The following is a 276,181-nucleotide window of genomic DNA, read 5'->3' on the forward strand; positions in this document are numbered from 1 at the left end:
GGAGAAGCCTGACTGATACGACCTCAACCAGGTGATCAAGGTCAAGAAGAGCAGTAATGAGTCAGGTTGATAGTGTGTATACTTGATATTGTGTGATGAAAATAGCATTTTTACCTTTGTGGTATTTTCCCCAACAATCCATGACCTCAATCTTATCATGAGAAAAACACCACACAAGTTCTAATAAAGGTATAATACCCCGCAAGCTTCTTGACCAGTAGTCCTCAAAACTGTTAAGGTCATAGAAAACAAAGAAAGACATAAAACTGTCATGGTCAAGGGGCTCCTGGGTGGCTCAGTCAGTTAAGTGTCTGACTTTGGCTCACGTCACGGTCTCACTGTTCATGGGTTTGAGCCCCACGGAGCCTGGAGCCTGCTTCAGATTCTGTGTCTCCCTCTCTTTCTAAAAAATAAATAAACATTAAAAAAAATTTTTTTTAACTGTCACGGTCAAGAAAAGCCTAAAGAGACATGACAACTAAATGTAATGTGGCACTTGGATGGGATCCTGGAACAGAAAAAGGACAGTAGGTAAAAACTAAGGAAACCTAAATGAAGTATGGCCTTTATTTCATATAACGTATCAATATTGGTTTGCCACAAATGGACCATAGTAACGTAAGACGTTAATGACAGGAGAACTGGCTGTAGGGGTTATGAGAATTCTTTGAACTATCTTTCCAATTTTCCTGTAAATCTAAAGCTTTTCTAAAAAATTAAGACTACTAAAAATGTTTGTTTTTTTAAATGCAAATTCCTGGGCCTCCCCTCAGAATCTCAGGTAACGAGCCTCAGGACTCTAATTGTAAACAGGCATCTCACTGGTTTCGTGCACACTAATGTCTGAAAAAGTGTCTTAGAGACTCTCTGCTTAGAGATATAGAGAGCCCTTGCTTACTGTGGTTTGGACCCATGCCACCGTGTTGCACAACTCCAGGGTCACCATTGATATCATGTCCACGTTACAATGGTAATGGCACCCCCATGGCACTGTGGAGTCGACATCCTGCATCTGTGGCCTTTCTGCAGCATGATTTTGATCAGTCTACATACATTAATGGGAGCCAACATTAAACAATTGGGAAATTCCTTACTAAAGTCCAAAAGTCTGGGCTGCATTTCTGTTTTCCCCATTTCCTCATGGCATCCTGAGCAGAGCTTAGGAATACTCAACCCTTTAGATGGGACACGTGCTGGTCAGTTCAACGTGATCTCTACCAATCCCTCTTGTTCCTAACTCTTCAGAGACTGTTATTAGATGCCTGTATTGTTGACTTTTTTTTATGAAAACAACCAACCAAAAACAGTTCTCTGTATCTGGGTCACTACCAAAAGAGTGAAGAGGAAAGACAAATCAAGTAAGTCTGTGTTTTTATTTTTTTTAATTTTTGTTTCACTTTTTGAGAGGGGTGGGGTGCAAGTGAGCAAAGGGCAGAGAGAGAGGGAGAGAAAGAGAGAGAGAGGGGCGCCTGGGTGGCTCAGTCGGTTAAGCGGCTGACTTCAGCTCAGGTCATGATCTCGTGGTCCATGAGTTCGAGTCCCGCATCAGGCTCTGTGCTGACAGCTCAGAGCCTGGAGCCTGTTTCAGATTCTGTGTCTCCCTCTCTCTGACCCTCCCCCATTCATGCTCTGTCTCTCTCTGTCTCAAAAATAAATAAACATTAAAAAAAAAAATTTAAAAAAAAAAAAAAAAAAAAAAGAGAGAGAGAGAGAAGCGGGGGCTTGCCTGAAGCGGAGGATGAACTCACCCGATGCAGGACTCAGACTCATGAATGGTGAGGTCATGACCTGAGCTGAAGTCAGATGCTTAACCGACTGAGCCTGTGTTTTTTAACACAGGGAAAAAAGCACTTTCATTTGTGTCCATGGGAGAATATTGCTGTGTGATTAGTGTGCAAGCTAGGTGTGTCCGTTGACGGTTTATGCCCAGCTGCTTCCCTAAATGAGGCTCCTGTGGACACTTGAGGCATCATTTGGATCTCAGGCCAGTGAGAGATGCTGCAGAGATAAGCAGACCAGAGGTGGGGCCTGGAGGAAGGAGGAGCAGGAGAACTCTCCTCTCCCTCTGTTTGCTGTTAGCACACCCCGGGAACAGAGAGAGCAGCTGAGCTAAGCCGCAACCTGCGTCCCTGGGACCTTCATCAAACAGCATGATCACACTGTTCTGATTCTTCATTTCTAATTGCTGCTTTAGGAACCAACTGTCTCATGAGAGTTCTGGCACAAATAGACAGGCTCAATGTTGAGAACTTTTTTAGCCTCCTTGCTAACGTTCAGAGTATAATTACTAAAATGATCATGGCAATAATTGCAAGAACTTACCATGGGCAGGGCCTGTCCTAAGTGGCGTTATTGTTGTTTTTAATTGTTTTTAATGTTTATTTATTTTTGAGAGAGAAAGAGAGACAAAGCATGAATGGGGAAGGGACAGAGAGAAAGGGAGACACAGAAACTGAAGCAGGATCCAGGCTCTGAACTGCCAGCACAGAGCCCGACGCGGGGGCTCGAATTCGTGAACATTGACATCATGACCCGAGCCAAAGTTGGACACTTGTTGTTTTTAATGTGTTAAGTTATTTACTGCTCAGAAGACCCCTAGAGGCAGGTATTATTACTACCATCACTCCCTGTTCACAGATGAGGAAAGGAAGGTAGTTAAGGGTCTGGGGGTGTACACTTAGTCGAGAACAGAGCTGGGATTTGAAGCCAGGCCCCAGGCTCTGGGCGCTTCCCAGCTGCACACACCACCCAGCTCTCTTGAGAACTTGAGCAAATACCTAGAGTCATTCAACAACTCCAGTGTATCGACATGCCATAAAACACATAGAAGACTCAATTACCTGTTTTGATTTTATGTACATAACATTTTCGTGTTCACATTTTAAGATGATAATGTATAACATATGGTAACAGTATACAAATCATTCCTTTTTCTTTTTAATGTTTATTTATTTATTTAAAAAAATTTTTTAACATTTATTCATTTTTGAAAGACAGAGTATGAGTGGGGGAGGGACACAGAGAGAGGGAGACACAGAATCCAAAGCAGGCTCCAGGCTCCGAGCTGTCAGCATAGAGCCTGACATGAGGCTCGAACTCATGGACTATGAGGTCAATGACCTGAGTCAAAGTCAGATGCCTAACTGACTGACACACCCAGGTGCCCCTGTTTATTTATTTTTGAGAGAGAGAGAGAGAGAGAGAGAGAGAGAGAGAGAGAGAGAGAACGTGAGCAGGAGAAGAGCAGAGAGAGAGGCAGACTCCGAAGCAGGCTGCACAGAACCCAATGCGGGGCTGGAACCCATGAACCGTGAGATCATGACCTGAGCCGAAGTCGGATGCTTAACTGGGCCACCCAGGCATCCCCAAATCATTTTTTAAAAATAGAATTGTTGGGGTGCCTGGGTGGCTCAGTCGGTTAAACATCCGACTTCGGCTCAGGTCATGATCTCGCGGTCTGTGAGTTCGGGCCCCGCGTCGGGCTCTGTGCTGACAGCTCAGAGCCTGGAGCCTGTTTCAGATTCTGTGTCTCCCTCTCTCTCTGACCCTCCTCCGTTCATGCTCTGTCTCTCTCTGTCTCAAAAATAAATAAACGTTAAAAAAAATTAAAATAGAATTGTTGATAAAAGGCCCTGATCTTTTCATATTTAGCATGATGGACCATTAGCTGGAATTTATATAAACTACCAGGAATAAAAAGTTGTTCTATTAAGTAGCTTGGAATAATTTTTTGTTTTTATTTATTTATTTTTTTTCCTTTCAAGATTTTATCTAAGTTCAAGTTAGTTAACATATAGGGTAGTATTTGTTTCAGGGTAGAACTTAGTGATTCATGACTAAACACCCAGTGCTCATCACAAGTGCCCTTCTTCATGCCCATCACCCATGTAGCCCATCCCCCCACCTCCCCTCCAGCAACCCTCAGTTTGTTCTCCAGAGTTAAGAGTCTCTCTCATGGTATGCCTCCCTCACTGTTTTCGTCTGATTTTATTTTTCCTTCCCTTCCCCTATGTTCATAGTTTTGTTTCTTAAATTCCACATATCAGTGAAATCATATGATATTTGTCTTTCTATAACTGACTTATTTCGCTTAGCATGATACCCTCTAGTTCCACCCACGTCATTGCAAATGGCAAAATTTAATTCTTTTTTGATGGCTGAGTGATAGTATGAAATAATTTTTAAAATGATACCTTTTAGGGGCGCCTGGGTGGCTCAGTCGGTTGGGCGTCCAACTTCGGCTCAGGTCATGATCTCACGGTTGGTGGGTTCGAGCCCCTCGTCGGGCTCTGTGCTGACAGCTCAGTGCCTGGAGCCTGCTTCAGATTCTGTGTCTGCCCCTCTCATGATCATGCTCTGTCTCTATCTCTCAATAATAAATAAATGTTAAAAAAATTTTTTTAATGATATCTTTTATCTTAAGGACTCATGTGGATTGTTTTCCTTATCGATCTAACTCTGTGGTTTATTAGCAGATTGTGTTAGAATCTCTTTTCTTTTCCTTTAGGAAGTCTGGAATAAGAGATTAGACCTTGTCTGTTTTCATCACAAATATGTCGTGACCGTTGATATTTTATGCCTCTGTTTTATACATAGAGTCACATACACCTTTTAAATTCTATGGTGTAAGAATATATGGAAAATTGGCGAGAATTCAAAAAAAAGAACAAAAATAATCAAAGGGTTGAAAAACTACAGAAATATTTAGTCTGGAGAAAAGAAGGCTAAAGGTGTTTGAAAAACTCACTTCTGAGATGAATAACAAATCAGGAGGATAGTGAACAGATGTTCTAGCATTTGGTGGCTGGTGGAGCAGGTCTGGTTAAGGATACTACACAGAGCAACTGTAGGGGAATAAAACAGAGGTACCAGCACCAGAGAGCAGTGTTATAATGAACACTGGGGCATGTTTTCATTGGGAGAATGTAGGAGCACAAAGGCAGGGTTTATTAAAGGACACTCAGCCCAGAGGGACATAGGGTCGTAGGGATTTTCCAAGCTTGGTGTCAGGATGTCCCCACTTCAATGAGCATTCCTTCCTCCTCAGAGTCAGGCTCGCTCATGCAGGGTCCATCTGAGTCCCAGTTGGCCTGGCATGTTGGCACAGGGTAGAACCTTCCTGGCCTGCACATGAGGACACACTACTATCTGCTGGTTCAGAAAACTCAGGTTGCTATTCTTTTGTGTCTTTTTGGCCATTGGTGGGTCACTCGTTGCTGAATAATCCCTGATAAATAAGTATTCCAATCCCATGTTTATATCCATAAGGACATAAACAATTGCCAAATCGGGACAATCACCTCACTTTAACCTTGTTACCAACCTCAGTTTCTATCATACGTAATATCTCTGAACCAACATAAAGGGGAATGTTAAAGCCCCTTATTTATGTGGTTCTACCAGTAGAAGTTCTGAGATTTTCCTAGAACATAATTTATCTTTTTTAAAAAGTTTATTTATTTTATTTATTTTTAGTCATCTCTACACCCAACATGGGGCTTGGACTCATGACCCCAAGATCAAGAGTCACATGCTCTACCGACTGAGCCAGCCAGGCACCCCGGAACATAATTCATCTCGCAATGGTTTTGGAAATCCTTTATTCACACTTGTGTGACACTACCCATTCACTGGGGCATGAGGTAGATGCTGGATATGGACAATGCGAAGCCCATCCCCTCATCAGAAGCAAGTAAGGAGCAAGTGCGGCTTGATGCTTTCTTCCCCTCATTTATCGCATTCAACTGAATACATATTGAAGCCCTACTGTGCGCCAATCGCTGTGCCAAGCCTTGGGGAAACAAAGAAGAGAAACGGGCCCTGCTTGAGTCGTGTGAAAAGGACAGGCAGTTATACAATGACCATAAAGTAATGTGTCCCTGCTTTGATAAAGGAATGCAAGGCCCAAGGTGCGACAGGAACCCAAATGCATGGAATTCAGCCCCCATCACCGAGCAGTGGACTGGAACCTCTCAAATTCCTCTTGCCTAACATCAGAATTGGTCCTAGTGACTGGACCACAGATGCATCTGCACGGAGTTCAAGGTGAGTTGTGACTATGAAAGAGATTGGTACCGGGGAAGGGGGGAGGTAGGAGCCAGGTGAGTGACTGACAGTTTCTCCTTGATCCTGGATGGAGATGCTCCATAGCCTTAACTTGAAGCAATTTTAGATTTGGTGGATGCCATGGGCGGAAAGATTGTAACAGTGCAGCTTTTGGTTCCTGATCTTATCACCATATACATGGCATAGGAGATCAGAGAAATTGTCACCTTCCGACAATGGTGTTGCTATAAAGAGCATGACAAACTGAGTCCCTATGGTTGCCGGGCAGATGTAAAATCTCAGCATAGCTTTTCCCTAGGTAGAAATTAAGAAAGTGCAAAGGGAAACAGGTGAATTGCAGATGAAAGAAGAAATTTTAAATGTGAATTAAAGAGAAAAGCTGAGTGTTGCCTAGGGCTGCCATACAAAGCACACAAACTGGGTGGCTTCAAACAACAGAACTTCGGTGCCTCACAATCCTAGAGGCTATCAGTCCCAAATCCAGGAGTCAGCAGGGCTGTGCTCCCACTGAAATCTGCAGGGCAAGACCCTTCCTTGCCTTTTCCAGCTTCTGAGGTTTTGCTGGCCATCCTGGGTGTTCCCTGGCTTGCAGAGCCAGCTTCTCAACTTCTGCTTCCATTATCACATGGTGTTGTCCCTGGGTCTCTATGAGTGCCTTCCTATAAGGAGAGCAGTCATCCTGGATCGGGTCCTACCCTGCTCCATAATGACTTCCTCATAACGGATTACATCTGAATGACCCTATTTGCAAATAAGGTCACGTTCTGAGGTACTAGGGGTAGGAATTCGATATGTTTTTTTTGGTTACACAATTCAACTAACAACACTGAGGGAGCTGAAGATGTAGATAACTACAACTAATCCAACTAGTCCAGAGCCCCAGACTTAAGTTTTCCATGAAAACTAGAAGGGCTAAGGTCAACAAGCAAAATTAAAAAGTGGCATTTGATATCTGATAGCCAATTTGAGTACTTTGCTTCATATTGCCGGCTTATTTTCTGAAATTTAGGAAATATTTTCACGTGTTCTTCTTTCATTGGCTGCTGTGGTGGTGACACTCCTTGTGTATGCACATTTCGATTGCCTTTCCACAGATTTGCAATAATATTGCCAATAATGGAAATAAGAACGATAAAAAATTTCCTACACTTATTTTTATGATGATCTTGCCTCGGAAAAAGGAGAATTAAAAGATCATGTGGATGCATTTTGTTTTAGGGCATTATGTTGAAAACATGAACATGAATCAATTTGAATCAATGTGCTACTACTGGTCAGCATGAATGGCCCATAAAGACACACAAGCAAGCACAACTTAAGTGTTTAACCCAACAATGACCATCACATGCCTGAGTAGGTCTTAAAAGTGAGAGGGGCGCCTGGGTGGCTCAGTCGGTTAAGCGTCCGACTTCAGCTCAGGTCACGATCTCGAGGTCCGTGAGTTTGAGCCCCGAGTCGGGCTCTGGGCTGATGGCTCAGAGCCTGGAGCCCCTTTGGACTCTGTGTCTCCCTCTCTCTCTGCCCTGCCTCTGCTCATGCTCTGTCTCTTTCTCCTTCAAAAATAAATAAACATTAAAAAAAAAGAAAAAGGAAGGAAGGAGATCAGAAATGATGCCACACAGGATGTATAGAAAAATGCGAGGGCAGAAGGATGAGGCACAGAGGCACAGCAGAATAAAAGCTAGTGCGGGGCAAGTAAGTCTACGTCTGGTACCACCAGACCGGATATGTTTATATGGACATAAGAAAGAGAAGTAACCTTAACGTAGCCCCTGAGAAAGAGAAGGTGGTCTGGGTGGGAAAGATGAGGAGGTGTGATTGTCTCACAAATGTGACAGGTTCTAGATGAATGATTTAAAAATACTTTCCTATGTTTGTTTGGAAGGGGTAGTGATGAAGTTTGACAGAAAACTGATCTCCTGTTCTGAAATGCCACCACATGGTAGGGCATGTGCCCCATCTCTAGGACTTAGATCCAGGAGACCACAGCCTTTCATATGTGATGGGAAACAGAGGTGAATCAGAAAAAGAAAAAGCTCTACAGAAATAAGGTGGTGGACTAGCGGGGGTACTGGAGGAAGACCAGGGGACAAACAGGCAAACCAACTCTTATCATTTCCCAAGTAAAGCCCCACACCATCATTTCCATATGCAAATTCCTCAGCGGAGCTTCCTCCTCATTGGGCCGTGAAAACGTGAAACCCATATAGGCTGGCCCTGCCACCACGGCGCCACTCCGCTGGCTCTCTCGCTCACCTGGTGGCCTGCACGTGGAGAACCCGAGAACCTGCGCTACTTGCACGGAGCAGACGGTGAGTGATGGGGTCTGGGGCAAGTACCCCAGCCACCTCTTCCTCTGGTGGGATTGACCTGGGGGCACTGGCTCCACTTGCCCACGGTCGTATAATTCGTCTCTACTGGCTTCCACCCTCCCACTGGTCTTCCCTAGGACAACTTCCAGACAACTTGAACTTTGAACTTGAAACTTTGTCTCCAAGTCTGCTTTTGGTGAGACCCAAGCTAAAAACAGATGGTGGTAATCTGAAATGTGTGTGTGGTTTTTTTTAATTGATGAAACTTAATGAAGTTCTGATTCTGTTAAAAGAAATCTCAAACTTTCCATTACATTTTGTTGCTTTTGCAGGAATTGCCCCACTGCACTGAACCCCTCTGCACCTAAATATGTGGTTGGGAATATGGTAATAATCATGTTAAACAAGGATGTCCCACATTAAAATCACGTTTTAGCTCATTTAACATTTCCTACAAACTGGCTAATATGTTGCATCATTTTTAAGTGGATTAATCATCTAATCTGATATTACAAATCCACACTGATCTTTAGATATAATCATTATATGTTTTTAAGCAGCATGAAAATTAACAATACAATCTCAAACCAGTATTTCAGACCTACCTAGCCTTAGCTGCCACAGATACTGGAACCGTAAAAATTCTGGGCAAGAAAGCATCTCTTAAAATGATAAGTTTGTTGGGACACCTGGGTGGTTCAGTTGGCTAAGCATCTGACTTCAGCTCAGGTCATGATCTCATGGTTCTTGAGTTCAAGCCCCTCGTCAAGCTCTGGGCTGACAGTTTGGAGCCTGGAGCCTGTTTCAGATTCTGTGTTTCCCTCTCTGTCTGCCCCTCCCCCACTTACACTCTTTTTTTTTTTTCTCTCTCTCTTAGACAGGCTATCTTTTTTTTTTTTTTAATTTTTTTTTTTAATGTTTATTTATTTTTGAGACAGAGAGAGACAGAGCATGAACAGGGGAGGGGCAGAGAGAGAGGGAGACACAATCTGAAACAGTCTCCAGGCTCTGAGCTGTCAGCACAGAGCCCAACGCAGGGCTCCAACTCACGGACCGCGAGATCATGACCTGAGCCGAAGTCGGACGCTTAACCGACCTAGCCACCCAGGCGCCCTGAAATAAAATATTTTAAAACAATTTTCTTTGGCATACTGTCTTATTTCCATATGTAGTACAAGGCAGTCAAACTCCTTTTCAGGCACTGCCAAGATTGCAAAATAATCTTTTATTCGATAGCACGTATAGGATTCATTGATGTGTGGGTCTTTCACTGAGATTTTTGGTGACTGAGGCGGTCAGTGAATAATTCAATGACTTGCTAACATGGCTGTTGCTACTTTTCAGTTGTTTATCAACCCATGTTGTCACTGACCGTGGCTACTGCTGCATTTGTTGTGCAAGGACATTGCAAAAGGAAAAATGTGTCCTGTGAAATAATGTTTAAGAATTTAAAATTTTCACAACTCTGAGTATCTCTTGTCTGTGTATATGCAAGTACATTTTCTACTCAGTGTTTTTATTCCCATCAATCTTGCATTTGTGGTTAGCAGAATTTATTGTCATGCAGGTTACTTCCACTCACATGCAGCAGACACTCTTCTGTCTGTAGATCATGTCACAGCCCATTTTCTATCGCTTGGGATTTCTCACAGATTCTTCTACATACAATATTGTTGCTCAACAGAACAGAAGAAATCTTTAAAATTTCTTACTTTCATAATTTATAACCTCTTATGCAACTGGTAAAATTAATTTTTCTCTTATATTGTTCGGATGACCACAGATTGCTATCATGTGTGCAGTTCAGTTAAGAAATGGTACCTATAGGATGTGAGGGTAATCTGACATCTGTCACCCCATGGATGACCAGGGTTGATTCGCTGATTTGGCTGGCTAGGTGGCTGTCCCCACTGCTCCATGTGCGTCCCTCCTGAAGCTTTGTGCTTGGTCCATGAGGATGACCTTCCCTGACAGAGGAGGACCGTTCTTGGGTCAAGGGTATACGGTTACTGCACTTCCCTGCTGGAACCTCCAGACAAACTCTCAAGGTCTATTTGTGGGAGAACATAGGGGAGTCCAGCTTCCAAGACTCCAGACACATCCAAATGAGGTGCTGCACGTGGCAGTCTGCCTTCTTTAAGAAAAAGAAGAGAAAAAAACAAAAAAAAAACCGGTAACTGTATCTTTCAGATTAGATTTGAAAGAAACATTTCAGGGACAATACTATGATTTTCAAACTTTCCCTAAATCTCTGAAGTTTCTACCTTTGCCAACTCTGTGTCTTTCTTTATAAAATATTCACTTAATCTTGATGAGTTCACCTAGATAAATTAGAAAAAAAAAAACCTATGTTTTCAGTATGGACACTTTCAAATATTCAATGGAGTATTCTCAACACCTTTGTAAAAAATATTTCACGTATATAAGAATATTTTTAATATTTAAAAATCAGGCTAGATTTGTACACTTTGGGAAAGCTATAGAATCACTGAGTGCATTAGCCATACACAGAAACTGGTCCTGGTGACTTCAATGCAATAAGCAGAGTTGTTGCAGGTGGCCTGGCATTTTGAATTGGTGAATAACTCTTAAGTAAGTTTCAAATAACAATCAAAGCAGTAAATAGTTGCATTCCTGGAAAGCTCTGCCAAGCACATGTTTACATGTAAAATGGAATTGGTTCTAGATTCACATAAATACAAGTAGACTTTTACCTGCATAAGAAGCATAAGTTGGAGAGTGAAAAAGAGGCTAAAAAAGGGGTGCCTGGGCGGCTCAGTTGGTTAGGTGTCCGACTCTTGATTTCGGCTCAGGCCATGATCTCAGGATTCGTGAGTTCAAGCCCTGCATTGGGCTCTGCACGGATAGCATGGAGTCTGCTGTTCTCTCTCTCTCTCTCTCTCTCTCTCTGCCCCTCCCCCAAGCACACATGTTCTCTCTCTCTCTCAAAATAAATAAACATTAAAAAAATAGGTTGGGGGGGTGCCTGGGTGGCTCAGTCAGTTAAGCTTCCCACTTCTACTCAGGTCACGATCTCATGTTTCGTGGGTTCAAGCCCTGCATTGGGCTCTGTGCTGACAGCTCGGAGCCTGGAGCCAGCTTTGGATTCTGTGTCCCCTGCTTGTACTCTGTCTTTCTCTCTCTCTCTCTCTCAAAAATAAACATTAAAATTATTTTTTAAAATACATTAGGAAGGAGAACAAGTATTTTTGTTTTTGTTTTTGGTAAAAGGATTGCGTCTGGCATTTACTGGACCCCATGCAGTATTGGAGGTTGTCATTGTGACAAACAAAAATACACTTAACGGATTCCCAAAAGGCTCCTTGCTCAGTAAACATCTATTAAGAACATTATTAAATCAGTAAAAAGATGTAACTACACTTTAAAAAGCTTCCAGACCTATTTTTTCATAAATATTAGTTTCATAGATATCATATGCTGAAAATGCATTTAAAACACTTAAAGGCTGCTTTGTCCAAGGATTGACTGTCAACTCTAGGCATTATCTACTGATTCCTCCAAAAGGTTGCTGACTAGAACCCCTGGGAATTTGGAAAGGGGGTCCTCAGCCAGAATATGGAAGTAGGACGTGGCTTACAAACTTAATGCACTGTAGCCATCATCTGATCAGAATTTGGTACTTTGAAGTTTGTGGTTCTTATTTTGGTTGTTGTTATTGGCCCCCTCTGCTGCTTATTAATCTTTAGGAAAAATTCTTTCTAGCTCTGTTCTATGAGAAGAACATTGTGTTAAAGGCAAGTTGAAATATACAGGAAAGGCACACATCAGTGATGTTTGGTCAACAGCCTTCCCCAGGACTCCCCCTGGAGATTTGCTTTCTAATGCTAAACCCTTAGAGATGCTGTGTTTTATTTTATGAAAGGAAGACAATGCCTTCACACCAAGAGACTCAAAATGGGGAGGATACAACATTTAGTAAAACACCTCCCCGGCCTGCTAGGGGCTTACTCTTTCAAGCCTATCACTACTACCCCAGTGTAGAAAGCAGATTTAGCAAGACATAGCAAGGCAAATGATGATTGCTAGTAATTGACAGAATTAGTTCTCCATAATACAAACTAGAGAAGTGACAAGGTGGAAATATAGGCAAGGACATTAGAAATGATATACACTGAGCGATATGGGACTGCGTGATAAAGGTTGGTTAAATCACACTAACATAGTAATTTTCAACTTTGCACAATGGACATTTGGGGCAGGAGAATTCTTCATTGTGGGAGGTGGTCCTTCGCATTGTTTAACAGCTTCCCATCTGCCCATTAGATGCCAATAGTGGCCCCCTCTCATGACTGTTAACACCAAAAATGTCTCCAAGTATTGGCAAGCGTCCTCTGGAGGATAAATATCGCCCCTTGTTGAGAATCACTGCACTTGTGCTTCTCAGACTTTTGCATTCAAATCAGCTGAGAGTCTTGTTAAATGCTGCTTTAATAAGTCTGGGGGTAGGGCCTGGCACTCTTTAGTCCAAACAAGATCCCAGCTGAAGCCAATGCTGCCCATACAAGGACAGTGCTTGCTTCTTGGAGGATAAACCTACAGCTTTCAATATGTATAGGTTCAGAATGTAGAGTACATGTGCAAAGTATGGATCTTTGAAAATACTCTCAATCAAGGTCTGTGTACCATGTTAAGTTATTGTGCATTTAGTTAAGAATGTTGAAAAATTGAACATAAATAGGAGAAAGGTTTTGTCTTTTTTTTAAACTTCAGAGTGTTTTATCTCCTATTTCAACAGTTCTCAAACCTTTTGATCTTGATCCTGAAATCTCTTTAGAACTCTCAAAGATAATGCAAAAGCTTTTGCTAACATGGGTTTACATTTATCAGTACTTACCATTTTAGAAATTAACTAAGAAACAGAAAAATGTAAAACTGTTTGAAATTAGGGGCACTAGGTGGCTCAGTTGGTTAAGTGTCCGACTTCAGCTCAGGTCATGATCTCACGGTTCGTGGGTTTGAGCCCTGCACTGGCTCTGTGCTGACAGCTTGGAGTCTGGAGCCTGCTTCGGATTCTGTGTCTCCCTCTCTGTCTGTCTGTCTCTCTCTCTGCCCCTTCCCTGCTCTTTCTCTCTCTTTCAAAAATAAATATTTAAAAAATTATAAAAAAATAAAACTGAAACTAATTTTAAAATAGCAGTAACATATCCATTGCACGTAACATAACTAATGTATTTTTATGAAAAATTACTGCACTTTCTCAAGCAAAAAATTATAGGGAAGAATAACGTTATTGCACATTTTTGCCAATGTCTGCTGTTTGGCTTTATAGAAGACAGCTGGATCCTCATGTCTGCTTCTGCTTACAGTTTGTTGTGATACACGGTTTAGGTTGAAATATATGAAGAGAATGTGGCCTCGCACAGCTTTGCAGTTGGAAAAGGAAGCATTTTAATAGTCGTTTCAGATCATTTGTGCTTTTTTTGATACTACAGCACAACTTAAATGGTAGTTTCTTTATTTAATGTTTATTTGAGAGAGAGGGAGCATGAACAGGGGAGGGGCAGAGAGAGGGAGAATCCCAAGCAGGCTCCATGCCCAGCACAGAGCTGACACTGGTCTTGATTCCATGACTGTGAGATCATGACCTGAGCCAAAATAAAGAGTTGGATGCTTGACTAACTGAGCCACTCAGGCACCCCTTAAATGGTAGTATGATAGGGAAAGATAGGATTCAGTAAGCAGAAAGGGAGAGGCTAAGGCTTGAAGGTTCCTGGGTGGGAAACATTCATATTTTAAAACATTTTTTCTGGGAACATCCGGCCTTGAGCAAGCTCCCTCAGGCATAAAGTTCCTTTTAAGAATGTGACAAAAGGCCCAACTAAAAATAAGTAGACCATAAAACCTATGACCCACAAGGAACAGTATGGTCATAGACTACCCTTGGTACAGTGGAAATTAACCAATCAAAAAGGAATGACAGGCATTTAGAATCACCTAGCTAGTAAGGGTAGAACCTGAGAAGGAACAAGAAGGGAAGGGGCTCACCAAAACCCTATAAGACAGTCCCTTGTGTATAGTCCGCAGGTATTCACTTTTGAATAACCCCTCTCTGTAAAGAGAGCTTTCATACTATTCTTACTTTCAGATCTTATACTTTAATCAGCTTTTGCCTGCTGCTCATTTTATTTTGTGTCCACCTCTTCATTCTTCAAAGTGGCAAGACAACAAATCTTGGATATTGAGGTAAAAAAAAAGTCTGCAACAGTAGTTTCTTAAAAGATTATTGGCAGTGAGAAATCTGAAACCCTATCAATGAACTCTTTGTACTGTTTCACTAAAATTTATTGGTTTATCTTGAAGCTTGAATTGCATAATTGTAACACGATGCATTGATCAACTGGAAAATATCGGTTTACTAAGTTGCAGCCCTTCCAAATGCATGGTGGCAAATTCCAGTACTTCTGAGTGAATAAGAGTTTAAAAAAAGGGTTTTAGCATCATCACGAAAACAGTTTTGGCCTTCTGGATTCCCTAAATTGGGGTGGGGGGAGTCGCCACACCTACTTTGAGAAGCATTCAGCTATGTTGGCTATCAGTTTTGTTGCCAGCTAGCAGTTTCTGCAAAACTTAAAGGGCCTTTACAGTATCATTTTACTGCAAAATAATTCAATTAGATGAATCTGAAGTGAAATGTAAAATCTATTTCAAGACTGTAAACAAACTTAAACAAACTTAAAGAAGAGCCTAAGGAAAATAAGTCACTTCTACTTTTGCCTTCTAGCAATAAATCAGTGTTAATATTTTGAGCCACTGGCACCTCTCAAGCACTCAAAAAGTATTTTCTTTTTCTTCTTATTTTTTCAAAATGTTTATTTGTGAGAGGGAGAGCATGTGAGGCAGAGAGAGAGGGACAGAGGATCTGAAGCGAGCTCTGCACTGTCCGCACAGAGCTGGATGCAGGGCTTGAACTCACAAACCGTGCGAGGAGGCTCAACCACACAGACGTCCCCAAAAAGTATTTTCTTTTTAAAGTATGCCATGCAGTTTTTCAGCCTTTTTCATTTAGCATTGTAGTTGGTCAATTTCTCCATAATACATATTCTTTAATAACTACAGAATATAAAATTATACAGACTATAAGTTATACAGAATATAAAAGTTTTCAGGCTCAAACTCATTTAAAAAAAACATGACTTTGCTTTAGCAAAGATTAATTTCATTTCGAAAAAAAAAAAAAAAAAAAAGAAAGAAATGGCCCATGTCTGAGAAGGACGCCAAAGCAGAAGTTTAGGGAGCAAGGTCGTTCAGCCATAGACTCGTCAGTCCCAGGATCCTCGTCACCGGCCGGCGCGGTGTGGTAGGGTGTATCTGGGGACCACGACACTCGGCGCCTTTTCAGGGGATTCCGCGCAGGATCGACGTAGGAAAGGGAGGACCCTAGGCAGCGTTGCTCCCCGCGACCCAGCGGCCTCCAGCACTTGGCTGGACACCGGAACTCGAGACATTTATTGTCTACAGTCCTCGCGGGAGCGAACTTCAAGGGGGGACGGCGGGGGGGAGGGGGGGGGGGGTCTGTCCGGAAAGACTGAGCATGCGTGGAACACGCCGGGCGTCCCGTCCGTGGAGAGGTTAGAGGTCGCGAGGAATATCCCGACGCCGGCACTCTGGGGAATCCGCTGCCACGCGGCTCCACCGGGCGTGGGGCGGCGCTGAGTATTTTAGTGCAGCTTCCAGGAGTTACACTCTTCCCGTTTATTCCCGTTCCTTTTCTAAAGGGGGCCCGCGGCAGTCGGAAAACCCGGACACACGGATCGCCCCAGCTGCGGACCGACTTCCCTTCCCAGGCAGGAAGGGAGGGGGCGGGAGAAGCAGTGCGCCCCACGGGCCGCGCATGCGCCGCTCACAGGCAGCCCCTGGAGTGGAATCCAGTTGCCAGATTCGCCGCCACGCCAGGAGTGCGCCTGCGTTGTCGCCGGGTCCCTCCACCTCCACTTCCCCTCCCCCTGTCCCCCCGCGGGGCTCCGGGTCCGGCGGGACCATGTTCACCAGCACCGGCTCCAGTGGGCTTTGTGAGTACCGGCTGCCGCTTTCATGGCTGTTCCCTACGCGCCACCCTAGGCACCTCCTTGAGAAGCCTCGGGGCAGCGGGGACCCTCGGGGTTGCTGGAGGTTTGGGGGCCGACCCTTCATCCCCACGCCCGAACCTTAGTGGTTCCTGCCCGTGAGGGGCAGCGGGCACCGCCCCCACCTCAGACTGGCGGTGCGAGTGGGGACTGAGTTCCGCCGTCAGCCCCGGTCCCCATCTATGAACCCCAGGTGCGATGCTCAGGTGTCCAGGGGCTGCCGCAGGTGGGCTGAACGGTTAGGGTCGGGCTGGGAGTCCTGATGTGTTCCAGGCTCGACCCGTTGGCGCTCGTCGGCGCCTGTGCCAGAAGAGGCTTGCCCTGGTAGAATCGATGCTGGAAGACTGCTCCCTTCCCAGTCACCTTGCTCCATTTGGGCTACAGAGGGACCGAACTGGCTCTCCCCCAGATGCAAATTCCAGCCTCCGTCTCAGGAGCTGACTCCTCAGGTTTACTTAGGTTTCTTTCTAACTCGGTGTCCCTTAAGAGTTTTTAGACAAATAAAAACTGATGAAAGTCCATTAAAGTGGAAGGAAGTTAAGAAGTCATTTGGCAGGAAGGCGCGGACATTGCTCCTGGATGTTGCTGTGATCTTTTCCTTGAACGTCAGCGGTGGTCAGCAGAGAGAGGGCAATGGAGTATATGCAACCTTTTAGACAACTTTATTTTTTTCACTGAAATTGTTTAGTTGGCTTTTGGTGAGGTGGGCTGTGTGTTAAGTAAACAGCCTAGGATTAGGCACTGGTACATCAACAGTGAACTGTTCAACAGGCATAATTTTGCGATTGCTTGTCACTGTTAGTACTTCATATCTCTCTACATGTGAGCTTAATCTTGCCAGAGTATGGGAGCAGTTGACATTTCCAAAGCTTAAAGATCTGTTTTGATTGTTGGAAATCTTTTCTGAGAATACAGGTCTCCGTCTGAGAGTATCAGAGCCACAGGCCTAATTTAAAACCTTCCTCACTTCCCAACTTCTGGTTTTGGAGTAGATTGAATATTTATGATTTCCCTTTTTAAAAAAAAAAGTTTATTTATTTATTTATTTTGAGAGAGAGAGAGCACGCACATAGTGGAGGGGCAGAGAGAGGGAGAGAATCCCAAGCAGGCTCCGTGCTGTCAGCGCAGAGCCGATGTGGGGCTTGATCTGAAGAACTGTGAAATCATGACCTGAGCTGAAATCAAGAGTCGGATGCTCGATTAACTGAGCATCCAGGCACCCCTGATTTCCTTTGTTTCATAATTAATTTGACTTACGATACTCATTGGCCTCAGAGTAGGTTACAAGTACTGGCTAGTTAATCATCCCCAAACTACCCTTTGGTTAAAGAACATGAGATTGTTGACATTGTTGGTCAAGAAGGTGGTGTGATTTTTCTTGGGATCACACAGTGAGCCATACACTGGTGGATGTAAAATTAATGATAGAGTCTTTAATTTTAGTTGTTTCAACATCCCGAGCCATCCTTTCTTGCTGACCAGAATACATGAAAAAGTTAGGAAGGTCACTGTACTGTATTACTGGGTTACTGATTACTGTCACTGATTACTATACTGTATTAGCCATTGTGTTGGCAAAGTTTATTCAGATTTGATACACGGTGACAATGGAGAAGGCAATACTTGATTACCTATGGCACAGGGTTGATGAGTACTGAATTCTAGGAACCAAACTCCTGCTCAGGGAGAGGCATAGGCCAAGACTTCTCAGCTGTCTTGCGCTGTTTCTAAAATAAGTGTGTCCTCAGGGTAAGACTTGATGGGATGGCCATTCCTCAGAAGGCTATGTCTTCTGTGCCCATTTAACAAACATTTTGACCATGTATTGTGGGCTGGAAACTGCTAAGTGCTGGGATTGCAATGTTGAACAAGTCTGGGTCCCTGTTTGCAGTGGAGTTTGGGCAGTTTTTCCAGGACTGGTTTTTGGCAAGGCTGGGTATCAGTAGTTATCTACTTTAACATTTTTCTTTGCAAGGCTACCTGCTGACAGGGAATTGATTTCATCTAGGTAAGTTGTGTGGCTCTTTGGTAAGTCAAAGTTCTGATCTTGAGTAAGTATCCTGAGGAAGAGTAATCTGCCCATGACCCCATGGATGATGAGTAACATTCTCTTTTCAAAGGAAAAGTACCTGCCATTTCCTACCACCTGCATATTTCCCTCATTTTGTGATTAGTAGATAATGGTGATTTAGTGCTGCATTTGCTTTCCTCTCATTTATTTATTCAGCAGTATCTGTTGGGTACCCATGTAAGCCACACACTGTTTGTGTACAGAGGATAGAGTGGCAAACAGGATCAAGTAAGTTAACGATGTGATTTCACATAGTGATAAGTGTCATGAAGAAAATATGAGTGTAATAGATTGAGGTTATGGTGGATGACTGCTTTAGCAAGTGTGGTGTGGGAGGATATCTGGGAGGGTGACTTTGAGAGGAGACCCAAATGGTATGAAGGAGCCAGCCATGTCAGAATTTATCGAAAAACGTGCATTTTGCAAAAGGGAACAGCAAACGCAAAGACGGCACCAGGCACAGCTGGGCATTTTCAAGGTGCTGAAGAACACTGGTGCTGCCAGGGCAGGGCATTTGTGACTCTGTCTTTGAATTAGAGGATTGACGGTTATGGCTGCACTGAGCAGTTTAAGAGGGGTGTGGTGAAATCACCCACCTGACGAGAGAGAAGAGGAGGCCCTGGGGAAGAAGGTGGAGGAATGGCTAAGGCTCCTCCTGTTCAGGTACACAGATAGGCATGACTGATAGGGCAAAGTCCGGAGACGCGGAAGGAGGTGATGGTCTAGAGCACCACTTGTGAATGCTTCATGTTGCTGTGGGAGGGAAGATGGGAGATTATTGTTGGTGATGGGAGCAGTATTTTCTAGATGCTGCCTGAGGCCTGGCTGCAAAAAAATCAACATCGAGCTTTCTGAATGTCCATAGTCCTGGGTCTCATCCACAGAGAGATTGAGAAAGGCCAGTGTGGGCATCAGAAATCTGAATTTTCAAAGTTATCCCCAGGAGATTCTAGTGGACAAAGAGATTTAGATCAAAACGAAAGGGTGGCCAGCAGAAGGGCAGAGAAAATAAAGTCCAGTGGGAAATGCTGAAGGCCCAGGTCAGGTGGTAGCGGTAAGAATGAATATGACAGTGAAGAAAGGTTCTAAAGATGTGTGATTAAGTGGATTGTGTCATTAAAACTTGTTGGATTTTGGGCATAAAGAGGAGTTAAAGGTGGCTCTGGGGAGACAGATGGTGGCACCATTCACTAAGGTAGGGGATGCAGAAAGGGGGAGCTCATTTTGGGAGAAAGATGAGTTCAGCTGTGGACACATTTAATGCGGGGAGGGGGGTGCGGGGGGGGGGCTGTAGTGCCCAGAGATTTCCTGGGGGACATTTGGAGAGAGAGAGCTGGGCTGGACATGGATAGTTAGGTGGGAGCTCTGCCATGGACATGAGTGAGGGCACCGGAAGCAGTGAGTAGAGTTAGAAAGCCGAGGACAGGACCTCTGGCAATTCTAGTAGCCGGGATGGTAGGGAAAGAGGAGATGGCTGAGTAGGCAGAGGTGAGTGTTTCCATGGAAGAAACCTGCCTTTTACCCCCAGTTCAATTTGATTTGTCTTTTGTTGTAAACAAACTCTTGCAGCTTCTGTACTCTCACCACAGTGACTCTGATCCCCAGACTCTCCATTCTCCTCGTTGTCTCCAGTTTACAGCCCATTTCTGGCAACTTCCATATCAAGTCTGGAGTTGACTTCTCAGCAAGACTCTCAGAGACCTGGTGCTCCTGTTCCGCTACAGTCATCTGGTAAAACCCCAGCTCATGTTCACGTGTGGCACCTGATCTGAGCTGAGTCCTTGAATTCAGTCGTCTCCCAGGGCCCTTACCCTTTCATCCCTATCCTCAAGACTCTTCCCAGTCTCTACCCATATCACTCTTAAAAGACCCGCAAAATAAGGGCTGTCACCCGGGCACGGTCTCTCTCTATCTTGTTTATATCCACACTTTAATAGTTGTCAGAGACTTCACGTGGAGTGGGTGATACTCTGGTTGAGTTTTGAGGGATGAGTGAGTTGGTTTGGCATACAGACTTTGTTCCTTTCCCTTTTCCCCAGGCTAAAAGAATGAAGCCCCTTCCCCTAGCCCACCCTCCATCTCTTGGTAATTCATTCTTTACTGCCTTTGCCGATTGCCACTTCTTCCTTCTCTCCTCTGAGAGCATGAGCCCGGCACGTGGTTAAATCTGGCGCTTTTTCTTGTTGATACTGTAGGGGGCTCTTCAGAGACTCCCAGAGTGCTTCAGATCCCCTGCCTGTGGAAAGGAGAGAATATTAGTATCTGTTTTATTGAGTTGTTGTGAAGATTTAAAGTGTGTGTAGGGGCTCCTGGGTGGCTGTGTCGGTTGGGCGGCCGGACTACAGCTCAGGGCATGATCTTGAGGTCTGTGAGTTCAAGCCCCACATCAGGCTCTGTGCTGACAGTTCAGAACCTGGAGCCTGCTTCCGATTCTGTGTCTCCCTCTCTCTCTGCCCCTTCCCTGCTTGCTCTCTGTCTCTCTCTCAAAAATAATAAACATTAAAAAAAAAATTTAAAAAGTTAGTGTATGTAAAGCTCCTAGATCAGGGTTAGGGTTTTGTTTTTTGTTTCTTTTTAAGCTTATTTTTTTTGAGAGAGAGGAAGAGCATGAGTGGGGGAGGGACAGAGAGAGAGAATCCCAAGCAGGCTCTGCATTGTCAGTGCAGAACCCAATGCAGGGCTCGATCTCATGAATCATGAGGTCATGACCTGAGCTGATATCAAGAGTCAGACGCTTAACCCACTGAGCTACCCAGGCACCCAAGCGTTAGGGATTTTCAACTGGATCTTTCTCCTGAATGTGTTCTGAAAAATGCAAAAACCTAACCCACCTGTCTATCCTGCACCTTCCAGCTGCTGACTGCTGTTTCTTCTTCCCAACCACAGTCCTTGAAAGATGACCTTTGCTTGATTTCCTTTCTCACATCCCTGCACTCTTTAGCCCTCTACAGTTCATCAGCTGTTCTTCGGGGTTTGCCCACTGGCTTTGTACTCCACCCACCACAGCTGGAATCCGCCCCACCTCTCCATGAAAACTACCGTGGACCAGGTGACCAGGGACTTCCACACCTGCGAATCTACTGGGTACTTCCCAGTCCCTGTCTTAGTGGAATGTTTTCTTGCATTGGCTTTGGTGAACATTTCTTTCTAAACTTCTTTACTCCTTGACTTTTATTTTTAAATTCCATACTCACCTGGTTGTCTCATATCCTCAGCGTTTGCTGGATTTGGCATTAGTGGGTATGGTTACTGTAAAGAGGGCAGTTTCAGTGGCTCATTAGGGTCGAAACCTGCTTAGTTGAGGTAAGGAGTGAACCAGAGGTGGAGAGTAGAAATAGGGAGAGTGGACCATAGGGACACACAGCTGGGGAGGGAATCTGGGGGAGACACAGCTGAGTTTGGCCCTTTGGAGACTTAGGTGCTTGGGTATCTTGCTATAACTAAATTCACACAGCACTGAGGTGGGAGCCAGTACAAATTTATTAGACTGAGAAATACAGTTTTGAGCTGAGGTGGAACCAGTGAAACTGGTTTTGATCCAAAACCACCAGTTAGGGAGCTTGGAGTCAGATGTGGTTAGGGGAGTTAGATGCATACAACGTCCAGTAGTGTCAGTGACTGTAAGGATATTTATCTCACTCTGGAGATGGGCAAGCTATAGTGACGGGTGGGGTCATTCAGGGTCTGCATACTCTGTCCCCTGCAAAATGCTGAAATGGACACCTTGACAGTTTACCACTGCAGCTGTTTTTTGCTCTAAAGAAGTACCAAGCTGTGTTGTTACTGACATATTCTTTACGTATTCAGTGTGTTAAATACTTGTGGGAGATGATCAAATATTTTTGTCTCTCACCATCCCTTTAAAGTGTATGCAGCTTGGGGGGCGCCTGGGTGGCTCAGTCGGTTAGGCGGCCGACTTCGGCTCAGGTCATGATCTCGCGGTCCGTGAGTTCAAGCCCCGCGTCGGGCTCTGTGGTGACAGCTCAGAGCCTGGAGCCTGTTTCAGATTCTGTGTCTCCCTCTCTCTGACCCTCCCCCGTTCATGCTCTGTCTCTCTCTGTCTCAAAAATAAACAAACGTTAAAAAAAAAATTAAAAAAAAAAGTGTATGCAGCTTGGAAAGCTTTTTGTCTTTATGAAAAGGTATCAGATCTATGACTTTTTTATTCACTCTTCAAGTTATTGATTCATCAGTTGTTTAATGAGCACTTCTGTGGGCCAGCCTGTCTTCCAGATGCTTGGAATTCAGTCGTAAATAAAAGACGAAAGATACATTCAGGTGGCGCTAATCTTACGAAATAAAAGTCACAAAATACAGGCTCAACTTAAATTTAAAAATATGTAGTTAAGGGCACCTGGCTGGTTCAGTTGGTAGAGCTTGATCTTGATCTCTTGATCTCAGGGTTGTGAGTTCCAGCTCCATGTTGGACATGGGGCCTACATTAAAAAAAAAAAAAAATGCAGGTGAACATTTTAGTCAGCACTTCAGTCTTCATTCAAAGGTAAGACGTTTTCTCCTTTCTCCCAGTTAAGACTTGTACTTGGCAACCACTTGCTGTGAGAGAAAAGGCTGTGATTGGCTTCTACTCTTTTTGTGTTCCCCTGTCTCAGATTTTCTGTTTCTGATCTTATTAGGTTCTAGACTGAGTGGTGTGGGAGGAGGAAGGAATAGGAAATAGGATAGTTCTTTAGTTAAAGCTGACCCTCTTGTGGGTTCTTTAGATTACTGTGAGCCTACCATCCCCGCTACTCCCCTGGGCTTGGGTTGGGGCGGGGGGACGCATCTTTATGTTGGTGGACTTTATTTCATGACTCTTCCTTAGTTCCTAGGAACTTAGGTCCACCTGCAGTTTCCTCCTTCTGGAGTCCTTTTGGCTTGCTTAAGAGCATTGTCGGACTGAAACAGACTTGACCCCATTACTGACCATTGCATGCGGTGCATCTCTGCTTCTCTGGAATTGCTGGGTTCTTTGCCTTGGTTGTGCACGTGAACCCTGTGATCAACTTGGCTTCTTCTTCTTCTACTCTGGTTTACCGAGGTGGAAAGCCACCATGTCACCTCAGGCATCACATATTTAGCTCACTGAATAGGCCCCCTGAGCCCCCGACTCAGCTCGATGTGAGGGTGTAGTTGTACTCACTGCACTTGGATACGCACTCCACAGATCTTTTTCCTCATGCCCTCTGTTCAGCAGAGAACTCTTGCTGTTCCACCCACTCTTTCTATCTTCATAATAAGGCTGAGAGGAGTCTTAACAGCCATGGGATTGCATTAGATTAGTTTTCTTTGTAAATCCTGCATTTTGGTGTAGAACTTCCCTTTGGTGTGCAGCAGCCCTTGTATTTGGTACCTTAATGGAAACTCCAGTTTTATCATCTTGTTCTAGTTGTGTTTCTCTTTTGGGGGCCAAGAATCATTTTGGCTGGCCCTTGAAAGGTGACATTAGAATTTATATTTTCTGCTCTGATTTCATTATTTGTTGCAGTAAAGGATTAATTCATCAGGTTTGGGTTGCCCAAACCCTGCACAGTTGCCTTTAATGCTCGACTCTTGGGGATAAGCTATTTCCTACATTTCTTAAGTTTTTGAGGAGTACAGTATATCCTTGAAACTCTCAAGGAAGATATTATTTAAGAATTTTAACTGAGGGCGCCTGGGTGACTCAGTCGGTTAAGGGTCTGACTTTGGCTCAGGTCATGATCTCTCATGAGTTCAACTCATGATCAACTCATGAGTTCTTGAGTTCAAGCCCCGAGTCGGGCCTTGTGCTGACAGCTCAGAGCCTGGAGCCTGCTTTGAATTCTGTGTCTCCTCCTATCTCTGTCCCTCCCCTGCTCATGCTCTGCCTGTCAATAATAAATAAATGTTAAAAAAAAAAAAAAAAAAAAAAAGAATTTTAACTGAGAAGGAAAGACAGGTATTAATTAGGGAAGGACAAGCTTGAGGGAGGATGCTTTATTTTTTATTTTTAAAAATATTTATTTACGTAAGTAATCTCTACACCTAACATGGGGCTCAAATTCATGACCCTGAGGTCAAGAGTTGCATGCCCTTCCTACTGAGCCACCCAGTCGCCCCAAGGGAGAATGATTTTAGAAAGTGTTTCTTTTTCAGTCTCAAAGTAATTAATCACATTATAGAAAGTTTGAAAGATAGAGAAAAACCACTGTTAAGCATTTCTGTTAATTTTTTCATCTTTTTCTTCTTTTTTCTTCATATTTTCCTCAAGATATTTATGTAATTGGTTTTTTTATATTTAAATTTTAATACTTATTTTGAGAGAGAGAGCGAGTGGGGGAGGGGGAGGGGCAGAGAGAGATGGGGGAGAGAATCCTGAGCAGGCTCTGTGCTGTGAGCACAGAGCCCAGTGTGGGGCTTGATCTCACAAACCATGAGATCATGACCTAAGTCGAAACCAAGAGTCAGACGGATGCTTAGCCAATTGAGCCACCTAGGCGCTCCTTATAGTCTTGTTTTAAATGAACTGATTTTATTACGATAAATTGAATAAAGTTCATTTTAGAAAACTCTGAAATATGGGAAAGTAGTAGAAAGAAATAAAAATAGCACTTATTGACATTTTGGTATTTATCTTCATACTTTTTCTAATGCAAAAGTAAATATCCAAATAAATAATTAAAAATAAATTTATCACACTCAAATGCTATTTTGTAACTTGCGTTTATTTCACACAAAATACTTTTAAAAAGCAATCACAGTGACTATGTGTGTATTCTGCTTTTCTCTCCTTTGTCATAAGCATTTTCCAAATATGCTGTTCTTACAGAATTAGGTTTGTGCTTCTCTCCTTTCTTTTTTTTTTTCTAATATAGTGATGCTTAGAGCATCTTAATTTTCAGATGTTTCTAGAGATGAAAGAAGAATAAATAAACTGTATTATTTTATAATTTTTGATGCATGCTGCCAAATTCCAACCCCAAAGGATGGTATAACTTCACCACAATTTAAAAGAGAAAAGATTGTTTTCCTTAAGTTATTATATTTAATTTTCAGAGTAACGCTAGGTATTATTATCTTTGCCACAAATGAATACTTTGAAGCTCAGAACATAACTCATCCAAAATCACATAACTAGTATATATGTAGAAGAGCTAGGATTTGGGGGCACCTGGGTGGCTCAGTCGGTTGAGTGTCCAACTTTGGCTCAGGTCATGATCTCACGGTTTGTGGGTTCGAGCCCCTCATCAGTCTCTGTGCTGACTGCTTGCTTGGAGCCTGCTTCAGATTCTGTGTCTCCTTCTCTCTGTCCCTCGCCCACTCACGCTTTGTCTCACTGTGTTTCTCAAAAATAAATGTAAAAAAAAAAATTTTTTTTTTTTTTTTAAAGAAGAGCTAGGATTTGAACCCAGGTTTGCCTACTTTCAAAACTAATGTAAATTTATTCCCCTTTCCCTTGAAGGAAAACGGCTAGGAGCTATGGCAATATAACTTCTAAGCCTTAGGAAAAATTCCTGAGAGAAAGAGCCATAACCTAAATGAGGGGTCTACATATCTATATGATTTCTTAAAAATTTTCAATTAATGACTATTAAGTGTGAGTTATTGTTAGTTTTACTTATGTCACACTATAACTGTAAATTTTGTTTGTGTAACATATCATGTAACAGTTACTGCTAGGCTCTGTTCTAAGCAGTTTCCGTCTATTAACTCATTTAATTCTCAGAACAACCTGATGAGGTAGTGGGATTATTCTTCCCAGTTTGCAGATGAAGAAGCTTCGGCACAGACATTTAAGTGGCTTTCCCAAGATCACATAGCTGGTAAGAAGCATGATGAGAATTTGAACCTAGTCAATATGAGTCCACTTGCTGTGTTCTGAAACGAATGCACAGTACTGCTTCCCAGACTTAAGGAAGTATTATTTACACTTCTCTCTCTTGACCACTGAGATAGTTGTAGTCTAGTGATGAACGTAATAGCTCAGCTTTGCAGTGGAGCTCTTTTCCGAGTCCTGGAAAACTGCATTGCTGTGTCCTGACTGCTGTAGATGTGCTCCTGTGTTCTACTATGTTCCTTTCAACCCCCGCGTCTCCCTCTTTCTTTCTAAGTAGGAACCAAGATCCTGTTTTGCTTTCAGTTGGGATGTTTTATGTCCTAATTAGGATCTTTTTGTCATAGCTAATACACTATAGTTATTTGCATTTTCTTCTTTTTTCTCTCCTCGTCCCTTATTAGTCAAGTTATTATCTTCTTCCGTTCTCAGGTTGTGTCAGTATCAGTCATATTAATGATGATGGAGCCTACCTTAAATCAGGCTGTGTTAAAAATGCATTTCTAGGGGTGCCTGGGTGGCTCAGTCGGTTAAGCGTCCGACTTCATCTCAGGTCATGATCTCATGGTTTGTGGGTTCGAGCCCTGCATCGGGCTCCACACTGTATACGGAGTCTGTTGGGGATTCTCTTTCTCTTTCTCCCTCTCTGCCCCTTCCTCCTCGTGCATGCATGCTCTCTCTCTTTCTCAAAATAAATAAACTTAAAAAATGCATTTCTATAGAATTTTAATAAGTAAGTACAATCTGATAAAGAATATCTTGTAAATAATTTACTCCAGCATTTTTAAAGTGTGCCTTGTGGAACTCTGGTAGAGTGAGGAGCTGCTTAAGTTTTTTGTTGTTGTTTTGTTTTTAAATGTCTCCCTTGGGCCTGTGTTTATTTTATTTATTTATTTTAGAGAGAGCTGAGCAGGGGAGAGGGGCAAAGGGAGAGAAAGAGAGAATCTCAAGCAGGCTCCATGCTTGGAATGGAGCCCAGTGTGGGGCTCAGTCCCACGACCCTGGGATCATGACCTGAGCCAAAATCAAGAGTCGATACTCAACCAGCTGAGCCACCCAGGTGCTCCATTTTTTTTTTAATTAAAAAATTGCTTTAAGTTTATTTTTAAGTCAAACAATATAATGTTTAGCTGATTTTTTAAAAGTTTATTTGTTTTTGAGAGAGCACGAGTGCGCATGAGCAGGGAGGGGCAGAGGAAGAGGGAGAGAGAGAGAATCCCAAGCAGGCTCCATGGGGCTTGATCTCACAACCATGAAATCATGACCTGAGCTGAAATGAAGAGTTGGATCCTTAACCAACTCTTTTTTTTAATAATCTCTACATGTAATGTGGGGCTTGTACTTAGGACCCTGAGATCAACAGTTGACTGCTCTTCTGACTGAGCCAGTGAGGTACCACTTGTTTAGTTTATTTTTATTAGCTTTATTAAGATACAGTTGACAAATAAAAGTATTATATATTTATGTTATATGTGACCTTTTGTTATATGTACCTGTTGTGAAATGATATTGAAATCAAGTAAATTAATATATCCATCACCTCACAGTTATCTTTTTGTGTATGTATATGTGTGGTGAAGACATGTAAGGATCTACTCTCAACAAATTTCAAGTATACAATACAATGTTTTTATCTATAGTTATTCTGTATGTTGCTTAAGTTTTAACCTTCATTTAAATTATGACTATAAATGAGAGTTAAAATTTAACCCTCATTTAAATCATTGTTCTCTTTCCCAGATATGTTTCTTAAGAGTTTTTAAGTTATGTTGCCATTGTTCTCAGACGTTTTCCAGTGTTGATGTCATTTTGGTCCCTTGAATGTAGCACCATAGAGTGCAAAGAGCACAGTATTACTTTTTGGCAAGTGTTCTGTAGCTGAGTATGGTCCTAATGTTGCCAGCTGTACTGTTTTTTTTAGACTGAGAAGGCAAATTAGTACTTCTGAGACCTTTAGTGGCCCTGCAACAAAGAAATTTGACTTTATCAACTCTTTGATTCTAAGACTTACTGGAGATGGTTTTCATTGAATAAAATTTGGGAACTATAAGGAAGAAACATAAAATTCCATGTCACGGTACTGCCCAGACTTCATTCCTGTTTACATATTGGTGTTGTGTAAATTTTGTCACCTATATGTATGTATAGAAACAAGTTTAAAAGTAAAGTTGGACCTGTGTACAGTTTCGTATTTTGCTTTTTTCACTTAATCTTTTTAAATGAATTTGCCTTGTGTCGTTAATAGTGTTCAAAGCTGGCTTTTAACTTTGTTTTGTTTTGCATTATTACAAAACTGAAACATGCCTGCTGGCAGAAAATTCGGACATTATACAAATACAGATGGAGAAAGGAGTGGTCCCACATAATGACTCCCCCACTGACAAACCACCCCTGACAGCTTAGTGCTCCTTCCCTTAGACTTCTTCTGTGCAGTGTTTACCTGAGCATTCTTTTCTCTCTCACACATGTGTACATGCCTACATGTGTGTGTATGTGGCTTTACACAGACATGGCATTCAAATATGCTTCCCTGAAATGGTCTTGGATACAGAATCATAACTTTGAAATATCCTAAAAGGTTGTATTAAAATGTTTTTCTCCAGGGGCGCCTGGGTGGCTCAGTCGGTTGGGCGGCCGACTTCGGCTCAGGTCATGATCTCGCGGTCCGTGAGTTCAAGCCCCGCGTCGGGCTCTGTGCTGACAGCTCAGAGCCTGGAGCCTGTTTCAGATTCTGTATCTCCCTCTCTCTGACCTTCCCCCGTTCATGCTTTGTCTCTCTCTGTCTCAAAAAATAAATAAACGTTAAAAAAAAAAAAATTAAAAAAAAAATGTTTTTCTCCAGCATTTCCCCATTTAAACAGTGGTGAACATCTTTATCACTAAGTTATTGATCATATCTTTGACTTCATCCTAAAGAAATGATCACAGATGTGGAATTACAGGATCAAAGAAAGAAGAGGAACATTTTAAAGCTCTGATCTGTATTCCTGAATCCTTCCAGAAAGGATGTATCACATCCTTTTTATCAGCTTAGGAGCATATCTGTCTGACCACACTTGTAACAGTTGAGCATGATAAGTTAAAATAATTTTTGCCACTTAAGAGATGAAAAAAATGGCATTTTATTGTTGTCTTAATCTGCATTTCTTTGAGAGAGTGAACTTTTTTCTCCTTTCATATTTAGTGGCCGTTTAAAAAAAATTTTTTTTAACACTTATTTTTGAGAGAGGGAGACAGCACGCGAGCAGGGGAGGGGCAGAGAGAGAGGGAGCCACAATGTGAAGCAAGCTCTAGGCTCTGAGCTGTCAGCACAGAGCCCAACCCAGGGCTCGAACTCACAAACCAGGAGATCATGACCTGAGCTGAAGTCGGAAGCTTAACCGACTGAACCACTCAGGCGCCCCTTACTGGCCATTTTAATATATTTTTGAACAGATTTGATTGTTCATGTACTTTGCCCATTTTTTTTTCTACTGGAATATTATAGTTTTATTAAGTTCATTTATAAAAGCCTTTAAGGGTTTTGGCTATTGTCTTGCTGTATGTTACGAATATTTTAACCACTTGTCAATTGCTTTTTAATTTTGTTCATGAAGTTTTTTCATATAAAGTTTTTCATTTATAAATAAGTCATTAAAATAAAGGGATTTAGCTCATAAATTTTATTAGGCCAAATTTATTCTTAATCGAGTCCTAGGCCTCTGAGATCTGTTGAATTTTCATCTAACATTTTTTGTATCTTTTTTCCTAATTAGGAAGATACTATATACTGCTGGTACAAATTCAAATAGCCCAGAGGAGGAGGAAGTGAAATGTGAAGTTTTCTCTCAATGCCAACAACAGTTTGGAGTGTATTCTTGTAGATTGTTTTTCCCTATGAATGTGTGTGTGTGTGTGTGCGCGCGCACGCGCGCTCTTGCGCGCACACATGTGCGTGTGTAATTAATATGGGTAATATAAGTGTATGGTAACAATAAGTAAGTATATAATATGAATTCTCCTCAGTAGGAGGAACTACTTTTAAGTTCCTTTTTCTTTGCTGCTTATATAATAGCTACTATTATAGCTTTAAGTGATATATTTATGCCTCTACTGATTTGTCAACGACTTGTTCCGTTTATAGATTCCCCGTTGTGAAAGATGAGGAATTTGCATACCTCCAACATCTCCTTCATCTTTTAGTTTTGGTTTGGTTATTCCTTGAAGTGGTTACCTTTATGATTTTAAATAATGGAGGAAACTCCCTTTTTTGATTTACCAATTTTTGAACTATCAGTAGACTCCACTATGAAAATGAGAAATTGGACCAAGAACATGGGTTCCTCTTCTGTACTCTAATTCCTGATTTGTGTTCTCTATATGCCGTGTGTGCTTACAGTCTGTTCTGTAATGGTAATGAAGCCTTCCATGCTTTATCAGTAAGTTAATTTTTATATAGAAAATCAAAGCCAATAGTTCTATTTATGTTATTATGATTGTATATTTATGGTAGAACCAGGATGTGTAATTAGAGTCAGAAGGACATAGAGCCCTAGGTCAGAAAACATGTGCTTTTTCAAGGAGTTTAATTTCTTTTGGTGGTCTTCACTACTTTAAGTTCAGCTTGGGGTCCCTGGGTGGCTCAGTTGGTTAAGCGCCCAACTTTTGATCTCAGCGCAGATCACCTCACAGTTCGTGGGATTGAGCCCTGCATCTGCGCCGACAGCGTGGACCCTAGTTGGGATTCTCTCCCTGTCTGCCCTTCCTTCATGCTTTTTCTCTCTCTCAAAATAAACTCTTAAAAAAAAAAAAGAAAAAATTAAGTTAAACTCAACTACATTTGTTTCTTGACTCTTGCATCATTTTCTTCTTGGCTTTGTCTTTTTTCCCTGATGGCTAGGGACATTCTCCCAGAGTAAGCTTTCATATAGAGGACACAGGTAGTGAACTTTCTGGATACTTGCTTGGCCGTTCTTGTACGTAGTGAAAGACTGAATTCGTAAGTAGCTAGTATGGGTTTCCTCATTATTTGTGGGTAGGTCTTTGTCTCCATCAGGCCCAAACCTTAAATGTTGGGGCTGATTGTAGGCCGTGTTCAAGTGTGTGTAGCACGTGGATAGGCTGGTTTCCCTATTTGAGGCAAGGGATGGTGAGAATCCTGTTCAGTTAGCAAAATTAGGTGGGGTTGGCACTTTCTGTGAGCTTTACTCCTGAGTAAACTCTCTTGCTACCCCTTCCCCCCATTGCCTGTCACCCAGGCTGCCATCTGCTTTGGGAGTTTGATGTTGCCCCAAGCTCTTTTCTACTTTTTTTCTGACTCTCTCAGTGTCTTCCCAAATTACTTTGCCCCCTTTCTTCAGAGAGCGTTTCTTAGATTTTATTTTGGGGTAAAGATTTTTTTCTATCTGGAGTGTTGGAATGAATGAATGGCCGTGTGTGGGAAGAAATGTGAGAAAGTGTGTCTCAGGGCAGGGTTTGGTGGAAGGGCCTATTGGCCCAGCTGTCACCTGTGCACGTGTGGTGTTTACGGTACAGAGATGGTTTAAACAGGATGTGGGCCCAACGTGAAGTGCCATTGACACAAAGGTAAGATAATGACTCCCTTTCAGAAAGTTCTTTTTCGTCTTGATTGTATCAAAGAGCAAGTCTCAGATACTAGTCTGAAAACCTCTCTCATAGCAGCTCATTTCCTATGGTAGCAGAGAACAGGAGGCAGGCCCAGGTCTTCCTATCAGCAATAATATTAGTAAGAATTTAGTAAAGTGTGTTTATTTTTGTAATTACCACCTACTGATGACAGACTGACACTCATTTTCCATTTACTGTGGTAATACTAAATTTCAATTAAAATATGCTTATTTAATTAAATCATAAATGATTTAAAGAAAATATTAAATGATAGGTGATACTGGGATATAGCAAAATTGTGCTACAGTGGGAATGACTGAAGTTTGAGAAATACTCTAAATTATTCTGATGAGTAATTCTTGTTGGTCATACTTCTCCCGAGGTCTTGGTGTTTATTGATTAGTTCCCTGGACTCTGGAAGGAGACATTTCTCTGGTGTTTTGAGAGTTCTTATTTCAGTATAACTTTAGAAGGGAGGAAAAGTGGACAGGTGTATGAGTCTGTCACCTTGAACTTTCATCTAGCTGTCTTTTTGTTTTCCTTGCTTTTATTTGATGCTTTAATCCTTTTAGAATTAATTTTAGTACGTAGAGTTTAAGTGGGGCTTTTGTCCCCATCAGCTAGCCAGTTTCAGCCCCTGGGGATTAGAGATGTCAGTAGCATGCTCACACACAGAGTAGGTGCCCAAACGCCACATACAAGTCCAAACAAATAGATTTTAAGTTTGGTTCTCTTATGCTTTTCCACCAGACCCAAAAGGGAGAGGTTCCTTGGATCCTCAAAACTTTCAAATCAGACTTGGATTTCTCTTCCTTGCAGAAATATGTTCTGTCTGCATCTTTTCCCAAAGTAGGCCCATTTAGTCTACATTAAACATCTGCTGAATAGGTAACTGCCTCTCCCATTTGTCTTAATCAGATGTTCTAGTGTCTATCTTTGTAGCTGTGGTATCCTTATTTGTCATCCATTGTTCATTCAAAGATTCATTAGGTCTTTGAACATGGAGAACCATCTATGGTTTGTCATGAAGCTGTTACTGGCCGCACTTTCCCTGTACTTGGCCTTTACAGCTCAGCCCTCTCTTAAAAAGTTTTTTTTTTTTTTTTTTTTTTTTTTTTTTTTTTTTAAGTTTATTTATTTTGAGAGAGAGAGGCAGAGAGAGAGTACGGAGCCAGGGAGGGGCACAGAGAGGGAGAGACAGAATCCCAAGCAGGCTCCACATCATCAACACGGAGCCTGATGCAGGGCTTGATCCCACAAACTGCGAGATCATGACCTGAGCCAAGATCCAGTTGGACACTTAAGCACCTGAGCCACCCAGGCACCCCTCAGCTCAGCCCTCTCTTAAATTAACATCTCTCTGATAGACATTCCCTCTCTGGCGATTCTCTAGGCCAGGCTTTGAAAAGGGGCAGCCCACACAGATATGTTTTGTTTGATTCGTGTGTTGGTAGTGAGGCTTTTGGGGGTGAGGAGGAAAGTTAATGTGCAACATTTTATTTATTTATTTTTACATGTTTATTTTGAAAGAAAGCACGGGTGCATGTGCGCACTCGTAGGGTCAGAGAGAGGAGGGAGAGACAATCCCAAAACGGGGGCTCAGTCTCATGACTGTGAGATCTTGACCTGAGCTGAAATCAAGAGTCGGATACTTAACACACTGAGCCACCCAAAGCACCCGACTTTTCCCTCCTTCCTTCCTTCCTTCCTTCCTTCCTTCCTTCCTTCCTTTCTTTCTTTCAGGTTAGGGGGCAAGTGAGAGAGAGATGGAGAGAGAATCCCATGAGGGGCACAGAGATTGAGAGGGAGGGAGGGAGGGAGGGAAGGAGAGAGAGAGAGAGAGAGAGAGAGAGAGAGAGAGAGAAAACACGGCTCACCTGAAGCAGGGCTCATGCTCTCCTGAAGCTGGCCTCAAGCTCATCCAGTGCAGGACTTGAACTCGTGAACCATGAGATCATGACCTGAGCCAAAGTCATATGCTTAACCCCCTGAGCCACCCAGGTGCCCGACTTTCTAACGTTTTAAAGTTGGAGTATTAAAGACTGAAATCCAGCGTTTGATTATGTCTTAAGATGACAGTGTGGCAACGTCGGGCTGAATTGTTAAGTGACAGAAGTCTACTGATCATGTACTTTATGCCGTCTACTTCCCCTGTTTCACTGATTCCTGCCTGACCTTTTTAGGACTTGAACAGATTTCCTTGCCAATAACCACACATTTTTCCCTTTTTTAAAATTACTTTTTTTTTTCTCTCTCTCTCTCTCAGAGTTTATTGCAGAGTTCAGAACTATGCACAAACCTCTTCATTCACTTTTTCAGAGTTGTTCTTACTGTTGGATAATTTATTCTCTATTTATGTGTAACATTCATAGTTTTCTTCTTTGGGCTTTGTGAGTTCGAGCCCTGCATCGGGCTCTGTGCCGTCAGCTTGGAGCCTGCTTCGGGTTCTGTGTCTCCTTCTTTCTCTGCCCCTCCCCCACTTGTGCTCTGTCTCTCTGTGTCTCTCAAAAATAAATAAATGTAAAAATAAAAAAAAATTAAATTATTATTTTATTATAATTGTATTCCCTGTCTAATTAGCATTTTTAACAATTACTGCTTTTTATGCTTAACAAAAAGCTTAATGTATAAAATCTTCCTAAGAAGGATAAACCTGAGTAGTGTCCAGCATAGTGGCAGGACCAAAATAAAAGTGACTGATGCCATTGTTGATGAGTTGCAGATACGACACACTTTTCTCTGGCATGCAAGCCGCTGTGTTATGCCCTGTTTTAGAACTTCTTTTCAAATTTTATTGCCCTTTTTTCGCACCTAACTCACACTCTCTAAACATTTTAGGTACAGAATATATTTTTGTCTCAATATACAAAAGCCACGTTCTCCTCCTTGCCTCTTTGTTGTGCTTGTTTTTTTGAAATTGTTATTAGTCTTTTCTCTTGTTGGCTTCCCTGATACATTTTACAAGCACCGGTCCGGTAACCAGCATGTGTTGGCTGCCCTTGTGAGCCAGGCACTCTGCCCAGTTGTTTGGTGACCTCTTTGAGGAGGAGTCAGCGTGGCAGGAACCCAGTGTCAGTGAATTGTCTTCGGTACATGAGGAACAGGAGTGGATTTGTGGGTGGCTTACAGCGTTTTACTTTTGAACACCATAGGGAAATGAATGTAACAAAAATAAACTTGAGACCTTTTGATTCCCAGGCAGTTTTATGGAAGTCTTTGTTGAGATTACACCAGAAGGCACTCTCGTTCCTCCCTAACTTGGTCACTGAAGATAAGTTTCATTGAGTTTTCTTCTGGGAAGCCTGGAGGCCCAAAGAAAAAATCATAACGGAAGCAGGAGGTGTCCCTGGTGGTGCCCGGGTTATTGCACTTTTTTGGACTCCTACACTTATTTTTGCTTTAGCCTCTTTCTGACGAAAACTTTCAGGAAGTTACTTCATGAGACAGTATTCTTGTGGAACCCTGAGAAGTTTACCAATAGTCAGGTGGTCAGAAATAGGAAAACCAATATGATAGGATATGGCAGCCTCTCCTCTCTGGGGTGTGAACCACACTGGGGTTTTTGACGAGTGTATTTTTACATGGGCGCCTTGTGGGGACGGTGGAGTTGCTGGGTTGCTGCCTTCTTCCCCCCAGTCCCAGCCCTTCTCTCTCTCATTAGCTGTGATGCTTCTGTTACAGCCCACATGGCTAAGCTTTGCAAGATCTGTGGTTAGTGTCCTCAGTACGGAAAAGTCATGTAGTTTTATTCAGGTAGAATTCACATAAGACAAAATTCACCATTTTAAAGTGTTCAGTCGTTGTCTTCTAGTACATTCACGTTGTTGTGCAATCATTACCGATCACTGTCCCATTCCAGAACTTTTATCACCCCAAAAAGAAACCCAGTACCCACATTAAGCAGCCACTCACCATTCCCTTCCCTTCCCTTCCCCTGACAGCCACTAATCTGCTTCTTGTCTGTATGGATTTTTAAATTCTGAGCATTACATGTAAATGGAATCATGCAGTATGTGGCTTTTGTGGCTGCTTTCATTCACTTAAACATGTTTTCAAGGTCCATCCATACTGTAGCAGGTATCAGCACTACAGTCCCTTTCTGACTGAATCATTTTCTGTTGTAAGGATAGACCACATTTTGTTTGTCCGTTCATCTGCTGATGAACATTTGGGGGGCGTTTTCACTTTTTTGGCTATTATGATAGTGCTGCTGTGCATATTTAAATTTTAGTTTGAACATCTGTTCTCAGTTCTCTTGGGTGTATAACAAAGAGTAGATATGCTGGTTCAGATGGTAATTCTGTGTTTAATTTTTTGAGGAACCAAAAAGATAACATGCAAAGCACTAAAAATAGTAATAATGAAAATCTTTTTGGACCATGGACCATGATATCAAGATATCATATTTCCTTGTTCTACATTAGAAAACCTTTTTTTCTTTAGAGTCAAGGCAGAACTAGGTTTAAATCTCAGCCCCTCAACTAACTAGCTGTGACCTTGGGCAAGTAATTTAACCTTTTTAAGCCTATTTTTCACCTAGAGTATGCAGATAAGTAATTGCTGCCGCATGGTTATGGTAAACATTCACTGAGAAGGCAGTATACAGAAAGTGCTTTTTTAAGCACAGTGCCTGGTGTGAAGTAATCCACATATACTGTAATAATTATTTTAGGATGATACATAGTCAACAAAGCCTGATTGCTATGCACTGCCACAAAGAGATGGCTGTGTACTTTGGTTGTACCAAAGAGGTGAATGACCCAAAAGAAAGTATCTTAAACTTTGCTGTTTTATATTATCTTGGGCATAGATGTTTTGCAGCTTTACTTTTAGATTAATGCATTGTCTGTTCTCAAAATTTATAACATCTCTATTTTCAGAGGTGGAAGGACCTGTTGCAGAGAAGTGACTTTTTTTAAAGTTTAATTTGATCACTGCTTGGTTACTTCATGTATGAACCACTTCCTGGCTCTACTCACAGGGAGGCCAGAAGATTGCTAGTGACTTGCCTTACCTCAGTGCATAGCGATTTCATGAAACTTTTTACTGAATTAGTAGCTAACTAAACAAAAATTATTTTTTATTAAAAAAACTTGAATATCTTATGAACAGATCATTCAGAGATTACCACTTGTAATATTTTGATAGATGCTTCTTAAACTCATGTACTAATGTACTGTTTTTAAAAATACTATATAATAAATCTGCCAGAAATGTTGCGTACTTACTATTTAGGAACATCTTCCCAATGCATGAAATAGTTTTCTGCTACTTAAAATCAAATATTATTCCAGTTTACAGATAGAACATAATTTATCCGCTTTCCTGCTGGAAATTCATGTCGTTTCTAGTCTTTTCACCATTATAAACGTTGCTGTGATGAGTATCTTTGTAGCAAAATCTTTGTGCACATCCATGATAATTACTTTGGGCTAAATTCCTAGATAAATATATATATTTTTTAGATGAAAGGGTTTATGTATTTTTTAAAACTTTCGATCAGCTCAGCATTTAATAAGTGTCCACTGCTCTGTGTTGCAGAGCTGCAGTCTTTATGTCTCTAGTCACAGTTGCATTGACTTTAGTATATAGGGCACCACTTTGATTTCTAGTACCGACGTTTGTCACTGTATATGTCTTTCACTTAAAACCTACCATGCAGGTGAAAGTCCCTTTTATCCCTGGAGCTCGGTGTCAGTGCAGCATAGGAAGCAGTTTTATTTGCAGTCAGATCGTCAGGGTTTGAACCTGGCTCTGCCTCTCCCTAGCCAGTATAGCAGACACCTCGCACAGCATTTCAGCGCACTGGTCCTCACCTCTTATTCCATGTTTTTCTACAGTCTTATTTGGATTAGTTGGTCTGGTTTGGCAAAGTGTATTTGTCTGTTCCTCCCACAGGGCTTCTTTTCTGTGGTCACTTGAGACTATTGAAGGATGATGGATAAAAATGCTTTTCTGTCTTCCCTTGGTCATGGTTCTGAGATACATTCACAAGGCTTCTTAGAAAAAACTGCGGATCAAACACTGGTCAGAAACATCTATCGCTTGTAGTGGTGCCCAATTTGATAATGAATCCTTGCACTGACTCTCCCTCCCTATTTGATTCCCCATGTCCTTAATTCCTGCTCCCTGGGATCACATTCCAAAATACACCGCCTGTCTATAAACCTTTGTCTTGCCCTTTACTTTCAGTGGAACTCCAACACATGGACAGGTAGCTTCTCTTTGAGTCACGGTTTTCTCGTGTATCTACATTTAGAGAGGGTGGTTTCTACCTCACATAATTCATTCACCAAATACACTGAAACATGACCGTGTGCCAGGTGCTGTTCTGGGCGTGGGAATATATCAGAGAGCAAGACAAACAAGGACCCTACCTTCATAGAGTTTATATTCTGGTGAAGGAGACCAAGAAGTAAGCAAAGAAGGATTTCAAATAGTGAAAAATGCTATAAAATAAATAAAACAGGATGATGTGCTCCAGAGCAATATATGAGTTATAAGAGAAAGCCAGTCTGAGGAGATGCTATTTGAAATGGGGACTGAATGATGAGGATACACTGGACTTGGGAAGAACATTTTGGGTAGAGGGAGTAGCAGCTGTAGAGGTCCTGAGGTGCGAGTGTCAGGAGCGAGGTAGTACACGTAAAGTGCTGTGTATAGTACTTTGCTCTTAGTAAGTGCTCAATACATGTTGGATAGAATTAGTAGTAAGATTTGATCAAGGAGACAGCCTGTCATTAACTACACAGCAGTATGTGGCCAGTTTTGTCTCATGAATTGACAAAAAGTGACTTCGTAAAATAAGCAGATAGTTGTACAGGATGTGAACAGAGTTATGTGGTATATTTTTCTTTATTGATATGGTGAAGTACATTGAGTTGCTTTGCATTCCTGGTATAAACTTCACTTGGTTCTGATGTTTTATCCTTTTTCTGTGTAGCTGAATTCAGTTTGCTGACATTTTGTTGAGAATTTTGCATCTCTGTTCCTGAGATACCGTCTTTTGTTTTAATGTGTGTCTGGTTTTGGTATCAGTGTAATGTTTTCATAAAATGAATTGGGAACTGTTCTGTCCTCTTTTTTGTGGTGGAAGAATTTGTGCAGAATTGGTACTCTTTTTCCCTTAAATACTTGATAGAATTTTCCAGTGAAGCCATCAGGTCTGGAGTTTTCTTTGTTGGAAGACTTTTAACTAAGAAATTAAATTTCTTCATTTCTGTAGTTCTATAGAACTATTCAAGTTACCCAATTCTTTTTGAGTGAGCTTTGGTAGATTGTATCTCTCAAGAAATTTGTTGATTTCATCTAAGTTGTCAAATAAAGGGACAAAATATCATTTCTACTATCCCCTTATTTTTTAAAAAATTATTTGTGCTAAAAAGTACATAGATGAAATTTACTATTCTAAACATTTTTAGGTGTACAGTCCACTGACATTATGTACATTTTACAATGTTGTGCAACTTTTTATTATCCTATTAATGTCCAAGGGATCTGTAGTGGTGCCCTCTCCTTCATTCCTGATATTGGTACTTGTGTCTCCTTTTTTTTTTTTTTTTTTTTTTTTTTCTGATCAGTCTTCCTAGAGTTGTATCAATTTCATTGATCTCAAAGAATCACTTTTAGTTTTATTGATTTTTTTCTCTGTTATATTTTGGTTTTCTATTTCATTGACCTGCCCATGTATTATTTCTTTTGATCTACTTGCTTAGGGTTTAATTTGCTCTTCTTTTTCCTTTTTTTTTTTTTTTAAGTTTGCAGCCTATATCATTATCTGAGAACTTTCTCTTCCTGTATAAGCATTTAATGCTATAAATTTCCCTCTAAATACTGCTTTATTTTCAGGCCACAAATTTTGCTTGATTGTACTTTCACTTTTCATTGTCGTTAACATATATTCTAATTTTCCTTGTGACTCCCCTCTTTGACCTAGATACTATATATGTTATTTTCTAATTTGGGGGAGATTTTCCATCCATCTTTCTGTTGTTTTTTTATTTCATTTCATTTTGTTTCATTTCAGAGAGGAAGAGAAAGGGAAAGGGTCAGAGGAAAAGAGAGAATGATAAGCAGAATGTTAAGAGAATGTCCATGCTCACTATGGAGCCCCATGTGGGGCTCGATCCCATGACCCAAGACACTCAACTAAGCCTTCCATTCGCCCCCTGTTATTTTCTCGTTTAATTCTCTTATAGTTGGAGAACATACTTTGTATGATTTTAATTTCTTTATATTTATTGAGGTGAGTTTTATGACCTGGAACATGATCTTTCTTGGGGAATGTTCTAAATGCACTCGAAAAAAAAAATGTAATTTGCTGTTGTTGGGTGGAGTGTTCAATAAAAGTCATTCAGGTCAAATTGGTCGATGTTGTTTTTCAAGTCTTATGTATTTTCACTGATTGCCATAAGAGCATATCGCAGACGGCATAGCTTAAACAACAGAAATTTATATTCTCACAAGTTGAGAGGCTGGAAGTCCAAGCTCAAGGTGTTGGCGAGTTTGGTTTTTCCTGAGGCCTTCCTCCGGGGCTTGTAGGTGGCTGTTTCCCTGTGGGTTCACATGGTCTTTCTTTGTATGTGTGCATCCCTGGTGTCTCGTGTTCTTAGGTCCCGACTTTTATGGCTTCTTTTATACCTCTTTAAAGGCCCTGTTTCCACATAGAGTCACATTGAGGGTTGGGGTATATGAATTTTGGGGGGACACAATTCAGTCCGTAACACTGATTTTCTGTCTTTTATTATCGATACCAAGAGAGGAGTGCTGAAGCATCCAACCTGGGATTTATCTGTTGCTGTTTTCAGTTCTATCAGTTTTTGTTGTATGTATTTTGAGGTTCTTCTCAGCTTTCAAATTCTGTGATTCACTGTGTGCGCCTCCCCCCCCCCCCCGCCACGTTTTATTATGAAGATTTTCTTTTTTTTTTTTTTTTTGGGACAGAGAGAGACAGAGCATGAACGGGGGAGGGGCAGAGAGAGAGGGAGACACAGAATCGGAAACAGGCTCCAGGCTCTGAGCCATCAGCCCAGAGCCTGACGCGGGGCTCGAACTCACGGACCGCGAGATCGTGACCTGGCTGAAGTCGGACGCTTAACCGACTGCGCCACCCAGGCGCCCCTTATTATGAAGATTTTCAAACATGCTTAAATGTTGAAAGAATGGTACAGTTAACACCATGGGCCTACCAACTTAGATTCTATAACATTTTCTTGTATTTGCTTTATCACATATCCATCCCTCTGTTTATTTCATCAGTCCATCTTATTTTTGTATGTATTTCAAAGTAAGTTGTAGCACTGTATCTCTAAACACACTAAACACTCTTAAACATGTCATTAATTTGAATTTAATAATTGTTTAAAGTTCTTTTGGGGGGGATTAAAATTTTCATATAGTGAAATGTACACATCGTGAGTTGGTTGTACATCTTGCTGTCCATAGTCCTATGGTGTGGGATTTCTGGGACATTTGTACATTGTTGCTTTGTGCATAGACTTTTGGGATCCTGATACTGCTCATCTTAAGAGGAGGACTTACAGATAGAGTTACCTGATTTAAGTTATCAGATTTGTATTTTTGGGGGTTTGTTCAGGCCAGAATTAAAATGATTGTATAAGTAGGATCAGTTATTAATTCAGTAAGTATTTTATTTATTTTTGTCTTGATGTTTAATTGTTGTAAAATATACATAACATAAAATCAACATCTCAGCCATTTTTAAGGGTACAGTTCTGTGGCATTAAGTACACTCACATTGTTGTTGTGCATCTATCTCTAGAACTCTTTTCATGTTGTAAAACTGAAACTCTGTAACCATTGAAAAACTCCCTATTCCTCCCTCCCCCACCACCTGGCAACCACCATTCTACATCCTGTTTCTATGAGTTTGACTAGTTAGGTACTTCATATAAGTGGAGTTATATGGTATTTATCTTTTTGTCTCTGGCTTATTTCACTCAGCATAATGTGTGAAAGGTTGTCCCTCTTGTAGCTTGTGTCAGAATTTCCTTCCTTTTCAAGAGGGAATACTATTCTGTTAAATGTGTAGAACACATTTTGTTTATCCACTTATCCATCGATGGACACTGGGTGGCTTCCACCAGTATTTATTGAGCACCTCTTATACATCAGTCACCTTTCATTAAACAGACATTTGTTGACTGCCTTAATGGGCCAGGGCTTGTTCCAGGCAAGGGGGATACTGCAGCAGTGAATATGTCAAAGTTGCTGCCTTGAAGAAGCAACACACAAAGAAACCTATTTCTTGATTCTAAGTTGCATTTTTCACATTTTAGTGTTTCTAAAATTGGGTGAATTTTATAATTGATGCCATCTTAGAATTTTGTAAGGCAGTGTTTCTTTTTTAGTGACACCTAAAATAATGGTTTATCTTACAGTTTGAATCATAGATTTGATGAATCACTGTTTAATAAGTCAGTTGTTGATAAGTGCTATGAAAAAAATAATCCAGAACAAAGGGGATAGAAAGTTAGTTACATGGGGTATTCACAGATAAGGTGACATTTGAGCAAAGCACATGTTCAGTTCAGTTGATTTTTTTTTTTTTTTCTTCAAAGTGAGACTTCCTGAAGGATGCAGTGTGCTGGTTCACATTCTGCTGCAAACTTCATACCTAACTGTGTGACTGCTGGCAGTTCGTGGACTGGTTACTTTGGGTAGCATTGGTGTAGAGGGTAAAGCGCTGGCCAAGTGGGGATAGGGATGGGGGTTTGGGAATATTCTCAAGATGGGCCTAGGTCTTGTACACATAGGAAAGGCAAGGATGATGGAATTTCCTTCCTTTCTCTCTCTCTCTTCTCATTCATTCATTCATTCGTTCATTTATTTATTTTGAGGTAGGGAGCAGAGGGAGAGAGAGAGAGAATCCCAAGCAGGCTCTGTGCTGTCAGTGCAGAATCTGACATAGGGTTTGATCCCATGAATTGTGAGATCATGACCTACCTGAGCCAAAATCAAGAGTTGGACGCCCAATGACTGAGCCACCCAGGAGCCCTGGGATTTTCCATCTTAGTAACTGGCAGCAGTTTTTCCAGTTGCTCAGAACAAAAACGTTGACTTCTCCATTTTGCCTGTACTTTACACCCAGTCAGCCAGCAAATCTTGCCTGCTGTGCCTTCAAAGCATATCCTAGTTCTGCCAGTCTTACCACCTCTACCTAAACCACCATGGTGCAGGCCATCCTCACCCCTTCCTGGATTATCATGATAGCCTCCTAAATGGTCTCCTTTCTTCTACACTTGCCTTCCCATAATCTCTTCTCAGTATAGCCACCAAAATGATCCTTTGAAAACATGTCTGATAATGTTATTCCTCTCCTTAAATCCCCCCAAATATCCTGTCACTCCTAGAGGAAAGGTTAAAGTCCTTATGCTGGCTTACAGGGCTCTGCACTGTCCACTACCCCATTTCTTTGACCTTATATCCTGCCTGTCTGCCTTTTGCTTCTTTTGCTCTCAGCTGCCTTTGGCATCCTTACTGCTGCTTAATCGTACTGAGCATGTTCCTGTCTCAAAGCTTGCTGTTTCTCTGCCAGAAATACAGTTCCCCAGATACCTGCAAGGCCTACTTCCTCAGGTCCCTGCTCAAATGCCACCATATCAGAAGGGCCTTTGAATCACCTTATGTAAAACAACGCCCCTCTTTCCCATCAGTACTGTGCTTTCCCCTAAATCAGGATAAGTTAGGTCATGCTGCGGTGGCAAACAACTGCAAAATATTGGGGACCTTGTCGTTTTAACGACAAGTTTTGTTTCCCACTGAAGGTACTCCTCTGTCGCCTGGGAGGTCTGCTCCACACTGTCTTCACTCTGGGATCCGTCTCATAGCCTAGCTGCCATCTTGAGCACTGGCAGAGGGAAACACCATTCACTGCTCTTCAAGTATCTCCACAGGAGTGACATCTATCACGTTTACTTGGGCCAAAGCAAGTCATGTTGTCATACTAACTTCAGCTAGGGGCAGGTATGAGTGGCTAAGCAGTCTTATCATGTATCTGGAAAGAGACCAGGAAATCCATGGTGGGTAACACCACCATACTTTTTATCCTACTTCATTTTTCTATAGCATTTGTTTCCCTCTGACACAATACATAATCACCTAGCTTTGTGTATTTTCTTATTTCTCCTGTCTAGGCCACAAAGGAGTGGGACTTTGTCCATCATTAATTATTGCACCCCAGGGTGTAGGATAATGTGTGTTTATAAGAGGTGCTTATTAATTTTAGGGCATGGTTGAAATAATCAGAGGTCATCATTTATTTCTTCACTTGGTGACATGTGAGTCAAGTCAGGAGTGTGGAACAGGGAGGTTTGAGGAGAGGGGAGGAGGTCACATGAAAATGAGAAGTTGGAGAAAAGCAGTAGATTGCTGGTTGGTGGAGAGCGTCCACTGAGGTTTGAGACCGTGGACCTGCAGGGAAGTGTTGCAGCTCAGCCGTACGATTTCCTCCAGTAACATCAAGCTTCTCCTGAGCTGGCAAGGTAGGGGCAGGAATGACTGTCAGGCCCATTTCATGAGGATAGGTGGAAACCCAAGTTGAAGAAGGAAACAGGATCCTCACTGCCCCTTCAGGGTGCAACTCTATCACCGCTACTCCATCTTCTGCCCCGTCAGAAAGATGACGGAGCTTCCCTGGGGCAGAGGAAGCCCTTTCTCCTGGATGGTGAGAGTGTGGTGGCAAGAGGCGTCTCCCCTCTCTGCATTCTTCGTTTCACTTGCTCCTCATATGCTTTTAAGGTAGATTGTCTTCCTTTCATTTTGTAGGTGAGCAGATAAAAGCTTAAATGGCTCAGGATAGAATTTAGGTTGGTCATGCTCATAGCCACAGTGCTCTTCCATACTTTTGAGATGCTAGGCAATGAGGAGCTCTCAATTTTTAGATTCCCTGGAGCTTTGATTGCAGCTGGGTCACGAAGAAAGCACGTAGCTCCTTTTACTAATGGTTCCAATTCAGATGTGTGCAAGACCTTACCAGAAAGGAAACAGTTGGTCTATTTTTATATGCTTAAATGGGTGCAATAACCACATTACCAACTGTAACTAGTAGATTCACTCCCAGGAATTTCTCATGAATACAGTTAAAGTATACTTGACACAATCTGAGAATGTTGCCATCGGTGATAGTTTCCCTTGGCCTTACCTGTTGATGATCTGAACATTTCATATGTCCAAGGAGCTGTGACAGGCTGTACCTGGAAACAAGGGTGCAGAGTGGGGAAAAGCCCCTGAGGGTAAAATGGTTCACTGGGGCTGATGGAGGAAGTGGCCATTGAGCTGTAACTTGAAGGCCGTATAAGACTGAGACGCGGCTCTCAGATGAGAAACTGACTTGGGCCCCGGTAGTACCCATGGGGGAAAATCTCAGCATGCCACTGTAGTCAGAAATGGCAGCACTTTTAACTGCCCTTTAAATTTTTTAAATAAATGTTGATGTGTTGTGAACCCCATGCATGCTCGGAGCTAACTGGTCAATTTAATAGAAGACATCCTCCTCAATTTCTTCACACTTCGGTGACTGTTTTCTTAATGGTGGAAGTTACTGGCTGTAAACTTGGTTTGGTCTCATGTAAAAGCCAAAGAACAGTGAACCCCTGCCAGCAAATTCCACGTGTTTTCCAGTGCCCTTTGATCACTTACCTCTGCAGGTACAGGTTTTGAAAATACATGTTAATAAGAACTAAATTCCAGAGTTTGCAAACTTGGTCTTCATTGTAATAGAAGTGAATTCTCTTACTTTCACCCAGGTAGTTTTTTAAATCTTAGAATCAATCATTCTGAAAGAAGTTTTCTTTCTCCTAGATAAGGCCCCTCTGTCCAAGGGTCTTTTGCTGGTCCCCAGTGCCCTGTCCCTCTTGCTGGCCCTCCTCCTACCGCACTGTCAGAGGTTCTTCGTGTATGACCTCCAAGCCATCAAGGATGACTTCCAGGTGAGCTCTGTTCTACTGGCCCGTGGGAGGAGAGGAGACGGAACTTTTTCTTGACTTGCTATTTCTTTTCTGCTATTCTTAGTCCCTTGAAGCCTCTAAATTTTTAACAAATGATTATTTATTAATATTCCGTTAGCAAGTAAATTTTCTAGTTTTGTATTGCTATTTTCAGGAAAGCAGATTATAATGAAGCAGTTGCAGTATATCCTTTTACTACTAGGCATGTCGCTTCTCACTTCTTACTCATGGAAATGCAATTTACAATTTCAAAAGAAAAAACAATGTTAAATCTGGGTTTTTTAAATCATTAGTATGCATTTTTAACATTTTTGGAAACATTTTCATACTTAACATTTCAAAATTTTATATTCAACGTTTGAGTATTGATCAGATGATTGAAGCTCTTCCAGGTCTAACAGATTGTGAATCTATGAATTACTTTTATAGTGGTGGTTATATCAAGTAGGAAATTTCCCTTGGGTTTTTGCTTCTGGGAAGAGCAGAACTCTATGGCTTTTGAGATTTATGGGCTGGTCTCATTGAAAATGCTGCTGCTGGGTCTTGTGTGTGAGTTGGGAGTGTGAAAGGGACGTTCTCGCACCAGTTCCAATGGAGGAGCTTTCCCCATACCACCAGGCAATTCTTGGACACCAATTAGGTATCCTCTAATTCAGCCAACTCCTGATACTGGCTGGAGATAGTGTCATATCTCACGGGTTAAGGATTCAGTCCCACAAGGCTGCCTCCTCCTCCTCCACCATGCAAAGCCCAGATTGTTACCTGTGCTTCTGACCAAGTGGCAACAGATTAGGGGTTACCATGATCTCCCCTTTGGACACCAGATGCCAGTTGCAAGTCTAAATTGTTACTAGTACTTAAGACTGGCTGGCTTTAAATCAGAGGTTCCCATGACCCCCTCCTCAGGTTTGATTAATCTGCTAGAATGGCTCACAGAACTCAGAGAAACATTTTTACCTTTGAATTACTTGTTTATTACAAAAGGATAGGATAAAAGACACAGATAAACATCCAGATAGAAGAAATGCAATGGGCAAGGGATGGGGAAGGGGCACAGAGCTTCCTTGGTCTCTCTCAGGCACCTTGTGCTCGCCAACCCGGAAGCTCTCTGAACCCTGGCCTTTTGGGTATTAATGGAAGAAGCTTCATTAAATCATTGGCCATTGGCAGTTGATCCAGATTCCAGCCCCTGCCTCTTCCCTGGGAGGTCAGAGGGTGGGACTGAGAGTTCCAACCCCCTAATCCTGAGGTTGGTTCCCCTGGCAGCCAGCCCCATTCTTAGGTGCATCTAAAAGTCACACATTGACATAATAAAAGACACCCTTTATGGCTTTCATCGCTTGGGAAATTCCAAGGGTTTAAGGGCTGTGTGCCAGAAATGAGAGTACAAGACCAAATCTGTATTTCTTATCATAAATCACAATATCACAGTGTTAGTGCAAATTATGGTATATAACCTACCACCTTTTCTTTGCTACATACTTGAATAGCCATTTTAAGCATAACACTCTACTTCTGGAACACTGAAACTTTTCTTCATAGTGATATAATTAATACCTTTGCAAATGTTGGAGCTGTCAAGTTCCTCTGAAAGTCTTTCAGTTATTTATCCAAACCACTGCTTTCTGTCAGAATATAATACAGCCTCTGTATTGTTTCAGTTGCTATAATGCACTGGTTCTTGACCCTGGCTACACATTAGAATCACCTGAATAAACTAACCCTCCCCCCACAAACACACGTACACATGCATGTACTAACATATACTGATGCCAAGTCCTCACCCTAGACCAACTGAGTTGAAAAATCTAGCGGTAGGCCTGGGCCTTGGTGTGCTTTTTAATAAGACCCCCCCGGGGATTCTAGTGTATGGCCAGCCCTGAGAACCACTGTTGCAAGGGAACGGAAGGGCCCTTTGGCCCTCAGTTGGTACCTTTCTGATTTGCGGGATTGATTTGGTTTATCTGGCCAAGTAGGCAAAAGTCCCCTTCTGATGCTCCACTTTATGGGCATCTGTGCTCTAAAGGTGGCGACCGCCTACATGGAGGAGTTTTCCATTTGTGTGTACATTATTTTTATTAAATTAGAGCATTGAAAATAAGCAGTATAAAGTAAATGTAATAAATTTGGTAAGGCAGAGATCTAAACAAATCTTACTCTTACTCTGTTTTAAATCCCCATTTAGATTTGGAGGTTGATATGTGGAAGAATAATTTGCCTTGATTTGAAAGATACTTTCTGCAGTAGTCTGCTTATTTATAATTTTAGGATATTTGAAAGAAGATATGGAAGCAGAAAATTTGCAGTAAGTTTTTATGTATTTTTCCTTTGCTACTTAGGTACTGGAAAAAAATGTTTTTGTTTTCTTACTTTTAAACAGTTTTGTTTAGCTTGGTGTTATTATTAACAGTTATCTTTTAATTATCTATCTGATTTGGAGCATGACTATTAACCAAGGAATTTTAAATTTAAGCCACTAACATAATAAAATGATAATGATAATAGATAATATCAGATGTGTGTGGGCAATAAAAATTTTTATTAGGATTCTGACTTTAATAACATTTTAATCACTTATTTTGCTTAATGGTTTGTATGTTACTTGTTAAAAATAAATCATGCTATAAATATCTATTTTTTTTTTACCATATTGGAAATTATGGAAGTGTTAATGCATTTGACCAATATGGCTTTACTCCCCTGTTCTGAAAACTCTGTTCTAATAAAAACAAATATTAAAAAGTAATATAGAGCTGGTTCTAATTAAATAAATGTTAGTTTATTTTTCAAAGACTCCTTTCAACACCACTTAAAAATTTTTTTTAATTTACTTTTAATTTATTTTTTTAAAGTAGGCTTCACGCTCAGAGTGGAGCCCAATGCGGGGCTTGAACTCATGACCCTGAGTTCAGGACCTGAGCAGAGATCAAGAGTCAAACGCTTAGCTGACTGAGCCACATTGGTGCCCCCGGAAAGACTCCTTTCAATAATGTTCTTCCTGTTTTATTTTTAGTCCTTTTTGCTGGGTTCCTGGGTTTTGTCGGCCTTGGTTGACTTCATCCTCGTTGAGGCTGTGTGGTATTCCTTTGGTATTGCTGCAGCCGGGAATTTGCCTTCTGGATTGTAAGTAGCTCTCAAAGATTAGCTTAATAATTACTTAAATCTGATTTAAGTTAAGTTACTGTAAATCAGTAAAAGAATATTTTAAACTCACAGATGTAGTAAAATTAATTTTATGGGTAAAAAAAATCCAATGTATACTTAGTCACATTTTCATTATGTTCTTGAAACAGAATCTGTTTTATAGTCTTTTTTTAGGGAATTTTAAATGAATTTCCTGTCCTGGTCCAGAAGAGAGAATTAATTTTGTATTTTTATCGTGAAATTTTGTTTGTAGATTTGTGAAGTAATTAAACACAAAAATACAGAATTTAATTAGATTAGGAAATAATTTGTCTGAAGTTAAGCTTCTGAAGAATGATGTTTTTAAAAATTTATATTATTTAGATACTTATGCCAAAGAGAAAGCAAAGTTTACAACTTTGTAGCCAGACTGCAATGTCTAACCTAACTCAGAGTTTGTATGTATGTATATATGTATGTATGTGTGTGTGTGTGTATATATATATATATACATATATATATATATATATGCTTTCATATTGTATTGATCTTCTTTAAAAACAAAACAAAAAAATTGTTTATGAAGTAACTAGTATCTAAAAGTAGAGTTAGCACATATAGATAACCTTAGACTGTTGTGGAATTAAGTATCTGAGAGATGAGATACTGTGAAATAAAGATCAGATATTTAAAATTCTGTGGGTATTAACTTCTGCCTTATTTTAATTTAGATGCATGTTTTTGAGGACTGTTTGGATATTGTATATATCTTAATTCAGATTTGCTTTGCTTCTTTACATTAAAAATACAGCTAGTGATCTAAATGGCCTTCATGCATATGTTGTTACTATTTACAGTGTAGCCTTTATGGGATTTACTTAATTATAGTCATAGTCATTAAATGAGCTCATTAAATTAGCTATTTTAATAATGTGTGATTCTGAATGATATCTGAATGGAGACAGGTAAAGTTTTGTGTCAGAGTCAGATTGTTACACAGTTTTGTTGAGTTCCAGGGGTTGTAATTATGATCACACTGAGAGGTTTGAAGTGATTCTTCTGCTTTTGCAGACAATAGTGTAGTCATCAGGGATGATTCCATGTTGATTCAGAAAAGCAGCAGTGTTACTAAATCATTAGTTTTCCCCAAACATTTCTTATCTAGGCCAGTTCTTTTTGGTTCTTTATACAGCCTCCTGAGTTACGGAAATATATTGGAAGACAGCATGAATGTTAATTTTGCCATCACCTGAATGAGAACATATTTCTCTTTTCAAATCAGGAGACATTACAGTATGGCTTTTTAGAGTCTTGAAAGCTTTCTCAAACAGACTTCTTGGAACATAAATCTTTATTTCAACAAACTCTGTATTTTGTAAATACATCTTTCATTTGATGGTAGCGAAGCATCAAAAGCTCAGGAGAGGAAACTTCTCTTTTTGTTGTCAGCCTGCTTTATAATTTGCAGTATTTTTCACGTAACATCTCGTTACCCTTTTTCTTTTCCACCAATGCCAAATTTATCTGCACTCTCTACAATTCTTCATTTCTATTTAATTCTCTCTTTTTTAACCTCACTATTATTAAAACTTCTCCTATAAATGTCACCAGTAACTAATTTTTTTTATTTTTTAATTTTACGTATGTATGTTTGTTTTTTTTTTAATTTACATCCAAGTTAGCATACAGTGCAATAATGATTTCAGGAATAGATTGCAGTGATTTATCCCCTGTGTAACTGACTAATTTTTAAAGGCAGTGGCTTATTTTCAGTTGTTTTATTTGACCTTTCAGTAGCTCATACATGGTTTTGACCTCCCATTATTTCATGAACTAACCTGCTCCCTCTAGCCCCAGCACACTGTTCTCTCCTGGTCCTTTTTGACCTCCTCTACTGCTTGCGGCTCACTCCGGGCTTTCTTGCCCACTCCCATGACTTCCTTCACAGTTAACATCTGTTGTTTGTTTCCCAGCTCTCTATTTCCAGTCCATGTTCCTCTCCTGATCTTGCTAGAGTTATATTTCCTGGTGCCTTCTACGACTCAGAGAAAATTTGTCCTGTTCTGGAGCTCTCATCTCTGGGCTTCCATCCCTGTTGACAGCATAGGGCCCGGGTCCTATTAGTTCGAAGTCCTGTGTAAATCACTCATTCACCCCATCTTCTCTCCTCCTTCTGTCAGGTCAGTCTAAACTCAAATCTTTTCCTGCCTAGATTTTTGTAGCAATTCTCTAACTAGTCTTCCTATTCACTTCAAAGCATCCCATGCAATGTTGTCAGAAGTTAATTCTTCCAAAATGCAAGTTTGACCATGCCAGTCTTCCTTTTAAGATCCTTTAAATCCTCATTTCCTTCAAAATAAAAATCAGACTCCTCCAAGATGGCATCGCAGCAGCCTGGAATAGTGGGAATGCAGAGACTTTGCCATCAGATATGCCAGATTTAAGATTCCACCTGTCTCACGTTATTACGTGTGTGTAATCTAGAGCAAGTTACTTCTCTTAAGTTCCATTTCCTAAGCTCAGTTTATAGATGACCCTCGTGTAAATTGAGGGTCAGTACTGTATACTTCCCAGGCAGTGGAAAGAATTAAGTAAGCTCTTTCATGCAAACATCCTAGCAGTAACAACCTCACACTGATTTTCTTCTTTCTCTTCAAATCCCTCATAGTCTGGCCCCAGTCCTGTGTTTCAGGTCACTTCGTCAGTCACTCAGCTTTCTTAACATGCTGTGTATACGTACACTCATGCCTGCTTGGTTTTCTGTCTGCACCCTGCTGCCCTTTGGCATGAGTAATTGTCCTTTTATGTGTATTCCAATAACTTTATTAAGATCCCTAGCATTTATTACATTACGTTGTCATTGTCATTGTCATTATTACCTGGGCCTTCCATGCCATCCTTCTGGCTGTTTGAGGGAGGACTGGTTTTACTTGATGTACTCATGGCCTCACGTTCTGTAATGTGGAAGGGCTAGTCTTGATTACAGTGTAGCCCCACAAGACTATAAAGTAAGGTCTTTGAACCATAGGCCTGTACATTTCTTTTTCTAGTGCTCTGCATAGAAATTATACATAGCATCTGATACATTCTCATGAGTGTTGTTTGAAATTCAGAAAATGTGACCATTATGTTTTGAAAGTAAAGATAGGTCCATTAAAAGCTATGTATGTCAGATGCTTCTAGTACTCCTTGCCCATCACACACCTGTCCTTGTATACCCATTATTTTTTAGTTGTTAGTATTTACATGTGGACATTATATTGTTTCTCAGAATCAAATCCCTCCAGAATACGTGAGTTTTTACACATCATGTTAAAATGTATCTGATCACATCACTTAATAAAATTATTTTGTAATTGTGTTGTAGATTATTTAGTTTTACTGTGGAAACCATAACATACATTTTCATTTTGTATCAACAAAGTTTTTCACTGTATTTTTTTTTTAAACTGGGTTCCACACCCAATGTGGGGCTAGAACTCATGACCCTGAGATCAGGAGTTGGATGCTCTACTCACTGAGACAGCCAGACACCTCTTTTGTTGTATTTTGTGCTCCCAAATTAAGTTCTTCTCATTGAGAAAAGCCATTGCAGAGAACTTGCCATTTAATAAATTACATAAGTGGCACTTGGCTAGCTCAGTCAGTGGAGCATGTGACTCTTGATTTGGGGGTTGTAGGTTTGAGTCCCATGTTGGGTGTACTTAAAAATAATATCTTTAAAAATAAATAAAATTTAAAAATGATAAATACATAAGAACAGATTAGACTGTATAGTTGAGAGTAGGCTATGACTATAAACCTATAAACCTATACATAAGTTACAGGAGTCATTTCCTTTTTTCCAGAAATAATTATTTGTTTAAAGATACTATCTTTAAGATATTTGTTAAGGTATCTTGCTCACTTGACTGTCCAAACCAAAAACTTCAAGTAGTTGTCTCTTTGTTGAGAAACTACATCTCAGTTATCACCTTGATTCCTTTATCTTATGTAGCTTTGAGAATGTTTATGTTCTGTGAGCTTGTTTGCTTTTTATTACTGAAAAATTGGTGGTTGACATAACAGGAACTTGGTTTGTAGGCCTGGTTCTTCAGCTGAGCAAGTCATATAACCTCATTGGACTTTAGTTTCTTTGTATATAAGACAAGAAGATCATCTAAAGGATCTTCTAGTATTAAAACTCTTTTTTATGATTAGACTCCTTTGTGCTTATCTTTTTTTAAAGAATATTAATTTACCCATGTTAATTATAGAAATCCACTTATAACTAATGCATTTATTTGATTCTTAGTCCCAATAGGAGGTGATCATCTTAAGAGTAATGAAGGTGATTTAGCAGGGAGGAAGTTATGGCTGGCTTATTTGCGTACTTCCATAATATTTAGAATAATATACACTTTACAGATGATGGTTCACTTCCTTTTCTTTTTAAATGGGGAAGTTACGAGCACCTGGGTGGCTCAGTTGGTTAAGCGTCCAACTTCGGCTCAGGTCATGATCTCACAGTTTATGGGTTCGAGCCCCGTGTTGTGTTCTGTGCTGACAGCTCAGAGCCTGGAGCCTGCTTTGGATTCTGTGTCTCCCTCTCTCTCTGCCCCTCCCTTGCTCATGCTCTCTCTCTGTCTCAGAAATAAATAAAATATTTAAAAAAAGTTTTTTTAATGGGAAGTTACTTGGTTGTTACTTTATTAGGGGAAATTAAATGGCAAGGCTAGGATGAGAATTCAAGGTCCTTGACTTGTGCTGTTATACTGTGATACACAGCCCAGGAAAAAAATCATTCTCCTATAGTGTGATGTTTGATCACGTAAGAAGCTTAAACTATATTGGAGAATGATAGTTCACCATACAGCAGAAATTTCATGTCATAGGAATGAACTTGGGTTATTGGGCAGAAACAGGGTCTCGGATTAGGTCTCCTGCATTAGTTGTAGGTAGAGTATGGTGCATGGTAGGCTCTCAGTGTTTACTGAATGATTATAGTCTGTTTCCAAAAGAAACAAAATTCCGAGTAGGGGAGGGCTGCTGACACTTGCCTTTGCAGGCCCCTTCAGGTGATTGTTCCTGCTGATTTTGGTCTGTGGCAAGTAACAGTGATGGGTTGAACATAGTTGTTTGTGTAGGAATCCTGGAAGTTTGGTGTTTAGAACACAAAATGTTGTAAAATTTAGACCACCAGTCCTGAATATAGATTAAATCAAATGAAGCTTTGGTTTTGGTTTAATAAAATTATAATCTAAAAATTTTTTATTTTCAATGTTTTGTTTATTTTTGAGAGAGAGAGGCAGCATGAGTGCGGGAGGGGCAGAGAGAGAGGGAGACACAGAATCCGAAGCAGGCTCCAGGCTCTGAGCTGTCAGCACAGAGCCTGATGCGGGGCTCAAACTCACAAACCACAAGATCATGACCTGAACTGAAGTCGGATGCTCAACCGACTGAGCCACCCAAGTGCCCATAAAATTACAATTAAAAAAAAAAAGAAAGTCTTTAAGTTTATTTATTTATTTTGAGAGAGAAAGAGAGCCAAGAGCATGTGGGAGGGGCAGAGAGAGATGGGGTGAGAGAGAATCCCAAGCAGGCTCTACACTGTCAGCACAGAGCCCCAAGTGGGGCTCAAACTCACGAACCGTGAGATCGTGACCTGAGCCGAAATCAAGAGCTGGCCACTTAACCGACTGAGCCACCCAGGTGCCCCTAATCAAATTATAATTTAATAATTTAAACCATTTTGGGGGCACCTGGGAGGCTCAGTCTGTTGATCATCTGATTTCAGGTCAGGTCATGATGTTGTGGTTTGTGAGTTGGAGCCTCACATCAGGCTTGCCGCTGTCAGTGTGTAAGCGCATTGCCTGCTTCGGATGCTCTGTTCCCCTCTCTGCCCCTCCCTCACTTGCACTCTCCCCCCTCAAAAAGAAAATTTGAAGTATTTTGAAAAGAAGGTGGATTTTTTTTTCCTACTGACTTTGTAGAAATCACGATTTCCTTGCATGTAGAATTAAATCCAAAAAGTTGTCAACTATGTATTTAGATAAGGCTTGAATATGAAATACAAATTGGATATTTTTCTCCCAGGAACTCAAGAATATGTTTTATACAAGTTTTGAAAATAAAAATAATGAGTTCATGAGAATACTTCAGAATATTTAATTATGTTGCCACAGTAGTAAGATCTCGCAAAAGTGTTACGTGTGGTTTTTTTTTCAGGAGGGAAGGGACTTGGTAGTATCATACAGAATATCCACTGGCCTTAGAGTAGTTAGTAAAGTGAATATAAAGAAATTAAAGACCAAAACCTTCTTTTCATTCATAACATTTCACTGTTGACATTGCTTAGTGACCGTAAACTACCTGATCGGAAGCTTTTTCTGCGCACACTCCGAAGGTAATTGCGGTAGAGCATGACACTAATAACTCGAGCCTGAAATTGTTTTGAAACAATGTAGTAGAGAATCACATCCAGACAGGTGCTGAGGTTCATGAGGAAGGTGGTAAAGGCCCCCCAGGGATTGTAACTGTTCTCCTCCCCTTCCAGCATCAGGAAAGCAAAACAGATGTGGAAAGGCATAAAGCACACGAGCACCTGCACCACGAGTGTGATGATGATCCTTATAGACTTTTCCTTGACTTTTGGTTTCAGCTTAGATGTCTTCCCATGAAGGAGACTGTGAATAATGATCAAATAGCACCCAATCATGATGAACAGAGGAATCAAGAAAAAAAATATGAGCCGAGTGAAGTTCAACATGTTAATAGCTTTTAAGTGGATGATGTCAGAAATCTTCAGGCAGGTGGCGGGGGTGGAGGCTTTATCTGGGTCTTCATAGAGCAGTAGGAGCGGGATGGTGGTCGTCAGGGTCATTATCCAGATTCCCACACATGTTAGCACGGCTTTGCCTGTGTTTTTAAGTTCTTTGGCATATTTTGGCTGTACAATGGCCATGTATCTGTCAGCACTAATAAAAGCAAAAAGCCATAGAGCAATACTTGGATAAAACACCGTCAGAGCCCCAAGAATCTGGCAGAAGTACTCTCCAAATGGCCACTCGCCTCTTGCGTAATAAAACATCCGAAAGGGTAAGCTCATTATAAATATTAAGTCCAGTAATGCCACATTCATCATATAGATGGTTACAGTGGTTCTCTTCTTGGTGGTACAACTAAAAACCCATAAGGCAGTGGCATTAACAAATAATCCGATTATGAAGATACAGCTGTAGAAGACAAGGGCTGCAATCTTGTATTCTTCTGGGTGTGAGGTGTTATAAGGGCCAGGTTGAGCTTGATCATGAGGAGTGGTCATCTTATAGCTTGTTGGGGGAATGGCACCTAGAAACTGCAAAATAGTTAAGAAGAATAGGAGGAATAAAACCCTTTGTTGAAAAGTAAATGCTTAAAACTCTCATACTTGACTTGGCATGTCAATGGATTTTAACTGTGTGAGTATTTTATGTTGTAGAGACAATATATGTGTCTTAGTATTTATTAAGAAATTCATGTCTTAGGTATTATTACTAATATGCACCAACCTATTAAAATGGTCTGGTGTGTTACAATGCACTGGCAAATTTATTTTTTCTCTCTGCTCACCTCGCATCTCCCCTAAAGAATAACCTTTTTAAAAATGATTTTTTCCTGTAGTGTGAAATTGGGTAGCAAGTATTCTTATAATAAACATTCTTTGATTGGGACTGAGAGAAGGCCATTCTGAATTTTGAAAATAGTTTGCTACTTTTTACCATTATTTAAATATTTTGTGACCCAGGTTAATAATGTCCAAATAATGAATTTTTACTCATTAAATATAGTCTTAATATATAAAATGTGCATTAGAAAACCAATATAAAGGAACCATGTAAGTATCTAATTCACAAGAATTCTCATTTGAGAGCAGGGACTTTTCATTGCTGTATTCACACTGCTTATGGAGCCCACCGGAAGTGCTCGATAAGAAAATGTTTGCTGAATTGATGGAGTGAAGGAAGGACCCACAATAGCTGCTTTCCAGTATGTCAGTGAAGACTTGCTTGGTTGGTCATTACACCTATTTTTTTTTTAAGTGGAAACATTTCTTTATAGTATTATGCTGTCTCAGTTATTGTAGGTCTAGAAACGGCAGTGTGTTGTGCCACGGTCTACAGATCAGGAACCTGACTCTTAGAACAGTAGATGAGCTCGTTTTTAATGCACAGCTGGGAGTCCCTAATGCTGTCCTCCAGATGGTGTTTATTACCAGCATCCTAGAAATGGATGTTGTTGATGTGCACGGAAGTTAGTGTAGTAGCTTTCATGCCCTCACTCTATCTAGATACAGAAACTTAAGTATATTTGTCAAATTAAATGTAAAAAGGAATATCAAAGACAAATAGTTATTAGTTAGAAGTCACTCAATAACTTTATGTGTATGCAAAAAGAGGGTCCATTTCTAATGGAAAGGAGTTTAGATGTGATTGTAAATATCATTGATGGGATGCCCGTCAGAGTGAGACTTTGATCATCCTCAGTGCAACGTCAACAGCAGTGATTTAAAAATAAGCTCCCTTGCAAAGAAATGGAATCTTGTGGTCTCCCCTTGAAACATGGAGGTGTAAGAAAAGTTTCCTTCAGAAATGTCACTTTGCACAGTGGGCTGTCTCTGATTCAGCCCCGAGTCTCTCTTCAGTGAGAGCTGTGGGGGTGGTGAGCAGTCCAGTTAGTGGCATCATGGGCTGTTGATAATTTAAAATGAATTTGAGCAATTGCTGTGGACACACACAAGGTATGAGTTTGTTTTTCCGTTCCCGCCCTCCCTCCCTTTTTTCCTTCCTTCTTTCCTTCCTTCCTGACTACAGCTAGTTTGCCAAGTATCTAAGTTAGATATGATTTTGGAATGGAATTCTGTGTATTAATAGCCTATACTAAAATTTCCAAATATTGGTGTGACTAGAATATTAATTTCTGTCAAATGAGAAAAGCACTACAGAGAGAAATTAAAACTCCAGTATCATACAAAGAAGAATAACTTTGGAGTCTTGACTCTTATTTTTACTTTTCATTGTATTTTTAAAAATGGTAGCAATTGTAATGTAAATGAAAATTTGTATCTTTTTTTTCTCTTTTGATATTGTTTCAGGACTCACTTCCCTTGTCCTCATCCCTGAATTTTGTCACATAAATTTCATAGTTACAAAGCCTTTTTGAGTAAATCTCTTAGCCCTCGTTGGGCTCAAGCTGCTCGTATGTCACCAACACTTGTATCCATTTGCTTAAGGTTGAAAAAACTACGTGTGATGCGTTGTTTTAAAGGCATTACCAGATAGGTCATGCTCTGTACACACAGATACATTTTTGGATAAATATTAAAAAGTGATTGGCTTTCAAGTCAGCATTTCAAAAACTTTAGATTCGGTGATTATCTCTAGTCTTTCTTTTTTAAAAAGCATTTGAGTACATTTTATGAAACAGTGTGACAACAGTGTGGAACCAGGTGACAAAGGCTTGTAAATATACTTAATGATTTATCATCTTAGCCTGTTCCTTAAGTTGAAAAAAATTACATTTACTGTTAAGTAAATCATTAATAATGCAGGAAGATGACAGCACAACCCATTTCAAGGTCCTTTGCCAACATAGTTTCCATAATGTATTATTAAAATGAGACAAATGATTTTGAAATTTAGTAAGTACAGCTTACTTTTTTTTTCTGTCACCACCATACAGATTTATTACAATATTATTGACCATGTTTCCCATGCTGTACTTTTCATCCCCATGACTTATTTTACACCTGGAAGCGTATACCTCTGAAGTATAGCATTACTTGGTGATAATCTGTGATGAAATTAAATGCTACTTACCTTCTGCCCATCAAAAGGCTGTGTTGGAGAGGAACATTTTTCATTATATCCAGTAATGTAAAAGAGAAATCTTGTGTTAAAATCGCTCTTTCTGGAAATGGTGTGTCTAAGAAATGCAGTATTTCTTTTGTCTTAGGCCCTTCTGTTGCTTCACAAAGTTGTTTCAAATATCATGCCTGGTAAAGGAGTTGGTACTTGTTCGGCTGTAGTTGCTGCTTTGTCTCTTTCAGGAAGTAGTGTCTGAAATAAGGCTTTTTCAACTTATGACTTTACCCTGGATGTGGTTTCTCTCTTTCACAAGTGATTTGTTTATGAAGTCATGCTTAGCATAAGCTCCCTTTGAAATGATGGCATATATTTAAGAGAATCAAACAAAAAGAGGAAAATATATTTGGTTCATTTACTTTGATGTTTAAAGTCTGCATCATCTATTGAAAGAGAATGAGATTTTAAAAATATTTTTAGAGAGGCGGGGGGAGGCAGAGAGAGAGGAGAGAAATCCCAAGCAGGCTCCACACTGTTAGCACAGAGTCCAATGCAGGACTCCATCTTAACAAACTGCGAGATCATGACCTGAGCTGAAATCAAGAGTCCAGACCTTAACTGACCAAGCCACCCAGGCGCCCCAAGAATGAGATTTGATGTTGACTAAGATGGGATTCATAGTGTAGCTTCTTCTCTTTTTAAGCTGTGTGACTTTGTCTAGTTACCTAATCCCTCTGAGTCTTTGTTCCTCCTTAGTTTCTGTACAGTTAGGATAGAGATAATACTCATCTGGTAGGATTGTGATGACTCTAAACCAGAAAAATCCCAAGTGTTTAACATAGTACCTGGCACTTAGTACTAATTTAGATATTCCTAAACAGAGTTAACCCTTTTCTACAAAGTTCTTGAAATCATAAAATATCCACTTTTGCTGTTAAAATATTTCTAAGTGGTTAAAATTGGAATCTCATTTATTTGCTTCTGCTTTGCATATACATTTATCCACATAGGTTTGTTTGTTTTTTGGTCCGCAGTGCATCATATCCCTTTTCTGTCACATGGAAGTCTAGAAATAATTCCTTTTGTATAAACATTACTAAGAAATTTTAAAATTACTAAGAAAGGACTGGAATTCTTTAGTGGATTAATTTACATATTGGGAGTATTTTAATCTAGGAAGGGAAGTGAAACCAATGGAAAGGGAAGTGAGCAACCCCAATTGTCGCCTGCCTCATTACATGAAATTTTTTACTTTCTTTTTTCTTAAAAAAAAGTCATCATCTCATTTGCTTGTCTTAAAATTTTACGTTATTTTTGGTTATGCATGATTTGTCAGGTTTTGAAACGTACATGAACTTAATTGTTTATTTTTATTTTTATTTTTTTAATTTAAGACAGTTTGAGGGCCCGTGTGCTTTTTGTCCTTAGATAAAAACTGTAGTAAGTCTGTGACTTGAGGGTGGATCAGCTCCTTTCCCTCTTCCTCTCGTTTCAATCATAGGAGGCCTGTTGCGTTTGCTCTTCTTGCCTTTCCCGTGCTGTCCTGCCAGCCCGAGACGCCCTTACCACTGCACTCCCATCTCTTGGCTTGGCCAGCTGTCGTTCAGCCTTCAGGTCTTAGTTTCAGTGCTGCCTTTTCCAGGAGATTTTCTCTGACCTCTGAAGCTGGGTCGGTTCTTCACCCCAGTAAGCTTCTTTAGTGCTTGGTATTTCCCCCTGTAGTGGCTTGTGTTTGTATTGTTGCTGAGTATTTCCTTGCCTTTTAACCTCCACTACATTGAGCTTTCTGGGGGTTGGCATATGTTGTAGATGTGCACGTGTAGCAAGCATTTAATAAATATTGGTTGAGGGTCACCTAGGTGGCTGTCAGTTGAGCATCTGACTTTTTTTTTAATTTTATTTATTTTTGAGAGAGAGACAGAGACAGCACTTAAGTGGGGGAGGGGCAGAGAGATGGAGACAGAATCAGAAGCAGGCTCTAGGCTCTGAGCTGTCAGCACAGAGCCCGATGCCGGGCTCAAACACACAGACCACAAGATCGTGACCTGAGCCAAAGTCAGATGCTTAACCAACTGAGCCACCCAGGTGCCCCGAGCGTCTGACTCTTGATTTTGGCTTGGGTCATGATCCCAGGGTTGTAGGATCAAGCCCTGCATTGGGCTCTGCGCTACACGTGGAGCCTGCTTGGGATTCTCTCTTTCCCTCTCTCTCTACCCCTCCCTCCTCGCGCTGTGTTTAAAAAATAAATTAAAAAGTTTAAAAAAATAAAAATATTGGTTGAACATGTGACTGAAACAGTAGTAGGTGAAGAAATGGAGTTTTAAGGGAGTCGTGGGTGGATCACTGAGCCCAGTGATGGCATCAGGGACACTTTGGCCAACTTATGGGAGGGAACTTGCCAATCACAAGGCAGATTTGGAGACTCAGGCACTGGGCAGTGACCCTCCTCTCCTCTCTGTGACCCCTGCAGTGCTTCATCATTCTCTGTTCCTGGCCTTTCCTGGCCCTTAACAATACCTTTACGCTAGAAAAGTCTCACAGTGAAAAAAAATGCCCCCAAACCAATTGGCAACAAGTTAACAATGGATCAAGAATTAAGCTTCAGTAGTGTCTAGCTTGCTTCTTTAATACTTGAGCCTAATGAGTTTTTTATTCAGATAGAAGAATTTACCTCATTCAGGGACTATTCACGCAGCTATGATTTCCTCACTTATTTCGGAATAGGAGTGAAAGAGAACTTTTTCACCTTGCAAAAGAGGGATTTCACATATCCTAGGGGATTCACTTCCCTTCATTTTATGAAATAGTCTTTTTCAGTTCCATTTTTGAATTCTGGTTTAGATGTTATAAGCCTTCAGTGAGTATTTTAGCACTGGAGCCCAGTTTTTGGGCGAATGTAGTTTAGTTAGGCCAATTTCATATAGAAAGGATGTAGTTATTAGATTTATACAGTAAATTCCTATAAAACATGCTCTGCATTAGAGGGTTGTCTATACCACAGAATTGTATTTCCTGTTCTTGACGTATTTCTGTTTATCACAGCACGTGTAAGGGGGAGTCTTGTTCTTTTTTTTTTTTTTTCAATATATGAAATTTATTGTCAAATTGCTTTCCATACAACACCCAGTGCTCATCCCAAAAGGTGCCCTCCTCAATACCCATCACCCACCCTCCCCTCCCTCCCACCCCCCATCAACCCTCAGTCTGTTCTCAGTTTTTAACAGTCTCTTATGCTTTGGCTCTCTCCCACTCTAACAGGGGGAGTCTTGTTCTAATTGCATACCCCAGTATTGCAATGAGGGGATCACTGTACTTGTTTGTTTTTCCCCGTGTGGGTGACCATCAGGCCATTGCTACAGAAGACTGGGGTGGATAGTGGATAGCCTGTCCTCAAGAAGAGGGTTGTGAGGGAAGTGAGGGGTGCTCTGAACTAGTGCGGGGGGCGGGGGTAGCTCTTACTGTGTGGCCTTAATGGTTTCCCACTTTGAGGTTATGGAATTTCTGTTCCCCTACCTCTCTCTTTTTCAAACTTGTATCTAACAGACTTCTTTGGCTTTTTGTTTGTTTGTTTGTTTGTTTGTTTTTTGTTTTAATTAGGGAGCTATATCGAATAGTGTTTTCTGGATAAAGAATATTGAGATACTATTTGTCTAAATCTGTTTTTAAGAAAAATTTCAGCACCTTACAGCCATCCTCCTTTTCTTTTGATTCCCTAAATTGTATTATAAATTTAGCAATTCTCAAATTCCTTTTCCCTGGCAACTTTTGTGCAGTTTAAAAATTTTACAGACATATAGACAGGTAGTTACTTACAGCAAACAAATTGAACCCAGAAAACCAAAGTGGTATATAATTCTAGGTAAAGTAGATCTAAATCAGCAATGAAAGTAGAGTTCCTTAAAGATGTTAAGGATTCTCTCACTTAGAGGATCTTAGGAGAAGGCTGCTGCGTGACAGTGACATTAGTCCTGGACCTAGTGAAATCCTGCAGGACCCCAGGCCAAGAGTTGGCAGTGTGACATTTCACTAATTGACTAGAGTTCCAGTCGGAGTCCTGAGGACAGCTGATTGAGTAGAACTCTGTGGTTATCGTGAGGTACATAGCGGCCTTCTATAGACTCTGGTTTCACAGTTAAAGGAAATAGTGCATTCCAGCAACTGGGACCTCTTGGTCATTGATGGTGAGAGTTTAAATTTGGAAAACCGTTGGTTATTAAGTAGTAAAATGAAGATACGTATACCCTATGACTCAGATTCCACTCGTAGGTAGAAATGCATGCTCCTGTGTATCAGAAAACCTAGATAAGAATGTTCATAGTAGTATTATTTCCAGTAGCTGTAGGAACAACCCCATTGTTCAGCTATAGAATGGATAAATCAGTTGTGTAGACATACAGGTGAATGCTTTTTACAATCAGAATGAATCCTGTAAAAGGTGCGTGCAACAACGTGGGTAAGTCTTACGTATACAGTGTTAAGTGAAAAAAAGCCAGACATGAAGGAATTTATATTGTATGATTTCATTTATATGAAGTTCAAGAAGCAGACAGAATGGAAATAACATGTTTTAGGGATTCATGCTTAGGTGCTGAAACTTTCTGGAAGGTTATGAGAGCATGTAATTTGAAGGAGGGCACACCGGGAGAGATTCCAGGGCTGGCAAGTTCTGTTTATTGACCCCCCTGCTAATAACCCTAGTGTGTGTTTTGTGGTGATTCATTAAGCTGTATATCTTTGTTTTGTCCTTGTATCTGTAAGGATATCAATAGAAAACACTTAAAATAAGTCAAGGAAAAATAAAGTAAGGTTAGTCAAGGAGTGCTTGTTTGTAAGGGTCTCATGACAAAAGAACGGAGCTTTATGAGAAAAGGGGAAACTGGTGGGACTTTTGCCTTGTGCTCGCCCCGCTCAGTCCCAAAGAGATCCAGGGAGGGGGAGGTTACTAGAACCTGGAGGGAGAAGCCCCTTATAGTCAGCTGTCGGGAGAACAGTAATGACTTTCTGCTGAGGGACAGTAAGCCTGAGGGAACCACGCCATAAGTACCCCAACTCAGGCTTCTCTTCACTTAAACCTGCTGTGAGGCCCCATTAGCAGAACACAGCAGAAGCTGGGGGTAGGGGTGGGGGGTGCCTTGAGCCTTTGGATGGAATCTGTGCCCTCGGCCTCCTGGGCAGAGCAGGATGGAGAAGGGAATAGAAGCATATGGATTTTCCAGGGTGTGCTGCACTTTTTTGTATGTGTGTTACATTTTATATTCAAAAAGGTTATTTTCATTTTTTTTAATTAAAAAAATTTTTTTATTGTTTATTTATTTTTTGAGACAGAGACAAAGTGTGAGCCAGGCGGGGGGTGGGGTTGGGGGGGGCGGGGTATGCAGAGAGAGACAGGGAAACAGAATCCGAAGCAGGCTCCAGGCTCTGAGCTGTCAGCACAGAGCCCAAAGCAAGGCTCAAACTCATGAGCTGTGAGATCAAGACCTGAGCTAAAGTCTGACGCTTAAATCAACCGAGCCACCCAGTTGTGTCTATTTTTGTTTTTGTTTTTAAAAAAGCTTGAGCTTTGACTTGACAAAGACTGGTTTGACTGTCTCTGCTTCTTGGAAGCTGTTTCTAGGAGTAATTTTTTTAAACACCTTGTCTCAGTTCTTACCTGTGAATCATCTCATTCGTTAGAGCTTATGGTTTTAGACACCAAAATACTAGTTCTCTTGGTCTCTCTCCTGCCTGAGATGTCCCTTTTTTTTCTTGGTGGCGCATACAAATTTTTCCTGGGTATTTTCAGACAAGGAGTGGTTAGTATGGGAGCTCTGCCTCCACCACTAACTGATTAGTTGAGTTATCTTAAAAAAAAAAAAAAGTTTATTTCTCTGTTTCTCACTCTCCCCACCTGGAAGAAAGGGGACGTGGGATGAGGCTTTCTGCAAGGGTCTCCCACCTGCGGCACTGTACAGCTCTAAGACACTCTTCCCTCAGCGATGAGTCATTTATCTTGGTCTCCCTCTGAATTTTTGTAGGCCCGCAGATGAGAGATGTGGACCTGGGGCTCTGTGCCCTCACATCTCTGCACGGAAACCTCAATGTGTCCGGGATTAATTTGGGGAAACCTCATCCCAGAGAGCCTTGAATGTGTGTGTAGATAGATGCCTGGGGCCTCCTCTGAACCAAAGCACCCAGAGCCCCAAGGGGTCCTGCACGTTCCTGGCCTTTGCCCTCTGTTCATGCCTTGTGTCGTGGTGGTGGTTTTCAGTGTGTGTGTGTTTGACTCGTTTTTCCTTTACCTTTAGGTTAACTTACTCTTCTGAACAGATTTTATTTTATTTATTCTTTACTTGGTTATCCATTTCTAGGAGATTGTTCCATGGTTCCAGCTGATTTGCTTATCTGTTTCTACCTTTCTCCTGTAACCATTCCTTTTATATGCAGCAGACAGGCGGTGCAGCCGTGAGAACATGCCAGGTCCACACTGCCCTCTCTCAGTCACTTGGTCCCCTATTCTCTCTGAGGAGAGCTGTCGTTCTTGATAGTAGAGAACCTCTTGGAGGCATTATAATCAGCCTGCAGAGGAAGACAGAAAAGTTGTGCGGGCTTTTGTTTCCTTGGTAATAGAACTGCACTGATCTGGGTTACTCAGAAGAGCTATTTGCCAGAACTCTTTTTCTTATGCTGAAAAATTAATGTGGCCCCAGTGACAAGTCAGTTACACTTTTGCATTGATGTTATCTTCTTATTGCTTATATTTTCACACGGATAGTCTTGATGACCTTTGGCTCATACATCCTCTTGCCATCAGCGAGCCACATGGTGTAAATAGAATCTTAACAGACAGGAGAAGGAAGTGGGTGCTACCACCCTCAGAAGGCAGCCGGCAGGGGTGTGTGTTGGTACCCAGGGACACAGACTCTGGAGCTGCTTCATCCTGCCTCTTCTCTTCATAGTCCTCGGAGGTTCTCAGAACTGGGAGTTAAAGGTGCCTGATGTCTGTGCTTATGGTTGTGAGGCTGTTTTTCCCTCGATGGCACACTCCTCTCTCGTGTTGTTCATCACGTTTTGTGTGTGTCTGGCTAACAAGGACCTGCCACATCCATCTTCAGGGATTTCAGAGCACCTAACAGACTGCTTCACAATCAGGGCCCTTAGTAAATAGGCTGTTGATTTGATTAGTGTCTATGTGTTTATTTTTCTGTAAGAAAGAAAACTATGCATGTCCCCAGAATTGAATACCTCATGTTTCTATGATCACAAAGACATAGTAAGCCAAAGAATGAGACCAAAAATGGTGGAGTACCAGCCCTGGGGTCAAACTGTTTGAGCAGGAGAAACATTATTAGAGTATCAGAGACATCCTTGCAATTTACTATTGGAGGAGAACCGGCCCAGCTAGTAGTGCTGGAAGTAGTGTTAGATCACTCCTGTATGTCATTCTGCCTTACAGACCCACATGGCAAGGCTCATCAACAAACTCTGTGTTTTTACTGCCCCCTAGAGGTGATTAGCTGGCTTTGGGGTTCTTCACTTTTATCTGATCAGAAGTCTTGTTGAGATTGAAATAAAATTTTTAAAAAGCCGTTAATCGGTAGAAGGTAATGAAAATATTTTCATGCTAATTTCTAAATATTCCTGTATTGGGTAGTATTCAGTAGTGGACATGTCCTCATTCCTCTGATAAAACATTTTTGCTTATAGACCAGATCTGCCTTCATCGCAGTTTTTTTTTTTAGGAAACCATTTTCCTCTGTAGAACATGGTATCTCTGGGCGAGGGCCTTGAGAAGATTCCATTTTAAATGTTATTTGTGCCTGATATTCTACTAAGAGTTCAACATAAAGGTGGCCTTGGAACAAATTTGATACGGTTTCTTAAATGTTTTAATTGCAGGAAAATGAAACAACATGAAATACAGTGCAGTAGTGTTAAGTACATTCACGTGAGGAGCAACCAAGCTCCAGAACTTCTTTCCTCCTCCCAAACTGAAACTGTGTACGCATTAAACAGCAACTCTCATCCCTCCCTTCAGCCCCTGGCAACCGCTCTACATTCTAGATACCTCAGATACCTCATGTAGGTGGAATCCTACATGTTTGTCCTTTGTGCCTGGCTTATTTCACTAAGCATGATGTCCTCAAGGTTCATCCATGTTGCAGTATGTGGCTGAGTTTCCTCCCTTTTTAAGGCTAAGTACTATTCTGTTGTGTTACAGCAGATTTTGTCCATTTGGCTGCTGGTGGACACTTGGGTTGCTTCCACCTTGTGGTTCTTAGGACTAATGCTGCTGTGAACATGGGTTACAACTATCTCTTCGAGACCCTGCTTACAGTTCTTTTGGGTATATACCCAGAAGTAGAATTGCTAGACTATATGTTAATTCTATTTTTAGTTTTTGAGAAACCACCATACTGTTTTCCATAATGGCTACACCATTTTGTTTCTACCAGTAATGTGCAAGGGTACAAATTTCTCTACAGCTTTGTCAACACTTGTTATTTTGTTTTGTTTTGATAATAGTGATTCTAATGGGTGTGAGGCGGTATCTCATTGTGGGTTTGATTTCCATTTCCCTGGTGATTATTGATGTTGAACATCTTTTCATGTGCTTGTTGGCCATTTGTATGTCTTCTTTGGAAAAATGCCTATTCATGTCCATTGTCCATTTTTTTGTTTGTTTTTTTTTTGTTTTATTTAGTTTTGAGAGAGTGTGAGCAGGGGAGGGACAGAGAGGGGGGACAGAAGATCTGAAGTGGGCTCTGTGCTGACAGCAGTGAGCCTGATGTGGAACTCCAACTCCTGAACTGTGAGATCATGACCTGAGCTGAAGTCGGACGTTCACCTGGCACCCTTCCATTGTCCATTTTTAAATCAGTTTGTTTTTTGTTGAATTGTAGGAGTTCTTTATATTTTCCAGATAGTAACCCCTTATCAGATGTGTGGTTGCAAATATTTCCTCTTATTCTGTAGGTTGTCTTTTTACTCTGAGTGTTCCCTGTGATACACAGAAATTTTTTTGGCTTGGTTTTAAGTCTGTTCATTTTGTCATATTCTCATGTAAGGATTAATTGAAAAGCTTTAAGTTTTTAAATGGTAGGGTAGGGTAGGGTAGATTTTCAAGTAAAATCCATGTGGTTTTAAAGGACCTTTCCCAGTGATTTAATCTGAAGAGTACCTTGAGTATTTAACATCTCTCCATCATCCAGGAGGGTGTAAAATAGGGTAGGCAGAAACCAGCTGTGCTCCAGAATTGGCTTACTTCAGAGCCTCCCACTTGCTAATGCCTTTTTCTTATGCTCTGGGAATTGTTTGTCTCTGCTATTATAATAATATGAAAATGAAGAATAACATTTACCTTCTTACAGTGTTCTTGTTCTGTGCTTGTCCTGACTGATGTTTATCCATGATTGCTTTAAAAATATAGCATGTCTGCTCATCATATTTTCAAATTACAGAAGCTGGGAAGATGTTTTAGTATCTTTAGGCTAAGCTCTTGTAACAAAGAAACTCTGAATGCAGGGACTCAGGGAACAGATATGTTTTCTCTTTGTAACATACCTGGTAGGTAAGTGAACTCTGTTCTAGGAAGTCATTAAGGAATTGTGGCGGTGGGACTCAGTCATCCTCCAAGGTGACTGTCAATGTTTCCATTTCTAGCCAGCATTGAGGAATTAGAAGGGAAGTCCAGGATGAGGGATTGCTTTTTCACCAGGTGCTTTGGAAATTGTAAATGTCACTACTGCTCACACATCACTGGCAAGAACTTGGTTATGTAGTCGCACTAGCCATAGGGGAGGCTGGGAAACAGTCCTTAGCAAGGCAGCCAAATCCCTAGAGATACTTGGGATAAATGGGTTTTGGGGGGAACTGCTGGTCATGTCTTCAAAGAGCAATAGCTATGACACATTAGCTGGTTTAGCAAACTGGAGTCATGAGCTCAAAATGAACATATAAAACACTGAAGAGAGAACATCGGGTTTTCTGTTCAACCTATAGAAATCAACTGTGGAGCACTGAATGTCATAATTGTTTTGGCAGTCACGTTTGGAAAAGCCATGGGAAGCCAATGAAATAGCATCAAGATGTGACTGCCAGTTAACGTTTATGTACTTGTAGATGCCATGCGTGGTATTCCAGGGCAACAAGTATGGATCTGATGGTCCTGGTCGACATCGGGAATGGGTGAGGAAGCAGACCTTCCATGTGAGAAATTGTTGAGAGAGCAGGAGAGGAGAAGGTGGGGGCAAGAGAACAGTCTTCAGTTACTGGCTGCTTTATGAATGTGGAGTCAGGGGCGCCTGGGGGGCGGGGCTCGGTTGGTTGGGCATCCAACTCTTTTTTTTTTTTTTTTTAATATATGAAATTTATTGTCAAATACAACACCCAGTGCTCATCCCAAAAGGTGCCCTCCTCAATACCCATCACCCACCCTCCCCTCCCTCCCACCCTGGGCATCCAACTCTTGATTTCCGCTCAGGTCACAATCTCATAGTTGTAAGATCTAGCCCCACGTCGGGCTCCACACTGGGTGTGAAGCCTGCTTAAGATTCTCTCTCTCCCTCTCCCTCTGCCCCCCTTCTCAAAAAAATGCAGAGTTAAAACTTGGGGGCAGAGAAATGGCCAAGGGTGAATTAAGACTACAGAGGGATGTTATAGGAAGCTATTGGACTTGGTAAGCAATAACTATGGCACTCACTGTCTCAAGGCAAAGTGATTCGCTTGGGAGGTGCTGCACTTTGGACACTGAAGATACTCTAGCAGTGAAAGCACGGGGCAGGGCTGTTGTCTAGGAAATCCACACACTGAGTAGGTAGCAAGAATGAAGTCCCTGTGAAAGCCCTTTAAACCCTGAGCATCTCTGATTCCATGTTCTTCTTTACTGTGGGGTTCATTGCGTGCACACCCTTCCCCCCCACTAGAATATTCATTTAAGAGTAAAGAAAGCCAGTCATTTGTGACAATATGGATGGACATTGAGGGCATTATGCTAGGTGAGATAAGTCAGACAGAAAAAGATACTGTATGATCTCACTTAATAATGTGAAATTTTAAACCAAACAAAACCAAGTTTATAGATAAGAGAACAGTTGATGGTTGCCAGAGGCAGGGGCCGAGGGGGTGGGGAAAATGGCTCAAGGGAGCCAATAGTACAGACTTCAGTTATAGGATAAAAATAACTCCTGGCGATAGAATGTACACCATAGTGATTATATTGCAGTGATATTGCACATCACTTTGGCAGCACATACACAAAGATCAGGAGGGTACAGAGATTAGCATGACCCCCATGCAAGGAAGACACACAGATTCATTAAGCATTAAAAAATACTATATTGCATATATCAGAGTTGCTAAGAGAGTAGATCTTAAAGTTCTCATAAGAAAGAAAATTCTGTAACTATATATGGTTACAGATATTAACTAGACTTGCCATGGTGATCATTTTGTAATACATATGACTACCAAATAATTAAGTTGTGCATCTGAAACTAACATAATTTTTATATCAGTTCTACCTCAATAAAAATAAAATAACAAGGCCATAATTCAGTGCAATATAGAATTATTACACTATTGAAATAAACTGTAAAATGAAAAGGGTCTATTATTTTTTGACATAATCTGAATGGTTGACTTGACTTTCTTATGAGCAGAGAGTATTTAAAATTTTTTGAAACATATACTTCCAGAAAATACTTTATTTTTTTTTTCAGTATATGAAGTTTATTGTCAGATTGGTTTCCACACAACACCCAGTGCTCATCCCAAAAGGTGCCCTCCTCAATACCCATCACCTGCCCTCCTCTTCCTCCCACCCCCCATCAACCCTGTTTGTTCTCAGTTTTTAAGAGTCTCTTATGCTTTTACTCTCTTCCACTCTAACCTCTTTTTTTTTCTTCCTTCCCCTCCCCCATGGGTTCCAGAAAATACTTTAAAAATTCTTAAAGAGTGGGCACCTGGGTGACTCAGTTGGTTAAGCATCTGACTTTGGCTCAGGTAATGATCTCACGGTTGTGAGTTCGAGCCCCACATCAGGCTCTGTGCTTAAAGTTCAGAGCCTGGAGCCTGCTTTGGATTCTCTATCTCCCTCTCTTTCTGTCCCTCCCCCGCTCATGCTCTGCCTCTCAAAAATAAATAAAAACGTTAAGAAATTCTTAAAGAGGAACAGAATGAAAGAAATCTTGACTCCTTTAAAATAAGGGCAAAATGACAAGACCTAAATAAGGGATTGGTAGGGTGACATCTTTGAAACATTTGTAAAATAAAATGTACAAAATAATTTATATTTTTAATATATTACTAACAATTGTTACAGAACTTTAATAAGGACTATTTACACTTCGGTGTTAAAGCTCTTTTTCTGAAAGAGCACCTCAGCAATTTAATGTGTTTTGCCTGCAGTCACACTGTGAATCACTAGATGGCAGCGTTAGGCAGAACTTGATAATAGAAGCTGTAACCCTTTTCTGAAAGTTATTAACTGTGGCCCAAAAGGCAAAATAGTTTTGTAATCAAATAAGAGAGAGACCTGTTGCATAATTGTACAAACATTTGAACAGACACTGTAAGTACTTTTTAGAGCATGTATACCATAGAATTTAAAATAGGTATTGTGTAAGTGTGCTTAGCTTTTCCTAAACGACATGACAAAGTATTTCTTTTTTTTAATAGTGTATGCTGACATTTAAAAAAAATGTCTTTAATGTTTATTTTTTGAGAGAGAGAGAGAGAGAGAGCGAGTGCCAATGAGGGAGGGGCAGAGAGAGAGAGGGAGACACAGAATCTGAAGCAGGCTGCAGGCTGTGAACTGTTAGCACAGAGCCCGACATGGGGCTCAAACTCGTGAACTTCGAGGTCATGACCTGAACTGAAGTCCGATGCTTAACCGACAGAGTCACCCAGATGCCCCCATGACAAAGGATTTCAAATGCCATAGGTATAATAATTGTGAAACTCCTGTGATATGCATCTAATAATTTTAGGTTCTGATTATTAGTGGGCTCAATACAGCACAAATCCAAATTTATCCCTAAACAAGGTGAAGGAACATCCTTCTTGGCCCCAATAGTAACCTTAAGGAAAAAAAATACTCTGTATCATCTGAAAATTATTAGACTAGCCAAAGAGAATAATGAGCAGAGATTTTTGTCAGAGGGATACAGTATTCTGTTCAGTGTTCTGTATCTCTGAAGTCTTGGATGAGGCACAAGCTGTATTGTTACCAGAATGCACGTGTGTGTAACTGTTAGTAAGAAAACAGTTGGAATTTAGCAGAGGTGGATATTACAATACCATATTATAGTCCTTGGCTTTTGTCTTTCCAAATAATGTACCTTGAGCACAGATGGAGTAGTAGATTTTGATACCTACCTCTAGCATTTCTGTATATATCTCCAAGGGTATAGGTATCAACAATAAGTAGAAATGCTCAAAACTCATAAACTGAGAAAGTAGGAGACAAGAAGTTGCACTTAGACACGTAGTCCTATAGAAATTGGTGTTGTTGGTGTGGACATACACATGAGTTAGTTCTAAGGAAGGATAAAAATAAGGAACAGGAAGCTGAACTGTGAAAGGTGATTTCTATTATACTGTCTGTGTACTTATCATAACTTAGAAAATATCCTAATGTTTTATGGTAAATTATTTTTTAGAAAAGTCAGTTTTAGTCATTTTTTTTTTTTAGGAAAAGAAGAAAGAACTTCCACAGTAGAGAAAGGAATACCCTTATCTTGATCCTCCCTTGTATAAAGTAACTACTTAGTTAATGTTTGAGCATGCATGTGTATTTGCATGAATTAATGAGAGAATTCTACCACATATTTTGCAAGAATGATCATCTCTCTCTAATTTCCTCATTTTTTTCATTCAATAAGTATTTGTTGAACACCAACTTTATGATAGACACTCTTCTGGGCTCTAAGGATCCTGAACTGATCAAAACAGACACAGTATTTCTCATTGAATTTACATTTTAATTGGGGTGGAAGGCAGTAAACAAGATAATATAGTGTGTGTGTGTGTGTGTGTGTGTGTGTGTGTGTGTGTGTGTGTGTGAGAGAGAGAGAGAGAGAGAGAGAGAGAGAGAGAGAGAGAGAGAGAGATGATGGTACACACTGTGTAAAAATCAACTAACCAGTCAGCCAGTGCAGGGAATAGCAGGGCATGAGTCGGGTTGCAGTTTTAAACAATATGGTCAGAAATGGCCTCAGTGAGCAGGTGACATTTGAATGGAAACATGGAGGAGTCAAGGAGTGAGCCATGCGGCAATCTGGGGGAAGTATATTTCATGCATAAGGAACTGTCAGTGCAAAGGCCCTCAGGTGGAGGACTGACTTAGGCAACTGTGTAGCTGTAGCAGAGTAAGCCAGGGGGGATTAGTAGGAGATGAAGTCACGGAGATAGGAGAGGTCACAGGGCCTTACAGGCCATTGTGCAAGCTTTGGCATTTACTTAGAGGGCATTGGGGATCATTTATGATTCTTCAGGAGTTGGAGGCACATTGGTCTGTACTATGTTTGCCATTATTGTTCCTGTTTCCTTAAGAAGGTATGTAATCGTTTTACTCATTAACTTCTAGTAACGCTAGTTACTCGTAGTTCTCCAGTGATCAGATTCTCCCACAGGGCAGGCTGTTGCCTCTTGTGGTTTGTGATTTTTTGATTGTGAACTCATTTTCAGTGGATTTTGTGTGCTGTTGGAGCTCCCATGTGCCCTCTCATGGAAGTATCCCTACAGAAGGACTTTGTATTTTACTACTGCTGAGTCCCCAGGCATTTTTGTTGTCCTGGACTAACTTATTTTATTTTCTTACCTTAGAGTTTCCATACCATTCCATACCATTAAATCTAGACCACAAATTTAGGTATGATACAGGCTGTGGATTTTAAGTATTTGTTGGACCTGTTTATCTTTTCTTTTGATGTGAGCTAAATGTCTTCACTGCTTCATTTGGCTAAATGGAATATATTTTTATTTTATTTTTTATGTTTATTTATTTATTGGGGGCAAGGGAGGGGGGCAGAGAAAGAAGGAGAGAGAGAATCCCAAGCAGGCTCTCTGCTTTCGGCTCAGAGCCTGATGTGGGGCTCAAACTCAAGAACTGTGAGACTGTGACCTGCGGTAAAATCAAGAGTCAGACACTCAACCAACTGAGCCACCCAGGTGCCCCTAAATGGAGTATTTTTAGCCTTCTCTAAGGTATAACAGGTCTTTGAGCATCTGGGCTCAGTCCCAAGTATTCCTCCTTAAGCAACCTGAGGCCATGTCTTCTATCTCTGACTAGGCCTAAAAATCCAGCCCCAAGTCCTGGGGGGCTCATATCTAAGTACCTTGGGGTCACAGAAGCAGTATATGCTTTGATTTTTGTCTTTGTTCTGAATTTGGGTTTATTACAGAACTTTTTAAGCATATACAGAAGTGGAGAGAATACTGTATGAAACCAAGTTTCTTTTCTTTTTTTTCTTTTTTTTTCAACGTTTATTTTTGAGACAGAGAGAGACAGAGCATGAACGGGGGGGGGGGGGGGGCAGAGAGAGAGGGAGACACAGAATCTGAAGCAGGCTCCAGGCTCTGAGCCATCAGCCCAGAGCCTGACGCAGGGCTCGAACTCACGGACCGCGAGATAGTGACCTGAGTTGAAGTCGGACACTTAACCGGCTGAGCCACCCAGGCGCCCCTGAAACCGAGTTTCAACTTCACCCACTTTCAACAGTGACCAACTCACAGTCATCTTGTTTTATCTGTAGCGTCATAGGGTGTGTGTGTGTGTGTGTGTGTTGTGTGTATTCATACATGCCTGCTTGTTTGGTCCTTATTCAATGCCATTGGTCTGTTTATCTGTTCATGTGTTCCATATTCTAATATCTCTAAATTATTTTGCTTTTGAAGTATCTGTTAATATCTAGTAGAACAGGCCACTTTTTTGTTCATCTTTTTTTTTTTATTATTTTTTTTTAACATTTATTTATTTTTGAGACAGAGAGAGAGCATGAACAGGGGAGGGTCAGAGAAAGAGGGAGACACGGAATCTGAAACAAGCTCCAGGCTCTGAGCTGTCAGCACAGAGCCCGACACGGGGTTTGAACCCACGGACCGCAAGATCATGACCTGAGCCGAAGTCGGACACTTAACCGACTGAGCCACCCAGGTGCCCCTCATCTTTTTAAAAATAATCTGGGGCACCTGGGTGGCTCAGTCGGTTAAGCGTCTGACTTGGGCTCAGGTCATGATCTTGCAGTTCGGTTAGTGAGTTTGAGCTCCGCATCGGGCTCCCTGCTGTCAGCACAGAGCCCACTTCAGATCCTGTCTCCCTGTCTCTCTACCCCTCCCTGAGCACATGGGCTCTCTCTCTGAAAAATAAATATTTTTTAAAAATTGCTTTTAAAAAGTAACCTAACTATTCATGTACTTTTATTCTTCCATATAAGATTTAGAGTAAGTTAATCACTTATCTTAAAATTTTAGCTGGAATTTGAGATGGCGTTTAATTTATAGATTGATTTGGGAGAGAACTGATACCTTTGTTAAGTTTTCTCATCCAAGAACAAGCACTATTGCTCCATTTATTTATAACATGTTTATTAGATTTACACATGTTTTGTACAGATCTTTTGTATTTTTAGATACCACGTAGTTTTTGTTATGGTGAGTGCTATTGTATTTATTACATTTCCTAAGTGTAGCTGTTTTATTGCTGACACAGAATTCTAGTTACTGATTTTTGTAAGTTGATCTTGTATTTAGCAGCCATATTGAACCCTCCTGTTTACTGATTCTGTTCATTTTTCTAGGTGGCGTGATAAGTGGATGTTTTACTTTTTCGGAAACCGCCAAACTGTTTTCAAAGTGTCTATAACATTGTGCACTCTGGTCAGCAATGTATTAGAGTCAGTTGCTCTTCATCCTCAGGTCATTTGGCAGTATCAATAAAAAAATGCCATTTTTTTAATTGAGCCTGGGTGGCTCAGTCGGTTGAGCCTCTGACTTCGGCTCAGGTCATGATCTCACAGTCTGTGAGTTCGAGCCCCGTGTCGGGCTCTGTGCTGACAGCTCAGAGCCTGGAGCCTTTCGGATTCTGTGTCTGCCTCTCTCTGACCCTCCTCTGTTCATGTTCTGTCTCTCTCTGTCTCAAAAATAAATAAACATTAAAAAAGAAAATTTAAAAAAATGCCATTCCGGTGGATGTACAGTGGTATGTACTGCCTACTATTATCTTATTTTGCATTTTAAAGATTAGTGATGTGTTGAGCATTTCTCCCTATGCTTATTTGCTGTTGGTACCTCTTTCAAATCCTTCCTGTTTAAATTGTGGGTTTTTTTTTTTCTTATTATCGAATTGTGAGAGTTCATTAAATTTTGGACATGAGGGTTGTTTTTTTGTTTTGTTTTGTTTTTTATCAAATGTGTATTCTGAAAATATTTTCTCCCAGTCTGGCTTGTCTTTTCATTTTCTGAATAGATCTTTGAAGAGCATAGCAAAAATTTTGGTGAAATCTAATCTATCAGTTTGAGGGGTTTTTTTAATAGCTCATGTTTATTGTGTTCATTCTAAGAAAATCTTTACCTAACTTATAGGTACAGAAATTTGACAGTATTAGGTTTTTTTTTTTTAATTTAGGTGTATGACTCATTTTAAGTTAATTTTCACGTATGATATGAATTATGAGTTGAAGGTCATATGTTTATATATGGATATGCAATTGTTCTAGCCCTTGTTTTTGAAAAGAGTATCTTCTTTAATAGATTATCTTGGAACCTTTGTTGAAAATTACTTGCCCAAGTATATACGGGTTTATTTCTGGATTCTCTTCAGTCTCATTGACATGAATGTTTCTCCTTTTCTCAATAGTGCACTGTCTTGATTATTGTAACTTTCTAAATCTTGAGGTCAGATATTGTCAAATCTTCAAACTTTTTTGTTTGAAAATTGCTTTGGCTATTCTAATTCTTTTGCTTTTTATTATGAATTTCGGAATTTCACTGGGATGCAGCTGACTTTATACATCAATTTGAGGAAAATTGGTGTTTAAGTCCATGCATATGGATTATCTCCATATATTAAGGTCTGTTTTTAAAAAATTTCTCTCTTCTGGAATTCTAGTTTTCAGCAAATTTTGCTAGATCCATATCTGAGTATTTCATGGTGTTTGGTGTTATGGCAAATGGTATTTGCATGTTGAAACAATTTTAGTGATTTGCTAGTATATAGAAATACAGTAGTTTTTCCAGTGGGGTTTACTCCAGGAATGCTGATATAATTCAGTATAAACAGATCTATTAGCAAATATCATGTATGTGTTTACATCAGTAGGTCAAAGGCAGCAAAGGTGGTCATTTGACAGTTCAGATATAATCAAGTCATGCCCATGCTTAAAACAAAACCATAGCTTTCTATTGCTTTTTAATTTAATTTAATTTACTGATTTCAATATTTATTTTGAGAAAGAGAGTGTGCTTGTGTGCTTGCGCATGAGCAGGGAGGGACAGAGTGAGAGGGAGAGAGAAGATCCCAAGCAGGATCCATGTTAAGTGCAGAGCCCGATGCTGGGCTCAATGTCATGACCGTGAGCTCATGACCTGAGCCAAAATCAAGAGTCGGATGCTTAACTGACTGAGCCACACAGGTGCCCCAATTTTATTTTATTTTTAATTGTGGTAAAAAAAAAAATCCAACATAGTATAAATTTATCATTATAACTGTTTTTAAGTGTTCAGGTAAGTAATGTTAAATATATTCACATTGTTGTGCAACATCTCACCAGAACTTTTCATCTTGCAAAACCAACACTGTACTCATTAAGCAGTAACACCCCTTTCCCAGTCTTCCTAGCCCTTTGTACCCACTATTCTGCTTTCTCACCAATCTGTTCTAGTAGCTTTTTGTTGTTGTTATTGATCCTTTTAGCTCTTCTTTTTCTGCATAGATATTTGTGTTGTCTGAGAATAGAGACATTTTTGTGCCTTTTCAATCAATATGCGTTTTATGCATTTTCTTGCCTCTTGCACTGGCAAGGACACCCAGTGTGTGATGTTTACATAGGTGGGGAGAGTTGACGTACTTTGTCTTGTTCCAGATTTTTGTGGGGAAACATTCAGCTTTCATCATTAAGTATGTTAGCACAGATATTTCTTATGTTCTCTTTATCAGATTGAGGAAGTCTTTTTTAATTTATAGTTTGCCTAGAGTTTTTATCATGAGTAAGCTGAATTTTGTCAAATAATTTTTTTTCATCTACTGATATGATTTACTCAGACTGCTTCTGTGGTGTTACATTGATATTTCAATGTCAAACATCCCGGTCATTCCTGTGATGAACTGCACCTGAGGTATACTCTCTTTTAAATATTTGCAGATTATTTATTTATTTATGTAATTTATTTTTTAATTTACATCCAAATTAGTTGGCGTACAGTGCAACAATAATTTCAGGAGTAGACTCCAATGATTCATCCCCTATGTATAACCCCCACTCCTCATCTCAACAAGTGTCTTCCTTAGTGCCCCTTACCCACTTAGCCCATTCCGCCCACCCACAACCCCTCCAGCAACCCTCTGTTTGTTCTCTGTATTTAAGAGCCTCTTATGTTTTGTCCCCTTCTCTGTTTTTATATTATTTTTGCTTCCCTTCCTTTATGTTCATCTGTTTTGTATCTTAAGTTCCTCATATGAGTGAAGTCATATGATTTGTCTTTTTCTGACTAATTTCATGTAGCATAATTCCCTCTAGTTCCATCCACATTGTTGCAAATGGCAAGATTTCATTCTTTTTGGTTGCCGTGTAATACTCCATTGTGTGTGTGTGTGTATACATACCATATATATGTACATATGTATTGTATACATACCATATATATGTGTGTGTATATGTATATAAATGTGTGTATACATACCATATATATGTACATATATATACATATACATACACACACACACACACACCACATCTTCTTTATCCATTCATCCATCAGTGGACATTTGGGCTGTTCCCATACTTTAGCTATTGTCGATAGCACTGCTATAAACATTGGGGTGCGTGTGCCCCTTTGAAACAGCACACCTGTATCCCTTGGATAAATACCTAGTAGTGCAATTGCTGGGTCATAGGGTAGTTCTATTTTTAATTTTTTGAGGAACCTCCATATTGTTTTCCAGAGTGGCTGCACCAGTTTGCATTCCCACCAGCAGTGCAAAAGAGATCCTCTTTCTCCGCATCCTTGCCCAACATCTGTTGTTGTCTGAATTGTTAATTTTAGCCATTCTGACAGGTGTGAGATGGTATCTCATTGTAGTTTTAATTTGTATTTCCCTGATGATGAGTGATGTTGAGTGTTTTTTCATGTGTCTGTTAGCCATCTGGATGTCTTCTTTGGAGAAGTGTCTATTCATGTCTTTTGCCCATTTCTTCACTGGATTATTTGTTTTTTGGGTGTTGAGTTTGATAAGTTCTTTATAGATTTTGGATACTAACCCTTTATCTGATATGTCATTTGCAAATATCTTCTCCCATTCTATCAGTTGCCTTTTAGTTTTGCTGATTGTTTCCTTTGCTGTGAGAAGCTTTTTATTTTGATGAGGTCCCAATAGTTCATTTTTGCTTTTGGTTCCCTTGCTTCCAGAGACGTGTTGAGTAAGAAGTTGCTGCAGCTGAGGTCAAAGAGGTTTTTGCCTGCTTTCTCCTTAAGGATTTTGATGGCTTCCTGTCTTAGTCTTTCATCCATTTTGAGTTTATTTTTGTGTTTGGTATAAGAAAGTGGTCCAGGTTCATTCTTCTGCATGTCTCTGTCCAATTTTCACTGCATTTGCTGAAGAGACTGTCTTTATTCCATTGGATATTCTTTCCTGCTTTGTCAAAGATTAGTTGGCCATACATTTGTGGGTCCATTTCTGGGTTCTCTATTCTGTTCCATTGATCTGAGTGTCTGTGTTTGTGCCTGTACCATACTGCCTTGATGATTACAGCTTTGTAATACAGCTTGAAGTCCAGGATTGTGATACCTCTAGCTTTGGGTTTTGTTTTGTTTTGTTTTGTTTTGTTTTGTTTTGTTTAGGATTGCTTTGGCTATTCGGGTTTTTTTCTGGTTCCATACAAATTTTAGGATTGTTTGTTCTAGCTCTGTGAAGAATGCTGGTGTTATTATGATAGGGATTGCATTGAATATGTAGATTGCTTTGAGTAGTATCAACATTTTAACAATATTAGTTCTTCCTATCCACGAGCATGTAATATTTTTCAATTTTTTTGTGTCTTCAATTTCTTTCATAACCTTTCTATAGTTTTCAGTGTATAGATTTTTTCACCTCTTAGGTTAGGTTTATTCCTAGGTATTTTATGTTTTTTGGTGCAATTGTAAATGGGTCGATTCTTTGATTTCTCTTTCTGTTGCTTCATTATTGGTGTATAAGAATGCAACTGATTTCTGTGCATTGATTTTATGCATTGATTCCTGTGACTTTGCTGAATTCATGGATCACTTCTAGCAGGTTTTTGGTGGAATCTATTGGGTTTTCCATATAGAGAATTGTGTCATCTGCGAGTGAAAGAGTGAAAGTTTGACTTCCTCCTTGCCAATTTGAATGCCTTTTATTCCTCTGTGTTGTCTGATTGCTGAGGCTAAGATTTTCAATAGTATGTTGAACGACAGTGGTGAGAGTGGATATCCATGTTGTGTTCCTGACCTTAGGGGGAAAGCTCTCAGTTTTTCCCCATTGAGGATGATATTAGCGGTGGGTCTTTCATATTTGGCTTTTATGATCTTGAGATATATATATTTGCAGATTTGATTTGTTGATATTTTGTTGAGAATTTTTATGTCTATACTTATGTGTTATATTGGTCCATAGTTTTCTTGTAATATCTTTGTGTACTTTTGGTATTAAGGTAATGCTGGTCTGATAAAATTAGTTGGGACTTGTTACCTTCTCTTCTATTTTCTTAAAGTATTTCTGTAGAATTAGTATCATTTCTTCCTTAAATATTTGACAGTTTTGGCCAGTGAAGCCATGTGGGCGTAGAGTTTCTTTTTTTGTTTTTTTTGTTTGTTTGTTTGTTTTTGTAGGTATCTTTTTTTTCTCCATGACTTCAGTTTCTTTTACATATTAACAACTATAAAAAATTATTTGGATGTTTACACACAAACATGGGTGTTTACTTATAATTGCCAAAATTTGAAAGCACCCAACATGTCCTTCAGTAGGTGAGTGGATAAACAAACTTGGTTACATCCAGACAATGGAATATTATTCAGTGCTAAAAAGAAGTGAGATATCAAGCCACGAAAAGACATGGAGGAACCTTAAAAACATATTACTAAGTGAAAGAAGGTAATTTGAGAAGGTTACATACTGTATGATTTTTAACTATATAACATTCTGGAAAAGGCAAAACTGTGAAAAGAGTAAAAAAATCAGTGGTTGCTAGGGGTTAAGGGGGAGGGTGGGATGAATAGGTAGAACACAGAGGATTTTTAGGTCAGTGAAAATATTCTTTATGATACTGGAATGGTGAGTGTCTGTCATCATACATTTGTCCAAGTCCATTGAATATACAAGAGTGACCTGTCCTATAAGCCGTGGACTGAGTGATAATATGGCAGTGTAAGTCCGTCAGCTGTAACAAGTATACCACGCTGGTGGAGGATGTTGATAATGGAGGAGACTATGCATGTGTGGGTGATATCTCTGTGATATCCATTATACTGTGAACCTAAAACTGCTCTAGAAAGAATAAAATATTCAAATGAAAAAACCAGTTTAAATGTTTTTTTTCCTATTCTCTATTTTCAGTGTCACTGATTTTTTGCCCCATCATTGATATTTCCTTCCTTCTTACTTTGACATTAATTTGATCATCTTCATCCTTCCTTAGGGTAGAGGCCTACATCATTGATTCGAAACCTTTCTCTTTTAGTATAAGTATTCAATGCTATACATTTCTCTTTAAGCGCTGCTTTAGCTGTATCCCACAAGTTTTATGTCATGTTTTGTTTTCGTTCAATTAAAAACATTTTTGGGGGTGCCTGGGTGGTTCAATCAGTTAAGCATCCAGCTCTTGCTCTCAGCTCAGGTCTTGATCTCAGGGTGGTGAGTGAATTCAAGCACTGTGTTGAGAGCTCTGCACTGGGCATGGAGGCTACTTAAAAAAGAATGTGTGTGTATGTGTGTGTGTGTTTTCTGACAACCCTTGTGAATTCCTGTTTGATTCATGAATTATTCAATAGTGTGTTGTTTAATTTCCAGGACTTCCCAAATATATTTCTATTACTGGTTGCTAATTTAATTCTGTGTATTCAGAGAACCTGTTTTGTATGATTCCAGTTCATTTCAGTTATTGAAGTTTGTTTTTCGGTCTGTCTTGCTGACTATTACATATACACTTAAAAAGAGTATGTATTCTAGGGCACTTGGGTGGCTCAGTTGGTTAAGCATCTGACTTTTGGTTTTGGCTCAGGTCATGATCTCATAGTCGTGGGATTGAGCCTGTGTTGGGCTCCACACTGAGCATGGAGCCTGCTTGGGATTCTCTCTCTCTCTCTCTCTCTCTCTCTCTCTCTCTCTCTGTCTCTCCTCTTCCTCCTCTTCTTTGCCCCCCTACCCCCGCTTGTGCCTGCTCCCTCTGTCTCTCAAAATAAATAAACATTTTTTAAAAAGAGTATGTATTCTGATGTTGTTGAATGGTATGTTCTGTGAATATCAATTCAGTCAAGTTGGTTGATATGTTTTATGTCTTCTCCCTACTGGTTTTCTGTCCACTTGTTCTGTTAAGGAGTGAGGAATGTTGAATACTTGAGCACTAATTGTGGATTTTTTAAAATGTTTATTTATTTATTTTGAGAGAGAGAGAGGCAAGGAGGGACAGAGAGAGAGAATCCAAGCAGGCTCTGTGCTGTCAGTGCAGAGCCTGATGCAGGACTTGAACTCAGAACCCGTGAGATCATGACCTGGGCCGAAATCAAGAGTCAGATGCTTAACCGACTGAGCCACCTAGTTGCTCCTAATTGTGGGTTTGTTTATTTCTCCTTTCTGATCATCCTTAATTTCAGCTTTCTATAGTTTCCTCTTTAATTCTTAATGGAGTACTTCCTCCACAAGTATTTTCAAAGGTAGTCTTTGTACATGGCAAAGCTATGACCCTCATATAAATGAAGATATTTTTTCATTTGCTGTCACTTCTAAATAATAATGATTTGTATGGATAAAAACTTTAGGTCAGAGTTCTTTTTCTTCAGTATTTTTGTGGTATTCCCCCACAAGCTTATTGAATCTCCTCTGTCTTGAGATATCTAAGGTTGATCTTGTTCTTTTGTCCTTTATTAGTCTTTGCCTTTGGAGGTTATTGAATTACCCTTGACTTTCTTAAATATCACTGTGATGCATCTACATATAGGTTATCGTTATCTGAATTGTATGGCTAACCTTTAATTGAAATATTTTCGTGTTCTTTAAATATATTCTTTCCATCCCCTCTCCTTCCCAATCAGCCTTTTATGCTGACTCCCAGGAAAGTTCCTTAGTTGTTGTTTTGTGGGTTGTTGTTTTTTTTTTTTTTCTGGCTCGGTAATTTGTTCCTTAACTATATTTATCCCATCTGCTATGTTTTTCACATTTAATGTGTTTCCACATAGTCTGATTTCATATTGTTAATATTTTTTCTTTGTTCTTAAATTAGTATAGATATTAATACAGATTATAACTTGGGGTTCTTCCAAAAATTCTGCTTCATTAGTAATACTGTGCAATTTGTTGTTTCTCTTTCGTTGTATTCTAAGGATGTCTAGCTATTTGGGCCTCTCACTCATGTTCCCTTGGGACATATTAAGCTATTTTGGCAATGACAGATCAGATAAGAGGGGGAATGAGCCCCCCAGGATAGAGAACCCACAGTCACCACAGAACCATTTGTCACCCTCTCTTGTTGACTGATGTTCCATCAGGCATGTAGGCTAGTTGGGAATTCACCGTCACATTCTTCTAAATAAACAGTATTGGGAAGGACTAGTTTCTTTATATGATAATGTGTCCGGGGAGGGAGGTGCAGAAGGATGTAGAGGAAGAAGTAGGTGAGGAAATGCTGTGCCAGTACCAGCCTTGCGATGTTGTTGACAAATGTGGTGGCGATCTTACTGTGAATACTCCGTGACAGTTTGTGATGAGGCGCTTTGGATTGGTTCTGGTTTTCATCTCTCTTGGTTGTACACTTGGCAGGCCCTGTCAATCAAGGAACTCATGAATTTCTCTTCTTGAATTTTTCCTGAATTATTTTGATTATCTCCCCTTTCATTTTCTTGGTTCTCTCTTTCCAAAGATCCTGTTATCTTTAAGCCTTTTTTTTCTCCTTTTCCTTTTTGTAATTTTGCACTCCTTGCTGGAAAACTACTTCAGTTCTGTCTTCTAACTTTTCTAATTAATGTTTTAAAATAAACTCTTACGAAGGGCAGCATGTACATGGAAAAGTATATCCTAAGTTTGGAGCGCATTGAATTTTTACAAAGTGACATCCTTTTAAACACCATCCAGATGAAGTAGAGCATCTCCTGCACTTTTGCCGCCTCCCAACCACTACTTCCTCCCCAAAGTCTGTACTGACTTTTAACACCTGGTTTATTTTTGTCTGGTTTTGAACTTGGTATAAATGGAAATGTAGACTCTGTGTCTAGTGTCTTTCTCTCGGTTTCATCCATGTTGCTGCACCTCTTAGTAGATCCTACTGTGTCATTAAGTGCTCTGTCATGTGAGTCACTACCGTTTATCCATTTGACTGTTAGTGGACATTGGAGTTGTTTCTGATTTGGGACTATTACAATTACTTTTGCTGCGGACGTCCTCAAACGTCATTTGTGTGTGTATGTACACACCTCTGTTGGGTATGAACCTGGGAGTCGGAAGCTGAATCAGGGTGTGCATATGTTTACCTTCAGACTCCCTTAGAGAATGTATTGCCAGTTTTCCTGTGGGTTGGGCATTTGGGAGCAGCTTGGTTTGGTGATTCTGGCCCAGAGTCTTTCACAAGGTAATAGTCAGAATACCAGCAGGGACCACAGTCATCTGAAGGCCTCTTCCAAAATGGCTCACTCACATGGCTATTGGCAGGAAGCCTCAGTTCCTCACCGCGAAACTGCCTAGATATCAACATGACATGGCAGCTAACTTCCCCCAGAGCAAGTGATCCAAGAGAGTTAGAAGTCCTTTTAGTCATTCTGGAGGGTATATTGTAATATCTTATTGTGGCTTTAGTTTGCATTTCCTTGATGACTAATGAGATGAAGTGTCTTTTCAAATATTGAGTACTTATACTTTTGCTCTCCTAGTTTTAATATCCAGTAGTTCCTTTTTATTTTTGGAATATCCATTTTGGCTGGCATCTTGGTTTTTTTTTCATCCACCTAGTATTTTTTCTTACATCTCTCATGATATTAAGGAGAATCCCTGCCCCTGCCCACCCCCCGCCAAGGTTTTCATTTCCCTCCACAGTTTCTGTTTCTTCTGAGTTCCTTCTTTTCCTCCTCGTTGTCTGCTTCTGATCTTAAGGGTTTTCTCTGAGCCTTTGGCTGTTTATATTTAAGAGCCAGCTTCTAAAAGGGGCTGATGGAAGTATGCAAGGCACTGAATGACCATGGACTTCATTGTAGGGCCTTGTGGTTTCACTATGAACTAACTCTCAGTATTAGGATCTGGACATTGGTGTCTTTTTTTTCCCCCCTCATGAATTGTCAAATTGCCCAAAGCATACTCTCTCATCTACTCTCTGTAAGATGTAAGCCTGGGCGCCTTAACATTTAGTATATAAACTTTGGTTTTTAGTATTCTGTTTGCACTCTTAACTGGGCATGGGAGCCTCCCAGTTGCAAGATATTCCTTGTTACCATTTCTAGGTAAGAAACGTTAGTCATCTACTGGGATAGGAAGGAGCCCTCAGCAGATAGGCAGACTTTTGGGAGAGGATCAGTGCTCAGACTGCCTCTTCACAGTTCCAGGCAAACCTGGCTTCTCAGACCTCACTGTTGCTGGTTTAGTATTTCGTTTTCTCAGATATGCCAAGTTAGCTCTCTGTTCCTGTTTTCCCACTTTGAGAATTTTTTACATTCATTAACTCTTCTCTATCTTTGTGTGTTTATGCCTTTAAGGAAATCTTTTAATGCCATTCTTACAAGGTTTTAGGAGACAGCAGAGGAGGCAAGTACATGTGTTCAATCCACCATCTTTAACTGGCAGTATTGTTTAAAAGTGTGTGTGTATTTTAAGAACACTTAAAATTGTGGAATCAGCTTCTTTTTTCTCCATTGATTGTATCAGATACATCTACAGGCATTCAGAAATGGTATTTAAAGTCCTGTTTCATCCCAGTTCTCACCCCGCCACAGCAAGCATGAGCATTTCTTTAAGGCTCATTCTTTGTTTCTTTGCAGATTGTGTTTTAGGCATTGACCTAGTGTTGTCTGTAATCTGCTGGAGGGGTGGTGGTGAAGGTGAAGGGAGCAAGGAGAAACATTCTTGGTCTCAGGATCCATCTCCAGGAATTTAGTGTTCTATTCATTTCTGCAAATACCCCATTTCTAGCAGGATAAATTTCCTACTAACCTCATCATAGAAGGACCTTTCATGTTCTTGATGATCACACATGTAACACAGATCTTGCTTTATCCAGTTTTCTAAATCTGCTTTTTGGCACTGCAAGGGATAAAACTTTCCAGGACTGGGCACAGATGATTCAGGTTAAGTAACAAATACTGTCATGCCACCATAATTATTTGATGGACCAATTTGGTTATTTGGACCTATTTAAAAGAATCAGCCATGGATATTTAAATGTAATTCTGAATTTTGTAGTCCTTTGTTAAGATTTTCAGTTGGGCTGTGGTGTTACTGTGATAAAAAAGTGTTGGTGCCAAGAGGTGGTGTTAACTTCTAATCTTAAAAGTGCTGAGGGATCGGGTTCTCTATAGCTGAGGGCCAAGTGGAGAGTAGCAGCACACCTATAATCATCTGTGGTCATCTTCAATATCAACCGTTGGGATATTTTAAGGGAAGTGGGTATTGTGGGCAAAGTTAACAATAAGTGACAGTTAACTTTCTAAATTTTTTGTCCCTCTGTCTTGAACTTGGGCTGAATATTTAACATATAAATAGTCATCATATCTTGAATGATGATCAATGGCTTTAAATTTTTTTTTAAATTTTTATTTATTTTGAGAGAGAGAGAAAGAGAGAGAGAGCGCGCAAGCAGGGGAGGGCAGAGAGAGAGGGAGATACAGAATCTGAAGCAGGCTCCAGGCTCTGAGCTGTCAGCAGAGAGCCTGAGGTGGGGCTCAAACTCCCAAGCTGTGAGATCATGACCTGAGCTGAAGTTGGACACTGAACCGGCTGAGCCACCCAGGCACCCCTATCAGTACCTTTATTTTAGAAGAAAAGCTATATTTCTCAAGATAAAGATAGAGCCACCAGGACCTCCAGATTCGAAGTGATCACATTAATGTGTTTAGAATGATAGATTAACTGAATTGAATGAATAGATATTTTAAATCTCTTCTCTCCTTTGCTTCTTATTAAAAAATACTTTGTGAAATTGGTTTGGTTATATCTGTTTTATTGGTAAGAAAACAGATTCTCGGAGAGACTAAGAAATCTGCCCAGGAGTATGAGATTCAGTTGACAGAGTTGGAATTTTGACCTAGATCACTCCTAGATCTAAAAAAACAGAGTAGAAGTAGAAGTTGACAGGTTGATGGTTCATCCTGTTTATCAGTTTGCAGAGGATTATGTTTCTGAGTATTGATCACAAGAAATGTTTAGGCGTTCTCTCCTAATGAATTTCTCTTTATAAAGTCTACTGTGTAACTAAAGCCTTTGGAATTTCAGTCCTGTTTCCTTCCCAGTCTCTCTCCCCCTTCTATTCCTCCCACCCCCTCACCCTTTAACTTTTTCCCACCCTTTTTTGCTCACCCCTAGTTTTTCTTCCCCCCTTCCAGCAATACCTACTGGCATGGCTGGACTTACCAGAGATTTTAATAAGTAGATACTAAAATGTGATTACACCAAGCAAAGTTGACTAATGAAAGAGAAGTTTCTGAACACTTATTTAGAATGAGAGATATGAGATAATAGCCTCAGCTCAAAGGTGACTTAAGCTTAAAGGTGACTTCTTGCAGAAGCTTTTTTTGAGCAGCTTGACCTCAGACTAGGTCACAGTCTCTTGAGAGATTCTTTCCTAGAACACTTCTCACAGCACTCACTACCATTGAAATTGAATAATTCGTTGTATCATGAATGGTTTAATCGTCTCCTCCACTAGAATATAAGCTTTATGCAAGCAGACCATGTCAGTCTCACTGCTGATCATGCTTCAGTTAGCTTATTGGCTCCACATAGTGAGCACCTGTGTTAGCTGGATGGGTGACTGGATGGTGGATGGATGCACAGAGTAAATAAATGGATGAAAAGGCATTGGTCTTTTGATTGCATTTCTTCTGCTTTTGTTTGGACTATTGCAGGAGCTTCCTAACTGTTCTCAGTGTTACCATCTCAAAGCTATTATCTGTATTGTTCCACACTCCCCTAGGTTATCACCAAAGGAGATCTTATCTTATTCCTTTCCGCCTTCAGAAACCTGTGACTTCCCACTGCTGTTTGTTAGTAAGGCATCTCAGAGTTGAGTTCCAACCAACCTCTGTAGTCTCGTTTTCTCTCATTACCCCCTTTATACTCTACACACCAGCTACAGAGCAATATTCACCACAACCTATCACTCCTGTGTCATCTCACATCTCACTGAATTTACGTATGTAGACAGTCTGCTTGAAGTGTCCTTTCTCCCTTGCTTGGCAGATTCTACTTATCCTTCAAGACTTACCTTGGATATCTCTACTCTGTGGAACCCTACGCCAGCCAGAATCCATCACTCCTTCCTTTGTGATCACGGGTGACTTTATCCTTACAAGTTACACATAACATTTATTATTTAGTTTTGTAATTATTTACCTAATTGACCCCCCTCTCAACTTGATGCTTTCTAAAGATCAGGCTCTTCCTCTCTTTTATGGCTCTCAGTATGGAGTGTCTGGGATACAGCATGGATTAGTGAAAAGAGTGTTCTTTAATACCAGAGAGATATGGCTGTGATTGAAATTTTGGTCGGCCACGTGCTAGTTACTTGAATTATTCTTTTGTACTAATCCCCTTTCTTTTTCTTTCTCTCTTTCAGTGAGTCACCTCAAACCTGTTACTCAGAAAAATATAAGTATTGAATTTCAAATTTAAGTTTAGTGGTATTTTTAAAGGATTAAAACATGGATTTATAAAATTATTTCCAACATCTTATCTAAAGAGAAACATAGAATTAATTAATTCTTAGGTTCTCAGGGTATCTTTTTTCCTAACCAAAGTTTCCATCTCTCCATTGGTTCAGTATTTGGGTGTGTAATGCCCTGTGTCTAACATCATCTGTTAGGAGTCAGTGAGGACACCCATTCGTATCCCAGGCACTGTGTGCCACCTTGATGTCACTTTAATCCTCAGAATAATCCTCTACAGGGGCACCTGGGTGGCTCAGTCGGTTGAGCGTGTGACTTCTGCTCAGGTCATGATCTCATGGTTCGTGAGTTCAAGCCCCATGTGGGCTCACTGCTGTCGGCACAGAGCCCACTTTGGGTCCTTTGTTCCCCCCCTCTTTCTGCCCCTTCCCTGCTCTCTCTCTCAAAAATAAATAATGGAAAACATTAAAAAACAACAACAGAAGAATCCTGTACAGTAGGAACTACTATCCTCTCCTTTGAGAAAACAGGCTCAGAAACTTGAGCACCATTTTCTGTAAAGTGATGAAAGTAAAATCGTGATGTTAGAAGATAAGTAAGGAGAGGAAGCGGCTTCTGTTGCCTCACTTATGCATTTGATACTGTCCCAGGAGCGATTAGGAAACAAAGTTGCTACTCTGTGTAATCAAGATATTAGTAATGTTTGAAGCCCAATGTCTTCAGAGTCCAATAAAATGGCATTCAGAGTTTCTTACCTTGGAGATTGTTGGTTAATTATGGAAGGAGACTTGGGCTTTTCACACTGCAGGGATTTCATTGACAGTTTCAGTGGTCAGAGCGGCTTTCCAGAGGATGGATTTAATGTATCCTGTTTGAAAGGGTCTGTAGGCTGTCATCAGAGGTTATGAAAAGCCACATGAGCATTGATTTTATATATGAACGTGAGGACAAAGTTAACCTGTGTGAGGCATAGTTAACCCAGTTTTCTCAACTTTGGTCAGCACTTTTAGCTGCATAGTTCTTTGCTATAGGGGGCTGTGTTGTGAACTTCAGGGTGTTCAGCGACATCCCTAGACTCCACCCACCAGATGCCAGTAGCAACCCCTCCCCCCACCCAATCATCACAGCTAAAAATGCCTCCAGATCTTTCCAGATGATGCTTGGGGTGGGGGCAAAATTACCCCTGATGGACAGCCGCTGATCTAAACTGAGCTTTTACAGAACTTCCCACCTCTGTTTTGAAATCCCATAACATGCATGGTGCTGAGTGGTAAATAGAACCTTGAAGAGAGCCCACACCCTTGAGTTGCTGATGGCCTGTGAAGCTTGTTGAGATCTTTTGACTAGATACAATATTTCTAGTAGGTGACTGAAATAGCTTTGGTTGAGGCTATTAGTAAAAATTTGTTTCAAAGAAGTTTAACATCTGTTTTCATTTCTGCTTTTGTAACTTGCTTTGCTACTCAATTCCTTTATTTTAGATGTCTTCCTCTTAGAACTTAAAATATTTGAGTATATGTCAGAATTTCCAGTTTAATGGGAAATGTTTTATTTGAGCAGAAATAAAAAATATTAGTAACATCAACTTAGGGTAGGACAGTAGAAAGTTTAATGTTAAGTTAAGCTGAGATGACAGCAAAGTAGATAATAGTGAAGGGAACTTGAAGTCTGGTGTATTCAAGATTTACTTCCTGTTCTTGTTTATCATTGGAAAGTTGCACCTTATGAAAGATTTGAGATTCAGATCATTGCATTATTCTAAGAAAAAAAAAAAAAGTCAAAATGCTAACCACGTCTCGGTAACCATAGCAAAATATACAGCACACAAAAATAATCTATACCTATCTTAGGGTTGAATTTTTTTTGTATGCAATCTATGCTGAATTCTGAAGTATCTGATGTGCTTTTATTATCTGACGTCAAAGGGAAAAAGGCTTTCTCAGTTAGGAGAGCACAGGCATGCCTGCCAGTTGAAGTAATAGAATCAACTCGGGTTTATTTAGCGGAAAGGGAGTTTGTAATTAATGCAGTTCAGAGAATGTCTGGAAGGGCAAAAGAACCAGTCATGGATGCAACGAAGCCAGAATAACACTCAAAATAATCCCCTCCCCTAAACTGATACTATTTGTTTACTCAATGGTTAATGGTGGCTTGTAGAACCTAAGATGAATTCACCAGGACAAGTTGGTCTGTATTAATTTCAGCTCTCATGCTGGTGCCTGGAACAGTGCTAGGTTCATAGTAAGCCCTAAGTAAACATTTGTTGTATAAATAAGTTAACATAAGGATATGTTAATGTTAGCAACAACATGGAGAAAAAATACAGAGTAGCATTATGAAATGTTAATATTATATATTCTATTTGGAGATTTTTTGGATAGCAGAATTGACTCTTTTTTTTTAAGGAATCTTGATAAATACATATTGAATAACTATTTTGTACCCTAGAGTCTTATTGTCCGTATGTTCCTGATTTAAATGAACGTCCACAACAATCTTACAAGAGTAGATGTTAGTCTCACTGTGTCCGTGAGAAAGCAGAGGTTCTGAGAATTGATTGAATCACTAAGGTCATGTCTGCGTATTTAACAGGCAGAGCCTAGATTGAAATTCATGCCTGTCTGACTCTTAACTCAGACATTTCCTTTTGTGTAACACAGTTTTAATGCATTTTTTAAGGTAAAAAATGTAGTTCATGGTTCTCTCTTTGCTGAACTAGAAAGTAATTTGAGTGTGTAAATTCACCAAACTGGCACTTCCTATATACATTTTCAACTGCAGTGTTGCAGATGTTTATAAAAGTAGATGTTAGTGTCTAAAGACAGCTGTTAGATTGTATTCAAATTTTGTTGCTAAAATGAGAAGTACAAAATAAGCACATGCTGCAAGAAACTTTTCAGATTGGGAGACTATGCCCCATGGAACAGGTTCTGAAAAAGTACTAACTACATGCCACTCCAGTTATTTGGCTATTAATTTTCTTTTAATTTATGTTTTATTTATTTTTATATTTTTGAGAGAGAGACAGAGTGCGAGCAGGGGAGGGGCAGACACACACACACACACACACACACACACACACACACACACACACAGAATCTGAAGCAGGCTCCAGGTTCTGAGCTGTCTGCGCAGAGCCTGGCATGGGGCTCAAACTCATGAACCTCAACATGACGAGCCAAAGTTTGGACATTTATCCGGATGACTTAGCCACCCAAGCACCCCTATTAATTTTCATTTAATAGAAGAAACTGTGCTATTCCTCTTCAAGCTCTCCAGTGCTGCCACTACATTTTATACTTAAAAACCATTTTTTTAATGCTTATTCATTTGTCACAGGGAGAAAGAGAGCAGGGGTGGGGCAGAGAGAGAGGGAGAGAGAGAGAGGATTTGAAGCAGGCTTCTCTCTGTCAGCATAGAGCCCATTGCGGGGCTGAAACTCACGCCATGAGATCATGACCTGAGCCGAAGTCAGCCCGTCACCCAACTGAGCCACCCAGGCACCCCCCAAACATTTATGAAATAATTCTGGCTTATAGAAAAGTTACAGGAAGAGGACAAAGAACTCCCTTAGCCCATAAACCCGGATGTCCTCATTGTTAACATTGTTTACATTTGCTTTGTCATTTTCTATCTATCTATGGTATTTTCCCCGAATCATTTGAGAGCAAGTTGTAGATGTAATGCCCCTTTATGCCTAAATACATCAGTATGTATTACTTTATTCATATTTGGCAATTGTCCACATAACGTCCTATTTTATGGCAAAAAGAAAAAAAAATCTGGTCTGTGGTCCAGTCCGTTATTACATTGTGCATTTAGTTGTAATGTCCCTTAATTCTTTAATCTGGAACATTTCCCATTCTGTCTTTGTCTTTTATGACCTTGACATTTTAAGGAGTATAAGCCAGTTACTTTACAGAAGATGGACCTTATTTTAATAATGCGTTAAAATTAAAGTTTTAAAAATGAAGCATTTTTATTTAAAATTTCATTTAAAAATGAAGCAAAAACAATTTGTACTTCCCGTGTTTATTTTGGTATAACCTGTTAAAGCTTTTTATTATGAAAAATTTCAGTCACAAAAACAGAGAGAATAAGAAATGAGCCCGCTTACCCAGATTTAATAATTAACATCTGTTCCCCCAAAAACAAAGTAATTTAAGTATTTTGAAGCAATTTCAAGACATCATAATATTTTCTTTCATGTTCTAAAAATAGTTTAGTGAGTTCTAAAAAATAAAATTTTCTTGTATAACTATATTATTTTACCTAACAAAATTATTTATAATTTCTTAATATTATATACTGCAAAAACTATGTTCAGATATCTTCTGTTACTTAGAAGCCCTTTTATACTTGGTTTTGCACTTGACTGTGATGTCTCATTTCTTCTTTTTAAAGTTAAATACCCCTTCCTCCCTTTTGGTAGAGTATTTTGGTATTTTCTATGGTATGATGGATACACTGAGATTGGCTTGCTCATTATCTGTTGCATGGTCCTCCTAGGGTACCTGCACATAAAGCAGAGGGTGGAAAGCTGAATGCTTTATTTCTTAAGCCCCCTTGCATCCAGAGTTCTGGGTATGATTTAGGCTCTACCAGTCAGAAGAACTTGTATGGTGCTTATCGAGTTCAGTGTGAGCCAAAGCAGGAGCATATAGATACCAATTTTGTGGTCTAGTTCTACAGACCCAACAGAGCTCTTGAGGTTATAGTTCATACAACTTCCTGGTTCCTAGATTCTACTGTAATGATGTAATAATGACTTCCTGATTTCCCAGGGTCCTGAATGTGGCAGAGGAAGCAGTCTTCCAGGTAGACCAATTGTTCTGTGTTGCTTCTGGAGGCACAGTCTGGACCTGCCCTTCTAGCCCTTTCAGTAGTTTTATAAGTACCTAAATCTGTGTACTAAGTCTTTTTTTTGCCCAAGACATCTTGAGAGCTATTCTGTTATCTGTAAGTAAATCTTTGCTGATAGGACTAGTAATCAAGAAAATTCAACTTTTACATTTGACTTCAAATGTATGTATACAAAGTGGTGTACCTGACTCTAAAATACCTAGATTTGAACTGGAACATGGTTTAAGGAAAAGGAAGTGGCCCTTTGTGTTAGGAGATCAATGGAGCATTATGTGTGCGCGTGTGTGTATGTTTATGAAACACAGTCTTTTCATGTGGATTTCTAGTATAGCCTGTTCTTTGCTGGTGACTTTGTCACCAAAAGCCATCTCTTACTAGGACTTCTTGAAGGGCTGTTGAGACCATTCTTCCATGTGATCTTAAAATATGAATGTGACCCCATGTGTCCCATTCCTGTCTTTTTTTTTTTTTTTTTTTTTTTTGTATGATTTGGGTTGTGCAGCTCACTTGATTAGAGACAACATAGCCACTTGATATATGCCACCATCTTTCTCTCTCAATCCTTGGTCAGTCCCTTATTTTCTGCTTCCACCCTTAACATACCAAGAGTATGGGAATGTGTTGGAGACTACACTTACCAGGTTTTAAAATATATTACAAAAAGGTTTCAAACATACACAAATGCAGAGAGAATACTATGATTAGCATGTACGCATCACCTTATTGGCATTTTGCCGAACACACAAGTTTCAAATTGTATGACAACTGGATCCTTAATGGGATACTTTTTTTCTTTCCATGTGCCATTTTATCATTTGCTTCCTCAGTTCTGCATGGCCAAGACCTACAGCATCTTTCAGCCCTGCCCCTGCCTCCGACTGACTGGTCTCTTCCTGGGTGTCTCCAGAGACCTGAGTGCATGGGTATAGGCACAGTTGAAGGCCATGTCCCAGGTAGAGCATTTACCAGGTTGTGGGACTACAAACAGGGATGCTTTGATTTCCTTGTTCTGTGAGTATTGTGTGTATGGGTCTGTTTTGATGATGTCTTCTTAACAGCTCTTCTTTAGGTAAAGCTAATAACACTCAAAATTCACGACCTTTCCTTGCTCTTGATCCTTTAACAGGGAAAAGAGGCAGTAATACACAAGCACTTGTGATATTTTCCTTACCCTCTTGAGTTGTAATATGTGTATGGTAAGCCAGTGTGTAATCTAGTTGTTATATCATTTTTCAAACCCGAATGCAGGCAGTAACCTCATATATTTTCACTATATATGTTTAAAAAAAATGCCTGTGTTTCACAGACGTAAGGGGAAAAATTGTAGAACTGGTGCCCTCCCGCAATAAGAACACATCACGATGTTACCATTTTTAGAGCTCGATTAAACCTTTTGTAGCCTCCTTGTAGTTTCATTCTGACACATTTTGTTTTCTTCTCAAAACCTGCATGGGAAAAGTCTTTCTAAAAGTATAGAAATCAGGAATAAATATTCTCACACTCTGAGAAAACTGATAAAAGCCAATCAAATGCTACTTGAATTCTTGGTTTGGATCCATTGTAGTAGGTAGCCATGTGGGGCCGAAGACTAAGGTGCCCATGAGTGGCTTGCTGTGTAGTTGACTAGACAAGACATTGAAAAAGCATTATTAGCAGCAAGAAGCCACAGAGTAGGTATGCAAATAAAGACAAAAAGAAAGTCTTTAAAACTTTTGAGGAAGATAAACTATTGAAGAATAAGATCATGTATTTTCCTATATACGTTACCCTCTTATATGTTTTCTTCTTTCTAACAGCTGCAGTGTGGCAGAGATTTCTTTGAGGTAGAGTATTATCTGGATGTGTATTATCAGGGAGACATTAAACAAATGTATGTGTCATACATTGCTTCCTTGTATGTGGAAGGAAGAGGAAAAGCTAGGGCACTCCTCGTACTCCCAACGGAAAACCTTTCTTTTTGGAAAGGGAATCCTGACTGATTTCAGTGTCATTCCAGTTTCCAATTTAGTATACTTTTCATGGTTAATATTTCAATATGAAGCATGTATTATCTATTGCTGTCTAGTAAGTTATGACAGGCAATAATAAAACTCCTCGTGCGTCATACTTTAATAGTACAAATCATATAGTAAGTTCAGCTAATATTTGATGACCTGTAGTCAACATACATTTTATGAGCATTATCAATGTGCAAGATGCTGTGCTTGGAGTTACTCAGAATAGAAAGAAGGAAAATTCAAGGTCTCTGCCCCAGAGGAGCTTGTGTTTTGTTTGAGGAATGTAAGCATAATGCACATGAAATAATGGATCATGGGCAGTGTGATGTTGGCAAAGAGTTTACACATTATCTTTTTTTTTTTTGAAATGTTTATTTTTATTTTTGAGAACGAGTGAGCCCATGTGTGCACATGAGTGGGGGAGGGGCAGAGAGTGGGGGACAGAGGACCTGAAGCAGGCTCTGCGCTGACCATAGAGAACCCGATGAGGGGCTTGAACTCAGGAACCCTGAGATCATGACCTGAGCCAAAGTCAGACATTTAATCGACTGAGCCACCCAGGCGCCCTTCCACGTTATCTAGTGCTGTGGTTTCACTGATAAGAAAACTGAAATCTAGAAAGGCTAAAAGACTGGACAGAGGTAGTTAGCTGATTAGCAGTCAAACCAGAACGAGGCCCCAGGCTTCCAGGCCAGTATGTTTTCTCTTTTCTTTTATTATAGGATAATATACATCTAAAGTTAAAACTCTGTGGTATTGGCTATATAAAATCCAAGTAAGTTGAGAAAAGGAAGATGGGTGGCTGTCAGCAGTCCAAGAAGAATTTAAGGAGGAGGTATGATTGGGATGTGAAATAAAGAATAAATAGAGGAAGCAGAATAATTCAGTGATTGAGAACCAAATATTTGTTGTGTTCATGGTACAGAAACAAAACCAACTCCATTAACTTGAAAGGCACATGTTGGGAAATAGAGGGAAATTAGGTTGCAGGGGCTTGCAAGTGTGGGAGAGGAACCTGGACTTTGTGTGGTAGATCATGGGGAACTGTTCTCAGTCGTGGAGCATGAAATGACACAATGAAAGTGGGATTAAGGAAGATTATATTTGTTTGCCAGGAGAACTGGATAGTGTCTGTATTTTTCTTTTCTTATGCTCTGTTTATTGGTCTGTTTCATTCTAAGTAGATTAAATACTGTATTAGTCAGAAAACCAGCTTATGTTACAGCCACAAATTAACCTGAAATCTCGGTGGCTAAATACATAAGTGTATTTCTTACTTGCAATCCTTGGCCAGCACAGGTGGGTGGGGTATGAGGTGAGAAGTTCTCCATTTACTCATTCAGGGATCTAGGCTAACAAAGATTCCCACCATCTAGAACATCTTTGGTCACTGTGGCAGGAAACAAGAGGGGAATGGAATATCTCTCACTGCTCTCTAACGCTTCAGCCTGGAAGTGACATATGTCACTTTTGCCCCCAACCCATTGGCCAGAAGTAGTCACACATATTCCCCTAAGGGAATTTGAGGGTATTTCATCGACAGTGTCTCTTCTTTCCCACAACTCTTTGAAGATCTGGACGGTATAACTTTACTTGTTTAAGAGAAATAATACAGTAATTAAGAGGGCAGACCCTGGAATTTGACTGCCAGGGTCTAGAGCCTGGCTTCCCCGCTTATAGCTGTGTGACTTTGGGCACCGTACTCAGTTTCTCTGGGACATAATTTCCTTGTCTGTAAAACAGGGATAGTAATGAGATGAGCCTCACAGAAATATTATGAGGCTTGAATGAGGTGTGTGTGTGTGTGTGTGTGTGTGTGTGTGTGTGTGTGTGTGTGTAGAGAGAGAGAGAGAGAGAGAGAGATGATATATATGTATGTATATTGCTCAGAGTATTATGCCATGTAACTGTTAGCAAGCATTTGTTGTTGTTACTACTCTGCTGGCTTCCAGTATAGCATCTGAAAGGAAGGCTAGTTTCTAACTGTAGTTGAGGGGCTGGGGGAAAGATGCTGTAGTAAATTTAGGTGTGAGATGCCAGCATCTTTTCATCCCAGAAGAGATGGGCAAAGGAACATGCATAGAGGGACACTCAAGCAGCAGTCACTGGCTAGATCCCACAGATGACAGGAGGGCCATCGGGAGTGGGTGTCTAAGAGAATGAAGCTTGAGTTTGCAGAGAAATTGGAAGCCCTGCAGGAAAGAGGGTGCATGGAAGCCCTGATGTTCTGGTGGAAGATGCCAGAGCCACAGGAAGGCACACAAGGCGGTGGGGGGGAGAGCCATCTCTTAATGGACCTGCTTCTGTAAGCGGGGACATGCTTGCACTCAGAGTCAACCTCCAGGCATGGGGGTTGGATGCTGTGGATTTCATTCCTGACTCCACCTCTCCATGTGACCTGGCACTTGATGTCCCTCATCACCAAAATGGAGATAATAATTGTCCCCATCTCTTAGGGCAATGAGAAGTAAGTGAAATAAATAATGCCTGTCAAATGCTTGGAAACGTGGTATGAAGAAGGACTCAATAAATGTCCTTTTTAGCTAATGGAGCTTTTATTTTAAAAAATTTAGGGATTATCTTTTAAATGACCATTTTCTCAGAGTTTGATCTAAACAGACCTGCACTGGCAGGAGTTCTCACGAGTGCTTTTAGCCCTCCCTGGATTCGAAAGAATGGGCCGTGTTGTCACCAGATCAGCTTTTCAATTTTTCATTCTGCCCTGAATGGTCAATAGGCAAATTTTTTTAACTTTGCAAAGAATAACAAATTACAATGGGCTAAAGAGTGATCAAAATAGACCATTTTAAAAACCAATTTAAGATCAGTGCTTCCCCTTTTAAAATTGTCTGGTACTTTTTACTGATACTGGTACTTTTTACTGGTAGGAGTCACTGCCCTTGCCTCTTGAAATATAAAATTATTTCCAAACAGAATGTATTCTGTATCTAGATTTAAATTGGCTTGTTGAGTAATCAGCTCTATTTTTAATATGCCTAATTTAAATTCAGAGTCTTAGAGGATCACTGTCTTCAATTACACATATGCTCTAGTATATATACTTTAGTACATGTAATTAAGCATGTAAGGCATGTCTTTTCATTGAAAATTAAGAACTTCACAGATATTTCAGTAGAGCTTTAGAATTTTGTTGGTAATAGTACAAAACAGGTGCTATTCAGTTAGATGGATATTTGAGAATTTTTTGTGAGCCAGGCTCTATTCCAGGTGCTGTGCACATAACAGATGGTATCCTTGTCTTCATGGAACTCACAGCCCAAACAAGTTTATAATCTACCTACTGCTGACTTTTTGTCCTATTTAGGAATTAGATGATCTCCTGGCATATAATAAAACAGTTAAGCCTTCTAATACTTTTTCAGGGTCTGTGTGATGCAGTTCTGTCTACTTTGTGGCTAGGATATAGACTTAGGGTTACATTTCCAATGTTGCCTCTCATTTACCAGGTGCCTTTTCTGAACTTGGGTTTCTTTATAAAGTCTGAGTGATACTATGTGCTCATCCTGTTTCACAGGAATATGAAAAGGAAGACATAAAGTATGGACTGTTTTGTAAATTATTGAGCTTGTGACGTATAACCAATATTGTTTCTAACATCTAACATTTACTATTCTATACTGTCATTGAAGAGTTAATGCATTTATACTGATTCAAACTAAATAGCTTTGAGGTTTTTTATTTTAAACTAACCAAATATCCTTTTAGGAAAAAAAATTATGGAGAGAGAAATATGATTAGCTGCTGTAAAACTGTCAGCTTTCCTAGATGAGTTTTTCTAGTTCGAGATGATAATTTAAAGTTGTTAATAACATCACCTGATTCATACAGAAAATACTTACAGGTTTGTGATTTTCAAACAATGTGTTGTATATAAGGCCACTCCTTTGTTCTGTAGCAGAATACAAAAATTATACAACACTGTCCCTGTTCTCCAAGTTTACCTACTCCATGAGGGAAATAAATGTAAAGCCAACTAATAATACAAGACAGTGAAAGGGTGCCCAGAGGCCATGGGTAAACTATGGCTTCATGAATAAAATAGGCAATAAGGGCCTTTTGGAGGAGAGTGAATAGTTGAATTTGCCTGAGTACCAGCTTTTTTTTTTTTTTTTTTTTTTTTTTTTTTTTTTTTTAAGATTAGTTGGAGATAGGTTTAAAGTTTACCTTTTTGGCAATATGACTACTGATTGGGGAAAATCATTTATATGGATTTGCGGTATATTTGAGGCAGGAAGCAGAAAACTAAACAGATAAAAGAGTGTGGTATTTCTTGGCTGAGTGACATAGATGTTTACTTCCTTGTTTGAAGGATCTTAAGATCCTCAGCACAGAGAGGACTTTCTCATCTGCTGCAAAGCCGCCCGTCGGCTCATACAGAAGCTGGTCTCTGCTCAAATGTTGTCACAGAATTTGTGCACCATACAGACGCTCTGAAGTTAAGGAGGCTTTGTTTCAGGTTTTCCTTCAGTTGCTTTCATAATTGTTTTGGGATCCAATGCAAATGACTGTGGAAGTGCCACCTTACATACTTGTAGTTTTCTGCTCTTTCTTACACTTCACGTTTGGAGGTTTATGTGTGGAGTGAGGAAAAGGCCCTCACATCCTGACTTCCATCCATGTTGTCTCACCTGTCTCCATCAGCTGTTAAAAAGATCAGTGCCTCCGTTTAGTCAGAGGCTTCAAGGTCAGCAGTTCTTTGTGAAATTCACATAATACAAATCCGAAAGTACTCAGTAAATGGTGTAACCATAGAGATAAATTTTCTTACTGGATCAAAGTTGAAAATGAGTAAGATAAGAATTCAAGGGGCTCCTGGGTGGCTCAGTCGGTTAAGCGGCCGACTTCGGCTCAGGTCATGATCTCACGGTCCATGAGTTTGAGCCCCGCGTCGGGCTCTGTGCTGACAGCTCAGAGCCTGGAGCCTGTTTCAGATTCTGTGTCTCCCTCTCTCTGACCCTTCCCCGTTCATGCTCTGTCTCTCTCTGTCTCAAAAATAAATAAATGTTAAAAAAAAATTTAAAAAAAAAATTCAAAAGAAAAGGTTTCCAGGATATAAAGCCTAATAAAAATTTTAAGCATGACTTATGATGTAGCACTTAATTTCTGTATGTTCCATTATCAAAATTGGTATCATTACTAACATAAATGCTGCATTGGGGCAACTTGAGGATTCAGTAAAACAAATTTGAACCGGCAGACAGGGTGACTGCACTTGCAAAAGGTCATGCTACTCATGCTCAGGTGTTTATGTGAGCAAATGTATAATGTTGTAAAGAGTCCTGGGAGCTCTTCAAGTTTATAATTTTGCATTTCCCCCTATCTTATTTAGGCAAGCAGTAGCTATACCTCCTGCTGCTCATCCTTACCCTTTCTGGTAACCCAGACCATTGAAGTGCAGAGGAGGGAACTACCAACCTATGAATAAAAGAGGAATGATCCCCTAAACCCAAGAAAAACCAAGCATATTTGCAAATTTTTTTATTCCCAACCAGAATTCAGCAAGTGGACGACACTCCTCTCAGTGTGTACCTCCACATAAAATCCTTGTCATATTCCTGAGCTGTGGACCCTTAGCTACTGGCTGCTTGGGAAGAGAGCTCAGTGCTCTCATCTGCCTCAGTCACCATCATAATGTTGCCATCCGAATCTATCCACTGCTAGTTCTATTCTCTCCTTAAGTAAGCATTGAAAGACACACTCTTAATTTTGTAGCATCCTGCTCTTTATTCCAAAAGAGTTCTTTGAAACAAAATTTTATGACTCAGAACAAAAGAAAAGAAAATGCTGATGTTATCAAGGAGATTAAAGTCTAAGATTGAAAGAAGTATGGGTCAAAGAAATATGTTAACAAAAAGAAACATGTTACAATATTGACATTTTTACACTGGCAATATACAATCCTACAGTCTTTTTTTCTTTTGCCAAATTATTGGTAGGAAATACTGATGTTTAAATTTTTCATTAACATAAAAAGCTTTTTATACTGAGAGATATTAAAATAACCTCCCTTTTGGTATAGTATTTTATTTACACATTAGAACTTTGCTTTATGTTGTTTTCTTGAGTACAAAAAATAATATATACCAGTTTACTTCCAATTTGGAGGTGGGAGCTCATGCCCCATGAAAGGAATTTACAAGAATCCTAATTGGAAGTTGAACAATCGTTTTGCTTTATAAGAAAAGTCCACCAAAGTTCATCATGCGGTCTCTTTGCTATAAACTCAAGATTTAATTCGTTTTTACTTTCCATTTAAAGACTTGGAATGTATCATTGTTTGAGTTTCTGTCATTTCACGTGAGTTTTCTTCAGGGGCTGACTTCACGGCACTGGAAATTGATACACTGACCTGACGCTTCAACATCTTCATAACCTTTCTCTTGTACCCTTTACATGCAAAGAAATATATGAAAGGGTCCATGCAGCAATTGAAGTTCATCAGACATACCGTAAAGTGCAGAGAAATCTGGAACGAATGTTTTTGGCTACATTCCAGTAAATCAGGAGACTGAAGCTTCTTAATCATGTGTTGAATAATTGCAACATGGTAAGGTGTGAAACAGAGAACAAACACAACAATTATAAAAATAATTGTGTTGAGAGCCTTTTTGTTTACACCAGATTTCTCAGTCAGTGGGTTTTGTTTGGCAGTTTTAAAGAGTTTGCAACAGATTTGAGAATAGCAGATGAGAATGACTAGGAGAGGGAGCACGTATCCTATGAAACACGCACCCAGCAGAATCCAGGGAAGAGATTTTGTTTCTTCAAAGTTCGGATACTCCATGCATGTAGTCCTTTCTTCCTCCTGCTTTGACATAGGTTTTATGAGTAGTGGGAGTGTTTGAGCGAATACTACAATCCAGACAAATATGCAAATGCCTTTTGCATGTTCAATTCTTTTCATCTTGTTGTATCGCAGAGGGTGCACCACAGCAAAGAACCGGTCAATGCTCAAGCAGGTCATGAAGTTCACACCTGCGTATGTGTTGATGTAAAACACAAGAGCAGTTATCCTACACAAGGCCTCACCCATTCTCCAGTCAAAGCCCAGTGCATAGTAGGCTATCCGTGTAGGCAAAGCAGTGGTAAAAAGTATGTCAGAAATCACCAGATTTGTTGAATATAGGGTGGTAGAGTTGATTTTTTTCCTGTTTTGAACAATAACAACCAAGGCTAGCACATTTCCCACAAGCCCGATTATGAAGACAATGCTGTAATGCAGAGGCATTAGTATCCTGGCTGTGTTGTGGTGTGAATAGAGGTCACAGTCACTTTCCTGAGTTGCTGCAGAGGCTGTAGTAAAATTGTTGTCCATTTTTGTATCCATCATTGGTGTTCAAAGTCTCTAGAGAGAACCAGGGAGAGTACTTTTAATTAGAAGTGCATTTAACTAAAAGTAATATAAACTGCCTTTTATAGATCAAACTTAAAATTTGTGAAAATTTATAGAATTTTTTAAAATCTGTGATATTTTACACAGTAAAGAAACCATCAACAAAACCTTAAAAAGGTAACCTAGTAAACTGGAGGAGATATTTGCAAATGATATATCCAGTGAGGGGTTCGTATCCAAAATATATGAGGAACTTTTATGACTCAAAACAAAAATAATCTTGATTAAAAATGAGCAGAGTACCTGAATAGGCATTTTTCTAAAGAAGACCTACAAATGGCCGGCAGACGCATGAAAAGATGTTCAACATCCCTAATCATCAGGGAAATGCAAATCAAAACCACAGTGAGGTATCACCTCACACCTGTCAGATGGCTAATATCAAAAAGACAAGAAATAACAAGTGTTGCCCTGGATGCAGAGAATAGGGAACCCTCTTGCATTGTTGGTGGGAATGTAAATTGGTTCAGCCACTGTGGAAAGCAGTATGGAGCTTCCTTAAAAAATCAAAAATGGAAATACCACATGATTTACTAATTTCACTACCGGGTATTTAAAGAAAACAAAAACACATATTCAAAGAGTTAATATGTACCATTTTAGCATTATTTGTAATAGCCAGGATATGGAAGCAACCCAAGTGTCCATTGGTAGGTCAGTAGATACCACACACACACACACACACACACACACACACACACACACGAATATTACTCAGCCATAGAAAGGAGGTCTTACCATTTGCAACAACGTGGATGGATCTAGAGGGTATTATGCTAAGTAAGACAGAGAAAGACAAATACCAGATGATTTCTCTTATACATGGAGCTAAAAAGCAAAACAAACCAAAAAAAAAAAAAGCAGGAACAGATCCATAAATACAGAGAATAAGCTGGTAGTTACCAGAGGAGAAATGAGTGGGAGGGAATAGGTGAACTAGATAAAGGGGATTATTAAGAAGCATACCTCCACGGGCACCTGGGTGGCTCAGTTGGTTAAGCATCTGATTTCAGCTTAGGTCTTGATCTCACTGTGAGTTCAAGGCCCACATCAGGTTCTGTGCTGACAGCTCAGAACCTGGAGCCTGCTTCGGATTCTGTCTCCGTCTCTCACTACCCCTCCCCCACTCGCACTCTGTCTCTCCCTCTCAAAAATAAACATTAAAAATTTTTTAAATTTTTTTCTTTAAAATAAAAGAAGCACCCCTCCAAAAGAAAAACAAAATCTATGAAATGTAATATGTTTACATATATAGTAACAAGAACAGAGAATAAAATTTATGTTTTTACTTACAATTTGGTGATTTTGGCAAAGCCCTGGCAAAGGAAATAAGAACCATCTAAATAGAGCAAGTGTATTTTTGTGACAAGAGGGAACATGCTAACTTTTTAGGCAGAAATTCCCTCCTGCCCCGCCTTTTTTCAGAATTATTGTCTGGTTAAGAACAAAATCATGTGTGGCACCCCACATTTCAGATGGGAGCAAAACTTTGCTTTTAAATTGAACTTCAGTTGGATTTTTTTTTTTTTTCTAAATGCATATCACTGCCAGGAAATGAAATCAGTCACACATTTATTTAGTGAAATACGAACTTACCACAGTGATCTGATTTGTGTTAACCTAAAAAGTATGAGAAACAGGCTAAGGCCTTGTTAGGAACTGAAAGTTAGGTTTTCTTTTAAAAAAGAAGAAGATGATGACCACGACAACCACGACAAAAACGACGAAAAAGAAAGAAAAAACTGAAGCCATTTCAGGGGAAATGTTAAGATTAATTCTGAACTAGATCGTTCCACAAGTATGCCACTGGTGCATGCAGTGTGCGTTCCTACGTTTTGCGTGCTTGTAAGCATTACACGTTGTGGTGTCTTGTGCTCTGCTTTATTCACCTCACGTGTTCATGGATCAGTGTCATCTATTTGTCATGTGTAGATCTTACGTAGACATTTTATAGATATTTCTGCAGTATTCCAGTGTGTTAGTGCATAATTTGCTTAGCTATTTCCTTGATGCATAGTTGGGTTATTTCCAATTCTTTTCTTGTTATAAATAATGTTAAGACGAAATTTAAACTCCTACGTTGAAAAGTAGAAAACAATAATAAAACTCCTTATAGGAGGCTGAGCTTTGATAAAACTTAGGAAGAGCAGAGTAGTAAATTCTGTGATGTTATCTTTAGAAGAAAAATGATACTCTGATAGGACTGTGTGCACAAATCTCATCTGAAAGTCACCAAAATTAGGGAAAATGTCTATATATCTAGTGACGATGGTTTATGTTAAAAGAAAACAACTCTCTCCCTAGCCATATCAAAACACCAACTACTACTCTGACCGCTGTATTAAATGAACTGCATCTCTGCTAACTTACTTCTAACAGTCTTAAACAGTGATAGCAACAGAGAGTGGGGGTTTTCAGAGCATTGCTCTAATGTTATAGGTGTGTGTTACATACAGTGTTCATAGGTTAATTGTTAAAATATGGAAATACAACCTAAAGTAAAAGGGAACAAAACTGGAAGTAGTACTTTCTGTTAATCAAGAAAATATAGGAAAAGAGACTATGAGAAAGAAATATAAATAGATTGAACTCACCTATTAAAAGAGACTATTGGTTTGGATTAAAAAAAAAAAATCCAGCTGTATGCTGTTTAGAAGAGAGAGGGCTCAAAAAAGTGACTCAGAAAAGTTGAAAATAAAGATATGGGAAAACATGTATCAGGCAAATCCCAACCAGTAGAAAGCTAGAGTTAGCAATACTAACATCAGAAAAAAACAGAATTGAAGGCAAATTCAATATTAATAGGGATGAACAGGGTCACTACAGAAGATAAAAAGAGGAGTTCACCCAGAATATAAAAACAATTTTGAACTGTGCATGTAACAGCAAAATTTAAAGGAGAAATTGGAGATTTTAACACATCTTCATTAGAATATGTCAGATAAAGATTAAAGACTTAAAAGATTTACCCAGTGAGACTTCACAGAATTTGTGCTGAAGGTACATGAACATTTTTTGCAAGTTTGTGTACTAGGTCATCACAGGACCTCAGAGCTTTTAGAAAATATGTTACCTAGCAGCTGACATTCCAGTGACTACAGTGCAACTAAATTAGAAATGAACAATACAGAGATAAAGGATACATTTAGAATCTAAAAAAAATATGTTTCTAAGGAACTCGTGGGTTAAGAAATCACTACAGGATTTTGAAGCAGTTAGAACAAAATGACTAAAATACTATATGCCAAACAATGGGATGCAGCTGAAGTGTTAATCTAAGATAGATGTAGAGCCTTGAATGCATTTATTTTATTTGCAGATTTTTTATTTTGAAATAATTTTTATTTGAGTATAATTAACATAATGCTACATTAGTTTCAGGTGTACAGCATAGTGATTCAACATCTCTATATGCTTGTGAATGCATTTATTTTTTAATTGAATTTATTTAATTGAAAATAGATAAATATACAGTTCAGGAAGCTAGAAGAAAATTGTTTGCCCAAAGAAAGTAGAAGAAACTAATAATAAACATGATTACAGAAATTAATAAAATAGAAAACAAAACAAACACCTAATAAATATGGAATTTCTGTTTTGTGCAGAAAAAAAAAATAGAGTGATTCTTGAAAGGGAAATCATGGGAATTGCAATTGTGGAATGAAAGTAGAAAAACCTTATCCAGTGAGTTGAGAAAGGCTTCTTGTGAGAAGTAACTTTTCAAGAACTGAGACTAGACATGGAGAGGTGAAAATTTCAGGCAGGGCTTGCGACTTGGGAACAGATAGCAAGAACTTCTTTTATTTTTGTACTTTCTGTGAATTTTTTTTTTCTGAAAACCTCAATGTGTATGCTTTATTTTGAGGAATATTTCTCAACAGGTTCGGGAAATGCTTCTAAAACAAATATTAGGATAGAAATTCTCCATATGAATAAATGCCATTGTAGAGATTAGGAAAGTCACATTAACATAAGACTCAGAGAAGAATGTCCCATTGCTTGCCATGTTGTAAATGTGTGTCCAGCTTCTTTACTGAAGTATGGCACTTGGTAGAGCCAGAAATGGCAGGGGTTTCAGAACATCTGATGCTCAAGAATATTTAACACAGTGTTAATTATAAAGATGCACATTTGCAAGCAAATCAAATGTCCATCATCAGGACATTGGCTAAATATTTTATGGTATAGCCATAGAGTGGAAATGACATTGTGGATGCCTGTTTCTTAACAGGGAATAATGTTCAGTAAGGAAAGCAGATTATACAACATGCCACTTTGGAGGAAAAGCAATTATGTATACATACATGTACACACATCTGCATGGATATGTATGCCAGGACATAATTTTGTATAAGTAACTTTTGAATTTCATCCATAAACTCTTAAACTTTTGTTCTTTTTAAAAAATATTTATTTATTTATTTTGAGACAGAGCAGGAGAGGGGCAGAGAGAAAGAGAGAATCTCAAACAGGCTCTGCACTGTCAGCACAGAGCCCAATGTGGGGCTCAACCTCATGAACCATGAGATCCTGACCTGAGTAGAAATTAAGAGTTGGTTGCTCAACCAGCTGAGCCACCCAGGTGCCTGAATATATGCTTAAATTTTTAATATTAAACATGAATTTAAATTTTTAATACTGAACATGAATTGACTATGAAATGAGTAAATAGGCAAATAACTTCATGTGAGGAAAAACATTTTTTTAATTCAGTTCTTTCAAAAATCTTGTCATCTGACATACATTTCAAAGCTAGCCCTTTAGTGCCCTTTACTCAGATTGATGCATTAATTTTTATTAGGTGCCTACCTTTAAGTCCTATCTGGAAGAACACTTGTATTGACCCTTGTGGGCTAAGTACTGCTGTCCACTCCCTACTTGCCATATGAAGAAAGCAAGTGCCATAGAGCTTAAAAGGTCATGCTAGATCCTTCTCTCTGGTGATCTGGCTTCAGGTCTCCTACCCTATCCAATTCTTGGCAAGGGCAGCTGGTTCATATTGCCCTTGAAGAACTGAGAGTTTGTGGTTTTGAAGTGGTCTAAGCTTTAAGAAGCATCTTTACCTGTAAATAGCCTGGGAACAAGGTGTCCCCTCCGCTGCAGAGCCAGGCAACGATCCTTCCTAAGGACAGTGGGGTCCCCACTTCTAGGACAGTGTAGATCCCTGATGGGAAGACTCTTGAGGGACCGCTTACTGCCCACCCTTGTCCTGAGTCAGTCAGAGAAAGACACCTGCACAGTGAGGACAAGTAAATGGGATGGCTCAGAAATGGTCTTTGGTAAAGATGAATCTAGGCTGTCTTGAAATCTGGTGATGTTTCAGTACCCTCTCGAAGGTTGATTCTGTTAATGGCACTAGTATGTTACCTTAGTTCTTGATTATATCTATCCTGGGCTATTCATGCTATAGTTTTAGTCATTTTTATCTTTTCCAAATTAAGAGAAATATTCTTTCATGTACTTGACTGTTATCCCATTCTTACCTGAATCAATCCCAGTTTATTATCATCATCCCTGAGATATTATTTTATATCCTCCTTTAATCATTGAGGACTCAAGATTACTTTCTTGAACCTTGACTTACTCCATTCTTTTATTCAGCAAAAATTGTTTTCAGTGCCTTCATATGCTAGGTCCTGAAATTACCGAGATGATATCTTTCAATATGGGAGGGCCTGAAACGGAAGGATGAATGTATGATGTTGGGAATGTGCTGTTATCTGAGTGAGGGAGCATTGTCTCACTGTTGTTTAAAGGACTCCTACTCACACATACTAGGGTTCTGCTTGCTCTTTGGATTACTGTGTTCCTTACCAACCTTTGGATGGCCAGTTGTTCTTTTAATCATTTTTTCAGGTATAACTAACTTCCTCTCACCCTCCCTTCTTCCTTTTCTTCCTTTATCTGTTTATTTTTTAATACATTTTAAGTATTTTACAGTTTTTAAAATAAGTTCATCCTTTTTTTTTTTTTTAAAGTTAGCTCTATGCCCAACATGGGGCCTGAACTCATGACCCTGAGATCAAGAGTTGCATGCTCTACTGACTGAGCCAGCCAGGCACCCCTTAAGTATTTTACATTTTTATAATCTTTAGATGACAGCTCTGTCATGTTATTAGGATAAATATACTGAGTTGTACTTGGAGGTACTATGACTTATCATTTCACTGCCTAGAGAAAAACACAAAGTGTTTGTTCTTCATCTTTTTTTCCTTAGAATACTTTTATCTATAAGAATTCTAATTCCCTTATAATGCTTTCTAATGACAAGGTGTGTGTGGCCACTAAACTGTCCTTAGTGCCCCACACCCTGAGGAACATGAATGAGGACTGAAGCCTTTGCCCTGTGGGCACAGTTAGTAACTGGGCTGCATGGAGCGTGGGGGCCGCATTCAGATTCCACCTGAGGAACCCCCTTACCTCCTGACAGCTGGCTGCAGCCACCCTGGCAGCCATCTGCGCCAGTTCTCTTACCAATTATGTCACTGAGCAAAGGGGTCTATCCCAGTTTTGTCTCTGTAATGCAGTAATGTTAACTCTACTGCCATTCTAGCATATGCAAAACAGCAAGCTCTTCCGTAGCAAAATATCCTCCACCGTATTTTTACTTATATTTTCGGAAGTGGGTCTGTGTGTGTTTCTCTAGAGTTGATTTCATTGCTGCTAGAGTAGCTAACATATCTTAAGACGTTATCATCTCATTTTTGCATAACCGGACGTGTTGACATGAACTGACAAGTTCTTTCTAGCCACAGAAAGGAGGAAAATAAAAGGCTCCCCCCCAAAAAAACTCATCTATTAGTATTTAAGAAAATTGAGCGCTAATGTAATTTGTTCTCTGGAAATATTTGCCCTGGCTACCGACTTGGAGGCATTTGTGATTGTTCACAGATCTGCGGTCCCAATTTACTTGCTTGGATAATTATTTTCTTAGATTTTATTTGTGGCAGAAACAAAATAAAACCTTCACTGTACTTGTAGATTTAGTGTGAACTAGAATATTGGCTTTTAGTTTTTGCTTTAAGATTCTGAAATGTCACCTTTACCACTAATATTATTCACTTAATAAGCATCAACAGCCTTAAATGAAAAGGAGTTAAACTTTTAGTAATTTTGTTTAAAGTTAGGCCTTAGCAATGGGTTGAATGGTTCAAGTCATGTGAAATGATAAGCTGTAAGAGGTGGCTTCTCTATAAGGCCAAGTCTACTGAAGGCCATGTTTACACTTCAAGACGATCTGACTCAAAGTGCCCATGGTGGCATGCACCAAAAAGGAAGTTCTAGGAGCGCACTTTCAAAAATAAGAGCCGAAGGGGCGCCTGGGTGGCTCAGTTGGTTGAGCGTCCGACTTCGGCTCAGGTCACGATCTCACAGTTTGTAGGTTCAAGCCCCGCATCGGGCTCTGTGCTGACAGCTCAGAGCTTGGAGCCTGTTTCAGATTCTGTGTCTCCCTCTCTCTCTGCCCCTCCCCTGTTCATGCTCTGTCTCTGTCTCAAGAATACATAAACATTAAAAAATTAAAAAAAAATAAGAGCCGCAAAAATGTGGACTTAGAGATATGAATAGTATTTGCATATTATTAAATGAGGAGTATTGATTGATCTGATTCTTTCTCTGATCTCTCTGGAGACACTGTCCTTTGGCTGTGTTGTTGAGGAGAGGTAAGGTTGAGGGAAAGTTTCTGGAGTGGGGAAAAAATGAAATCATTGAGAAAGGAGGGGGCGGGCGAAAGCTTGGGTTCAGTAGAAGAGCAAGAATTCGGTGTGCTGAGGAACTAGGCGAGCACAGATGTATCACGATAGCAGGCAGAAGCTGGTCGGTGCCCTTGAGAGGAAACCTACTCCACGGAAGAAAGGAATCGTTGCTTCTTCCCCTGGTTACCTGGTTTTATGAGTATTTGTCAGTTACTTGAAAAAAACCTTCTTGCTCTGACTCACACAGGGACTTGTAAGTTCGGTCCAGTGTCGCACATGTCATGGCCTACCATTCAACCAGTGATTTTTTGCCCACCTTCTTTTTAGTTGGCTAAACAACCATCACCTGGGCAGTTGTGTGGGCCATTTGCCCATAAAGGGGGCAGGTGGGAAACATTAATTCCTTAATTGTGGGAAAGAAACCTGAGGCACAGCCGGGTTGTGACCAGCACTGGCACAGCCTCTCTTCACTCCATTGACAAAGTCAGGTTGTGTGTTCCAGTAAGCTGCCACTCGGCTGTTTGTTTCACAGTCAGTATGCACCCCCGTTCACTTAGTGAAATAAGTCTTTCTACACTGTCAGCTGATTTTTTTTCCCCAGCCAGCTTTGAGTCCTAAGTTGATGGCTCACTATGTCTATGGTCAGGATTCATTTTTGGAAGGATATAGGGAACGTTGTCCAGGAAGGTGGGACACTGACAGCTGCCTGAACTTTCTCAGGATAGAATCTCACACCTGCCAGAGTGTTTATGTTCAGAGTGCGGTTGTCTGTGGTTGTCTGCAGTTGGCCTGTCTGAGGGGACCTCCCTACCCTGCCTCTGGGTTTGTGGAAGTGTGACCCTCCTGCTGACCCCATGGCACAGGCTGCTTCTGACCACCTCTCAGTAGGTCTGCAGAGGGTCACTTAAAGGACAGTGCACAGAGAACTACTTCTTTGCTTTTTTTTTTTTTTTTTTTTAATTTTAGAGGGGGAGTGTGTGAGCAGGGGTCAGGGGCAGAGAGAGTGAGAGGGAGGGAGGGAGGGAGGAAGGGAGAGAGATCCTAAGCAGGCCCCAAGCTGAGTCTGGGGCTTGCGGCACTTGATCCCACCACCCTAGTGTCATGATATGAGCCGAAATCAGGAGTCAGACACTGAACCTACTGAGCCACCCAGGTGCCCTGAGAACCTCTTGAAGACAGAAAAAACAAAAAACAAAAAAACGTGTTCGCCAGTTTGTAGTTTACTTTTAGTGCCTCTGCAGCATCCTGACCTGATAGGCACTGACTGAGGAAGACCACGTTGCCTTCCATAAACACATGCATTGGCATTGATGCAAAGGTGAAAGGGGCCTGACATTTGAATTACTTGATTAAACACCTACTTGCCCATTTAGGGTTTCATATATTCCAGCTATTTTTCTTTCCACTTTCACTGATTTTCTTTGTGTGGCTTTTGGCAGCTTTAACAAACTGAGTAGGTTGATGTGAAAGTTAATCAACATGAAGACAAAGGAGGTGGTAATACTAAGGACAGGAGTTACATCACATAATGTTTAGGAACTGTAAGAAAACAATCCCGCTATAATACACATTTCAGTGAGGAAGACAAATACTGTGTTTCCATGTGGCATGATTTGACCTATAAGTACAATAACTGGATAATATAAAAAGATTCTTTAAAAAAAAATTTTTTTTTTAATGTTTACTTATTTTTGAGAGATAGAGACAGAGTGCAAGCAGGGGAGGGGCAGAGAAAGAGAGAGACACAGAATCCAAAGCAGGCTCCAGGCTCCGAGCTGTCAGCACAGAGCCCGATGCAGGGCTCGAACTCACGAAATACGAGATCATGACCTGAGCTGAAGTCGGACACTTAACCGACTGAGCCACCCAGGTGCCCCATAAAAATATTCTTTGTAGTAAAGATCTCAGTCTGTGTTATCTCTATGTGCCTTTTCTCCTTAAAGTTCAAGGGAGTTTCAGGTTTTGTTTTTTGACTCATCTCATGGAAATTAGTCAGAAACATTAAATATCCTTATTTTGTGGATAAGCAGAATTTCAGAGAGATTAGATCATTTGCTCAGGGTCCTCCATCAGTATAGGTACCAAGTCAGGAGTCACAAAGGTGTCTGGGACTCCATGCCGTCCCTCACTTGCTAACTCCTATCAAGTCAGCGGTTCCTGTGCCTGCAGCCTCCTGACTGTCTCCCACACTCAGCCTTGCCTCTACACCATGTGTTTGTCGGTCCATCTGCCTGTCTGTATACTACTCTCACTCCCACTGCCTGCCTTCAGGCCTCTCTCCCATCTCTCTGGAGCTCCTGCCACACCTTTCACAGTGCCTTTCAAATGACGCATGTTGAACCCTGGGCTGATGGGAAGCTCTCTGACTCCCTGTGGCTGGGTTCTGCCTTACTCTTCAGCTGGCTCTCTGGCCATCTTCTCCCTGTGATGCCCTGGCTCCAGCTTTCCTAAATTATGTGCAGTTTTTTGACGTTCTGTGTTCTGTCACAGCTCTGTGCCTTTCTGGCGCTTTTCCTTCTTTGGGACGCCTCCTCTTCTTTGTCCTGTATCTTCAGCTCTTACTTTCCTTCAAGACTTAGTTCAGAGTCCGCTGTGCCTGGAAGCTTCCCTGATCTTATCCTGTCCTGCTCTGTTGGAGCACCCTCCAGAAAGACAGCGTGCAGTGTCCTCGTGAGGGCACTGTGTTCTCCACTAGCACCTGTATTGTTATTTTTCTGTTTCCCACTAGCCTGTGGAGTCCTGTGCGTGGGAACTGTGTTAATTTTGTTTATCTCCAGCTGACCCATGACTGAGGCACAATAAACACCCACTAGAGAATGACAGAGTCCCAGCTTTCTAGATCCTTAGGCAAAGGCTCTTTATCAGAGTTCTTGATTAGTAGTAGGAACCAGTATCATTAAGCGCAGACTCTCCTCCAGGCACTGTTCTGGGCACTCTACGTATATTCACTCACTGAATCATCATAGAACTTTCACAAACCCATGTCCAGTGGTGAAACTAAGACACAGAGCACTTTCATGACTTGTCTTAAAGACATAGCTGTTAAATGTCAGGATTCAATCCTGGCAGTTTGGCTCCTAAAATCGTATTTCGTGCAAAGTGTTTTATCCCTGGCTCCTGTTACCAAATCGATCTGATGTTACTGGTAGAAAACAGGTTAAAAATAGGAAAACATCTCAAAAGTTTAACATGTACCAACTCATCCTGTCTGAACTGGAGAGAAGAGGAGAACTGGGGAGCTGGAAGGACGGAGAGGAGGAGGGAAATATGTTGATTTAAATAAAGGCACTCATTAATTTACTTATATTTTAAAGTAAGTAAAAGTTTTTACAAATGAATTTAGATTTTACCATTTTTAACAATATTTGCATAAAACAATTTAGACTGAAAGAAAATGGTGACTACCTAGGATAGCTTTGATGCTATTAATTTATATTTACGCTACTTTTTAGGTGTTTGTAGACTGTTAACAAAATATTTTTTATTCTTCTCTTTGAGCTTTCAAGACACCACAAGGATCTTTGTTAACTCTACAGTTTTCAGATGGTTTTCACATGCATTATCTCATCTGATATTGAAGCCCTGGGCTTTACAGATTTCTTGGAAAGCTCAGGAACTACATGGGCTGGAAGGACTTGCACACCGTTAGCACACTCCATGCTCTGTGGCCTTGAACCCTGCAGTAGGCCCTTACCCGTGGCAGGGAGGGAGGCATTACTTGTAAACTCCTCTGCTGGGTGGGAAGCTCTTTTTTTAAAATGCACTCTTCTTAAGGATGATGGCTTTCTCCCCTACAACATTTTACCCCATAGAGTGTTTCAGAACGATCCTACAGTAGATACCTAGTAAATGTCTGTGGATTTCTTAAGTGAAGGAAAGTCATATAGTGATCTGAGGTAGTGTTTATTCTAGTAAATGATTGGTCATGTTACTAATAAGTTCTTGGAAGCCAGTTAAAGTAATTTATAAGAGGCATTCCCACCCCCACCCCTACGCCCGCCCCCACCTCATGAAAGGTGAGCCAGTGAGTGAGCAGGCTTTGTGCAGCAGTGTGTTCTTTGTAGCGTTATGCCTCCAAAGTATGATTGAGTCCTCGGGAGAAAGCATAAGCTGAAGTAGTAGCAGAAGCAAGCGGATCCAGACAGCAAGCACAGATAGATGTTTACCCTCCATAGACTCAGTCTTTATGTAAAATATTCTGTGAAGATCTGCAAATAAGTGTAAGGAAAATAATTCTCACAAAATGATAGGGCAAGGAAACTTATTGGATTCATCCTTTGGTAGTTTAATGGGTAGAGGGAGGAGAGAATGATAGCAGACAGTTTTCTGGCGCTTACCTATGACAGCCAATGTGACAAGGTTTTGGCAGTATTATTACTCCCGCGAGGCCACACAGTTTAGGAATAATCGAACCCAGGTCTAAACCTGATTCCAGAGCCCATGCCCTGAACCAATGCCCTGTATTGTACTTGGACTGATACCCCCTAGAGCTCCCAGACATGCCTTCCTTTAGAGGAACTCTCCTCATAGCTTACATTTTGCCAAGAATTTCTGTTACTTCCATTCCCACCCTGGACATAAATGTTGCAAATCATTACATGTACTTCATTGTTTTGTGACATTTTTTTAGACACATGGAAATTCTAGAAAAAATAGACCTGTTTAGCTTTAGTGATCATCAAATAAATATAAAGCAAGCAACAGATTCAATTTACACTTATCAAATTAATTGTTTATATTTAGAATTAAAATACTCGTGTTGGCTAAGAAGCAGTGAAGCCCAAACTGTCACTGGTTGGTGGGGAGGGGGGTGGGCAGCAAATTGGTAAAATATTTTTGTAAACCAAAGACTACCAGTTTATATATAAAGCTTTAGAAACATTTATACCCTTTGCCTAATGAATTCTAGTATTGGCACTCTGTCTGGAAAAATATTAGAAAGTATAGAAGTAATAGTGTATAGAAAAGACCTTTAGGTATATAGACATGGTCAAATAGTAGAATGTGACAACTTTTTTTGTTTCAAATTGTGCTAAATAACTTCTATACACATGCATTTAAGTGTAGGAATACTCCATTTTAAAATAATTTTGTTCCTTTCCCTTCATACTAAAGTACCCTGAAATATTGGCATTATTTGCTGACTTACACTTGATGCTGTTTTCTGTAACTGTGAGTTCACACAGAAGTACAAAGTAAGCCCCGTATTTTGGCACAGATTTCTGTCATGGTCCCTTGTTCTCACCTACTTCGGCATTAGCTAATTAGAACTGCCAGTCAGCGGAGACTAAACTATATTGATACGATTTTTGTTAGAAATATTTATAGTTGTCATTGAATAGATTGTTTTCTTTACTTTATACCTTAATTAGGTTTTTAAAGTTTTACAAAATATTTAAAAGAAATGAAATATCTAGTACTCACCTCTCGGTGACTTGTTGGGACCTCTGTGCGGTAGCAGTCCGTGTTTGCCCAACTGAAGTAGATTACTTTGGCATGTTGCCTGAGAGATTATGCAGACATCCTTTTATGGTGGTGGCTTTTTTTGTCACGCTGTGACTGAGCATAGCAATGATTAGTTACCCTCATATATGCGTGTGCACTTTTTTTTTTTTAAATGGGAAGTGAAATTTTTCTGTTAGTGATTTTTTTTTTTACCAGTTATCCAAAAACCCCTAGGAATTTATGCATTGCCAATATCTGTGGAACTTTATAAGTTTTTTAAATAAAGATTTAAATCAGTATTTAAAAAAATTCTTTGAAAGGAAGACTAAAGCAATAAACCTTAACCAGAAAAAAAAAAGAAGATAATTACTGATGATTTTGTATCTAGATTCTGTGTAAAAGTATGAGTTTTTAATGCTTTAAAGAAAAAAACGTCAACTGTGACAGTTTTGTCTACCTGGAAACTTGATACAGAGAGCAGTTTACTCATTCTCTATCTCAATGAGAAAGAAACAAAGGTTTCTGTGGTGAGTGGGAGAACGATGCTCTTTTGCATTGTACAGGGACAGGTGGATGTTTTCAGGCAGGAGCCCAGCTGACAGGATCGGTGACTGCATGGACACATGGATGACAAGCGAAGAGTTGAAGGGGGACATCTTACAGCTGATAGCCCAGTCCTTTGCAGAGGATGGAGACCTGTGCTATTCACCTTTCAGTTCTAGGTGGCTCAGTTTAAACCAGCATTAGCTATCCAAATGCAACTTCTGTGTAGGCTAATGAATAGCAGTGTAGTGGTCAGAATGAGAGAGGTGATAGTTACACTTACCCAGAACTGACCTGGCCATTCCCAGTCAGTTCTGCATGCTGCATTTTACGAAGGGCATAGATGACCATGTGATAGGGCTGGTAAGGGGTCTGGATCCCAGGTCTTAGGAGAAATGATTGAATACACCGAGAATGTTTAGGCTTGGCCAAGATGTGATCATCTTCCTCATGCACTGGAAACTGTCCCATAGAGAAGGATTTAGTTGTGTATGTCAGTCCTCCCAACTCCAGAGAATAGAAAGAAGGCCAGTAAGAGGAAGCCACTAGAGACAGCTTTCAAGTCAAAATATGAAGGTAGTTCCCAAAAGTTAGGGTCATAAAAAAAAAAAAAAAATGGAAGAGGCTCTTTCTTATTTAGGTGCCTACATAAACTGGTTGACTGTCTTGAGGGATGACACAGGGAGAATTGAATCATTTGGTAGGAATTTGTAACTCTGACTTCACATCTTCCACTCCAGAATCTGTCAGAAGGGCCAAGGGGCTTCAGCCCCTCAGTGGTATCATTCCATCTAGAAGCTTACTAGGTTCTTCTAAGCTCTAAAATGCTGGAGATGTCGAACACTGTCAAACAGAAGAGCAACAACTTACCCAATTCTTTGTGCCTCCACCTCACTGTCTGTAAAATAAAGGTACTGAAGTAAATGATCGCCAAGATAATTCCTAGTGCAAAAATCCTGAGGGGGCAATATAGATATTTTATGATTTGGTGATAAATATGATAAAATATTCTAGAATTTATTTAAAACTTGGATTGAAGAATATTTGAAGAAGACAGTGTTGAGAAGCTTCTCGATTTGTTGAAAGAACATCCTGGTGCGGTGTTTTGGTTTTTAATTTTTGAAAGAGTTTTTATTAAGTAAAGCATTGTTATATGATGAAGAACTCAACTAGGTAAAGTAAACGTTCTAGCGAACTGGATCTACCCCTATTTGGTATTAGGGTGTTTGAATATATAAAGAAAAGGGTGCAGGCTGATTGTCCTGTGAGATGCTGTGAGGGTTTAGTGTGCGTTAACTTCATGAGCCCACAAACCTTATTTTTATTGTTATTGAAAGTTACCAGGATTTCTTTTGCTGTACTATAAAAGTGCAGTCAATGTACTTTTCTGTAGAAGAGATAAGATGGACATTCGTGACCTGAACTGTGTTTTATTATTTTCTTCTTTTAAGTACAATTGTGAGTATACAATAGATAATAAATATTAGTGACATCAGTTGAAATAGTGAATGAATGAATTATATCCTGTTTTCCTCTTTTCTTTACTTCACCTTCATATGCTTAAGTCAGATAGGGCTTCCAGAAGTTAGCTATTCACAGTTTGGAAAGGGTCAAACTGAATTATTGTTGACAATATACAGAACATATGTTGTGTCATAAAATAAGGAAAAGAGAAAAACTGGTCAGTGACTAATAACATTATGATATTTTGTGAAGTCTGTGTGTATAGAAATAGCAACGGAAATTTCTACAAAACAACCTGTATATTCGTGGTCTGAAATGTGTGCTTTTGTATTATGGGTGTATGTGGTCTAGTACTTAGTCATCATTTAAAACTATACAGTGATTAATAACTTCTAAGGAATTTTTAAACTTCTTTTATTGGTATATAAGACATGAACTGTGGTCATTAAAAATTCCTATCAGTTTGGTCTTAGTTTACATTGAAATGTAACCTCAAATAAGAACGTGGCTTCGGATTGTCTATTGTAACATCATCCTTTACACTTTTTTGGAACTTCTATAAATTAAGTACCTCAAAGAATATGTTCTGTGGTGAGATCTCTCAAGTACAACCAAAATAGAGCTTTCTTCTTATTACCAAGAGACCCACAGGCCATATTTTGAGTGTATATATGAAACTGTATGTTTTAATCCCACTAAAAATAATAAAACAAGATGCTTTTTTAAATAAAAGGCAAATTCTGGGTAGTTTGCCATTTTAAAGAGAAACTCATTTATTCAGCAAATATTTTTTAAGCAACTCCTGTCTGCCAGGCATGGTTTTAGAGAGTGGTGATAAAGCAATGAACAAAACGGGCAGAACGGGCAGAAATCCCAGCCTCTGTGGAGTTTCCCTCCAGTCGGGGAGATAGAGGATAAATAAGTCACACAGCAGATTAGGAGCTTATAGGTGCTGTGGGGAAAGGAAATAGAGAATGCAGAGTGGGGATGGGTCTGTGAGGTGGGGTAAGGGGTGCACTTTAGAATGAGGCAGCCAAGAAGGGCCTCTCTGAGAAGGAGCTCTTTGAGTAAAGACCGGAAGGGTGTGAGGGAGTAAATGGCACCACGTCTATGGGAAGGTGGCCAGGACAGGCACGCACCCTGGAGCACCAAGTGCCTGCTGGTGCTGGAGTGAGACATACCTTGTCCAGCATGGCTGGGACAGGGACAGCGAGTGGTGGGGAGGTCAAGTACAAGTAGGAGTAGAAGACCAAGTCTGAGATCTGGAATGCAGGGCCATGTAGGTCTTTGTAAAGGCTTGGGCTTTTACTCTTGTCTGGGGACTCACTGGAGGATTTTATGCCCAGGAGTGATTAACTTGCACTTTTTAACAGAAAGAATACACAGCTACTTAATCAACTTTGTTTGAGTTAAGTAAGTTGAATTGGAACAAAACAGTTTTTGTGTATTATTTAGAATGGCAGTTTAAATAAGTCTCTGTTGCAGAGATTAATTCTGAGAGGGAATGTGTAGCTCAGGGTCTGGCATGGAATAGGAAAGGAGGTCAATTAACATTTACTGGATGAGGAAGAGAAGAATTTTCTACACAACAACCAGAATATTCTTTCAGGAAAGACGACTACATATTTGCTTGGATTTGCTCTTGGACGTATGTCTCATTCAACTACAGTCACAAAGAGGAAGTTTGTTTATAGAAAGCTATTGCCAACATTTTAAGCTATTTCCTCTATTATTTTACATTTCAAAGCTTGAAATTTCATGGAGAATAAAATTATTTTCTCTTGTGGAATTAGTAAACTTTGCGTCTTTGCTGAATAATTCTTAAGACTGCTGAGTGTGCAGAGTTGAGAGATCAGCAGAGGTGATGGTTACAAAGTAGATCAGATAGTTTTCGTTCCCTAACAAACCATTCTAAACCTGGTGATGGGGACGTGTAGGTGGTTCAGTTGGTTGAGCGTCAGACTCTTGATTTCGGCTCAGGTCATGATCCCAGGGTTGTGGGATCAAGCCCTATGTGGAGCCTGCCTAAGATTCTCTCCCTCTTTCTCCCTCTGCCCCTCTCCCCCATTTGCACACACTTTCTCTCTCAAAAATAAAAAAAAAAAAATTGAAAATTAAAAAATAAGTCTGTGTTCATTAAAATTGCTTTGTCAGTTTTTTTATAATCAGACAAATCTTGAGAGTCAATTATGTGTAAGGATTTACATTAGGTATTAGGAGGATGCAATGCTAAATAAAATATTGTGCTTTCTGACAATTTAATAGACTTTTTAAAACACTGTATAGTTAAAATGTGATCATAAAAATAAGCTCAAAATGGATTAGACCTGAATGTGAGGGCTGAAAGTATAAAACTCCTAGAAGACATAAGCAGTAACCTCTTTCACATGGGCCATACAAACTTTTTTCTAAATATGTCTTCTCAGGGAAGGGAAACAAAAGCAAAAATAAACTTTTGGGACTACACCAAAATAAACAGCTTTTGCACAGTGAAGGAAACCATCAATAAAACAATAAGGCAACCTACCAAATGGGAGAAGATCCTGCAAATGATTTATGTGATGAGGGGTTAATATCCAAAATATGTAAAGAACTTCTATAACACAACACCAAAAAGCCCCACAAATAATTCAATTTAAAAATGGACAGACAACCTGAATAGACATTTTGCCAAAGAAGACCTACGAATAGCCAACAGACACATGAAAAGATGCTCAGTTGTCAGGGACATGCAAATCAAAACCACAATGAGATATCTTAATCTGTCAGAATGACTACAATCAAAAAGACAAGAAATAACAAGTGTTGGCAGGAATGTGGGAAAAAAAAGAAAGCCCTAACCCTACCCTAGATCTGAGAAAGTGGCTTCCAGAACACACAAGAAGAAAAACTGAGAACCAGCCTAGTTATCCTGGAGAAGAACTGAAACAGTTAAGAATTGGTAGTATTTCTGTAAATGAGTGTGAAGGTAGACATAAATGCAGAAGGACTAATTAAATATCTGTTTAAAGAGTACTAGAGTATCAGCTGGGTAGATGGATGCCTAGTCTGTTCTCAACCCAGCAGAAGTCTGGGGTTTTAGTCTCTGGAGAGATCCCTGAACTGCAGAATACTAGGCATACCCTAACCCCTGACCCCTATCCCTAACACCCTAACCCTGATCCCCTGGAGAGGTCTCTGAACTGTAGGATACTAAGCACATGCCTTAATTCTAACCTTAACTCTAACCCTAGATAAAAAAGGGAGTACATATGATGAGCACTGAGTAATGTATAGAAATGTTGAATCACTGTATTGTACATCTGAAACTGCTACAACACCATATGTTAATTATACTACTTCAAATAAAAGTAAATAAAAAAGACTAGAATTATAGCCACTAGGTTATTCTTCTCATAATTACTATCCCATTTTGAAATAAATGATCATACAGCTGTTCAAGAATAAGGATTATTTTATGGCCCTCAATTGGATGAGGCTGCCATGCTATGCCAAGCACTGTGGCACATGCTGGAGGATCCAGGAAGGTGCATTTCCTTCCCTGCTATGGGAGGTACTCTGTCTAGGAGGAGAGCCAGATGAAGGAGGCATATATTTTTTTTAATGTTTATTTTTGACAGAGGGAGAAAGACAGAGCATGAGCGGGGGAGGGGCAGAGAGAGAGGGAGACACAGAATCTAAAGCAGGCTCCAGGCTCCAAGCTATCAGCACAGAGCCCAATGCACGGCTTGAACTCACAGACCGCGAGATCATGACCTGAGCCGAAGTCGGATGCTCAACCAACTGAGCCACCCAGGCGCCCCATGAGTGAGGCATTTGAAGCTGATCCACTGTTCTGCCTACATACATTGGCTGCCCTGTCTCCATCGTCCTTCTTGCAAGACTGAGAAAGATTGTGTCTGTGTCTCCAGTCCTTATCCAGTGTCTGACACTTAGGTGCTCACTAGTTAGGGTTTTCCCTCTTCTAGTATTTGCTGTATTCTTGTAGATGCCTATAGATGCTGCTGCCATCTTTCAGATTTGTACTGTATGTTTGCTTTCACTCTGTTTTTGGAAGCAGAATTGAGAGGACAGTGAGTGATTTTTTTTTTTTTTTAATGATCTCTATCAGAGAAGGGAAAATTTTGTGCAAGAGGCCAAGAGCATTCTGTGTTTCCACAAAAGTGGAAATGAAAACGTTTCTTGCATTTTTTTTTTATGGTAAAGGTGTACTCATGCCACTCACCAAACACACAAAACAACAACAACAAAACTACAAAGGAAAAATAAAGGCTATATTGAGTCATTACGCCAAGCGTCTAATGATGAATGGGTGCGAGCGTGTTTCCAGACCACTCTCCTCATTCGTGTTCCCTGCCTAGCCCTTGCAGGAATGTGAGTGTGCAATCCTGGAGCTAGTTCCTGGAGGTTAGAGACTGCTTCTTACTCATAGACATAGATGGAGCTCCTGTAGCTGGGCTGCTGCCTCATGTAGTGCACAGGAGATTCGCTAATTGACTGAAGCAGTGAAACTGAGGGAGCCTGTAGGTCAGAGGAGGGAGCTTCGGGCTGCCCAGAGGAGCTGGAGTGGTGGCTACAGGAAAGAGTTGGGCTGTCACGTGCCAGAAGTGTTTCCTAAGCAGAAAAGTAGAAAGGACATTTAGGTTGAAAGAATAACTTGTGTCAGTGAATAGTCAAAAGAGCCTACTGTGCCCCGGGAGCATCTTTGGGGGTTGAGATAGTGGGGAGGAGCCAGACTGGGTGAAGGGAGAGAAAGACTACACTACATTATACTAATAAGAAACTACACTTACAAGCACGAATTGGAGGGCGTTGCTATTTCATGCTAATATTCACATTTCCTCTTTGGATCTGGGGTGCCTGTGGAAGGATGGGTTTAAATAGGGGTGTGACATGATCAGTGTTATGTTTTGTGTGTCAACAGTGTTAAGAGATAGACTGGAGAGAAACAAGACTTTAATTAGAAAGACACTTCGTGACTTTTGAGTATGTCAAGTTGAAGGTATCAAATTGAGTTTCATAACCAAGGGGAAGGACAGGCTGACAGTTTGGGGACTCCATTTTCATAATCCATGCCATGGAATGGCTCGAGACGATAACAAGGAGACACTGGAGTAAGAAGAGGCTATGGCGAGCCCTGGAGAGGGTAGAAGAAGAGTGGCAGGAGAAATCTGGGGGACCAGCAAGAACAGGTTTTAAGGTAGGGGGAAGAAGGGGTTTGAGGAAGGAAAGGTAGGAGTGGGAAGAGTGTCAAGCGCTGTGGTGATATAGTTGGACAGTGTGAGAGGAGACTTTGGGATGTGACCATGATAGATTACGTTTGTTGCTTTTGTGAAAATCTCTTTCATTAGATGTAAGTCATTCATGGGAAGAAAACACAGTGCCAACTTTAAATTTTCTTACAATGCCTGACAATTAGTAGATGCTGAACCACCTCTGCAATAGTTTTAGGAGAGTCAATAAGTGTTTAGATAGTTAGAGTTTTCATAAAGTGTTATATATTATATAAGTACAAATTATTTCAGATGTGATGCACATGTAGAATCTAGTTTGTATATCTAAGACCATGCTTTCAGATAGAAATAAGCAGTGTTGCTTCAAATATATATTTGCTATTCGTATTTTAAGTTGAGTATTATACTATAGTGATTTTTTTGTTTGTTTGTTTGCATAGCCTGGCACCTGTGTTTGCTCTGTTTGTACCATTTTACTGCTCCATACCGAGAGTCCAAGTGGCACAAATTCTGGGCCCATTGTCCATCACAAACAAGACATTGATTTATATATTGGGACTACAGGTATAGTATGCATTTTTATGTTCATGTTTCTTTAACCAGATCTTTTTTTTTGGTATGGGGGGGATGTCTTTTTCTCATTTGATCTCCTTGAAAACAATGTTCTTTTCCCCATAAGTTTGGCTTCATGATCTATATCAAATGTTCAAAGGAAGTGTTACAGAACAAGAACATCAAGGTATATAATGTACTAGAATACTTTCATAGTCTTTAGAAATCTGATAAGAGCTTTCACTGTAATTTGTATCAGTGGAAAATATTTTAATTTCATTGTACAATTCCGTGTAAGTACCTTTTACAAATCACAGTATGAAGTGGAAACAAATGAGACCCGTCAAAAGGTGGAAAGTGGAAATTCACTGTCAAAATTAATGAGTACAGTGTTACAAATAGAGCGCTGAAGAAGAAACCAGACATGCCTTACCAACTTTATAACTTCTGTGCTGTATGGCCACTTTGCTAAGTGGTTTGATTCGAAGACCTTCGAGAGTTCCTATTGTTTGATCTAAATTGGAAAAGGTTATGTTCACCAATATCCAGTGCCATTGACCTACCTCTGCTGGGTTCCAGGCCAAGTGACAGAAGATAACACGATTTTCATTTTCTCCCTGTAATACTCCTCACTTTTCTTTCATTCTCAGAGCTTTTGATGTGAACTTTTATTCTGCTGTTCCCTGCAGCACCATGGCCTTTTGATCCACTGTTAATACTCATAACATTCCTTATCCCACATATATCAAACCGGATACTAGTGTCTCTGTCAAATGCCCTCCTCCCTCCCCTTTTAACCTTTGATATTTCCTCCAACCTGTCTAGCGTGCTGTCAGGTGTTATCAATGGTTCATCTGGGGTGAGTGTTTCCTCACCACTTTTACAACTGTTTCTCATGAAATGTATATTCTTCATCTCTCAGCCTGCATATAATTACTCTCCCTTATCCTTCCTAATGTATCACCTAATAGCACTTTTCTGCAGTTTATTCTTACTGCTAGGATTTGCGGTGGCAGTTTACTTTTTTAAAGATTTTAGTTTGTGGGTTTTTTTTTTTTTTTTTTTGAGCGAGAGAGAGAGAGAGAGAGTGAGGGAGAGGGGCAGAGAGAGAGAAAGAGAGAGAATCTTTTAAAAAAAAAATGTGTATTTATTTTTGACAGACACAGAGTATGAGCGGGGGGAGGGGTAGAGAGTGAGAGGAAGACACAGAATCCGAAGCAGGCTCCAGACTCGGAGCTGTTAGCACAGGGCTCAATGTGGAGCTCAAACCCACGAACTGTGAGATCATGACCTGAGCTCAAGTCAGACACTCAACCGATTGAGCCACCCTGGTGCCCCATAGAGAGAGAGAGAATCTTAAGCAGGCTGCATGCCCAGTGCAGAGCCCAACATGGAGTTCAGTCTCAGGACCGTGAGATCATGACCTGAGCCAAAATCAAGAGTCAGATGCTTAACTGAGTGAGCCACCCACGCGCCCCGCATGTTTACTTTTTAAAAAGAGTTACAGCAGAAGGCAGAATGCGGTGATAGAAGAGTACCCTGGACCTGGGGCAGGAGACCCAAGTTCTAGTTTAGCAAGGAGATGAGACTTGGGTCAGTTTTGAAAACCCTCGGAGCCTCTTGTTGACTCTATAGTGCCTTATATAACTAAAGTTATAGAGCATCCTTGAGGGTGAAAAATGTTGTTTTATTAATTATGGTGTAGGCATTAAGTGGAGCATTATGGAAGGTCTTTGGAGCCAAGTGGACTTTGGTTTGATTACTTGTTTTGGTAGTTATTTGCTTTGTCACTTCTCTGAGCTTCCATTTGCCCATCCATAAAGTGGGGATGATAATGTCTATCTTACAAGGTTCCTTGAAGGATTAGAGATAATACTGTTGGTCGGTCAAGATAATCCAAACAGATAGTAAGAACTAAGTCATTTGGTTCCAATATTAATTAATAATTTCTGTCTCTATTGGTTTTTCTGAGATTGTGAATGTTCTCTTTTTCTTTTTTTCCTTTTTTTTTTTTTGGTGAGGTAGAAATTAGTATTGGGAAATAGAGGTGGAGATGCCTCATTGGCTTTTGATAACATCTAAAGTCCTTACCATAAATGGCATCCAGGGTTCTTTTTGCCTATTCAGTATCAACTCCCACCACTCCCCACCTTGATGTGAATGGGGACCCCTTTTTCTCTAAGTTTCTATTCTCTCCCTACCTCCCTCCTCCCTTGACCTTCACATATGTTTCTGTGTCTTTCTGTCTCCTGCATAACACTTTTTGAAGCCAGGGACATTGGATGAATGAATGAATGAATGAATGAATGAATGATTGAATGATTTTAATTATTATCAGAAGAGCAAAAATGTTTCTGAAGGTATCAGATGGCTTGAGAGCCAGTCACGTAATGCCCTATGCTGGGGGCTGTGGAAGATAAAATGAAGTATGAGATGTAGCACCCTTATCCTCAAGGAGCCCAGCAGTGAGAAAAAACATACCTACTGTTAAAGCATGAGCAGACACAATTGGGACCAAACATGCAATAAGATGAGGGGCTTAAGAGTCCAAAGGAAATAATTTTTTATTGACGGAATTAATGATACGCTCTTCTTACTCGTGTATGAGACATGACAGCTTGGAGGTCATGATCACTGGGCGGCAGAGCCAGACCTCTTGGGTACACTGCCAGCTCTCTGATCTTAGCAGGTTACTTAACCTCTCCGTTTTTATGATTAAAATAGAGTTAATAATAGAACTTACCTTGTAGGGTGATTAGGAGGATTCAATAACTTTAATATATGAAAAGCGTTAAGATCGATGCTTGGCACATAGTAAGTGCTATGAAAGTGTTAGCTAAAAGCGAACAAACAAAAACAAAATAAAACAATGGCAAAAAAGTGTTAGCTATTTTATTATTCTTTATATTTTTAGAATAAAACTACAGAAAAATATTTTTCCACATAGTTTTCATCCTTTTTATTTTCAAAGTCGTTTACACTAGGTAAAAGGATTAAATTTTAGATCAAGGGATTAAATTTAAATTTGCAACCAGTGCTCCTTTCTCTGTAAGGTAGCACTAAGAACAAAATTTGTCAGCCTCCTTTTTGCCTGTACTTTGTCTTCTCTTACCTTTGTATCTCTCTTCTGTTTATGTTTCTCTCTCTCTCTCTCTCTCTCTCTCTCTCTCTCTCTTTTTATAGATCCTTGATAAATGTGCAGAACTTTGAGATTTCCATTTAGCACAGTGTCTGTACTTAACCCCTGGTCATGCTTCTTTGTCTAGGAGCAGAAGTCCTCATACACCCAATATAATGGTATAAATATGAACAAACAGTAGGTTCTAGATCTTTCCCTTCTCACAGCAACACTTTGAATGTCTTACGACTTTTTTTTGTTTAACCTCAGCACAACTCTCCTATGTAAATGATTTGGAAAACAAAGGGAGAGATTTTATGAGGCTTAATTCTGATTACTTTTGCATGGATTAACTTCAGTGTCATTGTCTAGTTTGCTCTTCCCTGAGTGGTCTGGAATGAGAGGCACAGCAGGTAAGTCGAGCAGCGCTGGACATGCCTGTGTGCTCACACAAGTCGGCCCGTCCAAAATTAGAGTGACAGTGATGAGAAATTAAAATGAGAGAACTGTGGAAACTAATGTCACCTGCCATTACTCAGCACCAGGCATGGGATGGTGACTACGCATTTTGTATGTTGTTGATTGTAATAATTGCTTGGTATGTGGTATTTTGCTTTGTTTAAATCAATTAATGTCGATTTATAAATAAGAATATACTTGAATTTAACTCATTTTTCTTTGCACAGGAGTGGGTTAGGTGCAACCAGTCTATTTTAGGCTATGGGAAGGCTAAGAGCTTGGTTTAAAAAAAAGAAAAAGTATATCATTTTCTTTTGGATGACAGAATTGATACTTATTAATTTTCTACTTGTTTATATTAAGAGATATACAATTACTATTTAAATGGATATCACTGTAGTTACGTAAACAGAAGTATGCTGTGACTGGTGGTTGAATTTAATTTTTAGTTGCCTTTTTTTTTTCTTTTATAGCTTTTCACCTCTGGTTCCTACATCTGGATTATAGCCATAAGTGGACTTGTAAGTGTGATTTCCCTCCCCCTAAACTCACTTTTCTGAAGCAACTTTAGGGAAAATGTCACCTTTGGATTATGGGTATATTCACTGGTCTCCAACATTCTTTTAACTGTGTCAGCTCCGTCTCAGTGCTGCTTCCTTAGTAATGCAGAGGGGCCAGTTACATCAACAGTTAAGATGAAGGGGGCCAGTTTGTCTCAGTTTTCAAGGTAATTTTGATGAAAGTTTTAGCTGAGTTTCTTGTTAATTTTTTTTTCAAAAAAAAAATTTTAATTAATTAATTTATTTGAGACAGAGAGAGAACAAGCAGGGGAGGGGCAGAGAGAGAGGGAGACAGAGGATCCGAAGCGGGCTCTGTGCTGACAGAAGAGAGCCCAGTGCGGGGCTCGAACTCACAAACCTTGAGATCATGACTTGAGCCTAAGTTGGACGCCTAACCGACTGAGCCACCCAGGCGCCCCTCAAATTTTTTTAAGTCTATTTATTTATTTTGAGAGAGTGTGAGCAGGGGAGGGGCAGGGAGAGAGGAAGAGAGAGAATCAGAAACAGGCTCTGTACTGTCAGCGTGGAGCCCAATGCAGGGCTCGAATTCATAAACGGTGAGATCGTGACCTGAGCTGAAATCAAGAGTTGGACCTTTAACTGACTGAGTCACCCCAGTGCCCCTCTTGTTACTGTTTTTTAAAATTACCTTAGCAGTCGAACTCACAGTAGAAAAAAAATGACAGAAAAAATTGAAGTTGGACTTACTAAAAATAACCAGAGATGTTCTTGTTTTGTGAAGAGACATTGTCATGCAAGGGGAAAATAAGGCAAAATGGAAAGTCAGGTGGACTAGAACTGGCAGGAGAATCGTCTGGGTGGTGGCCAGAGAAGGCGGCAGAGATGAGCTGAAGGGTTTGGGCTGCGTCCTCACCTGTGCACTGGAATGGCTTCATCCCACCTGTCCCCTGCTGTGCTATTTTATCAAGCATTTGTCTTAAACTGTATTCATGAGATCTTTAAAAAGAAATCTAGAACGTGAAGTTGTTTTATTTTTCATCCATAACTTAAATTTGTACTCCCAAGCTTATATAAAAATAAGTTTGTAATAATTAGTGTGTATGGAATATAGTTTTAATTTTTTTCTTGGGGAAGATTGATGAAGAAGGGATTCATCATGATATATATAGCATCACCGGGAAAGGATTTGGAAATAACCATGCACTCCCCTGCAGACTTTTTCGGTGTTATGATTTAGTCTTATTTCCTGGTGGGTGGGATTTGGGCCCCTGTGTTGTTACTTTAGACCTGCTCACCTCTCCTTCCTTTATGCACTCTGTACAGTTTCTTCTGTGTGCTCATTCTTTTCATTTACAATTTAGTCCTTCATTCTCCAGGCTGCCAGCCCACATCCTGAGGGTTGAAGTCACTTTGTTTTCGCCTCCAGAAATACCTGTCTCAGGCACCCAGATAACACAGGCCCACAGAGCTGACCTCCATTATGTGGTCTTCAAACCATCCAAGCCTCTTGTGTTCCTAAGACTTCATAGTGACTGGTGACAGTGTGGGATCAGACTGCATCTGTGGGGCATGGTCACCAAGCTGTCTCTTAATCTCCTAATCTCCTCCCACTTGAACTGTCAGTTTGATTAAAAGCTACTTCACTAGCCTGCAAACAATAGATAGTGCGATGCTCTCATAATAAGAGCAGCATGATGGTCTACTATTTCTTTCCTGATACATTTTGTTTCTTTTAGCAGCAAATGGTCTTGAGTCCTGTTTTCAGTATTTTCCTGAAGCATTCAAGAATTTGAGAAGTACCGGACTGACTATATGCTATTTCACTGTGCTGGTTTACTATTGATTGATTGGGTCATATTATCCAAACCCTTCTTTAATCACTCATTATGTGACATTTGTTTTGAAACATTTCATTTTGTTTCTTTATTGTTTTCAGACTTCTGGTTTTAAATCAAGTGCTTGCTATCACCCCAGAAAGTTTCATTTTGTGGCATTCAGTGCTCTAGAATTGGAGGTTGCATTTTTTCATTTCTTTGTAGTCTTTTTAAAATCTAAAATATGCGTGTTGTGATCACAGTCTTTTCCACTACATGTTTAACAGGTAGTAGGTACTTGTTTAAATTTCTTACAGTTAAGTTTTTAATTCCAGTATAGTAAACATACAGTGTTATATTAGTTTGGGGTGTCTTGTCGTGGTAAGAACTGTGTGATGTATGGAATTGTTGGATTTTTTCTTTTTAAGAGTCAGAAGTTTAACAAATTTTTAACATAAAAATCCCTTAAGAAGAGTAAATAGAGGGGCACCTGGGTGGCTCAGTCGGTTAAGCATCTGACTTCGGCTCAGGTCATGATCTCACGGTTCGTGGGTTTGACCCCTGTATCAGGCTCTCTGCTGTCAGCACAGAGCCTGCTTTGGATCCTCTGTCCCCCTCTATTTCTGCCCCTCCCCAGCTTGTGCTTTCTCTATCTCTGTCTCTCTCAAAAATAAATAAACTTTAAAAAAAAAGAGGAAGAAGAAGAGTAAATAGCATTGCACAGTATTTGGAATATAATTCCCATAATTTAGCATTTAAACAGTCTACCTATTCATGAACACCTCTGAGCCCATTGAATTTTCACTTTTAACAGTAATTAATTCAGCCTATGTTGACCTACAATGAACACAAATCTGACAAATATTCATTTCAGTTTTGTTCTTCATTATTATTCCATCATAATTAGATGATATTATGTTTATTTACAGTGATTAACATCAGTGATAATCATAGCCAGTGTTTCTTTCCTTCATGCCTTACAGTAATGTTGGTGCTTGTATTGAATTTAATGAATATTTTATTTCTGACTTTTTCCAAAAAAACATGTTTTTATTATGAAACATTAATATAATATAGTATACTTTAGATACGGATAATTATAAAGGATATTAAAATTATTTGTGAATGTTCGGTTTACACATTACTTGATTATAGAATCAGGGTCTGAGATTCACAAAGCCACAGCTTGTCCCAGATGTCTGTTGCTCAACGTGACTTCTCTCCCATGTATATCAAGTGACTTCCCTTTTTTTTTTTTTTCTTAATCCTACATCAAATGCTAAAAAATAAAATAAAATTCTTACTACAAAAAGAACTGCACAGATGGTATTGAGTGTTCTGGGGGCATATTAGGAAACCTGTTAATGAAATTTCACCTTCCAGCATTGAAACCAATAGTTCTCCTGACATACTGTGTGTGTTAAGGAAGCGATTTTATTTCAATCTGGCCATTCTGTGTTGTTTAGGAGAAGGAGCTTTTTTCTGAAAAAGACATTTGTGTAAAACATAAGTCATGTGTATCTGCTGTCATAGAAACCACAAACTTTACTCGTGCTTTTCTGGAAAGCTGCCAACTTCAGATTTATTTTATTTAGTTACTGGTGGGTTTATTTTGGGTAGGCTAGTTTTTAATCTCTCCTTGTGTTATTTATTCTTGCATGATTATAAATGTTTCTGAATATAAAACTTTAAAATACCTCACTGACTGAAAGGAGAGTGGTTGATAGAGTTGAGTCAGGACAGCACTTACTTAAGTAGGAGCCTGCTTTCTGTCTTCAGTGATGTCACAGAGAAAAGGAGGACTAAATTTTTTTCCTAGGTTGAGAGGGGAAGAGTATTTAGCTTTCCAGGGGCAGTACTAAGTCAGTTGCCTAGGACAGCTGTCACTCTTCAGTTCTGTTTTGTGATCCAGCCCAGATTCCACCTGCTGCCCAGAAAGGGTCAGGGGCATTCAGGTTTGCTTAAAGATTACTTCGAGATTATTCACATGTGTCATGAATACGTATTTTATGTTGTATTGTTTCTCCTTTGTTAATTCTGGTTTTTAATACCAACATTTAATATTTAAAATAACAACCGTTTCCATGAAAGGTCACAAAATTGTAATTGGAAAGCTTGGCTACGATAGCCAAGTGAAATATCTCAGTGCAAGCACGAACTTCGAGGTGTTAGTGCCCACCTGCTTCCATCACATTTTCACTGTCATATTTGACTGTCTTCTTAAGGTCTCTGGTGAGCGGCCTTCAGAAATTGGGGGCATTCTTTATATAGTAACAAGTTCTCTGGTCTTGTTACACATTAATACTTTTTCTCCTTAGAGACCATGTTGTTTCCTTACTGAACTTTATTTAAGTTCTTTCTGTGCTTCTGCAGAGAGCCTTTGGGCCATCCATATCCCTGTACTTCTTCATTTTCTGCCATTTTATGAATCATAGAGTAGTGAGTCATCACCACTGGGATGTACCCTAATTCTCAAAAGTTGAAGTCTCGGGCCTGAGCTGATTCTGGAATGATTAAAACAGAAAGAGCCTGCTTTCGCCAATTTTCTTTTTACAGTTCATATATTTATCGTCATTTGGTCCTCTTTTGAACTCTCTGGGGACAAATTAAGAGACAGGCCTATATTTTTCAGACTCCAGGCTTATCCCCTTCAGCTATCCTTTGCAGCCTGCCTGTTTCCTGCGTTCTTTCCCTGTTCTCTACAATATGTCAGACTTTGATTAGCTTATGATCAAGCAACCTAATGGGAGAAAAAAAAAAATCTGCCCTACCCAAAAATAAGATTAGAAACATAGATTGATGGCAGATTATTTAGAACTTTGAATGTGGTTTGAGTTTGTATTTCCTTCTGTAGGCATTGGGGATCTTTAAAGCTTTTCAAACAAAACAAAAAAGCCTCACAATGGTGGGAGATTACAGAAGTCTCATTAGGGTTTGTAAATCATGAAAAAGAGGAAGGGAAAAGTGAGCAATCCTGTAGAAGTCAGGATGCCTCATTTGTGGGCTATGATTGCTTTTTTACTCATCCATCCACAATAGTTTTAAAGAAAAAATATAAGACATTGTCTTATGGTAGCTGAAAAAGAAAAAGCATCAGACAGAACCTTATGGATTTTTTTAAAAACAATGTTTATTTACTTATTTGAGAGAGAGTGAGAGAGAGAGAGAGAGAGAGAGAATCCCAAGCAGTGACGCAGCACTCGATCCCACAAATGTGAGATCATGACCTGAGCCAAAATGAAGAGTTGAATGCTTAACCAACTGAGCCAGTGAAGCGTCCCCAGAACCTTATGTTGATTGGCTTTCCAAGTCATGGTATAACATTAAGGGGAAAGCTTATGGAACTAGCATAGTCTGTGGAGATCTAAACTCTTTGGAGTTAAGTTTGGAGCCCTGACTACTCCCTGGTGAATGAGAATGGTGTGTTGGGTCCTCTGTTCCTTTTCCTCCTTTTCCTGTCTTTTTCTTCTCTTCATGCTTCCTTTTTTTCTTTCTTCCCTTCTGTTTCTTCTCTGGATTGACCAAAGACTGGTACAATAGAGTGGGTCCGAAAACTCACCTGATGCCTGAGGTTTTCAGTTCATTGAACTGAGGGCAGACCCAGCAGAGAGAAGTCAAGGCTGGATAGAGCTGGGAAGTTGGCTGGGCTTGTGGAAGGGCCATGTGTAGAAGTGTAAGACGGTAGTGACTTCCCAGGAACATCCAGACGTACAGGGTGCCTTCACCTTCTTGCAGTTAACATGGTGCTTATAATCCCAACACCAAATGGAGTGCTTATCGGCGTATCGCACATCACAAGCACACGTTGTCTCTCTCGTACGGATTCATTTGTTCCTCGTCCTTTAGCCCCCTTTCCTCCCCTTCCTCTCTCTGCCCCTCTCACCCATCCTGACTGCATGTAGCCAGGACCTACTGAAAGAACCCTTTTGTCCTCTACCATGGCGTGACAGTTGTCACTGAGTTCAAGGCTGACAGTACGAAGGTCCTGTTAGGGAATGTCCAGTAGGCTTGATTTTTACATGCTCAGTGTAGAATCAATGAACTTATTATCACCAGTGTCTTGATAAAGCTGTCACAGAAGTGCTTATAAAATACAGGTGTTAAATTTTTATTGCTGCACTTTATCTTTCACCTGTAGGCAAACACCCAGCCTCCTTTCAAAATTTGGCCTCACATACCAGTCTGTCCCCTATGTGCCATATATTTCAGAGAAACTGGCTAAGTTTGACTCTTCCCGAACATCTTGTCCTATCTTGGGATTCTGTGCCATTAAGTGGTCACTTATTCTTTACTTCGTACCATGCGCTTGTAGGAGATTATGTTATTTCTTCAGATACTTTTGCTTGCTCGAAGTATGTGCTGCCCTTCTCTAGTGGGGGCCGCCCTGCGGGGCCTCCCCGTGCTCTGTCAACATCAGCCTCTACTCTGTGACTCAGGTTAGCCACTAAACTCTGAGCAGAAGTGATGCATGCTTCTCAAGCAGAAGTTCTGAGAACCACTGCACAGCTCCACCATTCCTCTGTTCCCTTTGCCATGAGAAAAGCACGTGCCAGACAGAAGCTACTCCTTCAGCCCAAACCTCAGAATGAAGGGGACACATGGAGCATGGCTGTGCCGACATATAAAATGAGTTGAAAAATAAATGTTTGCTGTAAGCTGCTGAAATTTGGGATGGTCTGTTCCCACAGCATAGACAGCCTAGAGAAAGCAGACTAATACAGCTCTTTTCCAAGCACTTTATAAATATTATATTTTTTTTGTTTGATGTTTATTTGTTTTTGAGAGAAACAGTGAGTGAGTGGTGGGAGGAGCAGAGAGAGAGAGAGACACAGAATCTGAAGCAGGCTCCAGGCTCTGAGCTATCAGCAGAGAGCCCAATGTGAGGATTGAACTCACGAACCACGAGATCGTGACCTGAGCTGAAGTCAGACGCTTAACCGACTGAGCCACCCAGGCGCCCCTATAAATATTATCTTAATTAGCATTTATAAAAACCTGATGAAATAGGGACTGTTATCCCCATTTTATAGATGAAACAAACAAAGGCACAGAGGATTAAGTAACTTGTTAAGAATACAAGCTAATAAGTAGTGAAGACAGAGTTCAAATGCAGGTAGTCTAGCTTCAGTGTCTGTGCTCCTAAGAGGTAGATTTATATAACCACATGCAGTTTCTTCCAACTATATCCCTCCTTTCACCCTTAGGTCCCTTCTTTTCCGAGCAAAATCTCACTCATTTAGGTCCTGACCTTGAAGCTTTTTCTGAGTCATCTTGTCTTTCAGTTTAGGAATTAGACAGTATTCTTTATAATCCCAAAATAATCTATAAATAATTATTGAGTTTCAAAATTCACTATTCACAGAATTCACAAAATAGTTTCTGTGCTACGAAGCATTACTTTGTAATGCTTTGTGACTGTCAGGGTGCTTTCAGTGTGTACTACCATACTAAGTTGTTAACACAAGCTCTGCAGTGGTGGAGAAACCAGGCTTCCCAAATGGGAAATCAAAGATTTCAGAGATGGGGCAGCTGAAGTTCTGACTGCACAACTGATGTGTGGTAGTGCCAGGACCAACGGCCAGACGTTTTGTCCTAGTCCAGTGGGTCCAGGGCCTCCCATTGCTCCTTTCAGGGCTCTCATCTATGTCAGTTTCAACCACAAGACATGCACAAAGTTACTGTTAGATCCTCCCTAGACTACACCACTAACATGGGGCCCTGGTCATTGTCAGTTGTAGACATGAATCAGGAGGGAGATCCTGGATATAAAGAAATTTTAAAAGTACCCAGCAGTGCTGAAAGACACATGTCAACAACTTTCTGTAACCTTTGTTGTGAATTTTGTGGGCTTATCCCATTGGCAGCCCCTACTATCCTGATGTGAAGAACCCAGCAGGGGCGCCTAGGTGGCTCAGTCAGTTGAGTGTCCAACTTCGGCTCAGGTCATGATCTCCTGTTTTGTCAAGCCCCACGTCAGGCTCTGGGCTGACAGCTCAGAGCCTGGAGCCTGCTTCGGATTCTGTGTCTCCCTCTCTCTCTGCCCCTCCCCTGCTCAGGCTCTGTCTGTCTCTGCCTCTCAAAAATAAAGAAACGTAATAAAAAAAAAAAAAAAAATTAAAAAAAAAAAAAAAGAATCCAGCCTATTGCTATACTTGTTCTTCTAGGATTAAGATATTTAACTGGTCGTCCATATAATGGGTTAAAGGTGTAGCTCAGGGGCACCTGGGTGGCTCAGTCAGTTGAGTGTCAGACTCTTTTCTGTTTTTTGGTTTTTTTTAATGTTGATTTTTGAGAGAGACTGACAGAGCATGAGTAGGGAGGGGCAGAGAGAGAGGGAGACACAGAATCTGAAGCAGGCTGCAGGCTCCCAGCTGATAGCACAGAGCCCAGTACGGGGCTTGAACTCCAGAACCATGAGATCATGACCTGAGCAGAATCGGACACTTAACCAACTAAGCCACCCAGGCTCCCCGGGTGTCCAGCTCTTGATATCGGCTTAGGTCATGATCTCACAGTTGTAGATCAAGCCCCACATCAGGCTCCACACTGAGCATGAGCCTACTTGTGATTCTCTCTCTCCCTCACTTTCTGCACCTCCCTCTCAAAGAAATACTAAAAAAAAAAAAAAAAAAAAAAAATTACAGCTGAAACCCCACCTTTCAACAAATAGTTCCTTGCTTTGTGTTTCTGGCATTGTCATGTACAAGAAAATGAAATTTAAAAGGCTTTGAAAAAGCTGAAAGGATAATTTAAAATATATTAACCTGGAGGCACCTGGGTGACTCAGTTGAGCATTCAACTCCTGATTTTAGCTCAGGTCATCATCTCGTCGGTTCATGAGTTTGAGCCCCATAGGAGGCTCAGCACTGGCAGTGTGGAGCCTGCTTAGGATTCTCTCTCTCTCCCACTCTGTATGCCCCAGGCCCGCTCATGCGCGCTCGCTCTCTCTCTCTCTCTCTCTCTCTCCCCAAAAATAAATAAACTTTAATAAATAAATAAACATTTAAACATATATATATGTATATATATTGGGGTGCCTGGGTGACTCAGTGGATTAAGCGTCCAACTTTGACTCAGGTCATGATCTCACGGTTCGTGAGTTTGCGCCCTGCATCAGCGGCTTTGTGCTGACAGCTCAGAGACTGGAGCCTGCTTCGGATTCTGTGTCTCCCTCTCTCTCTCTCTCTCTCTCTCTATGCCCCTCCCCCACTCACGCTCTCTCTCTTTCAAAAAATAAACATTTAAAAAAATTAAAAAATATATATGCACGTGTATATTTTAAATATATATATTTTAAATATGTGTGTGTATGTGTGTGCGCGTGCATGTGTATAATGTAGTGCTACTGGTCAAAGGAGAAAGAAATGAAGATAAGGACGAGGTTACCAAGAAAACACCCGTACTTGTCAATTTTAGATGATTACTGGTAGATTATCATGTCAGTTGCAGCACAGAGCAGTTTCCCACAGTCTTCTCATCGTTTTCCTATCAACAGATGGAAACCCTTCAATCACTTTTGATTATCTCTTTAAACTGTTTCTTGGTTGCTTTTTTTAAATAGAAGTGTCCAATGTTCCTTCCTTTTTGGGACTGATTGTGTTGATATTTCTCTTCTATCCTAATGATAGCCTGTGGGAAAGGACTATGGTAAAATCAATGCATGTGATTTTGAATTTATTAATTATAAACAGTGGCATAGCTTACTCCCAAAAAGTTCTGTTAGTTCATGTTAGCTGGGAACATTTTCAATATATCAGAAGTTTTTGTTGCTGAAGATTGTTTTTAGTTTACCAACGTCCCACCTCTTATAAAATTGAAAAGAAGATTAATGTATCTAGAAATGTCTAGATCTTTCTAGATCTTCACATTCACTTTCTTATGAAAACTTCTTTTTCTCCAAAACTTTTATTAAAGTGTTATTTATATACAATAAAATTCAGTTTTAAGTGTAAATTTTGGTGAATTTTGGTAATTGTATACAGCTGTGTAACAATCAAGATAATTATATATGGTCAGGTAACGAACACTACCATCAAGGTAGAAAACAGCCCTGTCACCTTGATCATTTTTTCATTTCTTTTGCTTTTGCTCTCTGTCCTCTTACCAACTGCCATGCCCAGGTAACCACTCATATTCTTTATGTCATTTTAGTTTTGCCTTTTCTAAAATTTCATATAATTGGAATTGTACAGTGTGAACTCTTTTGTATTTTACTTCTTTCAGGTAACATGATGTTTTTAAGATTGGTCTTATTATTCTCAGTCCTTGTTACTGTATTAACCTGTGGTATGGTTGTACCACAGTTTGTCCATTCACCAGTTGATAGACATTTGGATTGCTTCCAGGTTTGAGTTGTTAGGAATAATGCTGTGTTGGACATGTTTCCACTTCTCTTGAGTGAATATCTGGGAGGAGAATTGCTGAGTCATGTGATAAATGTATGTTAAACATTATAAAGTAGTACAATATGATTTACCGTGGCTGTCTGTTGTCCATTTCCACCATCAATACGTGAGAGTTCCAGTTGCTCCACATCCTTGCTAGCATTTGGTTTTGTCAGCTCTTTTAACTTTAGCCATTCTAGTTGGCATGTAGTGATACCTTGGGTTTTAATTTTCATTTCTCTAATGACTAATGGTTTGAACATCTTCTGCCTGCTGGCCATTTGTGTATCTTCCTTTGTGGGGTATCTGTTCAAATATTTTACACACTTTTTCACTGGGTTACATTTGTCTTATAATAGTTAAAAGGATTCTTTTTATATTCTGTACATAAGCCCTTTGTTGGATATATTTTGTAAAAATTTTATCCCAGTCTGTGGCTTGCCTCTTTGTTTCCTGAATTATGTCTTTCAGTGAGCAAAAGTTTTTAATCTTGATTTAATTCAGTGTTTCAATTTTAAAATAGTTTGAGCCTTTGGTGCCTTATTTAAGAAATCTGTGCTAATCCAATTCCACAAAGATTTTTATTCGATATTTTCTTCTAGAATTTATACTTTCTGCTGTTGCATTTAGGTTTGTGATCCCATTTGAGTGTAATTCTTGTGAAGTAAGAGCTGAGGTATATTTTCTTCCATACAGTTATCTAGTATCATTCCATCACCATTTGTTGAAGAGACTGTTTGCTCCTTTGCATTACCTTGGCACCTTTGTTGAAAATCAGTTAACCAGTGTGGGTCTCTTTCTTGAGTTTCTTTTCTGTCCCAGTGATTTATATGCATATCTTTACGCCAATACTGTCATATGTCATAGTACCATACTGTCTTGAGTAATTTTGCTTTATGTTAAGTTGAAATCACATAATGTCGGTCTTCCAGTGCTGTTCTTTTTCAAAACTTGTTTAGCTGTTTTTGGAATGTTTACTTTCCATATGCATTTTTAAATCAGCTTATAATTTCTTTAAAAAAAAAGAAATTAAGATTTCAAAAACAAATTAAGATTTTGTTTGAGATTTCACTGAAACTATAGATTAGTTGGGGAGAATTGCCATTGAGATTATTTGAAAATGTGCCCACAAATCCTTTCAGAATTCAAGAAATGGAGTTTAATTCCCCTCTCCTAGAGTGTGGCCTGTACTTAACAGTTCACTATGGCAGAAATGATGGTGTGTGACTCCAAAGAACAGGTCATAAAAGACACAGATGCTTCTGTCTTGCTCCCTCAGATTATTTGCTCTGGGGGAAGCCAGCTGCCATGTCCCAAGGACACTGAAGCAGCAATATGGACAGGTCCACATGGCAAAGAACTGTGGCCTCCTGCCAGCAATCAGCACTAACTTGCCAGTTGTGTTTTTGAGCTACCATGGAAGCTGATCCTTCATGTCCAGTCATCATATGAGCACAGGTAGTCTAACATCTTAACTACAGCCTTGTGAGAGATCTTGAACCACAGTCACCTAATGAATCTGCCCTCAGATTTCTGACCCATATATACTGTGTGTATAACGACTGCTTATTGTTTTTAAGCCACTAAGTTTTGGGCAATTTGTTATTCAGCAATAAATAACTAATATAAACATTTCAACAATATTGGGTCTTCCAATCCATGAATATGGTATATTTCTACATTTATTTAGCAAGCCTTTAAGTCCCCATTACAGTTTTTAAATTTTCAGTATATATAGGCCCTGCACTTCTTTTAGTAAATGTATTCCTAAGTATTTGTGGGTTTTGATACTATTTTAAATGGAGTTGTTTTTATAACTTCTTTTCTAATTATTTGTTGCTGGTATATAGAAATGCAATTGATTTCTATATATTGCTATTGTATCCTGCAGTTTTGCTAAACTTATTATTTCTGGTAGCTTTTCAATGGATTCCTTAGAGTTTTCTACATACATGATCATGTCATTAAGAAATACATTTTGTTTATATGTTTTACTTCTTCCTTTCCATTCTGTGCCTATTTTTTTTTTCTTACTGCATTAGCTAAGACCTCTGATACAGTGTTAAATAAAAGTGGTGAATGGATATCCTTGTCTTGTTCTTGCCTTAGAAAGCATTGTGTTTTTCACCATTGAGTCTATATCTGTAAACGCATAATTCGTCCTACATCTTCACATTCATTTTTAGTTTATTTAGGAAACAAGTTTCAATATAAGTCTCTTTTCTCTTTATTTTCTTAAATCAGTTTATGAAAGTGAATGTAATTTTAAAGGGGGATGATATCCTTGTTAAAAGGAGTATTGAAAGGGATTTATGTTAATATACCTGATTAAGCTTTTCCCATGTGCTGAAGACGCTCGTCTCCTGACATACTTTTTCCTTAGTAGCAGAACCTTCATCTCATTTGGGTCAATATTGCCCCCAACTAAATAAAATATCACATTTCCCAGTTTCCATTGCGTCTGGGTATCGCCATCACATTAAATCCTGGCATCCTGGCCAGTGAGCTGTAAACCCACATGTTGGTGGGACTTCTGGAAAGGCTCCTTAAAGTAGCGTTTGTCCTTCTGTCCTCCCTCATTTTCTTCCCTCTGCTGCCTGGAATGCAGTTAAGTTAGTTAGAGCTTTTATAACATGAAGGAGAATAAACTTCTGTATATAAGCATTGTTATTTGTGGTTTTCCAAAAGGAGAAGTTTAGAGCAGCCTCCTAAGACAGTTTATTTAGAAACAATCTGTGGGGCACCTGGGTGGCTCAGTCAGTTGAGCATCCAACTCTTGATTTTGGCTTGGGTCACGATCCCAGAGTTGTCGGATTGAGCCCTGCGTTGTGCTCCATGCTGAGGGTGGAGCCTGCTTGGGATTCTCTCTCTCCCTCTGTCCCTTTCCCCTCTTTCCTCAAAGCAAAGAACAGAAAAGAAAAGAAAAATTCTGTGATCAATCTAATTCCATCCCTTTTCCAGTTTAACTCCCCAAGAATCAGGATACCCAGTGCTTTAATCAGATACTTGAAAGTGATATTAGGGGCGCCTGGGTGGCTTGGTCGGTTAAGCGTCCGACTTCGACTTAGGTCATGATCTCACGGTCCGTGAGTTCGAGCCCCACGTCAGGCTCTGTGCTGACAGCTCAGAGCCTGGAGCCTGCTTCACATTCTGTGTCTCCCTCTCTCTCTGCCCCTCCCGTGTTCATGCTCTGTCTCTCTCTGTCTCAAAAATAAATAAACATTAAAAAAAAATTTTTTTTTAAGTGATATTAAAAGAGAGGAAAGCTACAAGAAGTTCATCTGAATCATTTTTGCACTTGACAAAGAGCAAGATTGCAAGACTCTTTCAATAAATGCGAAAGTCCCATGATTCAGTCTGTTATGAAAAGAATAATCATTTCATAATTAATCACAAATGGCAGAAATAACTTTAGGCAATTCTAATTTGCATACATATTCTTTGGGTTAAAAAAAAAGTAATTCCAAAGTTTCCTCCTTTGTTTCTTTTAATGAAGAAAGGGAATAGGTAGATGTAAGTTCTGTTAAGAGAAAAGATTTTCTTTGTTTTGCTCCCTGCTGTATCCCAGCATTTAGAACCAGCCTGGCACATTGTAAATGTTAAGTATGTGTTGAGAGAATAAATGCTGGATGAAAAACCTCAGTCAGTCTGGTTTCTTTAGGACCTGAGTGCATATGAAGTCCGTATGACAGGGTCCCTGTGCCAAGGGACGTTTGTTCCCTTGGTTTGTCCCTGTCTTGTGAATGCAGCGCTTTCTCCCCAGAAGAGCAGCTCCTGGTGTTTATCCTATTGTCCCATTAGAGGATAGGTTTCTGAATGTTGGGACCATGGCTCACAGGACCCCAAGGTGCAGTTTGCTGTGTAGGTTTCTGTTCAGCCACAGCTGCCTGCAGAAAGAGATCATTAAACACCTGGGTGGGTGTCCTTGCCCAGTCATGGTTTCTCACCTTTGTCGGCTGTGGTTTCATGCTAATATTGAGCAGGACCAGAGGACACTTGAGGTTTACTGTCTATGATCAAGAGGGTTTCACCTACTGTATGCCCGGCAAATTAAATTCTTTATTTGCCCGATGAGCATTATTTCATGGTTCCCTTTCTAAAAGGACTACTAACCTGAAAAATCAGCATAAGTGTAATTGATGCCCATGTTTACTAATGGCCTAAAAGAAAAGCATTGCCTGAGTTTTACATTCTCAGTTAGATTTATGAGGTAATAGCTTCTGTTAGCTTATGGGGAGCTCCTAGCACTAATCCAGGGCTGTGGCCTGGCTCTTTGGTCTGTGCTTTCAACTGCACGTGGCCTAGAATGCTCTCCTGACCTCTGGGTTTCTTTTCCTGGGCCAGGATTCCTGATTCCTGTGGCTTGAATGCTCTGATTCTGGCTCTAGCTGGCCTTCCCAGGACCAAGCCACTTGTTCCATATCTGGTCATCCTGGACCTCAGTCCCGGCCTTCCCGAGACCAGTGCTACTGCTTTGTCCCTTGTCATTGGGCCTGTCAGCTTGATCTTGGGCTTCCCACTCTGAGGGCCTAACCGGAGCCCCTCTGTTAGTGTTTCCCCTGGCCTCTCGACATGCAAATTTGAGCATCTGGTCTATTTTTAAAGCCTCTTTGTCTTTTTTTCCCCCCACAAACTGTGTGTTTCGAGAAAACTCTTTCAGAAGTCCCAGTATGTGATAGGTTTATGCGATTATGAAAATTAAAATTAAAAGTAATGTGTAAAGGGGCACCTGGGTGGCTCAGTTGGTGTCCAACTTCAGCTCAGGTCATGATCTCACAGTTCGTGGGTTCAAGCCCTACATCGGGCTCTGTGCTGTCAGCTCAGAGCCTGGAGCCTGCTTCAGATCCTCTGTCCCCCTCTCTCTCTGCCCCGTTCGTGCTTAAGTGCCCACACTCTCTCTCAAAATAAGTAAACATTAAAAAAAGTAATGTCTAAATGTGGTGTAATAATAATACACTCTGAAAGCTCATGGTAGTAATGAGGTATATAACTTAGAGAGAATTTAATGCAGGTGTTCTTAACTTCCCCATCTTGTCGTAGAAAAGGGTGGTGATTATCAAATATTAATAGGAAACTAAACTGCCTGAGCTCTTCATATTTTAATCCTTTATGAATAGCTAAAACATTTATGAATAGCATTTTATTTATTTGACAACTTGAGGTCATACTGGTGTACCAGAGGCATAGACAGGTGAATCTAAAATAACGTATTTATTTTTGTAGAGCCATTCTCTCAGCAAATACTTAAAGGATTCTTACTATGTGCCAGACACTGTTCTAGGTACCGTGGTCAAACGGATCAAAACCAACCACATTTCTTCCTCTTCCAGAGCACACATTCAAATAGGAAGCGAACCCTTCTGATGAAATTTAAGCAAATGAGCACAAAAGCCCTGTTTTATCCCTGCCAGAATTTACAGTAGTATACTTATTTATTAACGGGTTATAAATTATCCTAATTGTTCACAGGATGGTCTTACTAAAACTGAACACACAATTTTGGTGAGTGTTTCCATGATGGTGGGGGGCAGGCATAGACATGGGCAAGAGAGTGAAAATCTTTAGCTTTCGTCAGTTCCTTGAAAGAATCGATTACTCCCCTACTCTGCAAATTAAGAACCTCTGCTAAATTGTGATCTCTTTAAATAGAGGCAAAAGCTGTGGATTTTTATTATTTTACCTAATTTCTGTAAAAAACATGATTACATAAAGCAAAAATGACACCATATTGATAGTATGAAGTATATAGGTGTACTATATAAGACAAAAAAGTGGCATTGGATAGGGGTGATGTTAAGTGGGACTAAACTCTTGCAAGTTTCCTATATTTTACTTGAAGTAATTCAATATTAACTCTAAACACATTGTGGTAAGTTAAAGATGGATTCTGTAAGATCCCTATAGCAAACACAAGAAAAATATGCAGTGAGATATTGCTAAAAAAATAAATTAATTAATTAATTAAAATGAAGTACTAAAAACTATTGTTTTAACACAAAAGAAAAATAGGAAAGGAGAAACAACAAAAAACAGATGAGACAAATAGAAACCAAATAGCAAAATCCAACTATATATCAAAGTAAGTACATTAAGTATGAAGAGTTCAACACTCTAATCAAAAGGCAGAAATGGTCAGACTGGAATTAAAAGTCAGAAACTGCTATATACAACCTACAGAACACACTGTAAACACACACACACACACAAAGGTTGAAAGTCAAATGATAAAGATATATCATGGAAACAGAAAGCTGAAATGCCACATTCATATCAGACAAAGTAGGTTGCTATAGGAGTATTACTAAAAACAAAAAGGGATACTTTGTTATGATAAGGGTCAATTATATGTGTGCCTAATAACAGTTTCCAAATACATACAAGACATTAAAAGGGAAATAAAGGGAGAAATAGACAAACTCACAATCATGGTTGAGGCTTTGAATCGAAAAAGCAAACATTTTAAATTTTTTATTTAATTCAAATCTCACAGTTCTAATTTGGTCAATTATTTTCTTATTTTGTTATGTTTATAACATCACATTGCTATCTTCAGCAAAATCAATGCAATACAGCCCCATTTTCTGTTTTCCTTCCTACCCAGATCTTTAGAAAAGGCATTTCTAATTCCTTGCCTCCAATCCATTATATGTTTTTGCCATAACACTTCCTATCTCTTTCCTTGTTAAAAAAAAATTATACACACACACACACACACACACACACACACACACACACACGGATAGTGCTACCCCCACAACTCCCCTCTTCCCCATCCTGCTGTAGAAGAAGCCACTCTCCATGGTTCTGTACTTACTATATGTGTCCATAAATTGCCTATACTATTATTTTAATTTTGAAATCATGGGGAAAGATGGCTACAATGTATGATACATTTAAAAAATATATTAAGGGGAGTCTGGGTGGCTCAGTCGGTTAAGCATCCGACTTTGGCTCAGGTCATGATCTCACGGTTCATGGTTCAAGCCTCACGTCAAGCGGTGTGCTGACAGCTCAGAGCCCAGAGCCTGCTTCCGGTTCTGTGTCTCACTTTCTCTCTGCCCCTCCCCTGCTCACACGCTTTCTCTTTTTCTCAAAAGTAAATAAATATTAAAATTAATTAATTAATTTAAAGAATAAATTAAATAAAAAATATATGAACACACATACACCCAATTTATTTTAACTGCTGTTTAGTGATCCCTTGGATGAATAAGCCGGTCTTTTACCATTCATCTCCTGGAGACACTTTGTTTCATTTCTTAACTGTTAAATACAGCACTGCAGTAGAGCATTCCCTGAGGCAAGCCTTCAGCTCAGCTCAGGTCTGGTCACAGCCACATTGCTCTCCAGAGAGCTTGAACCACCATTTTACTTGTCCTCAGGACTGTGAGGGTTGTCAGGTCTCCTCGTCCTCACCAAAACTTGATCCCAGATTTTTCCCATTTTTTTCCAAATTATTATAATAGTTAACATTGCATTTCCCTAAAAACAAGTGAGAATAAAATCTTTTCATGTGTTTGTTGCCCTTGTGAACTTCCTCTTCTGAAATTGCCTGTTCACCTGCTTTTTAAGTTTGGTTGATTGTCTTTTTCTGATAAAAGTATAGAGACTCTTTATTTTGAATACTACCTTTGTTGATTGACTTCGAGGATTCTGAGTACTTTCCTTAGGCTCTTGTCCCTTCACTTCATTTATGGTGACTTTTTGGCACACTGTAGCTTTTGAATTGTAAACTAAAATGTTTTCTTTTATAGTTTGTGCTCTCTGATCCATATTTAAAAATCCTTCCCCATCCCAGTGTCAAAAAGATGTGCCTTCCATATTTTGTGCAGAGAGATTTAAAGTACGGTGAATTATCTGTTTCCTTAATGCATTGGGAGTTGATGCATGGTGTTGGAGAGAGGGGGTCTGTTTTGTCTTTATCCCCGTGTTGAGTTCAGCTGGTCTTTCCCTCCACTTACCCTTTCCTGCTGTGTACCACATGCCCTTACCATAAGGGACTCCAGAGTCTCCTTCTGTGCTCTTGTTCCTTAGGTAGATTGGGTAGCTCTACATAAAGACCATATTATTTTAGTTATTCCACCTTTAGATCAGATCTTAAAATCTGGTAAGCCTTATTATGTCTCTTTAAAATTACTTTGGCCATTCTGGATCCTTTCTTTTTTATTTTAAAATATGTTTTTTTATATATATATAAATATGGCATATATATATATATATATATATGGCATATATATATATATATATATATATATATATATATATATATGGCATACTAAATGTGCCTAAACCATAAATGTCATGAAACCAACAAATCAGTGTAAAGTGAACACACCTGAGACCCATGCATGCTGGAGTCCTAGCAGCCTCTGAAGCCTCTTGGTGCCCCTCCCTCCTGTGACTCCTCTCCTAGGACATATGGTCATCACCCTCATGCTCCCTTCCTGGTTTTCCCACTTTATTTATATATAGTTCAGATCAATCCATTTACAAAAGTGGAATCATATAATGTATACATTTTTTTGTCTGCATTGTTTCTCCCAACATTATGTTTTTAACACTTAACCTTTAAATATTCCAAATGCATTTTAGAGTTGTTATTTAAGTTCCAACAAAAAACCCTAGTAAGATTTTATTTTGGGGACACTTGGGTGGCTCAGTCAGTTAAGCGTCTGACTCTTGATTTCTGCTGAGGTCGTGATCTCACGGTTTGTGTGATCGAGCCCCACGTGGGGCATCATGTGCTAACAGCAAGGAGCCTGCTTGGGATGCTCTCTCTCCCTCTCTCTCTGCCCTTCCCTCCTCATGCTGCTCTTTCAGTGTCTCAAAATGAATAAATAAACTTTAAAAAAAAAGATTTTATTTCAAACTATATTGAATTTATATCTTAATTTGGTGAAAATTAGTATATTAACAATTTGGTAAATTCCTATTCATGGATATGATGCCTTTATTTATTACTAGGGTTTTTTTTTATGTGCCTTTTTATAGTTTTTTAGTTTTCTTTATAACAGTTTGCTGTTCTGCAGAGAGTTCATTGTTTCTCCTTTCTAGGCTGTCTATATTTTATCTCCAGTTATTTTTAAGGACTTCTTTCTTTGTTTCACTACAGTGAATCTAGAGATCAATTTCCTTTTGTTGTCCTTCTTGAACATTTCCAATCTGAGATTTGTATTCTTTATTAATTCTGGAAAACTCTTTTAACTATTATCTCTTGAAGTAGAGTCCCCCTCTCCCTGCACCCGCTCTGTTGTCTTCTTCTGGGCCCTCTGCGAGGACCTGTCTCCTCTGTGTGGAATCTCATGGGTAGAACCCCAGGCCTCCCCTCTGGGCTTGCTCTGCCCACTTTAGAGTCTCTTTGATTCATGCCCCACAGAGCTCTTACCTTCTCCCTGTGGAGGAGAGTGGGCACGAGCCACACTGAGGCGGGGGGGGGGGGGGGGGGTAGGGGTGGCATGCACCATGCTGGGTGGGGGCAGGAGGCCAGACCGCTTCTCCCACAGAGTGAAGTAGTGCCCCATTTCACCCCCGCCTGCCTCTGATCCCTGAGCCTGTCTGAGCTCTGAGCCACCTTGCCAGCATTTGGATTTACCTTTTTTCCCCATATGCCAAGGTATTTTATAATTCCTCAATGTGTTTTCCATTTGGTTTAGTGTAGTTCAGGATTACAGATGCTTTCTAGTTTCACTGAACGTGGAATTTGTTTGTTTTCATTTTCTATGTTGTTCTGTACCGTTGTTGAGAAAAGTGACATGGAAATTATTTGAAACCAGAGCTCCTCTACCTTCACTCTTCCCTCTACTCCAGTCTGTCTTTGGCTCCTACCACTGCACCACAGCTGTTCCTAGAAGGTTATCAGACGCCTCCATTTTGCCAAGTCCAGCGGTCATTTTCCTCCCCGTCCTACTTGAACGTGGCGGAGCTGTGTGGTTCATCACCAGCTGTTCCCAGCCTAAAACACTGTTCTCTTTGCTTCAGTGATGCTGAGCCCTCCTGGTTTTCCTCCTGTCCCCTGAAAGCCCTTCTCAGATCACGTCACTCACTTCTCCTACTCTGTCCATCCACAGAATGTTGCTGGGTTGAATCCTAAGTCCTCTTCGCCCTTTTGTTCGTCCCGCACCCTTGCTGTTATCTCATCTAGTCCCATTGCTTTAACCGCTGTCAGTGCCTGTGACCTCTAAATCTTTAGCTGTGCTAAGTTTCCCCCCTAAGTTCCAGGTCTGTCTAACTGCCCGGTCGATATCACCACTAAGATTTCTAATAGACGTTCCCAGGCTCACTCCTGCATCACATTTGCTGTTTTCACTGCCTGAAGTGTTCTTCCTCCAGTTCTTCGAATCACTGGCATCCCATTATCCTGAAGATATTTGCTCAAATGTCACTTTCTCCAAAGCTTCCCTGACATCTGACCTAAAGATGGTCCCTTCTCCAAGCCACTTTATTTTGTCTCCTTCACAGAACGTATCTGGAATTGTTGTTTGCTCATTTACTGTGTGTTCTCCATGTTGGCCACTGTTACCTCCTTGAGAGTACGATCTTGTGTACCTTGTCTTCTGCTGTCCCCTGAGTGCCTAGAACAGTGCCTGGTGTATACTAGATGCTCAACAAGTCTTGCCTACTTGATTTAAATTTTATTAAGAAAATATTAAAGTGTACTTTTCTCCTATTAGCATATTATCAGTTATGTTCTAATTTGGTGTGAATAATCTCTTACCCTAAGAATCAAATTCACAGAATATTTTTTTCACTAAAATTTTTTTAATATGTACTTATTTTTGACAGAGAGAAACAGAGCACGAGCAGGGGAGGGACAGAGAGAGAGGGAGACAGAATTTGAAGCAGGTTCCAGGCTCTGAGCTGTCAGCACAGAGCCCAACGTGGGGTTGAACTCACAAACTATGAAATCATGACCTGAGCCGTAGTTGGACACTTCACCGACTGAGTTGTCCAGGAGCCCCTAAAGATTTTTTTTTTTTTTTTACAAAGGAATTGCCATACTCACTTAACCTAGAAAACCAAGAGTCTTTAGACATCTGTTACCATATGAATTACCTTAAAGATACGAGTTTTGTAGGCTTGGCTGTAAATAGAATTATTAATTACTAACTATTGGCGAGGATTTTAAAACTAGAAAAATCAGTACTTGAAAAATGTACTAGAACACTATGTAAATTTTAAATTGTCTTTATTTTCTGATAATTTTTTTAATTTTATTTTAAAGAACACGCAGAAGCTGGGGAGACGGATAGAGAGAAAGGAAGGGAGAGAGAGAGAGAGAGGAAAGAGAGAATCTTAAGCAGGCTCCATGCTCAGCACTGAGCTTCATGCGGGCACCCGATCCCATGACCCTAGGATCATGACCTGAGCCAAAATGAAGAGTTAGACGCTCAACCAACTGAACCACCAGCCGCCCCTATTTTCTGATCAATGTATTACATGGCTGGATTACACCCTTAAAGTTGTTTTCTGCCAGTGTCTCTCTTTGATGGCCATCTGCCAATAAGAGTAACCACAGTGCTAGTATAGTGTGAAAGTGTTTTGATAACCAGGTCTTATATAGCTTCTTTTTTTTAAAAGAAAATATTGCTTTTTAAATATTTTACCAGTACTTTGAGTGTTACGTGGTTAGAATTTTGCTGTCTCTTCTAGCTTTAAAAAAACAAATTTGTTTACTGAATAAATTTTTGTTGATTTGTACTGCTTATCATTCAGCAACTTGGTAGGATTTTGGTTATCACCTGACACTGCTAAAATGATGAAAAATACGATCTGAAATACCTTGTGGTTATTGATTTCTGTGTTAAATATGTTCTTTAACATTGTTACAGTGAAACAACCCAGCTGGACTTTCCTCTTTCAGATATCAGGCATCTGCTACAACAGCAAAATGTTTCAAGTTCACCGGGTTCTCTACGTTCCCAGCTGGATGGCAAAGTTCTTTTCCCGGACACTTGAGCCCATCTTCTCATCTTCAGAACCCACGGCCGAAGCCAGAGTCGGAATGGGGGCCACAGTGGACATCCAGAGACAGCAGACGATGGAGTTGCTGGACCGGCAGCTGATGCTGTCTCAGTTTGCCCAAGTGAGAAGACAGAGGCAGCAGGTGAGCGACAAGATAGGGATCCGCAGAAGCTCTCAGAGGCCTGGGTATGCTTGCCTCTATGGCTGTGTGTGCAGGAGAGAGGATATTTCAGTCCTGCAGGTCAAAGTGTGGATAATTTGACGTTTTCCCAGGTGGGATGTAGGTCTCTGATAGTGGCTATTCTCGGGGTTTTTTAAAGGTAAAAAAATAAATGGCAGCTGAAAGACTGGTCAAACTGGACATTCTTGTTCCACTTCTATTAGATAAACGTTATTTCTTAGAGAAACACCAACCTAGTTAACAAGACGTGATATTTATCTGTTCTTATGATCTTGTAAAAGCCACAATGTCTTCCTGTTAAAGTGCTTATTATCATGTGCTCTGGGGTGAAGAGCACATTTAAAACTTCTTGATTTTCCTTGGTTGAAATGGAGAGAAGACGGAGGTAAGAAAATTTCAGGGGAACAACCAGTGAATCAAATAAATGCTGTTTTTGTAGGCTTGGTATCAATCATCAGGGAATATTGAGCATTTATCTACAAACACTGCTGTATTCAAACACTCTCTTAGCACACTTGTCTTCCAAGGGTTACTATCTATCAGCCAAAACCTCATACCTGATCTTTCTTCGCCATTCTGTGAGCCAGCGCAGTGAGTGGGCTCTTCATTTCTTGTCTCCATCTTTACCATCTGGGGTATGAGAGAGGATACTGTTCTCTCCTGCCATCTCTCTAGCTCCTGCCTTCCCTGGGTGTGAGAATTAGGTCTGCAGGCCTCACACTGGTCTGGAGAAGTGAGATCGAGTGTGGCATCTGGTGTCCCATTGGAGATGTCAGTCCCAAAGTCTGTATCTGGGGTAGAAGAAGGGGCCCCTTATTAACAGGCTGAGTCCACTGGTGAAAGAGGGAAGCACAGGTTGTTCTCCAGAGATGTATTTGAACTTGAGATGACTCTGAAGCATACAACAAAGATACCTGCGATGTATCTGTGTGCTAAATGCGGAGAACAGACCTCCCTCTTAGAGAGGTCAGAGCTGGAGGTATAGATCTGGAGTCAGCTCTGTAGGGTCGAGAGATGAAAGCAAGGTGCTAGATGAGTTCTTTAATTGAATTACGTCCACGATGAACATAGGCTATAGACGAAGCTTTGTATGTAGCAAGAGGAGGAGCTGGATCCTTCAAGGAAACAGAAGGAAGAATGAAAAGTATGGGAACTAAGAATAATCAGTGTCCCAAAAATGAAGTCATTGTGAGTATAAATATGTTCCAGGCAGAACGGGCAGAGCTGTGAGGGAGAGAAAGACATAGGGTACCATTCTGAGGGTACGATTCTGAGGTTTCTGGCTTAGGTGATGGGATATAATAGATTGATGACAGCACCATTTCACCAACATCTGAAGAGCAGATTTGGGGGAAATAGATTGACTGAGGTGCCTTCAGTATGCCTGGACTCCCTGTCAGGTAGCTGTGGACCTTGTACTCATGAGCAAGCCGGGGAAGTTACATTGCTCAGCTGGGCATCCCCAGGCACATTTTTGTGCATGAAGTTTCTCAGATAACATTGTCAGGATCGGCATCTTTTGGGGAAGGGGTGGCGAAGGACACAGGGTGGCTGAACAGCAGTTATGAAGAGGGTCTGAGCCAGCCTTACAGAGAGCTGTGGAACAGAGAGAACCCCAGATCCGGCCCAGGAGCTGAACCATGGAACCTCCACCGGTCAGTCACTGGGTACAGATTGCAGGTCTCGGGCCAACTGGCTGTCAGATGTACACCATCCACAGAGGGGGCATCCCTGGAGAGGTGTCAGCTGCCGGCACCCCCACAGCAGCAGGAAGGTGGAGCCTTCAGTCCTGGGGGAGGTGCGGCTCGGCGGGGGGGGGGGACCAAAGTATCCACCCCCGGTGCCGTTTGCATCCTCCTGGTTCACGTAATAAGTTCTCAGAGCGGCTCTTCCCAGATTCCAGCGATGCTCTTTTCCCAGGAGAAACCTTCAAGAGGAGTGTTAGCAGGACATACTTCACCCCCTTCTGCTGCAGCTGGTCTCCAGGCCACACTGGTCATCGTCTCCCTCCACTACTTCCCATTCCACTCTCAGCTGAAAGGCACACTTGAAGTGACATGGAGCCTCATCCCAGTGGGGTCTGAGTCCCTGTCACCATGCCTTTCTCGGGCTGTGTCTGCTGCCCTTGTCTATCTATTTACTGTAAACCTCGGGGCAAGGGAGTACCAAGTGATGTCCTAGTGCAGCACCTGGTGCTGCACATATTTTTCCCTCCTACTTTTTGTCCCCCTGTCTGTGCCTTTTCCTGAGGATTAGGGCTAATTAATCCTGCCATGGTGGTGATCTATTTCCTTGCCTGCTGGTCTTTTGGCACACAAGCCCAGAATGACTGGGCCACAGCTGTAACTCCAGATGTAATGGCCTCTTACTGTGTCCCTGGTGGAAGCATTCCACTCCTGGGCGGCACATTCTCTAAACCCACTGAGTCTAGAGTTTCAGGGGCAGGAAGCCGGATTCCCAAGTGGGTCACTGGGTAAGAGGGTAATCAGGGTCCCATCCCCTCCTGTCTCTTATTTCCAAGATCCAACTGTTGGGGATGCAGCCCCGGATAGCAGTTGTTGATTTAGGGTCTGCTGTCCTTGTGGGGCATCCTCTCCAAACTGGCATTTCACTTACACCTTCAACTGGCTGTCTCATTGATCTGGCAAGGTGGCAGCTCCCAGGTCATATGATACGTGAGGGTCACTACATCCCGTGGTCTTTCTGCTGCTGTGCATACTTTGTTGTAAGTGGCCTTGTGGTCTGATGTGATGTTAGTTGGAACCCTGGTCAGTAGATGAAACTTCTGTAAACCCCACAGTTAGTGATGGTGGTTGACAGAAAAGGCAGACAGACCTATAACCTGAATATGTGTCGATTTCAGTTAAGATTTGCTGCCTTTGGGGCGCCTGGGTGGCTCAGTCAGTTAAGCGGCCGACTTCGGCTCAGGTCATGATCTCGCGATCCGTGAGTTCGAGCCCCGCGTCAGGCTCTGTGCTGACAGCTCAGAGCCTGGAGCCTGTTTCGGATTCTGTGTCTCCCTCTCTCTGACCCTCCCCTGTTCATGCTCTGTCTCTCCCTGTCTCAAAAATAAATAAAACGTTAAAAAAAAATTAAAAAAAAAAAAAGATTTGCTGCCTTTATTATAGTTGCTCAGGCTGCCATAACCGAGTACCACAGACTAAGTGGTTTAAACAACAGAAAATTTTTTTTCTTATTCTGGAAACTAGAAGTCCAAGGACAAGGTGCTGGAAGTTTGGTATTTGGAGAGGATTCTCCCTGGCTTGCAGATGGCAACCTTCCTATTCTGTCCTCATGTGGCCTTGCCCCAGAGTATGCGTGCTCCTGGCATCTCTTCTTATGAGGACATGAGTCCTGTTGGATCCGGGTCCCACCCTTAGGACCTCATTTAACCTTAATTACCTCTGTAAAAGCCCTGTCTCCAAATACAGTCACATGGGGGGTTAGGAACTTCAACTATGAATTTGGGGGTGGGCACATTCCAGAGAGAAGGGCCCGGTGCAGTCAGTCTCGCACCGACTTGCTTCTTCTCGAGGGATGGTGTATGAGGGCTCAGTGTTGGTGTCTGTTGCCGTCAGTAGCTGGTTCACCCTTGAAGCGAGACAGGGCCTCTATCTCTGCCCTCATGGCCTCTGTGTCCACGTGCCAACCCTGGGGTGGCCGGTGATAGAGGCTGGCTCATGTCTGTTGGCTGAGTCACTCTGTCCCCCTCTTCTGTGGTGGAGGTTTCTGATAGATAAGACTTCAGCATTATTTTGGAATGTTTGTTTCAGTGTATTCATTTTTATTTCTTTTGCCTTGTTCTGTCATATTTCCTCTCACTGCCTGGCAGTGGCTTAGTTCTCTCTGTCACCCACCCCCTGTGGGCCTCACTTGGCTCTGGGGTTAGAGTCGGTCGGTCATTACTGGAAACTCTGAGCAAGACTGGTGGGTACTCTGTGGGCACAAGCGAAGTGAAAAACATGTCCTTTCCCTTAACGAATTTGTGATCAACTTCAGGGAGCTTGGGCAGACAGACTGAATGAGATAAAACCCGGGAACAACGGTACACTGGCCTGAGTTCCCGGAGCGGTAAGGTGTCTGAGAAGAAGTGCCGTCAGTGCAGCCTGAGACTGTGTGGGTTCAGGGACTGGAAGGATCGGCAGGACTGGGTGGGCTGACACGAGGCAGATTATCCCCTGAGCAGAGGACCAGCATGCACATGATAGAGGCCCCTTGACTGAGGCGTGGAGGGCACATAGTGAGAAATGGGAAGTCATGCTGCACCTGTAATGGAGGGAGGGCTGTTTACACCTGACAGCAGATTTGGGTTTTGACATAGGAGGCTGTGAAAAGCAGTTTAGCTGGTAGTAAAGGTAGACAGTGTTCTAGAAAAATCCATCTTCTTGCAGTGTGTATGGTGGAAGGGAGAAAGGGGAGAGCAGGGAGGAGGAGACAGATAGGAGGCCATCTTGAAATTCAGCTCTGTGAGCGCCACGGCCAGGATGAGGGTAGTCTCCTCATTGAGCTCCTCTGACTCCCTCTTGTTGCCTGAGGCTCAGTCATCCCAGTAGGGGACCCCCAGTCCCTCCAGTCCACCCCAGTAAGCTCCAGCTCAGATCTAGATTAGGATCTAGATCTTCTCTCCTGGGCTCCACACCTAAACCTCCCACCGCCTACTGGGCATCTCCACTCACATGCTCCACAGGCACCTGATGCCTTCCATTTCTTTGCTGAACTGGCTTCTCCTCCTCACTCCTTCCCCTCACAGAGAGCACCATCACCTGCCCAAAGACCTGAGCCAGGACATCTGGCTTCACCCGAGAGAAGGAAAGCTGTCACTCCCTCTCTGCATCCCACCTGGAGTCTTGCCACGATCACCTCCCTGTCCCCACCCAGCCCCCGCCCCACTCGTTCCCCAGAGTGATCTCTTTGATGCCACCAATCTGACCACCAATCTGACCGTTTTGCTCCACCCAACTCCTTCTGAAGCTCTTTATGGCTTTTAAGGTCATTAACACTCATTATCCAGAGCCCTTCCATGGCCTCCCCCGGCCCCACACGCAGCCTTAGGGTAACCTTGCTCAGCTGCTTGCAGTGTGTCAGAGCCCCGCTGTTTCTCACTGCCTGCCTTCACTTCTGCCCCTCGCTCTGCCTACAACAGACATCCCCACGCCAGCTTCCCCACCCCAGCACACACACAAGGTCTGCCTGCCTAACTCCTTTTACCCCCGTGTCCCTTGCAGATATCACCTTCTCTGGGAAACCTGTTGAGCCTCCCCTGTCGGCTCTGATTATCCTCTCTCTGTTCCTACAGCCTCTGGGTGTCTCTTTCATGGCACTCAACCTCACTCTTGGGTGACTTCCCTGTCTCTATCAGTAGTGTGTCTCAGGGGTGGGTGGAGACTTTTTCTTTGTATCTCCAGTATGTGAATAATGCTTGGCACATGTTGGGAACTCACATATTTAGGGAATTAATGACTAAATATGTGTATAATCAGTATTTACAGAATTAATGTACTGAGGCCAGCTGAATACAGGTGAATTAGTCAGGGTTGGAAAGTATACAAATAACCTCTAAGAGGACAAGTGTGAAGCAAACCATTAAAGACACCCTGACACAGGGTGTCTGGGTGGCTCAGTCGGTTAAGCATCCAACTCTTGATTTTGGCTCAGGTCCTGGTCTCGTGTTTCGTTAGTTTGAGCCCTGGATGGGGCTCTGCTGACAGCTCAGAGCCTGCCTGGGATTCTCTCTCCCTGTCCCTCCACCCCTCCTAGGCTTGTGTGTGTGCTCTCTCTCTCAAAAAATAAAATAAACTTTAAACACATAAATAAATAAAAATGTGACTCACTTACTAAAAAAAAAAAGATATCCTGAGATCCACGTGCCCAGAGCACAGAGAGGAGAGGAAGAAGGAAAGCATTTCCAGGGAGGTGAGGAGAAAACCAGAGAGAAGACAGTGTTTGAGGGGTCATGGGAGAGCGGATGTTCAGATTCAGGTGCCACCCACCCCCACCCCTGCAAATTAAAAGCCAAGCAGAGGGGCATCTGGGTGGCTCAGTCAGTTGAGCATCCAACTTCAGCTCAGGCCATGATCTCACGGTCTGTGGGTTCAAGCCCCACATCAGGCTCTGTGCTGACAGCTCAGAGCCTGGAGCCTGCTTCAGATTCTGTGTCTTCCTCTCTCTCTGTGTCCCTCCCCCACTCGTGCTCTCTTTCTCCCAAAAATAAACTTTTTTTTTTTAATTTTTTTAAAAATCCAAGCAGAGATAGGAGAAAAAGACCACGAGACTCAGAAAGAATTGGTTCACTTTTGAAAGGAGTGTCCTTGGGAATGCAGCACAGAGCAGCCACCTGTGGATTGGAGAAACAGCATCCCTTCCGTCTGATCCACTGGCCTAATTCCGGGACACGGCTGTGGTCATCACAGCTCCATTCACCCAAGTTTACACCACTGAAAACGCTTTTAGAATGCTCCGTAGCGTCTACAGATTGCACGGCTCTAAAGGACAACGAACAGTGGGGAGACTGTAGACCTTGCTTCATCTAAAGATTGAGACCCGAGCACTCAGGGGGTCAGTGTGTAGTGTCCTTACGTCCTTACGATGTGATCTTTCTGGACCCTGCCATGGTGGTTACTGCCAAAAAGCCCCTGGATGATGGTCTCGAGGACTTGTAGCTGTGATTGCTGAGTTCACCACATGGTAAGGCCCCAGTCCTTCCTTGTGGTTCTCCTTGCCCCCCACACCATAGCCTTCCCACTTCTGCGTGCGTCCGTGTGGGCCAGGGTGTTAGGTCCGCCGTGACTCCACTCTCAGATTCTCTCCTCTCCCCCTGCGCCACAGAGGCGCTGGCCGTGTGGCTGGTGACAGCTCCTAGTCATTTTGGTACCTGCAGCTGCAGATCATTTTTCCATTCGGGGCCATCACATAACTTTTCACAAGTCTGTCTTTTATTCATTCATCCAATAGTAGGGTGAATTCTTGAAGGCCAGGAGCTGTGTGTTTTACGTACTTTTGTCTCTCTTGGTGCTACTGGAGCGTGTAGCCCCGAGGGACTAAAGGACACTCCTCTGACCCTTAAGAGGTCTGCAGCTCCACCAGGAGAGGGTAGATGACTCAGTCCCAGGTGCTGAGCTACTGCTGGAGTTTGTATGCAGCAAAGCGAGAGTCCTGACCTCCCTGTGTGACTGAGGGAATCTTGAAGACGCCCACTTTCAGGTAGGTGTTTCAGGCCCAGGGAACCTTGTGAGAAATCAGAGGGGCTCAAAACAGCTGGGGGAGCAAAAAGCAATTGCATTTGCCTGAGCACAGGTTTCCCTAAGAGGCAGTGAAAGGTGAGGTTGGGAAGAACGCAGAGGCCGGGAGAGAGGGGGTCTTGGGCCACACGAAAAGTTATTTTTCCTTTTGTTCTAGAAGTAATGAGTCCGTGAAGCCTTTTAAGCAGGAGAGCAGGTTAGGGGTTTTTTTGTTTTGTTTTTGTTTTTGTTTTTAATGTTTATGTTTGAGAGGGAGAGAGAGAGAGTGCGAGTAGGGCAGGGGCAGAGAGAGGAAGACATGGAATCCGAAGCAGGCTCCAGGCTCCAAGCTGTCGGCACAGAGCCCGACTCGGGACTCCAACTCACAAACCGCGAGACCATGACCTGAGCCAAAGTCGGACGCTCAACTGAGCCACCCAGGCGCCCCTAGGTTTGTTTTTAAGGAGGATTATTTGGGCCAAAATCTGAGCGATCAGTGGAAAAGGTCATGCTGGAGGAAGAAGACCAGCGGGGAGGTGATGAGGACTCTGTGTTTTCAGGGTATTCATGGTGGCAAAACAGAGCAGCCTCACTGAATGCTAGTGAATGGCCACAGTCAAGCTTTACAGGGCCTCTGTGCGTTCACACCTCCAGGGAAGTCACTGAAATCCCTACAGTCATGAGCATCTGAACAGGGTTGCTGCACGTGTCCCCATGGCTTTTGGGCTTATCGTTCCCTCTCTGCAGTCATGAGAGAAGAAACCCATGTGCTCACAATAGAAAATCCTCGGAATGTAAATGAAGCAGCAAGGAATTTGCAGTTAAGGGATCAGCCCTGGGTGACAGGAAGCTCTGTACACTATCTACCTAATAGCGTTGTCATGAGAATAAAGTAATTTCTACAAAATTACTTCATGTACCAGAAAGATCTATCAGATATTAGTTGTTATGATCTTATTCATTGGACCTCTGCTTTCTGGCTCTCAGGAAGTTTGGAGAGAGAGTTCTGATTCAGCAGCTAAGCTGATAGTTCCAACTCTTAAAAACTTGGAACCTTTAGAACAAGAGTCAGTAGGCCATGGCCCCTGGGCCAAACCCAACGCTAAGAATGGTTTTTGCATTTTCACTGGTTCTGTAAGTACCTGCATAGTGTCTTCAGTTTTGCCTCTGGGTCTTCAAAGCCTAAAACATTTACTGTCTGACCTGTCATTAAAAGCAAACAAACAAACAGACAAAAAACTTTGCCAGCCCACTGCTCTAGAAGATTACGTAGCCAATAGCTTTCAAAGCAAAGTTTTACCAAGAAGTCTTCATTCTGTCTGGATCTTGATCGTCTGTTATTTGTGTGACCACCGTTTTCTCTCTTGGCTGATGATGATAATGCCATTATATGCCACAATGTAAACTTGGTGATTGAACTTTCCAGAAGGTACCTCTGTAAAATCTCCATTTCCCTTAGAAGCAGAGTTAAGGTGAGGCCCGCTATGAATGCATCATGCTTGGTGGAAGCCAAGTGGGAGTTTTGTCAGCAACACAATGGAGTCAGTCAGTTGGCACTAATTTCTTCATTAGCTCTTCACTTCTTTTGGCTTCCAGTGTTTCCTGGATGATTAGCACCTCTGTTTTCAGTAACAAGCAGTCTGTTTGACCTGCAAGGAGAGAAGATGTTGGTGCCTACAGCAGCTCCGCATTATTCACTCATGCGTTTCAGTTATTTTCGTGGTGTTCAGTTAAACTGAACTAGATACATTCTCTCACCCTTGCTTAGTTACCTTTTGTGGCTGTGAAGATTGTTTCTCTCGTTATCCACCCCAGCGACAGTTGTTAGGCAACATCTAACATATGCGTTATTATGACTCATATCTGCCTTGTAAATCATGGTAGTTTCTATCATTAATCAAGTATTTTTAATTTAGTAAAATATATTTAGTTTATTAAAAGTGCCCTCAAGTTCTCAATGTGTTTTTTAAGTTTTAATAGCTTCATGGAGGTCAACTTCACATACATTATGATTCATCTACTTAAAGTATACAATTCAGTGATTTTTAGTATATGCACAGAGTTGTACAACCATCACCACATTCAAGTTGAGACCATTTTTTTTACCCCAAAAAGAAACTGCCCAGTAGAAGTCACTTGCCAATCTTCCCATATCCCTAGGCCTAGGCATATTTGGTAGTCTGTTCTCTATAGATTTGCCTATTCTGGGAGTGCCTGACTCGGTCAGTCAGTAGAACATGAGACTCTTGATCTCAGGGTCATGAGTTCAAGCCCCATGTTGGGGGCAGAGTTTACTTAATAAAAAAAAAAAAAATTGCCTATTCTGGACAGTTCATACACTATCTGGTGCTTTGTGACCAGCTCATCCATATTGCAGTATGCATGCTTGATGTATTTAAATAGCAGGACCCATCTAGTAGACCTTTATGCTGGCAGGTGCCATCCCATCGAATGAGTTTCTGTCATCGCCCCTTCATCTGGCTGGGTCTCTAAGCTTCTTACTCATCTCTTGGCCCCACCAGCACTACAGTTTCCATTAACACTTACTTTCCACAAAATATATTTAGTAGTCCAGCCAGGCTCTGGGGAGTGTCACAGTGACCAAGACAGCATGATCCTTCCTCTCCCTGAGCTGAGAGTAGAACAAAGACAATTATAATAAAATGTCATGAGCACTCTTATAGGAGAAGCACCTAGCCTCACCTGTGGGGGTTAAATAGTTTCTGGAGGAGGAACATTCTGCATGGAGCCCTGAAAACTATATACCTGTACCTTCACATGTGTGTGAGAATGTGTGTGTGTGTGTGTGTGTATGCAGCTGAGGGGTCCACCTTGAATCCAGAGGGAGCAAGTTCTCAGCCTAGATGAACCCAGGCCACTTTAAAGACAGCATGTGGCATACTTCTCAGCACTTTTCCTTTTTAGCTTTGCTCTTTCACTTTTTGGTGCAATTTGATTTAAAAACCATTCTTGTAAGGTTGCTGTGCTGCCTTGTCAACCAAGCAATCTAATCAGTTAGAGCTAGTTCTTTTATGACTTTTTTCTTTTATGAGTATGAAGTGTACAGCATCAGGTGTAGGATAAGTTACTAGGGCTTAGCTGATAAAAATCTGCAAATTAAATGAAAATTAGGTGCAAGAACTCTATTTTCAAGTGAAATTAAAGCTAAGCTGTTGATGTCAATCTGTACCTCCTTGCAGAAACTGCTGTCACGGTTTTGGTGTTCTTCTAGCTGATCACACTGACCGTTTTGACAAAATTCAGAAGAGAAAGATAGGATCAAGCCAAATTCTAATCCCTTTCCAAGACTGACTCATTAAGTGACCTCGAGAAAATCATTTCTATTTTCCATTCTGCCTTGTGTCTTCATGAGAAAGAAGAATGTGGGACAGTCTCATGATGACATACTCAGTATTTTGGAGAGGCAGAAGGTATCAGCAATCCTAGTCTTTTTTATAACCAATCACTTTTTCAGACCACAAATGAATTTAGAGATGAACCCTGAAGCAGACATAATGTTAAGCAGGGGCATATTAGAAAAATCATCCTCCTAATCATTTGACAAATTTTTCCTCCCCCAAGAAAGCCATCCCCTTGGGTTTTTGAAACCAGAAAATGATTCTAGTCAGGAAGGATCCTTGGGGTACCCAGAAGTTTCTCAGGAAAAATCCTTCTGATCATCTTGAAAGGGCTTGAATTTCATGGAACCCACTCCAGGTTCAGACCCAGCAGCCTGATTCTGCGGGTGACAGATGTGGTTTTGTGAATAAAGTAGCAGGAGGCCAGGAATTTCCAGAGTGGTGAGTAATGACTCTCATCTGAGATCATAACATAGATGAGTGATACCGAGATTTTTTTAAATCGTACTTTTTAAAATGATAGAGATTTATGCACGCATTTATGGAGGCTGGATTCCCAGGGTGGAAGGACGCTGGGCAACAGGCATAGTTAGTGGCTCAAAGCATGGGCTCTGGGCTGGGAGCGATTCTCTGCATGGGCTTTCCTCACTCGGAGACTGTCCACGCTGCAGTTCTGGTAGGTGTGGTTGCTTAAGGAGCTCACAGTTCATTCCAGGTCCTTGATCAGTACGGTGACACTCGAGAGTAGTACAGGAGAGTATAAAATGGAGGCTCTGGACCAGTGTCTGTCTGCCCAGGAATCCCTCCTGCAGCAGCTCTGGCAGGTGGCCAATGGGCTCACTTTGAGTGAGAACTGCTTGGCTTCAAGATATTCTTTAATATATTGATTAGGAAGAGGCAACTCATAATTATTTTGAGGATCATTTAGTCCAGCTTCCCATTTTACAGATGAGGAAACTTAGACTCTATTATATTCTCTAAAATTGGCAACTTGACTGAGTTCTCTGGAAGTTGAGCAGAGAGAGAGAGAACAGTAAGGACTTGGATTGTCAAGAAAGAGGCCAGTTACAGACACAAAACAAGGGCTGGGCACTGTACAGACTGCTGGGGGGGAGGATAGAGGGACCAGGGGAGGGCGTTTCAGGGACATACACACTTTGAGCAGACATTGTCTCAAAGAACACTGAGTGGAGGGAACATGCAGGAGAGAGTAGGAAATAATTTAGGATGGGTCTGTTTTTGGAGGACCTTCAAACAGGACAGAATAGTTGAGATATGATACAGTAAGATTTTCAGTTAAAGCAGTGGCATTGTGAAAATAAGGAAGTTTCACCTGGTGTACCAATTGGAGGGGAGCAGCATTGGTGACAGTGATGTCACTCACCTGCCCGGGTGCATATTGGATGGGTCATAGTTGGTGACAGTGATGTCACTCACCTGCCCGGCTGCGCATATTGGACGGGGTCAAAGTTGGTGACAGTGATGTCACTCACCTGCCCAGCTTGCGTTTTGGACAGGGTCGAAGTTGGTGACAGTGATGTCACTCACCTGCCAGATCGTGTGTTTTGGATGGGGTCAAAGTTGGTGACAGTGATGTCATTCACCTGCCCAGCTGTGTGTTTTGGATGGGGTCAAAGTTGGTGACAGTGATGTCATCCAAGAGGCTGTTGGCTTAATCTCAGTGGAACAACAAGGATTTAAAAGTGGCAGATCCCCTCTGAAGGAAAAATCAGCATACTTGAGAACTGGCTGGATTTTCTGTACAAAGAAAAGAGTTGGGTCCAAGAGTCACCAGGCTTTCAGGATGCGACGCTAAAATTAGGAGGGATGGTTGCCGCCCGCCCTGGCTCACAGCTCGTTGAAGGACAGGCAGGGGAGCGAGAGGTGATCACTGAAGACATGAAAATGGATGGCTTCTCTGTGGAGGTAAATGTAGAAAGAGGGGAAATCTTGAGTAACACCCGATCTCATTTTTAATAATGAGTTTCACCTCTTCTATCAAAATACTTATGGTAACAAGCACCAGCACTAATTTTAATTTTGACTTTTACTTAATAATTTTTGTTGAGAGCTTAAGTGAAGGATTAAAAATAATGACCAGAACTTCTGCAGACAAAGAAGAGGGAAAACAAGAGCTAGAATGCAGAGGTGAGTAATTTCCATACCGAAAGATGCTTTTAGTCCTGTGTTCAAGGAAGCCTCACTGAAGTCCTTGCCCTGTGCGGCCCTTACCGTAACTTGTGCTTGGTGCTCTCAAGCATGTAAATAAAACTAAGAGAAAACTGGTACAACGAGAGTTAGATGTCCTCTTCCTGCGCCAGATGTGCCCAGGGTGTGAGGGGGGATGTGTTGTCTCCCTCATACCGCCCTCACCACTGCCTCCTCCTCCCAGCCCAGGTGGAGCGTTCTCACGCTCTGCCAAAATCAGAACCCCCACCCCGCAGAAAGCTGGGGACAGCTCTGATCCTGGCTTTCCCTGGAGGAAAAGGTGTCCATCCGAAGAGAGGGGTCGGCACACTGTCCTTCATAAATGATGCCGGGCTGAGCACTCCCAGGCCACACCGGACCCTTGCCGTGGAGGGCAGGCAGCAGGGCGGACGGCCAAGCCGAATTCAGATCCTGCTGTTCTGCTTCCCAAGTCCTCCCCCTGCCCCGTCGGGAGCCTTGCTTTGTGGCAGCAGAGGGAGAATACGTCTCTTGAGTTTGCAGCTAAAGTTGAAACTAACTGTTATTAAAACTGTACCCGTGTCTCAGGACAAGTAAGAGTGGCTGGGGTGGGAGCCCGGGGCCTCCTGAGAGAAATGTCACTGTGTGGAACACACGAGACCTGGGGCGCACGTCTGGTGGCTCGGTGGCTCGTGCCCCAGGGACGTCGCTCCTCGCAGCCCTTCCTGATGGCAGCCCCTCCCCTCACTGGGGAAGTGCCCTTCCCCTCACTGACACCCAGGCCGACACCCCTGGGCCTGCCCCCCCCCCCCCCCGACCCGAGAACGTGGCGGGCAGTGAGGCCGGGGCAAGAACAGAAGGGGGAGATGGGCAGAAAGGAGCGTACCTCAGGAACTTCTGCCTTCCGAGCCAGAGGCTCTGGAAACTGAGCAGAACGATGTGTTTTGTCTCCTGATCTTACTAGTGTGGAAAGTGCTCTCTGTTTTGCTGAGAAGTGTGGTATGAAATGAAGTATCTGAGCCCCCAAAACTGGTCAATAGCATAAACCACAAAGAAAAAGGAAAACCAAGAGCTGTGAAACTAGCCTGGGATTTTGTGCAAGTTTTCATCGAGTGTCTCTCCCTCCAGCTTGTTATTTTTCCCAACACCTGCTAAGACTGCTTGCTGCTGGACAGCACGGGAAGACACTAACACACTGTGGGCAGACGCAGGGGGGTGACACCGTAACACACTGTGGACAGGCTCAGGGGTGTAGCACTTCGGTTAAGCATCCACCTTCAGCTCAGGGCTCATGAGTTCAAGGGCCGCATCGGGCTCTGTGCTGACAGCTCAGAGTCCGGAGCCTGCTTTGAATTCTTTGCCTCGCTCTGTCTCTGCCCTTCCCCCGCTCATGCTCTCTGTCTCTGTCTCTCTCAAAAATATTTTTTTAAAAAAAGGCCAAAGTAACATGTAACAGAATTGAATGCAGGAGCCAATATGAGATTCCAACTATCTTCTGTTAGGTCCGACCTTTAAAAGATTCGCAGCAAAAGAAAACAGTGGCTTTCTTTTTGTGAATTGATTTCTTTTTTCATGTCCCTAAAGAATGTATCAGCCCTCATAGAAAACAGGTTTTGGAACACATTGTTATTTTTTGTAAAAATACATTATGTTAGCAAGTGATAAGTTTGTGATTGTTATTAATGAGTTAGTAAATATTTTAAGACTGATGAAAAGGCAACGGGGAACCATTGAAGGGTTTTTAAGTAGAAGAGTGACAGGATGAGATTTGTGTCTTAGGAAACTACTGTTGATGCAAGTGTGAAATAAGGCAGCAAAAGTGGGGTGGAGAGAAATGAATGGAGTCAAAGACACTGAGGAGTTACAGTTGACAGAGCCTAGTGGTCTGCCTTCTGCAAGTGGGTGGGGTGGGTATTGACGTCATTCCCCAGGATTGGGGACACAGGCAGAGGGGTGGGATTGAAGGTGAGTGTTATTTGGGACATGTGTCATTTAAAAGTTTTTTTTAATGTTTATTTTAATTTGAGAGAGAGAGAGTGAATATGAGCGGGGGAGGGGCGGAGAGAGAGAGATACAGAATCCGAAGCAGGCTCCAGGCTCTGAGCTGTCAGCACAGAGCCCGATGTGGGGCTCGAGCCCACGAACCGTGAGGTCGTGACCTGAGCTGAAGTCAGAGGCTTAACCGGCTGAACCACCCGGGCGTCCCAAGGGACGTGTCATTTTAGATGTCTCTGAAACATCTGAGTGGAAGTGTCCAGGCAACAGTTGGGTATGTGGCTGTGGGGTGCACTAAAGCCCTAGGAATGCACAAGCACCTAGGGACAGAACGTGGAAAGAGAAGTAATCCTAAACGGAACCTTAAGGGACACTTGTATTTAAAGGATATAAGCAGGAGAAGATGGCTCTGAGAGAAGAGAGAAGGCCTGACTAGAGAGCTAGAAAGCCCAAGAAAGTGGGGTGCCACAGGAGCCGAAGAGGGAATGGCTGTAGGGTTCAGTCCCTCTGGGGTTTCCGGCAGGAAGAGGAAGTGGCTCCGTTGGGTCAAGCAAAGAGTGTAATTGGTACCCTGCAAGAAAAAGGGAAAAACTAATGGATAGAAGACCAGACTGAGCTTCTAGAAAGCAGGGCGTTGTCTTCTCTTTCTGGCCTCTTTGCCTAAGGTACTAGCAGGTACATTAGCAGACACTAGTCAGTTCTGTTGATTTTACCTTCACTGGTGCTACTAAAACAGACTGGTCTTTTCTGTCCTTGAACCTCACGGTAGGTCATCCCCATTGTAAATTGCTCACATTAAATGAATAGGGGTTTCCTGAGCATCTGCAGTAGAACTTCCCAGCCACTGGGTTATGGTCACAGATGGGCTGAGATATTGATCCCCTCAGCCCACAGGGCAGCTGGTGGCAAGCAACTTTGGCTGTCTGTCCTGTGTGTCATGCAGATCGATCTCTGTGTGCCATGGAAAGTCTCGGTCTGTAACAGGGTTAGTAATTCCTTGTATGGGTGCCGCCTCACCTGTCTGCCTGAGGCAGACGTCACCTCACAGTGTCATCACTCTCCCTGCTGAACCCACACCCTCCCTCTGAATCTTCCTGACACCGGTCCCCAGGCAGCTACAGACAGCACAGTAGAGAGAGGTGGTCCTGCTGCCTGTTTTACTCTTCAAAACCCAGCACACCGGTAAAGCCTTTCAGATCACCAAAGGATGCATTTTTTTTTTCCCAGTGACCAACCTTTTTTTATTTTTCTTTTTTGAGAGAGAAGGTATGCCCTCACACATAGTGGGGGAAGGGCAGAAGGAAAGAGGGAGCCCTACGTGGGGCTCCATCTCACGACTGTGAGATTGGGACCCGAGCCGAAATCACAAATGAGACACTTAACCAACTGAGCCACCCAGGCGCCCCATCCAGTGACCAGCCTTTTTAAAATAAGATGATGATGCTTCTGGAAAGAATTTTAATTGTTCTAAACCATCACACTGACAGTGTCCACTCTGTAATTGGTCTTCATTTTGCTCTTTGACAAAACACCTCCTTGGCTGGAGAATTGAGTTTAGGCTGCACTGAGCCTAGAGCTGTGCCAGCCACCTAGGAAGGTCGTAGGGAGTTCCATTCTTACCCCATCACAACCCTGTAGGATCCCACAGTCGAGTTGGGAAGACCAGAAGTAACACTGTAAGACATAATGCAAATATTAGATGGTAGTAATAGCCAATATATAATAAACTTTTAGAAGTTCTCAGACTGTGTTTTAAATGCTTTACTTGTATTAACTCATTTATTTCTTATAATATCATTATGAGGTAAGTGCAGTTATTATTTCCATCTTACAGATGTGAAAACTGAGGCTCAGAGAAATTTTGTTTTAAACTAAGGCCTAAGGTAAGTGGCAGAGCTGGGATTTAAACCCAGGTAATTTGGCTTTAGAGACCGCTCTCAGTCACTCAGCTTCCTCTGCCTTTTTGCTCGTCTGTCATGACTCCTTAGCACCGCTTTGCCCCTTGAAGTAGGTGTAAACCTATGCTCAGCGCCCTGTTTTTGAACAGGTTGACAGTGGTTCTCCTCTCCATTGTTGAGATCATCCTCATCCTTTAAAATTCAACTGAGCCCCCATCCTCTTTGAAGTTTGACCCCCGTGCTTTGACTGGTCGGTGCCCACCCTGCACCTTCCGAGCCCTTTAGCTGATCCCACTCAGCTTCCTTCTTAATTATATACCACCTTGCCTCCTGATTTTTCCCATTTCTGCATGTCTTGCCCTCCCCTGAGGAGGGCATGGGCTCCACATGCACCTGGCTCGTGCCCTCCCTTGGGAGCTGCCCACAGAAAGCCACTAGTGCGCTCCTCCAACCCAGCTTCTCAGTGTAGACGCTTCTCAGTATACACACCACCTGATCATCCCATCCTGAAACCTGCCAAAGCCTTTAGAGGTGCAGTTCTATTCCATGTGATGTCCACTTAATAAAACGTTACAAACTTTACTGTTCTCGACTGGAAAGTTAGTCTTTTTTTTTTTTTTTACAAGAAATTTTATTTTATTTGAAAATCTCCTTACCAACTAATAACAGATATTTCATAAAACGGTTGTTCAAAATGCAAGCTGTTTCCTTTTTCCTCTTTTAAATATGTGGTTATTGCTTTTGAAGAAGACAAAGTGAAGGAAATGTTTCCTGTTTGTAGAAGCTCATAGTTAACCTGCATCGAGAGCAGATTAGTGTCAAAACATCCTAGAGCCTAGAGCTCCTGTAACTTTCTGCTTTTTAAGCACTTTTTCACCATCACAGGAGCAGAGGGATTAGGGTTCAGTTTTGCTTTGCTGCTCTTCCACTGTCACTCCCTTTGAAGAAATAAAATGTTGCAGTTTCAACCAAAGGTTCATTGCCCTTCCCGCTGTCCTGCAGCCTGCAGGTGGTGTCTAAGGCCTGTGCCTGCTTGTGTCTTTAGCACGTTTTTGTGGTAGAGTACCTCAACCTAGACACTATGGGCATTTTGGTCCAGACCATTCTTTGTGGTGGAGTCTGTCCTGAGCATTATAGGACGTCCCTGCAGCATCCCTGCTCGCTACACACAGCAGCACCACCGTCTTGTCCCCCGCCTCCCAGCCCCTACCAAAAATGCCCCTAAGACATTTCCACATACTGCCTGGGGAGCAAAATCACCACCAGTATATATCCACAAAATAACTGTTCTGGGGTGCCTGGGTGGCTCAGTCGGTTAAGCGTCCGACTTCGGCTCAGGTCATGATCTCGCGGTCTGTGAGTTCCAGCACCGCGTGGGGCTCTGTGCTGACTGCTCAGAGCCTGAGCCTGTTTCAGATTCTGTGTCTCCCTCTCTCTCTCACCCTCCCCCATTCATGCTCTGTCTCTGTCTCAGAAATAAATAAACATAAAAAAAAATTTTTTTAATGTGAATATAAGTGGATCTACACAGCTCAAATCCATGTTCAAGGCTTAGCTGTACATTATTCATTTCTCTCTTGAGTCATTTATTTTTTCTCATTGATTCTTTATATATTCTGGTTATTGGTTATTATAGATATAGATACACACACATCTGTGTCTACACACACACACACACACACACACACACATATATATATACACACATCCACATCTTGTTTATCTTTTCATCTATCAGTGGACACTGGGCTGCTTCCATAATTTAGCTATTATAAATAATGCTGCTGTAAACATAGAAGTTCATGTATCCCTTTGAGTTAGTGATTTTGTATTTTTTGGGTAAATACCCAGTAGTGCAATTACTGGATCGTAAGGTAGTTCTATTTTTAACTTTGAGGAACCTCCATACTATTTTGCACAGTGGTTGTACCAATTTGTAGTGCACGAGGGTTCCTTTTTCTCCACATCCTTACCAACACTTGTTTCTTGTGTTTTTGATTTCAGCCATTCTGACAGGTGTGAGGTGATATCTCACTGTAGTTTTGATTTGCATATCCCTGGTGATGAGTAATGCTGAACATCTTTTCATGTGTCTATTGATCATCTGTATGTTTTCCTTGGGGAAATTTCTCTTCATGCCTTGTGCCCATTTTTTAATTGTCTTTTGGGTGTTGGGTTGTATTAGTTCTTAATACTACCCCTTTATTGGATATGTCATTTGTAAATATCTTCTCCCATTCAGTTGGTTGCCTTTTAGTTTTGTTGATTGTTTCCTTCGTTGTGCAGAAGGTTGTTTTTGATATAGTCCCAACAGTTTATTTTTGCTTTTATTTCCCTTGCCTCAGGAGACATACCTAGAAAAATGTTGCTGCAGCCAGTGTCAGAGAAATTACTGCCTATGCTCTCTTCTAGGATTTTTATGATTTCAAGTCTCACATTCAGGTCTTTAATCCATTTTGAGTTTATTTTTGTGTATGGAGTAAGAAAATGGTCCAGTTTCATTCTTTTGCATGTAGCTGAACGATTTTCCCAGCACCATTTGTTGAAGAGACTGCCTTTTTCCCATCATATATTCTTAACTCCTTTGTCAAAGATTAATTGACTGTATAACTTTGGGTTCATTTCTGGGCTTTCTGTTCTGTTCCGTTGATCTCTGTGTCCATTTTTGTGCTGGTACTATACTGTTTTGATTACTACAACTTTGTAATAGCACTTGAAGTATGAAATTGTGATGCCTCCAGTTTTGTTCGGTTTTGTTTTGTTTTGTTTTGTTTTGTTTTTCACAATTGCTTTGACTATTTGGGGTCTTTTGTGGTTCCATACAAATTTTAGGATTGTTTGGTCTAGTTCTGTGAAAAATGCCATTGGTAGTTTGATAGGGATTGCATTAAATATGTAGATTGCTATGGGTAGTATAGACATGTTAACAATATTTGTTCTTCCAATCCATGAGCATAGAATGTCTTTCCATGTATTGGTGTAATCTAAATCTTTAAGTTTATTTTTTCAATAAACTTCTTTTTGTATATGGTATGAAGTAAAGTCTAATTTTATCTTTTTCCATGTAGCCATGTGTCCCATTGCTGTTTATTAAATGATGTGTCCTCTTCCTTCTGACTTGTAATGTCTCCTTTATCATAGACCAAGTGCCAGTGCTTTTGATTCCTAGACACTAAGGATCTAATCCTTCTATTTATTTTACACACTGAGCCTTGCTTATGGTGGGTTTTTTCCTCGTGGGTTTTGAATTTGGAATTCTAGGTATTTCCCAACTGGAGTTTTAGCTATAAATCCCATGTAATCCCAGGGTAAGAGAGTGTCCCTCTAGAGTAATTTTACATTTCCTTTTGCTTGGCTCCTTAGATATATCCCAACTCTATCCCGGAACCAATTCTTGTGTCAGTTTTGATGGGTTTTTAAAAGACATTTTTCATGTAACTTCAACCTCAGATTTCTCATTTCTTATTTCTTAATTCTCAGGCAGGCCAAGATTACTGCCCTCTCCCTCAGAGAAACTACCTTTCGGGTTTGTTTTTTTCTCATCTTCTCTTTCACTGAGGGTGTTGTTGCCATTTGAGGGTTGTGCCTCTACGTAGGTAATAAGCTCAGAGTCACTACCTCTTTCATACTCGAGGTCTCAGCACCTGAACCCAAATAGATGATGAAACCCAAGTGGTTCTAGGTTAGCAGGATGTGCTCGCCCATACAGCCCCACCCCTGGCAGCTTGCTTGCTTACTGTTCTGGTTTTCCAGCACTTGTTTTGGGGATGTTGGGGCCTCCATTTGTTCCTTCTATGTTCAACTACGCATGTGAAATATTCTTTTATTTTGTCTAGCATTTTTAGATGTTCATAGTAGGAAAATTTTCATGTTGTCTTAGTCTGTAATTTTTCCTAAATCTAGAAATAGAGAAGATATAAATTGATAAAATATTGGCAGATAGCTAAAAACATGGGTTATTTTATTTTATTTTATTTTATTTTATTTTACTATAGCGGTGTGATGCTGTAGGGTTTGGACGGCTTGCATTCAGCAGACCAGTCTTTTATTTCCCAGTCTCTACATGTGACCTCATGGCAAGAAAAGGCACTTCCAAGCATTAATAAGATGGTTCTCTTCTGTGTCTGATGATTGTGTATTGGTCTGTTTTTAGGGAGGAATGATCAATTGGAATCGTCTTTTCCCTCCTTTACGTCAGCGACGAAATGTAAACTATCAGGACGATCAGCGGTCTGAACAACAAGCATCTCCTCCTCTAGAGGTTTCTGAGGAACAGGTAATCAGTAACACTGGTACTTACCCTAAACCTGTGTTTCAAATTTAAAAAGAGTTTTGGTGAACAAGACTTGAAAGAAATCAAGCATATGAATGCAAAGATTTTGAGAACAGTTAAACCACTGCTAACAGTGATGACACTTGGGCCTTTATTAGCTACTGAGGATCTTATAAGTTTGAGGAAGGCATAATTTGAAAAAAAAATGCATTGTGATCACTTATTTTGAAATCTATAATACTTTATACATATAAGAAACTACTGAGGTTTGTTCTCCGTAAGGGGTAGGAGACAACAGGACTGGAGGACAGGAGGGGTGGTGCTTCTCTGAGAGAACCTTTTGTATGGTTTTGACTTAGGAATCAGGTTAATGTTTCACAATGTTTCACAGAAAGCAAATCAACAATAGGGAGTGCTGTAAAACTAAAAAGAAACAAATAAAAGATCCAACTGTATTTTAAATGAATAACATAGGAGAGAGGGAAAAATTAATTTTTGTAACTTTTGAACATAACATGCCCTCATTCTAAAGAAAAAAAAAGGATTGCAAAGAAATCTTAAGCTCTTCCTAGGTTTATTTTCACGGGAGTATGAGTATAGCAATTCTGAAATTATGTTGGTTGTATTATAGATTTAAGCAGATGAGGAAATAGGTTGATCTTACTGTAGAAGAAGGATAATACAAATACAGAAAAGGGAGAGCAAGGAAGAACCCTGTAGGGTTGGATTGGAATTAGAGGTATCAGCATAAACTCGTGATTTAATAAGAGTGAGTGTGTGTGTGTGTGTGTGTGTGTGTGTGTGTGTGTGCGCGTGCATGTGTTTTAGCTCTGTCAACCTAAAGGAATCAGAAGCAGTGGCATCCCAGTAACACTGACCACACCTGCTGCCCAGATCTCATCTCCAAATATGTTGGCCCACTGACAGAAACAAGCTTCTTGAGAGAAATGGTGGGTCCCAGGCCCAGGGTTGGGAAGGAACAAGATGACCCTGGACCACCATGCAAGGAATTAAGGAAGTACTCTCATAACTAAGGGTTCAGGTCCCAAGGACACCAGAGCCAGCTTGAGGGTGTCCCAGTGACCAAATTTGGGACATCAGATTTGGGTATCAAAGTAAGTAAGGACAGTACTTAATATAATCCACTGGGCAGGGGGGTAATCCATGAGCTCATACTGATGTTAGGAGATAAATTTTTATATAGGTATATGCATCCACAGGGAAAAGGAATGTAAAGAAATAAGTAGAGAGGATTGTGGATGGTATTAGAAAATCATAATTTTGCAACTATCAGAGTAAAAGTCAACTCAGGGACAAATCATCAATATCTGAAGAACAGGCTATTTATATAATCTCTAGGTATCTCCCCAAAAGTTGCTTATTAATTACAAAAGGAAAATAGTTAACTATATAGTGGAGAAACTGGGCACCAGCTTAACCACATCATCAGAATCAGTATACGGGTAATGGAACAGAGAGGCTGCTGGCATGTCCTGGAAGGACACATCAGTTATGTCTTACAATAAAAAATCCGTAACTTTGATCATAAAGAGAAAGCAGATAAACCAGTTTGAGGGACATTCTATAAAATATCTGACCCATATTCTTCAACAATACTCATGCCGCAAGCTGTTCCAGATTAAAGGGGACAAAGAGGCATGTTAACGAAATGTCAGATGTGATCCAGAAATGCAGTCCATTCTGTCCTGAAATGCAGTGCATTTTTGGTGAACAAACATTTTAGAGCCAGTTGATGAAATTGGACTGTGGATTAGATCATAGTTTTATATTAATGTTCAGTGTCTGCGATTTGGTATCTGTATGGACTGTGATTAGGAAAGAGAATATTCTTATTCTTGAAAAATACACACTGAAGTACTTAGAGGTAAAGGGACATGGTATGTGCAACTTAATCTCAAATGTTTCAGGAAGAATAAGTGAGAGAGCACATAGACCAAGGGAGAGAGAGAGGGAACGCAGCTGTGGCAAAGTAACAGCGAATCTGGATGAAAAGTAATTGGTTCTAGGTACTGTTCTTGAAACTTTTCTAGAAGTGTGAGATTATTTCAAACTAGAAAGTTAAAAAAAAAAATCTGTGAAAGAAGTTTAGAGCATTGTAGAGAAGCATTGCACTTTTAAATTTCCTTCTACATACATTGTTGTCTACTCATCAAATAAATCAGGTGCAGCCTTTCATAGCTGGTCACACCGTCCAGGCCATCACCACCCCTGTCCCCAGAGGACATAAAGGTCAGTTGGACCCAGGGCACCCAGTCTGTGTGGCAAAGCTGTATCCTGACTTTTTCTGGAATTCATGAGGGGCCTCTGGTCAGAGCTCCCACTGCCACCCTGGATTAGGCCACCGTAAACGCCTTGGAAAGAACCCAGTTGAATGTGCCTGATGAATTGATCCGGCTTGCCCCCTCACAATTTCTCACTCAGACTGATCATTTTCATGGCTCCTCAGGACTGTAAGAGGTGCAGGAAGGAGCCAGTTTTCTTCCACGTCCATTAGAGAATTTTTTTTTAAGTTTATTTATTTATTTGGAGAGAGACAGAGACAGCATGAGTAGGGGAGAGACAGAGAGAGGAGACAGAGAATCCCCACAGAGCCTGATGTGGGGCTTCAACTCATGAAACCGTGAGATCATGACCTGAGAGGAAACCAAGAGTCGTACACTTAACTGACTGAGCCACCTTGGTGCCCTTAGAGAATTTCTAGAAAAATGTTATCCCTGTAGCTATGAAAATAAAGCCCAGTAACTCATTTTGTAAGATATTTATGATAACAGATTCAAAAATAAGCTAATGCTCTCAAATTCAGGTAAAAAGAAAGAGTTCTGTTACATTACTGTTTACTTACTTGTGCTAGAACCGCAAGTCACATTCCTCACAGACCGTTAAGGATATGAGGTATTTAAGGTGAGATAGCTCTTTGTGTTGGCACTTTCAAAAAAAAAAAGTGTCAAAAATAACAATAAGGAGAATGTGTGTAATTGAAGTCTTCAGGGTTTTTTAATGAATCATTTTCCTTGATCCTCCCAGAATGACAGCAGGTTAACATGTTGTCATTATCAGTTTAAACAGCATTAACTTCTTCCTTGCTCTCTGGTATGAAAAGATGTAAATATGTGAGAGGCTGTTTTTAACATATGCTTCCTTATTCATCATTGATTTTCTAAACCTTGTTTCTTGTGTTTATTAATTTTCCTGAAAATGGTCATTACGGACTGTCATTGCCCTAAAACCCAGGTTCTTCCCTGGCATTGTTTATTATGTAGACCCTTGGCAATATTTGCGATAGGTGCTAGCCAAGCTTTAAAAGAGGGGAAAAAATGTTCTTGCCCTCAGGACATTGACAACAATGTTTAGAAATGTATAGTTAATATATAATCTCTTGGTTAGTTTGTTGAGGCTAGACACTATCTAAAATATTATCTATTAGTAACGTAGTAAGATAGCTTGGATGGACAAAACCTCTCGATGCTTAATTCTTCAATTAAATGTGCTGTATCTTTTAAATATCAGAGTCATGCAATTTTAATGCATTAGGGAACTTAATAATTTTCTAAGTCAAGAACAATGAAAACTATTGTTTTCCGTTTTTCTGATGTAAAAAAAGTACTTAAGGAATTTTAGTGAGAGTTCTTTCAGTTCGGAAAACAAAGAATATTCTAAGAATGAATGTGCATCTCTTATTACATCTCATAATAGTCTAACATACAGCCATAGAAAAATTTTGCCACTTTTTCTACTTCTGCTGTTGGTAAGTTCCTGAATTTTTGGGTCTTCACAGTCTACTGTTTTTCAACAAGTGGACTCAACACCTTTGCCAGTTTAGTGTCCCTTGAAGATGCTGTCCCCAGCCAACCCCCGTTTTAAAACAATTTTTTTAATGTTTATTTATTTCTGAGAGAGAGAGCAAGTGAGGGAGGGGCTGAGAGAAAGAGACAGAGGATCCGAAGCAGGCTCTGTGCTGACAGCAGAGAGCCCGATGTGGGTCTCGAACTCATAAACCATGAGATCATGGCCTGAGCTGAAGTCAGATGCTTAACCGACTGAACCACCCAGGTGCCCCCAGCCCCAGCCCCTTTTAAGAATCTGTCAAAACCAAGTGCCACCCTATAAAAACTCTTTTTAATAATAAAATGTGCTCAAATGTCTAATATCTTAAAAAGAAATATATACGTTATTCCATTTCTCTTTCTTCTTTTCTTTTTAAACAGGGATTTTCATATTACACCTATAGTCAAAAATAACAATGAACTTCTGTCATTAGCCTCCTACTTTTTTTTTTTTAATCAAAGGAGGAAAAAACTTACCAAGTTTGTCTTTCTTGAACCCTTCTATGCTTAGAAAATGACCCTTAAGTTTATCCTTAATGGAATACATAGGTAAAAACGGACAAGGAAATTAAGCAGGACTAAACCAAGCTAGGGCTCGACAGAGGGAAGATAAATGGACTGGTACAGATTCCAGCTTCCTGCCTTCCCGTCACACTTCTTTACCTCCTAATCAGCCAAGAATTACCAGCTGTCTGTTCTGCATCAGGCTGGCCACTGGGCTAGGTTCTTGAAATACAGAGATAAATAAGGCATAATTTCCTGACCTCAAGTGGTGCAGAGCCCGGTATGGGGAGCCAGGCTCAGCGACATCTCTAGTCAACTATGCAGAAGTATTCCAGTGCCACTGAAACTAAGAAAGGACCGCCAGTGCAGGGGGCGGGGCCAGCTCCCGTAGTCCTGCCACCGGGTGTGAACTCCCACTTCTGTGCTGTAGGCCCTGAGGAACCATGGCAGGATCTTAAACCGGGAGTCACATCATGAGGTTCCCCTGGAGGGTGGACTACCCATGGAGGAAGGGGCGTATTATAACCATAATGTAACTTATTCCATCCCTGCCCAGGAAATATGCTTACGAGTGCTTATGAGACTCTTGCTTAGTAAGTTGATAATACGTGAGACCCGTCCTGTGGATTCCACTCATGTCGTCCAAAATATTCATTGACCCAACTAGAGAAAGAATGGCCTTCAGCACACAGAACACTTTCAGTCTTAGCTGATAAATAGCAAAATGCATTTAGTCAGGAGAATCTTAATCTTAGTGAGGTTTTCTTCTCTCTTCCCTTCTCCAGAATCTTCACCACTGTCACCATAAAAACTCACCTGATACAAACAGTTCCCCCTCACTAACATGTATGTATTTTGGGGTACACTTTGTACTTCTGTGTATTTATAATTGTGAGTTGGGAATTGGTCCAGCAGTGACTCAGCTTTTATTTCCCTGGTGATGGCGAGCTCCATGAGGGCTAATCCCATCTCTTCCTGTTTCCCATGCCACACGGAGCCTGACACACAGAAGGTGCCCGACCGTGGTTAGAGCAGGGCTAAACGTGAAGGTGTGAGAGTGGTATTATGTCAGACTTTTCCATCTGTAGGCTGGAAATAGGTTTTCTCAGAGAATAGCAAAGCTAACTGTGTTAGAATGAAATATTGTGTGGCAGTCAAATAATTAACCAACTCGGGGGGGGGGGGGTGGTGCCTCATTCTGCTGTGTCTTCTAAAAGATATAAGCAGTGGAGCTCATCCAGTCTGTTGTGAGGGCCTTCTCAGTACCAAAGCCTGAGCAAAGCAGAAATGCAAAAATAAGGGGCCTCTGAGCAGCCTGTAGCCAGACAGGAGCATAAAATAACCAGAAACCATCCACTCCCCCAATGTGTGTGATCAAAGGGGTTCAGCATTTCTGAGGAGGAGGGGAATGGCCAGGTATCCAGGGGAGAGAAGCACACTGAACCACAGGTGACCTGACCATACACTTGCAGTGGGGAAGCCATGAGGTAGGAGAGTCAGCTTGCCCTGAGCGGCAACATGGTTGTTATAATGAAGGGGAGGGAAGGGTGAGCCACATCCCCAAGACTTCTGCTGGGGTGCTCCTCCCGGCAGGGCCTGCGTGTGGCCCAGATGGTGTTGTGCCGTGAGGGGGCAACCAGCGTGGGATTGGGGCGGGCATCATTCAGGTGGGCATCACTTCCTGCAAGCGTCAGAATTTGGGAAGTAGAACCCAAAAACCGTTTGTTTTTGACACCCTTAGCTAAAGGGAAGTTAAAGAAAACCACAGTCTTCACTTGAACAAAACAAGAGGAGTATGTCACTGAGAGGAATTGCCATGTTTCATTGGGATGAACATCCTGATTCACTGGTGCCAGAGAGTAGTTGCATCGTCGGTAGAAGGCAAAGTAGGACTTCATTTATTTTCTTGAGTGAGAATTACCTCGAGATCGGAGGCCCACATGTCCCAAATCATCGAGGATTGTTTTTTGTTTTTTATTTTTGTTTTTTGTTTTTTCTAAGGAAAGGAAAACTGATAGGGATTTATTTCCATCCCTATAGGTTTCTTTTCTTGTTCAACAGGGTCTTTCTTTGGAAAACGTATTCTAGGAAAAACTCATTCTGCCTTGTGTGTCTTCAGAGCACTGCCATCGGTGGTGGGAGAGCTCACCTGCGGCACCTGCTCCTGTCCGCATTCCCTGCCTTGTGTGGGGCTGGCACACGGGGGGCCAGGGGCCCTTGACCAAGAGCTGCCAGCAGAGTCACAGGTCGCTGGGGGGATGTGCCACACGGCTAGGCTACAATTCCAGTGCCCGCCCCTCATTACCGACCCTTACGCAGAGATACCTCTGAACCTTCCTCTAGAAAGCCAAGTCTTCAGTTGCAGAAGACAGGCGTCTGGGGTTACACTCAGGCACCTTCTGTTTTTATGAATGAGGGATGTGGGAGACAGGAGGGCCTAACACTCTGCATGTTATAACCCAATTACTGTTTAAAGCAAATAGAGAAAAGGATTATTTTGCTTAGACTAGAAACCCAGATTAACTCTATTCTGATGTTCTGTGGTGAGAATGTTTAGACAGAAGATTCCCTGTGATGCATGAGCAGAAGGAGGGGACTTACTGTGCTCCAAGATGGAGAAGAAATGTTGAAAGAAATGCTTTTCAGAAAATTCTATGGGCCTTTTTTTTTTTTTTTTTTTGGTAAGTTTCCCAGACAGACCACTGCAAAGCCAGCCAGTCCAAGACTGACTGAGACACCAGGTGTGCATCTGCAGGTCTCATGGTGGCAGCGGGTGTGTGCAGCGTCCTGAGTGTTTTACCAGCTTTATCATTCCGGCTCCAAGCTGTTTATTGGTGGTCTTCCCCCAGCAGACGGTCAGTTACTTAAAGAACTTACATCACTAAACTGAAACTCCTTCTCTAGCCACTGCTGGGCACGTTCTGTGTGCCAGGCTCTGTGTCAGGTGGGGGACACAGCAGGCACAGTCCCAGCCCCCACGGAGCTCGCCGTCTGCCTGCCGGGGAAGACAGACAACACGGAAATCACTCATCCCAGCTCACCGCGGATACTTCACACAGACCCTCGGGGAGTCTGTGAACGTTCGGTGAATGAATGACATTCCTATAGTGTCCACAACTTGACTTAAACCGATCAGGAGGTGTTTTTGTATTTTTATCTTATAGTCAAGACCATGGACTTTTCTCTTCCCATGGACATTCTATCTGATCAGGTAACAGATGGCTCTCATTCCAAGAGCTGAACTAAAAAGACAAGAAACAGCCTGTAGAGGAAACAAATTAGGTTTCCAGTGTGATTTGATGTGTTATGTGGCTAATATATATGCCTTGGATGGGGAGGGAGGTGAACTGAGTATCTGTAAATACCATTATTTATATAATCATCACAGCTGAATATTTGCTAGAATGTATACAAATATAAAGTTTTCTAAGAGTCACTAAAATAATGTGGGCTTTTAGAATTTTATGCTCACCTTTTAAGAAAAGATTTTTCCTATCTTTTCTACTTCATCTGGGCTCACCATGTTAGTTTTCTTAGGCCAGTTCTTGCATGTGCCATTTAAACACTGGAAATATGTAACAAATCATTCTGGCGTGGCTGTGTTTAACTGTGGCAGGATGTGTACATGAGGGCGAATTTCACCTTGAACCCCGTGTTTGACCGAGCGTCCCGGGAGGGCCGATTTTCTGCCCAACACTCTCCTTCCAGCCGCTCAGTGCTCACTGGGGCTCCCTGAGAACACGCATCCGCTTGATCATTGTAAAACACACATCAGTGTTTCGACCAGCAAAGGATATAAAGCAAGTAAAGTGAAAGCAGCTCAAGTGAATGCTGAAAACCAAAGCCAGGGGTGGTTTTGTCAGGCTGTGGGAACCTCTGAACTGAGGCCGCAAGGGTCACAGGGAAGGACTCGCACACCTGGGCCAGTCAGTCTTCAGCAGGGTGAGAATTATGACAGGGGGCCGTGCTCACTGAGCACCTGTCAGGCGCCAGCTACCAGGCGACCAGGCCAGGTCCTTCACTCACGTCTCTTATCGCCAGACTGTGGGAGCACTGAGAGCCCACGGTGTAGTGGCCCACCTGACTCACGCGGTGAATACATGGCATATGGGAGCCTGAGCCCAGAGCTCAGACTCTCCCTGCCCACTGACAGGCTCACTCCTCCCAGCAGTGGTGGCTGGGATGACTCTCTGGCACTTGGGTAACATCTAAAATGGCTGCCAGCCTCCTCTGTGTTTTTCTTTGAAGGAATTGGGCACTTTGGGAAGCCTGTGTGTATTTGCGCATCTGACCACAGGTCTGCATAGGTCTCGGTTTTCTCTTTCTGCCATTTGAGCACAGGAGTTCATGCTTCACGTGCTAATGCAACCTTCACACAGAGACAATGACAGAGTACGCTAGCACTGGGCAAGTTGGGCTTCTCCGCACAGGGAACTATAAGTCCACGACAAGTAAAGGCTGCATTGTTATAATTGTTACATGATAACGAGATTGTTCTGCCACCCAGAGGAGCTGGAGATCCCCAGTTCGGCTCCAGTTCTTATATCTGGATGTGAGCTTTGAACCAAGCTCCCAAGAAAGGACAGCAGTGGGGTGCACAGCCCCCTTCCAGGCAGCCTCCACTGAGAGATGCCAGCAGTTAGAAAACACCTGTTGAACCTGCTGTCTCTCTGCTTCTCGTCTTTTCTGGCTGATTATTGTCCACATTCCTAAGCCCAAGCATACAATTTCATTTTTCCTTAGATGTTTACTATTTGGGACACCAGAGGAAACGTACAGATACACTTTCTTTTTTTTTTTTTTTTTTTTTTTTTTTTAATATATGAAATTTATTGTCAAATTGGTTTCCATACAACACCCAGTGCTCATCCCAACAGGTGCCCTCTCAATACAGATACACTTTCTTAGTGTAATTGTTCAGTTTTTAAAAAGAATTGTTAACATTATTTCTACTTTGTTTTTTCATCTGGTTAAAGCACCAGGTGGTTCCGCCGTGAAAATTCTGCAGTCACACTTTTCTTCTCACCCCTAAACAATGCAGAAAGCCAGCTTTGGCTAGAGGGGCACGGTTGCCGGCCTCCAGAGGATGGACAGCCAGCGGCCTGCCGCAAGCTTCTAAGTACAGCAAACACGCTTCTCAGCAAAACCTGTGAAAAACACGGCCCAGTTGCCAAAACCAGCAATGGTGCACGTGTGGTTGTTCGTTTCTGAGAGACTGAGTGAAGTCTCTCGGGAGGAAGCCTCACGTGCAGAGAAGGCTTCTCCACACCGACATCGCGTATGTATGTAGGACACGACCCGGCCGTCGAAGGCCTGAGGGGTCCCCTCCAAGGTGGTGCAGCCCATGCTGGAGCTGTGCCTTGGTGGCCTATGTGGCCAGCCCATCATCAGCCTCCAAGCCAAATTCAGAGTCCGTGGAGGGAAGACTCAAGCACCAGATGGAAGTTGTGGCCTAGCACCCTCACCTTCTGGCGGTGGGGGTCTGGCTCACACGCCATCAGCTCTGGTATGAATCATGATTTGGCAAATAGATACTTTTATTCCTGCTGGCGAGGTGCCAAGAAGCAGCCAGTCTTTAGCTGTGCTTGAAGCACTAACGGTGACAAAGCGGTGATCGTGAATGTCGCGTGAGCCAAACTGAAGTCGTTAAGGACCGCCACATTGCTGGGTGGTAGCGTCGTGTTTGTGGTAACAGAGAGAAGGCAGGTGGAGCTGCCCACCTCCTCCTGGGCCACATTAGCTCCACTAAAGATAGTGGTTCTTAACTGTCAGTTACTGGAATAAACGTCATTAAAGGTTATTTCAGTCCAGGAAATGACCTAGGAAGGATCACCTGGATTTGACGTGTGCCCAGCCCAGGTCCTCGAGTATGCTGCTCAGGGTAGAGAAAGCAGGGCGGGTCATACTGTTTGAAATCCCCCCAAGGAAAGAGGAAAATGTGGATCCTCGTAATCAAATGGCAAAATTGATGTTTCACGTCTGGCAGAGCCTAAAATAGAGCATCAGATGACTTGAGTGTTAAGAAGAGTGTTGTGGTCTGTCGACACCACCCTACTCCTGCTCACACAGGATGTCATCAAGACATCTGACGACTGTAAGAGATACATTGGTGACATGTGGAATGGATAATAATATGAAGTGGGCTTTAAACCAGTTAAAAATCTCTGAAAAGACCAAAAAAAAAGTTGGTCAGCCACTTGAATAGAAAGGGAGGTCTGTAGTGAGTTTGGGGCCCTACCTTTGATTTTTGCCTGCTTGACATTTTCATCAGTCATTTGACGGGGACATTATAGAGGTTTGCTACTCCAGTTTGGGGGTGATAAAATTTTGAGGGATCTGAATAACCTAGGAGACAACAGAATTGAAACTGAAATTAGGGGTGTCTGGGTGGCTCTGTTGGTTAAGCATCCGACTTCAGCCCAGGTTATGATCACAATGGTTCATGGGTTCGAGCCCTGCATCAGGCTCTGTGCTGACAGCTCAGAGCCTGGAGCCTGCTTCAGATTCTGTGTCTCCCTCTCTCTCTCTGTCCCTCCCCTGCTCACACTCACTCTGTCTCTCAAAGATAAATAAACATTAAAAAAATAATAATAAATTAAAAATAAATAAACTGAAATTTCGTTTTGGTTGGCTAGAAAATGACCAGAGGGAATTTAACAGATGTGTGCAGTCCTAAACCCAGAAGATCAAATATAAACTTACAGAGTAGGATTTGAGAAGCCCAGGGAGTGTTTTCAGTAGGCGTCAGGGTAACTGGCCACACTGGGATGGTGTGGTTATGCACACGAGCACAGGCACATGCCCATACACACACACACGTGTGCACGCTGCCGAAGTGTTCCACTGCTGTGACAAGGGCTGCGAGCACAGGACAGCAGCAACGGGAGAGCAGTGGGGGGGTGGGGCGCTTCACTGGACAGAGATGGATCCTGGAGCACAGGAATGAAGAAAGCAGCCCCGGCCCCTGTTCTCAGGAGACTCACAACACAGTGACAAGGAGCCCAGGACACAGGTCAGTGGAGCCACAGAACTTTTTGTCTGGGCTTCCTTCTGGTCTGGGAGAATGGGAAAGGGCCAGGTGCCCCCAGAGTCAGTGGATAAAGAGGAGCTGCCGAGGCCAAGGGCAGAGGAAAAGAGCCTTCTGGTAGAGGGACCCTGGCAGTAAAGGCAGGAGAGGGTTCCACGGCACCTGAGCCAGACCAGGAGCTGGGGCGCTGGCCTGGAGCAAGAAAGATGGGGGAGGACGGCCTTCAGACCTTCAAAGTGCTTCACCCAGGAAAGGAACTAGGATTGTTTTCTGTTACTTGAAAGGGTGAAATTAGGACCTTTGAAGTCCCACGGATGACAGCGAGAGGCAGATTCTGCTTCTGTGGAGAAAGAACTGTCCATCTTGGCCAGTAAGTGAGGGAGTGTTTGTGATACTCTGGGAAAGGTGGTTCTTTCCTTGAGCAGGAAATGAAAGCAGAAGATTCTTGCCGTTCTGTCCACACTGTCCCCCAGCCCGGGGAGTGGGTCTCCCACATGTGACGGCCTTTTTCCCAGGCACCAAGCATCCCTTCAGAAAACAGCTGTCAGGTGTCTCGCCACAGCCCACAGCAAGAGATGCCTGCAGCAGACACGTGTGTGCGTGTGGAGAACGGAAAGGAAGCTTTCTGGAAGGAGGGCCCTTGCTGCATACATTTTTTAATGCTCCTCTTAACCCACTGAGTGTTCATGACGCATTCGTGAGGGATCACAGCCTCGGTTTGGAAAACACGAGCTAGAACCCGCCTCTCAGAAGTGTCACCTGCATGTCTGCCTCTGCTCAGCTCGGTTAGCATCTGTCTCCCTGAGGCTCCTTGAGGGACGAGGGGTCTGGGTGTGGGCAGGGCAGAGAGCTTACTCCCATCTCCTCCCCTGCCACCCACTGGGCTCCCCACCTTCCTCCCTCCCCCCCCCCCCGGCCTCCTCCTCACTCCTTTCCCCCAGCCCTGCCCACAACCCACCCCGACCCCCGCAGCATCAGGCATTTTCCATACACTTTGTACCAAGGGCACTATTTTCTACAGGAAGGATCAGAAGTGGTGACCAAGTCCTCAGTCCACAAGAGCCTCTTTAACCCACACGTGGGGAAAATCTCAACATGTGTTACAAAACTTACAAAAGTATGTTTCAACATACGTACAAAGAATAGCTTCCTTTGGCTGGTCTGGCGTCATAGATCTATTTATAATACATTTGTAAATGGGAAAATAGGTTATGCCTAAATTTCAGTGGCACTGCCTGCTTCATGGAAATCCTATGCTGAAAGTGCAGGAAACCTCTGTGTTTACAGATTCAGGATTTGTGGTCACAAAAATGCAAGCCTCATCCTACCCTTGGTGACTTTCGCTACGTCCATCCCCCTGGTTCTGCCCCAGGCTTCACCTCCCGGTGCGCACGGCTGCTGCCTGGAGAGCCCCCGCAGCCAGGACCTTAGCAAATGCTGCACCTCACATGGCAGGTTTTCCTTCCCTGGCCGTGTGATTCCAAGAACCTGCACACATTTTTGTCATCGGTGTCTGCCAGCATCAGAAATTAATGTTCAACTAAGCGATTGTTCACACGCACAAGGAAACGTGACTTGGGGAAGTTGTTCGCGGGAATCCCACCTGACTCTGAAAGGGCGTGCAGAGTCGTGTGAGCGGGGCTGCTGTGCAGACTGGGTTTCCAGGCCACACCCCACGGGCTCGTCCACCCTCTGCTGGTCCTGGCGGGTCGCTTGACCCTTGGAGACTCATTCCTGGTCTCTCAAATGAGAGTTAAATGAGATAATTACACTTATTAGCCATACGTTAAGCACTTTAAAATGTGCCTGTTAAAAAAATTTTTTTTAATCCTATTTCACACTGAAATGAAAATTAGGGTTTGTTTTTTTTAACCTTCTCTGCAAAACTCTCCTGAAGAGCACCTGGGGGGCTGATGGATTAGTAGCAGGGTCCTCAGCCTCATCACGTTTCTGGTTTTGTTTGTTTTCAGGTTGCGAGGCTCATGGAGATGGGATTTTCCAGGGGTGATGCTTTAGAAGCCCTGAGAGCTTCAAATAATGACCTGAATGTGGCTACCAACTTCCTGCTGCAGCACTGAGGGTCCTGGGCAGCGACACACAGACTGGCCAAGCTGCCGCCCACAGCGGGCGGGCACCGGCCCCGCTACTGAATCAGCCTGAGGTCACGCTCTCTGGCGCTGACGGTCTCCCATGTTCTCGTGGGCAAAGGGCGGTCCCCGCTGCTCCTCCCTTAATTCCAAGATCACTGCTGTTAAAAGAGTATCGAAAATAAGTTTGCCATTAAACTAGCATGTATTTTCTGTATTTTTTTATTGGGCATTTTCCTTAGTTTGGAAAATCATCACTCATTCCTGATGTGTTTAAAATACATTAAAGTTGCAGGTTTCTGTAAGCAATTGAATAGCACCGCTGATGGGAAGTTACTGTAATATTCTTTTTACTATAATGGATCCTCCTACATTATATCTGATCATAAATGCTACCACTGGACAAAGGGGAATGTTATTCAGGAAGAACATGGCAAAATATTCCTTATGGACTTTTTCTCATCACTATTTTTTTCCTCAAATTTGCTTTCAAGCCTCAGTGGCTGTTTGGTGTCCACCTTTCCTAGGGGGTGAGCAGGGCATGTCTGCTGCACACAGTCTTGGCCAGGCCTGAGTGTGAAGGGAAAAACAGAGAACCAAACCCTATCCACACTGTTCCGGCCCATTTCAGTCCAGGGAATCTTTCCAACTCCCTTTCCCTCACCTCCATTAAGAAATAATGATCATCAAGTACTGATTCAAGGTTCTGGAAAACTCTGTGAAACTTAGCTGGGGTTCCTTTTGCTCAGAACATCTACAGTTAGCCTCTCAGGCTGGACGTGGAAACAGGATGGAGAGAGCAGGGGCTCAGCCCTGGAACAGCCACAGGGCCCACTGCGCTGGAGGCGCGTCCTCCCCGGCCCGGGCGCATCAGGACTTCCGCTGAAGGCAGGGCACACAGCGGAGGACACGGGCCCAGGCCGAAGGGAGGCAGAGGTGGGAAAGGCAATTGTGTGACTCCTACGTTCTGCAAAATGAGCAGAAATGTATCAAATTGATGCAAATTTGGACAAGTGTAATACTTATAATAAAGTTTTTAATGTGTTTTACTTTGCGGTATTTTTTATTCGACTTACCTAAATCTTTGTTCTAAGCTGTGTAATTTATCAAATATAAAACATTTTTTTTGCCAATGCTCATCATTCTTCAGAAGATTTGGGTGCTTTTTTTTTCTTTGGAAGTGAGAGAAAAGGCCCCTTTGTTCCTGTAACGCTGGCCCCGTGAGGCCTCATCCGTAGGCTTGTTAGGGCATCAGGCTGCTCGGAACGGGGAGTTGGGATGACTTGGGAGCCCAGGTGGTTCCAAGTGTCTCTTGTCAGCTTGAAGGGACGGCAGCGGGCATCTGCAGCTGCATTCCAGGCCAGTGGCTCCCAGCACAGAGGTGTATGCAAGTACTAACCTCTGAGCCCATCTGGATCCACCCCTGACCTTCCGGTGCAGGGGTCCCAGGAGACAGCGCCCCGCGTCCAGAGATCCGCCATCTTCGATGCCCCTTTTCTCAAACAGCACTGAGCAAAGTCACACCAAACCACCGGCGTAGTGCTCACTCACCTGAAGCTTCTCCATGCATCTCACAGAGGATGGGGGCAGAGAGCCCCACGGGGAGGAGCCCACTGTGAGGCCTCAAGCAGAGGTGATCACACCTCAGAGACCCTCATCCTGCCCAAGGAGCCCAAGCACCCTTCCACGGCAGGAAGTATAATTTAGTGTAAATTGAGGCAGTGCTGGCCGTGTGGCCACAGCCCTGCACCTAACAGTGGCAGAGCTGGGAGACCCCCTCAGGCTTTTCCTGACTTCCAGCCTCTTTCCCAGCTGCCTGTAGTTGCCAAGTTTCCATTAGCTTCCATCCTTTTCATATGACTGCCCGGCCTTTGCCACCTTCCTAGTCAGCACCCCCCAGATCATCCCGATCCCGACCACTCCCCAACCCCACACACATCCAACTCTTCAGTCTTGGGCACGTCCTCGACCTGGCTGGAGTTCCCATCGCTGGCCCACTGCTGCTTCCTGCAGATTTTGACCCAACAGCCACCGGTTGCGGGTTTGAATACCCAAAAATACCCCGCATCCTGTCAAGACCCCCAGAAATCTTTGGGGCTGATGGGACACCCCCCTAACCCCCGACCCCCGCAAAGAGAAACCTTTTGTGTTTGATGCATAGTGACGCGTGCCAGGCGGGGGCATCAGCGAGTCGTTGGCTTGGTTTCCTGACGTCTAGAAAAGTTCATGTAGACATTTGACTTTGTGCAAATGGCAGCAACAGATCGGGCCTCATTTTCAAGTAAGCCAGTTCCACTTGACAAGAGGAAGAAGGAAAAAGTTGTTGTCTGTTGTGAACCCCCCCCCCCTCTTCCTCAAATTAAGGAGACTCTGCCTTTGGAGTTCTGATTCATCAGCTTGGACCGGGTTTGGGATTCCAAAAGGAAAATGATTTCAAGGAAATTGAGCATAAAATTGTGAATGCACGCATTCCACAGTAGCACCTAGAACTTTGTCTGAGTCCCTGAGTGTAGATTTCTGCCACAGTGCTTCTCAAGTGCAAATGACAGGGTCTAAATCATAAACTTGAGGGGTTTTGTGTTTTTTTGTTTTGTTTTTTTTTGTTTTGTTTTTTTTTTTACTCAGGTAGCTGAAGTGATATTTAATTTGGGAGAATCAAAGTTTATTTTTCAGAATCCCCTAACCCCTGTAGTGTGTTTGTAAAGGGACAGACCAAGAATATCAAAATTGCCTTCTGGCTCAGACTAAAATTTTAGTTCCCAAACTTCAGTCTCTCATGTAAGAAGACTTACCAGAATCATGTGAATTTGCTAACCTGCTTGCTATCTCATGGAGAACCCACGCTAGCTAAATGGCTGTGCCCCAGTAGAGTTGGGATTTCAAGACAAGGCTTGGGAGCCTGGGGGCTGGGAGAGTGGGCACCAGATGTGGAAAATGAATCTGGAAAGAGGGGAAAGATCCGGAGTCCTGCTCTGGGGATCACAGAGGAAGGCAGGTGACAGAATATGGAGAGAGGAAAGAAGAGGGTTAGTTTCCTGCATTTCTAGTGGAGGAGGTGAGCATAGGGGGCCCATCTGCAGTGCTGCAGGGAAAGGGGGGTTAGTGTCAGCCCAGCGATGGCAGATGCCAGCAACAAGAGCTGGAACAGAGAACAGGAGAGAGAGCAGAGGTCGGCTGTGTGCACTGGTCCGGGAAATGTGTGGAGGGAGGAGACAGGGCAGGGACACTGTTCCTGGGTCAGCTTGTGGGTCAAGGTAACCAAATTGGTGATGAGAGACTGGAGCTGTAGGCCCTGGAAGGGGTATAATCAGAACTGTGAAGAGAGGTTGGCCTTGGGAACGAAGAAGAAGGCTTCTGTCCTCCAGAACCAGAGATAGTTAAGGAAGTTAGAGGTGAGCTGTAAACTTTGAGCAAAGTTGAAGAAGTTCAAGTGCTAGTTTCTGGCTTCTTAATAAAGCAGGAAGGCGAGGGGCCAGGAGCTTGAGGAGAGTGGATGACATGGGGCCAACCAGAGGTGGATAAAGGCTTGTTGGCCACTTTTGCTGATCAGCTGTAGTGTTTTGGTCTGCTGACCCCATATGTCGTGGGAGTTTCAGAGCCCTGAGAGATTTAGACAAATTCAGACGGTCCCAGGAACTAGCAGCACACACCGCCCCTTGTAGTACCTTCAGGCCAACCCACACTGTGCCCTTTCTCTCTGTTCTGAGCTGCCCTGGGGTCTGAGGAGAGACTTGGCGGGAGAGGGCAGAGAGAGCAGGCCGCTCCTGAGAAGGCGTAGGGCACAGGGGTCCCTGACCCGCCCTGGTTCTCACCCAAATACAAGAGTGCCTTAGGGACCCTGGGACTGCTCCAAGGCTGTCCAGGAGGGTATCGCCCTCCGCCCCCCTATTCCCCCCACCCCACCCCACCCTGCCCCCTGCCGTGGCCGGACCCAGACATCCCAGGGCCTCCACTTGGCTGCTGCAAAAGGAGCATCAGCAAAAATATTGCAGGGTAACCCAGCCACCCACAGTGGTTCACACCAGAGAAAACCTCCACAATCCCCAGTGCTCAGCCCAGGCATGTGAGAACCCCATTCAGTTGGATTTCTGCCACTTTGCTCAGTCTTCAGTGCCCCGGCTGACGTGGCTTCCACCAGCAAAGCTGAGTGTGCTATCTTTTCCACGGTGGCCAGGTGGAACCCAAGTGGCAGACTGGATTTGATGCCTTTGAGATCTTTTTTTTTTTTTTTAACATTTTTTTAAGTTGATTTAGTCTGAGAGTAAGAGAGAGAGAGAGCAGGGTAGGAGCAGAGAGAGAGAATCCTAAGCAGGCTCCGAGCTATCAGCACAGAGGCGGAGTCAGGGCTCCAGCTCAGGAACCATGACATCATGACCTGAGCCAAAGTCAAGAGTCGGACACTTAACCAACTGAGCCACCCAGGCACTCCTGATGCCTTTGGAATCTTTAAACAGAGGCTGTGATTTCCTGTGGTGCCAGTCTCTAGAGACTTATTCTGAATTTAGCACTTGAATTAAGTACTGAGAGTGCAGATGTCAGGTAATCCCTCGCTAGGCTGGGCTGTAAAGAGGAGAATGTATCAGAAAGCCACAGGGAACACCAAAGCTGAGGGCCTGTTTCACGGTGGGAAAGGGGGTCCCAGCTCCTAGCTCCTCTCCTGTCCCCCCTGCACCTTCAGAGATGTGCTGTGCCCCCAGGTGCCCCAACAGCCCAGCTAGCTGACTTTTCTGTCATCCTGTTCGCAGGGGACCGTGGTCGGTTTTGCTCTTTTGCTGTCTCAACAGCTGTTTGTATAGAGGTTTTATTGTGAGATTTTGTAATGATGTTCGACAGAAGTGCTGCATTATATCTGAAAACTGTCCGGCCTCCTACTATGTGTGCAGATCTTGTAAAACCCTTGTTTCTGTCCCTATGAACTAACCCGTCTTTCATATGCATAAAGCTGCAAGAATCACAGAAGTCTTTCCAGAACAGGCCACATCTGCACACCAGGGGGTGTGGTGGCTAAGATGTTGCCTCCTCAGCAGGTGGGGACCAGGTTGTGTTTAAATCTGCACAAAGATGAATGTGATGTCCACATCCGCCTCTGCCTTGAGCACCTGTTTAAAAGGAGGAAGCGCACTTATTTTGTTTAAGCAAAAAAAAGTCAAGGAAATACTTGGAAAAGCCAGCAGGCCAAGGCCAGCCCTTTTCCCGTCTGGGAAGAGACAGGCTGAATGTGGACAGAACAACAAATAGAGCCAAATACCCACTCCCAGCCTCTTGATCCTGATTGTTTGTATGAGGAGCCATGTTAAATACTTACGACATTTCTAAATTCAGAGTTCAAAACCACTCCAAAATGATAGAAACAAATTCGGGGGTTATCATTATTTTGGGGGCAGGGGAAGGAAGTGGAGAAGGTATGGAGCAAAGGAGGGTCTGTTTTTAACATCTTACATAGATGCTGTTATATGTACACCTCTGTATTATAAAATCCTCGATACGAAGTTCAAACCCTCCAAACAAATCTTGCATCCCTCTTCAGGGCTTGCAGACTTCTGGGGGTTCAGACAAGGAGGCTTAGTGCACCCCTACATTGGGAGTGCCCCCGCCAGTGGAGTGTGGCTGCAGCCCAGAGGAATAGCACCAAGGGAACTTCTCACACACCCCCACCCTCATTTCCGTGAGGACACTTCTGGCCAAGCCCCTGCTGGGGCTGGGTGCAGAGCACAGCATTTCCTCAGGACTCACCCAGGAATTCTGATGCTTTCCAGGAGATTCCTGCATGGGCTCAAACCTTATCCCTCCTGCCCAAAGCTGGTAGAGATGTCCTTAAGGAGCACCAGACCCAGGCCACCCCTGGACTGTGATGTCCGGCCTGGGCTTGTGGTTCGGGTGGAAATTAACCCACCTTGATCCTTGCATATGCTGCAGCCACATGGGGTCTAGAGCCTTCCACCTCATGGAGGTGCAGGGTACGGATCTGCTGGGACTAAGGGAGGGGCTGGTTCCTCAGGCCTGGCGTCAGGGGCCAGGGACCCATAGCCAGCACCTGACAGAACAGGAGGCAGCATTCAGCACAGGCCCAGCCCTCTAAGGGGACCCTCCTAGAAGCCGAGCTAAGAGATGCTCCTGGTGTACCTGACAGCTAACCAGCGATTCTGCTACCGCCAGTGATTCTCTGCTGGGTGCCTCCCTGCAAGGGCTGAAATAACCGTAATAAGTCCCCTGTGGGCAAGAGCTGTGCTTTCCTCGCATGCGCCAGGCATCCAATGGGTGAGTGAGTGAGTGAGAGAGGACACAATAAGGTGGCACCTGGAGGGCTCAGTCAGTGGAGCAGGTGACTCTTGATCTCAGGCTTGTAAGTTGGAGCCCCATGCTGGATATAGAGATGACTTAAAACTACAGTCTTAGGGCACCTGGCTCAGTCTTAGGGTGGCTCAGTCTGTTGGGGGTCCAACTCTTGGTTTCGGCTCAGGTCATGATCTCATGGTTTGTGGGTTCGAGCCCCTACATCAGCTCTGCCCTGACAGTGTGGAGCTTGCTTGAGATTCTCCCCCCGCCCCCGCCTTTCCCACCGCTCACATGCACCCACAGCCTCTCTCTGTCTAAATAAACTTAAAAAATTTTTTTTCTAATCTTAAAAAAGGATATATTGCTTAATTTATTCACATAAATAAAATAAAATAAAATAAAATAAAATAAAATAAAATAAAATAAAATAAATCTCTAGCCTCTAAAAGAATGGCCACTTATCTTTAATAGAAACGGCACATGGCAGAAGCTCTCTTATCTCTTTTTTTTTTTTTCACATTTATTTACTTTTGAGAAACAGAGCACGATGGGGGAAAGAGCAGAGAAAGAGGGAGACACAGAATCTGAAGCAGGCTCTAGGCTCTGAGCTGTCAGCACAGAATCTGGAGCCGGGGCCCAAACCGATGAACCACAAGATCATGACCTGAGCCAAAGTCAGATGCTTAACCAACCGAGCCACCCAGGTGCCCACCTATCTTTTTTTTTTTTACGTTTATTTATTTTGAGAGAGAGAGAGGGAGAGAGAGACAGTGGGAGTGGGGGAGGGGCAGAGAGAGGGAGAAAGAGAATCCTAACCAGGCTCTGAGCTGTCAGTGCAGAGCCCCATGTGGGGCCCAAACTCAGAAACCATGAGATCACGACACAAGCCAAAATAAAGAGTCAGACGCTTAATGGACTGAGCCACCCAGGCGCCCCAGAAGCTCTCCTACCTTAAGCTGGGGACTGGTACTGACTCAGTTAATGTTGGATGTGAATATATATGCCCATGTATATGTATATAGAACCCATATATTAAATATTTTAAGTTAGAGCATGACAGTGTAATTAATTCATCAATCTTCTGGTGTTGCTGGAGCTAAGGCCTTTTTATTTTTAATGATAGTTGTGCTGATTAGAAGCTTGTACCTTTCAAAATCCACACCCATATTGCACGGATTACAGGTCCCACTTTGGATCTCTGTCACAGCTAGCATGGGAACTCAGTGAAGCAATCAGAGAGGAGTGCATTTCATCCTGGGTTTTTACATTTTTCTGATGTCTCATAGTTGTCACACTCATACCTATTTTTACAGCAGATTTGGTTCTGTTAGCAGTTTACATCCATGAAACTTTTCAAAGCATTGCACTTAGTTCTTATAAAAACAGCTCCTGGGGTGCCTGGGTGGCTCAGTCAGTTGAGCGTCTGACTCTTGATTTGCAATCAGGTCATGGTCTCACAGTTGTGAGATTGAGCCCCGATTCCACAAATGTGGGGCCTGCTTAAGATTCTCTCTCTCCCGGGGCACCTGGGTGGCTAAGTCGGTTGAGTGTCTGACTTCGGCCCAGGTCATGATCTCACGGTTCATGGGTTCGAGCCCCGCGTTGGGCTCTGTGCTGACAGCTCAGAGCCTGGAGCCTGCTTCGGACATGTGCCTCCCTCTCTCTCTGCCTCTCCCCTGCTCATGCTCTGTCTCTGTCTCTCTCTCAAAAATAAATAAACATTAAAAAAAATTCTCTCTCTCCCTTTGCCCCTCTCACCCTCACTCTCTCTCTGTCTCACACATAAAAAAATTAAAATTAAAAAAATAAGAGTGAAAAAATCTTGGGGCGCCTGGGTGGCTCAATTGGTTAAGCATCCGACTTTAGCTCAGGTCACGATCTCATGGTTCATGAGTTTGAGCCCCACGTTAGGCTCTGCGCTGACAGTGTGGAGGCTGTATGGGATTCTCTCTCTCTTTCTCTCTTTCTCTCTCTCTCTCTCTCTCCCTCCCTCTCTGCCTCTCTCTCTCTCTCTCTCTCTCCCTCTGTTAAATAAATAAATAAACAAACATATAAATAAAGCTCTTTTCACCTGTGTACTTTATCAGTTTACATAATAATTACTTAAATTATTTAATTTCAATAACAACTGACACGTGAAGCTTTGGGAACAACCACAGCTGTGTCTCTGTGAGCATGACACACCACTGGGGACGTAGGAACAGGGGCTAGGAGAGGCCACCGGCCACTGGCACACGTGTGGTGTGGGCGACCCTCAGACCCACGCTTCCCCCGAGCTGAGTGCAATCTGCCGAGAGAATTTCCATCATAGCTACAATCACCGCGAACAGTGGAGAAAGTCATTCAGATAAGGGAGAGTCACCAAAGAGGTCCCCCAAAAGGCAGCATTAGGATGTTGAGGGGCCTCTGTCCCTGATTTCTTATTCTGCTTCTTAGATGCCTGCCCGCACCCCACTGCCCTGGCCTCACTGAATGAGTAACAGCGTCTCACCAGCTCCAACACCAAGATCTTGCTGGGCCCCGGGGAGCAGCGTACCTGGTCTCCCTGCCTCCCACATGGGGTTCAAGGCAGGACATCCTCACGGCTGCACGGTAGCTGACTTGTTAGCTCCTGAGCCAATATCCCTATCTTGTTCTCCCTGGCTCTGCCACCTGCCGTCCCCTCCCCTCTTTCTTCAGGTTTCTGTCCCCAGCATTGTGTGAGCCCGGCCCCACACCATTCACTCTTTTCCTAGATGAGGAAGTAGACACCACCCAGAGGCTAAACAGGTGATCAAAGTCAAGCCACCCACATAGAACACACACAGAAAACCCCTAAAGATACAGCAAAACCCATGAACTCATGGAAAACCAGGCTGCACTTACCCATCTTAAAGTCTCAGATACAGAAATCACACAGATCTCAGAGCTGGAAGGACATCAGTGATCATCGTGACTGATGTTCTCTGTTTGCACATGAAACCAGGTTCCAGAACTGCCAGTGACTCACCAAGGCTCCTTGGGGCCCAGCAGGCATGGAATCTGCACCTCATGAGGTCCCCATATGACGAGTCCCCTTTGTCCCCACCAGCTGTGGTGGGCTTTTGCCATAAGGGTGGAGGTAACAGAGCTCTCAAGACAGCACTTCCCAAGGAAGGTGCCTCCGGGTCCTTGGCCTCTCTCCTCTTCTAGCCAAGTGGAAGCCGGTTCCACCAGCTCTGCACTGGCAGGTGACATCAGAGGCTACGGTGGTTACCTTTCCCCTTCTCAGTCACATCCCCACACACGTACCAGAACTCTGCGAATATAAAAGATGAGTGCATGGATAAAACAACAGATAAGATTAATAGACTTCCACAGAAGTGCTTAACGGAGTAGGGCAGTTGGGCGTCGGAAACATAATCTTTAGGCTGTAGGATGAGCAGGGGCTCTGCATGAAAGCTTCTCAGCAAATCCAGGACATCCACTTGACCCAGGGAGAGAATGTGAGCAGAACGGTACTGTGTGTGGTGCCTGCACCTCCTCCAGCTCCAGCCGCCAGTTAACCTCACACCACGTGTCATCGGCCCTGCGAGACGCAAAAGCAGGCTCACTCTCTGGCATAAACGCCATGCTCACATCAGATGTGACACATTGTTAGCTCTTAGAGGTGCCTAAAAAAAATAAGTGGGAAAAATAACATTTGCTGTATTTGGGCTTCTCCTTTTCTTTCAACAGGTGGTAGGAGGTGTGAAGTTTGCAGAAAAGAGCAGGATCCATATCCTTTCCTGAAATCGAGTAGAAAGGTTAAAAATACCATATGAGTCTTCTGGGGCTGCCGTAGCAAAGTACCACAGACTGGGGCAGCTTAAACAACAAAAGTTTTGTCCTCACAGTTTGGAGACTGGGAGTCTGAGACCAAGAGGTGAGCTAGGTTGGTTTCTTCTGAGGCCTCTCTCCTTGGCTTGCAGACGGCCACCTTCTGTGTCTTTGAGTGGTCTTGCTTCTGTGTGTTCCTGTGTCCCAATTTCATCTTATAAGGACACCAGTCTGTTGGATTAGGGCCTATTCTAACGACCTCATTTTATTTTTATTTATTTATTTATTTTTTTTAACGTTTATTTATTTTTGAGACAGAGAGAGACAGAGCATGAATGGGGGAGGGTCAGAGAGAGGGAGACATAGAATCTGAAACAGGCTCCAGGCTCCGAGCTGTCAGCACAGAGCCCGACGCGGGGCTCGAACTCATGGACCACGAGATCATGACCTGAGCCGAAGTTGGCCACCCAACCGACTGAGCCACCCAGGTGCCCCAAACGACTTCATTTTAAAGACTGTCTCAGAGGCGCCTGGGTGGCTCAGTCAGTTAAACGTCCGACTCTTGGTTTCGCCTCAGGTCGTGATCTGACAGTTGGTGGGATCAAGCCCCACGTCGGGCTCTGCACTGGAGCCTGCTTGGGATTCTCTCTCTCTCCCTCTCTTTCTGCCCCTCCCCCACTGTCTCTCTTTCTCAAAAATAAATAAACATTAAAAAAAATAAAAATAAAGACTCTGTCTCCGAATGCAGTCCCATTTGGAGGTTGGGACCTCACCATGAATTCTGGCTGGATGCAAATCATCCCATAACGAATTTCTCAAGGACAGAATGAAGGATGCTACTGCTGACGACATGACCCTCCATACTCCACTCCATGACGATGATCGCTGGGGCAGCCATTGCTTCCCAGCTTGGTTATAACTGGGCCAACAAATACGCTGCAGAGGCAGCCCAGTGTGTAAGAAATGCGGCCTTTCCAGGTGGGACTCCGCGGGCCCCATCAGCTGTGTGACTGCCAATGGCCATGGCCTTCCCATGCAGTGAGAGTGTTACCTGCCCAGCTCCAGGCACCTCAGAGGGTTGCTTTGGCTGGCAGTCCCCATGGGAGTGTGGACCTGCTTCCTAAACTGTGAAGTAGCATATTTGTGGAATATTCTTCATGTGTTATGATACTAATAATAAGCTACCACCTGATTTTGACTGGATGCTGAAGATTCTGGCATCTTTAATGTCATGTGACTGCACTGGCCGACCTTAGTCAAGAGCTGTTCCCATGGGGCGCCTGGGTGGCGCAGTCGGTTAAGCGTCCGACTTCAGCCAGGTCACGATCTCGCGGTCCGTGAGTTCGAGCCCCGCATCAGGCTCTGGGCTGATGGCTCGGAGCCTGGAGCCTGCTTCCGATTCTGTGTCTCCCTCTCTCTCTGCCCCTCCCCCGTTCATGCTCTGTCTCTCTCTGTCCCAAAAATAAATTAAAAACGTTGAAAAAAAAAAAATTAAAAAAAAAAAAAAAAAAAAAAAAGAGCTGTTCCCATGAACCTGGAAACCATCTGTGCCTGTGCCTCCAAACCCCGTCCTTCTCTCCTCCTGAAAAAAGGTTTTGTTTTAAAATGGTCACCAGAGACTTTCTCCACTGTCTTCTTCCTTCTGTGTGTCCTCACCTTCAGCCTCTTCTCTGACTCCTTCCTTTTCGAGACTGAAACCATAACAATTTCTCTATGATTACCCCCCCAAAAAAAAAAAAAAATCCCAAGGCACCTGGGTGGCTCAGTTGAGCGTCTGACTCTTGATTTCAGCTCAGGTCATGATCTCACAGTTTGTGAATTTGAGCCCCACATCGGGCTCACCTGCTCTCAGTGCAGAGCCTGCTTGGGACTCTCTCTCTCCCTCTCTCTCTGCCCCGCCTCTGCTCTTTCTCTCTCTCTCTCTCTCAAAAACAAATAACAGCAACAACAAAAAGAGTGATAAATGTTTAAACAAAAATCCCATCCCTCATTCCCTACCCCATCTTCCAATTCATCCTTAGAGACCAGTCTCTTGAGGCATGCTTGGACACCTGCTGACCCCACCTCCTCAGCCTGCTAGCATCTGGCTTCTGGCCACTCTGGGCCCTGGCATCACCCTGCAGGGCCACAATCAGATGCATGGTGATTCAAGCTGGCCTGTCCCAAATCTCCTTACTGTGCCTCTGGGAAGCACAGCAAAGGCTCCTGCTTCTTTTCCCCTTGTTCCCTCTGACCCCTGACCCCCCCCACACACACACCGGTGCATCTGCATGTGGCCTCGCACCCCCTCCTCTTGGGAACCGTACGTAACTAGCTTTTCAATGGCAAGTGTCTGCTGACCTGTCAGCCCCACCATTCCTGAACAGTAATAAAGCCTACGTTGTACAACAGGCTCCCTCAACTCTAAGAATATTGTCCACCTCAGGCCTCCCAAATCTCCCTAAATCTGTCTTCTCGGCCTCAGGCCTCATATGTCCTGCTCTGTACTGGACACCTCCATATGCCTGCCCACCTTCTCCCACCCCCACACTATATCTTACCCCGGATTCCCTATCGGGAATGATACCACCATCCGTCTGATCTTCCAGCCCCAAACCTGGGAGCCCTCCCAGACAGCCTCCCCATTCTCTTCTCCCATTGTCTGAGTCTCCACTTAACACTGAACACATTCTCCTGTCGTCGTCTGATTGCAGTTGTGTGGGCACCTGCTGGTCTACACAATCCATGAGGTTGAAGGGCCATGTCCCCATATTCCCCTGGGCTAATACTTGATAAATGTGTGAACTAATGAAGCGGAGTACTGGCCCAGAGACAGAATTGGAACTCACTGCAGAAGTGGGGTGTCCCCTGCCGTTTCTTGTGGGGCTTGAACCCACAGACTGTGAGATCATGACCTGAGCCGAAATCAAGAGTTGGATGCTTAACCGACTGAGCCTCCCAGACGCCTCCCCACCGCCCCACTCCCAACAGCCTGCCCTTTCTGCACGGGCTCACCATCATCTCTGTGCGCTGGGAGAGAAGTCACTTGTGGATTCAGCTGATGAGTGTTTACTGGGACTTTCTGGCAAAGTTTCCAGCAGTTCACCCCCTATGTGCAGCCTAGCAAAGGGAATAATGTCAGGCATTAGCAAACAGAGGGTTCCTTGCCTCCCGAGGACAGACCACCTCCCACAGCCATTGCAGGGCTGTTAAGGCAACAGAACACATCTCAGGGCTTCTTGGGATCAAAGAATGTGGGCACAGGAAGGTGGTGTAGACCTTTGGCATTAGAAAACAAGGCTTTTGAGACTTCAGTGGTTACAGAGGAACCAGGACATCCATGTCACGAGGGATTCCTATGGCCTGAAGTGTGATCTGACTTGTGCACTACAGGGTTGGGGTGTCTGAGGGGGCCGAGGCCTGGCCCTGAGCCCAGCTGCCCACAACCCTCACCCGCCAGACGAGCTTCTCAGTCTCCGTGTCTGTCCCGTACACAGTCACTTGGTGAAGTGAGAAAGAAAACTGTAGTGAAAGCCAAATCGTGGGTAACTTGTGGTATGCAGCAAAATCCCAAGGAAATGTGATTCTCAGTGAAAACATGTTTTCTGGAGAAAGCCAAGAGGCCATAGGAACATTTGGGTATCTACAAACTTGATTTATGAAACTCTGCTCTTCCCCCTTAAAATGTCAAGTGATTAAGATTCCTAGAAGTCATCATGAAACCCTCCACCCAGTGGCAGAAACCCCTGCACACCTCTGCTGGTTGGACACCCTTTGTCCACCCCCAGGGAATGGGACCCGGTGACCTTATCACAGGGCCTTGACCTTCAGGGCTGCCCTGGGCCTCCTGGCATACTCTGGACTGGCCTCCCATGTGGAGGGTGAGGAGACCCTGATGTTTCCATCTTGGCATGGGGTTATCCTGATAGGGCCTGGAAAATAAACCATGATAGCTAAACTCCAACGGGGGTTTAAAACAGGACCCTCTCACCCCTTCTGCCGAACCTCACCTTCACAGTGAGTGTGAGGGCTTAGAGCTGGGGAGAAGTTAGGGATGGAGGTGGGGCTCAGAAGAGTCTGGAAACAGGGGTGTTCAGAAATGGGTGTTATAGGTTGAATTTTGTTCCCCCACGAGGATAGGATGAAGTCCCAGTACCTGGGTATGTGACCACAATTGGCCGCAGGTTCTTGGCAGGTATAATCCAGGTAAAATGAATGAGGTCATTAGGGTAGGCCTAACCCAAGATGAGTGGTGTCCTTATGAAAAGACCTCGGTAAAGACAGAGACGTACCAGGAGAATGCCACGTGGAAATGGAGACAGAGATCTGGGTGATGCTTTACAAGCCAAGAACCCCCAAATATCGCCAGATAGCCCCCAGAAGCTGGGGAGAGGCTGGAACAGATTCTCCCCCACAGGCTCAGAAGGAACCAGCCCTACCAGTTTGGGGCTTTTAGCCTGTAGAAGGGTGAGAGGGTAAGTTTCTGTTGTTTTAATCCACCTAGTTGATGGTACTTTGTAACAGTAGCTTTAGCAAAGTAACACTGTGGGCAAGAAGGATGACGCCTGAAGTCTCCCGGGAGGGGGGTGGGGGGGGATTGCCCAGAGAGTTTGTTCAGACACACAGTGCTGGGCCCCTGCCATGGAGGGGCTGCTTTGGTGGGTCTGGGGTGGGGCCTGAGAATGTGCATTTCTAACAAGGCTGTAGGTGCTGCTGGTCCAAAGACCACACTTTGAGAACCACTGCACTAGGGGGCAGGATGTGGCCTAGGCATTGCAACCTTCCAGCCCCAGTAATGATGGGACGTATATCCCCACTACTGTGACTTGTGCCAGCCCACTTAGAACACTGCAGTGGCCACAGTCCATTTTCATTTTAAATCATCTCTTTAGCTTTTTTTTTTTTTTTTAATATTTATTTTTGTGAGAGAGAGAGAGAGAGAGAGAGAGCGGGCAAGAGCATGAGAGTGGGAGGGGCAGAGACAGAGGGAGACACAGGATCTGAAGCAGGCTCCAGGCTCTGAGATGTCAGCACACAGCCCGACGAGGGGCTTGACCCCCCGAACGGTGAGATCCTGACGTGAGTTGAGGTCGGTCACCTAGCCGACAGGGCTGCCCATGTGCCCTTCCATCTCTTTAGTTTTAAGTGATTTACACATGAGTTGGTTCATGGACCTCCCCCACCCCCCACCAGAAATAACCCCATGTGATAGGTGCTGGGGTCCCAATGTTTACAGACAGGAAAAGGAGGCCCAGGTGAGGGTAGGAGTCCTCAACAGGACACTTTGCCCTCCTGACTCCCTGAGCTCAGGATTCCCACTCAGAGCCTGGCCTGGGAGCACCCCTGGCGAGTCCAGCCCTCAGAACTCACATGTCCCACTTAGTAAACCACCTCTGAAGAGCAAGCCATCCCTGTCCACCTGTGGCTGGCTTTGCAAACCAAAGGTGCATCTCAGCCCGGCTCCCTCCCCCCACCCATTGTCCCCGCCTCTTTGCCACTGCATCTCTCAACCCTGGTCCTCCTTTCTGATCTTGTTTTATTCCCCAGTGCCCTCTGGCTGTGCCTTCGTCCTGCTTCCATGTGCCCCAGTAAACCACCTGAGCAGTTTGGAGCTGAGAAGCCCGGTATCAGGGTGGACCGGTTATGAGAAACTCCAGAGAATGGCAAGAAGGACTAGAAAGGGCCGAAGTCAGGCAGGTCTGGGCAGCCGGTCTCCAAGGAGGAGGCCTCCTAGTTACCAAGCTCCCACCGCCTCATCACACTGCTGGCTAGCCAGGCCCCCTCTTGCCACCTCCTCCCCCGCTTTGATAAGTGTGGGTTAGTGCAAACAGCGTGGAAGTGGAAGCTTTGCACTCCAGCCAGGTGTGGGCACACACTGTGGGCAGCTGGGATCTACTCAACATGGTGGGGGGGGGGGGGCTCTCAGGGGAGCTCTTGCATGGTGAATGCACAGGACCCCAAGGGCAGAGTTCCAAATTCTTTAGGCCTGTGGTACCCCCCCACCCCCACTCCCTACCTCAGCAGGCCAGAAGCGCCTCCACTGAGCACTTGGCCGTCGTGTCCCCAGAGTGACATCTATGCCCGGACCTGTCTGTCCAGAGGGTCACACGGCCATCGTGTCCGAGGGTAACTCAAAAGCTGAGTGTCCTCCTTGCTCAGAGCCCAGTGGAGCCAGACACCGAGGCAGAATGGAGGAAAAGCAACCCTGAACTGTGCCCTGAGCGCCCCCCGTCCCACCTGGGGCCTCTTGATGGGGTGCAGTGTACCCGACTGCAAGAGAGGAATTATCCTCGTGGCCTAAACCAGTGAGAACGGACTGAGCACCACCTCTCCTTACAGGTGGAGGCGCCCTGCACTGTGGGGGGACAGCGACAAGAGGGCTCAGCCACAGCCGGGCTCAGGAGCGCCCGGCCCAGGTGACAAGTAACACCCCTTCCAGAGAGCAGAGCTCGAGACTGGAGGCGGAGGAGAGTCATGTGCCCCAGACGTCAGAAACTGCGAGATGCACGAAGCGGCGCATCGGGAGCGGAAGGTCACTGTGGGATAGGGACTGACGACTCCGCGGAGAGCCCCTGTTGCGGCTTGGGGGCGGGGACCCGAGGGATGGGCGGGGGCGGCTGACGCGCCGCCGAGCAGGGCCCTGCGCAAATCGCCCCAGTCCAAACGCGCCGCAAGTCGCTCTCAAGTCGGGAAGGTGCGATGAAAGGTTCGTCTGGATCGCCTGTCAACAACGCTCCCTTGGATAAGCGCTTCCACACAGGCACTCAGCTAGTGAGAAACCCGTGCGCTTTCCCGGGCTTTGTCGTGTCCCCGCCGCACGGGTAATGGGGACGAGGTTGGTCCGCACAGGGAGCCCGGCCCCCGCGCCCCTGTCACTCCTCTCCGTCCGGACCCGCGCGCCCCCAGGTCCGGAGCTCGGGTGCGTCCCCAGAGCTTTCTGACATTTCCGGGGAAACCTTGGCGTTTTGTGAATGTTAACTTTAAGCTTTTACAAACTCTGCCTCGGAGGGAGGGGCACTGTGTTGCTCTTTACAACATTTGCGTCCCCAAACTTGAAGCCTCGTTCTTTTGGTCTTTTCTACATTTATTATGCAAATTCTCTCCCCCCCCCCCCCCCACCTTCAGAGGCCCAGGAGCCCCCTGTTCTTTATTTCAGTCCATGAGAGGTGCTACATCCTGAAGCTGTCAAGTTCAAGCTCTGGGGCCCCCACCTAACCATCCAAGACTCTGTACCTAATTTTGCATTTATTCCCCTGTATTCTTTTTCTTAAAGAACCCACCCCTCAAATTATATAAGCTTCAGGTCCCCAGTCCTGCCCCCCTCCCTAGATAAAGTCTCAAAGCCGGTGAGTCATTAGACCTTATTCTCTTCTAAGGGCACTGAGCCCCCAGCCTGGTTGATAGTCCGTGTTTCTGAGGAAGCTTTTCCCTGGGTGGGAGAGGAGGAAGACGCTGACGCTCTGAGTTTTAAGAAGCTGAGGAGCCATTTCCTGTACCGTATGGAAGCAAAGAAGTAAATGATGGGGTCAGTGCCACCGTTCATGTTCATGAGGGGCATGGTGAGCTGAAGGGACAGTCCCTGGGCAAGATGGCGGATGGAGCATCTCTCTCAGCATGAACCGGATGATGGTGAGGTGGTAGGGGCTGAAACACACAAGCACGGCCACCAGCACCACCAGGGTGAGCGGGCAGGCCCTCCGGTGGCAGCCTTTCTGGCTCCTCAGAGGGTTTTCCCGGGTCATCCTGCACAGCTTCAAGGCGATCTTCATGTAACAGAACAGTATGATCCCCGCTGGCCCACAGAAGCTTATGGCACAGGCCACCAGGACCACGAGGGGCAGCCTGAGGATTCCCTCAACACTGTCATACTCCATGCAGGTCGGCTTGCCTGCCACGGGCTTGGTCACGGGGATGAAGAGCAAGGGTGCCGTCTGCAGCGACGCCAGGGCCCAGAGAGCCACACCGACGAGCCGCACTCGGCCAGCATCGCGGAGCTGGGGGCACCGGTGGGTGCGGACCACAGCCAGGTAACGGTCCACGCTCACACACGTCATGAGGTAGACCCCCCCGTAGGTGTTCACGTAGAGGATGAACGCCGTCAGCCTGCAGAGCCCTTCACCAAAAGGCCAGCTGAAGTCCAGCGGGTAGTAAGTGATCCTTCCAGGCAGGGCCAGTGTGAACAGGAGGTCAGACGCTGCCAGCTGGACCAAGTAGACGCCCGTTGAGTTGATCTTCTTGCCCTTTTGACGGGCAAGGCGTAGGGCAAGGATGTTTCCCAGAGCACTGAAGACCAAGAGGGCTGTGTAGAACAGAGAGAGGGTCACACTGACTGCCGGGGTGGGGAGTGAGGAAGGCAGGAGCTGGCATTGTGGAGGAGGCGGCTTGGGTCAGCCATGCTGGCGGTCATGTCACTGAGGTCCTTGGGGAGACAAAAAGAAAAGAAAACATAATATGGCATCTGTGGGGCTATGCCTCTGTAGTAGTAATAAATTTGCTGAAACAACACGCAAATGAAAAACCTATGTCTTTTTAGGTAAACTTTGGGGGCTCCTGGCTGGCTCAGTTGTTAAGGGCCCAACTTCGGCTCAGGTCATGACCTCGCAGTTCATGGGTTCCAGCCCCACGTCGGGCTCTGTGCAGCTATTGCTGTGTAACATGTTACCCCCCAAAATTTAGCAGCTTGAAACACACTTCGTTATGTTCACAGTCAGGATTTGAAGAGGACAGAGTAAGAATGGCTTTTCTCCGCTCCTCTGTGTTGGGAGCCTCAGCTGGGAAGTCACAATGGGGGCTTACTCAATGGCAGAGCCTGGGACCGTGTGGGGGTGACTTCCCTCAGATGAACGGCAGTTGGTGCTGGCTTCTGGCTGGAACCTCAGCTAGGGGTGTCACAACTAAAGGTCCCTCACATGCACTCCTCACGAGACTGGGCTTCCTCAGCATAGCAGCCCGAAGGGAACTGCATTTCTTTCACGGCCGCCTTAGGCTTGAAAAGTGCCCCGGAAGCGACGTGGACGCTCCGTGCATTAACCACTTCTGTTATTTTCTGACTTTTGATGCTTTCACGTCTTGGGGCCTCGCTGACCCTCAAGGGATTGTCTCTTCCTGGGTCAGCCAATTCCTCGAGTGTGCTTTTCGAGGGTAAACCAGCCAGTCCGCAGTCACACCCCAACCACCTCCTTTATCGGACTGTCTGGGCCACTCTCCACCTGCCCTAATCACCCACAGGGCCAGATGCCAGACGACCAGGGCAGCCCTTGTGTCCCGGAGCCCCCTGAAATGATCCAAACTAGCCAGTCCAAGTCTGCTTTGCCCCGCCTCACGTGGGTTTCGTCCTGCAGAAATCACGCCAGCAGTTCTTGCCCACCTTTCTGCCTCTCTCTGTCTCCCGGCTGACGCTGGTGCTTCCCCTGTGACCCCTGTGATGTGGCCTGTCCCCTCTTCTCGGGATCGGTGAGTGACAAACTGTCTTTACCGATGGCAGTCGTCTTCTGATCCGTTGGCCTTTCTGAACGTCAGTTTTTCTATTAATATGCTGTATTTTACAGCACCTTTTCTGACCTGGCCACAGAAGAATGACGTCATCACCCCCACCACCTCCAGTTGGCTACAAGTGAGTCACAAGCCCACGCAGAAGCAAGAGAAAGGGACATAGCTCCCACCTCTCTATAGGAGGAACAGCAAAGAATTCATACCCACTTAAAAATCCCAACACGTACATGCAAAAGCGTGCACAAGTCATACAGGTACAGTTTGATGATTTTCACAAAGTGAATACCTCCAAGGGATCAGCACCCAGATTGGGAAACATACCTCACCAGCCTCCCCAAAGCTCACCTTTGTGCCCTGTGTCCTCTGCCTCCACACCAGGGTAACTACTGTCCTCACTTCTAAAATCACAACTCAGGGACGCCTGGGTGGCTCGGTTGAGCGTCTGACTCTTGATTTCGGCTCGGGTCATAATCCCAGGGTCATGGGATTGAGCCCTGCCTCAGGCTCCATGCTGAGTGTAGAGCCTGCTTGGGATTCTCTCTCTTTCTCTGTCTCCCTCTGCCCCTCTCCCCTGCTTGCGCACATTCTCTCTCTCTCTCAAAGAAAATTAATAATAAAATTTAAAAATCACAACTCAGTTGCACACCTGCTTCTGAACTTTAAACCAATGAAATCACAATGTATATGTGTATTCTCACACAGGTAGCGTTTTTGAGTCAACATTAGTTTGTGGGTTTTACCCATATTGTTGGGTGTGGTTGAAGCTCTTTTGTTCTCACTGCTATAAGATATTCCCTTGTATGAATGCATCACCATCAATTTGTCCATCCTACTGTTGAGGAACATCCAAATCGTTTTCACTTTGCAGACTGCTCAGGGGGCCTGAGTGGCTCCGTCGGTAAAGTGTCTGACTTCAGCTCAGGTCTGATCTCAGCTCAGGTCGTGAACTCAGGTTCACGAGTTCGAGCCCCATGTTGGGCTCTGTAATGACAGCTTAGAGCCTGGAACCTGCTTCGAATTCTGTGTCTTCCTCTCTCTCTCTCTCTGCCCCTCTCTGCACCAGCCGGGAGTATATAGCTGGTGAGTCCCCGGTTCTGTGCGTGCTTGGTTTTGGTATGGTTTTGGTATGGTCTGGCAAATAGTTCGTCAAAGGAGCTGCTCTTCATGCTCCCCAAAATGTGTGGGGGTTCCTGCAGCCCCTCGTTCTCACCAACACTTGGTGTTGGCAGTCTTTGTCAAGTGAACCGTTCTGATGGGTCTGTAGGGGTATCTTCTTGTGGTTTTAATTAGCATTTCCCTAATGACTACTAACGTAGTCACATGTTTACTGGCTGTGTTTATACCTTCTTTATGAGGTGCCTGTATGAATATTTTGTCCCTTTTTCTATTGGATTGTCTGTCAAAAATGTTTATGATTGGGGCGCCTGGGTGGCCCAGTCAGTTAAGCATCCAACTTCAGCTCAGGTCATGATCTCGTGTCCGTGGGTTTGAGCCCCGCGTCGGGCTCTGTGCTGACAGCCCAGAGCCTGAAGCCTGCTTCCGATTCTGTGTGTGTGTCTCTCTCTCTGCCTCTCCTCCACCCATGCTGTCTCTCCATCTCTCAAAAATGAGTAAATGTTTGGGGCGCCTGGGTGGCTCAGTCGGTTAAGCGGCCGACTTCGGCTCAGGTCATGATCTTGCGGTTCATGAGTTCAAGCCCCGTGTTGGGCTCTGTGCTGATGGCTCAGAGCCTGGAGCCTGTTTTGGATTCTGTGTCTCCCTCTCTCTGAACCTCCCCGTTCATGCTCTGTCTCTCTCTGTCTCAAAAATAAATAAACGTCAAAAAAAGAAAGAAAGAAAAAAAATGAATAAATGTTAAAAAAAAAAAGTTTGATTTCCTTTTTCCAATCCATTTCCCCCAATCTGCTAACTTAGCCATGCCTTTGATATGCACACCTCCATTTTTATTATCTGCGTTCTGATCATCCTTTAACTTTTAATTTCTATACCATGATGGTAAGGGGAAGAGCTGGGGCAGGTCTACCCAAAGCTCCCTGCCTAGCAGGTGGGGCCTGAGGGGCTGTCCCCGTGGTGCACACGTAAGCACTGAGGTTGCGGGGGCGTGTAGTTTGCCCCAGGACCACAGTAGCTCATAGAACGAGGATCACAGACCCAGTTGGAGAATGCTGCGCGTCTGCAGTCAGATGCTGACTCGAGGGGCACCAGCTCCCTGAGCCCCCAAATCTCACTTGCATCAGGACACAGCTGTCCCCTCCTTGATCAATTTGGGGCTGGCTGGTGGGGAGCCTGCTGTAGGTTGTGGCTTATTTTAACCTAGGCATAGAAGATTTTGTCTAGTCCCTACAGATGGGAGAAGGGGCCTCAGTTCTAATGGAAAATAGAAGTCAGGCTGAAAGAGAGAAAGAGGAGCACTGAAAAGCCCTTCGAACCTCAGAAGGCTAGCTGGCCAGATCTCAACATGATAGATAGATGATCCCATTGAGAGATGTATGATCAGTTTCCCTAAAAGACGAATTCAAACATATTTTTGATTTTATCAAGTAATTCCCAAGTGCTGTGCCAGCTACTGGTTATATTCAGAAGATGCAAAAGAATCAAGTTTTTATTACTTGAGCCTTAAGGTCTGGTTGGAAAGATAAGGTATGCAGTTAAAAATTGCTAAAAGTGTGCTCGCTTCGGCAGCACATATACTAAAAATTGCTAAAGGAGTAGGAGAAGGAGAGAGAGAAGGAGGAGGAGGGGGAGGAGGGGGAGGGGAAGGAGAGGGAGAAGGGGAAGAAGGGGGAGGGGAAGGAGGAGGGGAAAGGGGGAGGGGAAGGAAGAGAAGGAGGACCAGGGGAAGGAGGAGGGGAAGGAGAAGGAGAGGGAGAAGGAGGAGGGGAAGGAGGGGGAGGGGAAGGAGGAGGGGAAGGAGGAGGAGGGGAAAGGGGGAGGAGAAAGAAGAGGGGAAGGAGGAGAGGGAGAAGGAGGGGAAGGAGGGAGAGAGGAAGGAGGAGGAGGGGAAGGAGGAGGAAGGGAAGGGGAGGAAGGGAAGGGGAGGAAGGGAAGGGGGAGGAGGGGAGGGCCCTCTCTGTGCCCGTCATCCCCACCCCATGGGACCTCCCCCCTCCCCGACAGGCACAAAGCACCCTATTCCTCCTACCCCATCCCTTCTGATCATAGGAAATGACCCAATACTGGTCATTTATGCCTTAACATGAAGTTACTAATGCATTTCCCTCTCACAAGTGTATTTGCCTTTTGAGACTCACAGAGTGGTGATTGTAAAGGGCAAGGTGTGCCGCTGTTAAGGGATTGTCAGTTAGTGCAATCATAGGGGAGAGTTATGGAAAGTGCTTCCAGAGGGTTACCCCCAGGTCTGGCCCAGTGAAGGCAACTTGGTCCCGTCAACGGGTTTCACTCAGTGACTTGAAGGTGACCCTGGCCTTCGTACCTTCTGTCCCGAGCTGTGCTTCTGCTCAGACGAGAAATGGCAGGGGTCCCGCTGCTGAGCTGGGATCTGCTGGGATGCTGGACCCATTGATTGCAGAGCAGAAAGCGGTGAGGAGCAGTTACAATCTGAGCCTTTCTCTCGGAGCCCAGTGCCTTCCTCGTGCCCCGAGAAGACTCACCTCTGGCCCACTTACCTGCTGACCAAGGCCAGCACACAGGGAGCCCAGCAGAGCCTTGGCCAGGGCCCAGATGCCTTCCCAAGCAGCCGGGAGGTGCCCTCTCCCCGCTGCAGAATTGACTCAGATCACCGCACTCCACTCCACGCCCTACCTCCCTTCACCCACTCCTGCAGAAAAAAGAAGAAATGGGAGAAAAAACACAAAACCCAAGGGTGGCAGACAAGGTGATCTTCCTGCACAGGATGTACACGCTCAGCCACAGGGCTCCCGGCAGCTGCTGAGAAGGAGGGAGGGGAGGAAAGTCGCTCTGGGAAGCCAGTTCCCGTTCTGTTCCATTTCTGTGCCCCCCACAGGCTGGGATTTAAGCCATATTTGTGACTATCGAATCACCACAGTCAGGAAATTCAAAAGCAGCCACCATTCTCCCTCCTGACTGGGAGAGGTGAGCTGGGGAAAGCAAGAAGTGCCATCTGGGGACTTGAACACACTCAGCCTCGGAAAGTGGAGGGGAGCCATGCCTTGTCGGGATTCCCTGGGCCTTGTGATCCCAGCGAGATGCTTTGATGGAGACTGAAAGCCGAATTTGCAGCCCTCAGAGGCCGTGCCCCCAAGGGCTGCAGCCAGCAGGGGCAGGACCTGCCGGATCACAGCTGAAGCCAGGATGTCCCCCAGCAGGGCGAGGCCCGGTGTCCCTTGCTACTGCTCTTTTCTTCCTCTCATTTCTAGAGAACGGTTTTCCTCACCGCACAGCAGTCTAGTAAATGAGGCATCAAACCCATCGTGCCTTGTTCCTAAATTGCCGCCACAGGGATGTCAGTGTGTGCATTGTTCCTGAGGCTCTCTCTGAACACCCTGTGAGGCCCTCCAGCCCAGCCTGAGACATTTGCTCCCAGACCCCTGTGTCTCCCGCATGGCAACCCACGTGCCTGGGTTTCCTGAGTCCAGAATGTGGGTCAGCGGGCTCCCCTACCTGGCCTCCCACTGACAAAGGCCATGGGACCCAATTTTTCCCATGTATAGATCGGGCCCCAAAACATGTCCCCCAAATCTCCTGATCTGTTGGAGAACTTGCATAAAGAAGCCTTATCTTACCAGAAACTTTTATGAGAAACTTCCCCCCTCCACCCCCAGGAGGAAGAGCTAAGGCAGTTTCCAGAGGTGCCTGACGTATACACAGGTCATGAGCGCTAGGAGAACCTTCCTCCGAGTCCTCAAGAATTTAAGATTCTCCTAGTAAAAGGACATAGAAGGCCTAAGAAGGGCAACACAATATAAAATATCTCCTGCACTGTTGTTCACTCAGGATTCATTCAATAAGCATATGCTGGCGGCACCCGGGTGGCTCAGTTGGTTAAGGGCCTGACTCTGGATTTCGGCTCAGGTCATGACCTCACAGTCTGTGGGTTCTCCACACGGGAAGCACAGACCTGCTTGGGATTCCCTCTCTCTCTCTCTCTCTCTGCCCCTCCTCAGCTCTCTCTCTCTCTCAAAATAAATAAATAAACTTAAAAGAAAAAGCATAAACTGAGTGCCAGCTTGGAGCCAGGCAGGGCAAAGTACACATAGCAGGGGTGGGGGGGGGGGGGGGGGGGGGGGGGGGGGGAGAAAGCTGTCCTCCACCCTCCCCAGTGCAGGTAGCAGCTGGGCTCTGATGATTAAACTGACAAAAGACAGATGAACAGAAAAGGCATATGCATTTTATTTGATATTAATCATTTTAAGTGGCATGGGAACCTTCATTGAAAAGTAGTGGGGACCCAAATAAGGAGTCAGACCTCAGTGTTGGCAAAGCACTTTCACAAAAGCGATGCATTGTGGAGGGTGTCAAGACAGAGGAAGGGAGGGGGTAACTGTGCAGAGAAAGGAATGGGAGATAAGGCCTGTTCTGAGTTCTGTCATGCAGAGAGCTCTCTGTGGGCTCTGGGCTTCGGGCAATCCTCTCCTGGTGTGGAGAGCGAAACACCTTTATAAGTGGAGATTTATGTCCTGCTTGGAGACAGATGGAGGGGGACAGAGAGCCTTCTCCTTCTGTTTCTTCCATTTCTTAATGGCCTTCAACCCAAAGTAATCCTTCTGCTACGGTGGCTCATCTGGGTGCCACATTCTGGTCGCCTTCGTGGGTATGTGAGACTGGGAGTATGTGGCGGGCCCTCACTGGGCCATACGAACACACAGATGAGTCACTGCACACATGCTTGGCCTGGGATCTGGCTGATCCTCACCAGGAGCCCCTCTCTCCCGCTTGTCTAAGCAGCAGCCCCCACTGATGAAGTTTTAGGGTGATGGTGGGGTCCAGAGCTGATGGCCAAGAAAGGATTCTTGAAGACATCTTTGGTGCAAAAAGGTGATGTTATTAAAGCTTGGGGACAGCACCCATGGGCAGGAAGAGCTGCCCTGGGGTCGTGACTGGTAATTCATTATTACATGCCCTCAGGTTGGGAGGGGGTCAGGGATAGGAGCAGGTCTCTAAGGAATTTTGGAAGCAAGATTTCCAAGACCTTGAAGGGCTAGCTGTTGCTAGGGAAATGCCATTTATTACCATTTAATAAAACCTCAGTCATGAGACCCTTCAGATGCACATTGGGGGCCATAAGCTTGGAGTATGATTGCCAGCATATATCTTGGGGGAGTTGAGATAAAGGAAGTAGACTTACAGGGTCCTCAAGGCTGGGATAAAGTTAAGCTAAGATTCCCTTTTGCCTCCAGCAAAGTGTCATCCTGGAGGCAGCTGAGCTCCTGGAGGTAGATCACTCTGCCGGTTTGAAGGACTCATCAATGGGCTGTAGGCAGTAAGGGAATTTCATTTTTCATTTGCTTAAGTTCTGTACATCACTGTGGCAAGCACTTAAACTCCTTTCCTTTGTAAGAGCAGCCAGGAGTGTCTGTGGAACATCACACATAATCCGTCTGGGGGTGAGGGGCCAGTGGTGTCAGCCTGTACTTTGTCCTTAGCTCGTCGCATGCTCCCTCATCAGCCGCTGTCTCCTTTCCATTCCCCTTCTGTGCTGATCGCCTATACAGTGCCCTGGATTTCCCGATGTCTTTGGGCCGTTGTCCAGTTGTTCCTTGTGGTGGGGGTGGGGGCGACTGCATGTCAGCCAGCAACCTAGGGGTAAGGCCTGCAGCGCGCTCTTTTATCGATGCTGATGAGGGAGCATAAGGCAGGCTGAGGGCAAGGTACAAGCCAGCACACACACACACACACACGCGCGCGCGCGCACAGGGTGAGATATGTGTGATATTCCTCAGGCACTCCTGGCTGCCCAAGGACAAAGGAAAGGAAAGAAAACTAATGGTTAAACTGATAGAGTCTCCATCAGTTCACAAATATCTTAGTAAATTACAAGAAAAAGGCAATCTTATCCATAGCCTAATCTCCAGAAAGCAATAGACTCCGTTTCCTGAAGCCCCAACATCACCCCTCCATAGTGATGTGGGGAACAAAGGCAGAAGAAAATGGCAGGTAAAATTAAATTTCCTCATAACCTGCAACCCATTGACAAATACTTGAGGCAAACATAGAGTATAACATTTCTCCAGGAACCCCTTACCTTCCTAATGTTAATGCTTTGCTAGAGGGAAAAACCACCTTAGCTTGACAACAGCTAGGGCTCCAGTAATCTGTGAGTCTTCAGCATATGAAAGTGTCTTTAGAAACTTCCCTTTTGAGTTTACCTCCCCCTAGTCCATAGTATACAACCAGTCATTCTACACAACCCCAGTGCAGCTCTTCCTGCCCACGGGTCTTGTCCCTGTGCTTTAATAAAATCACCCTTTTTGCACCAAAGATGTCTTCAAGAATTCTTTCTTGGCCATCAGCTCCAAACCCCACTGTCACTCCAAAACCTTATCAAAAGTGGCTGCTAGAATGGAAAGTGCCAGAGACATCATCTAGTCCATGGGGGCCAGAACTTGGGAGGTCTGTGAACCTGGATGGGAAACAATGACAGCTCTGTTTTCACTAGGTTCTGACTGCAATGTGGTACCACAGTTATGTACGTGGGCAGTCAGCCACAGTGATGTGACATGTACCCGTGACCGCATCACTGATAGAAATCATGGATCTTTTCATAGCCCATTACAGACGATTTAGGAACCTCAAAATATGATGTATGCTCATCACTACTTAGAAAATATAGTCGTTATTAGTTAATAAAGAATTATATGTGGGGCGCCTGGCAGGCTCAGTCGGTAGAGCATGTTGACTCTTGATCTCGGGGTTTGGGTTTGAGCCCCACGTTAGGTGTAGAGATTAATAAAATCTTTAAAAAAAGAATCATTTGTAACATTATGTCCAAAATCTACTTTTAAAAATAGTTTAATGTATTTTAATAGCAAACTTAGAGGAACAGCACAGAAAACAGCTTTAAAAACAGGTACTTGCGGGGCGCCTGGGTGGCTCAGTCGGTTAAGCGGCTGACTTCAGCTCAGGTCACGATCTCGCGGTCCGTGAGTTCGAGCCCCGCGTCAGGCTCTGGGCTGATGGCTCAGAGCCTGGAGCCTGCTTCCGATTCTGTGTCTCCCTCTCTCTCTGCCCCTCCCCCGTTCATGCTCTGTCTCTCTCTGTCTCAAAAATAAATAAACGTTAAAAAAAAAAAAGTTAAAAAAATAAATAAATAAATAAATAAAAATAAAAATAAAAACAGGTACTTGCATGTAGGACAACCCAGTTGGAGAAGTGCAGTGAATGGATGGAATCCAACATGTGATTTAAAAAAATGCCACAAGCACCACTTAATTGCCAGAAATAGGAAATTTATGTGTTTAAAAAAAATCTAAATGCTGGCATTGTCCAGAACATTTTAACAGATTTATTTATAATTGTTATAAAGTTGACCTGCTGAGCCCTGTTCACTGAAACATTTTTATTTGCATCAATGATTTATGCCTCCATATTTATACTAAAAATTCACACACAAATCGGGGCGCCTGGGGGCTCAGTGGGTTAAGCACCCGCCTTCAGCTCAGATCTTGATCTCACAGTTTGTGAGTTGGAGCCCCGTGTCTGGCTCTGTGCTAACAGTTGGGAGCCTGGAGCCTGCTTCCAATGCTGTGTCTCCCTCTCTCTGCCCCTCCCCTCACTCGCACTGTGTCTCTCTCTCTCAAAAATAAATAGACATTAAACAAATTTTGTTTTACTTCATACACAAATTGGGGTGCCTAGGGGCTCAGTAGGTTAAGCATCCAGCTCTTGATTTCAGCTCAGGTCATGATCTCACAGTTGGTGAATTGGAGCCCCCTGTGGGGCTCTGTGCTGACAGTGAAGCCTACTTGGGATTCTCTCTCTCTCTCTCTCTCTCTCTCTCCCCCCACCCCACCCTTGCACATGCGCTCTCTCCTTTTCTCTTTCTCTCAAAATAAATACACTTTAAAAAAATCACACACAATGGAAATGGAAAAACTGCCAATACCTGGTTTCTGTCCCCTATTTTTCTACTTGCAGTCATAAACTTAGGTACCTTTTCACCCCACGGGGAAAAAAAATCTAACGTTCAGAACTCCCAGTAACAGGAAAAAGAGGTAAAAAAATTTTTTTTAAGAATGAAATGTTTTCCACGGTAGTGGATTTTTAAGCACGTTCTCTACACACGCGGCGTGCTAGCCGGACGTCTTCTGGAATAATCACGACACGTTCGACCTGGATCCCACACGCGTCGGTGTCTTCAAAGAGACGCACCAGCTAGGCCTCGCTTGCCTCCCGCAAAGAACCAGTAGCTGCGCTCTGGAAGCGCAGATCAGTAGGTCCCGAGCCGTTTCTCGCCCCCAACGCTCTCGAAAGGCAATTGGCGGATTCTAAGCTCCGACCTCTGCCCGCGTGCAGCTCCCCCAGGGCCGCAGCCGAGCGCTTGAACCGATGCGGCTTCTTCACCCTCCAGCAGAGGGCGCTCTGGCCCGCAGCTTTTGTAACCCGTGGCTTCCCGGGGGGCTTTGCCTGGGGCGGGGGGATTTGCCGGCGCCTGCGTGTCCCAGCCACGGTCCGGGAGACTTCCTTACTCCCCCCCACCGCTTCTCCTTGGGCCGGAGCTCTGAAAGCTAGAGGCGGTGCAGGCGTTCGTGAGGGGCGGCGGCCAGTTTTTTAACATTTTCTTAACTGTATTTTAATATGAACTTTTTGTTAATTGTATATATTTTACCTCATGCACCATCACTCTGAAAAGGGTCTTTAGGCTTCACCTGAGGGGTCCGTGGCACAAGGAAAGGTGGAGAACCTTTGATCTAGTGTAACGCTTTTGTCTTCCAAATGGGGAAAGAGGCACCAGATTCCCCCCACCCCCAAAGCCTCCCATCTTCTGCATCCAGGCGGGGACCTGAACCCTTGGTTCCCGGTTCCTCTTCGGATCTCCCCTTGCAAGGCAGGGCCCTTTATTCCCTACACCCTACTTCCCCTCAGGACCAAACACAGGATGACTCAGCAAATCTTGTTCCCCAAAATTGGGATTTGGACCTAAGGTGTGGCTCCCTAACCCACTCACTGTCCTGATTTCTTCTTCTGATGGCTTGAGAAGCCTCTTTACTTGTTTGTTTGTTTTGTTTTTAAGTTTATTTATTTATTTTGAGAGAGAGCATGAGCAAAGGAGGGGGAGAGAGAGAGAGAGAGAGAGAGAGAGAGAGAGAGAATCCTAAGCAGGCTCCGTTCTATTAGTGCAGAGCCCGACACAGGGCTCGAGATCATGACCTGAGCTGAAATAGAGTCGAATGTTCAACCAACTGAGCCACCAGGCGCTCCTTTTTTGTTTTGTTTTTAAGATTTTATTTTTTAAAGTAATCTCTAGACCCAAAGTGGGACTCAAACCTACAACCCCGAGATCAAGAGTCACCTGCTCTATCAACTGAGCCAGTGAGCCCCAACAAGCCTCTTTCCTCATCATCCACTTGTCATGTCCCACCTCGCCCTGAATGGAGCACAGTGGCTTCTCTGCTCACTCAGGCCCAGGAAACCAATAGCAATGACAGTAACAATAATGGCATCCTTAATTGAAGACCTGCTTTATGTCAGCCACGCGTAGCTATACTTATATATGCCTCCCTTTGTCCCCAAAGAGTCATTGTTATCCCCATTTTATAGATGAGGAAAATGAGGGTCAGAGAGGTTAAGTGATTTGTCCAAGGCCACACAGCCACTTGCATCGAAGAGCAGGTGTTTCTGACAGGTTCCGTTACAAGGAGGTTGTAGCTGGGGCTGGAGAGAGGTGGCCAAGGGACAGTGTCACCCAGATCTGAAGAAGTTGGGGTTGCTCTTCCCGCGGCAGGTGGAGCCACTGCAGCTGTGGCTGGTGACGTCTCAGCTCGGCGGCCATCCTGGGTATTTTTACCCTTAGAGCAGCTTCACCAGGCACTGATTTCTGACACAATCTGTGCCTGCCCGGGGAAGGCAGAGATGGCACCCTATCTCATCTGTGGTTTGCACATCTATGCTCCGTGAGCGTCTTCAGCCCCAGGCGTAAGCGGAGAGGCCCAGTGTGGTTTAGTTCCGGGTACAGCCACCGTGGGAGACAGGGTTCAGCTGCTGTCCGGGGCTGGGGCTGGGGGGGTGGGGTCTGTAAAGCCAATCCCTTTTTTTTCCTTTTGTTTTTAAATAGTAAGGAGGAAAAGGATTGGTACAGATGTATTTGTTTCTTCTTTTTATACATTTAATTATCGATCTCACTTCAGACACTTGAATAACATATTCTTTCACTTATAGGTACAGGACAGACCCTCCACCTTAAACGTGCCACTTGGCATGTAGATTATTTTGAGCTGAAGGCACTTGAGACCCTGTGGGCCCAAGAGAAACTTTTTTCCTCCCTTAACCACATGGAAGAGTGTAAATTGAGGGCCTTTCCCAGAATAAGTGTTAGTAGCAGAGATAAATTTTATCTGAGTGACCCATCGGTATAGTAGGGCAAACATCTAATTACCATACATCTGCTCTTTCTATGGCCCTGTGAAATGCCTTCTTTTCCTCTGAAGTCCCAACCCTTACCCCTGTCCTCAGTTCAGAGTGACATATATACCTCCTTTTGCCTGTCTTTGGAGTTGCCATGTCTATGTGGATCCCTCACACGTATGCCTATTAAATTTGATTTTCTCCTGTTAATCAGTCTCATGTTGATTTCTTAGTCCAGCTAGAAGGACCTGTAAGAGGACAGGGATTCTCGCTTCCTGACAACTCATCCACAGTGAATGTCTGCCATATGCTGAACTCCCAGAGCTAGGTAGGGACACGACAGTGACAAACCCCTCCCTTCTGGTGAAGCAGACAGGAAAGCGGGCAGACAAGACGTCTGTGGAGACAGATGCCAATGCCAGTGAGTTCTGGGCACTACGAAAACATCCAGAAAGAGGTTCTTTCCAGTCTTGAGTAGTCAGAGTCGTTTCCCAGAGATAATGATGAGGCTGAGAAGCAGTTTGCTAAACATTTCCCCCCAGCAAAGCAGAGGGAAAGAGTGGTGATTGTGCACTGGGTCACTTTCACTCATATTTCGTTGACGCACACAAGTCACCTGGCCACACCTAAGTTCCAGAGGGGAGGGGTGGAATGCTGCCATATGCTGGGGAGAAACACCAGAAAACCAGACTCCCACGCCACCAGCTGTGTCTGTCTCTCCAGCCAGGACTCACGTGTCCGGCTGTCTCCCGGCCACCTCCTGGGTACGCTGGGATCAGACTGCTGTGTTCAACCCCTCAGACCCACTGCCCCCCTGGGTTGGCCCATCTCCACAAGGCACACAGGGGCGTCCTGCAAGCCTCCCTCCCGCCTCCATGTGCCATCCACCCCAAGTCTCCTCCACGACAGGCTCAAGGCAGTCACTGTAGCCGAGGCGTTGACACCCGTCTCGGGAAAGGCAATGCCAGCTTTGTGCCCCAGTCTTGGCCGTCAGTCCTGACACTGAATCCGATCCCCCTCTCCACCCTGCTGCCAGACTGAGTTTGCTCAAATGCACAGTGACCCTGTTTGTCTGGTCTACATAAGCTCTACCCCCAAATGAGGCTTGAACTCATGACCCTGATATCAAGAGTCACATGCTGTATTGACTGGGCCAGCCAGGCGCCCCTGCCCTACTTTCCTTTCAGAACACAACCCTAATTCCATGACCTGGCATTTGAGACTCTCCCTGCTGGAATGCATCTTGCCTCTACCACACGTCCTGGTTACTTTACTTCACTCCTCCTGGTTCAAGAACGCTCTGGCACGATCTCCTCCAGGCAGTCTCCTGAGACTGCTCTTGCCCCCCACCTCAGTTAGATACTCCTCTTGTGTATCTGCACATCTCTGCTAGCTAGATGAATGACTACCATCTGTCAGAGCCGTCGAGGCAAGTGATGGGCTCTCATGCATCTGGGTCCCCCGAGGGTCCGAAAGAGGGGCCAGGCATGGAAGACGTGCGTGGTGAGCGATTACTATACGGTGGAGCAGTGGCGAGGTGCTGCTTTCCAAACCCGTCTGCCACAGATCCCGCTGGCTTGTCTTCCCACCTCATCCAAAGCCTTCTTCCCTCAAGGATTCATCCAGCATCTACTTTGTATCCTGAGTCAGCCAGTGGGGTGGGGATGCAGCATAGTCTGAGAAACGTCCACACCAAGGGAGCTTTTGGTTTGAGTGAGAAGTGGAGACCCGGCAGGTCACTGAGAGCCGAGCAGTGCTGCACGCGAGGGTGACGGCCTGGGGTGAGAAGCCAGACCCCTTCTGTCTTCCTTCGCCTCACAGGGTCCCCAGACAGAGGAACTCGACAGAGGCTCCTGTCTGATCCGCCCACATTCCAGATGTGGAAGAGAGACCCGGAGGGGTAAAGTGAGTCAGCCATAGTCACACAGGGAGCTACAGATGACACTGAAGCCTAGAGCAGCCTGGGGCTTCCCAAACGCTCTTTAAGAAAAAGAAGGTATAGGGGCACTTGGGTGGCTCAGTCGGTTGAGAGCGTCTGACTCTTGATTTAGGCTCAGGTCATGATCCCAGGGTCGTGGGATCGAGCCCTGAGCTGGGCTCTGCACTGAGTGTAGAGTCTGCTTATGATTCTCTCTCTCCCTCTGCCCCTTCCCCGCTCATGTGTGTGTGTGTGTGTGTGTGTGTGTGCGCGCTCTCTCTTTCCCTCTCTCCCTCTCAAAATACATACATACATACATAAAATACAAAGAAGGTGTGGGCACCTCCCACTTCACCCAACACACACCAAGAATGCAAGCAAACCCTCAGTTCATTAGAACCAACCTGTATTTTCTCTCCTCTACTCTTCAAGAAGAAGTCACAATTTAATTGAATTATCTCTTTTTTTCCCCTCTTTCAGTCAATAATTGTGGTTTAAGCTCTTTTCATGCTCAAGGCACTGTGCTGGGCACAGCTGAAGATTCGAGAGAAAAACCCACCCTTGCTTTTCAAGCCGTGGGAACAAGGCACATGAGCCTGCACAATACCAAGAATGCAAGGGAAAGGCCAAATGGGTGGTTCAGGCAAGGAAGACAGTTTGCAAAAACTTCACAGGAAAATGCCCCAAGGAGAGATTTAGTCAGAAAAACAACTCCGGGGACATCCCTGGGCTCCCCTCCATTCCCACCCCTGATCCACCTCTGTGCATGGCCATACTGGGCTGCCTGACTTCGCCAAGGAGCCTATAGCTGAAAAAGCACAGAATCAATGAAATGAGATTAAAAACTGTAATCACTGTGTTAGACTTTCTCCCAGACCCATGCTTTTCCAGGAAGAAGGGGATGCCGTCCTTCCCTGGGACCCACACGGTGCCCAAGTCAGTCACCAAGAATCCACGTGTGCCCAGGTCAGTCACCAAAAATCCATTCATGAACACATGCATTCTTCTTTCTGGTTTTTCCACTGCAGAAGTTGAATGTAAAAGGAGTATCTCCTAAAAGGAGTATCAGTTCATTGTTCTTTTTTTCCATTTCTCTTTCTTTCTTTCTTTCTTTCTTTCTTTCTTTCTTCCTTCTTTCTTTTTTTCTTTCTTTCTTCTTTCTTTCTTTCTTTCTTTCTTTCTTTCTTTCTTTCCTTATTTACTTATTTAGAGACAGAAAACCAGACAGAGAGCAGTAGGGACAGAGAGAATTTTAAGCAGGCTCCACGCTCAGCATGGAGCCTGATGCAGGGCTCAATCCCACAACCCAAGGTCCACAACCTGAGCTGAAATCAAGACTCGAACGCTCAACAGACTGAGCCATACAGGGGCCCCCATTATTCTTTACCTAAGCTTTTCTTTGGAAATATAACATCCTTACAGAAGAGAGCAAAAATCATAAACTCAATGGATTTTTCATACAGCAAACACACCCATTTACTATCACCTAGATAAAAAATCCTGAATGTTCCATGAACCCAGAAGCCCCTTCCAATCACTACCTCCCGAGGTTAGCACTGTGCCCCAGATTGCTCTTGCCTGGTTTTGAGCTTTATGTAAATGGAATCACATGGTATGCTTGCTTCCAACTCCATCTTCTCGTGCTCAACGTTATTTCGGAGCGCTTCCTCCATATTGCTAATAGTTACAGCTCATTCAGGCCCGTTGCTGCACACATTCCTTTGGGTGAGCCAGTGCTTATGTGTTCATTTTTCCGGTTGATGAGCATCTGAGCTGTATCCAGACTGAGCATATTACAAACAGTGGTGTTGTGAACATCCCTGAGCACATCTTTTAATGAACCTAAGTACTAATTTCTGGTCGTAAATGCCCAGAGCAGGATTCCTGGGCCACAGGGTTTAGTCCACACCACCCTTTTTGGATATTCAAAGAGAAAAAGAGACCAAGGGTGACAAAAATTTTAATTATCTGAAAAAAACTTTAAACTCTGTCAAAACGAGGGGTGCCTGGGTGGCTCAGTCAGTGAAACGTCCAACTTCAGTTTAGGTCATGAGCTCGTGGTTCGTGAGTTAGAACCCCACATCGGGCTCTGTGCTGACAGCTCAGAGCCCGGAGCCTGCTTCGGATTCTCTCTCTGCCCCTTCTCTCTCTCAAAAATAAATAAACATTAAAAAGATTAAAAAAAAAATAACTCTTTGTCAAAAGAAACGTTTCCTCTGTGATTGCACAGTTAGAGTTTTCAAATAGTATTTGGAGAAGTTAGATACTGTGTCGTGCGGTATTTTTTAACCATTCAGTTGAAATCCACAAAGCGTTTAAAAACTTTTTTTTTTAGTTATGATGAAATACATATAATAAATTTCCAGCTGATCTAGGCAAACATTCCAGCTACTAGTGGCCTCGTCTTCAAGGCCTCCTATTTCACTGGGGAGAAAGGACCTCCTATTCTCTGCCCCTTGAGTTGGTCCCTAGCAACTTTTGCAGAAGGAGCCTGGCCTCAACTACCAGCACCTTCTGAACCTCTTCAAACCCAGGGCACCCATTTGACCCTGTCTGCTGTAGGGTCAACCAGGAACAGTGCAAACCTAGAAACTTAAAAGAAAAGTGGGGAAAGGACCTGTGGTTTGACATTTTTCAGAATTTTTTTTCTTGTGTGTTTGTGTGTGTTAAGGGCACTTTTCAAGTGAGGAGCTCTGGAGAGGAAGCACTATAAATAGAAGGGGCCACAGTGGGGAGCAGTGGGGGAGGAGGAAGTGTGTTCAGAACACCTGCTTGCCTCCACATCCAGGCCCCTGGCGGGGCTTTTCAGGGGGCCCCTCCCCACGCCCTGCCCCACCTCCTATTCAGCCCATCAAAACCAGAGCTGGCATCAAGTGCTCTGGCCTGGTCTCCACAGCCCGGCCCCAGCCAGTCACCACCCGAGTCCACCCAAGACAGCCCCCTGAGGAGGAAGGGGACGCATCCCGCCTTGGACCTGAGTCCCCGGGGTCATTCAGCTCAAAAGGTCTCGAGTGGCATTAGCCTTTCTTCACCTGCTGCCGTGTCAGAACAACAGTTCAGCTCAGTCTCATCCTAGTAAAAGCCCAGCAACACCTTCCCGAAATCCCACCCACTGCCCCTTGGCAGCAGATGGGGCCCTTTTAACCAAGTGGGTACAGCATGGGGGGTGGGGTGGCAGGAGCAGCAGCTGGGGACTTGGCTTGCACAGCAACAATTTCCAATGATCGTGTTCTCTCCATTGCGGGCTGGCTTTGATGAGAGGAGGTGAAAAGGCCAAGGACACTGTTGCGGAGGGGCCAGACTCCCCCTTCTAGCCCCTTTCCACTCACTGATCACTTTCTGCTCCTCCCAGGCCCAAGGCCACCACCTGGGCCTCCCCCGGCCCTCCCTACTCCTCACCCAGAGCTGCTCTTGCCTTTCAAGCCTCCACCTCAGTAGCATCTTGGTTGATTAAGTGGGCTGGAAGGACCCCTGTTGGTGATAGGCCCTTCCTTCAAACACCTTATGTGTTGCAAGACAGGTTTTGATTTGTGCTATTATTAGGTTGATATCTCTCCCTCCCAATAAACTGTGAACTCTGTAAGACAGGTCCAACTTAGTTTTGTTCACTGCTGTGTGCCCACCTTCCAGCACAGTGTCTGCACCAGACATGGTGCCCAGTATGCTGTATGTGGGAGACAGGGGCGGGGGGTGGGGGGTGGGGGGGTAGGGGAGGAGGTGGGCGGGGGAGGGGAAAGGGAGGAGAGAAGGAGGGATACAGGGGAGAAGGGAGAGGATGGCAGGGAGAAAGAAGGGGAGAGGGTCAATTATCAGCAAGGCCCGAGCAGTTCTGTCACTCCACAAAAAAGGTTTGACAGTGTCCCTGGCTCTAACGAGGCGGCGTGTACCCTTTCAGCGGAGAGCCAGTGAGCGACCTGCTGGAGACCAGAGAGAGGCCAGTAGGCAGTGCACAGACCTGGTAGACGGGCGAGTCTGCAGCCCTCAGGGACAGTCCTGTCCAAGGTTAGGAGGGGGCCTTGGCCAAGGTGACCAGGTGCAGAGGGAAGGCCCCAGCCCAGTGTAAAAAGGTACATGAGAGAGGGATGCCTAGGTGGCTCAGTCAGTTAAGCATCCGACTTTCGGCTCAGGTCGTGATCTCACAGTCCGTGAGTTCGAGCCCCGCGTCGGGCTCTGTGCTGACAGCTCAGAGCCCGGAGCCTGCTTCAGATTCTGTGTCTCCCTCTCTTTCTGCCCTTCCCCTGCTTGTATTCTCTCTCTCTCAAAAACAAATAAAACATTAAAAAAAATTTTAGAGGTGGGTGGGAGCAATTGACCTAGGGGCTTTGGTTTGGCGTACTGAGGTGTTATGATTTGGGAGCCAAAGCTGAGCTGTTCGAAACCACTTCACCCAAGCAGTGGTCCAGCCGTACCTGTCGAACATTGTCAAAGAGTGAGTATCTGTTGGAGAGACGGCTTAATTCTAGTCTGCCTGGTGCACTTTATGGAGATATGATTGACATACCATAGAAATCACACTTTTTAAGAGTGAGTCAGTGATTCTTAGTAAATTTAGAGTTGTGCAGCCATCACCACAATCTGCTTCTAGAACACCACATCACCCCAAAAAGATTCTTCATGTGTCTTTTGGGGTCCTTCCTCCTGCCATCCACACCCAGCCAACCTCTAATCTTCTCTCTCTGGAAATAGATTTACCTTTTCTGGATGTTTATTACAGATAGATTCATACAGTATGTGGCCTTTGGGGTCTGGCTTCTTTCACGGAGCATGTATCAGCGGTTTGTTTCTTTTTATTGCTGAAGAGTATTCCTGGGTCTTGGTTTCTTATCAACAAAAGGGAAAGATATTTTCAGTAATGCAGAAACCATACCTTGGGCACCTGGGTGACTTGGTTAAGCGTCCAACTCTTGATTTCGGCTGAGGTTATGATCTCACAGTTCGTGATGTGAGTTCAAGCCCCACATCGGGCTCTGCCGCCGACAGTGTGGAGCTTGCTTGGGATTCTCTCTCTCCCCCTCTATCTCTCTGCCCTTCTTCTGCTCTCTCTCTCTCTCTCTCAAAATAAATAAATAAACTTAAAAAAAAAAAAAAAAGGAAGAAAGAAACCATCCCTTCCTTCAAGAACTCAACTATAAGGAGGTTGGCCAGTGCAAGACTTCAGTGCCTGGGAGACAGAGAGAACACCCTGTCATAACCATGGAGACATGGAAAGTACACGGGATGGAAAAGACGCAAAGAAATCTTCAGGGGAGAGAAGGATAAGCAGAAACCAGTTAGGTCAAATGCCAAAAACGTCTTCAAATACCAAGTGTGTAAGTGCCAGAAGTGTGCTAAAACACACTAAAGGAGGGCTCCAATGGGAGAACAGAAGAGCCCTGAATTCAGAGAGATGGCCTTAGGGCTACACATCAGCATGGCCCAAGGCTAGGGCCATCCCAGGATCAAATAAATGAGAATCTCCCAGCATAGATTAGGCATCAGGAGCTATGTGATCCAATGTACAGCCAAGGTCAAAGTCGTGGATGACTGCCCTAAAGGTTACTAGGCACCCAAAATAACTGACCCAACTGTACAAGGAGGTAGGGTCCTGTGCCCTCCTTTCCAGGGGAAGAGATCCTGGTCCTTCCCCAACAGCCCCATGCAGACCTCCTCTTCTGGAAGGAGGGTGTGGTTATTGCCCTTACCTGCCCTAATGCTTATCCCCACAGAGAGGGCCTGAGGCAAGCACCTCCGGAGTCCTGAGCCACCACCCATACTTCCCCCGGTGGAGACATAGCCAAGACCAGCTTGTCACAGGACAGAGAAGGCCAATTCCTTCTGTTTTATTGAAGAAAAAAATTTCACAGTACAACATGAATACTTTCTCATAGAAAATTCATAAAGGAAATGTCCCCCACAAAAAAAGGGGGGCCCCTGGGTGGCTCAATCGGTTAAGCATCCGACTTCAGCTTGGATCATGATCTCACAGCTCATGAGCTCGAGCCCTTCGTCAGGCTCTGAGCTGTCAGTCTCTCTCTGTCTCTCAAAAGTAAATAAAACATTAAAAAAATGTCCCCCAGAGTCAATCATAACAGTTTGATATGTATACTCCTAGACATTTTTCGATGCATTTACCTCCATAGATGAATATACAAATGTGTAGTTTTTATTTGGTTCATAAACAAATGAGATTATGTCCAATGCTTGAGGTGTTATGTGAAAACATGCTTCTCAACAGATCACCAAGATAATTTCATGTCAGAACTGACGTCTGTGCTTCCTTTCTAAACCAGCCACAAAAGGCGAGGTGACTGACATTCCTCCTTCAACCATGCCCCACCACCGAAAACGTACATTGTTAACGTTGTTTGCTCTTTCAAATGTCATTTCTGTGAGCCTCTTTGTCTCTATGCACATGTCTACTTTTCTGTTAATAAGGTCCATTCTTAGCCAAGGTATGTCTGGAAACACTCCATTCAGTTTTGTTCATTCATTTGCCTGTTCCCGAGCCTATAGCATTTTGGTGACTATTATAACACTAGCATCGGGGCTTTTATTTGTAATCATGTTATGGATTCGGTCGCTTTTGTGAGTAGATTCCATTCCCCCTTACATTTTCTAATTGACTATAGTTAGTGATTAAGAAAACCATTGATTTTTATATTATGATAACACACACATAAAATTTACCATTTTGACCAATGGTTCGGTGGCATCAGGTAAATTCACATTGTTGCCCATCGATCGTCACCACTCATTTCCAGAACCTTTTCATCTTCCCAGGTAGACTCTGCACCCATTAAATGGTAACTCCCCAGGCTGCCCTACCTCCAGCCCTTGGCATCCCCCATTCTACCTTGTGTCTTTATGACTTTGGCCCCTCTAGGAATCTCACAGAATATTTGTTCTTTTGTGACTGACTCTTCCACTTACTGTCTTCAGGTTTCATCCATATTGTAGCATGTGTCAGTATTTCGTTTCTTTTTATGTTTCAACATCCCACTGTACATATATGTCACGTCTTGTTTATACATTCATCTGGCAATGGACACTTGGGCGGCTTCAACTTTTTTGCTGTTGGGAATAATGGTGCCATGGACGTGATGAATACCCAGTGTACAGATATCTGTTGGAGTCCCTGCTTTCACTTCTTTGGATATATATCCAGAAGTGGGATGGCTGGGTCCTAGGACAATTCCATGTTTAATTTTTTGAGGACTTGCCATACTGTTTGCCACAGTGGCTGCACTATTTCACATTCCCATCAGCAATGCAGCAGGGTTCCAATTTCTCCACACCCTCACCAATACCTATTTTCTGTTTTTTTTTTTTCTTAATAGCCATCCAAATAATTGTGAAAGCCACTGATATGTATATGCTGATCTTGTATTCCACCGCCTTACCAAATTCTATTAGCTTTTCATTTGGTGTCTTGCATTTTCTAGGTAGTTCATCACATCACCTGCCATAGCGACAATATATTTTTTCCCACGTTAGACCCGGGCCCCATTTTCTTACTTTGTTGTCAAGGACCCACATTACAAGGTTGAAGAGAAGCAAGGATGGCAGATAATCCCTTCTTTATAGTATTTCACTATTACATGTCGTGATTTTTGCAACTTTCTGGTAGACACCTGGTTAGGGTTGGTGTGGCCTTCTACGCCTGGATTGCTAAGAGTTTTATCAACAGTATTCAACCTTGTCAAGTGCTTTTTTGGGAGTCTATTGCGATAACTGTATGGATCAATGCAGTGAACTACACTGATCGATCCCCTAATGATAACCCATTCTTGCATTTGTTGAATAAACCTACTTGTCATAAAGTATTTGTGTTTATGTAGAGTCCCTGGACTACACTAGACTATGAGCCCAAATGAACAAGTGGTCAATGGTTAAAGAAAAGAAGAGGTAGTGATGAAAATGGATCATGTCCTTGCCCTGAGGAGGGCACATTAGTCAGGGGAAATCCCAAAGGAGCAAGGTTTTTTCAAAGACCTGATCCGTCTTTTTTAAAAGTTTATTTATTTATTTATTTATTTATTTATTTTTGAGGGCGGGGGAGGGGAACCAAAGAGAGAGGGAGAGAGAGGATCCCAAGCAGTCTCCACACTGTCATCACAGAGCCTGACATGGGGCTTGATCTCACTTTGAGATCATGATCTGAGTCAAGATCAAGATTTGGATGCTTAATTGACTGAGCCATCCAGGTGCCCCAAGACCTTACCTGTTGTAACAGGATGAAGAAGATTTTATTTATCAAAGTTAATCTTAAAAAGAGGTCTGGATGTGTTTGGAAGAAACACTTGGGTAAATAGCTTGCAGTTGTTGACCTGCCTACCCAAAGAGAGTCTAATAGCTTGCAATTGTTGACCTGCCTACCCAAAGAGAGCCTTAGTTAGCCTGTGTTAGTCTAAGAGCCTGAATTGCTGGGATGGGCAGGACTGTAGCTGAGCTTTCTGTATGGAATGAAAAGGAGAGGAAGTAAAGGAAGAAGGGGGAAGCCAGAGAGACCAGGAAGTGCTTGGGAGAAAGGAGCAAGAGAAAATGAAGCAAACTCTGGCATTGGGGCAGCCAAGGAACACCAGTGGGGAGAAGGGAAGGTCTACCGGACTCATGGGCTATTTGCTGTAATTCCCTGGGGCTTATGATGCTGTTGCACTGGTGGTGGGGGGTGGGCAGGAACAAGGGCCGAGTTCTCTCTGCATGGAGGACACTGTACACGTAGAGGGTAGGAACTGACGGCACCTGACTTCAGACCACCCCAAGGTTTAGGAGGTGGTGGAAACTTGCACTTGAACTTACTGGGGGGTGCATGGTGCTTGAGCTCTGTACAACTTGGGAGAAGAAAGGTCTAGTCTGGAGGCTGTTAAACAAGTACAGGTAGGTCCTTTAAGGAGTCTGTGAATAGAATTTAAGGGGTCCACAAATTTATTTTTTAAAGAAGTTTAAAAAAATTTTTTATTAAAAATTTTTTTGAGTTTATTTATTTATCTCGAGAGATGGGAGGGGGAGGCAGAGTGGGGCAGAGAGAGAGACAGAGAGAGAGAGAGAGAGAGAGAGAGAGAGAGAATCCCAAGCAGGCTCTGCACTGTCAGCACAGAGCCCGACATGGAGCTCAAACTCACGAATCATGAGATCATGACCTGAACCAAAACCAAGAGTCAGATGCTTAACCAGCTGAGCCATCCAGGTGCCCCAAACTTTATCATTTTTTAAGTAATCTCTGCCCCCCATGTGAGGCTTGAACTCACAACCCTGAGATCAAGAATCACACACTCTACTGACTTAGCCAGCCAAGAGCCCCAGATCCATGAATTTAAATAGGAAAAATTTACCTCTTTATTTTTACTAATCTATAACTGACATTTAGCATTTCCTTCTATTATGAACAGAGGCAACAAACATTTCATTTTACCCTCATCAAGAAAAATAACAGAGGGGCATGAATTCGAGCCCCATGTTGGGTGTAGAGATTACTTAAAACAATATCTTGGGGCGCCTGGGTGGCTCAGTCAGTTAAGTGTCCGGTTCTTGACTTTGGCTCAGGTCATGATCTCGTGGTTTGTGGGTTCGAGCCCCACATAAGGCTCTGTGCTGGCAGTGTGGATCCTGCTTGGGATTCTCTCTCTCTCCCTACTCCTCCCACACTCCTGTTCTCTCTCTCTCTCAAAATAAACTTAAAAAATTAAAAAAAAATCTTCAAAAGCAAAAAATACAGGAAAAATAACAGATTTTCATACCACACTTTAGTTGTTGCCGATAATAAAATATCGTTTATGTTTGTGGCTACTTTGGAATCACATGGTCATAGACCCGTGGGCTTCAGAGTTGATAGGGACGAACACTTAAGGACCAGACTGAAGGCAGTTCCAGCTGGGTCTTCGGGTTTTTCCTGCGGCCCAGCACATTCTCAGAGCTGGACACTAGTGGCCTAGAGCAGGTACAGGATGAGGTGGAGACCCGGCCTAGAGCTGCAATGCGATGCAGCATGACTCAGTGACTCACGCTTTGAGAGCTTAGAAGAAAGCCTGGAGGGTCAGACAAGGCTTCTCACGGGAAATGACATTTAAATTGACTTTTTCAGGATGTATTAAGAAGTGTGTGCAGGGACATAAGATTCTCCTTTAACCAGAAAAATCCCTCCTGGAGCGTGTGCCAATCTTAGCTTACAGTTCAGAAGAGTAGAAAGCAGAAATTTCCCCTGGCTGTGGGGCTGAAACAGGAAACCACCCAGAAACCCTCAGAAGCAGGAGGGCGGGGATTCCCAGCTCCCCAGGACTGAGTGGACATTTTCCCAGGAAGCACCTGGGAGGGGGGCAGTCTGCATCTGTCCCCACCCCCTCCTTGGAATGGAAGCTTCTGAGCTCAGGAGCTCACGCGTCCTTGCCTGTTTTGTTTGCTGATGAATCCCAAGCACGGGCACCTAGCACAGATCTGACCCCTGCAAATATTTGTTTAGTGGGTGAATAAATAAAGCCACATCCTTCCACAGCTGGTGGGGGGGCAGGCCATGACTCTGCCTATCTGTCTGACAATTGTGTCTTCAATCCCCGCATTGCCCTGCACTTTAGGTGACCTAGGAAGATCCCCCAGCGAAACTCCCGTGGGTTCCTACGCGTTTTGCTGTTTTGCTGCATTGAACAGGTGGAGAGCCCGACACCTGTGCTGCTCAGGTGCGAATCATCTCTGCCCCCTTCTGGGACTGCAAGGCGTTGTCACGGGGATCCCTTTCCTCACCTCGGTAGAAGCTGGAAGGTTGAGGTCCCAGGTGAGGGGGGGCAGAGGGCTGGTATCATCCCCAATGGAACCTTCATCTTTGAGTTCACAGTGGGTGAGGAAGGTCATCTCCCCATGGGGCCCATGAAGGATACAGCAGAGCATTTCCACCCCATTTCTGCTCCCTCCAGTGATGTTACAGGCTGTCAATCCCCAAATTCATCTGTTGAAGTTCTAACCCCTAACACCTGAAAATATGACTACATTTGGAGGTAGGGTCTTTAAAGAAATAATGAAGTTAAAAATGAGGTATTTAGGATCGCCTTAATTCAATAGTACTGGAGTCCTTTTAAGAAGAGGAGGTCAGAACATATACACGGGGAAGGCCAAGCAAAGACTGGGAGAAGACAGCCATCTACAAGCCCAGGAGAGAGGCCTTGGGAAACCACCCCTCCCAACTCCTGTCTTAGACTTCAGCCTCGGAACTGTAAGGAAATACATTTCTATTGTTTAAGCCCCCCTAGCCTGTGATACTTTGTTACAACAACCCTAGCAAACGCATCCAAATAATTCCACTGCATGAATTTTTTTTTCAACGGGCTTTCAGAGATCACACCCACACTTTCTGTCACCAGAAAGGAGAAATAAACAGAAATGTCCTTCAAAGTCTCATAGGCCAGAAAGGCCTCTTGACTCAAGGAATGGTTATTTGGTTATTTGGTGACCTTAAGGCTTATTTAGTAAGAAAATCAGGGTTTCAGAGCTCAAATGTCCCAGAAGGACAAGCCACTCCTTGCTGACGTCAGAGGACCCACGCATGAGAGATGCTGATGTTTGCTAACGTCAATTTTGCATGCTGAGAAGGAGAACCACAGGCCCTGAGTAAGCATAAATGGCCCATATCTGTAGGGAGGTTAGTGGGTTTTGATGTTAAAAAAAAAACCAAAAACAAAACAAAACTCATGCCATGCCTTAGTCTTTTGCTAGGTTTATTAGAAATGTGTCTGAATTTACAGCACAAAGAGAATAATAAAAATAAGTCCAACTTTGAAGTTTCATAAGGTACTTGGCAGCCAGCCTTTAAGTTTTAAATGCATTTCACATCACTGATTACCCGGAAAAGCCTCAGAAGACTCTGGAAATGCAGCCCACCCCCAGCCCCCGCTTACTCCCCCTGCTGCAAATTGCCCCACAAATGAGGGCTGCCAGCTGGGCTCCACTTTAGTAAGACCAGCCCCCTCTGCCTCCCGAGAGAGAGAGCCCCTTCCACAGTTTCCAAAACTGTTTCGACCGATGGCCAAAACTCCTGCGTGAAACCATGGCTGGGTGCCCCCACCCGCCATCCACACTGCGGGACATTAGCGAATTAATTCCTCACGGGCCCAGGCAACCTGGCCCAGCTGCCCCACTTTCTGGGCTTCTGTGTGCTCCTTGTAAAGTGAGAATCATAAAAACAGCCCCTCAGGGGCCTCAGAGAATTAAGGGACTGACGCATGTAAGGACTTGTCAGGGATCTGGCGAGCCCCGATGTCTGTTCCCTTTCTTCCCGTCCCTCCTCGAGGGCAGGACTGTGGCTTCTACTCAGTGTCCCCCACGTCCCCATGGCACCACACTCCACTCTCCCTGAGATCCCAATAAAGAGTGTTGATGAATCGCTTTCCTGGTCTCCATCACATTCCACGTGTCTCTCATCTGCTTTGGCTCCCCCGGGACCCTCTTTGAAGAATGTGAATTTCTGATAAAAGTAACCCATGCTCCTCAGAGTCAGTCTGAACTGTGTTTTTATAAGAATAAAAAAGGAAATAAATATCATAGCCACCTCCAACCCCCAGAGTTCATTGTTGGTTAATATGTTGCGATATTTCTTTCCAGTCTTTCTTCTATGCGTGCTCACATCTGTCTTACACAGTGGCCTGAGCCTTCCAGGGAGTTTTGCCCCAGGGTTCCTGGAGGAACAACTGCCCCACTTCCAAGCCTCAGAGAAAAGACCTCACTGATCGCAGACCTAAAGTCGACAGTTGACTTGCCTGCATGGCGGTACCTAGAGTCTCACGTTTCTGCCTTGCGGATAGCAAAGTCTGCTCCCCTATCAACAATACAATCAGGAAAGCTGCCTCCAGGGGTGTTTCCAGGCTGTCAGCTTGTAATGAGTACCTGTTTGAGAAAAGCAAATGATGGAAAGGGATGCATTTCTCCAGGTTGTCCTGTGCTTTGTCATTTAAATGAAGAAATATAGTAATCTTGGTTTTATTCTGGTTGAGGAGAACCTAACTGTGGGCCCCCCAAGCCGGATCCTTTCCCCAGATCAAAGATTCACAGAGACAATCTGAGAGCCGGTACAGGGTGCCTCTCAACTGTCAAACGGCTGTTAATTCCTCACTTGGCCAAAGTCAGCCGGGCGCTCAGCCAGGAGGTCAAGTGGGTTTGCAAGTCTGGGCAACTTAATCTGATCCAAAGCATTTTTAGGAAATAGCAATGCTGAGATTCTTTGGCTCAGGTGTGAGAGATTTGTGGAGTCCCGCTGGGCTGTCAAACACCTCTTCTGATGTGGGGCAGGGTCCACAATTTCGCACCAGAAGTGTAAGCAAAACCATAGCTTTGGTGGGTGATTCACACCAGTCATCACAGCTGTAGGCTCCACAGGTGAGAGCCTCTCAAGCCTTGACATCTTCCCTTGATAATTGAGCCCCTCCACCTCTGTGCTAATGAGCCCAACTACCCTTGATATATAAGGGGACATGTGACTGTATGTTTGTATATATGTGTGTGATGTGTGTGTATGTGTGTGTGTGTGTGTGTGTGCACGTGTGTATGAAGGGACAGAAAGGGGGAACCGCTTCAAGTTCAGCCTTGCACAATTTCTTCTTGGTTACGGGTAGCTTTTAAAATATTTTGATTTGAGAATATCTGCTTCTCTACACAATTTTTTCATAGTATTTAAACTCTACCCTTCACCCTGAAACATACCAAATTCCTAGAATATATTTGAGTGTGTGTGTGTGTGTGTGTGTGTGCATCTATGTGTGTATGTGCATGCACACATACAGTTTTATTCAGTGCCCTGCAGGCAATAAATGACAGCTATTATTCCTTTTCTTACTTTGTTCCATTATTTTTTATTATATTATTCTTATTATATTTGTTCTATTATTGTTACTTTGTTACTTTGTTGTAGCCTTTAGAATGGAGTGTGAACAAAAATGGAGGCCCTGGGAGTATGGACCTAAGGCACCCAGGACCGCGGACTCTTCCTTTATATACCAAACTGCTGCCAGAGGGTAAGCCTAGGGGCTTTTCTCATAAAATAGCTTGAGTTTATGCCTCTGCCCCCTTGTGGTGGAAAGAGAGCAAGACAGGGTGACTGGTCTGCGGCTCTGAAAATGTTTCCTTTGCATGAATGTCAGTTGTCCCTATTTTATTATTATTATTATTATTATTATTATCATCATCATCATTGTTGTTACCACTCTATTTTCCTCTGCCTGTTATTATTTATGAGGACACTATTAGCCCTATATCCTGGCACCGTGTTATGTACTTCTCATACTTCATTTCATGAAAGATTTATAACAATCCTATGGTGTAACTATTGTTAGCACTGCAAATGATTGAGCAGGAAGCTCTAGCTCAGACAGGTTGAGTAAAACTTGTCCAGCAACACACAACTCATAAACAGTGGGTCTTAAACCCAGGCCTAACCCCTGCCCTTGACCACTTACCCATTGCAGCAAGCCCCACCATACACCATAGCTGGTTACAACAGTGCTTCTCAAATGACTTTACTTTATTTTAATTATTATTTAATTTTGAGAGAGAGAGAGTGTGTGTGAGCAGGGAGAAGGGCAGAGGGAGAGAGAGAGAAGGGGAGAAGGGCAGAGGGAGAGAGAGAGAAGGAGAATCCCAAGCAGGCTCCATGCTCAGCACAGAGCCTGATGTGGGGCTTGATCCCACGACCCTGGGATCATGACCTGAGCTGAAATCAAGAGTCGGATGCTCAACTGACTGAGCCGCCCAGGCGCCCCTAAAAGATAATACATCTTTATGAACCAAAGAAAATTGAGACTCTTGGGAAACTTCACTGGAAGTAGAGCTCTGTAACCACAGGCGATTTCCCTGATGCCACCACAGCCATCCATATGGCACCAAGGCCCACCTGCCAGGGGCTTTCCTGGATGGCGTCATCTAGTCGGTGCAGAGTAAACCCACCCATTTTTCTAGATTATCACTGAAATGAAAACATAGCTAAATTTAATTCTCAAGGGGCATGTGGGCAAGGCACTGCCTTCTCCCATCCACTCTGCCAACCATTTTTAAAAGCCCCAGTCTGGGAACTGGTTGAGAGTATGGGTAAAGAACAAAGCAGTGGTGCCACAGGGCCCCTTTAACACTTCCTAAGTAGGTGGCCCTTTAATTGCTATATTTTTAAAAATTCTGTAAGTCTTTTCTTGGATTTCATTTGAATCTGAGTCTTGAAGGGATGGACCTGCCTTGGGCACAGTCCCCATCCCACCCCCACCCCTGCCAGGGCAGAGCTGAGACAAAGCCTGGGCCTCAGTTCATCTGGTTGACCAGGAAGTGACCCCAGGAGGCAGGAGTGAAGGAGGGGGAGACAAAGGAGAGTCACACAAGCCGTGCTGCCAAGTCGCCACCAGAGCCCTCTGCAAAGTGTGTAGAGTGATGTCAAGGTTGTCTACCCGCCCAAGGGGGGCTGTCCGCCCTGGCTGGGCTCATTATCCCTCCCGCACTGGTGGAGCGGGGGCAGTAACCCGGCCCTGCTGGGCTGTGTGCTGAGCGGCCATCACAAATTACCACATACTGGGTACCTTAAAAAAACCAAAAACATTAATTCTCTCGCACTTTTGGGGACCAGAAGTCCAGTATCAGTTGCTCTGGGCCAATATCAAAATGCCCTGCTCCTTCCGGAGGCTCTAGGGGAGAATCCATTCCCTGCCTTCTCCGGCTTCTACTGCCCTTCCTGGGCTTGGAGCCACCCCACCCCCCCACCCCTGCCTCCTTCTCCACGTCACTGTATAGATGTGCCTTTGGTTACTTAATCTGGTCTATTAATGGACGTTTCCATTGTATTCGGTCTTTTTCAAACAGTGGAGTAGTTAATTACCTTTCACAAAAGTAATTTCCAGGTATGCAGGGCAGATGTCCAAGAGACCTGCCACCAGCCAAGGAAAGACTTGGGGCCACCACAAGCTGGAAGAAAAGAAGGATCCTCTTCTAGAGGCTTCAGAGGGAATGTGGTTTTGCCGACACCTTGATCGTAGACGTCTAGCCTCTAGAACTGTGAGACGATACATTTCTGTTGTTTAACCACTCAGTTTGTGATACTTCATGATGGCAGCCCCAGGAAACAAATACACACACTATCTTAAATTTCATCATCAATAGAAATCACACATTTTTTCTTTTTCTTTTTCTTTTTTTTAAAGTAGGCTTCCTACCCAGCACAGTGCCCAGCATAAGGCCTGAACCCACGACTTGGCCTGAACCCAAGACTTTGAGATCAAGACCTGAACAGAAATCAAGACTGAAGATGCCCAACCGACTGAGCCACCAACGCACCTCAGAAATCACAGATATTTTCATGCAAGATTATCATTGTCACAACATCTTGAAACGTTGTTTAAGTGCATCAGTACTTTGAAATTACAGTAATTAGGCCCAAAGCTAGATCTTTTTATTTAATGAGGCAATAAATAACTTATATATTTGTCTTCAGATATTTTGATATTCCTATAACCGTGTTTAAACATAATTATTTTCTTTATTTTATTTTATTCACTGATTTATTTATTTTTTTAAAGTTTACTTATTTTTTTTTTTTTTTAATTTTTTTTTTCAACGTTTTTTATTTATTTTTGGGACAGAGAGAGACAGACCATGAACGGGGGAGGGGCAGAGAGAGAGGGAGACACAGAATCGGAAACAGGCTCCAGGCTCCGAGCCATCAGCCCAGAGCCTGACGTGGGGCTCGAACTCACGGACCGCGAGATCGTGACCTGGCTGAAGTCGGATGCTTAACCGACTGCGCCATCCAGGCGCCCCTAAAGTTTACTTATTTTTTTGAGAGAGAGAGAAAGAAAATCCCAAACAGGTTCCACACTGTCAGTGTGGAGCCTGACACGGGGCTTAAACTCATGAACCGTGAAATCATGACCTGAGCCAAAATCAAGAGTCACATGCTCAACTGACTGACCCATCTAGGCGCCCCATCTACTTTATGCATTTAAAACCATTATTCTGAGAAGACTTCACCAGAATGCTGAAGTCTCCATGGCCCTGTGGTCAGCGTGAGTTGCAGTACTAAAACATTTCCAGCAGAGGGCACTAGAGCACCTACGCAAAGCTTCATCTACCTTAATGCTGCCTATTTTACTGTATTTTCCTCCATTGCAGAAACAGAACTCTCTTTAAATTCATATTATTTTTAGACTATTAATAATGTATGCACTGTGATCAGAATATGGAAATATTTGCATGCCTGCTATCCTATTTATTGATTCTTAAAATTTCCATACCATTTTTTTAAATGCTTAAATGAACAGTTGGTACTGAAGTTATTTTTAAATTGTCTCCTATAGCTGGCACTACTTTGTAATTTCTATGTCCTGTATGAAAGTATGCAATGGCATAAAATATAAATTAATATAAAGAATAGCCTGACCGGGGGCCTGGCTGTCTTATTCAGTAGAGCATGCTACTCTTGGTCTTGGGGTCATGAGTTCAAGCCCCACCTTGGGAGTAGAGCCTACTTTAAAAAATAGGGTGACAAAACACCAAATAATGTGATTCATAGTGATAACAGTTTGAAAGGGGTTTCTAAGTCTTTGCCTAATCCAACTAGTACATTATCTAAAGGCTTCCTAGTATACCTAACATAGTCTTCTTTTCTCTTAGCAAATGAAACCCTTTCAGAATGCTTTTTCTTAGAGGGTGTGATCACTTTGATATTTGTTAAGTTATCCGAATGAACTGGGTGCTGGGCTATTCAGTTGCTTATCTTACACAATAGTTTTGACTGGGAGACCAGTCTAACCCCCAAATGATTGCTCTTCACAGACTTCTTTCTGCCTGGGTTTTCTGGTGGAACAGGACCAGAGAATGAGGGAAATGCTGTGGCGGGTAAGCACCACCCATTTCTTCCTTTGACATCGATAAGTCCTCTGATTAACAACTTAACATTCCAGGAGGATATCCTGTGTATCTCTGTGGACCAGGGAGAAATATTCCCCAAGCCTAAAAACTATCCAGGGCAGGGCCACCTCCTTACATCGTAGGGCGATAGTATCACATAACTTTGGATTTAGACAAATATGGCTTCAGATCCTAACTGTACAACATAAGTGATGTTGGTCAAATTACTTATCTTTTTTTTTTTTTTTTGAGAGAGAGAGGCATAAGTGACTGAGGGGCAGAGAGAGAGAGGGAAAGAGAGAGAGAATCCCACGAGGGGCAGAGAGAGAAGCCAGATTCATCTGAAGTGGGGCTCGAGCTCGCCTGATGTGGGGTTCAAACTCACAAACCGTGAGATCATGACCTGAGCTGAAGTCAGATGCTTAACCAACTGAGCCACCCAGGCACCCTCAAATTATTTGTCTTTGAACACTATCTCTGAATAATGAAGTTATCTCTGAATACTCTGAATACTTATCTCCATTAATACTTATCTCCGAACAATGTGCATCTTTGAAATAATCTGAACGTGCGTTGTCTCTTCCATACAATGGGGTAGCAATTACTGTTTTATGGGGTTGTTGTGAAAATTGGATTCAGTTTTGTTTGTAAAGTAGCAGAGTACGTATTCTATCAATGTGAGCTCCAATCCACTCCTGTTCCCCCGAAACACATGCCTCCTTCTCCTTGGAAGAGCTACACAGAACAAGATGCATGTTACTTCATGATCCCGAAAGACTTAGAAAGAGGCAGGGTGGGGGCTGTTAAAAGGTAAATTTCAGGAAAAGATAAAATCATGACTCTCATTCAAATATAAGAATGGACATGTGCTAACGGTATTATTTAGCTCCTCCATTCAATTCAGGAACCAGACAGATTTTCTAACACTAAGTCCAATAAAGAAATCTAAAGCAAAAATGTATATGGAGTAAAGGAAATATTGAAATGAATTGAAAGGAGGCAAAGCTGCTTTTTTTCCAGAAGTTGGGGAGGAGAGTCCATTAGAATTCTCCTAGACAGGCAGAATTCACATGGATACTAGTTATCTGCAGGTCATAGAGTTATAAAACAGCCCAGAATCAGAAGGGGGAAAAATCAGAATCAGATAAGGCAGAAGAGTATGCATAATTTTCCATTGGGAAACATTTTTTTTTCTACCACTGAAGGTATGTGTGGTAACAATGGGCTCCTTTATTATTTCCTTCTTCCTAGAATTAGATCATACATATACCACCCTGCTTTGGCCCAAGTCTGTTGTGAAAGCACTAAAAATCAAGGACCTAGTCGTAGAGCAAAGTTATCTGCTCTTAGCTGTTTGCTAAGAATCCATGCATTGCTGCAAAGAAAGTACCAGCAGTGCACACACAGCCCCTCTTGGCCCCAAAGCTGACGTCCCCCTCCCAGACCGCAGCCAGGGCAGGTGGGCTGCATGTGAGGGGGCCGGGAGGGAAATTGACTAGCTTGGTGGTCTTCTACTCAATTTCATATCCAGCAGTTGTTCAGCTAAAGCTCTCTACCTAGCAGAGCAGCACCACTAGCTTCCATTTTCAAGCAGTCTGCTTACTAACACAAAACAAATTCTTTCACCAACACCTCACATTTTTGAAACACACCCCATTTGAGACCCTCCCACCTCCACTCATCAGCTCAGGAGGATGTTAGTCCCAGCGCGGTTCCATCACGTTGCCAATGGGTCAGCATTTGGTCTGCATTGGTCAGTTTGCTCATCTGTCATTGTTAGATAGTGCCTTGCTTATCACTCAGGGTTAGTAGTTACATGCACAAGGGAAGTGACCCAAAATCATGATGTTTATTGATTGAACTACCTGACTTCTATGCTGAAGAGTAAGTGGGTTAAAAAATCTATGATGGGGGCGCCTGGGTGGCTCAGTCGGTTGAGCGTCCGACTTCAGCTCAGGTCACGATCTCGCGGTCCGTGAGTTCAATCCCCGCGTCGGGCTCTGGGCTGATGGCTCGGAGCCTGGAGCCTGCTTCCGATTCTGTGTCTCCCTCTCTCTCTGCCCCTCCCCCGTTCATGCTCTGTCTCTCTCTGTCTCAAAAATAAATAAACGTTAAAAAAAAAATTTAAAAAAAATTAAAAAAAAAAAATCTATGATGAACAAAGTGTAAACATTTTAAATGAAAAGAGGATTCAACCCTGTACATGCAGGACCCTGAGGGTGAGTCCTGGCTGTGCAAACTCACCAGGCAAAGGCAAATCAGGCTGCACTGCTCTTGCAGGTATAATGGCATTTTCATAATAGCAAACATACATTTAAGATTTGCATTTCATTGAAAGTAAGTTTTACACTAAAGGAAAAAAAACTAAGCAGATATTGAATTCTGATTAATTAAATATTTAAGGGTAATTGTACTGATGTTTGCAAATTTACTTTGTTCAAAAAAAATGGATGGGTTATGGATGAGTAGAGAAAAGGATAGAAGGACAGATATTGATAAAGTATAGTAAAATGTTCACTGTACAATCTAAGGGTAAGTGTATAGGTGCTCACTACAAAATTCTTTCAAGTTTGCTGTATGCTTGAAAATTTTCAAAATAGTTTTAGAAATTTTAAAAATTAGGGGGAAAAAGTAATCATGTCTGCTGCAATAAATGTAGGATCACTAGGTCCCAAGTTAGGGGATCTTGGACTTGTCATTTTTTCTGTCCTTTAGTGAGTAGGGATTGTTAAGGTTTTGACTCTTAGTGAACCAATTTACTGTCTTCAGTGATGTGTGTTAGATCATACCCAGTACTGTTTGGCAGAAGTCTCCAATGTCTGTGTAAGAATAACCACTTTTTTTTTTCTGAAGTCCTGATATCACCTAGTATGTGATAATCCAACAAAGAGTGAGTTTCTGCTTTCAGGAGCGTTTATTGTATGTCATGCCCTTAGTACTGCACAGCACTTTGTCAATATCTAATGATTGTTAGCTATTGAAGGGGAGAAAGAATATGCCATCCCAAAATATGCCACTTTGGCATAAGGATTATTTTGAGCTGAAGGCAACAGAGAAGAAACAAATACTAAAAAAGCTCTCTATCCTTCCCTATTTGCCTAATAGCAGGACATAAATTGATAAAGGTGTCACTCTTCCCTTCTTACCAAGAAGGACAAAGGTTAACCTCCAGAGACAACTTTAAACCCTTATCACTTGAGATGGTACCAACTGAAAGCTACAGAACAAACCTTACCGTGTTAACCTACTTTTCCTGGGCACCTCCCCATAACTGGCCTTCCTAAATCTTTCTTGTGTCTTTAGCTGAAGATAATATTTAAGCCTGAATTATTTTTTTAATGTTTATTTATTTTTGAGAGAGCGTGAGCAGGGGAGGGGCAGAGAGAGAGAGGGGGACAGAGGTTCTGAAGTGGGCTCCATGCTGACAACAGTGAGACCTGTGCTGACAAACTGTGAGATCATGACCTGAGCCAAAGTCGAACACTAAACCGACTGAGCCACCCAGGCACCTCCCCTTTAAGCCTGAGTTCTAAGCCACCTCTGAGAGTTACTCATTTTTTCCGTGTGTGTGTGTGTGTGTGTGTGTGTGTGTGTGTGTGTGTATGTGTGTGTCTCCTGTATATGTGAAGTTTACAGGTTAGTAAACTTCTGTCTGTGTGTCTCTTGCACATATTTGCCATCCATATGTCTTGAAGTTTTGCGTTTGCTGCCAGAAATCTGAAAGCCAAGATACAAAGGCGTATTGGTGAATAGAAGCAGAGTACAGCCTGGGTAATTTCCTAAATAACCACACTAGTTAGCAGCTGTTTTGTTTGTTTTTCTAATAAAAGCATTATTGAGATATAATTCACGTACTCTCAGATTTGTCTATTTAAAGTATACAATTCAATGTAAATTTAGTATATTCACAGTTGTTCATCCATCACCACATAAATTTTAGAACATGTCATCATCCCACAAAGAAACACCATGCCCTGTAACCAGCATCTCCCAAACTTTATATCTGCACTCCCTCAACTGAGGCAACCATTTATTTATTCTCTGTCTCTATAGATTTTCCTGTTCTGAATATTTCATATAAATGGAAGTGTACCATATGTGGCTTTTTGGACTGGCTTCTTTCATGCAGCATGCAGTTTTCAAGGTCCATCCATGTTGTGGCATGTGTCAGTACCTCATTCCTTTTTATAGCTGAGTGATGTTCCATTGTATGGATATGATACATTTCATTTATTCATTTAACAGCTAATAGATACTTGGATTGTTTCTGCCTTTTGACCATTAGGTATATGCTGCTGTGAACATGCATTTAGAAGTTTTTGTGTGGATATGTGTTCTCATTTCTCTTGCAGACATATCTAGGATTGGGACTGTTGGATCATATATCAGTTTTATGTTAAACCTTTTCAGGAACCACCAGATCATTTTCCACAGTGGAATTTTACATTCCCAGCAGGGTATGGGGGTTTCAATTTCTCCACATCCTTGCCACCAGTAGTTATTATTTGTCTTTTTTGTGATAGCCATCCTTTAGCAGCTGGTTTTGGGGTATCCAGGATAGATTAATGAAAGTACCAAATTAAGAAGGTCAAGGGTGGAACAGACATCTACATTAGGCTCAGTATGTATTGAGCCCATGATGGGGATGGAATTAATTTGCATTTCCTCAGAATTAGACACTGAAACAGGGATCCCAGTGCAAGTAGCTTATTTTGAAGGAAAAGAAAACACTGGAAAGGGAGTAGGGAAGTGAGAACCGGAAGGCAAGGCAACTAGTGTAGGGTCAGCAATCAAGCCAGGTACTACTGTGGGTGGACAAGGAGAACTTGGTCCCCCTTGGGAAACTCTGAGTCACTACAGAGCACATAACCTTTCAGGTCTCCTGAGAGACCAGGGATCTGGGGTATTTATACTCTTCTTCCTTCAGCCATTGGTTGAGACAACTCTTGAGGGATATTAATTCCCTGCCCCTGCCATAAAGATAGCCAAAGACAGCTCAACACTAAAACAGAAAAAGGGGGGTTCTGGCAGTTTGAAGTTGGGCTGGTGTGCCTGAAATGGTTTGAACAAGGAGATATAGGCAGGTCACTGGGCAAGTATACTATAGGGGGTATGAAACTGTGCCTTAAGTCTCATCAAGGGAAGATGTGAACACCTGGCAGAGACAGAGAGCAATCAATGGAATGCACTACCATGCCAAGTGACAATCTGAACTTGTAGTCAGAAAGACAAAAAAATGGCACAGAAAAATGGCCACATATTGAAAGAGTCCATTTACAGGAGATGTCCGGAAAAGGCAAATCTCTAGAAACTGAAGGCAGATTCATGGTCACCTGGGGCTAGGGGGTGGGACCAGGGAGTGACAGTAAATGGACTCCAAGGCTCTTTTGCAGTGATGGAAACATTCTCAAATTGGATTGTGGCAATGTCTGCACAATTCTGTAAATGTCGTAAAAATCACTGAATCATACACTTAAATGAATTTTATGGTATGCAGATTATACCTCAATAAAAGTGTCTTTCTTATTTAAAAAATTATTTTAAGGTTTATTTATTTTTGATACAGAGATAGACAGAGCATGAGTAGTGGATGGGCAGAGAGAGAGGGAGACACAGAGTCCAAAGCAGGCTCCAGGCTCTGAGCTATCAGCACAGAGCCTGTTGTGGGGCTTGAACTCACAAGCTGTGAGATCGTGACCTGAGCCAAAGTCAGACGCTTGACTGAGCCACCCAAGTGTCCCTCAAGAAAGCTGCTTTTAAAAAATGCCACAAGAGACTTAAAACTGCCCACAGGCACAGGGATTCGGGGCCTGCCTTCATCCTTTGTCTGTCTGCATACCAGGCCCCTTGCTGCTCCTGAATCAGAATCCAGGTGGTGCTGGGCAAAACAACTTTGCTGTTGGAAATCCATCAGATATTGATGGCTATGAGCTGGACAAGTCACCTAATCTCCCAGGGCTGCACTGTCTTCGTATGGACAGTGTTCAGTGGTTTCCAAAGATCACAGGAGTACCTAGCACCTCAAAATCTAATAGTATTATATTTGTTACATAATGCCATTAGGGATGGTTTCTTGGCACTATGAGGCATAAATACAGTAATGGGATAGTCATCAAAACAAAAGTGGATTGGAAAAGCATTCTAGCCCCAGGACACTTTATAAAATGAATGGGACTTTTAGAATGAATGATGTAGCAGTGCTAATACAGAAGAGTACAGTGGGGCGCCTGGGTGGCTCAGTCGGTTGAGCGAACGACTTTGGCTCAGGTCACGATCTCGCGGTCCGTGAGTTCGAGGCCCGCGTCGGGCTCTGTGCTGACAGCTCAGAGCCTGGAACCTGCTTTGGAGTCTGTGTCTCCCTCTCACTCTGCCCCTCCCCCACTCATGCTCTGTCTCTCTCTGTCTCAAAAATAAATAAACGTTAAAAAAAACTTAAAAAAAAAAAAGAAGAGTACAGCATAAGGCCTAGGGAAAATTGCATTGAGGATGAAAACGGCAGTGCGTGGCTTTCGGGGTGTGAGGCTTTTAATGATTTATATGGCTGGGAGAAAATCTGGCTTCAGGAAACCTCTAACTCAGCTTGATGAAGAATGAAAAGAATTTCCATTAGTTACGTCAGCTCTTATTCAGTCCTTCTGATGACAAAAGAAAATGGAAACCACTGAAGCGTGCCTTATATAAGGCACCAAGAATATTGATTTTATTTGAGCAGGTAATAAACTTGGCAGCAGGGCCACATGGGATTGGTTGAATTAAGCCACACAGTCATGGGATTTAGTCAAACTCTCTTTTAAACAAACACCAATCCAGAAACTTCTCTCGCATTAGACACCTTTTAGTAGCTCAGTTTTCTATCGCAATTTTCCCTCAATCCTTTTGCAATCAGTTGTGGTTACTCTAAGTATTTTGAGGTTGAATTTTATTAGCTGCTAACAAAATTAAACCAACTGCTTAAAGCTATTTGTAGGTGGGTTTCACAAAATGTTATCTTATGGGTGTCTAATTTTCAGAAAGTTTATCAAAACAAGAGAATCCTGTGTATGGCCAATCTTCCAAATGACTTTGCTCCTGGAAGATAATGACCCTACTGATGATTTTTATTATTATCTTTTTGGAAGATAACATTTTTCTCTGAACTTTACAAATATTCTAAAATATGTTGGTATTGTCTTACTTTAATTGTAGGAATTTTAATTTAACTATGCCAAATAATACATGAATATATTCTGTTCATAAAAGATTCAAACAACCCAGAAGTATCTGGAGTAAAACGTGAAGTCCTACCCTGCTGCTGTCACCCACCACTAACCCCAGCTGTGTTTTTGCTGTAGCTTTAGCAACTGTGACAGTTTAATGTGCACCCTGCTAATAATTTATTTATTTATACTCATATGTAGTTTTCATGGTATTATATGTTTTGGTTATATTTTGTGTTGTGACTTTGTGACTTACCTTTTGTGCTAGTAAGAATCTGGATGTTCTTTAAATGTGTGTGTGTGTGTGTGTGTGTGTGTGTGTGTATTAATGTCTATTTATTTATTTTGAGAGAGAAAGAGAGAATGAGTGGGGGAGGGGCAGAGAGAGAATCCCAAGCAGGATCCACACTGTCAGTGCAGAGCCCAAGGCGGACCCCGGTCTTCTGAACCATGAGATCATGACCTGAGCCAAAATCCAGAGTTGAATGCTCAACCAACTGAGCACTCAGGCACCACTATATATATGTATATATATCTTTCATTTATTTGCATACCAGGCATCATGCTGGCTTCTTTGACTCGGCAAGCTATGCCATGTACTTTGAATAAATTCCATTTTTACTTAGGTTAACCAAGGTTGGATTCTATTGCTTATACTCAGAGAAGCCGGAGCAAGTGCCTCCAAGGGGTATACTGCGAGGGACAAACTCCACCACCTAGAATTGGCTGAGTCAAGATAAGACAAGAGAAGTTCCCATTCTTCACTGGGAAGTTAGAGATTCCCACAAAGTGGTTAGAAATTCCTGGCTATGTAGATTCTGCTGTATCCTGGAATTCTGTCCATGTATCTTCTGTGGCTAGAGCTTTAGGGCACTTGAGAAAGGATGTCATATCTTGGCTACTCCTTGAGGCTTTTAGTAGCATCTTACCAGAAAGAGGCAAGCTTTGAAATAAAAGAGAGCCCTGGAGGGAAAAGGGAAGGGGGCATCTATGCCTGTTTCTCAAAGACCAAATCCATCAGTTTCTATGTCGAGGTTTTAGGATCATCACCATGACCAACCACGAGTGAACTTAAGGAGCCAAGGGTCATTAGAACGTGGGGTCCTTGGGACAGGGACTTTATCTTTTTCATTGCTATATTGTGTAAGCAGGTACCTGTAAACACTTAGTGTTTGTTGAATGAATGATTCAGCATTACTAATTCAAGCGTTTGATGAAGTACAAACTGGATGAGAGGATACCACAGGTTTATCAGGGTTATATTTCCAGAGAAACCGAGAGCCTTTCAAGTGGTGGAGTTTGGGTGGGCTGGGCTCCTTGCCCTCACCCTCATCCTCAGTCCCAGCGGTGGGCACAGAACCCAGGTATGGCGAATGCACTGAGCGACTGTTAGAGATAGAAAACATGACCCATGCCAAGTCAGTTTGGCTGCAGTGTGAATTGCTTACAGTGCCAGCAGTATCCTGGAAACTGGTTTGAGAAATGAACTATCAACCTGCTCGTGAGAATAGGGAGCAGATTGTTTCCCTCACTCTGCAGGTTCCTGCTCTTGTGAGATCTAGTATTTTTCCTCTTCCTTTTTCTGCTGGAGAATTCCTCAAGTTTCTATCCTTGACCTTCAGCTCATTCTTGAAACACCCTCTCCCCATCTCCTCCTCTCTCATCCATCTTTACCTTCCTTTGGATAACACTAAAATTTCTGTCACCATAAAGTCTCTTTTCTCCAAAGAAAGATGTATGCAAAGCACAGACGTCATTCCCAGGATGAGAGCATGAACCACTAGGATCAGGGAAGTTTCCACAGAAGTGGTAAGTTGGCTTTAAAAGATGAGCAGGAATTGGTTTGGGAGGAAAGGGGTTGAGCAGAGGTCACCATGCAAACACATTCCAAACAGAAAACATAGGTGAATGTAGGGAGAAATAGATCTATAGAAATAAGGTTGTAATAGTAAAGTTTAATCCTTCATTTTTAATGTGATCAAATCGAAATAAATCACTATAGAGACAAAGGGTCTGAACAATATAGTTAATAAGACAAACTAATCAGTCATACAGGAACTAACTGTATGCCACAAGGAGTTATAGGATTTCCTTTTCCCAGGCTTTTATTTGGAAAGGTTTAAACTTGGAGGGAAGCGAGAGACACAGTCTTCACTGGGATGCTTGGTCTGGTGCCAGGGAGCAGGAATCCAAGCACAGGCATGGCTGAAAGTGATGCTGCCTCCAGGGGGGGCTATTTTCTTTGAAGATTCTCAGGGGAATATAACATTATTATTATTATTATTATTATTATTATTATTATTGCCACCTTGAGTATTTCTTAATTTTTTTAATGTTTATTTTTGAGAGAGAAAGACAGAGCATGAGCAGTGGAGGGGCAGAGGCAGAGGAAGGCACAGAATCAGAAGCAGGCTCCAGACTCTGACCTGTTAGCACAGAGCCCAACACAGGGCTCGAACTCACAAACTGTGAGAACATGACCTAAGCTGAAGTCTGATGCTTAACCGACTGAGCCACCCAGGTCCCCCGCACCAACTTTTAAAATTTTTTTTAAATGTTTATTTATTTTTGAAAGAGTTATTTATTTTTGAGAGAGGAGTATTTTTTATTAATAGTTTATTTACTTTTTAATTTACATCCAAGTTAGTTAGCATATGGTCCAACAATGATTTCAGGAGTAGATTCCTTAGTGCCCCTTACCCATTCAGCCCATCCCCCCTCCCACAACACCTAGAACAACCCTATGTTTGTTCTCCAGATTTAAGAGTCTCTTATATTTTGTCCCCCTCCCTGTTTTTATATTATTTTTGCTTCCCTTTGCTTATGTTCATTTGTTTTGTATCTTAAAGTCGTCATATGAGTGAAATCATAAGATATTTGTCTTTCTCCGAATGACTAATTTCACTTAGCATAATACCCTCTAGTTCCAGCCACGTACTTGCAAATGGCCAGATTTCATTCTTTTTTTTATTGCTGAGTAATACTCCATTGTGTGTGTGTGTGTGTGTGTGTGTGTGTGTGTGTGTGTATACCACATCTTCTTTATCCATTCATCCGTCGATGTACATTTGGGCTCTTTCCTCTTTCCATACTTTGGCTATTGTTGATTGTGTTACTATAAACATTGGGGTTCATGTGCCCCTTCGAAACAACATACCTGTATCCCTTGGGTAAATACCTAGTAATACAATTGTTGGGTTGTAGGGTCGTTCTATTTTTAATTTTTTGAGGAACCTCCATACTGTTCTCCAGAGTAGCTGCACCAGTTTGCATTCCCACCAACAATGCAAAAGAGATCCTCTTTCTCCCCATTCTCGCCAATATCTGTTGTTGCCTGAGTTGTTAATATTAGTCATTCTGACAGGTGTGAGGTGGTATCTCATTGTAGTTTTGATTTGTATCTCCCTGATGATGAGTGATGTTGAGCATTTTTTCATGTGTTGGTTGGCCATCTGGATGTCTTCTTTGGAGAAATGTCTATTCATGTCTTTTGCCTATTTCTTCACTGGATTATTTGTTGTGTTGAGTTTGATAAGTTCTCTATAGATTTTGGACACTAAACCTTTATCTGATACGTTGTTTGCAAATATCTTCTCCCATTCTGTCAGTTGCCTTTTAGTTTTGCTGATTGTTTCTTCACTGTGCAAAAGCTTTTTATTTTGATGAGGTCCCAAGAATTCATTTTTGCTTTGGTTTCTCTTGCCCCCAAAGACGTGTTGAGTAAGAAGTTGCTGTGGCCGTGGTCAAAGAGGTTTTTGCCTGCTTTCTCCTCTAGGATTTTGATGGCTTCCTGTCTTACTTTTAGGTCTTTCATCCATTTTGAGTTTATTTTTGTGTCTGGTATAAGAAAGTGGTCCAGGTTCATTCTTCTGCATGTCGCTCTCCCCCTGCATGTCTTCTGCATGTTGCTGAAGAGACTGTCTTTATTCCATTGGATAGTCTTTCCTGCTTTGTCAAAGATTAGTTGGCCATACATTTGTGGGTCCATTTCTGGGTTCTCTATTCTGTTCCATTGATCTGAGTGTCTGTTTTTGTGCCAGTACCATACTATCTTGATGATTACAGCTTTGTAATACAGCTTGAAGTCCGGGATTGTGATGCCTCCAGCTTTGGTTTTCTTTTTCAAGATTGCTTTGGCTATTTGGGATCTCTTCTGGTTCCATATAAATTTTAGGATTATTTGTTCTAACTCTGTGAAGAATGCTGGTGTCATTTTGATAGGTATTGCATTAAATATGTAGATTGCTTTGGGTAGTGTTGACATTTTAGAAATACTTGTTCTTCCTATCCAGGAGCATGGAATTTTTTTCCATTTTTTTGGTGTGTCTTCCTCAATTTCTTTCATAACCTTTCTATAGTTTTCAGTATATAGATTTTTCACCTCTTTGGTTAGATTTATTCCTAGGTATTTTACGGGTTTTGGTGCAATTGTAAATGGGATTGATTCCTTGATTTCTCTTTCTGTCACTTCATTATTGGTGTATAGGAATGCAACTGATTTCTGTGCATTGATTTTATATCCTGCGACTTTATTGAATTCATGAATCAGTTCTAGTAGTTTTTTGGTGGAGAGAGAGGAGTATTTCTGATGCAGAATGCAAACTTCTCATTATTTTTTAAGGCGGCACTCAAACCTTTACAGATGATTTTCAGAACCTTGGAGCATATCTTTGCAGACTCTGATCAACAGTATTGTTCCCAGTTAATCACCCCCCCCCCCCTTTACCAGTAATAGTCCCTTATTTGTTGCTCTGTGACTTGCAGTGACCTCTCTGTGGAAGGACTATGATTTTCATGCCTCACCAATAGCCAGGTTGGCCATATGGCTTGCCTTTGGCAAATGGACTTGAACAGAAGTAACAAACGCTACATCCAAATAGAAGTTCTCAGAGACACTGCAAGGCTCTTCTGTTTTCTTTCTGCCACTGGAAAACGGCACATTCCCATTGGGGGCTGCTCTTTCAGACCCCCATTCTGGATTCTGGAGTGAAGAAGACCCATGGAAGAGAACTGTTACCATTGTACAGCTGAGGTGTGACATGATTGGGAAGTAAATCTTTGTTCTCATAAGCTACTGAGGTTTTGGGGTGTGGGAACCAACTCAGAACCCCAGAGTTGGTATAATTATCATAAGAAGCTAACAAAATTATTACAAGATTGTTACAGGAAGCTAACTAAAAGCAACTTCTGGGAAATAATGCTGCTGTAAATTTCTCTTTAGGGCAGATCTCTTCCAGGAAGGGAGAAAAAAAGTAAAACCTATCCCAAATCCCTTCTCCAGGGGAGATATATGGCTCTGAAGGAAACAGAAAGATCACTGTAGCTGTGTAGACAAACACTATCAGTAATTGTCTCATCTCCTCTTTGTTCTCCTGGAAATCCACTTACCTTTCCAAAAACTCATTTGTTTCCCTGCAAGCGCATTTCTCCCCTTCTCTTTCACTTCTGAAGATGGTGTATAAGCCCCAGATTCTAGCCATCCTTTTGTGTTACTCATCATTGTTGACCCACATGTGTATGTGTGTTACACATGTAGGTAAACTGGGGTTTTCCCCTGTTAACCTGGTTTTTGCTAGCTTATTTTTTAAAATTATTTTTAACATGTATTTATTTTTGAGAGACAGAGAGAAACAGAGTGTGAGTGGGGGAGGGGCAGAGAGAGAGGGAGTCACAGAATCTGAAGCGTGTTCCAGGCTCTGAGCTATCAGCACAGAGCTCCATACGGGGCTCGACCCACGAACTGTGAGATCGTGACTTGAGCTGAAGCCAGACGCTTAACTGACTGAGCCACCCAGGCACCCCTGGTTTTTGTCAGTTTAATTCATGGGCTTTGGGTACAGAACACAGAGGAAAAGTTTTTCCTCCTCTATATGGGCCATTGTGTACTGTAACAAAGCTGATTAATACAGACTGGCAGGCCTGAGTTTCTGATTGTGTCAGTACCATTTGCTTGCTAGAGGAAGCTTATGTTCTGGAAGACTCCTGGTCAAATGTTCCTTTATAGTCTTATAAATTGAATATAGTTAATGATTTTGTCTTTCTTGTAAAAAAAATAGGGTGAAGAAATCGCGACTGTCGTATACTGGTATTAAGTCACAGTTACACATCTTCTTTTTCAGAAGATAAATTATACATATTGCAGTGAGAAAACAGGTTGGATAATATTTGCCAAATCCCCGTGAGAAACCTGTCTATAAATTATTCTTCCTTACTGTTTTAATGTTTCTATTAAAGAATAAAGAAGGAAGTGTCCATTAAATGTGCTTGAAATTCCCATTTAGAATTAGGACTGGTCCATCATGACTGTCCCAGGAGAGGTCATCAAAAGGAGCTGAGGTCCTCAGCTTCCTGAAGCTGGCATTTTCCCCTCTCCACAGAGGTTGCCTGTGGGTCACACACAGCACTTCTGTACCAGCCTCTAAGATCAAATAGAGTCCCAGAAAGGCTCAGGCATTTGGAAAATTCATCTCAGAGCAAGGGGCTGGAGAATCATGTAGATATTCCTAGATTTTGTTAAGCAAGTCGTTTGAGAGAAAAAATAAGAGACATAATACGAGACTCCCCATTTGGCTGGCTACCACTTTATGAAACAAGAGATACCCCCAGTTGGTGACTGATGTATCTAGGTGATGGGTACATGGAAATTTCTTGTACTTTCTCCCAATCTATGTGTAATATGATTTTTTTCATAAGTAAAAAGTTGAGAGAGAGAAAGAGCGAGAATCAAAATAGGCTTATTCCAGAGAAGAGGGTCACCTAACTTTAGCAAGTGTTTAAAACAACTTAGCAAATTAATTTGCTGAGCCTTAATTTCTTCATCCATGATATGGCATTAAGAATACCTCTCTTAGGGTGCCTGAGTGGCTCAGCCAGTTGAGCATCTGACTCTTGGTTTCGGCTCAGGTCATGATCTCACAGTTTGTGAGTTCAAGCCCCACGTCAGGCTCTGCACTGACAGTACAGAGCCTGCTTGGGATTCTGTCTCTCTCTCCCCCTCTCTCTGCCCCTCCTCTGCTCAGGCTCTCTCTCTCCCTCAAAAATAAATAAATGAACTTAAAAAAAATCATCTCTCTCATAGAATAGGGTCTTAGCAAGGGTTTCCAAGGATAGCACCCTTATGTCCACAAAATAGATACCTGTTTGTAATGAGATGTTTGCCCTCTGGTTACTAAAGTAATCCTCAAAGTATTTCAAATCTCTAAGTAGAAAGTTTGTTGTTACAGGGGCTCCTGGGTGGCTCAGTTGCTTAAGGGTCTGACTTTGGCTCGGGTCATGACTTCACAGTTTGTGAGTTTCTGCCCCGCGTCGGGCTCTGTGCTGACAGTGAGGAGCCTGTTTGGGATTCTCTTTCTCCCTCTCTCTGTCCCTCCTTTGCTCACTCTTTCTGTCTCTCAGAAATAAATTTTTTAAAAAATTTAAAAGAAAGTTTGCTGTTACAACTTGGTTATAATAAAGCACTTAGATTTGGCCGCAGTACTTTTTAAAATATAAATACATGATTAGCTTTTAGCTAAATATTTTAAGGGGCTGGGTGGATATTTTTGCCTGGGCAGCCTCTAATTGCCTGCCTATTCTCTATGGATTCATAATGCCAACCAGACTGCCTCGTGGATCACTCCTTAGAAGACCCAGGGCTCCTCCCTGCTGACCCTGAAGAGTGAAGACCCGAAGTCCATCCTGGCAGTACAACCCAAGGTACCTGTGTTGCTACTGGAACCTGCTGAGTGCAGCATTCCTCCACTAACCAGAGAACAGAAGTGGGTTCCCTGAGAACACCTCTGTCGTCCCCCCCCCCCCAACCACACCGCTGGCATACATGGATGGATGGATGGTTAGGAGTTGTGGTCTTTATCACCTTCTTTGGCTGGAGATGAATTCATCCCTTCTTTCCCGCTGAATCTTAGGATGAAAGGCACTTTGGAGGAAAAAGAACCTGATTCTAATTTCACTTTGGAACTAGAAACGTGTTTAAAAATTTTTTTTTAATGTTTATTTATTTTTGAGAGACAGACAGACAGAGTGAGCAGGGGAGGGGCAGAGACAGAGGGAGACACAGAATCCGAAGCAGGCTCCAGCCTCTGAGCTGTCAGCACAGAGCCAGACACGGGGCTTGAACCCACAAACCATGAGATCATGACCTGAGCCAAAGTCAGACTTAATCAATGAGCTACCCAGGTGCCCCAGAAATATATATATTTTAATGTTTATGTATTTATTTTTGAGAGAGAGAGAGAGAGCACAAGCGGGAGAGGGATGGAGAGAGAGGGAGACACAGAATCCAAAGCAGGCTCCAGGTTCTGAGTTGTCAGCACAGAGCCTGATGCAGAGCCCAAACCCACAAGCTATAAGATCATGACCTGGGCTGTAGTCAGACACTTAGACTGAGCCACCTAAGCACCCCTAGAAGAGTATTTCTTAATTCAGACTAGGGCAAATAAATTGGTAAAGAACTTGATGCCATTCTCAATCAATATGAGTTTTCTATCTCATTGATTTCCCATAGATCTTGTTTAGCATTTAGAATGTCCTGTTGTAGCATTTAGATATAGCGTATCATTTATTTTCCCTGTTAGTGTGTTCTTCTGAGATGTGATAGATGATCAGTAAATGTTTATTAAATGGATGCAGGAGGATGCCTGGTGGCTCAGTGGGTTAAGTGTCTGACTCTTGATTTTAGCTCAGGTCATGATCTCACGGTTCATAAGATTGAGCCCCACGTTGGGCTCTGTGCTGACAGCACAGAACCTGCTTGCGATTCCCCCCTCCCTCTCTTTGCCCCTCCCCCCTCAAAATGAATAAATAAACATTAAGTGGATGGATGCATGCATGGATGGATGAAGGATGGGTATGTGGGTGAGTAAATGACTGCATGGATCTATGGAGGGATGGTTAGAGCCCACTTTATGTAGCTATCCCTCTAAGATTTCTGCATAGGATCTGTATTATGGGATGAATGTTTGTGTATCACAAAATTCATATTTTGAAGCCCTAACCTCCAATGTGATGTATCTGGAGGTGGCACCTTTTGGGAAGTAATTGGGATTAGATTAATTTAGAAAGGTAGGATCCTCATGATAGAATTATTAACCTTTTAAGAAGAGGAAGAGTCACTGGGGCTTTCTCTCTCTTTCCATATGCATGTGTGATTTTTGCTTATCAATAAGAATAAAAGTGTAAGCAGGAGGGGTGCCTGGGTGGCTCAGTCGGTTAAGCATCTGACTTCTGCTCAGGTCATGATCTCACGGTTTGTAGATTTGAGCCCTGCGTCAGGCTCTGTGCTAGCTTGGAGCCTGGAGCCTGCTTCAGATTCTGTGTCTCCCTCTTTCTCTGACCCTTCCCCGGTCACATTCTGTCTCTCTCTGTCTCTCAAAAATGAATAAACATTTAAAAAAGAAAACATAAGCAAGAATGCTACATGATTACAACAGCCAACATTTATGGAGTATATCCCACGTGCTAGGCATTATAATAAAAGCTTTTATGGGCATTATCTCATTTCCTCTCTTTCAGGATAGTCCTTAAGCAGGGCTCCTGTCAGCTCGTGGGCACTGTCGCAGTTGGGCCAGTTTTTCAAACACGGAAAGACTACGGGACTGGCTGGTAACCAGGTGAAGTTTGAGCACCTGGTGCCTCCGTCCATCCACCACTCGGGCTCCAGGTAAGGCATCCAGAGGGGCTGCCCTGGTAACTGCCCCAGCATCCTGCTAGGGCAGCCACAGCTCCCACCTCATTCGTGGGCCCCAGACCCACGGAAAAATGACTATCGCCGACATGGCTTTGCGAGGGCCGTATTTACCTCCCACCATCTGGAACCCCCTCCAAAATTATGGCAGCTGCTTGGTGGAACAGCCTCCATAGCCTATAACACAGGTTATTTGATTTTTTTTTTTAATTTTTTTTAACGTTTATTTATTTTTGAGACAGAGGGAGACAGAGCATGAATGGGGGAGGGGCAGAGAGAGAGAGGGAGACACAGAATCTGAAGCAGGTTCCAGGCTCTGAGCCATCAGTCCAGAGCCGGACGCGGGGCTCGAACTCACGGACCGCGAGATCTTGACCTGAGCTGAAGTCGGACGCTTAACCGACTGAGCCACCCAGGCGCCCCTTATTTGATATTTTGAATGTCACACCTGCCTTTCTTTTCCTTTTCCTTTTCACTTTGCACTAACCACAGCAAGATGAAAGCAAATCCACCTAAAAGATTTGTTTAAATCTCCCCAGAGATCAGATGTTTTTCATTTTTACCTGCTATCTTGGAGACCTTGTGTGTATACACGCACAGTTATTACACAGTTGTGATCACAGCAAAGTTCATTTTTGTGTCTTGCTTCTTTTGAGTAACATTACCTCATAAGAATTTCCCCCAATCATTACATCGGTCTTCAAACGTCCTGTTTTAATGATTTATTAGATCCTAGTTTGATTTAGAGCAGACACCTGTCTGTGAAAATTATGTGTGGTAGGTGTGGGGGGAAGAGAGAGAGAAAGGAAAGACGATACAATGTCCTCTCTCCCTAGTCACTGCAGATTTTTCCCAACAGGTGTCAAGACAGCTAGACAAAGTACATTGTTCAAATTTCTCCTATGGGGCTGAATTGATAGCTCTGGAGGAGAAAGTGGAACTTTACAAACAGCTGTAATTACAAATTCGTCAAGATACCTGGCTCTTTGGTTCAGCATTACTTGTTTTATGACCTTTTTCTTGGGGAGCTCAATCCCCATGACACCGCAAAGCTTTTTGTCGAAGTCGTAAGACTACAATTAAAAGAGGGCAACTAGAACAAATGGTTAATTGTGAAAACATAGCGTATCCATTAAGTTCTAGAAAAATATCACTGATTGCTCAGGAACATCCCTTGACCTCAGAGTGATTAATTTGTTTATTTATAAGGACATTTATAAAAATTGGGCCCTTTTCCATGCCCTAAATCAATGCTCCGTAAACTTCCCCGTGTCTTTTTGCAAGCTGGGAAAGTAATAAAGAAAAACAGGAAAGGACTTGCTAACACTAGGTATTCCAAACACTTTCTTGTTGCTAAGGCTTTCGAATTCTTTTTTCGTGGAACACAGTATTACATGCTTAGCTTGCTGTAGGTAATTTAGCAACAGGATTTACCTAACAGAGCGGTTTTTACTTGATCTAATTTTAGATAATTACCTCTCTTTTCCAAGCTTGTTTCTACACTACTTCTGCGGTCCTGGTTTGTCACACACACATTTACCCTAGGATCTCCCGCTTGTAAGGCAGTAGATAGAACAGCTCAATTTCCTTCATCAAATTTCAAGCATGAACTATAAGTAAATGTGTAAAATTAGGAATTCCACACCGGTCATAAAAACCTACCCACAAACAGGTGGAGAACAGGAAACAAAAACAAAAACAAGCAAAACCTGAATCAGGATGCCTAAGTCAATAAAAGATTTCATGAAACCCAGCAAATGCTAACATTACTGACAGCTGGATATCGAATCTGAGTCATTACCCAAATAGGGCGCCCTACTTAATGTTCACCAAATACTGGAGATTTTCATTCAAAGGCAGTTTTCCCGGGACCGGGTTTGCTAATACCTTAAGAAAGTTAGTTTCTGGAAATAAGGCAGGAAGTCAGCTGTCTCCTCAGCAACTTCTCTCAGTTTTTGGAAAAACACTTTTTTTTGTCCTTATAGAACCTTTCATCTTTTTGTTCGAGCACATTTAAAAAAGCTTTACCTCACATACAGGGGTCTGTTTCCAAATATTCGTTACAGAGAACAGAGGGAAAACATCTTTTCTTCAAGGCTTCCTCTTGCCAGGTGCTGAGTATGTGCCTTCTGGGTGTTTCTAGTGGAAACTCGGCCAAACCACATACTGAAAACTGTCCCCAGAGGCTCCATAGCACTGGTTCTCTGAGCAGACACTATAATAGCTTCCCTACTTGTATCACAACTTTTTATCACAAAGTTTCTGTGAGGACAAAATGAATGAAGGTTGTTGGGGTAGGATGGGGTTGGGCGAGGGTACTTCAAACTCATAAGAGCGATTGCTTGTGTAGGGTAGGATGCTACCTTCTACTTTAGACTTTTTTTTTTAAGTTTATTTATTTTGAGAGAGAGAGAGAGAGAGAGAGAGAGAGAGAGAGAACAGGAGCAGGGAAGGGGCAGAGAGGGAGGGAGAGAGAGAATCCCTAGCATGTTCCGTGCCATCAGTGTAGACCCCGACACAGGGCTCAATCCCACCAACCATGAGATCATGACCTGAGCTAAAACCAAGAGTCAGACATTTAACTGACTGAGCCCCCCAGGTGCCCCTTTAGACATTTTTAACATTATGCATTACTTTTGAAACGATCAACTTTTCAATAATTACTTTTATTTTACACAGAGTGTGTTAAAGTGTCTTTGAGTCTGTACTATATTATATAAATAGGACAATTAGTAGCCTTCACTTCCCATTTAATGAGTCATTTCAAACCTAATGAAAAATGAAAAAAAATACCATCTGAAAAAAATCTTTTTTTATAAATAGACTTATTTTTAGAGCAGTTTTAGCTTATAGAAAAAATTAGCAGCAGTACCTACGGTTCCCATATATCTCCCTCTTCCCCATACATCCTTTCCCTGTTATTAACATCCTGCACAGGGTGGTACATTTATTACAGTTGATGAACCAGTGCTGATACATTAATATCAGATGAACTCTTTGGTTTACATTAGGTTCCCTCTTGGTGTACTTTCCGTGGGTTTTAACAAATACATAATGACAGGTATCTATCATGACAGTATCATACAGAAGAATTTCACGGCCCTAAAAGTCCCCTGGTTCCCACCTATTTATGCCTCCTTCCCTCCCACCAACAAACCCCTGGTAACCACTGACAGTAACCTTATCCAGGCTCCTCTGAGCTTTTTCTTCACTAGGCCTCAACGTTGGCCTAGGAAGACTTGAACAAACACTAACGTAATTGTTAAGGGCTCACAGCAGCAGCCCAAGGATGACCCCAGCCCCCTCAAGGTACCTGCCTGAGAAAGCACAAGGCTTCCCAGAGAATTGACTGTTCTAGCTGACACCTGAAGATAGGGCCTTTGTCCACCTGCCTTTGTGGGAAGGGTAGGAGCCTAACTTTTACAAACGCGGGTTAGCAAATACAACTGGGTTTTATATGGACCGACCCCCACCCCCATTCATGCTTTTTGTAAATTTTCACTTCCCTCCCCTCCCCTTCCCCCCTTAAAACACCAATCTCCTCCGCATAGATCAGGGTTAAGTTCAGTCCACTCTGGATTCGTTTCCCTATTGCAATTCTTTGAAATCTGTCCTTACCATGCTAGCTAGCATCCAGCCTTGTTTATCTTTGATATGTATAGTATGCCATGCTTGGCACCGCATGGTTTCATACCACATTGTGACCCTGGCCACGCTGATTAAAATATTATCAGGGGCCTGGTCCAACAGCAGCAAGTAGCTTTGGAAGTGGCCTTTACCCACCAAGATAATAGGGATCTTTAGTTTGTTCTACCAAGAAAAATACTCCCTTCTTTTGAAAAACATTCCTTCAGACCATATGGAACATATTTGGCAAGACTTGTGACCACAGCAATTAGTCTATGGATGGGTTCCAAAACCATGTTGGACCAATCACAGTCTTTATCCTGAAACATTTTAATTCAGAACCAGTGAGTCTAGATTCATTGCCTCTCTGATGATGGAAACGTGGATCTCTGCAGCTGTCAGTTATCACATTCCCTGCCCTGTGCAAGTAAACTCTTTGAAAGAGAGATGAAGCTCATCAAGTAGAAGCAAGATTCAAGGTGGTCTTCCAGGCCCTGATTCCCACTGTTCCTGAGACCCCTGTCCTTCCTGTAGATGTACAGTTATATCCCCTTTTAACTTAAACTCTTTTTTTCTTAACGTTGAGAGAGAGAGAGAGAGAGACAGAGTGCAAGTGGGCGAGGAGCATAGAGAGAGGGAGACAGAATCTGAAGTAGCTCTAGGCTCTGAGCCATCAGCACAGAGCCCGATGCAGGGCTTGAGCCCATGAACTGTGATATCATGACCTGAGCCAAAATCAGACGTTTAACCAACTGAGCCACCCAGGAACCCCTTAACTTAAACTCTTTTTGACTTGGGTTTGTGTTATCAGCTGAATTCCGATCCACCCAAATTTCCACCCCAAATTCACGTGTCAAAGCCCAAATACCCAGACTTCAGAATGTAACCTTATTTGGAAATAGTGTTATTGCAGATGTAATTAGTTAAAATGACATCATTAGGGTAGGCCCTAATCAAATATGACTGGCATCCCTATGAAAGTGTTCTTATAAAAATTCAATCTGTGATTAAATTTACAGAGAGAATACCATGTAAACATGAAAACAGCCAACTATAAGGCTGGGAGAAAGGCCTGGAACAGATCCTTCCCTGTCAGAGCTCAGAAGGATACGACCCTATCTTATCCAGGGCTTCTAGACTCCAGAACTGTGAGATAATACATTTTTGTTATTTAAACAACCCAGTTTGTAGTGCTTTGTGATGGCTGCCCTAGAAAATTAATAGAGTTTGTTACGTGCAACCAAACTTCTGATTACCATGAGCACCCTCTCATGGACAGTGAGGAATAAATCAATTCAGCTTTCTCTTCGGGAGCTGGAATGACAAGGCTCAATGAATTGGTTGATCAATAGTGTCAGGAGCACTAGATATGGAGACACGGATAATTATTCACAGGGACAGGACCCTAACCTAGGGGACAACAGACTCAACGTTTGTGTCTTCTAAGTTATTATCAGATGATTTGAGTACTGTTGTGATTTCCTTTCAAGCCAGCTATCTTTGATATTGAAACACTTTCCCTCATTCATCTTGTATTCCCTATTTCCTGAGCTACTTTCAATACTTTTTTATGTTTATTTTTGAGAGACAGAGAGAGAGAGAGACAGACAGACAGAGTATGAGTGGGGGAGGGGCAGAGAGAAAGGGAGACACAGAATCTGAAGCAGGCTCCAGGCTCTGAGCTGTCAGCACAGAGCCCAACATGGGGCTCAAACTCACAGACTGTGAGATCATGACCTGTTGGACGCCCAACTGACTGAGCCACCCAGGCAACCTCTGATCTACTCTGAATATGCCTTTGTACCCTGTAACCTGAAAGATCTTGAATCTGTGCAACCAATAATATGTTTTTCTGGTTGAAAATTTTATCGAGATAGTGGTAGTAACTCACATGTAAGAAATAAGACAGAGAGATCCAGTATACACTTTACCCAGGTTTAGAGGTAATATTTTGCAAAACTAGAGTACAATATCAGCATCAGGATATTGACATAGATACAACCCATCCATATTATTCAGTTTTGTCTTAGTTATGCTCCTGTGGGTGTTTAGTTCTACTCAATTTTATCACCAGTGTGTGTGCATATATCACCACAATCAAGATTTTCAATGACAAGTTTTATGTTTGTTTGTTTGTTTATGTATTTATTTGAGAGAGAGAGACAGAGTAAACACAAGTGGGGGAGGGACAGAAAGAGAGGGACAAAGAAAATCCCAAGCAGCCTCCACGATCAGCATGGAGCCCAACACAGGACTCGATCTCACAACTGTGAAATCATGACCTGAGCTGAAATCAAGAGTTAGACGCTTAACCATTGAGGCACCCAGGTGCCCCACAACAGATAGTTTTGAGGTCTTCTAGAAGTAAGGATAGAAACAAATAGTTTCCTGACAAAGCCCAGTTTAACATAAAACCCAGTAAAACAGATCAGCCATATCCCAAGTGGCCCATTTGCTTCCTGTACTTCTCTTATAACACTATTACACTTTTTAAAATAGTTGCTCATTCAGTTGTGTGCAATTCCCACTAACTTCCATTATATACAAGGGCAAGAACTCTTGCCTTGTCTGGCTTGGTTATCATTGTATTCCAAATCCCCAGAGGCAGCCACTTTCAACTTTCCTAATTATTTTATCTGGTATATATGCCCAAGTTTCTAAACAGTATGTTTATAATAAATTAAATCTTTTTATCACAAGATGACATCAATTGGCTCCTGTTATGATCAATGAGTATTATTCTTCCTTATATCATCACAAACACATACACTTCACAACCCTCCCAGAATAACAGTTTGACATTACTGAAATTAATATATGAACTTTACATTAGGATAAAATAAGTATTCCTTCATGTTGAACCATGCAGAATACTGTAATAAATTCCTTTACTACAGAACTGATTGCTCTAGAATTAACAACAAAATTATATTTCCATTTGTTTAGTTTTCCATGTATCTATATTAATTTTTCTTCCAAACTCTATTGGTCAAAATATAGAAATCAGTTGAGTTTCTCCTTCTTCTCCCTCTCCTCCTCACCCTCCCCCTTCTTCTTCTTCCCTTCCTCCTCCTTCTCCTCCTCCTCCACTTCTTCCTCCTCCTCCTTCTTCTTTTTAGTGAGAGAGAGAGAGAAAGCAAGAGCACAGGACGGGCAGCAGGAAAGGGAGAGAATCTTAAGTAGGCTCCATGCTGGGCATGAGATCTCCATGCTGGGCTGTGAGATCATGATCTGAGCCAAAATCAAGAATTGGACGCTTAACTGACGGAGCCACCCAGGTGCCCCTCAAGTACCAAATTTATCTTTCCAAGAGGTATAAATCATCCAAACCACTTTCTATTCCTGGCTTTTGTTCTAAACTCTGGAAATTCTCACTTCCCTTAACTTCCATAACCTTGTCCTCTTCTGGTTTGCTATTTGATCTAGCTATTCCTGTTTGGTATCCCTCATCTTTTATCCACATATCCCTTCAATTTCAGCTTTCCTCACAGTCGTAGGCATCTATATTATCCTAGGCTCCTGAGAGAAATAGGCTGGAATAGCCTAAGAGAATAGCCAAAAAGGCTGGAAATAAGAAAAGCTTCAAAATACAGAAGTATTTTTCTCTCTCTTATAAATGAAGTCCAGGGGAAGCAGATCCAGTGCCAATACAGCCATTCCGAATGTCATCAAGGACCCAAGCTTTTGTCTTTCTGCTCTGCAATCGAAGAACTGCTGCTGGTGCTCTAGGCATCATCTCTGCTTTTCAGGAAGAAGATAAGAGGAAGGAGGGAGGGAGGCACACCAGGGTGGCTCAGTCGCTTAAGCATCTGACTTTGGGTTAGCTCCTGATCTCACAGTTTGTGGGTTTGAGCCCTTCGCCAGGCTCTCCACTCTCAGTGCAGAGCCTGCTTCAGATCCCCTGTCCCTTCCCTTGCTTCCACATGCTCTCTCTCTCTCTCTTTCTCCTCCAAAAATAAATAAACATTAAAAAAATTCTTTTAAAAGAGGAAGGAGTGAGGGGAGGAAAAAAGGTACTAGCACGTGTCTGCCCACCTTCTTTCTTTTTAATTTTTTTTAATGTTTATTTATTTTTGAGACAGAGAGAGACAGAGCATGAATGGGGGAGGGGCAGAGAGAGAGGGAGACACAGAATCCGAAACAGGCTCCAGGCTCTGAGCTGTCAGCACAGAGCCCGACGCGGGGCTCGAACTCACGGACCGCTAGATCATGACCTGAGCTGAAGTCGGACGCTTAACCGACCGAGCCACCCAGGCGCCCCCCCCCCCCCAACCTTCTTAAGGAGCTCTTGATGAGTTCCCATCCAACTTTGAGACTCACAGAAAATTGAGTCACATGGCCATACCTAGCTATAAAGAAGCTTAGGAAATAAAGCCTTTTAGCTAGACGTAGTGTTACCTGCATATAATTAGTGTCTTTTACTAAGGAAGAGAAATAGACTGGTTATTTGCTGGGCAAGTAGCAGTCTCTGCCATGATTATTATAGCTCACACCCTTGGTTTTGACTGTCTGGTCCAGCATCCGTACCCCTTCCTTTGGTGACAGCACCTCAGTTTTCCCTCCCCATTGCCTGAAGTCTTGGTGGGACTCTCAGTCCAGATGCCACTATGTTCTCTTGGTCAAAAAGTAAATACTTGACTTAGATGGGCCCATCACATCCTCTTTCTCTGTAACTTGACTCTTAGACCCATGAAGTAGTTCTGACTCCTATAAGTGTTTTCTTCTAATTCTTTGAGCTGCCTGAATCCTAAGTTAGAATCACTTTCTGCTGCTTGCAACCAAAACATCCTACTTGCTACCACTCGGCCTCTCCCGCCTCCGCTCTGAAGGGCTCTGCACTGCCCAACTCCAGAAGGTGCCATTTGTACTGCATCCTTTTGAGCTGTGAACGGTGCCTTGACATTGTGCAAGAAATGGCCCTATCATGCCAATTTGTTCTCTACCCCACTGCTAGAGTTAGCTGTCTGAAGAAAGCTATGTCTGTGTGTATCAACATGCCACCTCATTCCTTGAAAATCTTCAATGGCTCTCCATTACAATAAAGAATAAAAGCCAAACTGACTTCAATGCTCTTCATAATCTGGCTCCCGTTAGTTTTCTCAGCAGTACTGTCCACTATACCTTTCTCCTTCTCACACCATCTTGCACCCACAGCTGGACATACTGGACAAGCCGTATTTTAATACATCCTGTGTTCTTCAGCCCCATACCTGGTCCAGTGTGGGACCAGTCTCTTCTCCCTTTTTCCCAATATTCCAGCAGTCAACATCCTAATCACCATTGAAGGCCTTGCTGACATTCTACTGTCATTGACTTCCTAGATTCTGGTCAGAATGTATCACTTCATCTTCACTGGCCATTATACTTTGTGCCCCTGATTACTGTACTTCCCAACTCTTGTCTGTAATGATAGTTTTAATCAGAAGTCTCCTTCCTCCATTTTTATTGTAAGCCCTTAGAAGACAATGACTATCCTGTCCGCTTGGAGTGCCCCATAGCTTCCCAGCAAAGTTCCTCGCTTAGTTCATGTTTTCCACTCAACAGAATGGAAACCTTTAAAATTGGACAGAAAGCAGTTCAGGGAGCTGGAGAGAGTCACTTTGGGGAATCGTAGATAAGTGATTCTTCTGAGCTGGCTTTGTCCTCTTCTGTTGCCCACCATACAAGGCTCTCTCTTAGGTTCTGTGCCCTCAGCTCCACTGGAGACTCTGGGTCTCTATTCAGCTTTATTATGCCAGTGCAACCAACAAGAAAATCTTCATCTTCATGCAAATTTCCTTTACTTTATTACTGAAGAACAAGATGCAAAGAATCTGAAAGAATGAATTAATTAAATGAATAAATACATTAGAGAAGGACATTCTCTCTAAAAACAGGTGTTTTTCTTCAAATATTAAATGATCTATCGCTATTCTTGTAACTATTTTCTGAGAGACACTGAGGATATGTGTAATTTTAGTAATGTCTTGGACAATAATATCTTAAATTTTAGTAAAGGGAAAAGTATAATAATGTATACATAAAAGAGAGGCACATTATTATTCAATTACTTATTTTCTTATCAAAACATGTCAGACTGTACCCAGAATAAAATAAGGATAGAATTTAAGGGCAATCATCAAGGAGTCTAATTCTCTTACTTGGAAATTCTGAATACTTAAATGTGGGATATATTAATAACTACAGTGTTTTATTTTAGTGACTTGTTCTCTCCCTGGTAGAACATTTATCCCTGTAACTTCTGTGAACTTCCATTGCTTTTAACCTAACATGGTGACTCACTTTCCTGTACCGAATCACATACTGTAACTTCCTAATAAAAGATAATGGTCTTTTATCTGTTATGGTCCCTTTGAAACATTCTCATTCTTGATTCTCCTGAAGAATTCCTTAATGATGGTAGGAAGGAAGGAGACAATGAAAGAATAGAGGGAAAGAAGAGGGGAGGGAGGAAAAAGAGAAAAGAAGAGCTTTCTGCTTTTTCTGCTGTTACTCATCACTGAACCCGATTCAGAAGCAAGCTTCTCAAAAAACCTAAACACTGACTCAACCCTTCAGCTATTTCTTTTTCTTTTTTTAAAATACCTTTGCAGGTCTCTTTAATATCTGATTTAACGGAAAGCTCAATTCTCTTACCTGCTTCTGCATTCCATCTGTTGTGGTATCTATGCTTTTATTATTATTATTGAAGTATAGTTGACACACCATCTTACGTTAGTTTCAGGTGTACAATACAGTGACTCGACAACTCTGTGGGTTGTCACAGCACAAACTCACCACAAATGTAGCTGCCATCTGTCACACACAGCACTGTTACATTACCGTTGACCATATTCCCTGTGCTGTGCCCCTTTCAGCTTTTTCTCAAGACTGACTCTTTAATTCACTCTTCTCTTTTCTGTGGGAGTTATTAATACCGTACACAACACCTCTTGTTCCTCTAAGATGTTCCTCTAGGCAGACCTCCGGCCACTCGTCATTGTGCTGATCCTCCAAAACCTTCTCTGTCCTCCAGATCTAAATTTCTCATCCTAGTGGTCCTGGTTTTCCTCCTCTTTAGGCTGTGTCCTCTGTGCCCCGTTCACACACACCCTGCTGGTCCCTCCCAATCACCAAGTCCTCTAAAAACCTTCCCCAGATACTCTGTCACAACTTCTCAGCTCCCGAATAATGAGTAATTTGTCACACTGAATTATCACCATTCTCTTGTCTGGCTTCCTCATTGAACAGGGAACTCCTCAGGAATAAGAACCTTTGAAATCCCCCCTCGGTGGGGACTTGGTGAAAACCCTTTGTTTTCACTTTCTACGCAGGAAAATCTTCCTCTTAAGCTGAGACACAGATTCAGTGAGGCTCTTTCTCAAAAGGCCTCTCCTGGCCTCGCATGGCCCGTGACATGAGCTCTGGACACTCATATGCTGTGGATGGTTCTGAACCTGTTCCTCCTACCCTCATCCCCAGCTCACTCTCCTGTCTCCAGAAGCTATTCACCATATGTTCCCCTCCAGATCTCATCTCTTTTCTTCTGTCATGTGGTCACTCTTTGTTTCTGGATATTCTAACACTTCACATTCATTCAGCAGTAAAAACAAAAATAATCCAATCTGAGAACTGTTTGAGTATTACTAGACCATCAAATCCAACTGTGTACTTCCTCTAAGGTTCTTTTCCCAACTCTGACACTACCTTCTCTATTCAGTGTTATTCAAGTCACAATTCTTTCTTTTGGTATCGTGTATACTCCTCCAGACTTCTGTTAAGGAAAGAATGGAAGACCTTCGTTCCTGTCAAACTCATCTGTCCTCAATTCCTTCAGAACACCTGCTCTTATAAAATGACAACATGGTGAATTTATCCATCTCTCTTCTCCCCCCAAAAGGGTCCTAAGATTTAACTTTAAAGCACGCAGATAATATAATATGTAAAAACTTCAATAGTTATGGACAAATTTAAAATGCCCCGTTTCCAATCTTCACAATTGTCACCAGGCTGGTGTGAACCCCTCTAGGTATTTCCTATACATGCACATATATGTTTCGGTAGCTGTGGAAATTTGTAACATTTTGGCTTTTGTTGGAGTTATGCAACTATTCATGGGAGTCAAGGCCAAACCCTAAGAAATTACAACATGTCTGTTCTAGCCTTTGGTAATACCCTTGCCCTGAGTGGTGGTATAGCTCTCAAGGCAGCCATTTTACTCACTGTCAAACTACCAAACTAAAGCATAATGCCCGATAATAACTGTGGATTTTTGAGAAACAAACTGGCCTATAGGATGCCTATAGTCTCACTTCCTGCTGGGACCCATGGCAGACAGAAATGAGGGAGGCTGGACCCCCTCAGGGAGTGGGTGGAAGTATTGGTTGCCATGGTCCAGGAGGGGTCTGCTCTCAGGACGAGAACCTTCTCTTGTTGGAACCTCAGGCTCCTGCATAGAGGTGGCAAATAATGAGCAAGCATGCCAAATGCCTACCTGAAACATGGTTTAAATTTTCCTTCTTGGTTTGTGAATAAAACCATTGAACAATTTTTTCTAGCATAACTTTGGTTAGTGTCCTCAAGCAAAATCAAAGAATCCAAGTGCTATTGGAACTCCTGGTTTCCCCCTTTTTAAAAAATTTATTTTTATTTCTTAATTCACATTCAAGTTAGTTAGCATACAGTGCAATAATGATTTCAGGAGCAGAATCCAGTGATTCATCCCCTACATATAACACCCAGTGCTCATCTCAACAAGTGCCCCTTGCCCATTTAGCTATCCGCCCACCCACAACCCCTCCAGCAACCCTCACTTGGGAACTCCTGGTTTCCTAATGCTTAATCATTGATGAGAATTCTCATCTGTTTGTAAGACAAACTAGAATTGATGAGAAAGAGAAGCAAATACCTCATCTATGGTATTGCATCAGTACCCCTACATTTTCCATTTCATAAGGAATTCTGGCTACATACCAGGAAGTGGAATCTGTCCGTTAATGGATGCTAATGGGACACCTAATGGTGCCACAGAAGGCCAGGACACTTTGTGCTGTGGCGCATGGAAAAGCACAAGATTTATGGAGCAAAGATAGCACTGCCAGTTCTTTCGTAAGGAAAAGAAATATCTTATCCAAAAGATCGTTTTTTTCTAACAACTCAGTGAAGCTTCTTTACCTCCAAAAGGCTGAGCCAATAGGAAATAATGGCAGACATCACTCAAGTTTTCCTATAACAATTTTTATGTACGTATATATTACCTATCTAAAGAAAGTCTCTTCATAAGTGAACAAATGTTCATTATTTTTAAATCTAGAAATACTCCACTATCAAGAGGGAAGATATCACCTGTATTTGCCTGCATGGAAATAACCCACTGTAAAAATAGTACCTGTGTCTTTTCTTTATTTTTTTTAAGGTTTATTTATTTTTGAGAGAGAAAAAGACAGACAGACAGAGCATGAGTTGGGGAAGGCAGAGAGAGAGGGTGACACAGAATCCGAAGTAGGCTCCAGGTTCTGAGCTGTCAGCACAGAGCCCGACTCAGGGATCGAACTCACAGACTGTGAGATAATGACTTGAGCTGAAGTCGGACGCTTAACTGACTGAGCCATCCAGGTGCCCCTATTTTTGTCTTGAGAGAGAGAGAGCGCACGCGCATGAGTGGGGGAGGGGCAGAGAATCTTTTTTTTAATGTTCATTTATTTATTTTGAGAGAGAGAGATTACACGTGTGTGCATGAGCCAGGGAGGGGAGAGAGAGAGGGAGACAGAGAATCCCAAGCAGGCTCTGTGCTGTCAGCACAAAGCCCAGCTAAGGGGTCAATCTCACAAACTATGAGATCATGACTTGAGCCGGTATCAAGTCAGAGGCTTAATTGACTGAGCCATCCAAGTGCCCCTTTTCATTCTTTTTTCTGTGTTTATACATATTTTTAAATATTTAAACATTTCTATGAGTTTTAACACATACATGGATTTATGTTACACTCACCAAAATCAGGATACGCACAGTTCTACCACCCCCAAAATTCCTCTTGTTATCCCTTCATGGTCGTATTTCCCGTTACCCCTAACCCTTGGCACTAGCAAGCACTTCTCTCTCACATAGGATTTCGGGTTTTGAAATTTCACATAAATAGAATCACGGAGTGTGTAATCTTTGAGATTGGCTTTTTTCAATCAGCGTGTATGAGATTCATCCAAGATGTTTTGTGTGTCACTAGCTCATTACTTTCTACTGCTGAGTATTCCACTGTATGAATGTACCATGGTTTGTTTATACATTTCCAGGTTGAAAGACATTTGGGTTGTCTCCAATTCTGGTAACTGTGAATGGAGCTGCTACAAATATTTGTGTACAAGTAAAGTTTAAGTACCTAGGAGTAACATTACTGGGTTATATGGTAAGTGTATGTTTACTTTGTAAGAAACTGTCGAACCGTTTTCCAGAGTGGCTGTATCATGTTACGTTCTCAACAGCAATATATGAGAGTTCCAGGTGCCCTACATCTTTGTCAGACTTGTTATTATCACCGTATTTAATTTTAGTTATTCTAATAGGTGCATAGTGATATTTCAGCATGGTTTTAATTTGCATATTCTTATTGGCTAATGATGTTAAACATACATACTTATTTGCTGTCCACATATCCTCCTTAGATAAAGTGTCTGTGTTTCACCATTTTTAAATTTTTTTTTTTCTTGTTGAGTTTTGAGAGCACTTTATATATTGAAATATTTATATATTGTTGACTAGGTGATTTACAAATATTTTCTCCCCATCTGTAGTTTATCTTTGTATTCCTGTGACAGCGTGTATATATATTTTTTAATAAAACTGAAATCAGGGGTGTCTGGGTGGCTCAGTCGGTTGAGCATTTGACTCTTGATCTTGGCTCAGGTCATGATCTCATGGGTTCATGAGTTTGAACCCCACGTTGGGCTCTGTGCTGACGGTGTGGAGCCTGCTTGGGATTCTCTCTCTCCCCCCCTCTGCCCCCCCCCCCAAAAATAAATAATAAATAAACATTTAAAAATTTTTGTAAGAAACCCTGAAATCAGAATGTGCATGCTATTTTATAATGTACTTTTTGCATTTAAATTTTTTTAATGTTGTTTTATTTATTTTTGAGACAGGGAGAGACAGAACATGAACAGGGGAGGGTCAGAGAGAGGGAGACACAGAATCCAAAACAGGCTCCAGGCTCTGAGCTGTCAGCACAGAGCCTGACGCGGGGCTCGAACTCACGGACCACGAGATCATGACCTGAGCCAAAGTTGGCTGCTTAACCAACTAAGCCACCCAGGTGCCCCTAATGTGCTTTTTGCATTTAGCAATGTGTCTTAGACAGCTTTCTATGTGATTAGTTCTTCCCAACATTCTTCCAGTGGTTGCACAGTATTCCACTGTGTGCATATAGAACCATAATCTATTTAACAAACTCATCTGTTGAACATTGAAGTTGTTTTCTATTTTTTACTGTTAAAAACATTACACTGGGGAATATCCTTAAAGTTCAGTCTTTTCCCACATTCAACATATTTCCCTAGAACAGATCCTGAGAAGTAGAATTATTCTTTCTGATTATATACACTTCCTAGGCTTTGAAAAAAAAAAACAACACAATGCTGAATTTTCCTCCAGAAAGGCTATTTAACTCCCATTGTCAAGGTATGGAATAAGACCAGGTGCTATTGTTGCTTTTTAGCTTTGCTTCCTTGGTAGCTTTTTTAAAATTTAATTTATCTTTTAAATTTACATCCAAGTTAGTTAGCATATAGTGCAACAATGATTTCAGGAGTAGATTCCTTAGTGCCCCTTACCCATTCAGCCCATCCCCCCTCCCACAACACCTCCAGCAACCCTCTGTTCTCTATATTTGTCTTTTATGTTTTGTCCCCCTCCCTGTTTTTATGTTATTTTTGCTTCCCTTCCCTTATGTTCATCTGTTTTGTTCTTAAAGTCCTCATATGAGTGAAGTCATTTGATATTTGTCTTTCTCTGACTAATTTTGCTTAGCATAATACCCTCTAGTTCCATCCATGTAGTTGCAAATGGCCAGATTTCATTCTTTTTGATTGCCAGGTAATACTCCACTGTGTGTGTGTGTGTGTGTGTGTGTGTGTGTGTGTGTGTGTGTATACCACATCTTCTTTATCCATTCATCCATTTATGGGCATTTGGGGTCTTTCCATACTTTGGCTATTGTCAATAGTGCTGCTATAAACATTGGGGTGCATGTGCCCCTTGGTAACAGCACACCTGTATCCCTTGGATAAATACCTAGTAGTGCAATTGCTGGGTCGCAGGGTAGTTCTATTTTTAATTTTTTGAGGAACCTCTATATGTTATCCAGAGTGGCTGCACTCTGATACTTGCATTCCCATGTATCTCACTGATTTTTAAAAATATGCCATTCTTTCATTACCAATAAGGCTGAATATTTATTTACATCCTTTTTTCCATTTGCATATCTTTTTGTGTATGTAAATTGTCTCTTCATGTCCTTTGTGCATTTTTATATGGGGGAGGTTCGTCTTTTTCCTAGTATTCTATAATAACTCTTTTATGGCAAATGTTTTTCCCCAGAGTTTCATTTCAATGTACCTTAATTGTGCAAAGCCCCTTTGTGGCCTTGTTGGAATCCTTGTGAGTGAAGGATCCATCAGTGTGAGGGTTGCCAGATTTAGCAAATAAAAATAAACAAATAATTTTTAATAATTATGCCCCAAATAGACTTGGGATGTACTTATACTAAAAAATTATTCTTCATTTATCTGAGGATGTAAATGTAATTGGGTATGCTGTATCCCATCTGGCAACCCAGCCAGGGGTCACCACTATAGTAAAGCAATGGCTGAATTGAGTGTTCGGTTCTAAACTCAGCACATTTGGCAAAAATTGTGTACAGCCAAAGGTGCCTTCAAAAGTCCTTTAAGAAGCTTTCCAAAATCAAAGGAAGCACCTTGGGCATGGAAGTGTTAAGCTGTCTCTGAGGGATGTATGTCAGGACTTACTCATTAGACTGGCAGCAGAGGGACAGAAGGAAGTATAGTGGGAGAGACATGTGTGGATGTGTTCACATTTACATGCTAATGATAACTGTTAATGTGTGTGCATCTCTTTGGCTGTACTTTAGGAAAACAGTAAGTGATTCAGTGGAAACATACCTCCTTGCTAATATTTGAATAGTATAGATTGGATAATGAATTCTTTTAGAAGCATTATATTTTGTGTACTCTGTTACTTTATGTTTCATTTTTAATTGAACATTAAGGAAACGCAGTATTTTAATTGTAACTCTGCCACTATCTGCCAATATCTTTAGGCCTGTTGCCGTTTTTGTTGCCAAGAAAGACAGGGATTACATTTTTTTCTTTCTGATGGTATTGGTGTAGTGTATTCTTGGTTATCAAGACATTCATAATTTTGGGACTTTGAAATAGGAAATATTCATGGTGTGTAAAAAAGCATGGCACATAACTATATGATCTTAATTACATGAAAATGCTTAGATGTATAGATACACATGGGACCTAGAAGTCAAACTGTAAACTGCTTGTGATTATGGATGACTTTGTTCTTTGCTTCTTGTGTTTTTGTTTCCTTTTATGCACATGTTAACTTTAAAAAAAAATTAACAAAAAAAAAAAAGAAAGAAAGAAAGAAAGAAAGAAAGAAAGAAAGAAAGCTTTCCAAAATCAGTATTCACGGGGTTCTATCTTCTACCTTATATAGTAATACTTAGGCTCAGTGAAGTTGAGAACTTCTCAGGAACAGAAAGTCAGTCCCTGGGCAGATGGTTGGTCATTTAAACCACTTCACTCTGTGTAACGAAGAATGGGAGGAAAAAGGTAAGGAAGCTAACGTGCTCCTGATTGCCTACAAACTTTTTCTGTTTTCTATGTTTCTAAAATGTTGAAACAACTATTTATCGGTAGTTGTAATTCAACAAGATACAGTAGCAAAGTTCATCTCACATGGGTATTATGTTCTAAAGTTAGCTCTCAAGGAAAACATGACCAGGCTGTGACTCCACTGAATTATTTTTATACAGTTACCCTTCAGTCCATGTTCCCCAACTCTCCCAGTCCAAATTGTATTTTCAATAAACATTCCGACCCCAAACTACTCAAATATTTTTCTTCTGGGGGAACATGTATATTTTGGCCCATTCAGCAGCTACTGAACAGTAATCATGGCGATGGGCCTTGTATCGCTAGTTATGCAATCGTGTGCTGTTTCAGGCATCCATTGTCTTTATTTCTCTTATGGATGTTTTTCTAAAAACTTTGCCCAACATTACATTTTAGTGTAATATACGTATTGATGCTCAAAAGTTTCAAATCAATCATTAGCCAGAAGTCCAAAGCAAAATGTATAGAAAGATGTATTCATTTTGGGGTGGGTGGCTCACTTGGTTGAGCATCCGACTCTTGATTTAGGCTCAGGTCACGATCCCAGGGTTGTGGGATCAAGCCCCACATCGGATTCCATACTGATTGTGGAGTCTGCTTGAGATTCTCAATCTCTCTCCATCTGACCCTCTCCCCACCTCTCTCTCTCTCTCTCTCAAATTAAAAAAAAAATATGTATTCATTTTTCTCAAACAATTCATGAATGACATTCAAATCTCATGTATTTCTAGTATATTCAAAATATTCCTATGAAATAAAAAATGTGTCATCCTAGCCTAAATTCATTTTAATATGATTTGGCCTGTGATAAGTGGCTCTGTCATATTGTCTGTGTTCTCTTCCATATATTTATATCTATTCTATAAAAATAATATGCTTTATTATTTATAATAAAATAATATATATTTAATAATATATATGAAAAGGTTCAGTCAGATTGTTTTACACATTAGATACATTGTTTTTGTTGGCTAGTACCATCTAAGCACACAAACTTTCTCTTTATATGGTAATTTCCAAATCTAACACATTATAAAGGAACCACATGGCTCTATTCATGTTGCCGTGGTCTCTGGGAAATAACGTTCATTTTTGAATAGACTGGCAGGTCAGGGTGAAACTCAAACATTTATAAATAAACATATAAAAATATACATACATAAATATACATGCACATATACATACACACAAACATGTGTGTATGTATATATATGTATTTAAACTTTTTATTGTGGAAAATTTCAAATGCACAAAAGTGGAGAAAATGGTATAATCAACCTCTGTACCCAACACCCAACTTCAATGATTACCAACTTTTTCACAATAATGATAAATATTTTAATAAGCTTTTTTGAAATTACAGCATACATATTAAAAAGTACACGGATCATATGTGTACAGCTCTATGAATCATTACAAAGTCACTGCACCCAGGTAACTACCACTCAGATCAAGGTACAGAACATTACCAGCACTGCGGCAGTCCCTACCACATGCCCTCCTAATCACTACCTCTTTATAGCTTCCAAAAGGTAACCACAATCCTGACCTCTAACATCATAGATTACTTTTGTCTGTTTTTGAACTTTATGTAAATGGAATCCTGCCGGTGTTCTTTCTCTTTCTTTAAGTTAATATTGTATTTGTGACGTTAATGCATGTTGTTGTGTTTTATAGTAATTTGTTTCCATTGTTGTGTGGTATTCTATGGCAGAACTCTACTATATTTATCCATATTACTATAGATAAACATTAGAGCTCTGTTTTGGTGAACACATCTTTTGGTGAATGTAAATACGCATTTGGTTCTAGAAGTGACATTTCTGGGCTACAGAATATGTGTGCCAAACAATTTCCCATCACTTCATACTCCCACTGGCAGTGTATGTGCCTTCCAGTTGTTCCACATCCTTGCCAATACTTGATCTTGTCAGTCTCTTAAATCTTAGCTCTTCTGCTGTGTAGCTGTATCTCATTGAATCATTGAAGGTTTTTTGTTTTTTGTTTTCTTTTTTTAGAGAGAGAGAGAGCACACAAGCAAGGGAGGGGCAGAGGGAGAAGGAGAGAGAATCTCAAGCAGGCTCCACACCCAGCATAGAACCCAATGTGGGGCTCAGTCTCACAAGTGTGAGATCATGAACTGAGCCAAAATCAAGAATGGGATGCTTAACTGACTGAGGTACCCAGGCACCCCTCTCAATGAAGTTTTAATTTGCAATTTCCTTGTAAGTAACGAAGTTGAACATGTTTTCATTTATGTTGACCACTGATGATTTACTCTCGTGATGTTCTGTCTCTTGTCCATTTTTCTACTGAGTTGTCTTTGAAAAAAAATTGATTTTTAAGAATTCTTATATTCTGGGTAGGAACCCTTTGTTGGTTATATGAACAGCAAATGTTGATAAACTGCATTTGAAAGCTGCAGGGTCCTGAAAGAAAGCAAATAAATAAAGAATACTAAAATTGTTGTTCACTGCCTCACTTATAAGATGAAGGGTGAACCATTTTAAAATCCATAAAAATGACCACAATCTGAGTTTTAGTATTGGAGTTTACCCAGTGTCTAATATTTTTGCAGAAATCTCAAGAAAAAGGCTAGTATATCCAGTGATACAGAGGAGTGAAGAGTTGGTTGTTATCCAGACAAGTGGATGGCATTATTTTGGTGGGAAAAACATCCCTGGACATGAGAATTTGGCCTTGGTGAGAACATGAACATCAGACAAGGGCACTGTGAACTTGATCAAGACAAAACACAACCCCTCTGTAATTATGTCTAAAGAACAGCCAAAACCTGAATATTGGCCAAACCACAAAATGACCAAATATTCCCCCTACTCTGGCTAAGAATAGTGACTGCTGTTTCTTTACCAATTACAGCTTTAGCCTCAGTCTAGTCTGTCATCCTTCTAGATAAGGTTCGTTAAGATATCCAGTCTTAAGATTTAGCCTGGCTTCCTGGCAGCATCCGATCCAGAGCAAAGCTCCACTTCTTTAAACATTCCTCCAAATCATCCAACACAAGCTCCAATCCTATAATGAGTCCCTTTCTAATACCTTACTGAGATGTCCCAAGATTTCCCATGATACACATCCTTCCTCCCTGTATTAAATAATAAATGTGACTAGTAATGAACCAAACCACTGGTATGTTCCTGGTGGCCTTTTGATGGAGGGCATTAACTTTGGTGAGTCCAGGACAATCTAGCAACCTGAGACAAGTAACTTGTCAGAACACTAAAAATATACCTATCTCTGGGGTAAATTTACATTAGCCACAGACACAGAAGTGGATGGATAAATAAAAATTATTAATTTATGTAATTCCAGAGGGGACAGAAAAGACAAATATAGAGGCAGAAAGTAGATTTGTGGTTGCCTAGGGCTGTGTGTGGAAAAGGGGATTAAATGTCAAAGGTCATCTTGTTGGGGAGATGGTCTAAATCTGTATTATGGTAATGATGGCATAACTCAGTAAATTTGCTAAAGATCATCGAATTGTACACTTAAACTGAGTGAATCGCATGGTATGTAAATAATACTTCAATTAAGTTGTTAAAAGAAAACAACAGTAATCCCACAGAAGAACAACTACTTGATTCCAACAAACATTCTCTCTCCTAAGCAAACTACATGTGGAGCTACAATGTAAGCAGAAAGTTGGTTGCAGGGCATAAATTCAGAGTAAGTAGACTTGGCTATATGATTAGAGTATATTACTCTGTATCACAGAGACAAACCACTACCCATGTTGCAGATGTGGAATCTTTAGGCCAGGCCATTATTGTCTTCCCAAAGTTATGCTTCGGTGGTGTTGCCTCTGTGACTTTCATTCTCCCAGGTTCTGCTGGCTGAATAATCTCTCTTCTAACGTTTCAACTCCTATTTTAGCTTATAAATCAAGTCTTGTCCTGGGAACCATTCTTTCATCTTAAAACTTAAGATCTTTGATACCTTAGCTCTGAACTACTGTCACTTACCTTTATAGCCTATTGTTCAGGGGCAGTTTTATTTCCAAGTTGCAGTATTTAGCTTGGGGAAGACGACCATGGATGATTCACTTTTTGTCCCTTGGCCTATCACAGTTTTATATCAGAAATTGAAGGACAATGAGGTGATTTTTATCTTCTAGAAAATCCTGAAAGCCCATTCACTTACAGGCATACAATTAGCAGAACACAGCTGCCCTTGCTGCAATTTGACATAGCCGTGCAGCCGCCAGATAAAATGCATGCATGTCCCAAGGAATATTTGGGATGTGCATGCACAAAAAAACCCACAAAAAACAAAAAACTTTTCATCGTTAATCTGAAGCTAAAGTTTAACTAGGCACCCTGTACTTTTATTTGCGAGTAAATACATAGAAGCCGTGGGAAACTCAGAAAAACAGGCTGTCTAAATTACTTTGGCAGAGAGGAGTGGGGAAAAAAAAAAAAAGCCAGATATTAAGAGCCTTAAACCGGAGTCATCAAATGTCTCAGAGGCAAGGAGAAAATCAGCCGAGACTGAAGTATCAGTACTTCGAGAAAGGGAGCATCACAGTCAAAGGGAGGAAGGAAAACTTTATTTCTTCCTAGTTTGTAATTGGAATCTCTACTCAGGCTTTCTGCTTGCAAAGCCAACGAAACCAGAGTCCCCAAGGCAGCGTCTCCATTTTGTGGTCCGGACGAGGGGGTGGGGCGACCTGTCTAAGCCACGCCCCGGGTACCGCGCAGACACCGGAGCCAGGTAACCAAGGGAACCCCCGGAAAGGCGTTTCCGGGAGAGGCCGGATCCGGAAGTAAAGTGTCCGCTTCGTCCAGCGGCCGAGCCCCGCCGCCTGTCCTTTCACCGGGCGGGCCGCGAGGGGTGACGTGTCTGAACTCTGGAGGCGGAAGCCGGCAGGGGGTCGCCGGGGTAGGAGTTGGTGATGTGCAGCCAGCTGGCCCTGCGCGTGCGCCGTCCGCGCTCTGGTCAGACAGGTTTGCGACTGGAGTCCGGAGGCCAGTTATTCAGGAAGGCTCCACTTCTCCGGGTTTTTGGTAATGCTGAGTTCCGGGGGTTAAAGAGGCGGTGCGGTTTGGAGGAAAGAAGGTTGGGGACCTCCTTGAACTCCCGGACCACTGCGGCCTCAGCCTCGATTGACTGCAGCCCTCATTCCCCTTTCTTAGCTCTGCAAAAGGTTAAATGCATCTGGAAAATCTGAGGTTTATTTCAGCACTGAAAGCCTGCGATTCCAAATTCAGATTTAAAATTTCTTTTGTCCGGCCAGTCATGTAGTATTTTCCACTTACTTGCTCCTTGTCTCCTTTACATGCCACACGCTCTTCTAGGATGTAGAGACAAAGCCCCAACTCCCATGGAATTTACATGTAAATGGGGAGTGAGACAGTAAACATAAACACGTCAATTCCAGATAGTGACAAGAAGCATAGGGTGCTGGGGTTAAGCAGAAGGATTGAGGGATTTAAAATTTTTATAAGTTAGCTCTTGACAAGAGTGGAAGCTGAGACACAAATTGCAGTAAGTAGTCCAGGGGATCTAAGATTTTTGGCTTGGACTAGGGTGTGGCTGTGGACATGCAAAGGATTTAGCCTAGTTCAGCGCCTAGCAAGCAGAACTTGGACTGTATGTTGAGAGTGAGGGAATGAGACATTTAGGTTATCTCCCAGGTTTGGTTCCTTGAGCAAGGGGCAGCAGTACCATTTCCTGAGACAGGGAAAACTGGAAGAAGAAAGGTGGGGGAGGGGGACGGGCAGTGAGATAGTGACGGTCAAGGAAAAGTAAAAGGTAGTGAATAAATATGTTACTTTCCATTCCCTCTCCTTTCTAAATGGAGAACATCTGTTTCCTCTTACATTGGAAATCTCCGTAATGCCAAGTATAGAATATAATAAACACCATTCCCTAGCTCAAAGTAGATGTTCAACAAATTTGTTGATTGATTTGCTGGAG

At 42.6% G+C, this 276,181-nt stretch overlaps 4 protein-coding genes across 6 annotated transcripts; 1 reads left to right on the plus strand and 3 right to left on the minus strand.

Annotated features, from left to right (window-relative positions):
• Nucleotides 1-5,506: 5,506 nt before the first annotated feature.
• On the plus strand, nt 5,507-186,135 carry UBAC2 (UBA domain containing 2). 2 transcript variants are annotated; one of them, XM_042929630.1, is made up of 10 exons: nt 5,507-5,692; nt 5,894-6,045; nt 45,754-45,881; nt 48,085-48,204; nt 48,913-49,022; nt 124,166-124,289; nt 128,328-128,375; nt 150,434-150,676; nt 171,504-171,626; nt 184,970-186,135. In XM_042929630.1, the coding sequence occupies exons 1-10, from the start codon at nt 5,583-5,585 to the stop codon at nt 185,075-185,077; spliced, it is 1,266 nt and encodes a 421-aa protein (XP_042785564.1). In that variant the 5' UTR covers nt 5,507-5,582; the 3' UTR covers nt 185,078-186,135. The 2 variants fall into 2 exon arrangements, with proteins under 2 accessions (XP_042785564.1, XP_042785573.1); XM_042929639.1 differs by lacking the exons at nt 5,507-5,692; nt 5,894-6,045 and adding exons at nt 16,169-16,408; nt 183,284-183,369.
• On the minus strand, nt 54,788-58,926 carry GPR18 (G protein-coupled receptor 18). The gene is made up of 2 exons (XM_042929676.1): nt 58,859-58,926; nt 54,788-56,358 (listed from the first exon to the last, which is right to left on the minus strand). The coding sequence occupies exon 2, from the start codon at nt 56,323-56,325 to the stop codon at nt 55,330-55,332; it is 996 nt and encodes a 331-aa protein (XP_042785610.1). The 5' UTR covers nt 56,326-56,358; nt 58,859-58,926; the 3' UTR covers nt 54,788-55,329.
• On the minus strand, nt 101,653-116,597 carry GPR183 (G protein-coupled receptor 183). 2 transcript variants are annotated; one of them, XM_042929664.1, is made up of 3 exons: nt 116,464-116,597; nt 108,409-108,577; nt 101,653-103,297 (listed from the first exon to the last, which is right to left on the minus strand). In XM_042929664.1, the coding sequence occupies exon 3, from the start codon at nt 103,280-103,282 to the stop codon at nt 102,194-102,196; it is 1,089 nt and encodes a 362-aa protein (XP_042785598.1). In that variant the 5' UTR covers nt 103,283-103,297; nt 108,409-108,577; nt 116,464-116,597; the 3' UTR covers nt 101,653-102,193. The 2 variants fall into 2 exon arrangements, with proteins under 2 accessions (XP_042785598.1, XP_042785587.1); XM_042929653.1 differs by lacking the exon at nt 108,409-108,577.
• A 27,766-nt stretch (nt 186,136-213,901) lies between the features above and the next one.
• Nucleotides 213,902-215,519, minus strand: LOC122229445 (histone H3.3C-like). The gene is made up of 2 exons (XM_042954566.1): nt 215,433-215,519; nt 213,902-214,153 (listed from the first exon to the last, which is right to left on the minus strand). The coding sequence occupies exons 1-2, from the start codon at nt 215,517-215,519 to the stop codon at nt 213,902-213,904; spliced, it is 339 nt and encodes a 112-aa protein (XP_042810500.1).
• Nucleotides 215,520-276,181: the final 60,662 nt, after the last annotated feature.

This window comes from Panthera leo, chromosome A1 (assembly GCF_018350215.1).
Source record: "Panthera leo isolate Ple1 chromosome A1, P.leo_Ple1_pat1.1, whole genome shotgun sequence".
Classification (NCBI taxonomy): Eukaryota; Metazoa; Chordata; class Mammalia; order Carnivora; family Felidae; genus Panthera; species Panthera leo.

Excerpts from the sequence above, each read along its gene's own strand:
- UBAC2 (XM_042929630.1), top strand. The coding sequence starts at position 5,583 with ATGGTTTTGGAAATCCTTTATTCACACTTGTGTGACACTACCCATTCA. Across the intron at positions 6,046-45,753 it reads GCATCTGCACGGAGTTCAAG|ATAAGGCCCCTCTGTCCAAG; the intron begins GTGAGTTGTGAC and ends TCTTTCTCCTAG. Across the intron at positions 48,205-48,912 it reads ATGGAAGCAGAAAATTTGCA|TCCTTTTTGCTGGGTTCCTG; the intron begins GTAAGTTTTTAT and ends TTTTATTTTTAG.
- GPR18 (XM_042929676.1), bottom strand. The coding sequence starts at position 56,325 with ATGACCACTCCTCATGATCAAGCTCAACCTGGCCCTTATAACACCTCA.
- GPR183 (XM_042929653.1), bottom strand. The coding sequence starts at position 103,282 with ATGATGGATACAAAAATGGACAACAATTTTACTACAGCCTCTGCAGCA.
- LOC122229445 (XM_042954566.1), bottom strand. The coding sequence starts at position 215,519 with ATGGCCGCCGAGCTGAGACGTCACCAGCCACAGCTGCAGTGGCTCCAC. Across the intron at positions 214,154-215,432 it reads CCCAACTTCTTCAGATCTGG|GCAAAGCCCCCCGGGAAGCC; the intron begins GTGACACTGTCC and ends CCCCCGCCCCAG.